General features: G+C 46.4%; 4 protein-coding genes and 2 long non-coding RNA genes across 12 annotated transcripts; 3 read left to right on the forward strand and 3 right to left on the reverse strand.

Annotated features, from left to right (window-relative positions):
• Positions 1-40,627: 40,627 nt before the first annotated feature.
• On the reverse strand, positions 40,628-46,810 carry LOC123085340 (uncharacterized). Of its 3 annotated transcripts, XR_006439687.1 has the most exons (8): positions 46,181-46,802; positions 45,298-45,439; positions 45,180-45,226; positions 44,559-44,689; positions 44,419-44,468; positions 42,095-42,786; positions 41,893-41,980; positions 40,628-41,010 (listed from the first exon to the last, which is right to left on the reverse strand). It is a non-coding gene; the product is annotated as an uncharacterized lncRNA (long non-coding RNA). The 3 variants fall into 3 exon arrangements; XR_006439685.1 differs by lacking the exon at positions 44,419-44,468 and having other exon boundaries at positions 42,095-43,676; positions 44,506-44,689; positions 46,181-46,810; XR_006439686.1 differs by lacking the exon at positions 44,419-44,468 and having other exon boundaries at positions 44,506-44,689.
• A 13,524-nt stretch (positions 46,811-60,334) lies between these two features.
• LOC123081808 (leucoanthocyanidin reductase-like) lies at positions 60,335-62,312 on the reverse strand. 2 transcript variants are annotated; one of them, XM_044504331.1, is made up of 5 exons: positions 62,058-62,312; positions 61,677-61,826; positions 61,336-61,573; positions 61,063-61,266; positions 60,335-60,988 (listed from the first exon to the last, which is right to left on the reverse strand). In XM_044504331.1, exons 1-5 carry the CDS (start codon positions 62,259-62,261, stop codon positions 60,735-60,737), a joined length of 1,050 nt encoding a protein of 349 aa, XP_044360266.1. In that variant the 5' UTR covers positions 62,262-62,312; the 3' UTR covers positions 60,335-60,734. The 2 variants fall into 2 exon arrangements, with proteins under 2 accessions (XP_044360266.1, XP_044360265.1); XM_044504330.1 differs by having other exon boundaries at positions 60,335-60,991.
• Positions 62,313-71,363: 9,051 nt separating this feature from the next.
• LOC123085341 (polyubiquitin) lies at positions 71,364-242,988 on the forward strand. 4 transcript variants are annotated; one of them, XM_044506968.1, is made up of 10 exons: positions 71,364-71,466; positions 71,546-71,672; positions 159,825-159,928; positions 160,046-160,168; positions 173,467-173,523; positions 173,640-173,763; positions 240,712-240,815; positions 240,938-241,133; positions 242,164-242,230; positions 242,721-242,988. In XM_044506968.1, exons 1-10 carry the CDS (start codon positions 71,364-71,366, stop codon positions 242,751-242,753), a joined length of 1,038 nt encoding a protein of 345 aa, XP_044362903.1. In that variant the 3' UTR covers positions 242,754-242,988. The 4 variants fall into 4 exon arrangements, 1 of the variants encoding a protein (XP_044362903.1); XR_006439689.1 differs by lacking the exons at positions 71,364-71,466; positions 71,546-71,672; positions 159,825-159,928; ... (5 more) ...; positions 242,164-242,230; positions 242,721-242,988 and adding exons at positions 174,830-181,479; positions 181,779-181,845; positions 182,212-182,482; XR_006439690.1 differs by lacking the exons at positions 71,364-71,466; positions 71,546-71,672; positions 159,825-159,928; ... (5 more) ...; positions 242,164-242,230; positions 242,721-242,988 and adding exons at positions 174,830-181,417; positions 181,779-181,845; positions 182,212-182,482.
• Positions 89,054-90,209, forward strand: LOC123084657 (blue copper protein-like). The gene is made up of 2 exons (XM_044506134.1): positions 89,054-89,423; positions 89,854-90,209. The coding sequence occupies exons 1-2, from the start codon at positions 89,054-89,056 to the stop codon at positions 90,207-90,209; spliced, it is 726 nt and encodes a 241-aa protein (XP_044362069.1).
• Positions 157,039-158,057, forward strand: LOC123085342 (uncharacterized). The gene is made up of 3 exons (XR_006439691.1): positions 157,039-157,191; positions 157,273-157,461; positions 157,791-158,057. It is a non-coding gene; the product is annotated as an uncharacterized lncRNA (long non-coding RNA).
• A 1,774-nt stretch (positions 242,989-244,762) lies between the features above and the next one.
• On the reverse strand, positions 244,763-250,895 carry LOC123085343 (protein DENND6B). The gene is made up of 3 exons (XM_044506969.1): positions 249,097-250,895; positions 248,776-248,968; positions 244,763-245,073 (listed from the first exon to the last, which is right to left on the reverse strand). The coding sequence occupies exons 1-3, from the start codon at positions 250,608-250,610 to the stop codon at positions 244,879-244,881; spliced, it is 1,902 nt and encodes a 633-aa protein (XP_044362904.1). The 5' UTR covers positions 250,611-250,895; the 3' UTR covers positions 244,763-244,878.
• Positions 250,896-269,233: the final 18,338 nt, after the last annotated feature.

Below are 269,233 nucleotides of genomic sequence, written 5' to 3' on the forward strand. Positions count from 1 at the left end.
AAACAAGCTGGAGGGATAACTTTCTCTCAGATTCTCAAAGATAGATGATCATGACACCTGTCCGTGTCAAAACCGGCGGATCTCGGGTAGGGGGTCCCAAACTGTGCATCTAAGGCGGATGGTAATAGGAGGCAGGGGACACGAAGTTTACCCAGGTTCGGGCCCTCTTGATGGAGGTAATACCCTATGTCCTGCTTGATTGTTCTTGATGATATGAGTATTACAAGAGTTGATCTACCACGAGATCGTAGAGACTAAACCCTAGAAGCTAGCCTATGGTATGATTGTATGTTGTCCTACGGACTAAACCCTCCGGTTTATATAGACACCGGAGGGGGCTAGGGTTACACAGAGTCGGTTACAAGGGAGGAGATCTACATATCCATATTACCTAGCTTGCCTTCCACGCCAAGGAAAGTCCCATCCGGACACGGGACGAAATCTTCAGTCTTGTATCTTCATAGTCCAACAGTCCGGCCAAAGGATATAGTCCGACTGTCTGGAGACCCTCCTAATCGAGGACTCCCTCAGTAGCCCCTAAACCAGGCTTCAATGACGATGAGTCCGGCGCGCAGTTTTGTCTTCGCCATTGCAAGGCAGGTTCCTCCTTCGAATATTCCATAGAAGATTTTGGACCCAAGGATAGTGTCCGGCCCTGCAAAATAATTTCCACATACCACCGTAGAGGGAATAATATTTCCACAAATCTAATCTGCTGACGCGTTTTGACAACATGACGTCACGTCATGGCCCGGTCATTATTCGAACCGTTTTTCTCAACCAGCACCTCACATATCACGAGGCGGTTTTCTTGACACGTCTTGTCGAAATAGAGATCGTGTCCCCCTTATTACAGGATTCTCATCAATATGGACGTGGGTAACCCACTCGTGCCCGTTGGTATGACTCCTCGATTTTAGGCGAGTCCAAAACGGACGCGAGGAGGATGCTTGACATTCACCCTCTTTATAAAGAGGCCAAGACCTGTCCTTTTTTTCCTCTCGCGCTCAATCGAATCCTTCCCTCACCTCGAGTTCCAACACCCTAGGCTCAGGTCAGGCGCTTTGGACCTTCAACCATGTCCGGATCCAACCTCCAAGGTCGGTGGATGCCTTCCTCTGTCACAGAGGAGGACATCAAGAAGCTGAGAGAGGCTAGATATCTGACCGCCGAAATCTCGCACAGGCTGCCCGCCCGAGGGCAGGTCATTCCCACTCCCAAACCCAACGAGAGTGTTGTGTTCATCTCTCACTTCCTCCGAGGACTAGGCCTTGCTCTGGACCCCTTTGTTAGGGGGCTCATGTTCTATTATGGGCTGGATTTCCATGATCTGGCCCCGGATTCCCTCCTTCACATCTCGTCGTTTATCGTCGTATGTGAGGCCTTCCTTCGCATTACCCCTCACTTTGGCCTGTGGCTCAAGACCTTCAATGTGAAGCCGAAGATGATCGAGGGGTGGCACGCAGAGTGCGGAGGTGACGTAATAAGCAAAAGCGCTGATGCTCCATGACCAGAGGGTTCCTTCCCCGAGGTGTCCAGTTTGTGGCAGCGGGAGTGGTTTTACATCACAGCTCCCCGGAGTGCCAAGTGGGTAGCCGCCCCTGCCTTTCGCTCGCCCCCACCACAACCGACGTCATGGATCAGCGAGGGGCTAAACTGGGGTCCAGTAAAGGACATGCCGATATTGCAGAGTCACATCCGAGATCTCATTGAGAGAGACGTCAACCTGGTCACCGTGATGCAGGTCATGCTAGTTCGCCAGGTCCCTCCTTGCAAACGTAGACCTCTTCATTTGTGGGAGTTCAACCCGGAGGGACCGCGAATCATTCAGCACTTCCTTAGCATGACGCTCGAGGAGATGTACAAGTTGTTCTTCGGACCATAAATAAAGTGTCCGGACACCACTGAGGATGCGGGTCTAAGCTGTAATCGCCCGGATACCCAAGTAACTAATCCCATGGCCGAACACACTATTTCTCTTATTTATCACAACATCATGCTGAAAAGTCGCTCTTTGACCAGGACTGGATAACAAAGGCGAAGATGATCAGGTGTCCGGCGCCCCTTCCCGAGGGCTTGGCTAATCCAGTACTAGACAGAATGCTGGAGCTGGCTGGTGCCCTCGAAGGAAGATGAAGGGGGGAATAAAGAGACCGGAAGCAAGCCTCGCTCACTACTCGTCCCAACCGGGGGAACGAGCGCCTCCGTGAAGGAGGATAACCAGAGAGAAGAATCTGACATTCCCTCTCCCCGAGGAAGGAAGAGGACTACCTCTGAAGATCCGGAAACAGAGGTTTCCAAACAGGGGAAGAAATCTTCGCTAGAGGGTCCTGCCTCGGGGGGTACCCTTGCCGCACAGTGTCCACAAGGGAATCAGCCCTCTACCGAGCTATAAGTAATCGAAAAGTACTTAGTAGTGAAAATATCCTACCTTACTTCTGAAGACAATAACCGAAGCTTATATCTTGTAGTTCGGATCGTAGCCCTTCTCGACAGAGTTCGTCTTCGGGGGATCTTCTTTCGGAGATGATGGAGAGCGAAACACCTCCCCCTGCCACCCCGCCTCATGAGGCGGGCGACCCTGAAGTGCCGTCGCGGAGGGTTTCTCCTGATCCACCAAGGCCAGGGGGTAATCCCTTGGCCACCCGGAGTCCTCAGTATTCGGCTCCTAAAGAGAGCAACAGAAAGAGTCCGGAACCGTATAGTGTGCGGTCAGACGCACTGAAGGATCTTCTGGAGCAAGCGGCAATCTCAGAAGCGCATCGTATGCTAATGGGTACGGTAATTGAAAGGATTTCATCCGCTAAAAGCGGATTGCATGAAGCTTTTATGAGTCTGCTGAAAGGCTTCGAGGTACATGGAATAGTGTATGTTTTTGATGGTACCGCACACGTTAGGTGGGCCCTATGCAGATAGCAGCCCCTGAGACTCTGGTTGTTGTCAAAAACGACGGCAAACAGAGGATCATAGTCCCAGGTAATAACCAGACCACCTTTATGTGCAGGTGGCTGAAGTTCCGGTGGCTAGCCGGACTGATGGGTTTGCCGAGCTAAAGCGGCAACTTGATGCGGCGGATGCCGACATCATGCTTGTCAGCAAGCGGCTTGACGAGGCACAGGGTAAGTGATTTCTCCGGTGATCAACGCATAGTAAGAGGAGCATGATGCCAGTATCTTTAATGTGTTATGACTGCAGATGGAGCTGCCACCGTGGAGACCCTTCGGGCAGAGCTTGCCCGAGCCAAGGAACAAGCAAGGAAGAGCGATGCGGCCGCTCTAAAGGCGGTCGAAGAGCTGAGGGTCGAACAGTCCGCGCATCACCAGAGCAAGGAAAGGATAGCCAAGATGGCCATTGAGTTGAAAGATGCCATTGACCGTTACCAGCTTCTTGAAAAAGAAAGCCGAGCGAGGGCGACGGCCCAGGAAAAGTCCATGGTAGCAGCCAAGGAAGCCCGCTCTAAAATCAGAGCGACGAAGGAGGAGTTGCATCAAGCTGCGGATATCGTGGCTGGGAAGCCCTTCTTGTTGCGGACTAAGTTCGGAGATCCGAAGTATGCTCCTCTTGATCAACTATGGAGTTCGGCGGACGCCTACATGGATTTGGCGGCAAGTGTTGCTGATGCGGCCGAGTACTTCAAGGATCAAAAAGATCGCGAAGTAGAAAAGCTGTTCTGGTCATAGTTCCATGCTCCAGTGCATCCGCTGCTGTTGAATGAGCGAATGGCCGAGTGGGCCGAGCTCCATAGGTTGTCCAGACTCGCCATGAGGTCTGTTGTGGATCATCTGTGGCCGGGAGGGCCAAAGCCGAATAGTTACTTTAGTTTAGTGCAACAATTCCTTGGTGCTGTGCCACACATCGATGCTATGAAGAGGCCGGCGTGCATAGAGGGTGCACAGATGGCCTTTGCCCATGTCAAGACATACTGGGCAGAGATGGAGGCCACCACTGTTGCAACACAGGGTTCGGCCGTGGGCCGAGTGGCTGCCGAGCACTACATTGAAGAAGTTCTTGAAGGCGCTCATTCGATAGAGGCTCAGTGCTTGAAGAATATTATGTTCTAGTGACATGTACTCCCATTGTAAAGACAATGTTTTATTGAGTTGTCAAGGCCGTGTTTATACTTTTGCCTGAAAGTATTATGATGCCTCATGTGCGGCCGTTTATGTATATATGTATATAACCTGAAAGTTTGCAGTCGCCGGCTTCCGCCCCCACGCATATAATGCGGAGGTGTTCGCAAAAAACACGTATTCACACTTGATCCAACGTCTTGGTCCATTAAGGAGGTGGTAGCGCAGCGAGCGAGGCAATCAGACTATATTGCTTTAACACTTTTACTTATCCATAGGAGTTTGACGGTGGGGCTACTATATAGCCCCTGGTACTTCTGCGCTCGTCCGAATACGGGGCGCGTACGTACATGACCGGGAAATGGCGCTTCGTTAATGCGGAGGAATCCCGAAGATTCCGCTAGTCATCGAGTGGTTGACCAGTCTCGCGCTATATCATGACAGTCATTTTTCGGCTTTCTCTACTGAGGTGCTCATCCGGATGAACCAGGGCACAATCACATTTGTTATCCCAGTGCTACCTTAGCCGATATAGCGGAACATAAGGTACCAAAACATGGGAGCTGGGCAAACCCAACATTTGACCAAAGACATGATTCGGAGCTGATGCATATAAGGCCGAACTCGCGACGCTGAACACTCCCTAAGGTATTCGGTCTTTATAACATATGTCGGGCTGAACAATGCCCTTAATAATAAACCCCGGGTGTCCAGGTACGTGCAATATCCTGACGTGGCCACCTGCCAATACGTCAGCATCCTTCTCGGTTGTATTGAGTATCCGGAGGATGTGAACAACAAGAGACAGTAAAAAAGGTTTACGCAGGGTCTTAATCTAAAAAGAAACCTTTGAGCGGGTCCCTGCTGCACGTCTGCGCCTGTGTCTCCGTTGTGCCGTGTCCTGGACGGGTGTAGCACGATTGCCATCTATAAAAGAGAAGAACTTAGGTGAAAGTTGTCGTGCCAGAAAATTGGTTATTATCAATAAACCATTAAAATTTAAGATAAGTCAAGTTGAGCCGGACTAGCCCTGATTACACGCGGGAAGCCCCTGGTACCGTCTAGGAGGGTTTGATCATCAAACCAGTCTCATGTATATGTAGTGGTGCACCGGACTCGTCTAACCGCGTCTGTGGTCTTGACGACCTGTCATTTTTTTTGGTTGGTGAGGCCGTCTAGTGCTCGGCGGCTAAAGCCGCCGCACATTCTTCCGCGCGTAGAGCACGCTCAGTATTTCCGCTAACTATGATGGTGCCACATGGACCGGGAATCTTAAGCTTGAGAGAAGCGTAATGCGGGATTGCATTAAAACGAGCGAAAGCCGCTCTTCCGAGTAGTGCCTGATAGCCACTTCGGAATGGAGCGATGTAGAAAGTTAACCTTTCGCTTCGGAAGTTGTCGGAAGAACCGAATACAACCTCTAGTAATAGAGAGCCCGTGCAGCGGGCCTCTAGGCATGGTATTACTCCCTTGAAGGTAGTAGTACGGTGGCTTATTTTTGTCGGCTCTATCCCCATTTTGCGGACTGTGTCCTGATATATCAGATTTAGACCACTACCGCCGTCCATGAGGACTCGTGTGAGATGGTATCCGTTTATTATTGGGTCTAACACCAAGGCAGCCAATCCTTCATGCCGAATGCTTGTCGCGTGATCCCCGTGATTGAAAGTGATCGGGCAGGCCAACCAGGGGTTGAACCTAGGGGTGACGGGCTCTATGGCGCGTGTGTCTCGGAGTGCATGTTTGCTTTTCCTCTTCGTCACATGGATCATGTTGACTGTTTTAACCTCTGGTGGGAATTTTTTCTGTCCTCCAGTGCTTTGCTGGCGAGGCTCGTCCTCGTCTTCGCTTGGTGTCTCCCCCCCTTGTGTTCGGCGTTTAGCTTACCGGCCTGCTTGAAGACCCAACATTCTCTGTGGGTGTGATTTGCAGGTTTATCGGGGGTGCCATGAATCTGACATAGTTTGTCAAGAATCTTGTTTAGGCCAGACGGTCCGTCTCTGCTGCCTTTGAAAGGCTTTTTCCGCTGACCTGGTCGAGAGCCCCTGAATCTGGCATTTACCGTTGTATTATCTGGGCTATCTTCTTTATTTCGACGCTTGCTTTTATTGCGTCGTGGTTTTCCATTGCCATCCCTGACTTCGGATGTGCTTGGGTCGCTGGTGCTACTGCGGGCTAACCAGCTGTCTTTGCCCACGCAAAACCGGGTCATGAGACTTGTTAGAGCTGCCATTGTTCTCGGTTTTTCTTGGCCGAGGTGTCTGGCGAGCCATTCGTCTCGGACACTATGTTTGAAAGCTGCTAAGGCTTCAGCGTCTAGACAATCGGCGATTTGGTTCTTCTTGTTGAGAAACCTGTTCCAAAGCTTTTAGGCGGACTCTCCGGACTGTTGAATTATATGACTTAAATCGTCTGCATCCGGAGGTCGGACGTAGGTCCCTTGAAAATTAGCCCGAAAAGCGTCCTCCAGCTCCTCCCAACTTCCAATTGAGTTTTCGGGGAGGCTTTTCAGCCAGTGCCGAGCTGGTCCTTTAAGCTTGAGGGGCAAGTATTTAATGGCATGGAGATCATCTCCGCGAGCCATATGGATATGGGGGATAAAGTCCTCAATCCAGACCCCAGGGTCTGTGGTCCCGTCGTACATCTCTATGTTCACTGGTTTGAATCCTTCTGGGAATTCGTGGTCCAACACCTCATCGGTGAAACATAGGGGGTGTGCAGCACCCCTGTACTTGGATGTACCATGTCGTTCGGACGGTTGTGGTATTTGGTTTTGATTTTGTGCCGGAGCACGCTTCCTAGATCCATAGATGGATCTGGTCGTACCGGATTTTTGGCGCAAGTCCTCACGTACATCGTGTGTTGACTTATGTGTGTATTTGTTATCCGGTCTATCGCGGTCACAAGGTGGTGGATCCGGCCGGTTGGCCGTTTCATTATTTGGCTGTGTGGGCTCTAGGGCCTCCTCGTCGAATTCAGGTAACAACTTGCTCTTTGGATAGCTCTTTGTGTGGTAACTTCCACCATACTTTGCTTCGTTGTCGAGCACTTTGTTCCACCTGCTGTTGAGTGTATTTTGTGCGGCCTTAAGCCTTTGCTTCTGCTTCTTCAGACTTCTCGCTGTGGCAATAAGCCTTCTGCGGAGGTTCTCTTTCTCCAAGTGCGTTTCCGGGATGATGTGTGCATCTTCGTCCGGACTGTTTTCCTCCCTAGAGGGGGTTTGATGAGGTTTATACTCGGCGTCGCCATGTTCGGCATCGGATCCGTACTATGTTCGCCGCTTGCAGCTTCATCGTGCTCTGCCGCCGGGGCAATGTGGTCGTCGTTTCCTCTAGAGTCGACTGGAGTGTTATTTTCTCTTGCGCTGTTATCGCTGTTTTTGCTATGGCGGGACTTAGAGCGGCGCCGCTGACATCGGCGCTTGGGTTGCTTCTTGGAGGGGCCATCCTCCGCTGTATCTTCGCCATTGCCTTCTTTGGGTGTATCCACCATGTATATGTCATGTGATGAAGTGGCTGTCCGGCGCCCTGTGGGCACTGGATCTTGTTCGTCTCCTGCATCTTCGTCCATGCCGTCGATGTCTTCGGAGTCGAAGTTGACCATGTCGGTTAAGTCGTCGACAATGGCTACTAAGTGGGTGGTGGGTGGCCAACGAATTTCTTTGTCGTCCGTATCCCATTCTAGCCGGACATAGTTCGACCAAGGTTCTCCTGACAAGGAGAGAGACTTTAATGAATTTAGCACATCGCCGAAAGGCGAGTGCTGAAAGATATCCACGGAGGTGAACTCCATGATCGGCGCCCAGTCGGATTCGATGGGCACGGATGCAGGCGACTCGGAGTCCGTGGCCGGAGACGAGTCCAGTGGTTTGGCGACACGGCTCTCGTAAGGGGTGAAGTCAGTATCCAGCTCCATTGCCACTGAGAGTGCAGCCTCCATGGCGGGGTCTATCCCTCCGTCCTTGGATGGCGCAATTTGCTCCAGATTGAAGGACGGAGTAGTTACAGATGCAATCTCCCGAACACTGTCCGACGATAGAGTTACGTCGTGCTCGTTGTGACTATAAGGCGTACCTGACACGGGCTCGAATCCGTCGAAGATCAAGTCTCTGCGGATGTCGGCGGTGTAGTTTAAGTTTCTGAATTTGACCTGATGGCCAGGGGCGTAGCTCTCGATCTGCTCCAGATGGCCAAGCGAATTGGCCCGCAGTGCGAAGCCGCCGAATACAAAGATCTGTCCGGGGAGGAAAACCTCACCCTGAACCGCATCGCTATCGATGATCGAAGGAGCCATCAAGCCTTATGGTGACGACACAGTGGAACTCTCAATGAAAGCACCAATGTGGGTGTCAAAACCGGCGGATCTCGGGTAGGGGGTCCCGAACTGTGCGTCTAAGGCGGATGGTAACAGGAGGCAGGTGACACGAAGTTTACCCAGGTTCGGTCCCTCTTGATGGAGGTAATACCCTACGTCCTGCTTGATTGTTCTTGATGATATGAGTATTACAAGAGTTGATCCACCACGAGATCGTAGAGGCTAAACCCTAGAAGCTAGCCTATGGTATGATTGTATGTTGTCCTACAGACTAAACCCTCTGGTTTATATAGACACCGGAGGGGGCTAGGGTTACACAGAGTCGATTACAAGGGAGGAGATCTACATATCCGTATTGCCTAGCTTGCCTTCCACGCCAAGGAAAGTCCCATCCGGACATGGGACAAAGTCTTCAGTCTTGTATCTTCATAGTCCAACAGTCCGGCCAAAGGATATAGTCTGCCTGTCCGGAGACCCCCTAATCCAGGACTCCCTCAACACCAAAAGATTGATATATCTGTATGTGCAATTATAACTGATCTTGAGCTATTCTAGAAGTACTTGTGTTGCGTTATCTTTGCTGCAAAATTATGTTGGGGCTGTGATGAACTGTTGTTGCTGCGAAAGATCATGTTGTCATGATAAATTATGATTCCTGGGATTTGGGATTCGAAGTCATGTTGTTATGATAAATTATGATGTTGTTGTGATGATATATTGATTTCGAGTCATGCAAAATTATGTTGCTGCTGGGAAAAACTACTGCTAAATTATTCCCCTGTAGCAGCTTTTCTCATTTTTATTAGGTGGCCTTTACAATTCTGTAGCAAGGATATAAGGGAGTTAGTTACATTGTAAAGATTGAATTTTTAGATGTTCTACACCATGTTATGTCAGTTTGACAAACCCTGCCTACCCAATAAAAATTTTAAACGAAGAGGATTGGGGATGGAGGGGTTTTGGGGATTCAAGGGGTTTTGAGGGGATTGGGTGGAAGGGAGGGATTCACCAAATCCCCACCTCCGAAATCCTCCCAAATCCCTTTGTGCCAAACGAGGCTCGTTTGATACAATGGGATTGGGGAGGTTTGTGGAGGGGGGGTTTCAGGGGATTGGGTGAATCCCTTCCTTTCACCCAATCCCCTCAAAACCTCTTGAATCCCCAAAACTCCTCTATCTACAATCCTCTTTGTTCAAAATGTCTGTTTGGTTGGCAGGGTTTGTCATATTGACATAACATGGTGTTGAACATTTAAAAATCCAATCTTTATAATGTACTCCCTCTGTTCCAAATTACTTGTCGCAAGTATGGATGTATCTAGATGTATTTTAGTTCTAGATACATCCATTTCTGCGACGAGTAATTTGGAACGGAGGGAGTAGCTAACATGGTGTTGACAAAGCAGTTGGCACATAAAGCAAAATATGAGAGTGTCGTTCTAATGCACCAAACTAAACTTGTACAAACCACCACATTCGCAGTAGGCAAAACCGGAACCCAATAGAGCATACAATTAATTAATTAGCCAATAATTGGTGTGTTCTCACATATGCAGAAGCTTAGAGCACACGGGTGTGTTCTTGTACAAACCGCTCTTGATTCCCCCATAGCAGCAGCATGCTCTAAATCTTGACAGGTAGCACAAAGAAGAAGGGGATGCAGCAAATTGTTACTTTGGAGAGGATGGAGAGGGTGATCTACTTGGGCACCTCGGTGAACAGCTTGCCTTGTGCACCTCGGTGAACAACAACATCTTCTGTTTCCTCCTCCACCTCTGCAACCTCCGCCATAGATTCCACTTTGTAGCCTGCTCGAACAAAGTGAGAGGTCGGAGAGAGAGAGAGAGAGAGAGAGAGAGAGAGAGAGATGGTGGCTCGTGCTAGGGTGGGTGGGGAGCACCGCCGGAGCAGGGAGTGCGTGATAGGAAGAGTGGCTAAGAGGTCCCGTACCTGGCTGGAGTGGTAGAGGTCTCGTGTGGAAGGTCGACGTAGCTCCGCACTGTTTGGACCGGCATCTACTAGAGCTGAACTGGCTCGCGTCGCCCGCCTATGGCCGCCTCTCCGCCGCCGGCCGCCGTCGTGTCCTCGGGAGTGGCCGCCGATTGGGGAGGGAAGACTAGGCTTCGCAGTTGTCAATTGGGGCGGCGGCGGCCGCGTTTCTTCAGTTCCACGAGGGTCTCCTCGTGTCGTCTAAACCACATGGTTTGGGAAGAATCGAAGGGGATTGGGTGGACTGGGCCACGGCAACCCTGTGTACCAAATGGACCAAAGAGGATTCTAGGGGATTGCGGGCCGCGCGTGGAAAATCCTCTCAGAACCCCTCCAAACCTCTCGTGCCAAACGAGGCCTTAAGAATTCGAGCACAAAGGGAGTTGGGATGAGTCAGCAATCACCACCCTTGTTTACCCATCATAGATATATTGAATTGTTGAAAATATTTAAATCCCATGCCCCCCTAGCTTTTGGCAATGCGAGGTTCTCCGAGGACAACCAATGAAGAGATTTCTTATCCAGAGAGCTACCCCACCAATTTTTTCCATGCAAGTGATAATATTTTTGCACACTTTCTTTGTCAATAAGAAGCAACTTGTACTGTATGTTGGGATCGCTTGAATTGCTGATTTCAAAAGCACTTCTCTTCCTGCACTAGCTAAGTTCCTCTCTGACTAACCTTGAATCTTACTCCTAATCTTATCATCAATATGATCAAATGTGCCACTTGTTATCCAGCCAACCGTGAATCTTACTAAAGGCACATACTTCATTATCGATCACACAAATCAGTCCGGAAAGCCTAGTTTGACCAACATTACTTCCAAATAATGCCACTCGACTCTTTCATAAGCCTTTAAAATGTCAACTTTAACCGCAACAAAGGTGGTCTTACATTTCCTATTCTTCTTCAAAGCATGGACACATTCATATGCTACTATGACGTTATCAGCAATCAAGCGTCCTGGTACGAAGGTAGATTATTCGTCTCCTACTATCTCATCCAACAAGCCTCTGAACCGGTTGGCAATGGCCTTAGCTGGAATCTTGTACATGATAGGGCACAAGGCAATAGTACGATACCGTGAAATCATTTGAGGATTACATGCCTTTGGGATTAATGTGACGACAATATCATTAAGTCCCAATAGTAACTTCCCTTCATTCAAGAATTCCAACATGACAACCTCAAGATCAGCCCCCTAGAATATCCCAGTGATGCTGGTAGAAACTAGGAGGAAAACAATCAACTCCGGAGCCTTTGACGGTTGAAAGTGCAACTATCCCTGGGTGGTTTTGGTAATTATTAACAACATATAGTTCATTGAGCTAATGCTATTTCAAGATAAATATTTCAGGAAAGCTCAATGATGGAATGGCATGGATTAGAAATGTGGACCCCTCAAAATGCTAAGGACAAAAGATTGGCTCAAGCTCTAAAGCTCAAGAATCTACATTTTACTTTTAGTGATCCAAGATCACATTGAGTCCATAGGAAAAGCCAATACTATTAAAAGGGGATGAGGTGTTGCTTAATGGGTTGCTTTCTCAAAATGCTTAGTGATATGCTCCAAAAACCCTCAACCACTTTCTCATATCCACATATGTCCCAAACCAAAAGTCAAACTCGGCCCCACCGAAACATTCCATCCGGCGCCACCGAGTTTTCTTGACATAGCCACTGCCACAAACCCTAGTCACTTCGGTCTCACGGAGATGGGATTGCAAACTCTCTGTTTCCCTTCGTAACGTTTCAGTCCAACCGAGATGAGCGATCGGTCCCACCGAGTTCGCAATGCAAACTCTCTGTTTCCCCCTTGTAACGTTTCAGTCTCACCAAGATGAGCGAATCAGTCCCACCGAGTTTGCCTGACCAACTCTCTGGCTAGCTTATTACCAAAATCGGTCCCACCGAGTTTGTGTAATCGGTCTCCCGAGATTACGTTATGCCCTAACCCTAATGAAATCGGTCGCACCGAGTTGACATGTCGGTCCCACCGAAAATCCTAACGTTCACATTTTGAACTAAATCGGTCTGACCGAGTTTCATTATTCGGTCCCGCCGAGTTTGGTGATTTGTGTGTAACGGTTAGATTTTATGTGGAGGCTATATATACCGCTCCACCCACTCTTCATTCATAGAGAGAGCCATCAGAACATGCCTACACTTCCAACATTCATTTTCTGAGAGAGAACCACCTACTCATGTGTTGAGACCAAGATATTCCATTCCAACCATATGAATCTTGATCTCTATCCTTCTCCAAGTTGCTTTCCACTCAAATCATCTTTCCACCAAATCCAAATCAGTGAGAGAGAGTTGAGTGTTGGGGAGACTATCATTTGAATCACAAGAGCAAGGAGTTCATCATCAACACACCGTCTATTACCTTTTGGAGAGTGGTGTCTCCTAGATTGGTTAGGTGTCACTTGGGAGCCTCTGTCAAGATTGTGGAGTTGAACCAAGGAGTTTGTACGGGCAAGGAGATCGCCTACTTCATGAAGATCTACCCTAGTGAGGCAAGTCCTTCATGGGCGATGGCCATGGTGGGATAGACAAGGTTGCTTCTTCGTGAACCCTTCGTGGGTAGATCCCTTCGTGTAATCGTGCAACCATTACCCTTCGTGGGTTGAAGTATCCACCAACATGGATGTACGATAGCACCACCTATCGGAACCACGCCAAAAATCTCTGTGTCTACATTGCATTTGCTCCCTCCAAACTCCTCCCTTTACCTTCATGTGCAATGTTTTACATTCCGTTGCTATACTCTTAGACTTGCATGTGTAGGTTGATTGCTTGACTAGTGCTAAGTTGCTAAAATCTGCCAAGACTTAAAATTGGGAAAAGGCTAGATTTTTATTTGGTCAAGTAGTCTAATCACCCCCCCTCTAGACATACTTTCGATCCTACAAGTGGTATCAAAGCTTTGGTCTCCATTTGCCTTGATTTCCATAGCTTTGGTGATCATAGCCTTGGTTTCACAACCTAGGAGAGTATGTCGTCTAGCGAGGGAAATTACCACCGTAGAGGTCCTTACTTTGATGGTACTAATTTTGCTAGTTGGAAGCATAAGATGAAAATGCATATTCTTGGACATAACCCCACCATTTGGGATATTGTGTGTATTGGCTTCCAAGGTGAATTCTTTGATGGGAGAGAACCAAACCGTGAAGCTACCGCGGAAGAGTTGAAGATGTTGCAATACAACACTCAAGCTTGCGATATCCTCTTCAACGGATTGTGCCCCGAAGAATTCAACAAAATCAGCCGTCTTGATAATGCAAAGGAAATTTGGGATACTTTGATAGATATGCACGAGGGTACTGACTCCGTCAAGGAATCCAAATTGGATGTGCTTCAAAGTCAACTTGACAAGTTCAAAAATGAAGGATGGTGAAGGTGTCACTGAAATGTACTCTAGGCTTGTTCTCATCACAAATGAGATTGCCGGCTTAGGAAGTGAAGAGATGACCGATAGATTCATCATCAAGAAGATCCTAATATCCTTGGATGGAAAATATGATACCGCGTGCACATTGATCCAAATGATACCCAATTACAAAGATCTCAAGCCAACAGAAGTCATTGGAAGAATTGTTGCTCATGAGATGTCACTCAAGGATAAGGAAGAGCTTCACAACAAGTCAAGTGGTGCTTACAAAGCCTCATGTGATGCTCCTACATCATCAAGTGAGAAACAAGCCTTCAATGAAGAATTGAGCCTAATAGTGAAGAACTTCAACAGGTTCTACAAGAGTAGAAGCAAGGAAAGAAGTTCCAAGTCAAGGTCCTACAATGACAAAAGATCTTCGAGTCGTGAACGTAATTGCTACAATTGTGGAAGACCCGGACACTACTCCAATGAGTGTACGGCTCCCTACAAAATAAGAGAAGATTCACCCAAAAGGAGAAGTAGAATAGAAGAATCACCACCAAGAGAGAGAGAGAGAGAGAGAGAAGGAGTAGAGATGACCGTTATGAACGAAGAACATCACTGAGAAGCAAGGATTCGGAAAGGAAGGACAAATCATCAAGGAGCTACACAAAACGAAGACATCAAGCTCATGTTGGTGAATGGGTATCCGGCTCCGACTCCGACAATCACTCCGAGAGAAGTTATCACTCCGACTCCGAATATACTCAAGATGAAGGTGTTGCCGGTCTAGCACTTGTGTCAACCAACTCCTACGACATATTTGAGTCACCAAATGAAGGAATTGGAAGATTCTTCATGGCTAAAGGCCCAAAGGTATCACACCCCGAGTATGTTGATTTCAATAGTGATGAAGATGATTTGCTAGGTGATGATGATTTACTTGTTGACAATTCTAGTGATGAAAACTATGATGAACTTGCTATTAATCATGCTAATCAAGATAAAGCGAATGATGATGATAAGAAGGAGATTGAGCGTCTAACTAACGAACTAAACACTCTTAAGTTATCTCATGAAACTACCTTGGAAAATCATCGAGAGCTTTTAAAGACTCATGAAAAGTTATGCTTTGAAAAGCTCAACCTTGAGCAAGAGCATGGGCTCTTAAAAGCAATCACTGATGACCTTCACAAGAAAAGTTCTTCTTACATTGCCAAGCGTTTACTCTTGTCTACTTACATGCCACAAGTTAAATATAGCAACGAAAGTAAGAAAGATTCTTCATCTAATAGTAACAATAATCATGCTAAATCCAATGTTGTTGCTTCTAGTAGTTCTCTTGATTCCACTAATGATTCTCTTATCCAAGTTACACTTGAGCAACAAAATAGCTTATTGAAGGGAATTAGAGAAAGGTGTTTACAAGAGCCTTGCCGGAAGTAAGCAATTTGAGGAAATTGTACGCAAGCAAGGAAAACACCGGAAGAATCAAGGAATTGGTTTTGAACGGAAGTTCAATGCCAATGGAGTTGAGTGGGAAGAAGATCAATACCCCAAGACTAAGTTTGTTCCTCAACAAGAGAAGTATGATCCTACTTCTTTCCAAGGAACACAAGCTCAAGATGATCTTCCACCACAAGAACACAAGCTAAAAGGCAAGGACAAGCTTCAAGAGGATATTGATGCATTTGAAGAAGCTCCCAAGGCCTTGGTCATGTGGGTTCCCAAGACCACATCAAGTTCTACTACATCAAGTACGAATACAACTCCAAGGATTCCCATCAAGTTGATGTGGATCCCGAAGAAGAAGAACTAGAGAGTTCTTGAGGGTGACTCCACCAACATACTTCACTCATATTTTTTGGCAAGGACATGTGCAAACAACTTCCACATCTTGTACTAGTTCTAGGAGTCACAAACCCTCTTATTGGTAAGACAAGGGACAAGGTAACCTAATGCTTTCATGGACATCATCTTATGTGAACATCACTCTATGTCTATGGATGTCCTTGTCTGTTCCTTGTGGGACTAACCCGTGTAGGTATTGAAAGTGCAACTCACTTCAATGGATTGCTCCAAATGATCTTGAGCATCTACATCTTCAACACCTACATGCAGTCATCATTGACAAAACCCAAGGTTAGTTCATCCCTCTTAGGGGGGATATCACATCTAGGGGGAGCTTTACTCTAACCAATTGAGCTAAAACAACTCTAATGGTGTGAACACAACAATGCATTATGTAAAAGTGGTAACCCCACTCGTGCTTAAACGATGAGTATGACCTATACGATCAAATGTTCTCATTTGACTCCTCAGTCATTATACTCATATATAGATGACCTAGTCATCGCCAATTGCTTGATAGATGCTAGAGTGTTTGTGCATGCTTTGTCACATATTTCATTTGCCATTTTATTGTGTGAGCATGTTGATTGCATATTTTACTCATTCGAGGACATCCACTTGTTGTTTTGATTGTTTGGCGTTTTCTCCTTTTCCAAGTGGATGGACAAGAATGCCTAAGAACCTCCTCTAGCCATCTATGCTTTTCTCGTCTCAAACTCTATTCATGCTACATCACAAAGTTTGATCAAGTCAGATTCGAACCACTCTGTGTGAGGAGCACTCGGAGTACCCATTTCGTCATAGACTTAAACTTCCAAAACCTCTTTGTGCATTTCGGTATGACCGACTCATCCAGTTCGATCACACCGAGTTCACTAAGTTGATCTAGGTTTTCAATCTCGGTGCAACCGATTTGAACTTTTCGGTCACACCGAATTGCAATAACCACTTGCGATTCTGCATCTCGGTGCCACCGAGTTGTTCCACTCGGTCACACCGACACGGTCGGGATATATAAACCCACAGGTGAGATTTTGGAAATTTCTTCAAAACCTGTCAGCCTGCGCGTGTCCTGCTCTGCCTCCTCGGGTCTCCGGATCGTCTCCTTGCCACCAGCGACCTCCCGCCGCTGGTTTCCATCACCGTCAACGGAAATCTGCTCCGCCGTTGCCGCCGTAGCGAACTCCCGCCGAACTAGGGTATGGGTTTGACTCTTTGTGCTATTTCCTTACTCCGATTCATAGCACATTGCTTTGCCATGATCTTTACCACGTATGAGAACATTCTATCCAGAGAAAACATCCTTTAGGTCAGATTTGATTCGAAAATTTAGGGTTAGGTTTCCGCCGAACTCATCTCGGACCAACCGAGTTTTAGAAATCGGTCTCACCGATTTGGCTTAGGCCATTGCACATGCATTTTCGGTCTGACCGAAAATTGCAAATCGGTGTGACCAAGATCGATTCTCTGTGAAACCCTAGTAGTCTCGGTGCCACCGAACTATGACTCGGTCTGACCGAGTTCACTAGTTTAGGTTCCAAAATTGCTTCGGTATCACCGAGTCTAACAAATCGGTAGCTTCGAAATGTTTTCTATGGAGAACTAAAACTAAGTTTTTGAGTCATCTGTTTTGCAAAAACTACGCACTTTGTGACGCTCATCCACTCTACCTCATCTATATCTATTCACAGGGTTTGCTGTCAGTGAGATTGCCAAGATGTCTGACCAGAGTGACAGTCAGAATAGATCTGAAGAACAGATTCAATTGAGTGAGGGTTCTGATCCCTCAAGCAACTATGATGAGGGCAGCAGGAGCACACCTAGAACTTGCCCAAGGCAGCCACCAGGTCAAGGAAGAAGAGAAACTCAGATTCCGAGGATGAGGATTATGTGGCTGTAGAAGAAGAAGTCAGCTCAAAGAAGAAAGTCTTGAAGAAAGAGTATGGCTCAGCTGCGACAACAAAGCCAGGCTTGAACAAGAAGGCACCAACAAAAAGGATTCCCATGTCTAAGGCCAGAGCCTCCACTCAAGAAACTATGGAGTTCACTCTTGAACCCAAAGAGGCTGGAGATGGCAAGAAGAGGAAGGAGAGGGTCAATAAGACCACTGCTAGAGTCCTTGGGAGATCATCCATGTTTAAAGATCCAGCAGAAGAGGAGGAAGAGGATGTTGCACCAGCACCAAAGTCCCAAAAGCTTATGGGAGATGCAATCAAGTCAGGAGCTGCCACATCAAAGCCCAAAACTGCTCCCAAAGCAACATCTCAAGCTCAGAAGTCTAAGCTCGAGAGAAGCACCAGAAACATTCCTGCAGAAGAAAAGAACAAGGCCCCAGTGCCTGAAGCTGAAGAAGAGGATGATGAATCCCTTGTATGGAGGAAACTGAAACCCAAGATTCCAGACCACAATGATGCTCATCCTGTGGCTGAGGACATGCATATTAGGAAATATGCATGACTAAGATTGTGGAGACAGTCTGATCCCTATGCTGTGAGGAGGAGGACTGCAGTTGATTAGAGGTTTCACACCAAGGAACAATGCAACGCCCCGATACCGATGCGCCAGGTGTCTTCCAGTTATTCGCTGTTGTTGCCTTGTCATTCGCTTGCATGTTGTATCTTGCCATGTCATCATGTGCATTGCATCATCATGTTTTCAAAACTTGCATCTGTCTGGGTTCCCCCAGTTCCGCCCGTTGTCCGTTCTGAGCCCAGACACATTTGCACGCGCCCGCGGCACCTCTGAAATAGTATTTTTTATAAGTGGTCGGAAAATGTTCTTGGAATGGGTTGAAAGTTGGCATGCAGTGTTGTTATAGTGTAGATAGGCCGCCTGCCAAGTTTCATCGCATTCGGAGTCCGTTTGACTCCCCAACGGATAACTATAGCGACAATATAGTCGGTCAAATCATCGAACGTTTTCGGTCTCCCAAAATTGTTACCGGGTTTTCCCTCTCTTTCCTCCCTAGACCGTATACACAGTCCACTACCTACCGCCAGGCCCAACCTAACCTCTCTCGTCAGCCTGCGGCCCTCCGCGCTGAGCGTCCGAAACTTCTCCGAACCCGACCTAGCCAGTCGTCACTGTTGGATTCAGATCATCCCCAAACATCCGTAAAATATCTGCGTTTCTCCTTTGGGCTCCCTAACCCATTTATTCCGGACCGCCCGATCGCGATGGGAGGATCCAAATCATTCCCCTTTTGTACATATATAGACCCCTAATCCATTTTTAGACCCAAACTCTAAATCCTAGGACATTTGTCCCCCTACCGCCGCCAACTACACCCTTCCCCCTCCTCGGATCAGCCGCCGCCACCCACTCACCAAATCCCCCTTGGGATCCATCCCTACCCAACCATCACTTGCCACCTACAGCCTCCAGATCCCCTAGCCCTCCACCCCGCTCGATCCAGCGCCTCCTTGTTGATACGTCTCCAACGTATCTATAATTTTTGATTGTTCCATGCTATTATATTATCTGTTTTGGATGTTAATGGGCTTTATTTTACACTTTTATATTATTTTTGGGACTAACCTACTAACCCAAGGCCCAGTGCAAATTGTTGTTTTTTTGGCCTATTTCAGTGTTTTGCAGAAAAGGAATATCAAACAGAATCCAAACGGAATGAAACCTTCGGGAGAGTTATTTTTGGAACAAACGTGATCCAGAGGACTTGGAGTGGACATCGTGAAACAAACAAGGAGTCCACGAGGCAGGGGGCATGCCTACCCCCATGGGCGCGCCCTCCCCCCTCGTGGGCCCCTCGTGGCTCAACCGACCTACTTCTACCTCCTATATATACTCATATACCCTGAAAACAACCAGGAGCACCACGAAACCCTATTTCCACCACCGTAACCTTCTGTACCCAAGAGATCCCATCTTGAGGCCTTTTCCGGAGCTCCTTCGGAGGGGGCATCGATCACGGAGGGCCTCTATGTCAACTCCATGGCCTCTCCAGTGATGTGTGATTTGTTTACTTCAGACCTTCGGGTCCATAGTTATTAGCTAGATGGCTGCTTCTCTCTCTTTGAATCTCAATACAAAGTTCTCCTCGATCTTCTTGGATATCTATTCGATGTAACTCTTTTTGCGGTGTGTTTGTCGAGATCCGATGAATTGTGGGTTTATGATCAAGTCTATCTATGAACAATATTTGATTCTTCTCTGAAATCTTTTATGTATGATTAGTTATCTTTGCAAGTCTCTTCAAATTATCAGTTTGGTTTGGCCTACTAGATTGATTATTCTTGCAATGGGAGAAGTGCTTAGCTTTGGGTTCAATCTTGCGGTGCTCGATCCCACTGACAGAAAGGGAAATGACACGTATTGTATTGTTGCCATCGAGGATAAAAAGATGGGGTTTATATCATATTGCTTGAGTTTATCCCTCTACATCATGTCATCTTACCTAATGTGTTACTCTGTTCTTATGAACTTAATACTCTAGATGCATGTGGGATAGCGGTCGATGTGCGGAGTAATAGTAGTAGATGGAGGCAGGAGTCAGTCTACTTGTCACTGACGTGATGCCTATATACATGATCATGCCTAGATATTCTCATAATTATTCACTTTTCTATCAATTGCTCGACAGTAATTTGTTCACCCACCGTAATACTTATGCTATCTTGAGAGAAGCCACTAGAGAAACCTATGGCCCCCGGGTCTATTCTCCATTATATTAATCTTTCGTTAACAAGCTATTTCTATTATCTTTTATTTTGCAATCTTCACTTTTAATCTTTATCATAAAAATACCAAAAATATTATCTTATCATCTCTATCAGATCTCACTCTCTTAAGTGACCGTGAAGGGATTGACAACCCCTTTATCGCGTTGGTTGCGAGGTTCTTATTTGTTTGTGTAGGTACGAGGGACTTGCGTGTGGCCTCCTACTAGATTGATACCTTGGTTCTCAAAAACTGAGGGAAATTCTTACACTACTTTGTTGCATCACCCTTTCCTCTTCAAGGGAAAACCAACGAAGTGCTCAAGAGGTAGCAAGAAGGGTTTCTGACACCGTTGCCGGGGAGTCTACACACAAGTCAAAACATACCAAGTACCCATCACAAACTCTTATCCCTCGCATTACATTATTTTCCATTTGCCTCTCGTTTTCCTCTCCCCCACTTCACCCTTGTCGTTTTATTCGCACTTCTTCTGTTCGTCTTTTCGTTTGCTTTGATGTCTTACTTGGCTAGTTTGCTCATTTGATTGGAATAATTGTTTATTTATTGCTAAACAGAGAACCTAAGATCTATGGATCCTCACCCGCTTGCTAATCTTTTTAAGAGATCCAATTATGATGAACCAATTGCTAGTGAGGTTTGTGCACTAGATTATCTTTATGAAGTTTTGCTTGAAATCTGTGAATCTGAAAATTGCGATGAAGTACTTTATGAAGTGATTCACGCTAGATCTTTGAATAAAAAGCATGATTGCAATGATGATATTATAAACTCTATTAATGTCAATTGTGCTAATAGTATGCAAAACCCTAAGCTTGGGGATGCTAGTTTTGCTATGTCCACTACTTGTTGGAATGATCATGATTGGGGTGATTCTTTTTACGATCTTGAAAATTTACTTACTCCCCATGATGAATATGAGATTGATAATAATATTTGTAATAATATTGAAAGTGGGTTTGGAAGAGTGTCGACTTTAGATCCCACATATTTGGAGAATATTCAATCTTGTGAATTTTTTGATAAAAGTGGGTTTGGAGAGGTCATGACTTTAGTTAATGTTAATCCCACTATTTTAGAAGAGTGTAAACTTTGCATGCATGTGGATCATGTTGAGAATATTGTATGTGATAGCTATATTGTTGAATTTGATCATGATCCTACATGTAATTATTATGAGAAAGGAAAATATGGTTGTAGAAATTTTCATGTTACTAAATTACCTCTCGTTATGTTGAGATTGCTATTGTTTCTTTCCGCTTCCTTTCATATGCTAGTTTTTGTTCGCCTTGATAATTTGTTTGCTTATAAAATACCTATGCATAGGAAGTATGTTAGACTTAAGTGTGTTTGTCACATGTTTCATGATGCTCTCTTTGCGCTGCAATTCTTGTCTTTCATGTGAGCATCATTAAAATTATCAAGGCCTAGCTAAAAGGCTTTAAAGAAAAGCGCTTGCTGGGAGGCAACCCAATATTTTTTACTTGCCGTTATTAAATAAATAATTCATATAGCCTCTGTTTAGATGTGGTTTTATGCTTTAAATTAGTGTTTGTGCCAAGTAGAATCTTTGGAAAGACTTGAGGAAAGTCTTTGCGATCTTGCTGTAAAAAACAGAAACTTTAGCACTCACGAGATTTGCTGCCATTTTTTACTGGTGAGTGATATTTAGTTAATTCTTTTTGCAGACGATTAATAGATAAATTCCTCAAGTCCAGAAATTTATTTTACAATTTTTGGGGTTCCATAAGTATTCTAAACCTATAGATTACTACAGACTGTTCTGTTTTTGACAGATTCTGTTTTTCGTGTGTTGTTTGCTTATTTTGATGAATCTATGGCTAGTAATAGAGTTTATGAACCATAGAAAAGTTGGAATACAGTAGGTGTAACACCCATATAAATAAAGAATGAGTTCACTACAGTACCTTGAAGTGGTGGTTTGTTTTCTTTTACTAACGGAGCTCATGAGATTTTATGTTTAAGTTTTGTGTTGTGAAGTTTTAAGTTTTGGGTAAGGATTTGATGGATTATGGAACAAAGATTGGCAAGAGCCTAAGATTGGATATGCCCATGGCACCCCAAGGTAAAATTCAAGGACAACCAAAAGCCTAAGCTTGAGGATGCCCCAGAAGGCATCCCCTCTTTCGTCTTCGTCCATCGGTAACTTTACTTGGAGCTATATTTTTATTCACCACATGATATGTGTTTTGCTTGGAGCATCTTGTATGATTTGAGTCTTTTCTTTTTAGTATAACACAATCATCCTTGCTGTACACACCTTTTGGGAGAGATACACATGAATTGGAATTTATTAGAATACTCTATGTGCTTCACTTATATCTTTTGAGCTAGATAATTTTGCTCCAGTGCTTCGCTTATATCTTTTAGAGCATGATGGTTGTTTTATTTTATTGAAATTATTGATCTCTCATGCTTCACTTATATTATTTTGAGAGTCCTTTAGAACAGCATGGTAATTTTCTTTGGTTATGAATTTAGTCCTAATATGATAGGCATCCAAGATCGGTATAATAAAAACTATCATAAAAAGTGCATTGAATACTATGAGAAGTTTGATACTTGATGATTGTTTTGAGATATGGAGATGGTGATATTAGAGTCATGCTAGTTGAGTAGTTGTGAATTTGAGAAATACTTGTTCTAAAGTTTGTGATTCCCGTAGCAAGCATGTATGGTGAACCATTATGTGATGAAGTCGGAGCATGATTTATTTATTGATTGTCTTCCTTATGAGTGGCGGTCGGGGACGAGCGATGGTCTTTTCATACCAATCTATCCCCTAGGAGCATGCGCGTAGTACTTTGTTTCGATAACTAATAAATTTTTGCAATAAGTATGTGAGTTCTTTATGACTAATGTTGAGTCCATGGATCATACACACTCTCACCCTTCCACCATTGCTAGCCTCTCTAGTACCGCGCAACTTTCGCCGGTACCATAAACCCACCATACACCTTCCTAAAAACAGCTACCATACCTACCTATTATGGCAATTCCATAGCCATTCCGAGATATATTGCCATGCTACTTTCCACCGTTCCGTTTGTTATGACACACTTCATTATTGTCATATTGCTTTGCATGATCATGTAGTTGACAGCGTATTTGTGGCAAAGCCACCATTCATAATTCTATCATACATGTCACTCATGAGTCATTGCATATCTCGGTACATCGCTGGAGGCATTCACATAGAGTCACATTTTGTTCTAAGTATCGAGTTGTAATTCTTGAGTTGTAAGTAAATAAAGTGTGATGATCATCATTATTAGAGCATTGTCCCAAGTGAGGAAAGGATGATGGAGACTATGATTCCCCCACAAGTCGGGATGAGACTCGGGACGAAAAAAAGAGGTCATAAAAAAAGGAGAAAATAAGGCCCAAATAAAAAAATGAGAGAAAAAGAGAGAAGGTACAATGTTACTATCCTTTTTCCACAGTTGTGCTTCAAAGTGGCACCATGATCTTCATGATAGAGAGTCTCATATGTTATCACTTTCATATACTAGTGGGAATTTTACGTTATAGAACTTGGCTTGTATATTCCAATGATGGGCTTCCTCAAAATGCCCTAGGTCTTCGTGAGCGAGCAAGTTGGATGCACGCCCACTTAGTTTCTTTTGAGCTTTCATACACTTATAGCTCTAGTGCATCCATTGCATGGAAATCCCTACTCACTCACATTGATATCAATTAATGGGCATCTCAATAGCCCATTGATACGCCTAGTTGATGTGAGACTATCTTCTCCCTTTTTGTCTTCTCCACAACCACCATTCTATTCCATATATAGTGCTATGTCCATGGCTCGCGCTCATGTATTGCGTGAAGATTGAAAAAGTTTGAGAACATCAAAAGTATGAAACGATTGCTTGGCTTGTTATTGGGGTTGTGCATTATTTAAATACTTTGTGTGGTGAAGATAGAGCATAGCCAGACTATATGATTTTGTAGGGATAACTTTCTTTGGCCATGTTATTTTGAGAAGACATAATTGCTTAGTTAGTATGCTTGAAGTATTATTATTTTTATGTCAATATTAAACTTTTGTCTTGAATCTTTCGGATCTGAATATTCATGCCACAATAAAGGGAATTAAGAATTATGCTAGGTAGCATTCCACATCAAAAATTCTGTTTTTATCATTTACCTACTTGAGGACGAGCAGGAATTAAGCTTGGGGATGCTTGATACGTCTCCAACGTATCTATATTTTTTGATTGTTCCATGCTATTATATTATCTATTTTGGATGTTAATGGGCTTTGTTTTACACTTTTATATTATTTTTGGGACTAACATACTAACCCAAGGCCCAGTGCAAATTGCTGTTTTTTTGCCTATTTCAGTGTTTCGCAGAAAAGGAATATCAAATGGAATGAAACCTTTGGGAGAGTTATTTTTGGAACAAACGTGATCCAGAGGACTTGGAGTGGACGTCAAGAAACAAACGAGGAGTCCATGAGGCAGGGGGCACGCCTACCCCCCTCGTGGGCCCGTCGTGGCTCAACCGACCTACTTCTTCCTCCTATATATACTTATATACCCTGAAAACAACCAGGAGCACCACGAAACCCTATTTCCACCGCAACAACCTTCTGTACCCAAGAGATCCCATCTTGGGGCCTTTTCCGGAGCTCCGCCGGAGGGGGCATCGATCACGGAGGGCCTCTACGTCAACTCCATCGCCTCTCCGGTGATGTGTGAGTAGTTTACTTCAGACCTTCGGGTCCATAGTTATTAGCTAGATGGTTTCTTCTCTCTATTTGAATCTCAATATAAAGTTCTCCTTGATCTTCTTGGAGATCTATTCGATGTAACTCTTTTTGCGGTGTGTTTGTCGAGATCCGATGAATTGTGGGTTTATGATCAAGTCTATCTATGAACAATATTTGATTCTTCTCTGAAATCTTTTATGTATGATTGGTTATCTTTGCAAGTCTCTTCGAATTATTAGTTTGGTTTGGCCTACTAGATTGAGCGTTCTTGCAATGGGAGAAGTGCTTAGCTTTGGGTTCAATCTTGCGGTGCTCAATCCCAGTGACAGAAAGGGAAACAACACGTATTGTATTGTTACCATCGAGGATAAAAAGATGGGGTTTATATCATATTGCTTGAGTTTATCCCTCTACATCATGTCATCTTACCTAATGTGTTACTCTGTTCTTATGAACTTAATACTCTAGATGCATTCTGGATAGCGGTCGATGTGTGGAGTAATAGTAGTAGATGCAGGCAGGAGTCGGTCTACTTGTCATGGACGTGATGCCTATATACATGATCATGCCTAGATATTCTCATAATTATTCACTTTTCTATCAATTGCTCGACAGTAATTTGTTCACCCACCGTAATACTTATGCTATCTTGAGAGAAGCCACTAGTGAAACCTATGGCCCCCGAGTCTATTCTCCATTATATTAATTTTCCGTTAACAAGCTATTTCTATTATCTTTTATTTTACAATCTTTAATTTTAATCTTTATCATAAAAATACCAAAAATATTATCTTACCATCTCTATCAGATCTCACTCTCCTAAGTGACCATGAAGGGATTGACAACCCCTTTATCGCGTTGGTTGTGAGGTTCTTATTTGTTTGTGTAGGTACGAGGGACTTGCGTGTGGCCTCCTACTGGATTGATACCTTGGTTCTCAAAAACTTAGGGAAATTCTTACACTACTTTGTTGCATCACCCTTTCCTCTTCAAGGGAAAACCAACGCAGTGCTCAAGAGGTAGCACCTGTCCTCTCCATCGCCTCCTCCCCGCATCCAGCCGCTGAGCCATCCGGATGCCGCCGCTGCTCCTGTCCCTGAGCCACTGGAGCACCGCCCCGCTTCTGCCTCCTTGTTCGAGCGCCGCTGGAGTTGCTCCGTCTGTCATGCCTCACGTGCATGGTGATAACCCCGGTGTGCTGCGCACGCCCGTTCCCCTCTTCTCTTCTCTCTCCCCCGACTTCTCTCTCTCATGCGGCTCTCTTTCTCTCTGTACCGCTGCAACAGGGACCGCCATGGCCATGGATGCCGTCCACCGTCCGCCACCTCCAGCTCGAATCTCTGATGCGCCCAAGCCTCGGAGGCGACCGGATCCAGCCCGGATCGACCTCCCCAAGCCCCCAACACCGGTCTCCCCTACTTCTGCGTGCGGGGACGACGATGACTAGTGCCAACTCTCCTGCTCACCCTCTGCTTCTCGCGTTGGACGACCCCAGTGCCAAGTCCCTCTTTGCCGTTGACTGGTCCTTACTCGATCTGGTCGAGTCATCGACCTGGACGCAGCCGCGCATGCCTAGCTCCCTTCGCTCGTTGACCTCGGCCTCCTCAAGCCCGGCGCTGCCAAACTGCTTCCTTTGCTTCATCCAGGACGAGCGCTCGCTCGCGTGTGTTGACCGTGTCCCACTGCATCGACCACGACCCCCAAGCAGGCCTCTTCACCCGCTCGCCCGCCAGGCCGGCCTGCCTTGGCCTCTCCATCGATCTGGGCTTGGCCCATGGTGAGCCACCCACAGTCCTGAGCCTAGTCCGCCCGACATATCGCCCAATTCTTGTTTTTTCTAGTCCTGCGAATTTGTCTAACTATCCAGGGATTTGCAGATTTGCAGAAAAGTCCCTCTAGATCCTGCATTTCATATCTCTCAAACTATGCATCATATGTAAAAGCATTAAATATGAAAAATGCTTAGAATTTCATCTAGATTCATAATATGCCTCTTTCATCCATGTTAAACTTTTTTAAATTGTTGTTTGCTTTAATTTGCTTAAATAGCATGTTAAAATGGTTTATTTCATAACTAGTTAACCATAGCTCGGATTTAAATAAACTTTATATGAAAATGGGGTAGAAAAATGCATAGACTAACATGGTAGCACTACTTTGCATGTTTAACAACTCTAAAATATGGTTTAGGGCAGAACAATACCAAACCTAAAATATGCACATGAGGATTTTCTGGAATTGTTGTTTGTTATTTCCGGCCTCATTTAAACTTGCATAGATAGGTAGTTTTAATATGCTTCACCCTTTGCCATGTTTAATAACATTTAATATTGTTGGGTACATAACTGAGAGAGAACTAAATAAGTCATGTGGTGTTTCGTCAATATGCAACTCGCTGCATATGGAGCTCCACTTAATTTGTAGTATTGTTTGGGCACTTTGCCATGCGATGCCTCATTAAACCGGACATGCATCATACTTGGTTGTGCATCATGTCATGTTTATGTGTTGGTTGTTTACTATGTTGCTTGCTTCTTTCCGGGTTGCTTCTCTCGTTAGCTTTGGTTTTTTCGGAGTTGTGAGGATTCGTTCGACTACGTTGGGTCGTCTACTTCTTGGACTCGTTCTTCTTCCTTGCGGGATTTCAGGCAAGATGACCATACCCTCGAAATCACTTCTATCTTTGCTTGCTAGTTGTTCGTTCTATCGCTATGTCGCGCTACCTACCACTTTTTATATCATGCCTCCCATATTACCATGTCAAGCCTCTAACCCACCATCCTAGCAAACCGTTGTTTGGCTAAGTTACCGCTTTTGCTTAGCCCCTCTTATAGCATTGTTAGTTGCAGGTGAAGTTGAAGTTTGTTCCATGTTGGAACATTGATATGTTGGGATATCACAATATCTCTTATTTTAATTAATGCGTCTATATACTTGGTAAAGGGTGGAAGGCTCGGCCTTATGCATGGCGTTTTGTTCCACTCTTGCCGCCTTAGTTTCCGTCATACCGGTGTTATGTTCCTTGATTTTGCGTACCTTACGCGATTGGGTGTTATGGGAACCCCTTGACAGTTTGCTTTGAATAAAACTCCTCCATCAAGGCCCAACCTTGGTTTTTAACATTTGCCACCACCACCTATTATTTTTCCCTTGGGAGTCATGCTCCCGAGGGTCATATTTATTTTAATCGCCCGGGCCAGTGCTCTTCCGAGTGTTGATCCAACCTGTCAACCGCCGGTGGCCACCAGGGGAACTCTGGGCTGGCCTACCAGAAGTTTGGACAATCCGGTGTGCTCAGAGAACGAGATATGTGCAGCTCCTATCGGGATTTGTCGGCACATTCGGGTGGCTTTGCTGGTCTTGTTTTACCATTGTCGAAATGTCTTGTAACCGGGATTCCGAGACTGATCGGATCTTTCTGGGAGAAGGAATATCCTTCGTTGACTGTGAGAGCTTGTGATGGGCTAAGTTGGGACACCCCTACAGGGTTCTAACTTTCGAAAGTTGTGGAATTTGTTAATGTTCGGTTGTAGAGAACTTGACACTTGACTTAATTAAAATGCATCAACCTCGTGTGTAGCCATGATGATCTCTTTTCCGCGGAGTCCAGGAAGTGAACACGGTCTTGTGTTATGTTTGTTCGTAAGTAGTTTCATGATCACTTCTTGATCACTTCTAGCTTCTCGACCATTGCGTTGCTTCTCTTCTCGCTCTTATTTGCGTATGTTAGCCACCATATATGCTTAGCGCTTGTTGCGGCTCCACCTCATTACCTTACCCTACCCATAAGCTTAAATAGTCTTGATCTCGCGGGTGTGAGACTGCTGAGTCCTCGTGACTCACAGATACTTAAAAATAGTTGTAGGTTCTGATGATACTAGTGCAGGTGACGCAACCGAGCTCAAGTGAGAGCTCAATGCAGATCTTGATCGTTGTTTTGTGTCTTTTCCAGTTGATCAGTAGTGGAGCCCAGTTGGGACGATCGGGGATCTAGCATTTGGGGTTGTCTTCTTTTATTTTGGTTCCGTAGTCGGACCTTGATTGTACTCTGGATGATGCATGATTTATTTATGTATTGTGTGAAGTGGCGATGGTAAGACAACTCTTTATCCCTCTCTTATTCAGTACATGGGATTGTGTGAAGATTAGCCCTCTTGCGACAAAACCACCATGTGGTTATGCCTCTAAGTCGTGCCTCGACACGTGGGAGATATAGCCGCATCGTGGGTGTTACAAGTTGGTAATCAGAGCCATCCCCGACTTAGGAGCCCCCTGCTTGATCGAATTGATGATGTTGTTGAGTCTAGAACAAAATGTTTTGAGTCTTAGGATTATATATATTGGAGAGTAGGATTCTTTTTACTCCTCAGTCCCTTCGTCGCTCTGGTGAGGCCTCCTGACGTAGAAGTTTTGACTTTACTCTCCTCAAATTTCACGATTTTTTTTAGGATCACGCGGGTATCTTGGAATTGTTCCGATAGTCTTGTGACAAGAACATTGTTCTTGGTGCCTCCTGACATTTAGGGGTTGTGGCAGTGTCCCGGGGAGTTGAGCTCAGAGGTGTTGTCGTCACAATTTTATCGTTGCAGTTCTTGAATACCTGAGTTCTCGACATCGAAAATCTCTTTTATGCAGTTGTTGGTGAGATAACCTCGACGCCACCCAGTACTGGGGCGGGAGTTCGGGAGTATTGCGATAACTCGTATAATGGATGCTTTTCGAAGGTTGAGGTACATGATTTCCGAAGGTTTCTTGGTTATGTGTTGACGGATGGATACAGCTGGATGTAGGGATTGTTAGTTTGGGTGAGATATTATGCTTCCCCTGTATCCCCAACACCTGATTGCATAACCAGAAAGTTTTGGGAGTTTATAGGTGGGAATTCAAGTAGCTCCTGGGATATCTTTCCGACAGATGCATGATATGAGATTAGGGTTCGACGCCTAGTGGTCCGCCTATCCACGGTTGGTTTTACAGTGGTCTCGTTGTGTCTTAAAGAGTCCTTGGCTATGCTGACTCGGGGACGCTTCGTATGTCTTGTGCACTGCCTTGTACATGATGGTGCTGTACGATCGATCCCATGTAGACCCCACCATGAAAACTTCGGACGAAATCTCTATCATATGTTTTTTCCGGCTTATTTTGTAAGCCAATCCTTTGTTTTGTTTTGGTTTGTGGTATTCGAGTTACTTCAATGTCAACTGTTGAATCCATACCTTTCTAAGTGGTGCTCTCATATTTTGTGGGAATACTAATCCTTCTTGATCATCGAGTTTGTCATCTCAATTTCTTCTCAACCGGTTTAATTTTCTTCAAGTGGATCCGATCATTTCAACATTCGCAAGATCACCTCTCAGTTTTCCCAACATTGTTCGTTTCATCCGTCCCCAAGTTGCCTTTGTTTTTCCCGCCCTCCCACCCTTTTTCTTCAAGGACTCAGATTTCCTACTCAAGTATCGTTTTATTGATGGGAAGTCTCTCCATTCTTTTCCGTCAATGTTCTTATTCGGTGATTCTCAGTAAGATACTAAGGAAGCTTCAAGTTCATCATTCTTCATTCTTTTCCTTCTCCGATGGATTCAATTCAAGCTTTGTCGATCATATCTTTTGCTCATTTCAAATGTTTTTCCGTACCAGTGCACGTCCTAATCATTCTTCGCTTGCTATTCCATTGTTCCGGAGTGTTGGATATATCTCAGAAGATTCTCGTTTTCCATTCTTAATCCCTTCAAGCTAATTCAAGGTTGTTATCTCATTCAAGCCATTTAAATCAACCTGTGCAATCTCCCTTTCAAGTAATCGTCCAACGGTGTATCTTTGAGTGGGCCCTAACCCACAGGTCTTTTCCCAGGATCTTACCTGACTCTTCTAATTTTCTCGGAGCTATTCTCAAATTCATTTCAAAGTTTGACGTAAGAATGAGTTATCATCAGTCAAATGTCTTTCTCCTAGATCTTTCAAATTCTTGTCATCGTTGGTTCATAATTTCTAGTCTTCATTGCTCCAGAGTGGCTCATCAATTGTCTTGGTGGTTCTCATCATCTTTCTCAACATTTGAAGACCGAAGAAGAGTTTCTCCTCCAAATCTTACCCATTCTTCCAAAGATGCAAAGTTTAAGCTTGTTGCCATCGTCTCATAATTGTTTGCGATTGTGAGAATTCTTTTCACCCATCCAGAGCAATTCAGGAGTCTTTTCAGTTTGATTCTCTGGATCCCATCATCTCTGAATTATTCATTCCAGCTTTCAACTCTCGTTCTCCAAATCTTACCGGTGCATCATTCAAGTATACTCTAGTCCGCTCATCATCTCTTCGTTCTCATGTATCTAAATTCTCTCAAGTATCTTCATTAGCTTTCTAATTCTTACGGTGGTTCGTTCAAGATTTCTCTTCCTTCCTTATCATATCAATTTATTTGTTGTTTCAATCCTACTGGTGGCTCGTTGAAGACCTTCTCAAGTTTACGCTATATCTCTCTTAATCCTTTCTACGAGAATAAGTTGTATGCAATCCGTTTTCTCGTCATCAATATAAATTGGTGAAGGATACACATAACGTAATTCTTATTATTGTTTCATCCAAGTGATCTAGTTTCTTCGTTCTAGAGTTATTCATCATGTCACATTTCTCGGTTCGAGATGCTTCATCTTTCTTTTCTGGAGTTCCAAGTTTTCTCGGTTACATCGTCGCGAAGCTCCATCTAAATCATTGCAAGGCTTCACCTTGTGTTTTCAACTTCTCTTTCTTTCTATCATCCTTTTATTACCGGAGTTCTTCATGGAGGCTCTACATGGTAGTTCGTCAAGGATTCCTTTCATTCTTCAATTGTTATTTAAGATTTCTCTCGAAGTGATGATCCACCAAGCTATACTCAAAATTTAACAGGGTGCTCAACACATGTTTTGTTTTGGGGAGTTCAGGCATTCTTCATCTTACATTCAAGTGCAATTATTTCTACCTTATCTTTTGAGGTGGTGTTATGTCATTCTTGACAATTTCCTTTCGTGTTTCATCAGTCGCAAGTTGTTAAGAATGAGATATTTTAAACCCATCATTTTCCCTTCATTCAGGAGATCCTTTGCAACCCATCAATCTCTTCTTTGGAGTTATCTTGGGTTATATTTCACCTAAAGCCTTCCCTAAGGAATGCTGCTATTGTGGTGCTTATCAATGATCCAAGTTATCTCTCTATCATCTTGGTGGAAGAAGTTTTTTTTTCATCTCGTTGGTGTTATGAATGATATTATTTGTTTCCGTAGTGGTAGAATTTCGCCTCAATTTTGAGAATTTTTCCATAAGCTCACTACAAGATTATTTGTTTCTTTGTTGGGTTTCCAGCAACTTCGTTATAACCTTCTTGGAAGGGTGCTTTCCAAACTCAATTGTGGTAGAAGTTGGCATTTTCTTCTCCATTCTGTTATTGCACTGATATATCTTCTATTCTTCCTTCCGGAGGCATTGTGATGTTGCTCTCTTCACTCATCATTTCGGATTGTGAGGACCGTGTTATATTCGTGCTTATCCATTCAACCGGATTGTCATGTCCTTCATTCAAGTTCTCCAATCTTATCAAGTTTGCCTCCCTTCTCAACCGAAGTGTTGTCTGAAATCATTCTTACCCCTTGTGCCATTCTTTTAATTGTTTTGGAGGCAGTGTGTTGTTGATTTCGTCAAGTAGCATCCAATCTTGCCAAGTTCATGTTCAATTCCTTCCATTTACAGTCGGAGTGTTGTCCAAATTATATCATTCTTATTCCTTCTCTATCTTATTTTAACCAGAGTGTTGTGTCATCTCTTTAATTTATTTTCATCTTATCAAGTTTTATTCTCTTTTCTATCGGATTGTTGTCCAAATTCTGGCATTCGTGCTCCTTGGCTATCTCATTATACTGGTGTGGTCATATTCTTTTGGTTTTTGAAGCTCTTATTTCATGTCTTTCAACCTACAAGGTTCTAGTAAGGTTCCTTGTTTCTATTTTCTAACGGAGTGTTTTCAACTTTGTTCATCTTTGTTGTATTCTTTCTTTCAATTTGTTCAACCTCGCAAGGTTCTTTGGTTTCACTCATTTGTCAAAGAAGCAACTTAGTTTTAACTCTTCCCTTTCAATTTGTTCAACCTCGCAAGGTTCTTTGGTTTCACTCATTTGTTCAACTTCCGTTTTCCCCCGGTGCCATCCTAGATCTTGGGACGAGATCCTCTTGTAGTGGTGGAGTGTTGTAACGCCCCGAGACCGATGCGCCAGGTGTCTTCCAGTTATTCGCTGTTGTTGCCTTGTCATTCACTTGCGTGTTGTATCTTGCCATGTCATCATGTGCATTACATCATCATATTTTCAAAACTTGCATCCGTCCGGGTTCCCCCAGTTCTGTCCGTTGTCCGTTCTGGGCCCGGACACATTTGCACGCGCCCGCGGCACCTCTGAAATAGTATTTTTTTTATAAGTGGCCGGAAAATGTTCTTGGAATGGGTTGAAAGTTGTCATGCGGTGTTTTTATAGTGTAGATAGGCCGCCTGCCAAGTTTCATCGCATTTGGAGTCCGTTTGACGCCCCAACGGATAACTATAGCGACAATATAGTCGGTCAAATCGTCGGACGTTTTCGGTCTCCCAAAACTGTTAGCGGGCTTTCCCTCACTTTCCTCCCAAGACCGTCTACACAGTCCACTACCTACCGCCAGGCCCAACCTAACCTCTCTCGTCAGCCCGTGGCCCTCCTCGCGTGAGCGTCCAAAACTTCTCCAAACCCGACGTAGCCAGTCGTCACCATTGGATTCAGATCATCCCCAAACATCCGTAAAATATCTGCATTTCTCCTTTGGACTCCCTAACCCATTTATTCTGGACCTCCCGATCGCGATCGGAGGATCCAAATCATTCCCCTTTTGTACATATATAGACCCTTAATCCATTTTTAGACCCAAACCCTAAATCCTAGGACATTTGTCCCCCTACTGCCTCCAACTACACCCTTCCCCCTCCTCGGATCAGCCGCCGCCACCCACTCACCAAATCTCCCTCGGGATCCATCCTTCCCCAACCATCGCTCGCCACCTACAGCCTCCAGATCCCCTCGCCCTCCACCTCGCTCGATCCAGCGCCTCCCTGTCCTCTCCATCGCCTCCTCCCCGCGTCCAGCCGCTGAGCCATCCGGATGCCGCCGCCGCTCCTGTCCCTGAGCCACTGGAGCACCGCCCCGCTTCTGCCTCCTCATTCGAGCGCCACTGGAGTTGCTCCGTTCGTCATGCCTCGCGTGCATGGTGAGAACCCTGGTGAGCTGTGCACGCCCTTTCCCCTCTTCTCTTCTCTCTCTCCCGACTTCTCTCTCACGCGGCTCTCTTTCTCTGTGTACCGTTGCAACAAGAAGCCGCCAGGGCCATGGATGTCGTCCGCCGCCTCCAGCTCGAAGCTCCGGTGGCCCAAGCCTCAGAGGCGTCCGGATCCGGCCCGAATCGACCTCCCCAAGCCCCCAACACCGGTCTCCCCTGCTTCTGCATGCGGGGATGATGATGACTAGTGCCAACTCTCCTGCTCACTCTCTGCTTCCCGCATTGGACGACCCCAGCGCCAAGTCCCTCTTCGCCGTTGACTGGTCCTCGCTCGATCTGGTCGAGTCATCGACCCGGATGCAGCCGCGCAGGCCTAGCTCCCTTCGCTCGTTGACATCGGCCTCCTCAAGCCCGGCGCCGCCAAACTGCTTCCTCTGCTTCATCCAGGACGAGCGCTCGCCCGCGTGCGTTGACCGCATCCCGCAGCATCGACCGCGACCCCCAAGCAGGCCTCTTCACCTGCTCGCCCGCAAGGCCGGCCTGCCTTGGCCTCTCCATCGATCTGGGCTTGGCCCATGGTGAGCCACCCACAGTCCTGAGCCCAGTCCGCCCGAGATGCGGCCCAATTCCTGTTTTTTTTAGTCCTGTGAATTTGTCTAATTATCCAGGGATTTGCAGATTTGCAGAAAAGTCCCTCTAGATCATGCATTTCATATCTCACAAACTATGCATCATATGTAAAAACTTTAAATATGAAAAATGCTTAGAATTTCATCTAGATTCATAATATGCCTCTTTCATCCATGTTAAACTTGTTTAAATTTTTGTTTGCTTTAATTTGCTTAAATAGCATGTTAAAATGGTTTATTTCATAACCAGTTAACGTAGCTCAGATTTAAATAAACTTTATATGTAAATGTAGAAAAATGCATATATTAACATGGTAGCACTACTTTGCATGTTTAACAACTCTAAAATATGGTTTAGGGCAGAACAGTACCAAACCTAAAATATGCACATGAGGATTTGTCGGAATTGTTGTTTGTTATTTTCGGCCTCATTTAAACTTGCCTGGATAGGTAGTTTTAATATGCTTCACCCTTTGCCATGTTTAATAACATTTAATATTGTTGGGTACATAACCGAGAGAGAACTAAATAAGTCATGTGGTGTTTCGTCAATATGCAACTCGTTGCATATGGAGCTCCACTTAATTTGTAGTATTGTTTGTGCACTTTGCCATGACATGCCTCATTAAACCGGACAGGCATCATACTTGGTTGTGCATCATGTTATGTTTATGTGTTGGTTGTTTACTATGTTGCTTGCTTCTTTCCGGGTTGCTTCTCTCATTAGCTTCGGTTTCATTCCGGAGTTGTGAGGATTGGTTCGACTATGTTGGGTCGTCTACTTCTTGGACTCGTTCTTGTTCCTTGCGGGATTTCAGGCAAGATGACCATACCCTCGAAATCACTTCTATCTTTGCTTGCTAGTTGTTCATTCTATCACTATGTCGCACTACCTACCACTTGTTATATCATGCCTCCCATATTGCCATGTCAAGCCTCTAACCCACCTTCCTAGCAAACCGTTGTTTGTCTAAGTTACCGCTTTTGCTCAGCCCCTCTTATAGCATTGTTAGTTGCAGGTGAAGTTGAAGTTTGTTCCATGTTGGAACATTGATATGTTGGGATATCACAATATCTCTTATTTTAATTAATGCATCTATGTACTTGGTAAAGGGTGGAAGGCTCGGCCTTATGCCTGGTGTTTTGTTCCACTCTTGCCACCTTTGTTTCTGTCATACCGGTGTTATGTTCCTTGATTTTGCGTTCCTTATGCGGTTGGGTGTTATGGGAACCACTCGTGAAGATCTACCCTAGTGAGGCAAGTCCTTCGTGGACGATGGCCATGGTGGGATAGACAAGGTTGCTTCTTCGTGGACCCTTCGTGGGTGGAGCCATCCGTGGACTCGAGCAACCGTTACCCTTCATGGGTTGAAGTCTCCACCAACGTGGATGTACGATAGCACCACCTATCGGAACCACGCCAAAAATCTCCGTGTCTACATTACGTTTGCTCCCTCCAAACTCCTCCCTTTACCTTCATGTGCAATGTTTTACATTCCGCTGCTATACTCTTAGACTTGCATGTGTAGGTTGATTGCTTGACTAGTGCTAAGTTGCTAAAATCTGCCAAGTCTTAAAATTGGGAAAAGGCTAGATTTTTATTTGGTCAAGTAGTCTAATCACCCCCCTCTAGACATACTTTCGATTTCGATCCTACAACGGTGCCATGTCAGACAATGCTTTCTTCACCTCCTCGATTGCAGGAACTTTTTCAAGAAGTTCATTCATATGTTCCGAGACCCAAGGAGTGACAACATCTAAATTTTTTTGCATCTCATTAAAACCTTGTGAGTGATACAACAACTTGTAGAAATTGAGAATATTTTCCCTTACATCATCTAGATCAACACAAATAGAATATCACTTCTATGGAGAGTAGTGATTCGGTTCATTCTTTTTCTTTGCACTACTTGGGCTTGAAAATAACCAATATTACGACCCCTTGCACAATCATTGCACACTCGAATACTTCCTATTGACATAAACATTCTTTCAACTAAATTGTCATGACCATTTCCTTTGCTGACGGACCACATCCAACCGAGGCAACTCCCAAGTGTTCAAGCCTTTGCTGCCACTTGTGATTTTTTTTGATAAATAAGTGAACTCTCTTGCTCCCCAAGTGCCGACATTTTTTTGGATGGACGATAAGACTTCAGTGACACCACTTAAACCCCTTTGACTGTATGAGAACGTGTTATGCAACAAAAATTTATGCTACTTGATTACACAAGAACACTATGAAGAGGTCGTAACCACTACTAAAGTGTAACAGCCCGAGACCGATGCTCCAGATGCTTTCCATGTTTTTCATGATTGCCGTGTTAATTATCTGTCTGTTGCATTCATCATCGCATCATTCACATTGCATTGGCACTCCTTTGCCGTCATTTTTCAAAACTTGCATCCTTTCGTAGTTGCCGTTTCTTCTTATTGCCTTTTATTGACGTTCCCGAGACCAACCACACTTGCACGAGCCCGTGATTTCATCTAATAATTATTTTCTAAGTGGAAATGAAAATGTTCTTGGAATGGGTTGAAATCTGACATGTGGTCTTGTTATTTTGTACGTAGACCGCCCGTCAAATTTTGTTGCATTAGGAGGTCGTTTGATGCCCCGACTGCTAAACTTGTGTAGCATCCTTGTCGGTTTAATCGTCAGACATTTTCGGTATTAAAATCTTGTGTCGGGCCGCTCGTCTTCCCTCTCATCTCAGCCATGACCTCTCTACACAACCCACTTACTCCAACCAACACCCCCTCTGCCCGTAGCCGTCCGATTGTGATCGGAGGGTCCAAATCAGCCTCAAATCCCCCAAACCTAGACCCCTACCTATTTAATCCCCGCCTCTTCCAACTTTGGAACCCTAGCCTACCCTAACCTTTCTCCTACCCACAACCGCTGCCACCCCCCTCAATTTTCGAGCCGGCCAACCCCCACCTCGCCATTTGGCATGCAGCCAACGACCGCACCGCCACTTGAGCCGTCGGATTCCACCAACCTCGCCCCGCCACATCGCCACTTGAGTAAGAACCTTTTATTTAGCCGTTTACTGTTCCACACATGCATATGAGTTTTCCACTGAATCGCATATTCCAGGATCATAGTAGTTATAGCATAGAATATAAACTCTATAATTATGAATATAGAAATACAATAATACAAATATTATTTTCTCTAGGGCATATTTCTAACACTTGATGGTAAATTTACCATCAAAGAAGGGTGGCCCGTCTTTGCGGTCATTCAACAGCTGAAAATCGTGTGCTCCTTCACCTTGAAACCCCCATGTAAGGATAATTTTAAGTCATCTTGTTTGACCTTTCTCGCACGGTCGTCATGGCTAGGCGCAACCGGCACAAAAAAAGAGCTCCCATGGATCCAAGAGTGCTTGTTTCTGTTGTCATCATAGGTTGCTTGCCTTCTTGGTTGCGATAGGCTTGTGCGCCACGGTCCCAACGGGTCATTCATGTATTTCTAGCTGAGACATTTAGCCAGCTTTTGAAACTTAACGTTGTCGTGTCGTACGTGGAAACCCAACAAATGGTTGTTCCGCTGAACAATGATTGGCCGACTCGAACAATCGTTGGATGCTTAGCATACACATCGTATTCTAACCATCACGTGCTCCGCCTACGACCTATGCGAACATGAGCCTGATGTAAGTTTGCCCCGCCATTTTTGAGTGCGGCGTGCTCGGATGCTCCGGCTGACAGCCCTGCCCGTCGTGGGGTGGTAAGAGTATTGCTAGCAGTTGTTCCAGTGAAGGAAGTCGATGGGGCCTTCACGGTAAAGCCAAGGCATGCAGTCCACCCGTTGTTGTAACCTGTCGGGGCTAGCTGGTTGGTATGGGCTGACTTTCAATACTCGTAGTCATGCCATCACAGACCCTGGCTGGACGACATCATGTAAGAATATGCAAAGCAATATGACATGGACGAATAGCATTGGTTATGGTATGGGTATGTTTTTCTAGTATGGTTATACATATGCTTCTTGGTACCGTCATGTTTGTGTTCATTTATAATTATCGAAAGAACCTGGTACCCTTTGCAGATCATTGATAGAACGTGTTGCTTAGTTGTTTTGACCGCGATTAGTTTTCTCAGGAGTAACACAACATATCACACATGTGAACGGCCTAATATTTCCCGCTTGTTCTATCTATGTAGAGGCATGCAGGCTTTTCCTTTGGTGGATGGGCAGCTGCACATTGTAACCATAGCGAAGTGAAGAGGCCACGGCCGGAGAATAGTGGCCTAGAAAAATCGTCGGCGGTTCGAAAGTTAAGTGAACTGTTTGAACCATAAAATGGAAGTTAAGTTAATTATTTGAAGAGACCAACTGCACCCAACGGCGAAATGACCAACTACAACAAAGAAGTGAAACAATTAACACAAACTGAAAATTTAGGTGAACTATCGTTAGACGTGTTGCCCATAGCATTGCTTAACTGATGGTGCGGGCCCGACACAGACGACCAATGCATGTCTAGCTAGTAAGGGCGGACCGAAAGGGCGAGTGTCTGAGCCATACCTGCTAAAAAAAGCGCGTTTCTGGAAGCTTGAACAGAGTCCAGTGCCATACTGCCATGGCACGTGCAAAAGGTTGGGTGGACGCGGGCAACACTAGCACGAAATGACTGAGTAGCAGGACGACCGGGCAACCAACCTCCAAAGCCACCTCCTAGAGTCTATTTTCTGGCTTATATTTTAATTTCCATTTGTTCATTTGTTTGTATAGTTCCCATATGTATTCTTATTATACTAATGGCCTTTGAGGGTGATTTATTGAACCAACATTTGTTACACGTGCTGCCCATAGTGTTGCTTAACTTTCTGATTGTAGTTTCATATTAGTTCACTTAACTTCTCTATTTGGCTAGGTGCAATTTCGAAGTTTGATCAAATTTTGAGCCGAAAGAATTATTGGCAGACAGTTGAAGAAAAGAATATTTCAAATACCTCACTTAACTTCTGGGTTGTAGTTGGTCTCTGGGCCAGTCGGCCTGTTACAAATGGAGCTACAAGAGAGAAAATCAACTCACATGGGGCTGCAGATTGAATGGGTGCATTCCAATATAATTATCTTAGGAGTGCCACATGAGATGAATGTTGTGGCGAAGAAGATAGAAAATGAAAAAAGATTGTTCTTTTTTAATTAAGAGATGATCTAGCAACAAATCTCTCATTACATATTTAGGAATACTTCTAGAAAGATAAGAGTGATAAACAACCCAATAATGCTAGACCTACGTAATCAACCTACGTAAACCTATGTTCTATCCTCTCTAAACCCCTGAGTTTTACGGTGTGGGTTTGGGTCTAATTTTCCTTCCAATCAGATTAGCCCAAGTCAGCCAGCACGTAAAGCTACGTAAACCAATTTATGTAGGTGTAGCAAAAAGCCCTAAGGCGTTGTTTGGATAGTGAAGATTAGCGATAGGATTATAGAAAATGAGGTTTTAGCCGATTTCTAGGAAAACCCGTTTTACATCAATTTTTACAAATAACCAGTTCATAAATAACTACGTTTGATATGGAAATTTGAAAAACTGGTCGGCCCAGTTCCTTGTTTGGATGCCCACGACTACTAGCTGCTTCTATTCCTACTAGATGACCCGGTTGCGCCAATGGCGCAAGAAGCGAATTAGAAAGAATGTAAGAAGCGAATTAGAAAGAATGTTAGTAGTGAGTAAGTAAAAGATGTAACTGGAAATATAATGCAGTGTGGATTGTATTACATCATGTATTAACCACAAATCATGAAATCAATACCAGAGAACCAACTAATGTCACCACCTCTGTACTAACAACCAACATTTAGTATCACAGGAGTGTTTACTTGCAGATCAGGAGTATCACAATTACAACTAAAGAGGCATTGTCCTCACTGCTGTCCTGAGCCCTTTACAAGGAGAGTTCCAAGCCTCGCAACTTCTTCCTTCAGCTCTACACATGACCCTTAGTTACGAAGCTCGTCCCTCAGCTATGATTATTTCAAGATGAAATCAACATGCTATTTCTCTCACATGGAACATGTTCAGAATTTAGCCAGTCTTGCTAATCTTTCAGCTACAAAGGCAGAAAGAAAAATGGCATGATGAATAACTAAAAAAAACTGGACCAATAATACTTGTAGCATTAAAAAACCGAGAAAGTGAATTGAGGACAACAGAACAATTATTTATAACAAGGGCAAGCTTGGCTGATGCAAAATGATCACTCTGAAACTATATTTTAGAACCAAATTAAAAAGGAACAAAATAATCTAATACTCCCTCCGTTCCAAAATAACTGTCTCAACTTAGTACAAAAACATCATGTATCTTTAGGACCAATTTTTAGACGATGGTACCACATAAATCAAGAATTAGACATATCAGATTGCAACGTATTCATGGTCATGTATCTTTAGGACCAATTTTTAGACGATGGTACCACATAAATCAAGAATTAGACATATCAGATTGCAACGTATTCATGGTCAGTTACCAATCATGTCACACCAAGGATTTGCACATAGAACCTGAAATAACTGCAGCTAGCTTGAAGTCTGAAATCTACCAGGTGACAGACAAAGGCAATACCACCAAACCTTATTCTTATTGGACAAGCACAAGATTTAAGAGAAGATAAAAAGGGCAACCTGGTGCATGTAGCTCCCGCTTGCGCAGGGTCCAGGGAAGGGTCCGACCACTTTAGGTCTATAGATTTAAGAGAAGATAACACATAAAAAATCCTATTTGGTTTCTGGATGCATGCACTTTCTGGATTGTGCACATCAAAGCATGGAAGAACATTCCTAGGAGAGCCATTGTAGCACAACAAAGTAAACCAAAAATAAAAAAAGAAGTGAGTTTGTATCATGTAATTTAGCAATGTATCAGCCCATATCACCATTTATTTTTCAGAGACCAAAGAAAATGACAGAAGTTTCCCTATTCTTTCCTGTACCTTTCTACCAGAATGCTCTCTATTTACAAGCGCCACACAGACTATTTCCACTTGGCGGCAGGTTGGGCACAACAATCCTTGCCGCGAGCTGCAGAAGAACCACACACGCACATACGTCAGACCAGGACACACGAACACGGGCGCCATGAGGGGGAATGGAACGAACCGGAAGGGGAGAGACAGATCGAAAGAGGGAACGTACGGAGGCATAGTCAGGCTGGGAGGCCGTGAGCGCGGCGGCGGTCTCGGCGGCGAGCTCGTCGAGCTGGCTGGTGGTGACGCCCATGTATACCCTGACGCAGACCGAGCACGGGGTCGCGGTGCTCCTGGCTGAGCCCATAGCTGAGCTTCTTGAACCACACCGTGATCTTGTCGAAGTGCACCGTCTCCGTCCGCCCGTCCCGCTTCACGACGTACATCACCGAAAACTAACAAAAACATACTCATGTGCATCATCCAAACAGGCAATGGTTTTGCATGTTTGTACATCAGAATCAATAATTGAATTATCAACAGATTGGTATATGCAACATGCTTAAATATCATGCCAGGAGAATAATTAAATGCCACATTTATGAATAACTGAACATTATGAATGCCATGCTGCATTTTGTAATGGTAATGATCCAAGATAGTTAAATAGATGGTCATTATTAGGAATGCTCCATAGGATCTAAAGACACGTGTTCATGTTTCTTAAGTGTGCTTTCTAAAATTGGATACCCATTTAGCTCTATTAGCTTGACTTGAAGCGATGGGGACACCGCAAAGTTGATCCCGTACTAATAGTCACAGACAACAACCTTGTAGAAGATCATGCCCACCCTTGGTCCTTGGAGGGACGTGTGTTGTAGTGGTAACCACATCAGTGAACTTGAAAGGATATACATGTTCCTACATTACAGAAATGAAACAATAAGCATCTTCACAATAGGACTACATCACTCGGCCAACAGGGCATTTAACGCAAATGCATTGGCCAATGCCAATGATGTCTGTTTCTTACACAGGATAGCCATGAAATTGTTAATCGTATAAAAGTACAGGAATGCAAAGAAACCATGATCGTTCTACAATTGTTGAAGCAAGCTATTATCTTTCAAGAAATCCTATAGAAAATAAGCAATGTAAAAAGGGGAAACAGCTAGGCACGCACTAAGAAACTGACGAACAATATCTGTCCAACTAAACTTCTACACATGATGAAATAAATATCCTTGCAGAGGGCCCTTTATAATTGGAACAAAGAAATAATTTTAAAAAACAGTACCCCTCTGTCATCACCATAGTCTAGCAGATTAATTAACACAATTTAGGATGAGTAGCACTATAATATTAAAACTGAACTAATTGTTCCTGCTACTTGTGCTTTCTGATGCCTTGTACATATTCATATATGATACAGTAACACTGGCAGCAATTTCTCAAGCGCAAGAACACATATATTTTCCAACTAACAAATTGTATCTAAAGTCCCCCCAAAAGCTGACTTAGAATCTAATCAAATAAGTCAAAAACTCTTTTTTAGACTAAACAAGTAGAATCCTGCCTTCTTGTGGCTACAGTTTAGTCTTGGCTAGAATTTAATCTAACAAGCAGAAACCTCATCAGAATTTAATACAGAATATGAATGACAATAAAACAATTCTAAGCAAAGAGGAGGAAGAGGGGAGCGAAGCTGACAGGGAAAGGTTGTCGGGGCGTGCTGAGGGCTTGCTTTCAGAAAAACTCTCCCACAGGCTTGCTCTACACTCGCCGTTGCTCTCGACCGCGACCGTAAATTTCTGGGAATATATGTTTCCTCTATATAATTATGCTGGATTTTTGGAGAGATGCATCACATAATATCTTTCAGTTTCAAATCCATGAGTTTGTGTAGATTTCGTTTGTAAAACTTTGTATAGCTTAGGTTCTGAACTATCTTTATGAAACCTTATGTAAGATCTGAAGTCAATCCTGTCGATTGTGTACAGATCCGATGAATAAATGGGCAAGGAAACCAAGTGGTGTCCGGGGATTGATGGCTCGGATAGCCTGGTAATGATATCAATAAGTAATTATTGTGCAAACAATAACTAATGCAGGTTCCAGGATCTCGTGTGTTGCTGCTGATTACCGAAGGCATATTAGACAAACTCTAATCGATCTAGCCAGTCCAGGCACAACAAGAATGGGCCGCTGCATTGTAAGGTATATCCAAGATTCAGAAACATATGATTTCGTTGCTTTCGACTCAGAACTGAACTAAGCTAGGCACCCGAACACCATGCTAGAATCCAGAGGGAAGCATAGCGCAAGTGCGACCCTCGCTGACCACCTAGAGGCACGGTACCAGTAATGCACCAAGATCTGTCTATTCAAGAGGTAAACAAGAACACATCCTCGTTTGATATCATGATATGCAAGTAAGTTTCAAGCACAGGGTTGATATGCAAACAAATATCACACACACAGGGAGACCGCCCAAACAAGCACATCAGCTCACATCACTTTTAGTAGACAAAAACTGAGCAAGAGAGACCCAACCTTGTTCATAATGACACGGAGGACCCAACAAACAGAGAACATAGATCAGCCTGCAAGTAGAAGAAAAAAAGAGAATGAACAACATACCAGCTCATAGACATTTCATGAAACACGTCAGGAGTATTGTAACGGAAGAACACCTCCTTCATATGATAATAATGAGCAGCAGTAGAATGGAAGGATCACTGGCAAATTGAACGAATGAGAGCAGCCCCGACGATCTAAAGCTTCAGACCACCAATATCATCATAAACCATGTTTGTCGGCATTGCTAAAAAAACAGTAGAATAAGCAAACAAAATCTCAGTTAACCACCTGGTACACAAAACAAAGGGCATTTAAATCCCCAAACCTGAAGATATGCTACAGGAGCACATGTACATTTGATAAAAACCAATGTACATGTATATGCATGATTACTAAATATGGCAACAATACATATGGCACAATAATTTACCCCCGTCACTGAAATCTGAAGTCAGTGTGCGTGTGTATGTTTATACACCCAGCTAAAAATCTACGAAACGCAAAATAAGAATCTGAATGCCCAATAAAAATTAATCTGGCTGGGCAACTCGGCTACTCCGAGCTCCCCCAGATTGAAAACTCGCTGGTCGTCCGATTCTGTCTTTTACATCGTCTGAGCCATCTAATTTTCACAATCTATTTTCACTTTGTGGTTATTTTTCCTCTTCTATGACTGGTGGGCTTATTATTGTGCTTTACCTGATTATTAGTGATTTGAATGATTAGTAATTTACCTGAGTATAAGTGTCACAAGTATATTCATTAACTGCCCCCGTACAACCTGCAAATTGATTATGGAATGAGCTTCTGACGGGAAATAGAAAACAAAAAGCACAAAAGAACAGTAGGCACCTGACATAGCTCTAGCGTGGTAAACTTTTTTGAGTGCTTACAGTCATCTTTGGTGCTGACTCGTATCTGACCATTGCCCTGCCATCGAGGTCACTGTTGCACCACGACTCACGGCAAGGCCCATTTGCCTAGTATGCTCCAACTGCCAACAGACAAGCAATGTTGCATAAACCAATTGAGGCCTTTTCACTAATTAAATCTACAAAACCATTTAGTAAAATCCACTGGAACTATCCAACTATAGGACTGAATCAATGAAACATAACAGCAGCTGCAGAAACCACTCTAGACCTTTTTCATAAACTAAAGGAAACATTTTAGGTTCTAATTAACCCTGGGGGCTGCAGCCGCTGTTATGAAAATCACTCTCTTCCTATCAATTTTCAGAAAATGGTTTAGAGTGGTTTCTGAAAATGGTCCAGAGTGGGTCCTGATTAAATTGATAGGAAGAGAAGGAATGGGGGTGTTTTAGAACGATTGCTACACATATGGCATACATCTGAAAAAGGAAAAAAGAACACCCTAAATCAAACCTGAAGAAAACAGGATAAAATAACCTGATGTATGAACTGTAAACTGATGAGATTCTTAGTAGACATGATAAAATATGTATGTACAGGTCATTAATTAATAGATTATGAATAGCAAGGATGAAATTAAATCAAATCTGGCAGAAATATGTGCAAAGAACAGCAAGACACCACCGCCGCTGTTGAAATCAAATCTGACAGAAATATGATGAAATTAATTAATCCACGCTGGCCATTCCCATCCACGAGATGAGAGAGACAGTGTGTGTGTGCTGTGTACGCAAGGATGGGAGGGGCTGGAGGAACAGATGAGAATTAAGGAAAAGGGAGGGGGGGGGGGGGAGAATCCACACCTTGGTCCTCTGACCGTTGCAACCCGTGGTCGAAGGTGAAGAGGCGGTGGCGCAGGGGTGGTTGGGGGATTTTTTTCGGGGCTCTTCGTCCAGCGGCGGTCGTCCAGGTCGAGTTCCTCCTCCGGCGGCTTCTTGGCAGTGAGCGCCCGGGGCGCCGTTGACCGGGGATCCTCCTCCGGCTACAGTCGTCCCGGTAGAGATTTGCGGAGGAGAGCCCACAGTTTCTTGTCCGCGCCGCCGCCCCGGCCTCGCTGCTCCTGGCCCGGCCTCGTTAGTGGAGAAGGAGAGAAAGGAGGGGAGGCGGCGTTGGGTAGAGGAGAGAAGGGAAGGCGCCCGAACCCTAGCCCGAATCCTAGCCGCGGGGGAGAGAGAGAGACGGACGGGAAAAGAAAAGACGGCTCAGATCGGGAATCACCGCTGCAGCCTGAAGACGAGCGATGGGAAGGCAAGGAGGGGGAAGAGGCGAGGCGGTGGAGGAGTAGCAGTCGGCGGCGGGGCTCCTAGAGCGTAGGAGGAGGAGGAGGAGGAGGTGGGAGGGAGTGGCGGCGGACGAGGGAGGGAGGAGTGAGGGGCGCGGGGCTGTTTTTCCTCTTGCTCGATTGCTGTGGCCCTAGCGCAGTAGCGCGACCGCTCGCGTGCTCGTGTGGTGCGGTGCGCCCTTGCGTTTTTTTCGGTGGTTTTTACCCCTCGCGTGGTGCGGTGCGCTCGAGCGATGGTTGTGCACTTCTTGAGGGTTTATATGTTTAATTCTTCTCGACTCGCTTCCCCCAAATCGCACACCATGGCCTCATCCATCCAAGCGTTGAGCTGCTGCTGCTCTCCGATTCCTCCTCCGCTCGCTCACACCGCTGCTCCCTCGTCTCGCCCGTGGAAGAATCCGCGCGCGGACGCCGGGTACGGCGCGCCTCCGCCGTCCTGGACATCGGTTGTTGCTGGACTCCCAGGCCGCCAGGTACACGCCGCCGCGCGCGGACGCCTACTACTATGCGCCTCCGCTCCCTGGATGTTGGTTGCTGCTCGCCTCCCCTCCCCTGGACGGCTAGGTCCCCAGGCGTACTCCGTTTCGTCGGCCGCCGACCCCGCACAAGCTGTACCTAGCGAGCGGTCCTGCTTCAGGTCAACGCACAGGCCTGCCTCCCCTCAACGTCGGACGTGCAGGCTGCACCGACATCAGCCTGTACCGGCGGCGCCGGGGGCAGCAGGCAGCTGTAGCGGATGGGGATTTCAAGCTAGCGGATGGGGATTCAGAGGAGCAGGTATGTTTGATTATTATTTTCAAGTTTTGTACTAGTAAATTAACATGAACTACATCATGCACTTGACGAGAGAAGCTACAGTTATCTCTTTTTTTGGTTTCTTAGCATGTTTTCATGGTCTACATCATGCACTTGCAGAGAGTATACTACTTCATAACTGACAGGACTTAGCAATTAGCTACATATCTACTTGGTCCATTGAAGAATCTGGTGCGCAGGTACAAAGGGAACACTTGAATGTCACATAAAAATGCACCAATTTGAAGTAGTTTATTTGTTGCTTTACTTGCTGGAAAGATTGGTAGACAATAACATTTCATCTTGTAGCTCCAGATAGAGAGAGGGAGAGGCAGAGGGTGAGAGAGAGAGAGAGAGATAGAGCATATAAGCCTATAAAAGAATGGGAAGTTCATGTCCATATAAAGAATTAAAAGTTGCAACAATAATTATGCAGATATATCTACAATTGAAGATGGAAAACAAATATTACAGTATTTAATCATCTTCTGGTTGAGCACTACGTTGTTGATGTTTAGTCCACAACTCTCGGGCGATGGCAGCACGAACTCTCTCACCAGCAACTCTATCATCTTCTCTTGCTTGCCCATGAACTTGTTGATCACCATGGTCAGTATTTTGTTCTGTTTCCCATGCTCATAAAGCTCGAATAACTCATCAGGATGATTAATCTTCCTTATGAAGTTGTGGATAATGCAACAAGCCATAATAATTTTCACTTGAGTTCTGTATGGATAAGGAATTCCTCCTTTCCTACTTAGAATTGGAAAACGAGCTTTTAGGACACCAAAAGTTCGTTCAACAACATTCCGCAACTGTGCATGTAGATGGTTGAACAAGTCCTTCTCACTAGTATATCATCGATTACTTCCACGAAAAGAAGCAATATGATAGCGATCTCCACGATACGGGGCAATAAATCTTGGAGTATTTGCGTAGCCTGAATCAACAAGGTAAAATTACCTGCACATTAATTTCATATCAAACTCATCATCTTTATATATATTGTAGATACACAAATAATTGTACTTTACCTTCAGGAACAACTAAACCCCCACTAGTCACAGCCCATCTTAGAACAACTTGATCCGATGCAGAACCCTCCCATTCAGGAGCGACATAAGAGAATGTCATGTCAAATGACACTACTGCCATTACATTTTGAGACGGATAACCATGTCTGTTTCTATAAGGTGTTTGCTTATCAAGCCTGACTTTTGCCTCAATATGTGTCCCATCAATTGCTCCTAGGCAGTTTTGTTGGGATTTTTTGTTAGTCAAAAAAAAGTTTAAATGGTGTCGACCTTCTATTTATGAAAATCATATGTAAAAGAGTATCTGCTTCTAATAGCAAACATACCTTGAAATATGGGTAGAATCTTGCGTCACCCAATATTTTTGATGGGACTTGATTGCTTGAATCTGTTATGCAAACGGCGTCTAAAACTTTGTTGAAGTGTCGGCTGATTGGTTCGCCAGAATGCTGATATCTATCTTGGATGACACGGTTTCTAACATTGTGACCAATTGTATGTAGAAACATGAGTAGTTGTTCGTCCACTGTCATTCGATTTGTATCCTTAAGTAATTTCCTCTCGCACAAAGCATCCCGCAACAAGTAGAATGTGTGCGTCTCAAGACGAAATTGTTCATAAAATCTAACTGGATGTCCCTCTAAAAACTCTATCGTTTTCTGAGCACCAGTTAATATAGAAGTGTTTCGGGGCGTTCTGAATAACCTTGTGAACAACACATCGCGAAACAAGGACACTGCAGAAATGTTATTAATAAGCACTTGTTCGGAATCAAAAAGTTCATCATCTGGCATATCCGAAATGTTCATAGATCCCCGCACGATTTGCACAGTTGACCATATCATCTCTGGATAATTGTTTTAAAATGTAATAGTGCTGAACCGGACAATGAACAATACCAAACTGAAAACAATATTTATTACTTCACACAAACTAACAAAATATAAGTGAAATTGTTTTCTGAATCTTGTAAAGTGCGACAACGACTGAAATAAAATACTATGCTCAAAGGTGTATTACAAAAATTCTAAGGATCAAGAATCCAGAGCTTCCGCGTCTCTTCATCCATCTCGATGAAAATGGCCCGTTTATCACCATCTGTAAATGCCTTTACCGCTTTTAGTTTCTATTTGGGATCTAGATTACTTATACTATTTAGTATTGCCATGCAAGATTTAACCGAGTAAGCTTTAGTTTGTTGTGCTACTGTTTTCTTTGCTTCAGCAATGCTAAGTGATGCATCTGCAAGGCGATCAATTGCTATTATGGCATCATCGGCTGTCCGTTTTTGTCCTCTTGCAGTTTCCTTGGATCCACTTCCAGCGGACTTCTTTTTTTCTGGCTCAATGGTAGTTGACTTCTTGGTGAAGACACCAGGGGAAGCATTGATTTCATCAGAATCGATGTCATGTACTTCAACTTCCGTATTGAGATCAATTTGTGAAGATTTGGTCGTACATGTACCATCTTTTCCTTTGCTAGATACAGCACCAGCTCCAGATGCTGTTGAACTAGCACATATGGCTTGAAGATCTATCCAACTAGGCCACACCTTATCTCGATATTCTTGGATAGCCTTATCCTTCTGCAAGTTGTTTAATGTTTTTGTTAATAATAGGATATGAAAACTTCATATGAATTCTACTTGAACAAACTTATCTTAATTAGTTCTTCCCAAATATCTTCTGGAGCTTTTATCATTTTGTCATCGTCATCCCAACCAAATCCCGTGAGTTTTAGAAGTCTGTCCATGGTGCTGTAGCAATTCCTGTAGTATTTATGACGATTTTTCAGTTGTTGTAATTCAAGTTTTTCTACCCTTGAATCATTGAATTGTTCTAAGATATCACGCCATGCTTTCTTTGTGTAACATGTTCCTTCTTTTCCTCCATGTAGGCTTTGATCTTTTAATATATTCAGCAGTATTTTGTCCTCTGAAGATTTCCATACATGGCGCTTAGCTTTATCTGTGTTTTCCTTCTTAATTTTTTTTCCTTCTCATCATCCATATTTTTCTACAGAGGGGATACAAGAAGCAATAATGGAAGATGAGTCATTTCGTTCAAAAGGAATAAATCTACGAAGTGGAAGAAAATGAGCATGCCACTAATCTTTTGTTCATGCTATGACTGGACACTTGAATTTTTGTCGCTTGTCTTGTTGGAAATATGTCCTAGAGGCAATAATAAATTGGTTATTATTATATTTCTTTGTTCATGACAATCATTTATTATCCATGCTAGAATTGTATTGATAGGAAACACAGATACATGTGTGGATACATAGACAACACCATGTCCCTAGTAAGCCTCTAGTTGACTAGCTCGTTGATCAATAGATGGTTACGGTTTCCTGACCATGGACATTGGATGTCGTTGATAATGGGATCACATCATTAGGAGAATGATGTGATGGACAAGACCCAATCCTAAGCCTAGCACAAGATCATGTAGTTCGTATGCTAAAGCTTTTCTAATGTCAAGTATCATTTCCTTAGACCATGAGATTGTGCAACTCCCGGATACCGTAGGAGTGCTTTGGGTGTGCCAAACGTCACAACGTAACTGGGTGGCTATAAAGGTACACTACAGGTATCTCCGAAAGTGTCTGTTGGGTTGGCACGAATCGAGACTGGGATTTGTCACTCCGTGTAAACGGAGAGGTATCTCTGGGCCCACTCGGTAGGACATCATCATAATGTGCACAATGTGATCAAGGAGTTGATCACGGGATGATGTGTTACGGAACGAGTAAAAGAGACTTGCCGGTAACAAGATTGAACCAGGTATCAGGATACCGACGATCGAATCTCGGGCAAGTATCGTACCGCTAGACAAAGGGAATTGTATACGGGATTGATTAAGTCCTTGACATCGTGGTTCATCCGATGAGATCATCGTGGAGCATGTGGGAGCCAACATGGGTATCCAGATCCCGCTGTTGGTTATTGACCGGAGAACGTATCGGTCATGTCTGCATGGTTCCCGAACCCGTAGGGTCTACACACTTAAGGTTCGATGACGCTAGGGTTATAGGAAAAGTATGTACGCTGTTACCGAATGTTGTTCGGAGTCCCGGATGAGATCCCAGACGTCACGAGGAGTTCCGGAATGGCCTGAAGGTAAAAATTGATATATATATATATATATATATATATATATATATATATATATATATATATATATAGGAAGTATGGTTTTGGCCACCGGAAGTGTTCCAGGCATCACCGGTAGTGTACCGGGACCACCGGAGGGGTCCGGGGGTCCACTAGGTGGCGCCACCAGCCCCGGATGCCTACATGGGCCAATAGTTGGAAGGGACCAGCCCCTAGGTGGGCTAGGGCGCCTCCCACCAAGGCCCAAGGCGCCTCCAATAGGGGAAGGGGGCAAACCCTAGGGCAGATGGGCCCTAAGGCCCACCCCAGGTGCGCCTCCCCCTCTTCCCCTTGTGGCCGCCACCCAGATGGGATCTGGGGGCTGCCGCCACCCCTAGGGAGGGAACCCTAGGTGGGGGCACAGCCCCTCCCCTCCCCCTATATATACTTGAGGTTTGGGCTGCCCAACACATGTGATTTGCTCTCCCTGTTGGCGCAGCCCTACCCCTCTCCCTCCTCGTCTCTCGTAGTGCTTGGCGAAGCCCTGCTGGAGTCCCGCGCTCCTCCACCACCACCACACCGTCGTGCTGCTGCTGGATGGAGTCTTCCCCAACCTCTCTTTCTCCCCTTGCTGGATCAAGGCGTAGGAGAGTCACCGGGCTGTACGTGTGTTGAACACGGAGGTGCCGTCCGTTCGGCACTAGGATCATCGGTGATTTGGATCACGACGAGTACGACTCCATCAACCCTGTTCACTTGAACGCTTCCGCTTAGCGATCTACAAGGGTATGTAGATGCACTCTCCTTCCCTCGTTGCTAGATTACTCCATAGATTGATCTTGGTGATGCGTAGAAAATTTTGAATTTCTGCTACGTTCCCCAACAGTGGCATCATGAGCTAGGTCTATGCGTAGTTACTATGCATGAGTAGAATACAAAGTAGTTGTGGGCGTCGATATTGTCAATTATCTTGCCGTTACTAGTCTTATCTTGATTCGACGGCATCGTGGGATGAAGCGGCCTGGACCAACCTTACACGTACGCTTACGTGAGACCGGTTCCACCGACTGACATGCACTAGTTGCATAAGGTGGCTGGCGGGTGTCTGTTTCTCCCACTTTAGTCGGATCGGATTCGATGAACAGGGTCCTTATAAAGGGTAAATAGAAATTGGCAATTCACGTTGTGGTTTTGGCATAGGTAAGAAACGTTCTTGCTAGAAACCTATAGCAGCCACGTAAAAACTTGCAACAACAATTAGAGGACGTCTAACTTGTTTTTGCAGCAAGTGTTTTGTGATGTGATATGGCCAAAGGATGTGATGAATGATATATATGTGATGTATGAGGTCATGTTCTTGTAATAGGAATCACGACTTGCATGTCGATGAGTATGACAACCGGCAGGAGCCATAGGAGTTGTCTTTATTTTTTGTATGACCTGCGTGTTATTGAGAAACGCCATGTAAATTACTTTACTTTATTGCTAAACATGTTAGCCATAGTAGTAGAAGTAATAGTTGGCGAGCAACTTCATGGAGACACGATGATGGAGATCATGATGATGGAGATCATGGTGTCATGCCGGTGACAAGATGATCATGGAGCCCCAAGATGGAGATCAAAGGAGCTATATGATATTGGCCATATCATGTCACTATTATTTGATTGCATGTGATGTTTATCATGTTTTTGCATCTTGTTTACTTAGAACAACGGTAGTAAATAAGATGATCCCTCATAATAATTTCAAGAAAGTGTTCCCCCTAACTATGCACCGTTGCGATCGTTCGTTGTTTCGAAGCACCATGTGATGATCGAGTGTGATAGATTCCAACGTTCACATACAACGGGTGTAAGACGGATTTACACATGCAAACACTTAGGTTGACTTGATGAGCCTAGCATGTACAGACATGGCCTCGGAACACAGAAGACCGAAAGGGCGAACATGATTCGTATAGAAGATACGATCAACATGAAGATGTTCACCGATGTTGACTAGTCCGTCTCACGTGATGATCGGACAGGGCCTAGTTGACTCGGATCATGTAATCACTTAGATGACTAGAGGGATGTCTATCTGAGTGGGAGTTCATAAGATGAACTTAATTATCCTGAACATAGTCAAAAGGTCTTCGCAAATTATGTCGTGGTTCGCGCTTTAGTTCTACTGTTTAGATATGTTCCTAGAGAAAATTTAGTTGAAAGTTGATAGTAGCAATTATGCGGACTGGGTCCGTAAAATGAGGATTGTCCTCATTGCTTCATAGAAGGCTTATGTCTTTAATGCCCCGCTCAGTGTGCTGAACCTCGAACGTCGTCTGTGGATGTTGCGAACATCTGACATACACATTTTGATAACTACATGATAGTTCAGTTAAACGGTTTAGAGTTGAGGCACCAAAGACGTTTTGAAACGTCGCGAAACATATGAGATGTTTCGAGGGCTGAAATTGGGATTTCAGGCCCGTGCCCACGTCAAGAGGTATAAGACCTCCGACGATTTTCTTAGCCTGCAAACTAAGGGAGAAAAGATCAATTGTTGAGCTTGTGCTCGGATTGTCTGAGTACAACAATCATTTCAATCGAGTGGGAGTTGATCTTCCAGATGAGAAAGTGATGTTTCTCCGAAGTCATTACCACCAAGCTGCTAGAGCTTCGTGATGAACTATGATATATCAGGGACATATATGATGATCCTTGAGATATTCGCGATGTTTGACACCACAAAAGTAGAAATCAAGAAGGAGCATCAATTGTTGATGGTTGAACCACTAGTTTCAAGAAGGGCAAGGGCAAGGGCAAGAAGGGATACTTCATGAAACGGCAATTCAGCTGCTGCTCTAGTGAAGAAACCCAAGGTTGAACCCAAACCCGAGACTAAGTGCTTCTGTAATAAGAGGAACAGCCACTGGAGCAGAATTACCCTAGATACTTGGTAGATGAGAAGGCTGGCAAGGTCGATAGAAGTATATTGGATATACATTGTGTTAATGTGTACTTTACTAGTACTCCTAGTAGCACCATGGTATTAGATACCGGTTCGGTTGCTAGGTGTTAGTAAACTCGAAATAAAAGGCTGCGAAGTAAACGGAGACTAGCTAAAGGTGAGCTGGCGATATGTGTTGGAAGTTTTTCCCAAGCTTGATGTGATCAAGCATCGCATGCTCCCTCTACCATCGAGATTGGTGTTTGCGTTGAGCATAGACATGATTGGATTATGTCTATCGCAATACGGTTATTCATTTAAGGAGAATAATGGTTACTCTGTGTATTTGAATAATACCTTCAATGGTCTTGCACCTAAAATGAATGGTTTATTGAATCTCGATCGTAGTGATACACATGTTCATGCCAAAAGATATAAGATAGTAATGATAGTACCACCTACTTATGGCACTGCCACTTAAGTCATATCGGTATAAAACGCATGAAGAAGCTCCATGTTGATGGATCTTTGGGCTCACTCGTTTTTGAAAAGTTTGAGACATGCGAACCATGTCTATTGGTGTATATGCATGAAGAAACTCCATGCAAATGGACCGTTTGGACTCACTTGATTTTGAATCACTTGAGACATGCAAATCATACCACATGGGCAAGATGACTGAAAGCCTCGGTTTTAGTAAAATGGAACTAGAAAGCAACTTGTTGGAAGTAATACATTTTGATGTGTGCAATCCAATGAGTGCTGAGGCATGTAGTGGATATCGTTATGTTCTTACTTCACAGATGATTTGAGTAGATGTTGAGTATATTTACTTGATGAATCACGAGTCTGAATTATTGAAAGGTTCAAGTAATTTCAGGGTGAAGTTGAAAGATCGTCGTAACAAGAGGATAAAATATCTATGATATGATCATAGAGATGAATATCTGAATTACGAGTTTGGCATAGAATTAAGACATTGTGGAAATTGTTTCACAACTAATACAGCCTGGAACACCATAGTGTGATGGCGTGTCCGAACATCATAACTGCACCCTATTGGATATGATGCATACCATGATGTCTCTTATCGAATTACCACGATAGTTTATGGGTTAGGCATTAGAGACAACCACATTCACTTTAAAAGGGGCACCACGTAATTCCGATGAGATGACACCGTATGAACTATGGTTTAGAGAAACCTAAGCTGTCATTTCTTAAAAGTTTGGGGCTGCGACGCTTATGTGAAAAAGTTTCAGGCTGATAAGCTCGAACCCAAAGCGGATAAATGCATCTTCATAGGACACCCAAAACAGTTGGGTATACCTCCTGTCTCAGATCCGAAAGCAATAAGGGATTGTTTCTAGAATCGGGTCCTTTCTCAAGGAAAAGTTTCTCTCGAAAGAATTGAGTGGGAGGATGGTGGAGACTTGATGAGGTTATTGAACCGTCTCTTCAACTAGTGTGTGGCGGGGCACAGGAAGTTGTTCCTGTGGCACCTACACCAATTGAAGTGAAAGCTTATGATAGTGATCATGAAACTTCAGATCAAGTCACTACCAAATCTCGTGGGATGACAAGGATGCGTACTACTTCAGAGTGGTACGTGATCCTGTCTTGGAAGTCATGTTGCTAGACAACAATGAACCTACGAGCTATGGAGAAGCGATGGTGGGCCCGGATTCTGATAAATGGCTCGAGGCCGTAAAATCCGAGAGAGGATCCATGTATGGAAACAAAGTGTAGACTTTGACAGAACAACTCGATGGTCGTGAGGCTGTTGAGTATAGATGGATTTTAAAAGGAAGACGGACAATGATGGTAAGTATCACCATTAAGAAAGGTTGACTTGTCGTTAAGATTTTTTCCGACAAGTTCAAGGAGTTGACTATGATGAGACTTTCTCACTCGTAGCGATGCTAAGAGTCTGTTGGAATTATATTAGCGATTACTGCATTATTTATGAAATCTTGCAGATAGGATGTCAAAACATTGTTTCCTCGACGATTTTCTTGAGGAAAGGCTGTATGTGATACAACCGGAAGGTTTTGTCAATCCTAAAAGATGCTAATAAGTACGCAAAGCTCCAGCAATCCTTCTAAGGACTGGAGTAAGCATCCCGGAGTTGGAATGTATGCTTTGATGATGATCAAAGATTTTGGGTGTATACAAAGTTTATGAGAAACTTGTATTTCCAAAGAAGTGAGTGGGAGCACTATAGAATTTCTGATGAGTATATGTTGTTGACATATTATGGATCAGAAATGATGTAGAATTTCTGGAAAGCATATAGGGTTACTTGGAAAGTGTTTTTCAATGGAAAGTCTGGATTAAGCTACTTGAACATTGAGCATCAAGATCTATAAGGATAGATCAAAACGCTTAATGGTACTTTCAAATGAGCACATACCTTGATATGATCTTGAAGGTGTTCAAGATGGATCAGTCAAAGAAGGAGTCCTTGCCTGAGTTGTAAGGTATGAAGTTAAGACTTAAAGCTCGACCACGGCAGAATAGAGAGAAAGGACGAAGGTCGTCCCCTATGCTTAAGACATAGGCCCTACAGTATGCTATGTTGTGTACCGCACCTGAAATGTGCCTTGCCATGAGTCAGACAAGGGGTACAAGAGTGATCCAAGAATGGATCACAAGACAGCGGTCAAAGTTATCCTTAGTAACTAGTGGACTAAGGAATTTTCTCGATTATGGAGGTGGTAAAAGAGTTCGTCGTAAAGGGTTACGCCGATGCAAACTTTGACACTAATCCAGATTATTCTGAGTAGTAAACTGGATTCGTATAGTAGAACAGTTATTTGGAATAGCTCCAAATGTAGCGTAGTAGTTGCATCTACAAGATGACATAGAAATTTGCGAAGTACATACGGATCTGAAAGATTCAGACCCGATGACTATAACATCTCTCACAAGCATAACATGATCAAACCCAGAACTCATCGAGTGTTAATCACATGGTAATGTGAACTAGATTATTGACTCTAGTAACTCTTTGGGTGTTAGTCACATGGGGATGTGACCTTGAGTGTTAGTCACATAGCGATGTGAACTGGATTATTGACTCTAGTGCAAGTGGGAGACTGTTGGAAATATGCCCTATAGGCAATAATAAATTGGTTATTATTATATTTCCTTGTTCATGACAATCGTTTATTATCCATGCTAGAATTGTATTGATAGGAAACTCAGATACATGTGTGGATACATAGACAACACCATGTCCCTAGTAAGCCTCTAGTTGACTAGCTCGTTAATCAATAGATGGTTACGGTTTCCTGACCATGGACATTGGATGTCGTTGATAACGGGATCACATCATTAGGAGAATGATGTGATGGACAAGACCCAATCCTAAGCCTAGCACAAGATCATGTAGTTCGTATGCTAAAGCTTTTCTAATGTCAAGTATCATTTCCTTAGACCATGAGATTGTGCAACTCCTGGATACTGTAGGAATACTTTGGGTGTGCCAAACGTCACAACGTAACTGGGTGGCTATAAAGGTACATTATAGGTATCTTCGAAAGTGTCTGTTGGGTTGGCACGAATCGAGACTGGGATTTGTCACTCCGTGTAAACGGAGAGGTATCTCTGGGCCCACTCAGTAGGACATCATCATAATGTGCACAATGTGATCAAGGAGTTGATCACGGGATGATGTGTTATGAAACGAGTAAAGAGACTTGCCGGTAACGAGATTGAACAAGGTATCGGGATACCGACGATCGAATCTCGGGCAAGTATCGTACCGATAGACAAAGGGAATTGTATACGGGATTGATTAAGTCCTTGACATCGTGGTTCATTCGATGAGATCATCATGGAACATGTGGGAGCCAACATGGGTATCCAGATCCCGCTGTTGGTTATTGACCGGAGAGTCATCTCGGTCATGTCTGCATGTCTCCCGAACCCGTAGGGTCTACACACTTAAGGTTCGGTGACGCTAGGGTTATAGAGATATTAGTATGCGGTGACCCGAAAGTTGTTCGGAGTCCCGGATGAGATCCCGGACGTCACGAAGAGTTCCAGAATGGTCCGGAGGTAAAGAATTATATATAGAAAGTGCTATTTCGGCCATCGGGACAAGTTTCGGGGTCACCGGTATTGTACCGAGACCACCGGAAGGGTCCCAGGGGTCCACCGGGTGGGGCCACCTGCCCCCGGGGGCCACATGGGCTGTAGGGGGTGCGCCTTGGCCTACATGGGCCAAGGGCACCAGCCCCTAGAGGCCCATGCGCCAAAGGGACAAGAGGAGGGGAGAGTCCTAAAGGGGGAAGGGACCTCCGAGGTGCCTTGGGGAGGATGGACTCCTCCCCCCTTGGCCACACCCTTCCTTGGAGGAAGGGGCAAGGCTGCACCCTCCCCCTCTCCCTTGGCCCTATATATAGTGGGGGGGGGAAGGGAGGGCAACCATACCTAAGCCCTGGCGCCTCCCTCTCCCTCCCATGACACATCTCCCTCCTCCCGCAGCGCTTGGCGAAGCCCTGTTGGAATCCCGCTACTTCCACCACCACGCCATCGTGCTGCTGGATCTCCATCAACCTCTCCTCCCTCCTTGCTGGATCAAGAAGGAGGAGACACCGCTGTTCCGTACGTGTGTTGAACGCGGAGGTGCCGTCCGTTCGGCGCTAGGATCATCGGTGATTTGGATCACGACGAGTACGACTCCATCAACCCCGTTCTCTTAAACGCGTCCGCGCGTGATCTACAAGGGTATGTAGATCCACTCCTCCCTCATTGCTAGATGACTCCATAGATTGATCTTGATGACACGTAGGAAAATTTTGAATTATTGCTACGTTCCCCAACACTCCCTCCTTGTCTCTCGTAGTGCTTGGCGAAGCCCTGCTGGAGTCCTGCGCTCCTCCACCACCACCACACCGTCGTGCTGCTGCTGGATGGAGTCTTCCCCAACCTCTCCTTCTCCCCTTGCTGGACCAAGGCGTAGGAGACGTCACCGGGCTGTACATGTGTTGAACACGGAGGTGTCGTCCGTTCGGCACTAGAATCATCGGTAATTTGGATCATGACAAGTACGACTCCATCAACCCCGTTCACTTGAACGCTTCCGCTTAGCGATCTACAAGGGTATGTAGATGCACTCTCCTTCCCTCGTTGCTAGATTACTCCATAGATTGATCTTGGTGATGCGTAGAAAATTTTGAATTTCTGCTACGTTCCCCAACATGTCTGTCTAACGGGATGTTCACATCCCTTATCAGTTATTTTCCTATGTTGCTGCCAAGATCTTTAATTTGCTATTAAATCTGGTCTCGCTTGCCCCACGTACTGCTATCAACATCAGATGACATCACAAGGTATTCTAATCTTCATCTGCTTACTGCTTAGCTCTTACTGCACACTATATATTCTGGATAAATATGATTGATACTTATGGAAAATTATCCTTACAGTGTGCTTTAAATTGCATCCTTGTCATGAAAAATTAACTACTGCACTTGATATATATAGTCATCGATAATCTAATTGTGGTTCGGTGTTAGATCATTTTAGTATTTATATAGGCATTCATAGTGCAATCTGATTCTCTTATGTGCCACATGTTCATATTTACGATACTCCCTAATCAGAGTTGCCTCTAATTTTTCCTTCAACAATACGTGTTATCATTTAGATTAACAGATTACCAGGTTGTTGGATCTACTATGTCCTAGGAATTGCCCATATGAAATTATCAGAGGTTTTATGCAAAATAGGGTTCACTACCAAATAGATTAATTCAATCAACAATACCATGAAAATATTTACAAATACAAATTCGTACTGCTGTGTAGGATGGTGAAGCCATGGAACCTGATTGAAGATGGGAAGACTGATTGAAGGTGGGAAGATGATGCACGAAAAGCCTGAAGGAGATGTGGAGCCTTATTGAAGATGACCAACTTCAGATCCAAGGTCAACGTCTCCCATCGAGTGCCTGTCACGGGGTTCACAGCCAGCCCTTTGCGATCTAGGTGTATAACATGCGGGAAACAAAGTCTGTCTTTTATAGGCAGTGAAAAGGGCGCGAGGTGAGACGCAAAAAGCAGAATTGGTGCCATCTGAGGTTGTTGAGGAATAGGCGGGGGCGTATATTTTTTACGGGTATATTTATAAGGAAAACGATAATCCAAACATGCCTCAAACTAGAAAAACAAAGCGAGACAAACGTTGCCGGGTTGCACTCTTCTCGATCTGGTCTAAGCACACGTAGGATAAACTGCCAATCTTTCCACCATCGGCGCGTTACTTTTCTTGCTCTCTTCAGCTTCTTCTTCCAGGTGGAGGCCATGAGCGTAGTCGTCGAAGCATTCGTCAATTGTCCTGAATGGAATGTCAGGGTAAAGGCTTGATACTTCAACGTCTCTCGACCCGTCGATGCCGAAGTTGGTCTGGCAGCCGTTTATAAAGATGTCGTGCGTGAGCGAAGCGACTATGCTCTCCGGGATGATGTCTTCTGCAATGCATAAGATGAATCAGATTTTCAAGCCAAAATCACGTTGAATCTCAGGCTGCATGAGTAGGTACCCGCAGCCATGGCGAGCAAGTCCTCCTTGCTAAGCGTGACGCGCGGCAGTGTGCGGCCGATCTTGCTCTCCCAGAGGCAGGCCATCTCGTTGGTGCTGAGGAGATTGCAGGCGGGGCGGAAGTGGACGACCTTGTTGACGCTCCGGGCGTCGTACGCGGCCTTGACCGTGAACTTGCCAATGTCAGTTCCAGCCACGAAGAACGCTGTGCAGTGCGGACAGAATCGCTGAGTCACGGTGAAGGAACAAAGAGAGAGGTAGGGCATGGGTATACCTCTGACGGTGCCATCGCCGTAGATCTGGAAGCGGTCGAGCGGCGGGCGCACCTCGGACGGGTGCATGTTGTCGAAGTAGGGCCAGCCGGCGATGGAGTTGCAGCAGATGTAGGTGTAGGGCACGCCGGCCGCCTCCGCCGCCCGCCGGACGCGCCGCTTCTCCTCGTAGAACCCCAGCCCGGCCCCCACCGGGCGCGCCCTGTCCACGTCGTGCCCGAACTCCGACGGCAGAAACCTCTGTTGTGCGCACCGCGCATACAAGTCCATCATGCATGCATACGGGTGTGTACGTGCACGTCACAGTGCAGTGTAACACAAACTTGCAAGTGCTGGCGCGTACCTTGACGGTGCCGGCGGCTTGGATGGCTTTGATGAGGCCGAGCTGGTCGAGGATGTTGGCGCCGCCCATCACCGAGATCACCACCTCGACGCCGTGCGCGCGGAGCGCCGTCTCCACGGACCTCCCGCCGTCTTTCCCGTCGACGCGGCCCTGGCATTTCAGAGGGCGCATACCTAACTACGTGAACATCTGTACTACATACAGTGGCGGAGACACGCCTGGAGCAGTTAGGGCTATAGCCCCAGGCCTAGAAACAATTTTTTTTATAATTTCTTCATGCAAAGCATAGAAAATCATAGAAGTTTATCACTCAATATAGCACAGCCCTAGGCGTAATCTGCATCTAACTCCGCCACTGGGTGTCTGCATGATATATAATACCTCGACGACCAAGGCGCCTTTGCGCTGGAGCGCGTCGACGGAGGCCGCGCGCGCGGGGCAGGCGTTGCCGGGGCGGACGAGGATGAAGGTCCTGCGCCCGCTGTCGAGGCAGGCCTCCGCCACGAAGCGACCGATGTAGCCGGTGGCGCCCACGATGAGTGCCGGGCCGGGACGAGGCACTTCCTCTTCCTCACAAGGCGCCATCGCTTCCGTCGCTGTGCCTAGCTTGCTAGAAGCTGATGACCAGATGGTGGCGGTTCTAGCAACCGGCTGGCAGACGCTGACCGGCAGAGTTGGATCTTATATAGAGGTTGTCTTTGTACCCTACTTGTCACCTGTCGGGCAGGTCTGGTTACAGAAGAAGAGTAGGTAAACACATGGCAGCCCAAACTCACACGTTAGGTGCTGCTGAATCCTAGTTTTGCCAGATCCAATAGCAAGGGACCAGATTCATATGTGAGTGGTAAAGGGTCAGGGACCCTCTGTAGGAATCAGATGCTTCTGTATCGTGCAAAATTTCTGCACAACTGTCTCTCCGTTCGTGTCAAACGGGTAGTATGATCTCTTCTTGTTGGCTGGGCCTGATTCTTCTACACAGACCGGCTGGTAAGGGCCGTAGGTTTCTTCCTTAGTCAAGCCCCACGACAAATGCTGATGGCGTTTGCCCCGCCGAGAGACGTGGCGGTAGTTACCATTTTTGCGCCTCGTTTTTTTAGCATAATAACTTTATCTTCTATATCTAAATAGCTAGCCCCCATTAACTATTTCTCCTAACATGCAAGCATGCCACATCATCTCACAACATGCATGAGAAAAGATCCACCCTCACTACCATAGTATCTCAACATGCAAGCATGCCACTTCATCATAACATGCACGGAAAAAAACTCATCTCAATATGCAAACATACATGAGAATTTTCATTCTATTATGGTATATATATTTGAAATATATTTAACAACTATATAGTAATCAAACATAATAAGTTATATCATTTTTAGTTTTAGCCTTTTATATTATTACTTCAAATATTCATGTTTCATACAATGAATCACATTGAAATATGTTGTAAAATGTTCCCGCAACAACGTGCGGGGTATCATCTAGTTCATCAAATGATAGTGTCGTTTACAAAAAGGGTCTTTTACATCTGTGTCCCTAACTGGAACCCACTACTCATATTTGCCCTTAATTTTGAAGTGTGCTCAAATTTATCCCTCTGCCGTTAAGTGCACTTATAGAAATGTCTTTCCGTGCCGTTTCCGTCCGGTCAAAGTGGGTTGACCGGTATCTGGCCGTTTCTTTGACAATCTTGCCCCTGTCTCCATGTGTCTCTTATGGATGGGACCCACTCCAATTTTTTTGGTAAAAGCCCTATCACGTGGGTCCTAGCTAGAAAAACTAAAATGAAAAATAGAAAAGGACTAGTCAAACTAGATATTAGGCCCACATGTCATTGGCTTATCAGTATTTTCTCAAATATTTTTTTAATTAACAATGGATTAGGCTGCCTCAATTAAAAGCCGTGGCTTGGGCCGACGGTCGCCGACGACGACCAATTCCCGCGCCGGAGGCACATAGGGAGGCCGCAAGGAGGCCGACCGAGAGGACCAGGCGATAGCCCTCGATCTACCGCGTGTGGGGATATTGTCGCCGGACCATATGGTCGCCGGAAAAAATGGCGGCGACCATTCCCATGGCGGCTCTGGGCGGCGCAAGTGGGGGAGCTTCCATGCGAGCGGGAGGGAGAGGGAAAAAGGCTGTGTGGGGGATCTTCCATCACTAGGATCACGATGGCTACGCCGCTCAGGCTAAGAGAAGGCTAGAGCGTCCGAGACTGGAGGCGGGAAGATGCGTTGTAGCGCTCAATCCTTGATGTCTCTGGTCGAATTAGTGCTGGAATTTAGTCTATTTTGGGCAGCCCAATAACTATTTCAGAAATTCCTAATAAATCCTAGAGGCCCACTTAGCCCATTTGTGCAAGGCAAGGGATACTACTAAAGTTTAGTCCCACATTGCTAATTTAGTGGGAGTTGGACCTCCTTATAAGGGAGGTTCTTTCCCCACTTGTACGAGCATGAGACCAAGAGGGATATCCACACGCGCTCCTCCTCCGCCGCCAGCCTCGCCACGCCACGCCTCGTCACGACGCGCCGCGGGTTGCGGGAATGAGCCGAGCCGATATCTAAGGTCGCTCCTCTCAGAGAGACGCACCAGAATCTCTTCCTCCTCTCGCCACAAGTTCCTGAGCACTACGTTGTTGCTACATTCTTCCCCATCCCGTCTTGCGGCGTGCACCGCAGGTCGGGATAGTAGGCCTCCGAAACCGCACCTTTTGAGTCCTGTATGGGAGAAGGGTGATAAGGTTTTTGGGGAGCGCTCAGCGCGACTACTGGCTGCTTCATCATGGACGATCCGGTCGCCGACGACTTCTTCCCCGACCTCCTCGACGACATGGCAGGCGAGGACACCGACCCCAAGTCCAGCGCTTCTGCTGCTGCTGTCCCGTACGTGTTCTTGTCTTTCCTGTTAAAGGTTCTGCCGCAATTCCTTATTCTAGTCCTTGTCCTACACATGATAGGTTCTACTTCATATATGCAACTAGTTCTACTGTCTGCTATAGATATGCTAGGCTACGGTTCATATATGCAGAAGCTATTTACCTTCTCTCTGTCAGAACGCATGACTTGTTTTATCTCTATTATATTACTCATGCTTTATCTAGTATTTTTGTTAATAAAATCATTTGGTAAATTGCTCATATTTCCAACAATCCAAAAACCTTATTATAGGCAATTTACCCCAAGTGGTTTTGCTGCTTCCATGAGACCTCCTATGTTTGAGGGTATCCACTATAAGAGGTGGCGCGTGAGAGCAGTCTTATGGTTTCAAACCATGAGTTGCTATGATGCCACTCTCGGCAAACCTGAAGGAGAGCTTGATGCTCAACAGGCACAAGCTTTTCAGAAATGGATACTCTGTTTAAGGCTGCTCTCTTGAGTGTTCTTGGTGAGAACATAGTTGATGCTTATGCGTCAATTGATAATGGAAAAGATATGTGGGATGCACTCGAGGCCAAGTTTGGGGTCTCGGATGCTGGCACTGAGCTGTACATCATGGAGCAATTCTATGATTACAGGATGACTGAAGAGCGCTCCGTGGTTGAGCAAGCACATGAGATACAGTCATTTGCTAGAGAACTTGAGCACTTCAGTTGTATGCTACCGGACAAGTTTGTTGCCGGAGGTATCATCACTAAGCTTCCTCCTTCATGGAGGAACTTTGCTACCTTGCTGAAGCATAAGAGGCAGGAGTTTTCCATCCCGGATCTCATTGGCACTCTTGATGTGGAAGAAAAGGCAAGAGCAAAGGACACACGTGCTCGAGGTATTCAGGGAGGATCTAGTGCCAATGTGGTACAGAAGCAGAACTTCCAGCCCCACAAGTTCAAGAACAAGGGCAAGTTTGATGGGAAGAACAAGGTTGTGCAACACACGAACTTCAAGAAGAAGAATGACAAGAAGAAAGGTGCTTGTCATGTGTGTGGGGATCCTGATCATTGGGCTCCTAGTTGCTCTAATCGCTATGACAAGCATCATCCTGGAAAAGGCTGCAAGACCGCTAATGTTGTCATTGGAGACACTGACATGAAGGATGCTGGGTATGGTATATTTCCCACTATTCTTTCAGTATGTCATTCTCCTGACTGGTTGATTGACATGGGTGCTAATGTGCATGTATGCGGTGATATTTCCATGTTTTCGTCTTATCAGACCGCAGAGACTTCAACCGTGCTGATGGGCAACAGTTCAAGTGCTTCTGTTCGTGGTGTTGGCACGGTCGATCTGAAGTTTACTTCGGGGAAGATCGTGCGGCTGAAGAACGTGCATTATGTCCCTCCGTCAATAAAAATCTTGTTAGCGGATCTCTTCTGTGTAGAGATGGCTACAAGCTTGTCTTTGAGTCGAATAAATTTGTAATATCCAAGTATGGAACCTTTGTTGGTAAAGGCTATGAGTCAGGAGGCTTGTTTCGTTTATCCTTATCAGACGTTTGCAATAAAGTTGTTAATCATATTTGCAACAATAGTGAATCCAATGTGTGGCATTCACGTCTTTGTCATGTTAACTTTGGTTGCATGTCGCGACTAGCGAAGTTGAACTTAATCCCTAGTTTCACCACCGTCAAGGGATCTAAGTGTCAAGTGTGTGTGCAAGCTAAGCAACCTCGTAAGTCTCACACGACTGCGGAAATAAGAAATCTTGCACCACTAGAGCTCATACATTCAGATCTATGTGAAATGAATGGTGTGTTGACAAAAGGTGGAAAGAAATATTTCATGACGTTAATTGATGACTCCACTAGATACTGCCGTGTGTATCTTCTGAAATCTAAGGATGAGGCTTTGAACTTTTTCAAGATCTATAAAGCTGAAGTGGAAAACCAACTTGATCGAAAATCAAGAGGCTTAGGTCCGACCGTGGTGGAGAGTATTTTTCCAATGAGTTTGATGCTTTTTGTGCGGAACATGGTATAATCCATGAGAGGACGCCTCCCTACTCACCTCAGTCAAATGGGGTGGCCGAAAGAAAGAACCGTACTCTAACTGATTTGGTTAACGCCATGTTAGACACATCGGGTCTCTCCAAGGCATGGTGGGGGGAGGCGATATTGACAGCATGTCATGTCCTGAACCGAGTCCCCACAAAGAACAAAGAGATAACTCCATTCGAGGAATGGGAGAAGAAAAGGTTAAAACTCTCTTATCTGCGAACATGGGGTTGTTTGGCGAAAGTCAATGTCCAATTTCAAAGAAGCGGAAGCTTGGACCAAAGACTGTGGATTGTGTTTTCCTGGGATATGCTTTTCATAGCATTGGCTATAGATTCTTGGTTGTAAAATCTGAGGTACCTGACATGCATGTCGGTACGATCATGGAGTCGAATGATGCGACTTTCTTTGAAGATATCTTTCCCATGAAGGATATGGCTACCTCATCTAATCAGGAGATGCCTAGTTCATCGAATCAGGAACCAGTTACAATTACCGAACCTACAATTTCGATGGAACACTTTGAAAGTCCTGTGGAGGAGAACAATGAAGTTCCTATTAGGAGCAAGAGACAGAGGACTGCAAAGTCCTTTGGTGATGATTTTCTTGTGTACCTCATAGATGACACTCCCAGTTCTATTTCAGAGGCCTATGCATCTGAAGATGCTGACTACTGGAAGGAAGCGGTTCGTAGCGAGATGGATTCCATCTTGGCAAATGAAACTTGGGAGATAACTGATCGTCCTTATGGGTGCAAACCTATAGGATGCAAATGGGTATTCAAGAAGAAGCTTAGGCCTGATGGTACTATTGAAAAGTACAAGGCTCGGCTCGTGGCTAAGGGTTATACCCAAAAGGAAGGTGAAGACTTCTTTGATACTTACTCACCTGTGGCTCGACTGACCACTATTCGAGTTCTACTTTCACTAGCTGCCTCGCATGGTCTTCTCGTTCATCAAATGGATGTTAAGACTGCTTTCCTAAATGGAGAGTTGGACGAGGAAATTTATATGGAACAACCAGATGGGTTTGTACTAGATGGTCAGGAAGGGAAAGTGTGCAAGTTGCTGAAGTCTTTGTACGGACTTAAGCAAGCACCCAAACAGTGGCATGAGAAGTTTGAAAGAACTTTAACAGCTGCAGGCTTTATTGTGAACGAAGCTGACAAATGTGTGTACTATCGCCATGGTGGGGGCAAGGGAGTTATCCTGTGCTTGTATGTTGATGACATACTGATTTTCGGAACCAATCTGAATGTTATTAAGGAGGTCAAGGATTTCCTATCTCGTTGTTTTGAGATGAAGGATTTAGGAGTGGCTGATGTCATTCTGAATATCAAGTTGTTGAGAGACGATGATGGTGGGATTACATTGCTTCAATCTCACTATGTGGAAAAGATCTTGAGTCGCTTTGGCTACAGTGACTGCAAGCCCTCTCCAACACCATATGATGCTAGTGTGTTGCTTCGAAAGAATCGAAGAATTGCTAGAGACCAATTGAAGTATTCTCAGATTATTGGCTCGCTTATGTACTTAGCCAGTGCTACAAGACCTGACATCTCTTTTGCTGTTAGCAAACTGAGTCGGTTTGTTTCAAAACCAGGATATGTGCATTAGAAAGCTTTAGAAAGAGTTTTGCGTTATTTGAAAGGCACTGCAAATTATGGAATTCACTACACTGGGCATCCAAAGGTGCTTGAAGGGTATAGTGACTCAAACTGGATCTCAGATGTTGATGAGATAAAGGCCACGAGCGGTTATGTATTCACTCATGGAGGTGGCGCTGTTTCTTGGAAGTCTTGCAAGCAGACCATCTTAACGAGGTCAACAATGGAAGCAGAACTCACAGCACTAGATACAGCTACGGTTGAAGCAGATTGGCTTCGCCGGCTCTTGAATGACTTATTGGTTGTTGAGAAACCTGTACCGGGTGTCCTTAAGAACTGCGACAATCAAACTATGATCACGAAAGTGAGCAGTTCAAAGGATAACATGAAGTCATCAAGACACGTTCAGAGAAGGTTAAAGTCTGTCAGGAAAATGAAAAAGTTCGGAATTATTGCGTTGGATTATATCCAAACGTCTAAAAATCTGGCAGATCCTTTTACCAAGGGTCTATCACGTAATGTGATAGATAATGCATCGAGGGAGATGGGTATGAGACCCACAATATGAGTTGTTCACAGTGGTAACCTATTCTTTGTGATCGGAGATCCCGTGAATTAGATGTGGAAGACAAGCTGTTGGTCAACTGAGAGGAGAGTATCCTTACTATTCACAATACCACTCCATGAAAATGCAATACTCTCTTAATCTGCATGGCAGGTTGATGTATATCTTAATGTGTTCTAAGTGGCTTATTTAAGTACAGATGTTATCCTGCAGAACATCTTTTGAAGAACACACCTATATGAGTCTGATTGTCAAACGTCGCAATCTATGAGAGTAGGATTCTCTCTAGTAAACTTATGAAAGGTCACGGAGTATGACGCATAAGCTCCACCCGCGAGGAAGACCCACGGTAGCCACGTATCGGTCAAGGCTTTATGTGAAGCTAGATTCGCAGAAAACTTGCAGTTCAAGGCCCAGTCCACTGTTCAAGTTGCTTACTAGTGTAGCATAGAGTTCTAGGTGGAAGTTCAACTTAACAGTCTCCACTGCAGTATCGGTATATAAAATAGTGTTTTTTGGAACCAAAGGCAAATTTCTGTGTGTCTCTGGGATCTGGTGGGGGATTGCTGGAATTTAGTCTGTTTTGGGCAGCCCAATAACTATTTCAGAAATTCCTAATAAATCCTAGAGGCCCACTTAGTCCATTTGTGCAAGGCAAGGGATACTACTAAAGTTTAGTCCCACATTACTAGTTTAGTGGGAGTTGGACCTCCTTATAAGGGAGGTTCTTTCCCCACTTGTACGAGCATGAGAAGAAGAGGGATATCCACGCGCGCTCCTCCTCCGCCGCCCGCCTCGCCACGCCTCGTCACGACGCGCCGCGCCGCGCCGCACCGCGCCGCGCCGCGGGTTGCGGGAATGAGCCGAGCCGATATCTAATTTTTTTCCACGCACTACGGGTATACGCTGCACCCTTCGGCTGCTGACTGTTCGTTTCATCTCCCGCGTTCCCTTCAGCTCCCGGCGCAGCCTCTCGCCTCCTTCTCTTGCGCCTATAAAAGGGAGGTCGCTCCTCTCAGAGAGACACACCAGAATCTCGTCCTCCTCTCGCCACAAGTTCCTGAGCACTGCGCTGCTGCTACGTTCTTCCCCATCCCGTCTTGCGGCGTGCACCGCAGGTCGGGACAGTAGGCCTCCAAAACCGCACCTTTTGAGTCCTGTACGGGAGAAGGGTGATAAGGTTTTTGGGGAGCGCTCAGCGCGACTACTGGCTGCTTCATCACGGACGATCCGGTCGCTGACGACTTCTTCCCCGACGTCCACGACCTCCTCGACGACATGGCAGGCGAGGACACCGAACCCAAGTCCAGCGCTTCTGCTGCTGCTGTCCCGTACGTGTTCTTGTCTTTCCTGTTAAAGGTTCTGCCGCAGTTCCTTATTCTAGTCCTTGTCCTACACATGATAGGTTATACTTCATATATGCAACTAGTTCTACTGTCTGCTATAGATATGCTAGGCTACGGTTCATATATGCAGAAGCTATTTACCTTCTCTCTGTCAGAATGCATGACTTGTTTTATCTCTATTATATTACTCATGATTTATCTAGTATTTCTGTTAATAAAATCATTTGATAAATTGCTCATATTTCCAACAATTAGTAGGCTGGTAGGATGCGTTCATGTCGTAAGAGCTTCCCGACGAGTTGGCGGGGCTTGGTGTTGCCCTTGGCCACGTTCTTGACAGACGACGGCGACAGGTCACTCTCTAGCCGTCTAGCATGCTTGCGGGAGAGGGCTCAAGGGCGGGAGAGAGAAAGCAGGCTAGCGGCAGAAAGAGAACGAGGGCGAGAGGGATGCGACGTCAGGGGAGGCCAGCTGTAGAGGCGACGCCCGTTCGTCACTCTCACCGGAGTTGAGAGAGAGTGGCGTCGGCCCGTCGTTCGGCAGGGAGAGAGAGAGGTGAGAGAAAGAAAAATATTTTTTGTCTAGCTAGGACCCACATGTAAGTGTGTGTGAGAGAGATGGGGTGAGAGAAAGGGTTTTTTCAAAAAAAAGGAGTGGGTCCTACCGGTAGGTGGGACATGAAGACAGGGCCAAAATTGTCAAAGAAACGGCCAGATACCGGTCAAACAGCTTTGACCGGACGGAAACGGCACGGATGGGCATTTCTATAAGCGCACCTAACGGCAGAGGGGCAAATTTGAGTATGCTTTGAAATTAGGGACAAATCTGAGTAGGTGGTTCGAATTAGAGATAGAAATGCAAATGACCCTTACAAAAAAAGCTGAAGAACAAAGTCAGGGATGTTTGCGCCTCGGTAACTTGACGGGCGCGCTTTCTTTCGTTCATGTTTCATACAATGAATCATATTGAAATATGTTGTAAAATGTTCCCGCAACAACGTGCGAGGTATCATTTAGTTCATCAAATGATAGAGTCGTTTACAAAAAAGCTGAAGAACAAAGTCAGGGATGTTTGCGCCTCGGTAACTTGATGGCGCGCTTCCTTTCGTTGGGAAAATGTAAAACTTGACGCACGAGCTACGGAGCGGAACGTGGCCGCCGGCAAAATAGCATAAGACCGCAACAGAAACAAGGACCAAGGAGGAAAGAAAGCACGTACGAAGGGGAGAGTAATCAAGGATGCAGATCTTCGTCAAGACGCCGGCGGGGAAGACCACCACCCTGGAGGTCGAGAGCAGCCACACCGTCGATGATGTCAAGTCCAAGGTCCAGGACAAGGAAGGTATACCGTGAGTCGTCCATGCCCAACGCCATGTTTTTTTTAATTAATTACCCCCGTGTCGCACCGTCGATCTTCGCAGGAATCTCGCCGGACCAGCAGCGTCTCGTCTACGCCGGGAAGCAGCTGCCGGACGGCCGCACCCTGGCCGACTACGGTGTACACAAGGAGTCCACAATCCACCTCGTGCTACGCCTCGGCGGAGGCTGGTGCTTCTACAAATACGGCCCCGACCTGCGAGCCCTCGCGGAAAAGTACAACGCCAACAAGATGATCTGCTGCAAGTGCGTATTTTTTCTCTTTCATTCAAAAGTGGATAATCCCGGTCTGCCTGCATCATACGACACACATAGTCATTTTATATTAAAAAATATATGAATTTGCTAAAGCACATCTAGATATGCCATAAGTATTGCATGTTTAAATCTTGTGCTGTAAATTTTAGGCCAAGATTCGTACGCATATTTTCTTTTCTTTTTTATTTTTTCTTTTTATGCTTGCTTGAGTCACTTTAAATGTGCAATAATTAGGACATATCTAAATGCGCCTTAGACAAAATAAGTCTCAGTCATCGGGTCACAAAAGTTATTGAAATAGACTTTCGTCCCGCTTTATTAATAAAGCCACCATCGCGTCCATACAAAAAATTCAAGTGCAGTAGAGTAAATTAAACGGCTGAGGCATCAGCACAAACAGATCCCTCGCCAACAAGAGCACTCTCTCTCAGCCGGCTCCCTCTCGCCCTCTCCACCTACCCCACCGCTCTGCCACTGCGCCCACCGCTGCTACCCGCCCACCACCGGCCTCCACTGAGATCCCGCCGCCGCGGCCCTCCAGGGTCCCCCTCCCCCACTCGCCGCCGCACTCCGCAAGCATGGCTCACTACCTGCCGCTGGCGAGGAGCCGCTTCCCTGGGGAGCTGCTCACCCACGGGGACCCAGATCTGAGGCCGGAGCGGGGCGGGGGCATTATCTCCCGCTCACCAGGCATGGACGCTTTGGAGGCGGATTACGGCAACCATGCCCTGCTGGCTACGGTCCGGGGCAGGCGGCCCACGGTCTCGCCAGAGGCACTGGTGCGGGAGCTGGAACGCTGCTGCGGCGTCGAGAGGAGCCGGATCCGGGTGGAGGTCACGCATCCGGCCGATTTCTTCATCACCTTCGCCACATCAGAGGAGTGTGACGCGGTCTTCACCCGGTCTGGCCAGATCCGCTGCGTCGGGGCCCCCATCGCCTTCCAGCGCTGGCACCGGAGCGCGCAGGCCTCCAGCGGCAAACTACAGTTCTTCTGCAAGTTAGGGATCGAGGACCTTCCTGCCAGTGCTTGGGAATGGGGGACTCTTAGTCAGCTCGTCAACAACCTTCAAGGTCAGCTGGTTGAGATCCTGCCGCCGACCGACCGCTGGCAGCTGGAGGTGACGGCGTGGATGAAGAACCCGTCCGGCATTCCCAAGATTTACGATCTGGAGGTTCCGGAGCCGGCGGGTCTGCCAAACTCGGTCGACCAAGAATGGCCGGTTGCCCCACCGCCGCCGGCGCCGCCCTCGGAGTGCATCACACTTGTGCATCACCTCACCATTCATGTCCTGGATGTGGTGGACCGCACCGTGCCATACTTGCAATTCAGGCCGGACTTCGAGCCGGAGGAGGACGAAGATCTCACTAGAAGACACGACTACTCCAGAATCTGCTACTGGGGCTTGATAGATGGAATTGGTGCGGGCAACATGATGCGGTCAGGGGGCCATCCTTTTGCGGGTCCGGGCGGGTTGGGTATTGCGGGTGATTGGGGCGGGCGTTCGGCCAACGACCTTCCTACCCAGGGCGGCGGTCTGGAGTTTGGCGCACCAAGGCCGACGGCAACCGCACTGTCCTCTGTTTCACCTTCTTCCAATGCCACGACGGCGGTTGGATCTGTGGCCCTTGTGGGGACGCCAGTGGGTAGGTCCCCGGCATCCATTGCCGTGGGCTCAGCAGCACTGCATCGGACACCAGAGTTAGCACCAAGTGGACGGGGATGTGCGCCATCACCGCGGAGGCTGTCATTTAGCCAGGAGGCTCAGGGGGAGGCTGCAGATGGATCGACCCAAGCTGACGACGTGTTGGATGGGGCAGCACAGGCGCCTGTGATAGAGGAACACAATAGAGCGCTGCTGGAGGTCGTGGGGGCGACAGGGCCACTCTCATCATTGTGCATCCCGCACAGGCAGGAGGAGGAGGAGCCATCGGGGCAGGATTTGCCTCGCACCCCGATTGTAGTCCCGCTGGGGGAGCACCGGCTAATACGGCCAAGCGAGGAGGACGCGGCTACGGAATTCGGCCCCAAAACAGTGGTGACCACGCTACTGAAGGGTGTCGGGGCCACACCCGCGCCATCAGTCTTGGGACTCAGGCCGGTGGCATCCATGCCGGCCAGGCGCAAGAAGAATCTGCCTCCCAATTTCACTCCAAGGAGGAGTGCTAGGCTCTGCCAGCAAGATGATGGCATGAAGAAAGGACCAGAGCAGCGTGCCCAGACGGTGCTACTCCAACGCATGGGCCTGATCGAGAACAAGGAGCAGATGACCCAGGAGGCTCTTGAGGCGTACCTCCGGCTTTTCGACAAGCCACTGGCACCCCAACACATTAGGGCGGTGGCCGCCCTGCTTGATCCGGAGGGACATGGGTTCAACGAGCCGGCGCAACTCCAGTTCGGGGCATTCTTACTTCCCGAGCAGGCGGAGTCCTGCGGCGTCTAGTCGCAGCGACATCAAAGAAAGAGACTCTTCTCTGGTTTGTAATGTCGTTAGGCATAGTATCTTGGAATGTAAGGGGGCTCAATAACCCCGCAAGACGCAGTGCGGTCCGTCTGTCCCTGCAACAGCTTAATGTCTCGTTGGTATGTTTACAAGAGTCTAAATTGGCCATGGTGGAGAGGGCCCTGGTCTTGTAGACTTTAGGGCCCGGGTTTGATGAGTTTGACTATCTGCCAGCGGAGAGGGGTGGCGTTGTGATGGCGTGGAAATCCAATCAATTGCAGGTTTCCAATGTGCAGAAAGGGGGAATTTGTAATCTCGGCAATGGTTAGATCTCTGGCTGATGACAAAATCTGGAAAGTTTCTTCTATGTATGGGCCACAGGAGGTCGAAGACAAAATCAGGTTTCTGGAGGAGCTGGCACATCTAGGCCAGCAGGTTCAAGTACCCTGGATTATCAATGGGGATTTCAATCTGGTGAGCAAGGAGGAGGAGAGAAGCACTCGAAGGATCAATAGGAGGACTGCAAACAAGTTTAGGCACACCTTGAATAGCCTTGGTCTGCATGATATGCCTCTGGCAGGCAGATGCTTCACTTGGTGCAATGGTCAAGAGCAGACAGTTATGGCACGTCTAGATAGGCTGCTGTTTAATAATGAATGGGAAGATCTATTCCCGATCAGCGACCTGACACCCCTAAGCTCGAACATCTCGGATCACTGCCCCCTTCTACTCTCGGTCTCCAGGAAACGTCCACGAGCACACAGATTCAGGTTCGAAAACTTCTGGTGCAAAATTCCGCGTTTTTTGGAGGTGGTTCGAGAGGCTTGGGAGGAGACAGTCAACAGTTAGAACCCGATGAAGATTTTTGCAACCAAATTGCAGTGCACAGCAAAAGCCCTAAGGAGCTGGGGGCAGAGAAATCAGAGTTCTTTTAACCTCCAATTCTAGATAGCGAGTGAGGTTATTCTGCTTTTAGATTCTGCGCAAGAAGTCAGGGCACTATCAGAGGACGAGAGGAGATTGAAAGCTTTCCTAAAGGGCAAATGCCTGGCACGAGCGTCGCTGGAAAGAACGAGGCTGCGTCAGAGGACGCACATTAGAGTCTTGAAAGAGGGTGATGCGAACACTAAGTACTTCCACATGAAGGCTAATGGTAGGAGGAGAAAACACCTGATTCCGTGTATTACCGACGGGACTCATACGGCGGCCACAGTGGAAGACAAGCCGGAGCTTGCAATGGGCTTCTTCATGGAGCTCATGGGCACACCCAAAGAGCGTCCTAGGCTGATCAACCTTGATGAGATACGACTAGGGGCGATTGACCCGGACATGGCACAAGCTTTGGAGGCTCCTTTTTCAGCCGAGGAGGTCAAGCGTGTGGTATTGGGCATGCCGTCGGACCGCGCACCCGGGCCGGATGGATTCTCCGGGCTGTTCTACCAGTCCTGTTGGGATATAATTGCCCAGGACTTCATGGAGGTGACGGAACAGCTCCACACGAGCAGTTTCAACTCGTTCGAGATCCTCAACGAGTCCATCCTGACGCTATTACCCAAGAAGGAGGGAGCGCTGCATCTCAGAGACTTCAGACCGATCAACCTTATTCACGGAGCTGCAAAGATATTTGCGAAAGTTTTAGCGCTGCGGCTGTCCCCCCTGTTGCCGAAGATTATTACCCAGGCATAGTGCGCTTTTGTGAACTCCAGAAGTATACATGAGAACTTTAAGTTTGTACGGAGTGCGGCTCGACAACTGCACCAGAGGAAAACCAAGGCTATTCTGATGAAGATCGACATCTCCAAGGCTTTGATACCCTTTCTTGGGAATTTTTGCTGGAAGTCCTTCGGAGAAGAGGTTTCGGTGAGAGATGGATCTCTTGGATCTGTGGGTTGTTACGTACTGCATCGACCTCTATCCTTCTTAATGGAGTCTTGGGCGAGCCATTCATGTTGGGCAGTGGAGTCAGGCAAGGAGAACCCATATCTCCAGCGCTATTCATCATAGCCATGGACACTCTCCATGCTTTAATGGAATGGGCGAAGCAACATCCGCTGCTCTCTGGTATTTGGTTGGGATGAACGCGTGCCAAGAACCTCCATTTTCGCGGATGATGCCATCCTTTTCTTCACCCCCTCTAGTACAGACTTACATGTGGTGGCCGGCATACTCAAACTATTTGGGGAGGCCTCGGGACTATGCATTAACTTCCAAAAGAGCTCAATCACAGGGATCCGTTGTGATGAGGAACAACTCCAGATAGTGGCCAACCACTTCCAATGCGACAACCAGCCGTTTCCCTTCAAATACTTGGGACTGCCTCTGTCGATCTATAGGCTCAAACGCCATGATATTCTCCCTCTGGTGGACAAGGTTTCCAGTAAGATGAAGGGCTGGAAACCAAAGATGCTGGCAATATCCGGAAGACTGACTCTGTGCCAATCTGTCCTCATGGCACTGCCTATTCACCATATGTCCGTCCTTCCACTTCCAGTCTGGGCAATCAAATTAATTGAACGAAGATGCAGAAGCTTTGTGTGGAAGGGAGAGCATCAGATCAGCGGGGGTCACTGCCTTCTACCCTGGGCTATGTTATGCAGGCCCAAGGAGTTTGGCGGCCTCGGGGTTCTGAACCTGAGGAGTTTTGGTCTGGCTCTCCGCTGTCGGTGGCTGTGGAAGAATTGGGACAAGGAGGAAAGACCTTGGAGTTTCTTTCCGGACAAGGCAGAAAAGGAAGTGGTTGCGATGTTCAACGCAGCATGCAAGATAAAGCTGGGTAGCGGTCATGACGCCCGATTCTGGGTTGATAACTGGCTCCCGGGCGGGAGATCCATCGCCTACACCGCGCAAGCTTTATACTCATATGTCAAGGACAAGGGCATGTCTATCAGAGAGGCTCTGCCTAACAACGCCTGGGTCCGAGACATCTAGGGTGGCATCTCATCGAGAGCCCTGGCCCAGTACCTAGAGGTGTGGGACACCGTGCAAGAAACTGTGCTTCAACAGGACAGAGGGACTCCCCGAGATGGAGACTAACAGAGAGTGCAGCTTTCTCGGTCGGTTCGGCGTACAGGATGTTTTTCTTGGCGAATGCCGGATTTGCTTGCGCTAAGCCTATATGGAAATCGAAGGCGACCCCTAGATGCAAATTCTTCATGTGGTTAGTGGTCCACAAGAGATGCCAGACAACGGACAATTTGCAGAGCAGGGGCTGGCCCAACGATCCCTGCTGCCAACTATGTCACTCGAAGCTGGAGGATTGCACACACCTTTTTGTACACTGCAGATATACGCAACTTGTGTGGACAAGGATCAAACAGTGGTCAGGCGCCAACTTCACAATACCAAGTGAGAGCTACACTTCTACTGAAGACTGGTGGATAAGCGCCAGGCAACAGATACCCAAGACGAGGAGGCGCGTGTTCGACACCATTACCACCCTGATCCATTGGCGAATCTGGAAAGAGAGGAACGCCAGAGTCTTCGACCAGCAGGCCAGCAGTGTTGACAAGGTCTTTGATGCTTTCAGGGAAGATCTGGCCACCTAGAGAGCAGCGGGGTGCATCTTAGACACTGACACTACTGGGTAATCTAGGGTGTTGCTCTCTTCCTCTTCTGTAAGGCTGTTGGCCAGTCTTAGTGTGGCTTCAGGCTTTTAGTATTCTGCTGGGCCATTGCTTGTGGCCAGTACCGATGTAACTGTGTTTTTCTGCTCCCTCTAATAAAGAACGGCCTATGGCCCTTTGAGAAAGGATAAAAAATAAGAAGAAAAGATCACCAAGTGGCCGTAGTATCAAGGCCTGTTGCGTGTTAAGTCAGCGTGCGCCTGCAGTCATAGCATCCATCATAAGGCACAGGTGACTGCGATCACGTTGTCTCGGTAGCTGGTACCAAAATGCTTACAGCAAAACATGACAAAAACAGTCAGAAGCAAAATTACATAGCTCATCCACATAATCGGGTACTAGGACGCCAGCCAAACTGGTTAAACAAAACTCATGCAACCGTTTTCAAATGGCTGGACCCGAAGGCCATAAGCCCTCGCACGTCTATAGGCTGCAGTGATGATCACATACAGATTGATGCCATAGCTAGCTCTGTAGGTAACCTACAATTTTTTTGGAATAGATGATCGGTTAAAAACATAATTATTCTAGCAATTTCAAATTGCCCAATGAAGGACACAAACTCCCACACGGAATTTACCCTTCAGTGGTGAATACCACCTAACCAGTTACCAAACTAATTTGGTATACTTGTTGGTCGTGATAAATTGAAGTAACACGAATCATCCATCAAATCAATGTAGCAAACGGATATGACATGAATAAATGATGAATTGTTTTCTCTTAATCGCAAAATGAACATTTTGTGCTACCCGGTCAATTATGTTTTGCAAAATTATCTTTTGTAAGAACTAAGTCCCTCTGTAAGAATCACATGAAAACTTTGATTTTAGAACTTTTGTTTATTAGATGTGTTATGCGAAAAATAGACCCAGAATTTATAAAATCCGCATACATAGACTTCACGAGAAAGACACCATTGTTAATCAACCTCCACCATAACGGTACAGACATCTCGGTTAAATTGATCGACACCAACGTACTAACCAAGTGGATCCACCCAGTTCATTTGTCACTGAGTAAGGCTCCGCTAAATTAACTATTCAATGGGCTAGCCCCAAGACAGCTGCCACCGTGGCCTCCTTCCTAACTATAATATTATAAAGGGTCAGATATTGAAGAGCTAATGAAGTGTCACCTAACCAATTATCTTCCCAAAAACTCGTTGATTAGCAACCACTAACCTTAATGGAACCTCTCATGAAAAACAAAGACGACCTTCGCCAAGCCCTTCCTGGTGCGTAAGCCCCAACTTATTTAGCTGTTCTTCACACAATTGCCTGCGTGTGTACATGATTACATGTGACTCACATCGATCATTACATGTGATAAAAGTAGGCATTGTCTATCCCGTCACACCATTTCCTAATTGTTGTGTTCGTGTACATGATTTAGCTCTTGACAAGTAAGTTGGTGATGTGTACCCTAAGAGGTAAGTGTAGATGTGATGCAATGCAACTATGTAGGAGCGATTATCAACCTTTTTTCTTCTTCTAGAAGGAGGTTCCATCGTGGTCTTTGCGTATCATAGGGTTGTGATTGTCCTAATTAGCGTTTTGTCACTATTCTCTTGCAGGTGCTATGCTCGGCTGCTTCTTAGAGCTACAAACTGCCGCAAGAAGAAGTGTGGCCACAGCAACCAGGTGAAACTTCATCCATTGTCCCTTTATGGAAGAAAGAAATCATGTTCTTTGCCTCATAGATCTTGTTAGAATACGGTTCATCACCGACGATATTCAGAAATAAAATTATTATTTTTTGATTAAAAATAAAATTAATTCTTTCATGATGCATGCTCTAGTCATAGTGTCGTATACAACATTTTACTCCATTTAACAGACTTCCCAACTCCCCTGCTCTTTTTTTATGTGACGACCCTGATTTTTTTTCTTCTGGTATGCACTGTAGGGGCATGTGTTCCATCCACACTAACACTCTCATGACAAAACATTTTCGTACAAATAGGAACTTCTAGGTTTTGACAGCTACTATTGGATATTTATATTTATTTAGATACAATTGATGTGAATTACTGAATAATCTATTCATTTTTCTTATCTGATGTATTGTGTGCAAACTATTATTTACAGTTGAGGCCAAAGAAGAACAAGTACAGGAGGTACTGAAGTGCCATTTGTCAATGAATCAACTTCTCACTACTCATATAGCCATATCATCTGAGATTCACCGTTCATGTCCTGTTTAATTACCTCGTTGTAACATCCTGCTGGGTGTAAACCATGATTACATAATTACTCTCTCAAATACAGATTTTTTTGAGACAATTTATGAAGCTTTATTAAGTCGTCACCAGTTGGACCGGGATGAAAGAGAGGTTCCCGGGATGGCCTAACCACACACGGCGGCCCATCCCTAAATTCAAAGCATGCTTCGCTAAATTGCGAGCCTCCATATTGGAGCTCCTATTTTTATGAACAAAATTGCAAGAATTAAAGCTAGTAGAATAAACTAAGATTTCATGCACAATCGCTCCATATTCCGCTCCACTCTTCTGCTTGATGCTATCAATAACCTCCTTACAATCAGAAGCCACATGAATATTCTGAAGTTGGAGATCTTCGGAAAGAGCCAAAGCCTCCCGTACCGCCAACGCTTCAAGGGCAGTTGGATTGGTGATAGCTCGGAATCCCAACGAAGAAGCTCCCAGGAACATGCCATTCTCGTCCCTGGCTATAGCGGCAATGGCTCCAACCCCTCGTCTCTCTGCCACGGCTGCATCAACATTAAGCTTGGACATGTTGCTAGGTGGCCGTAACCATCTCTTCGGTCTTTGTGGCTGGGTGCTATTTCTGATTGGTGTGGCATGGGGCTGAACCTGGAAATCACTGATGTATCGTTGTATAAACATGTGTGTTGACATGGGAGATTGATGTAGATCCTCATAGACTGCTTTCCTCTTTGCACTCCAAACCGCCCACAATGTAATTGCCATCCTCATCAACTGATCTGTGGTCAGCGCTTCATTCAGAGAGAACAACCACTCACGTGGGTCTACGGCTGTGTGTTGGCACATCATCTGGATCAGTTCGTCTTCCGCAAGCGCCCATACACAGCGAGCGTGTGTGCAATCAAGCATCGTGTGTCTCCACGAATCCATGGCACCACAAAGTTTACATGCCAGCGAGTCACCCATGTGTCTATGAGCTAGCACATCAGCTGTCGGGATGGAACTTCTAGCCAAATGCCATAGGAAGAATTTGATCTTAGGTGGCAAATTGACCTTCCAGAGTGTTGACCAAGCGCTGCTATCCTGCCCTGCCCGCGAGGTCCCTTCCTCCTCATCTATCCAAGATTCCCTTGCAAGCTTGGTGTTCATGATCAGCCTATAAGCCGATTTAACTGAAAAGCATCCCTTCTTCTCACCACTCCAAGCCCAAAAATCATTTATATTCCTTGTACAGAGAGGAATACTAAGAACTGCCTCCGCATCGATTGGTAAGAAAACCGACCTGACCAGTGATTCGTTCCATGTTGCAGTTGCCGTAGAGATCAATTCAGAGACCATGATCGGTGGCGTTGGGATCCTCGAAGAGATGGGTCTCATCATACCTGGTCGAGGCAACCAGTTATGGCTCCATATATGTGTGGTTTGCCCATTCCCGATTCTTCGTATTATACCAAGTCTCAGCATATCCCGTCCGTCCAAAAACCCCCTCCATATTTGAGACGGCCTCCCGCCAAGTTCAGCATCGAGCAGCGTGGTCTCCGGGAAGTATGCCGCCTTAAGTATTCTCGCACTCAGAGATTCGGGCTCGGTAAGGACACGCCAGGCTTGTCTAGCTAGTAGAGCAAGATTGAAGATCTCCATATCGCAGAAACCGAGACCACCCAAGTGTTTTGGTCTCGTCATGACATCCCAGGCGACCCAATTAGGCTTCCTCTTGCCCGCTTTGCTTCCCCACCAAAACTGACGAATAATAGATGTGATATTCTCACATAGGCCTCGTGGGATCCTGAAGCAAGCCATAGAGTAGACTGGCAATGCTTGAGCCACCGCCTTAATGAGTACCTCCTTACCCGCTGCTGACAGCAATTTTTGCATCCATCCTTTCACCTTCTCCCAAACCCTGTCTCGAAGATATCTGAAGGTACCCATCTTTGACTGTCCCACATCTGTTGGCATTCCCAAGTATCGGTCGCTCAAGAATATAGAGGATTTATCATGATTTACCCTCTGTCTTGAGGCATTACAATACATATCCATCAGGTTTGACACCTCTGCCGCCCCCTCCACACTTGACTTGAACAACAATAGGCTATCATCGGCGAAGAGAAGGTGGTTAACAGCCTAAGCTGTGGGTGCCACCTTGATCCCACTGAGTGCTAATGATCGAGAACTGGACTTTAAAAGGCACGAAAGGCCCTCTGCTACGATCAAGAAGAGGTAGGGGAGATCGGGTCTCCCTGTCGGATGCCACGAGACGACAAAAAATTCTCAAGCCTCTCACCATTAAACTGAACCGAGAATGAAACGGAGCTGATCATCCCCATAACTGTGTCCACCCATACTTGGTTGAACCCTAGCTTTATCATAATCGCTTGGAGATAAGACCATTCAAATCTGTCATAAGCTTTCATCATATCCAGTTTCAACACACAATAGCTATTTGACTTCGCCTTGCTTTGCTTCATAAAATGTAGACATTCATATGCACATATAATGTTATTAGTTATCAGTCTGCCCGGAACAAACGCATATTGCTCTTCTGATATGATGTCTGGTAGAAGCACTTTAAGCCTGTTTGCTACGACCTTTGAAGCTATTTTGTAAATAACATTACACAAGCTAATAGGGCGAAATTGGGATAGAAGAGTTGGATTGATCACCTTGGGGATGAGAACCAGTACCGTGTCATTCACACATGCTGCACTCTCCTCCCCTCTAACAATCCTCAATACTGCCTTAGTTACCTCCTTCCCACATAGGTCCCAGTGCCGCTGATAAAAATGTGCTGGAAATCCATCTGGCCCCAGTGCCTTAGCGGGGAACATCTGAAAGAGTGCAATTTTCACTTCTTCATTTGTGTATGGTGCTGTGAGCTGTTCGTTCATGGCTTCAGTAACCTTGACAGGAACATGTTGTAATACTTGATCGATCCCTGTAACTCCCTCGAAAGTGTAGAGATTTTTATAGAAGTCAGACACCATACCTTTTAGTTCTGCTTTGTCCTCAACCATCACTCCAAGAGCATTGGCCAGTGTTTTAATCATGTTTTTCTTCCTCCGCATGCTGGCTCTCATATGGAAGAAGCGTGTATTCTTGTCACCCTCCGCTAGCCACTGTATATGTGACCGTTGCCTCCACATGATTTCTTCCTGATGGTATAGTTCAACAAGTTTCTCATTTATTTTCAGCTCAGCATGCGTTGGTCCTATCCTGGTTGTCTCCCCCCTCAAACGATGCAGCTCAGCGTTGAGGTGTTTTATTTCTTTTCGGACAGATCCAAAAGTTTCCTTGTTCCATCGCCCCAGGTTGCTTGATATTGCTTCTAATTTCTCCCTGAGTCCCTCCATAGTTAGGAAAACTGCTCCTGGCTCCATTGTTGGATGATAGTTTCTTTCCACGAGTCGTGAGACTCCCACATCACCTCGTACCTGAATGGAGGTTTAGCAGAAGGCCGTCCCCGACCAGGTTCAACAGAATCAGACAGTGGTCTGAGCCAGCTGCCGTTAAGTGTCTGAGATTAGCCTCCGGGTGCTGTGCACTAAGCTTGGCCGACACCAGGGCCCGGTCCAGTCGAAGCCTTGTATAGCTTCCCCCGGTCACTTTTGTGTCAAACGTCCAGAAATTGCCTTCATAGCCCAAATCCATTAACATGCAAGCATCGACCGCGTCACGAAAACCCTGAATTTGAGCATTGCTTCATTCTCCAATACCTTCTTGTTCATTTGGACATAGGACTTCATTAAAATCGCCTATACACACCCACGGGAGCTCGCTCAAACTTGCTATTCCCTTCATGGTGTCCCATGTTTGGTGCCTCAGGTGTGTACGTGCCTCTCCATAGAAGCAAGATGCACGCCATTTATCAGTACCTGGTTCATCTATAGAGCAGTCAATATGATACACCGAGCAACCCAAAATTTCGACTTTTATTGGATTGTTCTAGAAAATGCCAAGGCCTCCGCTCCGGCCTTGGCTACTAACAGCAAAGGAATTATCAAAACCAAGAGAATTTGCTAAATTTTCTACCCGAGCTCCATCTAGCTGAGTTTCGACAATACAAAGCAGGGCAGGGACAAACTTCTTCGCTAAATCGCGAAGTTCTCGGACTATCGCGGCTTTGCCCGCATCGCGGCAGTTCCAGCTCAAGATACTCATTGTGCCTGGCGGTACTCCTCTCGGGAGCCCACCGATGTTGCTTCTGTGTCGTTGCCCAGTCTCCTGATGCTGCTCTGGAGTTGATTTCCCTTGTCATCTGCTATGTCCACCCGAGCCCGTTTCGGGTCCTGCTTTGGGGGCGGGCTCAATGGGATCTGTGGCGTGGGGAGTGCAAGAATCTCATCTCCCTTGGGTTTAGACTTATATCCCCCTTGGATGTTAGCTATCACTTCCGAGACTTGTGTGCGCTTTCTATTTCCTTCCGCATCTACCATGTGTTCATCCATACCAGAATAGTTTCCGGCCCGGTGTTTCTTTTCTTTAGATTTCCCCTTGCTTCCATTCCTAGCTTTACCGGGACCCGGTCCTGCGCCCCTAAACCAGTCTGCCTTCAAGTTCTTGAAAACCAAAGCTGACGGAGGGTGGATACCGTCTCCATGTTCCTTGTACAAGTGTCCAAGCTTCCCGCATACCGCACACCAGTTCGGCAAACGCTCGTACTTCATGCAGAAAATCATCCTTTTTTCGCCCACCTTGAGCGACACGGCATTCCTCAAGGGCTTCTCCACATCAATCTTGACCTGGACCCTGAAGAAGTTGCCTTCAAAATCATGAGAGGCTGGTTCAGCATAGATGAACTCCCCGAGTTTCGACGCCAACGATGGGATCTGAGAAACATAACCCTCTGGGAAATATGTATCTGAGCCCATATCTCCAACCTGTCTAGCTTGATTGACGACGGCTTTGAGAAACCATCATATGGTGCTATAACCACTGCATCCCCTTGAAACGCCCATGGACCATCCATCATTACTCGCTCCCAATCCCCCAAACATGCAAATTGGAGGGTGTACAAGTTGTCTTCTAGGGGACGGATGTTGACTTTTTGCTCAAGGTTCCAGGCTGCGCGCATGTTCTTATAGAACCAAAACTGGTTGTACTCCTTCTCTGTGTTAACCCTGGCCACCGCCATCCAGCGGGTTGTTTCAGGCGGAACGGATCCCTGATCCACCACCACATCATCCAGATCTTCCTCAGAGAGCCCCAATTCCTTCATCATCTCTGCCAGATCGTCTGGATCACCTGATCCAGAAGCTTCAGCCACCATCTCCTTGTACCCTTACCCGAAGATGATTCTCTGCCGGGCTGTGACCTAACCCTAACCAACCAGCCGCCGCTAGTTCGTCGCCCAACTGGTGGGAGAGGGAACCAGAAACGTCACCCCCGTCAATAGACAGAGCGTAACCAGCGAGCAGAGGTAGGGAAAAAATTTCTCTACGCGCAGCGAAGATCGCCGCCGAAAGGAAGTGAAACCCTAACGAGAGGGAAGGTGGACCGTCGTGGCTCATGATGCATGCTTTAGTCATAGTGTCGTATACAACATTTTACTCCATTTAACATACTTTCCAACTCCCCTGCTCTTTTTTTATGTGACGACCCTGATTTTTTTTCCTTCTGGTATGCACTGTAGGGGCGTGTGTTCCATCCACACTAACACTCCCATGACAAAACATTTTCGTACAAATAGGAACTTCTAGGTTTTGACAGCTACTATTGGATATTTATATTTATTTAGATACAATTGATGTGAATTACTGAATAATCTATTCATTTTTCTTATCTGATGTATTGTGTACAAACTATTATTTACAGTTGAGGCCAAAGAAGAACAAGTACAAGAGGTACTGAAGTGACATTTGTCATTGAATCAACTTCTCACTACTCATATAGCCATATCATCTGAGATTCACAGTTCATGTCCTGTTTAATTACCTCGTTGTAACATCCTGCTGGGTGTAAACCATGATTACATAATTACTCTCTCAAATACAGATGGTTGTCTTTGAGTCGCGACGAGCAACCATACTACTAAGAGCCCGTTGAAGGTGGTCTGCTCCGGTGGGGCACATAGCCGGCCCGAACGGTCCAACTGCATGGAGTCAGATCCGTGAAGCGCAGGAAGCCCGTGGTTGGAAAATGAGTAAGCGAAGTGCAAATCCCCCTCCCCCCGCTTTTCTGATTTTCAGGGGATGGGGCTCAAATCCGAAAAATTCTATACCAACAGAGGAATACGGCGATTTTACAGGAATATCATTCATTAACTAATCTTCACCCCTTGATTTTTAAGGGGCATGGGGCCCTCATCACCTTTTCTTCCAATCAATTTATCCCAGCTAAGCATCCCTGTAAAATTCAGTAAAAATCTACATGTGCGTGTAGCATTGCTCCTCCAATCCAACTACAATCTTACACGTGACATTGATTTCCAATCAACCCGTAGAAACCCCGTAAGCCTCCCATACGTGTGCCATCACTCCCCCCTTTTAAGATCTGGAAAACCCAAGTTTCAAAAAAGAGAAAAAATGCAAAAAACCTGGAGATTTACAACGAATTACCATTAAGAACATTTCTAACCTATCCCTTAAAAATAGAGGAGTAAACATTGGATTAAACCTTAGTGGAATATATTTACTCGAATAAGTTTTGGCCGGACCTAGCCGATCCCCTATATATAATGGAGTAAACTTAAATTTGGCTCATACATTTCGGCGAACACTTGCTATGCACCTCCGCAGCGAGTGGCAACCATGGTGACCACGCCGGCGGCGAGCATCAGCAGCAGCAAAGGCACACAACTGGGAGGAGCAGCAGCAGTGTGCCAGCGGCGGCAAGCAGCAGCAGCACGCAGCGGGGAGGAGCAGCGGCGAGCAACAGCAGTAGCAGCACGCTGAGTAGCAACAGCAGCAACACACACCAACGACAGCGAGCAGTAGGAGAAATAGCACACACCGACGGCGGCGAGCAACAACAACACGCAGCAGCAGCATTTAGTGGCCGTAGAACGACAGCCCCCCTCCCCCGCGTCGTCTCCTCCGAGGCGACCCGGGAGCAACCCTAGTCACCACAGCCGCGCCCCCTCCTCCCCCTCCTTCCTCTCCGTCGCCGCCTGAGGTGTGCTCCGGCACGCACGCTCGACACTGATGAAGGTGGCGGCGGGGATTCGGCGGCTGCTCGTCTCGGGCAGGGCCTCGGCGCCGCCCCGACAGGTGAAGGTGGGGTGGCCCTGGCGGCGGGCCGCCCTGCCGGTGCGAGCTCGGCGCCCCCTTGGTCTCGCGGGTGACGAGGTGGCGGCGGTCGGAGGTCGCTGGTGTGCATCCCTCCCCGCAGGTATGCCGCTGATGAAGCCCATCCCCTCCGCCCCAATCTGCTCCTTCCTTCGTCAGATCTAGGTCCTGGTGGCTTAGGCCGCTGCTCCTGGTTGCTGGCTGCGCGGATCTCATCGGGCGGGGTTGGATCCAGGGGAAACCCCTGGCCGGCGCGACGGTCACACCAAAGGCGACGCCTTGGGCGACGTTCCCCTCCTTGGAGGTTGTGGTGTGGATCTTCCCCCTCCTTCCGCCGCATGCTAGGTGAAAGCCTAGGTCCCCTGCTTAGGGCGGCGACGGCATGTCCGTGTCTTGTTCCTTCTTGGAGGCACCGTCCGAGGATTGCAGGGGCGGCGAGAGAGTTTGGTTGTGGGTGTGATGGTGGCGGGAGACAGCTTGGATTGGTCTTCATAGGATGCCGGCTGGAGGGTCCCTGACGAGTTCGCCGGTGGGTCGATGCCCACGAGCCTGGGCAAGAGGGGATCGGGTTCCCCTCTTCGGCGACAACGATATACCATTGGTGGGAGCATTGTGCTCCAGCGAATCCAGCGCTGGCCTTTGATCTACTTATCGCTGCTTCCCTTGCTTCTGCGACTGTGGCCGGCAGCTCTCGCCCTTTGGTGCGGCTGAGCCGCAGACAACGATGGTGCTTGTTTGTAGTGTGCCCTGTGCCTGCGGTCCTACTCTAGTCTCTTCTCCCTGCATCTTGGAGGCCATCCATTTGGGTTCTGGGGTGAACCGAGCTGCCGTCTACCGGTACGGCATCCTTCGAGCCAGGATGAAGGGGTAGGGGCCCTTTGCAGAGGCAGTAACAGATGATGGTCTGGTCCATGGCTGGCTCCGAGGGTGGCTGTTATCACGAAGCTTGCGCGGTGGTGCATTCCTCCCAAGACCCTAGTTTTGTTCTGTTGGTGTAGGTCGTCCAGTAGGGTGTTGGTAGCAGCGTGGTGTTGCCTTGGCTCACTCTGATGCTGCCTTGAGTTGTTTTGCTTGAGTTCCTTGTATCCGTCGCTCGGTTTCTTTTTCTTTGCATTGTAAGCGGTTGTTCTTGTAATCCTGGCCGGTTGATGGCTTTGTTAATTCAAAGTCAGGCTCTTCTTGAGCCTTCGTTTCAAAAAAAGCATTTAGTGGCCGTACCACTAGCAGTACAGGCAGGGATCATTGGTGAGGTCGCCGGCGAGGCCCAAGGTCACAAGCGAGGCCATGGGAGCTTCACGTGAGTTGCCGGCCGGCCACAAGGAGGTCTTTGGTTGAAGAATAATTATACTCGGCCATCTTCAGGCGGAGTAAATATAGAGAGAAATTTAGGGACGAAATACGTAAAAATTATACTCCTCCTCACGGATTGGGGGTCGGCTAGGTGCCGGTTAGAGTAAAACAGCCTGTTATAAGGGATTTTTTTTTTGTGAATGCTGTTATAAGGGATTGGTTAGAAATGCCATAAGACAGCTCATATCCCTGAGAAAAAGGCGTCAACCCTCACATGTAGTTTTTCATTGCGGGTCTGAGAAAGAATACATTGGTAGCATTTGCCATTAAAAAACCCCGCTTAGGACGCCAAAGGTCCAGGCAATTCAGACAAACACTAGGATCAGTTATTTAAAGTACTTGTGTATGGATCTCATCACCGGCCATGCAGGAGTACCTAGGTTCCTGCACCAGTAATCCCAGGACGGCGCCGACCCCATCTGGGTGCCGGAGAATACACCGTTGACATCCCAAAAAATAATCATGCGCTACAATGGTAATCATGTCAGTTTACAACCAGATTAGTACAAGACTTATCAGCAACTTAGCAGTCGAGTACGAACACAGGTTGCAGCAGCTTAGGCATCAGCAATTTCCTCCCACGATGCATGCCATGAGCTATCTTGTAGCAACGTCCATGGCAGTAGGATTACTCCTCGGTGCCGTCTCCCCAACAGTCAAGGCAGCTTCAGCCAATGCGACGGCGAGCCGGAACACGACGGCGTCGGCACTGCCACCGTTCGGCACGAACCACACCGTCGGCGACGGTGCCGGGTGGTTGTTTGACGGCAAGGCGAATGCCTCGGCGGCCAACTACTCGGCCTGGGCAGCCAACCGCACCTTTTACCGCACCTTCTACCTCGGCACCTTCTCCCTCCGTCCGCGAATAAGTGTACTTCTAGCTTTTGTCTTAAGTCAAAGTTTTAAAACTTTGACCAACCTTATGGAAAAAAGTAGCAGCACTTATGACACTAAATTAGTATCACTAGATCTGTTTTGAAATGTATTTTCATAATATATCAATTTGATATCATATATGTTACTATTTTTTTTATATAGTTGGTCAAAATTTTAAAACTTTGATTTAAGACAAAAGCTAGAAGTACACTTATTCGCGGACGGAGGGAGTATGTGTTCTTTCACTGCATTTCCTTTAGCTTTGATGTGCAGGGGGCAACTCCAAATCTTATTAGTCCCCGTTCGGAACAACTGAATTCGGTGCGAATGTAGCAAGAATTGCCGTCGCTTTTGGGATCATGTTGGTCACATGATCATCTCGTTTTGCATTTACAGGCTTCAGGACCCGCACGGATAACACGGTCGTGCACACGACCAACGCTACGGTATACAAGCTCTGCGGCTACGACGGTGGTGCCATCGGTGGCGGGTGGAAGGCCGAGGAGGCCTTCTTGACGGTGATGCTAGCTGCGGAGGGCCCAAACTACTTCTTCTCGGACGCCGGCGAGGGGGAGCACTGCCGGAGGGGGATGCGGTTCGACGTCACTGTGGCGCGCGGCCGCGGCCTCCCACAAACACCACCGTCGTACTACGAGCCCCTGTCCGGCGGGACGGCAGGGAGGGGGCTCGGCGAGGTGGTGCCCATGTGGGTTGCTGTGAACGTTGGCTTTGCTGTTTTGCTGATGCTGTGAATGGTCTCCATTTCCATCAGGTGTTAATCAGCATTCAGCAACGACACAGGGAAATTGCAACTTCTGTAGCAACGTCCGCAAGTTTTAAGATTTGTTCTCGTTGCTTGAAAAATTTAAAATCTTAGTCGTCTGTAAAGTTGGTGGCCGAGGTAGAGGCTCAGAGAGACAGAGACGGCATTGAGCTATGCTCACGACGTGATGCCGGTGGATGCATCAAGAAGAAGACTTCAGTATCTTCAAAAATTTATATGTATTTCTACTTTCTTATAAATGTGCGTTTGTAAGGACATGTGATACTTAATATCACTGGTGGAGAAGCCCATTCAACACCAAATTCTTTTTATACGTAAGCATGCACTTTTTCTTTACGGGAATACTTAAGCATATACTGCTTGTTGGTTTTAGACCACAACTCGATTAGCCGAAGCAAACCTAGATGGAAGCACGCAAGTAGGCAGCTTGGTTTCTGTACTGCCTACCACATGCACATCTCACTGTGTGGACGTACTCGAACTCACTCGCTTCTTCTGAACTGGCTCACTTCTGCTGAAGAACAATCGGATCGATTCTCTCGGCGGCTCGATCTTTTGATGGAACTCTCATAACTTGGCGACCAAAAAACAGAGAAAAAATTGCCGGTCCGTGCAACTTGCATTTTTGGGGTTCTTTCTTCCTTAACTTGTATATATATAAGAGTACATGACTGACTACCCGTGCCCTTTCGCAAAAAAAAGACTGACTACCCGTGCCAACGCGCCACGGACTTCACAACCAACACAACACGGCCCGGTGTTCGGTTTAACGCATATATGAGATGAGTATGAGGTGTGCCAGACAGCTAAATAATTTGATGGTGTGTTACATTGAGAAAAGGATAATCAAAAGTTGATATGTTGCTATAATTAAGGAAGACTTTCCGAAGGAGGATAGGGCACTGCCATTGCATGCGTCTTCTAGACGCCATTGAAAGCTTCGGTGCAGTGTGAATTGACTATTATGTTTTTGCATCAAATCTTTTTAGTTGACAGTTCGCCACATCTTAATTTTTTTCGTCCTCCGCCTCTGCTTAATATAGAACCTTAGAACTTTTCATAAAAAACGAGTTTTGCAGTTTTAGAGTAATGTTAGTGCAAAATTTATTTCAAAATGCTATAAACAAGGGGCGAGGGAGCTCCACAAGGTTGATATGAGTTAGTATATGACCTTAATATATGTATTACTCAACTCGTAAATTCATACAATCAATCGTAGAAAGTTCTGTAGCAACTGAAGGCCTGATCCAATCCAAGTCATGGTTCTGCCCTCTAAACGAGCAAACTTAGCTAAGCTATCACTAACCTTATTCTAACTACGATTGATATGAGTAATACAAGATCACAGAGAGACAAAAGATATCTAATCTCTTTAATGAGCGACGCATAAATAGATCTATCCACGTCCTTGGCCTGGATTAGCTTCACTGCAATAAAATAATTCATCTCAATCATGATTGGAAGATCACTTGATTGGATAGCTAACGGAAGGCCTTCCATACAAGCACACAATTCAGCTTCTATAGAGTCACGGCATGAAAATAGTTGTTTGCATGAAGAAATAATAATAGCACCCTTCTCATATCGCAAAACCATACCAGCACCAGCTGAACCATCTCATCATAGGACCCATCAGTGGAAAGTTTTACCCAACCAGATTTTGGAGCAATCCACTTGGCCTCAACACTCATTATCACATGCAGCCTACTGAAATTATTTTCATAAATGACGATAGATTTTCCCTTATTTGGATCAGCTATGACATCTGACTTAATGCCAATGAGGGAATCAAGATAGCTCACCAAAAAAACGTCTGGAAGCTTCCATAGGTGGTGGTGGCTTGTGATGAACAACCTCATTCTGAATATGCGATGCCCGCCATAATGTCATTAGAAACATTGATCGTTCAATTTCTGACAGTGGTTCTAGTGCTTGCAGAATCCATTCTTTCCTACTATTCATCACTGAGAAAATACTCGGTAGAGCCCATACTTCAGCCACTGTATCCCAGAGTATCCGTGATAATGTACAATGGCAAAGAGCATGGAAACTGTCCTTCTAACTTACTACTCCCTTTGCCTCGTAATATAGGAGTATTTTTTACACTAATTATATTATGAGACAGAGGGAGTATATTTTATTTTCAAAAACTGCTGCTAATTTTACACGCTAACAAATGATATATGACTAAGCCCTCTAATGATGTACATTAGAGCAACTCCAATGGGCCGACCCAAACGGACGGCGATTTCGTCCGCTTTTTGTCCGTTTGGATCGGCCGCCCGCCCTGCGTCCGCCCTATTTTACATTTGGGTCGGCAGGACGCCCAACGCGCCGACCCATATGTGCAGGCGTAGCCGGCTGGCCGCCCAATATTTACATTGATTTGCATTCAAACATATTGTCAAATAACATAGTTTTACTGAATAAAAATATTATAGTTTTACAAGCCGGTTACAAATAAAAATGTTTCACATAGTTTTGCAAATGAATAAAAGAAGATACATCTATTGGTTGCCAACATGAGCCCACATATGCTCAACCAAATCATTCTGCAGGTGCACGTGAGTTTTTCAATCACGCATGTCTTCATGGAATTGGGTGAACTGTTCAACTGTTGCCGCTACTCCATGCTCAGGCACAACATTCTCACCCTGAAACTGAAACCCTTGACCGTACAGATGTTCCGGGCGCTCGTCTTCTACGATCATATTGTGCATGATCACACAAGCAGTCATCACCTCCCACAGTTTCTGCGTGCTCCAGGTATTAGCAGGATACCGAACGATGCCCCATCGAGATTGCAAAACACCAAAGGCACGCTCGACATCCTTCTTGGCACTATCTTGCTCCTGGGCAAATCTTTTCCTCTTCTCTCTGACAGGGTTGGATATTGTCCTGATAATAGTGGTCCACTGAGGATAGATACCGTCACCCAGGTAGTATCCTTTGTCGTAGTTGTGTCCGTTGACTGTAAAGTTCACCGGTGGGCTGTTGCCTTTGTCAAGCCTAACAAACACAGGCGAGCGCTAAAACACGTTGATATCATTGTGTGATCCAGCCATGCCACAGAAAGAATGTCAGATCCAGAGATCTTGAGACGCCACGGCCTCTAATATGACAATGCAAGCCCTGACATGTCCCTTACACTGCACTTGCCAAGCAGAAGGACAGTTCTTCCACTCCCAGTGCATGCAGTCTATGCTGCCAACAAACGGGTTGTATCTTCAGCTGTCGGCTCTCTCAAGTACTCACAGCCAAACACAACAATAACAGCCTTGCAGAACTTATACATGGCCTCTAGGCATGTAGACTCACTCATATGGACGTCCTTGTCAATGAGATCACCGTGCACTCCGTATGCAAGCATTCGGATGCCGGCAGTGCATTTCTGATAAGAGGAGAAACTGATCTTGTCGACGACATCCTCTTTGCACTCGAAATAGTCATCATAGCCGACCACCCCCTCTTTAATACGGTTGAAAAGATGCCTACTCATACGGAAACGACGACGAAATTTTTGATGTTTGAACAACGTATTTGTTGTATCAAAGTAGTCTTCCAAAGAAGGAAATGCCCGCTCTCTCGATTGCGATTCAACGCCGGAAGGTGGCCCGGAATGGAGCCACGAAACAACGGCCGCTAGCTGTCGAGGTGATAATGGACCAACACGGCAGCCAATATCTCCTCCTCGTCGGAGTCGCAAAGGAAATTATGGAAAAAGAACTCATCAATGAAGTCCATTTTCGTGCCTTGGCAAACCGTCGAACAGCTTGCGTGCGTCGAAGAAGGAGACGGCTGGCGAGGGGAGTCGCGGCGCGCACGGACCAGCTAGCTACCCTGCCGACGTTCGACAAGTGGGCCGGCGTCCGACAAGCGTGCCGGTGAGGATCTGGCCAGGGCGGCGAGGCGGCCTCTTGGTCGTGGGCAGCTGTGCGGTTGGGGGGAGCGACGGTGGGAAACAGTTTGCTCCCCGGCGGCAAGACGGTGATGGAGGGGGCGACGAGGGAGTGAGAGGCATTGCTAGGTGGATGTGGAGGCGGCGGCAGCTGGCAGAGTCGCCGGCAAAAGAGGGCGGCGGCGTAGGCAACAAAGGAGGCGGGCGAGGGTTGCTGTTGGCTGGGGGTGGGGGAGGCCAATGAGCCACCGACCAGCGGGCCTGGGGAGAGGAGGAGGCGAGCGTGCGCACGTCCGCCGCGTGTCCGCGCCGACGCAAATCTGGCTCAAAAATGGGTCGGGAATGGGTCGCTCGCGGACTAAGAGCGGACACACGTCCGTTTGGATCGGCGCGTTGGGCTGACTTTTCTGTTCGCACTGACCCAAACGGACAGCGGCGGACCAAATGGGTCGCCCCATTGGAGTTGCTCTTAGTATTCATGTTAAGTGTATTTTTTAACATCTGGGCTGCATACCCACGTTTAAAATTACATCGACGATCTTTGTGCGGATAGGACAGCAGAGGCGGGCGCGTCCTCTAGGTCTACACCAAGTGGTTAGTTCAGGTTTTTGCAATGTGGAATTTCTCAAAAGAAAAGGTTGAAAAAGCTGAGGGGCATTTATTTCCCCTTTCCTTGGGCCGTTCCTGCTCCAGTCCACACACGGAGACAGCACGCGCCGTTCAAAGCCCTCGTCCCCACCCCTGGCTTCCCGCGGCGGCGGCGACCATGGAGTACGACCTGTCCCGGTGTCCCCTTTTCGCCCGTTTGCACAAGGTAGCGGCCGAGTTGCTCCGCAACAAGGACGCGGTGCGACAGCTATTCCACCGCGCCTACGTGCCTACCCACCACGCCCTCCCCGACTCGCTTGTCTCCACCGCCCCTTGCCTCTTCGCCCTCCTTCCCCACGACGACATCGACCGCGTCAGCCGCCTCCCCGATGCGCTTCTTCACAACATCTCCCCCGCCTCCCCGCAAAGGACGCCGTCCGCACCGCCGCGCTCTCCCGCCGCTGGCGCGGGGTCTGGCGCTCCGGCCCGCTCATCCTCGTCGACTCCGGCCTCTTTCCCGCCACCTCCGCCATGTACAGCGTCCTCACACACGCCCGAGGCCCTTCCGATGCGTTCACCTCACCAGCTGCAACATGGATGAATTCCATGCCCTGCTCATGGGCTGGCTCCAGATCCTCGCTGACAAGGGCGTCCAGGATCTCGTCCTTGTAAACCACCGGTGGCCGTTCGTTGTCGCTCTCCCCGCCACTCTGTTGGGCGTGGCCACCCTCACCCGCCTCTACCTCGGCCCCTGGATGTTCCCCGACACGGCCGGCCTCCCGAGCGCCACCTGTTTCCGTAACCTTTGTGAGCTCGTGCACTGCAACGTCATCATGGAGAGCAGGGATTTGGACTTCGTCCTCGACAGGAGCCCCGTGCTCGAGACGCTATGTGTCAAAGGGAATCTGTTGAGGCTTTGCCTCCGCCTTGTCAGCCAAAGCCTTCGGTGCGTGCAGATCATCGGCTGCTTCCTTGAAGAAATCTTCGTGGTGGACGTCCCACGCCTTGAGCGGCTCACCCAGTCCGAAGGTTTTACCCCTAATGGCAACTTCACCAAGGTGAAGATTGGTCATGCCCCCAAGCTGCAATTGTTGGGGTACTTGGAGCTGGACCAAAGGCACGTCCTAGAGGTCGGCAACTCCATTATCAAGGTGCCTCATCTTTCCATTCGTTCAATTTAAAATTCCTAAGTGATCAATGCAAATGTGTGATTTTTCTTGTCTTAATTGGGTGCGTTGTGATTGCACTTGCAGGCTGGGTCAAGGGTGAGTCCAAGCACCATGGTTCCAGGTGTGGGAATCCTGGCTTTAGAGGTGTGTTTCGGAGTCCGCAATGATGCCAAGATGGTTCCCGGTGTCCTCATATGCTTTCCGAACATGGAGACGCTCCACATCAAGGTGAATCCCCTGACACCTCGTTTGGCTTCCATTTGCATCGTAATATTGCTAATTGCTATCAATAGCTGATGAACTGCATGTGCATTTGACTGATCGAATTTTCAGTCTGGAAAAACCGATAAATCCTCATCAATCCTCTGGCAAGCTGAACCTGAAGTCCTGGCACGAGTCTGGTACCATAGAATGCATCCGGTCACGTATCAAACTGCTGGTTTTTCATGATTTCCAAGGGGGCCGCGGCGAGCTTGCCTTCCTTAAATTTTTCTTTGAGAGCGCATTGGTGATGCAGGAGGTTGAGAATGTGTTTGACGCTGCCTCTAGTTCGTTCGAAGAGGTAGAATCCAAATTGGAGAGTCTGGGGTCCATGAAACGGGCCAGTGAAACCTCCATAGCGCTGGTCGCTGCGAGTTCTGGTCATCATGGAGGAGACATTTGGAGCTTCAAAATAGGATCTGGTTTTCCTCCTGCCGACCCTTTTGTAAACTACTAAAGTCACAGCAAGTGGCCTATGTACTTCGGAATGCTTTGGAAGTTGTTAATGTTCTTCTGCTTGCAAGACTGTTTAATATTCGATTTCAGTGTTTGAAGACTTGCACTGTCTCTTGTTCCTGTTGGGGAACGTAGTAATTTCAAAAAAAAATCCTACGCACACGCAAGATCATGGTGATGCATAGCAACGAGAGGGGAGAGTGTCGTCCACGTACCCTTGTAGACCATAAGCAGAAGCGTTATGACAACGCGGTTGATGTAGTCGTACGTCTTCACGATCGACCGATCCTAGTACAGAACGTACGGCACCTCCGCGATCTGCACACGTTCAGCACGGTGACGTCCCACGAACTCAAGATCTAGTAGAGCTTCGAGGGAGAGTTCCGTCAGCACGACGGCGTGATGACGGTGTTGATGAAGCTACCGACGCAGGGCTTCGCCTAAGCACCGCTACGATATGACCGAGTTGGATTATGGTGGAGGGGGGTACCGCACACGGCTAAAAGATCAATGATCAACTTGTGTGTCCTGGGTGCCCCCTGCCCCCGTATATAAAGGAGCAAGGGGGGAGGCTAGCCGTCCCTAGGTGGGTGCGCCAAGAGGAGGAGTCCTCCTCCTAGTGGGATTAGGACTCCCCTTTCCTAGTCCCACTAGGAGGGGGAAGGAAGGAGTGGGAGAGGGGAAAGTCAAGGGGGGCGCCGCCCCCTTCCTTGTCCTATTCGGACTCAAGGGAGGAGGCATGCGGCCTGCCCTGGCCGGCCCCTCTCTCTCTCCACTAGGGCCCATTAAGACCCATTAGTCCCCGGGGAGTTCCGGTAACACCCCTCTGGCACTCAGGTTTTCTCCGAGATCACCCAAAACACTTCCGGTGTCCGAACGTAGCCATCCAATATATCAATCTTTATGTCTCGACCATTTCGAGACTCCTCATCATGTCCGGGATCACATCCGGGACTCCGAACTACCTTCGTTACATCAAAACACATAAAATCATAATACCGATCTTCACCTAACGTTAAGTGTGCGGACCCTACGGGTTCGAGAACTATGTAGGCATGACCGAGACACATCTACGGTCAATAACCAATAGCTGAGCCCGGATGCTCATATTGGTTCCTGAAGGAAATATGCCCTAGAGGCAATAATAAAGTTCTTATTTATATTTCCTTATATCATGATAAATGTTTATTATTCATGCTAGAATTGTATTAACCGGAAACTTAGTACATGTGTGAATACATAGACAAACAAAGTGTCACTAGTATGCCTCTACTTGACTAGCTCGTTGATCAAAGATGGTTATGTTTCCTAGCCATAGACATGAGTTGTCATTTGATTAATGGGATCACATCATTAGGAGAATGATGTGATTGACTTGACCCATTCCGTTAGCTTAGCACTTGATCGTTTAGTATGTTGCTATTGCTTTCTTCATGACTTATACATGTTCCTATGACTATGAGATTATGCAACTCCCGTTTACCGGAGGAACACTTTGTGTGCTACCAAATGGCACAACATAACTGGGTGATTATAAAGGTGCTCTACATGTGTCTCCGAAGGTACTTGTTGGGTTGGCGTATTTCGAGATTAGGATTTGTCACTCCGATTGTCGGAGAGGTATCTCTGGGCCCACTCGGTAATGCACATCACTATAAGCCTTGCAAGCATTGTAACTAATGAGTTAGTTACATGATGATGTATTACGGAACGAGTAAAGAGACTTGCCGGTAACGAGATTGAGCTAGGTATTGAGATACCGACGATCAAATCTTGGGCAAGTAACATACCAATGACAAAGGGAACAACGTATGCTGTTATGCGTTTAACTGATAAAGATCTTCATAGAATATGTAGGAACCAATATGAGCATCCAGGTTCCGCTATTGGTTATTGACTGGAGACATGTCTCGGTCATGTCTACATAGTTCTCGAAACCGTAGGGTCCGCACGCTTAAAGTTTCAGTGACGATTGTATTATGAGTTTTTGTGTTTTGATGTACCAAAGGTAGTTCGGAGTCCCGGATGTGATCACGGACATGACGAGGAATCTCGAAATGGTCGAGACATAAAGATCGATATATTGTATGACTATGTTCGGACACCGGAATGGTTCGGGAAGTTTCGGACATATACCGGAGTACCGAGGGGTTACCGGAACCCCCCGGGGAGTTTAGTGGGCCAAGATGGGCCTTAGTGGAGAAGAGGAGGGGCGGCTAGGGTAGGCCGCGCGCCCCCTCCCCCTCTAGTCCGAATTGGACAAGGAGGGGGGGCGGCGCCCCCCTTCCTTCCTCCTCTCTCCTTCCCTTCCTTTTCCCCTCCTAATCCAACTAGGAAAGGAGGGAGTCCTACTCCCGGTGGGAGTAGGACTCCTCCCTAGCGCGCCCTCCTCCTGGCGGGCTGCCTTCTCCCCTGGTCCTTTATATACGGGGGCAGGGGGCACCTCTAGACACAACAATTCATCTCTTGATCTCTTAGCCGTGTGCGGTGCCCCTCCACCATATACCGCCTCGATCATATCATAGCGGTGCTTAGGCGAAGCCCTGCGTCAGTAGCAGCATCATCACCATCATCACACCGTCGTGCTGATGGAAATCTCCTGTGACGCACTGCTGGATCGGAGTTCGCGGGACGCCATCGAGCTGAACGTGTGCTGAACTCGGAGGTGCCGTACGTTCGGTACTTTGATCGGTCGGATCGTGAAGACGTACGACTACATCAACCGCGTTATGCTAACGCTTCTGCTTTCGGTCTACAAGGGTACGTGGACAACACTCTCCCCTATCATTGCTATGCATCACCATGATCCTATGTGTGTGTAGGAATTTTTTTGAAATTACTACGTTAACTGATGTCTACTACACAACCTTCTTCTTGTAGACGTTGTTGGGCCTTGCTACGTCTTGAGCTTGCGTTGGTTTCCCTGAAGAGGAAGGGATGATGCAACAGAGTAGCATAAGTATTTCCCTCAGTTTTTGAGAACCAAGGTATCAATCCAGTAGGAGGCCACGCTCAAGTCCCTCGTACCTGCACAAAACGATAGCTACTCGCAACCAACGCGATTAGGGGTTGTCAATCCCTTCACGGTCACTTACGAGAGTGAGATCTGATAGATATAATATTTTTGGTATTTTTGGTATAAAGATGCAAAGTAAAAAGTAAAGGCAAAGTAAAAAAGCAAAGCAAGATTAAAGTAATGGAGATTGATATGATGAGAATAGACCCCGGGGTCATAGGTTTCACTAGTGGCTTCTCTCAAGAGCATAAGTATTCTACGGTGGGTGAACAAATTATTGTTGAGCAATTGACAGAACTGAGCATAGTTATGAGAATATCTAGGCATGATCATGTATATAGGCATCACGTCCGTGACAAGTAGACCGAAACGATTCTGCATCTACTACTATTACTCCACTCATCGACCGCTATCCAGCATGCATCTAGAGTATTAAGTTAAAAACAGAGTAACACCTTAAGCAAGTGACATGATGTAGAGAGATAAATTCATGCAATATGAAATAAACCCCATCTTGTTATCCTCGATGGCAACGATGCAATACGTGCCTTGCTGCCCCTTCTGTCACTGGGAAAGGACACCGCAAGATCGAACCCAAAGCTAAGCACTTCTCCCATGGGAAGAACTACCAATCTAGTTGGCCAAAACAAACGGATAATTCGAAGAGACTTGCAAAGATAATCAATCATACATAAAAGAATTCAGAGAAGATTCAAATATTATTCATAGATAGACTTGATCATTAACCCACAATTCATCGGTCTCAACAAACACACCGCAAAAAGAAGATTACATCGAATAGATCTCCACAAGAGAGGGGGAGAACTTTGTATTGAGATTCAAAGAGAGAGAAGAAGCCATCTAGCTACTAACTATGGACCCGAAGGTCTGAGGTAAACTACTCACACTTCATCGGAGGGGCTAGGATGATGTAGAAGCCCTCCGTGATGACGGCCCTCTTCCGACGGAGCTCCGTAACAGGCCCCAAGATGGGATCTCGTGGATACAGAAAGTGGCGGCGGTGGAATTAGGTTTTTGGCTCCTGTTCTGATCGTTTGGGGGTACGTGTGTATATATAGGAGGAAGAAGTACGCCGGAGGAGCACCGAGGGGCCCACGAGGCAGGGGGCGCGCCCTACGGGGGGGGGGGCACCCTCGTGACCGCCTCTTTTGTTCCTTGGAGTAGGGTCCAAGTCTCCTGGATCACGTTCGGTGAGAAAATCACGTTCTCGTAGGTTTTATTCCGTTTGGACTCCGTTTGATATTCCGTTTCTTCGAAACACTGAAATAGGCAAAAAACAGCAATTTTGGGCTGGGCCTCCAGTTAATAGGTTAGTCCCAAAAATAATATTAAAGTGGAAAATAAAGCCCAATATAGTCCAAAACAGCAGATAATATAACATGGAGCAACCAAAAATTATAGATACGTTGGAGACGTATCAGGCATCCCCAAGCTTAATTCCTGCTCGTCCTCGAGTAGGTAAATGATAAAAAGAGAATTTTTGATGCGGAGTGCTACTTGGCATAATTTCAATGCAAATCTTCTTAATTGTGGTATGCATATTCAGATTAGAAAGATTCAAGACAAAAGTTTATATTGACATAAAAAATAATAATACTTCAAGCATACTAACAAAGCAATTATGTCTTCTCAAAATAACATGGTCAAAGAAAGTTATCCCTACAAAATCATATAGTCTGGCTATGCTCTATCTTCACCACACAAAATATTTAAATCACGCACAACCCCGATGACAAGCCAATCAATTGTTTCATACTCTAACTTTTTCAAAACTTTTTCAATCTTCACGCAATACATGAGCGTGAGCCATGGATATAGCACTATAGGTGGAATAGAATGGTGGTTGTGGAGAAGACAAAAAGGAGAAGATAGTCTCACATCAACTAGGCGTATCAACGGGCTATGGAGATGCCCATCAATAGATATCAATGTGAGTGAGTAGGGATTGCCATGCAACGGATGCACTAGAGCTATAAGTATATGAAAGCTCAAAAAGAAACTAAGTGGGTGTGCATCCAACTTGCTTGCTCATGAAGACCTAGGGCAATTTGAGGAAGCCCATCATTGGAATATACAAGCCAAGTTCTATAATGAAAAATTCCCACTAGTATATGAAAGTGATAACATGAGAGACTCTCTACTATGAAGATCATGGTGCTACTTTGAAGCACAAGTGTGGTAAAAGGATAGTAACATTGTCCCTTCTCTCTTTTTCTCTCATTTTTTTATTTGGGCCTTTTCTCCTTTTTATGGCCTCTTTTTATTTGGGCTTCTTTGGCCTCTTTTTTTATTTATTTTATTTTTTGTCTGGAGTCTCATCCCGACTTATGGGGGAATCATAGTCTCCATCATTCTTTCCTCACTTGGGACAATGCTCTAATAATGATGATCATCACACTTTTATTTTTCTTCTAACTCAACAATTACAACTCGATACTTAGAACAAAATATGACTCTATGTGAATGCATCCGGCGATGTACCGGGATATGCAATATGACAATGATGAATGTGTCATGATGAACTAGATGGTGGAAAGTTGCATGGCAATATATCTCGGAATGGCTATGGAAATGCCATAATAGGTAGGTATGGTGGCTGTTTTGAGGAAGGTATATGGTAGGTGTATGATACCGGCGAAAAGTGCGCGGTATTAGAGAGGCTAGCAAAGGTGGAAGGGTGAGAGTGCATATGATCCATGAACTCAACATTAGTCATAAAGAACTCATATACTTATTGCAAAAATCTAGAAGTTATAAAAGCAAAGTATTACGCGCATGCTCCTAGGGGGATAGATTGGTAGGAAAAGACCATCGCTCGTCCCCGACCGCCACTCATAAGGAAGACAATCAATAAATAAATCATGCTCCGACTTCAACACATAACGGTTCACCATACGTGCATGCTACGGGAATCACAAACTTTAACACAAGTATTCTTTAAATTCACAACTACTCAACTAGCATGACTTTAATATTATCACCTCCATATCTCAAAACAATTATCATGCTTCAATCTTTTCTTAGTATTCAACACACTCAAAAGAAAGTTTCACAAATCTTGAATACCAAGCATATTATTATTAAGCAAATTACCATGCTATTAAGAGACTCTAAAAATAATTTAAGTGAAGCATGAGAGATCAATAGTTTCTTTAAAACAAATCCACCACCGTGCTCTAAAAGATCTAAGTGAAGCACATAGAGCAAAACTACTTAGCTCAAAAGATATAAGTGAAGCACATAGAGTATTCTATCAAATTTTAATTCATGTATGGATCTCTCAAAAGGTGTGTACAGCAAGGATGATTGTGGCATACTAAGACACAAATACACAAATGATACAAGATGCTCCAAGCAAAACACATATCATGTTGGTGAATAAAAATATAGCTCCAAGTAAATTACCGATGGAAGTGGACGAAAGAGGGGATGCCTTCCGGGGCATCCCCAAGCTTTGACTTTTTAGTATCCTTGGATTATCTTGGGGGTGCCATGGGCATCCCCAAGCTTAGGCTCTTTCCACTCCTTGTTCCATGATCCATCAAAAGAATTCACCAAAAACTTGAAAACTTCACAACACAAAACTCAAAATAGAAAAACTCGTGAGCTCCGTTAGCGAAAGAAAACAAAAGACCACTTCAAGGTACTGTAATGAACTCATTCTTTATTTATATTGGTGTTAAAACTACTGTATTCCAACTTCTCTATGGATTATAAACTATTTTACTAGCCATAGATTCATCAAAATAAGCAGGCAACACACGAAAAACAGAATCTGTCAAAAACAGAACAGTCTGTAGTAATCTGTAGCTAGCGCAAGATCTGAAACCCCAAAAATTCTAACATAAATTTCTGGACGTGTGGAATTTATCTATTAACCATCTGCAAAAATAATTAACTAAATAGCACTCTTCAAATAAAAATGACAGCAGTTCTCGTGAGCGCTAAAGTTTCTGTTTTTTACAGCAAGTTCAACAAGACTTTTCCCAAGTCTTCCCAACGGTTCTACTTGGCACAAACACTAGTTAAACACAAAAAACACAATCAAAACAGAGGCTAAATAATTTATTTATTACTAAGCAGGAGCAAAAAGCAAGGAATAAAAATAAAATTGGGTTGCCTCCCAACAAGAGCTATCGTTTAACGCCCCTAGCTAGGCATAAAAGTGAGGATAGATCTAGGTATTGCCATCTTTGGTAGGCAATCCATAAGTGGCTCTCATGATAGTTTCATATGGCAATTTTATTTTATTTCTAGGAAAGTGTTCCATGCCCTTTTTTAATGGAAATTGAAATCTAATATTCCCTTCCTTCATATCAATAATCGCACCAACCGTTCTAAGGAAAGGTCTACCAAGAATAATAGGGCAAGAAGGATTGCAATCTATATCAAGAACAATGAAATCTACGGGCACATAATTCTTATTTGCAACAATAATAACATCATTAATCCTTCCCATAGGTTTCTTAATAGTGGAATCCGCAAGATGCAAGTTTAGAGAGCAATCATCAAAATTACGGAAATCTAGCAAATCACACAAAGTCTTGGGAATAGTAGAGACACTAGCACCCAAATCACACAAAGCATAAAACTCATGATCTTTAATTTTAATTTTAATAGTCGGTTCCCACTCATCATAGAGTTTTCTAGGGATAGAAACTTTCAACTCAAGTTTTTCTTCATAAGATTGCATCAAGGCATCAACAATATGTTTGGTGAAGGCTTTATTTTGGCTATAAGCATGTGGAGAATTTAGCACGTATTGCAACAAGGAAATACAATCAATTAAAGAACAACTTTCATAATTAAATTCCTTGAAATCCAATATAGTGGGTTTAGCAACATCTAGATTTTTATTTCTTTCAATCCCACTTTCATCAATTTCATCATTAAGATCTAAATACTCCGAATTTTTAGAACGCCTTCTAGGTAAAGGAAGATCATATTCAGTTTCATCAAGATTCATATTGCAAAACCAAGATTTAATAGGGGACACATCAATAACTTTTATATCTTCATCTTGATTTTCATAGGAATTGGAGGAACACGCTTTAATAAAGGCATCTTTGGAAGCACGCATCCTAGCGGTTCTTTCCTTGCACTCATCAATGGAAATTCTCATGGCTTTGAGAGACCCATTGATATCATGTTTAGGAGGAATAGATCTAAGCTTTAAAGAATCAACCTCAAGAGAAATTCTATCAACGGTTTTAGCCAAATCATCAACTTTAAGCAATTTCTCCTCAACCAAAGCATTAAAATTCTTTTGTGAATTCATAAATTCTTTAACACTATTCTCAAATTTAGAGCGCATCTTATTATAATTTCCATAAGAGTTGTTGTAGGAATTCCCATAATTATTAGAAGGATTACTAGGATATGGCCTAGGATTAAAGTTTCCTCTATAAGCGTTGTTACCAAAATTATTCCTACCAACAAAATTAACATCCATAGATTCATTGTTATTCTCAATCAAAGTAGACAAAGGCATATCATTAGGATCAGAAGAAACACTCTTAGTAGCAAATAATTTCATAAGTTCATCCATCTTTCCACTCAACACATTGATTTCTTCTATCGCATGCACTTTTTTTATTAGAAGATCTTTTAGTATGCCATTGAGAATAATTAACCATAATATTATCTACGAGTTTAGTAGCATCTCCTAAAGTGATTTCCATAAAAGTGCCTCCCGCGGCCGAATCTAAAAGATTTCTAGAAGCAAAATTCAATCCGGCATAAAAAATTTGTATGATCATCCACAAATTCAAACCATGAGTAGGGCAATTACGTATCATTAATTTCATTCTCTCCCAAGCTTGTGCAACATGTTCATGATCAAGTTGTTTAAAGTTCATAATATCGTTTCTAAGAGAGATGATCTTAGCGGGAGGAAAATACTTAGAGATAAAAGCATCTCTGCACTTGTTCCATGAATCAATACTATTCTTAGGCAAAGACGAAAACCAAGCTTTAGCACGATCTCTAAGCGAAAAAGGAAATATATTCAATTTAACGACATCATTATTGACATCTTTTTTCTTTTGCATATCACATAAATCAACGAAGCTATTTAGATGAGTAGCGGCATCTTCAGTAGGGAGGCCGGCGAATTGATCTTTCATAATAAGATTCAACAAAGCAGTATTAATTTCACAAAATTCAGCATCGGTAAGAGGAGCAATCGGAGTGCTAAGGAAATCATTATTATTGGTATTGGTGAAGTCACACAATTTGGTAGTATCTTGAGCCATCGCGACAAACAAGCAATCTAACACACGAGCAAACAAAAAGCAAGTGGGAAAAAGAGGAAAATAGAGAGGGAAGATAGAGAGAGAGAGAGAGGGCGAATAAAACGGCAAGGGTGAATTGGGGGGGGGAGAGGAAAACGAGAGGCAAATGGCCAATAATGTAATGCGAGAGATAGGGATTGTGATTGGTACTTGGTATGTTGACTTTTTGCGTAGACTCCCCGGCAACGGCGCCGGAAATCCTTCTTGCTACGTCTTGAGCTTGCATTGGTTTTCCCCGAAGAGGAAGGGATGATGCAGCAGAGTAGCGTAAGTATTTTTCTCAGTTTTTGAGACCCAAGGTATCAATCCAGTATGAGGCCACGCTCAAGTCCCTGTACCTGCACAAAACGATAGCTACACGCAACCAACGCGATTAGGGGTTGTCAATCCCTTCACGGTCACTTACGAGAGTGAGATCTGATAGATATAATATTTTTGGTATTTTTGGTATAAAGATGCAAAGTAAAAAGTAATGGCAAAGTAAAAAAGCAAAGCAAGATTAAAGTAATGGAGATTGATATGATGAGAATAGACCCGGGGGCCATAGGTTTCACTAGTGGCTTCTCTCAAGAGCATAAGTATTCTACGGAGTAAAAAGCAAAGCAAGATTAAAGTAATTGAGATTGATATGATGAGAATAGACCCGGGGGCCATAGGTTTCACTAGTGGCTTCTCTCAAGAGCATAAGTATTCTACGGTGGGTGAACAAATTACTGTTGAGCAATTGACAGAATTGAGCATAGTTATGAGAATATCTAGGCATGATCATGTATATAGGCATCACGTCCGTGACAAGTAGACCGAAACGATTCTGTATCTACTACTATTACTCCACTCATCAACCGCTATCCAGCATGCATCTAGAGTATTAAGTTAAAAACAGAGTAACGCCTTAAGCAAGATGACATGATGTAGAGAGATAAATTCATGCAATATGAAATAAACCCCATCTTGTTATCCTCGATGGCAACGATGCAATACGTGCCTTGCTGCCCCTTCTGTCACTGGGAAAGGACACCGCAAGATCGAACCCAAAGCTAAGCACTTCACCCATGGCAAGAACTACCAATCTAGTTGGCCAAACCAAACGGATAATTCGAAGAGACTTGCAAAGATAACCAATCATACATAAAAAAATTCAGAGAAGATTCAAATATTATTCATAGATAGACTTGATCATAAACCCACAATTCATCGATCTCAACAAACACACCGCAAAAAGAAGATTACATCGAATAGATCTCCACAAGAGAGGGGGAGAACTTTATATGGAGATTCAAAGAGAGAGAAGAAGCCATCTAGCTACTAACTATGGACCCGAAGGTCTGAGGTAAACTACTCACACTTCATCAGAGGGGCTAGGATGATGTAGAAGCCCTCCGTGATGACGGCCCTCTTCCGGCGGAGCTCCGGAACAGGCCCCAAGATGGGATCTCGTGGATACAGAAAGTTGCGGTGGTGGAATTAGGTTTTTGGCTCCTGTTCTGATCGTTTGGGGGTACGTGTGTATATATAGGAGGAAGAAGTACGTCGGAGGAGCACCGAGGGGCCCACGAGGTAGGGGGCGCGCCCTAGGGGGGCGCCCCCCACCCTCGTGACCGCCTCTTTTGTTCCTTGGAGCAGGGTCCAAGTCTCCTGGACCACGTTCGGTGAGAAAATCACGTTCCCGAAGGTTTTATTCTGTTTGGACTCCGTTTGATATTCCGTTTCTTCGAAACACTGAAATAGGCAAAAAACAACAATTCTGGGCTGGGCCTCCGGTTAATAGGTTAGTCCCAAAATAATATAAAAGTGGAAAATAAAGCCCAATATAGTCCAAAACAGTAGATAATATAGCATGGAGCAACCAAAAATTATAGATACGTTGGAGACGTATCAGGCCTCCAAGTGCAGAGGTTTGTAGGACAGTAGCAAATTTCCCTCAAGTGGACGACCTAAGGTTTATCAATCCGTGGGAGGCGTAGGATGAAGATGGTCTCTCTCAAGCAACCCTGCAACCAAATAACAAAAAGTTTCTTGTGTCCCCAACACACCCAATACAATGGTAAATTGTATAGGTGCACTAGTTCGGCGAAGAGATGGTGATACAAATGCAATATGGATAGTAGATATAGGTTTTTGTAATCTGAAAATATAAAAACAGCAAGGTAACTAATGATAAAAGTGAGCACAAACGGTATTGCAATGCTAGGAAACAAGGCCTAGGGTTCATACTTTCACTAGTGCAAGTTCTCTCAACAATACTAGATCATATAGCTATCCGTCAACATGCAACAAAGAGTCACTCCAAAGTCACTAATAGCAGAGAACAAACGAAGAGATTATGGTAGGGTACGAAACCACCTCAAAGTTATCCTTTCTGATCGATCTATTCAAGAGTCCATAGTAAAATAACATGAAGCTATTCTTTCCATTCGATCTATCATAGAGTTCGTACTAGAATAACATGTTAAGACACAAATCAACCAAAACCCTAATGTCACCTAGATACTCCAATGTCACCTCAAGTATCCGTGGGTATGACAATACGATATGCATCACACAATCTCAGATTCATCTATTCAACCAACACAAAGTACTTCAAAGAGTGCCCCAAAGTTTCTACCGGAGAGTCAAGACGAAAACATGTGCCAAACCCTATGCATAGGTTCATGGGCGGAACCCGCAAGTTGATCACCAAAACATACATCAAGTGGATCACGTGATATCCCATTGTCACCACAGATAAGCACGACAAGACATACATCAAGTGTTCTCAAATCCTTAATGACTCAATCCGATAAGATAACTTCAAAGGGAAAACTCAATCCATTACAAGAGAGTAGAGGGGGAGAAATATCATAAGATCCAACTATAATAGCAAAGCTCGCGATACATCAAGATCGTATCACCTCAAGAACACGAGAGAGAGAGAGAGATCAAACACATAGCTACTGGTACATACCCTCGGCCCCGAGGGAGAACTACTCCCTCCTCGTCTTGGAGAGCACCGGGATGATGAAGATGGCCACCGGTGAGGGGTTCCCCCCTCCGGCAGGGTGCCGGAACGGGTCTAGATTGGTTTTCGGTGGCTACAGAGGCTTCCGGCGGCGGAACTCCTGATCTATTATGCTCCTCAAAGTTTTTAGGGTATATGGGTATATATGGAAGTAAGAAGTACGTCGGTGGACCTCCGGGCTGTCCACGAGGTAGGGGGCGCGCCCAGGGGGTGGGCGCCCCCCCACCCTCGTGGGTAGCCCGGGACTCTCCCGGTCCATCTCCGATACTCCGTGGGCTTCTTCTGGTCCAAAAATAAGTTCCGTGAAGTTTCAGGTCAATTGGAGTGTGTCATAGTAAACGGAACGGTGGAAAGTGGCATGATAATATATCTCGGAATGGCTATGAAAATGCCATGATAGGTACGTATGGTGGCTGTTTTGAGGAAGGTATATGGTGGGTGTATGATACCGGCGAAAGGTGTGCGGTATTAGAGAGGCTAGCAATGGTGGAAGGGTGAGAGTGCGTATAATCCATGGACTCAACATTAGTCATAAAGAACTCACATACTTATTGCAAAAATCTATTAGTTATCGAAACAAAGTATTACGTGCATGCTCCTAGGGGGATAGATTGGTAGGAAAATACCATCGCTCGTCCCCGACCGCCACTCATAAGGAAGACAATCAGTAAATAAAGCATGCTCCGACTTCGTCACATAACAGTTCACCATACGTGCATGCTACGGGAATCACAAACATCAACATAAGTATTTCTCAAATTCACAACTACTCAACTAGCATGACTCTAATATCACCATCTCCATATCTGAAAACAATTATCAAGTATCAAACTTCTCATAGTATTCAATGCACTTTATATGATAGTTTTTATTATATCCCTCTTGGATGCCCATCATATTAGGACTAAATTCATAACCAAAGCAAATTACGATGCTGTTTAGGACTCTCAAAATAATATAAGTGACGCATGAAAATTCATCTATTTCTATAAAATAAAACTACCACCGTGCTCTAGAAAGATATAAGTGAAGCACTAGAGCAAATGACAAACTACTCCAAAAGATATAAGTGAAGATCAATGAGTAGTCGAATAATTATGCAACTATGTGAAGACTCTCTAACATTTAAGAATTTCAGATCTTGGTATTTTATTCTAACAGCAAGCAAAACTAAATAAAATAAAATGACGCTCCAAACAAAACACATATCATGTGGTAAATAAAAATATAGCTCCAAGTAAAGTTACCGATGAACGAAGACGAAAGAGGGGATGCCTTCCGGGGCATCCCCAAGCTTAGGCTCTTGGTTGTCCTTGAATATTACCTTGGGGTGCCTTGGGCATCCCCAAGCTTAGGCTCTTTCCACTCCTTATTCCATAATCCATCGAATCTTTACCCAAAATTTTAAAACTTCACAACACAAAACTTAACAGAAAACTCGTAAGCTCCGTTAGTATAAAAAAATCACCACTTAGGTACTATTGTGAACTCATTCTAAATTCATATTGGTGTAATATCTACTGTATTCCAACTCATCTATGGTTCGTACCCTCCGATACTACTCATAGATTCATCAAATAAGCAAACAACACGTAGAAAACAGAATCTGTCAAAAACAGAATAGTCTGTAGTAATCTGGATCAAACGTATACTTCTGGAACTCATAAAATTCTCAAATAAATTGGTGGACCTGAGGAATTTGTCTATTAATCCTCTTAAAAAAGAATCAACTTAATAGCACTCTCCAGTAAAAATGGCAGCTAATCTCGTGAGCGCTAAAGTTTCTGTTTTTTACAGCAAGATCACATAAACTTTCTCCAAGTCTTCCCAAAGGTTCTACTTGGCACAAACACTAATTAAACACAAAACACACACCCATAACAGAGGTAGATGAAATATTTATTACTAAACAGGAACAAAAATCAAGGAACAAGAATAAAATTGGGTTGCCTCCCAACAAGCGCTATCGTTTAACGCCCCTACCTAGGCATGATGAATTCAATGATGCTCACATAAAAGATAAGAATTGAAACATAAAGCGAGCATCATGAAGAATATGAATAGCACATTTAAGTCTAACCCACTTCCTATGCATAGGGATTTTGTGAGCAAACAACTTATGGGAACAATAATCAACTAGCATAGGAGGGCAAAACAAGCATAACTTCAAGATTTTCAGCACATAGAGAGGAAACTTGATATTATTGCAATTCCTACAAGCATATATTCCTCCCTCATAATAAATTTCAGTAGCATCATGAACGAATTCAACAATATAACCAGCACCTAAAGCATTCTTTTCATGATCTAAAAGCATATAAATTTTATTACTCTCCACACAAGCAAAATTCTTCTCATGAATAATAGTGGGAGCCAACTCAACAAAATAACTATCACGTGAGGCATAGTCCAATTGAAAACTAAAATCATGATGACAAGTTTCAGGGATATCACTATTATTTATAGCATACAAGTCATCACAATAATCATCATAGATAGCAACTTTGTTCTCATAATCAATTGGAACCTGTTCCGAAATAGTGGATTCATCACAAAATAAAGTCATGACCTCTCCAAATCCACTTTCATCAATATAATCATCATAAATAGGAGGCATGCTTTCATCATAATAAATTTGTTCATCAAAACTTGGGGGACAAAAAATATCATCTTCATCAAACATAGCTTCCCCAAGCGTGTGGCTTTGCATATCATTAGCATCATGGATATTCAAGGAATTCATACTAACAACATTGCAATCATGCTCATCATTCAAATATTTAGTGCCAAACATTCTAATGCATTCTTCTTCTAGCACTTTTGCACAATTTTCCTTTCCATCATACTCACGAAAGATATTAAAAAGATGAAGCATATGAGGCAAACTCAATTCCATATTTTTTGTAGTTTTCTTTTATAGACTAAACTAGTGATAAAACAAGAAACAAAAAGATTCGATTGCAAGATCTAAAGATATACCTTCAAGCGCTAACCTCCCCGGCAACGGCTCTAGAAAAGAGCTTGATGTCTACTACACAACCTTCTTCTTGTAGACATTGTTGGGCCTCCAAGTGCAGAGGTTTGTAGGACAGTAGCAAATTGCCCTCAAGTGGATGACCAAAGGTTTATCAATCTGTGGGAGGCGTAGGATGAAGATGGTCTCTCTCAAGCAACCCTGCAACCAAATAACAAAAATTCTATTGTGTCCCCAACACACCCAATACAATGGTAAATTGTATAGGTGCACTAGTTCGGCGAAGAGATGGTGATACAAATGCAATATGGATAGTAGATATAGGTTTTTGTAATCTGAAAATATAAAAACAGCAAGGTAACTAATGATAAATGTGAGCACAAACGGTATTGTAATGCTAGGAAACAAGGCCTAGGGTTCATAGTTTCACTAGTGCAAGTTCTCTCAACAATAATAACATAATTGGATCATATAGCTATCCCTCAACATGCAACAAAGAGTCACTCCAAAGTCACTAATAGCGGAGAACAAACGAAGAGATTATGGTAGGGTACGAAACAACCTCAAAGTTATCCTTTCTGATCGATCTATTCAAGAGTCCGTAGTAAAATCACATGAAGCTATTCTTTTCGTTCAATCTATCATAGAGTTCATACTAGAATAACACCTTAAGACACAAATCAACCAAAGCCCTAATGTCACCTAGATACTCCAATGTCACCTCAAGTATCCGTCGGTATGATTATATGATATGCATCACACAATCTTAGATTCATCTATTCAACCAACACAAAGTACTTCAAAGAGTGCCCCAAAGTTCCTACAGGAGAGTCAAGACGAAAACGTGTGCCAACCCCTATGCATAGGTTCATGGGCGGAACCCGCAAGTTGATCACCAAAACATACATCAAGTGGATCACGTGATATCCCATTGTCACCAAAGATAAGCACGGCAAGACATACATCAAGTGTTGTCAAATCCTTAAAGACTCAATCCGATAAGATAACTTCAAAGGGAAAACTCAATCCATTACAAGAGAGCAGAGGGGGAGAAACATCATAAGATCCAACTATAATAGCAAATCTTGCGATACATCAAGATCGTATCACCTCAAGAACACGAGAGAGAGAGAGAGAGATCGATCAAACACATAGCTACTGGTACATACCCTCGGCCCCGAGGGAGAACTACTCCCTCCTCGTCATGGAGAGCACCGGAATGATGAAGATGGCCACCGGTGAGGAGTTCCCCCCTCTGGCAGGGTGCCAGAACGGGTCTAGATTGGTTTTGGTGGCTACGAAGGCTTCTGACGGCGGAACTCCCGATCTATTGTCCTCCTCGAAGTTTTTTGGGTATATGGGTATATTTGGGAGGAAGAAGTACGTCGGTGGACCTCCGGGCTGTCCACGAGGCAGGGGGCGCGCCCGGGGGGGGGGGGGCGCCCCACCCTCGTGGGCAGCCCGGGACTCTCCTGGTCCATCTCCGATACTCCGTGGGTTTCTTCTGGTCCAAAAATAAGTTCCGTGAAGTTTCAGGTCAATTGGACTCTGTTTGATTTTCCTTTTCTGCGGTACTCTAAAACAAGGAAAAAAAACAGAAACTGGCACTGGGCTTTGGGTTAATAGGTTAGTCCCAAAAATAATATAAAAGTGCATAATAAAGCCCATAAACATCCAAAACAGATAATATAATATCATGGAACAATCAAAAATTATAGATACGTTGGAGACGTATCATTAACCAAAAGTGCTATCCGAGCCAGGTTTTATGCATAGATGTTATATGCACGAGTAGAACACAAGTGAATTGTGGGCGATACAAGTCATACTGCTTACCAGCATGTCACACTTTGGTTCGGCGGTATTGTTGGATGAAGCGGCCCGGACCGACATTACGCGTACGCTTACGCGAGACTGGTTCTAACGACATGCTTTGCACATAGGTGGCTGGCGGGTGTCAGTTTCTCCAACTTTAGTTGAACCGAGTGTGGCTATGCCCGGTCCTTGTGAAGGTTAAAACAACACTAACTTGATGAACTATCGTTGTGGTTTTGATGCGTAGGTAAGAACGGTTATTGCTCAGCCCGTGGCAGCCACGTAAAACTTGCAACAAACAAAGTAGAGGACTTCTAACTTGTTTTTGCAGGGCATGTTGTGATGTGATATGGTCAAGATGTGATGGGATATAAGTTGTTGTATGAGATCATGTTTTGTTGAAGTTCTCGGCAACTGCCAGAAGACTTATGGTTGTCTCTTTATTGCATAAGATGCAAGCGCCGAATAATTGCTTTACTTTATCGCTATGCGATAGCAATAGTTGCAAGAGCAATAGTTGCAAGAGCAATAGTTGGCGAGACGACCATGGGACGACACATTGATAGAGATCAATATGATGGAGATCATGGTGTCATGCCGGTAACAATGAAGATCATGACAGTACTTTGGAGATGGAGATCAAAAGCACAAGATGATGATGGGCATATCATGTCACATATTTTGATTGCATGTGATGTTTATCTTTTATTCATCTTATTTTGCTTAGTTCGACGGTAGCTTTATAAGATGATCTCTCACTAAATTTCAAGGTAAAAGTGTTCTCCCTGAGTATGCACCATTGCAAAAGTTCTTCGTGCTGAGACACCACGTTATGATCGGGTGTGACAGGCTCTACGTTCAAATACAACGGGTGCAAAACAGTTGCACACGCGAAATACTCAGGTTAAACTTGACGAGCCTAGCATATGCAGATATGGCCTCGGAATACTAAGACTGAAATGTCGAGCGTGAATCATATAGTAGATATGATCAACATAGTGATGTTCACCATTGAATCTACTCCATCTCATGTGATGATCGGACATGGTTTAGTTAATATGGATCACGTAATCACTTAGAGGATTAGAGGGATGTCTATCTAAGTGGGAGTTCTTTAATAGTTTGATTAACTAAAGTTTAACTTATCATGAACTTAGTACCTGATAGTATATGCATATCTATGTTGTAGATCAATAGCTCACACATAGCTTCCCTGTTTTTTTGGATATGTTCCTAGAGAAAAATAAATTGAAATATGTTAGTAGCAATGATGCGGATTGGATCCGTGATATGAGGATTACCCTCATTTCTGCACAGAAGAATTATGTCCTTGATGTACCGCTAGGTGATGGACCTATTACAGGAGCATATGCAGAGGTTATGAACGTTTGGCAAAGCTTGGTATGATGACTACTTGATAGTTTAGTGCACCATGCTTTACGGCTTAGAACCGGGACTTCAAAAATGTTTCGAACGCCACGGAGCATATAAGATGTTCCAAGAGTTGAAATTAGTATTTCATACTCATGCCCGTGTCGATAGGTAGGAGACCTCTGATAGTACTTTGCCTACAAAGATAGAGGAGAATAGCTCAACCAGTGAGCATGTGCTCAGATTGTCTGGGTACTGCAATTGCTTGAATCAAGTGGGAGTTAATCTTCCAGATAAGATAATATTTGACAAAGTTCTCTAGTCACTATCACCAAGTTACTAGAACTTAGTGATGAACTATAATATGCAAGGGATAACGGAAACAATTCCCAAGCTCTTCGTGATGCAGAAATCGACGAAGGTAGAAATCAAGAAAAGCATCAAGTGTTGATGGTTGACAAGACCACTAGTTTCAAGAAAAGGGGCAAAGGCAAGAAGGGGAACTTCAAGAAGAACGGCAAGCAAGTTGCTGCTCAAGTGAAGAAGCCCAAGTATAGACCTAAGCCTGAGACTAGGTGCTTCTACTGCAAAGGGACTGGTCACTGGAAGCAGAACTGCCCCAAGTATTTGGCGGATAAGAAGGATGGCAAAGTGAACAAAGATATATTTGATATACATGTTATTGATGTGTACTTTACTAGTGTTCATAGCAACCCCTCAGTATTTGATACTAGTTCAGTTGCTAAGATTAGTAACTCGAAACGGGAGTTGCAGAATGAACAGAGACTAGTTAAGGGTGAAGTGACGATGTGTGTTGGAAGTGGTTCCAAAATTGATACGATCATCATCGCACACTCCCTATACTTTCGGGATTAATGTTGAACCTAAATAAATGTTATTTGGTGTTTGAGTTAAGCATGAATATGATTTGATCATGTTTATTGCAATACATTTATTCATTTAAAGTCAGAGAATAATTGTTGTTATGTCTGCATGAATAAAACCTTCAATGGTCATACACCCAAGGTGAATGGTTTATTGAATCTCGATCGTAGTGATACACATATTCATAATATTGAAACCAAAATATGCAAAGTTAATAATGATAGTGCAACTTATTTGTGGCACTGCCGTTTAGGTCATATTGGTGTAAAGCGCATGAAGAAAATCCATGCTGATGGGCTTTTGGAATCACTTGATGCTTGCGAACCATGCCTCATAGGCAAGATGACTAAAACTCCATTCTCTGGAACAATGGAGCAAGCAACAGACTTGTTGGAAATCATACATACTGATGTATGTGGTCCGATGAATATTGAGGCTCGCGGCGGGTATCGTTATTTTCTCACCTTCACAAATGATTTAAGCAGATATGGGTATATCTACTTAATGAAACATAAGTCTAAAACATTTGAAAAGTTCAAAGAATTTCAGAGTGAAGTGGAAAATCATCGTAACAAGAAAATAAAGTTTCTACGATCTGATCGTGGAGGACAATATTTGAGTTACGAGTTCGGTCTTCATTTGAAACAATGCAGAATAGTTTCGCAACTCAAGCCACCTAGAACACCACAGCTTAATGGTGTGTCCGAACGTTGTAATCGCACTTTACTAGATATGGTGCGATCTATGATGTCTCTTACTGATTTACCGCTATCATTTTGGGGTTATGCATTAGAGACAACTGCATTCACGTTAAATAGGGCACCGTCTAATCCGTTGAGATGACACCGTATGAACTATGGTTTGGCTAGAAACCTAAGTTGTCGTTTCTTAAAGGTTAGGGTTGTGATGCTTATGTGAAAAAGTTTCAGCCCAATAAGCACAAACCTAAATCGGAAAAGTGCGTCTTCATAGGGTACCCAAAAGAAATTGTTGGGTACACCTTCTATCACAGATCCGAAAGGCACTATATTTGTTGCTAAAGAGTGGATCTTTTTCTTGAGAAGAAGTTTCTCTCGAAAGAAGTGAGTGGGAGGAATGTTGAACTTGATAATGTAATTGTACCTTCTCCCGAATTGGAAAGTAGTTCATCACATAAATCAGTTCTAGTGATCTCTACACCAATTAATGAGGAAGCTAATGATGATGATCATGAAACTTCAGATCAAGTTACTACCGAACCTCGTAGGACAACCAGAGTATGGTCCGCACCAGAGTGGTACGGAAATCCTCTCTGGAAATCATGTTACTAGACCATGACGAACCTACGAACTATGAGGAAGCGATGCCCAGATTCCGCGAAATGGCTTGAGGCCATGAAATCTGAGATGGGGTCCATGTATGAGAAACAAAGTGTGGACTTTGATTGACTTGCCCGATGATCGGTGAGTCATTAAGAATAAATGGATCTTCAAGAGGAAGACAGACGCTGATAGTAGTGTTACTATCTACAAAGCTCGAATTGTCGCAAAATGTTTTCAACAAGTTCAAGGTGTTGACTATGATGAGATTTTCTCACTCGTATTGATGCTTAAAAGTCTGTCCGAATCATGTTAGCAGTTGCCGCATTTTATGAAATCTGGCAAATGGATGTCAAAACTGTATTCCTTAATGGATTTCTTAAAGACGAGTTGTATATGATGCAACCAGAAGGTTTTGTCAATCATAATGGTGCTAACAAAGTGTGCAAGCTCCAGCGATCCATCTATGGACTGGTGCAAGCATCTCGGTGTTGGGATATATACTTTGATAAAGTGATCAAAGCATATGGTTTTATACAGACTTGCGGTGAAGCCTGTATTTACAAGAGAGTGAGTGGGAGCACTACAACATTCCTGATAAGTATATGTAAACGACATATTGTTGATCGGAAATAATGTAGAATTTTCTAGAAAGCATAAAGGAGTGTTTGAAAGGAGTTTTTCAAAGAAAGACCTCGGTGAACCTACTTACATATTGAGCATCAAGATATATAGAGATAGATCAAGACGCTTGATATATTTTCAATGAGTACATACCTTGACAGGATTTTGAAGTAGTTCAAAATGGAACAGTCAAAGAAGGAGTTCTTGCCTGTGTTGCAAGGTGTGAAAAGACTCAAACCCGACCACGGCATAAAATAGAAAGAGAATGAAAAGTCATTCCCTATGCCTTAGTCATAGGTTCTATAAAGTATGTCATGCTATGTACCAGACCTATTGTATACCCTGCCCTGAGTTTGGAAAAGGAGTACGATAGTGATCTAGGAGTAGATCACTGGACAACGGTCAAAATTATCCTTAGAGGACTAAGGAAATATTTCTCGGTTATGGAGGTGATAAAAGAGTTCGTCGTAAAGAGTTACGTTGATACAAGCTTTTGACACCGATCTAGATGAATTTAAGTATCGATCTGGATACATATTGAAAGTGGGAGCAATTAGATAGAGTAGCTCTGTGCAAAGCATTGTAGACATAGAAAATTTGCAAAATACATACGGCTCTGAATGTGGCAGACCCGTTGACTAAACTTCTCACAAGCAAAACATGATCACTCTTTGGGTGTAAATCACATAGCGATGTGAACTAGATTATTGACTCTAGTAAACCCTTTGGGTGTTAGTCACATGGAGATGTGAACTAATCACATGACGATGTGAACTACTGATGTTAAATCACATGACGATGTGAACTAGATTATTGACTCTAGTGCAAGTGGGAGACTGAAGGAAATATGCCCTAGAGGCAATAACAAAGTTGTTATTTATATTTCCTTATATCATGATAAATGTTTATTATTCATGCTAGAATTGTATTAACCGGAAACTTAGTACATGTGTGAATACATAGACAAACAAAGTGTCACTAGTATGCCTCTACTTGACTAGCTCGTTGATCAAAGATGGTTATGTCTCCTAGCCATAGACATGAGTTGTCATTTGATTAACGGGATCACATCATTAGGAGAATTATGTGATTGACTTGACCCATTCCGTTAGCTTAGCACTTGATCGTTTAGTATGTTGTTATTGCTTTCTTCATGACTCATACATGTTCCTATGACTATGAGATTATGCAACTCCCGTTTACCAGAGGAACACTTTGTGTGATACCAAACGTCACAACGTAACTGGTTGATTATAAAGGTGCTCTACAGATGTCTCCGAAGGTACTTGTTGGGTTGGCGTATTTCGAGATTAGGATTTGTCACTCCGATTGTCGGAGAGGTATCTCTGGGCCCACTCGGTAATGCACATCACTATAAGCCTTGCTAGCATTGTAACTACTGAGTTAGTTACGGGATGATGTATTACGGAACGAGTAAAGAGACTTGGAGGTAACGAGATTGAACTAGGTATTGAGATACCGACGATCAAATCTCGGGCAAGTAACATACCGATGACAGAGGGAACAACGTATGGTGTTATGCGGTTTGACCGATAAAGATCTTCGTACAATATGTAGGAACCAATATGAGCATCCAGGTTCCGCTATTGGTTATTGACCGGAGACATGTCTCGGTCATGTCTACATAGTTCTCGAACCCATAGTGTCCGCACGCTTAAAGTTTCGGTGACGATTGTATTCTGAGTTTTTTGTTTAGATGTACCGAAGGTAGTTCAGAGTCCCGGATGTGATCACGGACATGACGAGGAGTCTCGAAATGGTCGAGACATAAAGATCGATATATTGGACGACTATGTTCGGACACCGGAATGGTTTCGGGAAGTTTCATACATATACCGGAGTACCGGGGGGGGGGGGGGGGTTACCGGAACCCCCTGGGGAGTTTAATGGGCCAAGATGGGCCTTAGTGGAGAAGAGGAGGGGCGGCTAGGGCAGGCCGCGCGCCCCCTCCCCCTCTAGTCCGAATTGGACAAGGAGGGGGGCGGCGCCCCCCTTTCCTTCCTCCTCTCTCCTTCCCTTCCTTTTCCCCTCCTACTCCAACTAGGAAAAGAGGGAATCCTACTCCCGGTGGGAGTAGGACTCCTCCCTGGCGCGCCCTCCTCCTGGACGACCGCCTCCTCCCCCTGGTCCTTTATATACGGGGTTGATAACCCACAAGTATAGGGGATCGCAATAGCTTTCGAGGGTAGAGTATTCAACCCAAATTTATTGATTCGACACAAGGGGAGCCAAAGAATATTCTCAAGTATTAGCAGCTGAGTTGTCAATTCAACCACACCTGGAAACTTAGTATCTGTAGCAAAGTGTTTAGTAGCGAAGTAATATGATAGTGATGGTAGCGGCAACAAAAGTAAAGACAGCAAAAGTAATGTTTTTTGGTATTTTGTAGTGATTGTAATAGTAGCAGCGGGAAAGTAAATAAGCGAGAACCAGTATATGGAAAACTCGTAGGTACCGGATCAGTGATGGATAATTATGCCGGATGCGGTTCATCATGTAATAGTCATAACATAGGGTGACACAGAAATAGCTCCAATTCGTCAATGTAATGTAGGCATGTATTCCGTATATAGTAATACGTGCTTATGGAAAAGAACTTGCATGACATCTTTTGTCCTACCCTCCCGTGGCAGCGGGGTCCTATTGGAAACTAAGGGATATTAAGGCCTCCTTTTAATAGAGAACTGGAACAAAGCATTAGCACATAGTGAATACATGAACTCCTCAAACTATGGTCATCACCGGGAGTGGTCCCGATTATTGTCACTTCGGGGTTGCCGGATCATAACACATAGTAGGTGACTATAGACTTGCAAGATAGGATCAAGAACTCACATATATTCATGAAAACATAATAGGTTCAGATCTGAAATCATGGCTCTCGGGCCGTAGTGACAAGCATTAAGCATAGCAAAGTCATAGCAACATCAATCTCAGAACATAGTGGATACTAGGGATCAAACCCTAACCAAACTAACTCGATTACATGATAAATCTCATCCAACCCATCACCGTCCAGCAAGCCTATGATGGAATTACTCATGCACGGCGGTGAGCATCATGAAATTGGTGATGGAGGATGGTTGATGATGACGACGGCGACGAATCCCCCTCTCCGGAGCCCCGAACGGACTCCAGATCAGCCCTCCCGAGAGGTTTTAGGGCTTGGCGGCGGCTCCGTATCGTAAAACGCGATGATTTCTTCTCTCTGATTTTTTCTCTCCGAAAGCAAATATATAGAGTTGGAGTTGGCGTCAGAGGGCATCCAGGGGGCCCACGAGGTAGGGGCGCGCCCTAGAGGGGGGCGCGCCCCCACCCTCGTGGACAGGGTGTGGGCCCCCTGGTCTTCATCTTTGGCGAGGATATTATTTTTTCTAAGATGTTCCGTGGAGTTTCAGGTCATTCCGAGAATATTTGTTTTCTGCACATAAAACAACATCATGGCAATTCTGCTGAAAACAACGTCAGTCCGGGTTAGTTCCATTCAAATCATACAAGTTAGAGTCCAAAACAAGGGCAAAAGCGTTTGGAAAAGTAGATACGACGGAGACGTATCAACTCCCCAAAGCTTAAACCCTTGCTTGTCCTCAAGCAATTCAGTTGACAAACTGAAATAAAGAAAGAAAAACTTTTACAAACTCTGTTTGCTCTTGTTGTAACTATCTCAAGCCAGCATTCAAGTTTTCAGCATAGATCATAACTAACCACATTTGTAATAATTCCCAGGTCTCATAATTACTCATATCAATAGCATAATCAACTAGCAAGTCATAATAATAAATCTTGGATGACAACACTTTCTCAAAACAATCATAATATGATATAACAAGATGGTATCTCGCTAGCCCTTTCTGAGACCGCAAAACATAAATGCAGAGCACCTTTAAAGATCAGGGACTGACTAGACATTGTAATTCATGGTAAAAGAGATCCAATCATAGTCACACCCAACATAGATTAATAGTGATGAATGCAAATGACAGCTGTGCTCTCCATCTAGTGCTTTTTAATAAGAGGATGATGACTCAACATAAAAGTAAATGGATAAGCCCTTCGTAGAGGGAAGCAAGGATTTGTAGAGGTGCCAGAGCTCGGTTTTGAAATAGAGATAAATTGTATTTTGAGCGGTATACTTTCATTGTCAACATAGCAACTAAGAGATGGCGATATCTTCCATGCTAAACACATTATAGGCGGTTCCCAAATAGAATGGTAAAGTTTATACCCCCCTCCACCAACAAGCATCAATCCATGACTTGCTCGAAATAACGAGTGTCTCCAACATACATCAGGTCCTAGGGGGAGTTTTGTTTGCAATTAATTTTGATTTAGTTTGCATAAAGCATGGGACTGGGCATCCCGGTGACCAGCCATTTTCTCGTGAGTGAGGAGCGAAGTCCACTCCTCTTGAGAATAACCCGCCTAACACGGAAGATAAGGACAACCTTGGTTGATACATGAGCTATTCGAGCATAGAAAACATAATGTTTATTTGAAGGTTTAGAGTTTGGCACGTACAAATTTACTTGGAACGACAGGTAGATACCGCATATAGGAAGGTATAGTGGACTCATCTGGAATAACTTTGGGGTTTAAGGGATTGGATGCACAAGCAGTATTCCCGCTTAGTACAGGTGAAGGCTAGCAAAAGACTGGGAAGCGACCAACTAGAGAGCGACAATAGCCATGTACATGCATTAAAATTAATAAACATTGGATGCAAGCATGAGTGGGATATAACCCACCATGAACATAAATATCGTGAAGGCTATGTTGATTTTGTTTCAACTACATGTGTGAACATGTGCCAAGTCAATTCACTTAAATCATTCAAAGGAGGATACCACCCCATCATACCACATCATAATCATCTCAATAGCATGTTGGCACACAAGGTAAACCAGTATAACTCATAGCTAATCAAGCATGGCACAAACAACTATGATCTCTAATTGTCATTGCAAACATGTTTATTCATAATAAGCTGAATCAAGAACGAGGGACTCATAATATTTACAAAAACAAAAGAGGTCGAGTTCATACCAGCTTTTCTCATCTCGGTCAGCCCATCATATATCATCATAATTGCCTTTCACTTGCATGACCGAACGATGTGAATAACAATAAGAGTGCACGTGCATTGGACTAAGCTGGAATCTGCGAGCATTCAATAAACAGGAGAAGACAAGGCAATATGGGCTCTTGGTTAAATCAACAATAATGCATATAAGAGCCACTTCAACAATTTAATTATGGTCCTCTCCTACTGACCCCCAAAGAAAAGAAAAGAAATAAAACTATTTACACGGGAAATCTCCTAGCAAGCAAAATAAGAACGGGATATATTTTTGAGTTTTCTTTTTAATTATTACTACTACAGCAGAAAAATAAACTACTACTAATTTTTTTTGGTTTTTCTTAAGGTTTAACAAACACACAAGAAGAAAGCAGGAAAAAGAAAATAAACTAGCATGGATATTACAGTGAAAGAGTATGAGCACCGACATCTAGCAATGAGTGTGTGTGAACATAAATGTAATGTCGCTGAGAAATACGTACTCCCCCAAGCTTAGGCTTTTGGCCTAAGTTGGTCTATTGCCAGGGATAGCCTGGAGGATACCCATAGGTGTAGCTGGGGTCGTACTATGACGAAGAATAGTTGGGATCATACTGATGTGCAGCGGTTATCGCCTGCTGAGCTGCAGCATGGAGTCAAGCAGCCTCCCTCTCCTCTTGTACTCTTCTGCCTCCTCTCTGGTAATAACATATCTTCTTTTTGTCTGTGAATCAAAGAAGGCAGGAGCAGGGAGAGTAATACGAAAAACACGTCGTTTATCAAAAATTAAACGATATAAGAGAGGTGATTCAGGCCTCTCGACAAACTGGTGCGAAGCCATAGAGTTATAATCTAAATATGCAGGAGGCAACTCTGTATCACCCTCACGAATTTCTATCTCAAGAAAATGAGCTAAGCGGGTTGCATAAACTCCACCAAAGAAATCTCCATTATGTCTATTATGATGCAACCTACGAGCTATAATGGCTCCCATATGATAAGATTGGTCTCCTAACACAGCACTCCTAAGAATGCTAAGATCAGGGACACACATGTGACATGCTTCATCCTTAGCATTTATGCATCTACCGATGAAGAGAGAAAAATAATGTATAGCAGGAAAGTGAATGCTCCCTATGGTAGCCTGCGTTATATCTCTAGATTCCCCCACAGTTATACTAGCAAGAAAGTTTATAAATTCAGATTTAGGGGGATCCCTAACACTACCCCATGATGGAAGTTTGCAAGCAGAAGTGAAATCCTCTAAGTCCATGGTATAAGATTTGTCATAGAGATCAAACATGACTGAAGGAGAATTACGCGAAGATGAATACTCAAACCTCCTCACAAATGAACTTGTGAGATCATGATACTGGGGGCATTTGTTAGCCTCAAAATCCTCAAGACCGGCATTGCGCAAATATGCTTTGAATTCTTCTTTAATTCCCGCATGGTCCATAAAATTTTCTGACGGCCATTCGCAAGGCCGTACTGGAGCGTCTCTTGGTGGATCCTCGTCAGCATCGTGCATAGCAATCCTGGGTCCTTGCTTCTTAGAAGAACCACCTTGGAACATCTTCCTAAGCATATTGTTTTTCTCTGAAAAATTCTGAAATTTTTAGTAACTTCAAACAAAAGTGAACCAACTTCAATAAAACTGATAGCAACTACTCCTACAAGTGCCTAGAGCCTATATCAAGCATTAGAACAACTTGGAACCATATAAATTTGACATGCAAGCTCAAGAACATGGTCACCTATGCAACACAAATTTGCAAAGAATAAAGCACTAGAACAAAAACTAATTGGACCAATGGAGGAGTCACATACCAAGGAACAATCTCCCCATGCAGTTTTGCGAGAGGTGCTTTGAGCAAGGAGATCGAAAATCACAGCAAAAGTGGCTGGAACTCGTGCTTGAGTTGGTTTTTCGGGTTTGTGTGAGACAGAGGAAGAAGATGGGTGCTGGGATACGTGGAGGAGGTCCATCGTGGGCCCACGAGGCAGGGGGCGCGCCCTAGAGGGGGGCGCGCCCACCACCCTCGTGGCCAGGTGGCAGCTCCTCCCGCGGTATTTTTTGCACAGTAAATCCTCAAATATTCCCGAAAAAATCATATTAAATTGGCATGTCATTCTGAGGACTTTTATTTTTGGGATATTTTTATATTGCACGGATAAGTGAGGAAATAGACAGAATATACTATTTTTTACTTTATTTCTACTAATTAACAGAAAATATAGAGAGGGTACAGAAGGTTGTGCTTCTAGTTTCGTCCATCTCATGCTCATAAAAAAGAATCCACTAACAAGGTTGATCAAGTCTTGTTAACAAACTCATTCCGATAATCATGAAACCTGAGAAATTTCGAATAACACTAAGTTACCTCAAAGGGGATATGCACATCCCCAATAATAAGTATATCATATTTCTTTTTGACAGTAGGAAGAGGAAATTCAAAACCTCCAATTATAATCGATGGAATTTTTCCAATGGAGTTGATACTATGAACTTGAGGTTATTTCCTCGCAAAGTGTACCATATGCTCATTACCATTAACATGAAAAGTGACATTGCCTTTGTTGCAATCAATAACAGCCCCTGCAGTATTAAGAAAAGGTCTTCCAAGAATAATAGACATACTATCATCCTCGGGAATATCAAGTATAACAAAGTCCGTTAAAATAGTAATGTTTGCAACCATAATAGGCACATCCTCACAAATACCGACAGGTATAGCAGTTGATTTATCAGCCATTTGCAAAGATATTTCGGTAGGTGTCAACTTATTCAAGTCAAGTCTACGATATAAAGAGAGAGGCATGACACTAACACCGGCTCCAAGATCACATAAAGCAGTTTTAATATAATTTCTTTTAATGGAGCAAGGTATAGTAGGTACTCCTGGGTCTCCAAGTTTCTTTGGTATTCCACCCTTAAAAGTGTAATTAGCAAGCATGGTGGAAATCTCAGCTTCCGGTATCTTTCTTTTATTAGTAATGATATCCTTCATATATTTAGCATAAGGATTTGTTTTGAGCACATCAGTTAATCGCATACGCAAAAAGATAGGCCTAATCATTTCAGCAAAGCGCTCAAAATCCTCGTCATCCTTTTTCTTGGATGGTTTTGGAGGGAAAGGCATGGGTTTCTGAACCCAAGGTTCCCTTTCTTTACCATGTTTCCTAGCAACAAAGTCTCTTTTATCATAACGTTGATTCTTTGATTGTGGGTTATCAAGATCAACAGCAGGTTCAATTTCTACATCATTATCATTACTAGGTTGAGCATCATCATGAACATCATCATTAATATTTTCATTAGGTTCATGTTCATTACCAGATTGTGTTTCAGCATCATACATAGATATATCATTTGGATTATCAGGTGGTTCAGCAATAGGTTCACTAGAAGTTTGCACAATTCTATCATTTTTCTTCTTCTTCTTTTTAGAAGAACTAGGAACATCAATATTATTTCTTTGAGAATCTTGCTCGATTCTCTTAGGGTGGCCTTCAGGATACAAAGGTTCCTGAGTCATTCTACCAGTTCTAGTAGCCACTCTAACAGCATAATCATTTTTCTTACTATTCATTTCATCAAGCACTTCTTTTTGAGCCTTAAGTACTTGTTCTACTTGAGTGGTAACCATAGAAGCATGTTTGCTGACAAGTTTAAGTTCACCTTTAATATTAGCCATATAATCACCCAAGCGTCTAATCATATAAGCATTTTCTTTTAGTTGTCTACCAAAATAAGCATTGAAGTCATCTTGCTTAAACATAAAGTTATCAAACTCATCCAAGCACTGACTAGCAATTTTAGTAGGAGGGACTTCAGCTTTATCATATCTATAGAGAGAATTTACCTTTACTACCTGTGTCGGGATATCGGGATCAGGAGGTTCTTCAATAAATAAAGAATTGAGATCATATGTTTCTTCAACAAGCGGTGAATTAAGACCATGTATTTCTTCAATAGGAGGTAAATTCTTAACGTCTTCAGCTTTAATACCTTTTTCTTTCATAGATTTCTTTGCCTCTTGCATATCTTCGGGACTGAGAAATAGAACACCTCTCTTCTTCGGAGTTGGTTTAGGAATAGGCTCAGTAATTGGAGAAGGAGTTGGCTCAGGAGCTGGCTCAGGAGGTGCCCAATTATTTTCATTTGTCAACATATTATTCAATAGGATTTCAGCTTCATCCGGTGTTCTTTCCCTGAAAAGAGAACCAGCACAACTATCCAGGTAATCTCTGGAAGCATCGGTTAGTCCATTATAAAAGATATCAAGTATTTCAAGTTTCTTAAGAGGGTGATCAGGCAAAGCATTAAGTAAGTTGAGAAGCCTCCCCCAAGCTTGTGGGAGACTCTCTTCTTTAATTTGCACGAAGTTGTATATTTCCCTCAAAGCAGCTTGTTTCTTATGAGCAGGGAAATATTTAGCAGAGAAGTAATAAATCATATCCTGGGGACTACGCACACAACCAGGATCAAGATAATTAAACCATGTCTTAGCATCACCCTTTAATGAGAACGAAAATATTTTGAGTATATAAAAGTAACGCGATCTCTCATCATTAGTAAACAGGGCGGCTATATCATTTAACTTAGTAAGATGTGCCACAACAGTTTCAGATTCATAGGCATAAAACGGATCAGATTCAACCAAAGTAATTATATCAGGATCAACAGAGAATTCATAATCCTTATCAGGAACACATATAGGTGAAGTAGCAAAAGCAGGGACGGGTTTCATTTTATCTCCAAGTGATTCTTTGTTCCATTTAACTAATAACCTCTTAAGCTCATATCTATCTTTGCAAGCTAAAATAGCGGCAGAAGATTCCATATCAAAAAGATAACCCTCAGGAATAACAGGCATATTTTCATCATCACTTTCATCATCGTATTCAGATTCAATAGTTTCTTTTTCTCTAGCCCTAGCAATTTGTTCATCAAGAAATTCACCAAGGGGCACAGTAGTATCAGGCATAGAAGCAATTTCATCATAAGTAGCATGCATAGCAGAAGTGGCATCATCAATAACATGCGACATATCAGAACGAATAGCAGAAGCAGGTGTAGGTGTCGCTAGCTTACTCATAACAGAAGGTGAATCAAGTGCAGAGCTAGATGGCAGTTCCTTACCTCCCCTCGTAGTTGAGGGATAAATTGTTGTCTTAGCATCTTTCAAGTTCTTCATAGTGTCCAGCAGATATAAATCCCAAGTGACTCAAACAATAGAGCTATGCTCCCCGGCAACGGCGCCAGAAATTGGTCTTGATAACCCACAAGTATAGAGGATCGCAACAGCTTTCGAGGGTAGAGTATTCAACCCAAATTTATTGATTCGACACAAGGGGAGCCAAAGAATATTCTCAAGTATTAGCAGCTGAGTTGTCAATTCAACCACACCTGGAAACTTAGTATCTGCAGCAAAGTGTTTAGTAGCGAAGTAATATGATAGTGATGGTAGCGGCAACAAAAGTAAAGACAACAAAAGTAATGTTTTTGGTATTTTGTAGTGATTGTAATAGTAGCAGCGGGAAAGTAAATAAGCGAGAACCAGTATATGGAAAACTCGTAGGTACCGGATCAGTGATGGATAATTATGCCGGATGCGGTTCATCATGTAACAGTCATAACATAGGGTGACACAGAAATAGCTCCAATTCGTCAATGTAATGTAGGCAAGCAAGCCTACGATGGAATCACTCACGCACGGCGGTGAGCATCATGAAATTGGTGATGGAGGATGGTTGATGATGACGATGGCAACGAATCCCCCTCTCCGGAGCCCCGAACGGACTCCAGATCAGCCCTCCCGAGAGGTTTTAGGGCTTGGCGGCGGCTCCGTATCGTAAAACGCGATGATTTCTTCTCTCTGATTTTTTTCTCTCTGAAAGCAAATATATAGAGTTGGAGTTGGCGTCGGAGGGCATCCAGGGGGCCCACGAGGTAGGGGGCGCGCCCTAGAGGGGGGGGGGGGCGCCCCCCACCCTCGTGGACAGGGTGTGGGCCCCCTGGTCTTCATCTTTGGCGAGGATGTTTTATTATTTTTTCTAAGATGTTCCGTGGAGTTTCAGGTCATTCCGAGAATATTTGTTTTCTGCACATAAAACAACATCATGGCAATTCTGCTGAAAATAGCGTCAGTACGGGTTAGTTCCATTCAAATCATACAAGTTAGAGTCCAAAACAAGGGCAAAAGTGTTTGGAAAAGTATATACGATGGAGACATATCAGGGGGCAGGGGGCACCTTTAGACACAACAATTGATCTCTTGATCTCTTAGCCATGTGCGGTGCCCCCCTCCACCATATACCACCTCGATCATATCGTAGCGGTGCTTAGGCGAAGCCCTGCATCGGTAGCAACATCATCACCGTCATCACGCCGTCGTGCTGACGGAACTCTCCCGTGAAGCTCTGCTGGATCGGCGTTCACGGGACGTGATCGAGCTGAACGTGTGCTGAACTCGGAGGTGTCGTATGTTCGGTACTTGGATCGGTCGAGTCGTGAAGACGTATGACTACATCAACCGTGTTGTGCTAACGCTTCCGCTTTCGGTCTACGAGTGTACGTAGATATACTCTCCCCTATCGTTGCTATGCATCACCATGATCCTGTGTGTGTGTAGGATTTTTTTTGAAATTACTATGTTAACCAACAGTTCCTACATATTCTACGAAGATCTTTATCGGTCAAACCGCATAACAACATACGTTGTTCCCTTTGTCATCAGTATGTTACTTGCCCGAGATTCGATTGTCCGTATCTCAATACCTAGTTCAATCTCGTTACCGGCAAGTCTCTTTACTCGTTCCGTAATGCATTATCCCACAACTAACTCATTAGTTACATTGCTTGCAAGGCTTATAGTGATGTGCATTACCGAGAGGGCCCAGAGATACCTCTCCGACAATCGGGGTGAAAAATCCTAATCTTGATCTATGCCAACTCAACAAGTACCATCAGAGACACCTTTAGAGCACCTTTATAATCACCCAGTTACGTTGTGATGTTTGGTAGCACACAAAGTTTTCCTCCAGTATTCGGGAGTTGCATAATCTCATAGTCATAGGAACATGTATAAGTCATGAAGAAAGCAATAGCAATATATTAAACGATCAAATGCTAAGCTAAAGGAATGGGTCAAGTCAATCACATCATTCTCTAATGATGTGATCCCGTTAATCAAATGACAACTCATGTCTATGGCTAGGAAACTTAACCATCTTTGATTCAACAAGCTAGTCAAGTAGAGGCATACTAGTGACACTTTGTTTGACTATGTATTCACACATGTACTAAGTTTCCGGTTAATACAATTCTAGCATGAATAATAAACATTTATCATGATATAAGGAAATATAAATAACAACTTTATTATTGCCTCTAGGGCATATTTCCTTCAGTCTCCCACTTGCACTAGAGTCAATAATCTAGATTACACAGTAATGATTCTAACACCCATGGAGTCTTGGTGCTGATCATGTTTTGCTCGTGAGAGAGGCTTAGTCAATGGGTCTGCTACATTCAGATCCGTATGTATCTTGCAAATCTCTATGTCTCCCTCCTTGACTTGATCGCGGATGGAATTGAAGCGTCTCTTGATGTGCTTGGTTCTCTTGTGAAATCTGGATTCCTTTGCCAAGGAAATTGCACCAGTATTGTCACAAAAGATTTTTGTTGGACCCGATGCACTAGGTATGACACCTAGATCAGATATGAACTCCTTCATCCAGACTCCTTCATTTTCTGCTTCCGAAGCAGCTATGTACTCCACTTCACACGTAGATCCCGCCACGATGCTTTGTTTAGAACTGCACCAACTGACAGCTCCACCATTCAATATAAACATGTATCCGGTTTGTGACTTAGAGTCATCCGGATCAGTGTCAAAGCTTGCATCGACGTAACCATTTACGATGAGCTCTTTGTCACTTCCATAAACGAGAAACATATCCTTAGTCCTTTTCAGGTATTTCAGGATGTTCTTGACTGCTGTCCAGTGATCCACTCCTGGATTACTTTGGTACCTCCCTGCTAAACTAATAGCAAGGCACACATCAGGTCTAGTACACAACATTGCATACATGATAGAGCCTATGGCTGAAGCATAGGGAACACCTTTCATTTTCTCTCTATCTTTTACAGTGGTCAGGCATTGAGTCTGACTCAACTTCACACCTTGTAACACAGGCAAGAACCCTTTCTTTGCCTGATCCATTTTGAACTTCTTCAAAACCTTATCAAGGTATGTGCTTTGTGAAAGTCCAATTAAGCGTCTTGATCTATCTCTATAGATCTTGATGCCCAATATATAAGCAGCTTCGCCGAGGTCTTTCATTGAAAAACTCTTATTCAAGTATCCTTTTATGCTATCCAGAAATTCTATATCATTTCCAATCAACAATATTTCATCCACATATAATATTAGAAATGCTACAAAGCTCCCACTCACTTTCTTGTAAATACAGACTTCTCCAAAAGTCTGTATCAAACCATATGCTTTGATCACACTATCAAAATGTTTATTCCAACGCTGAGATGCTTGCACCAGTCCATAGATGGATCGCTGGAGCTTGCACTCTTTGTTAGAACCCTTTGTATAGATAAAGCCTTCAGGTTGCATCATATACAACTCTTCTTCCAGAAATCCATTCAGGAATGCATTCTTTACATCCATTTGCCAAATTTCATAATCATAAAATGCGACAATTGCTAACATGATTCGGGCGGACTTAAGCATCGCTACGGGTGAGAAGGTCTCATCGTAGTCAACTCCTTGAACTTGTCGAAAACCTTTCGCAACAAGTCGAGCTTTGTAGACAGTAACATTACCGTCAGCGTCAGTCTTCTTCTTGAAGATCCATTTATTCTTGATGGCTTGCCGATCATCGGGCAAGTCAACCAAAGTCCACACTTTGTTCTCACACATGGATCCCATCTCAGATTTCATGGCCTCAAGCCATTTTGCGGAATCTGGGCTCATCATCGCTTCCTCATAGTTGTAGGTTCGTCATGGTCAAGTAACATGACCTCCAGAACAGGATTACCGTACCACTCTGGTGCGGATCTTACTCTGGTTGACCTATGAGGTTCGGTAGTAACTTGATTTGAAGTTATATGATCATCATCATTAGCTTCCTCACTAATTGGTGTAGGAGTCACAGGAACACATTTCTATGATGAACTACTTTCTAACATGGGAGCAGGTACAATTACCTCATCAAGTTCTACTTTCCTCCCACTCACTTCTTTCGAGAGAAACTCCTTCTCTAGAAAGGATCCGTTCTTAGCAACGAATGTCTTGCCTTAGGATCTATGATAGAAGGTGTACCCAACAGTCTCCTTTGGGTATCCTATGAAGACACATTTCTCTGATTTGGGTTCGAGCTTATCAGGTTGAAGCCTTTTCACATAAGCATCGCAGCCCCAAACTTTAAGAAACGACAACTTTGGTTTCTTGCCAAACCACAGTTCATAAGGCGTCGTCTCAACGGATTTAGATGGTGCGCTATTTAACGTGAATGCAGCCGTCTCTAAAGCATTACCCCAAAACGATAGCGGTAAATCAGTAAGAGACATCATAGATCGCACCATATTTAGTAAAGTACGATTACGATGTTCGGACACACCATTACGCTGTGGTGTTCTAGGTGGCGTGAGTTGCGAAACTATTCCGCATTGTTTCAAATGAAGACCAAACTCGTAACTCAAATATTCTCCTGCTTGATCAGATCGTAGAAATTTTATTTTCTTGTTATGATGATTTTCCACTTCACTCTGAAATTCTTTCAACTTTTCAAATGTTTCAGACTTATGTTTCATCAAGTAGATATACCCATATCTTCTCAAATCATCTATGAAGGTGAGAAAATAATGATATCTGCCACGAGCCTCTATATTCATCGGACCACATACATTAGTATGTATGATTTCCAACAAATCTGTTGCTCGCTCCATTGTTCCGGAGAACGGCGTTTTAGTCATCTTTCCCATGAGGCATGGTTCGCAAGTACCAAGTGATTCATAATCAAGTGTTTCCAAAAGTCCATCAGAATGGAGTTTCTTCATGCGCTTTACACCAATATGACCTAAACGGTAGTGCCACAAATAAGTTGCACTATCATTATCAACTCTGCATCTTTTGACTTCAATATTTTGAATATGTGTATCACTACTATCGAGATTCATCAAGAATAGACCACTCTTAAAGGGTGCATGACCATAAAACATATTATTCATATAAATAGAACAACCATTATTCTCAGATTTAAATGAATAACCGTCTCGCATCAAACAAGATCCAGATATAATGTTCATGCTTAACGTTGGCACCAAATAACAATTATTTAGGTCTAAAACTAATCCCGAAGGTAGATGTAGAGGTAGTGCGCCGACCGCGATCTCATCGACTTTGGAACCATTTCCCACGCGCATCGTCACCTCGTCCTTAGCCAATCTTCGCTTAATTCGTAGTCCCTGTTTCGAGTTGCAGATATTAGCAACAGAACCAGTATCAAATACCCAGGTACTACTGCGAGCATTAGTAAGGTACACATCAATAACATGTATATCACATATACCTTTGTTCACCATGCCATCCTTCTTATCCGCCAAATACTTGGGGCAGTTCCGCTTCTAGTGACCAGTCCCTATGCAGTAGAAGCACTCAATCTCAGGCTTAGGTCTAGACTTGGGCTTCTTCACTTCAGCAGCAACTTGCTTGTTGTTCTTCTTGAAGTTCCCCTTCTTCCCTTTACCCTTTTTCTTGAAACTGGTGGTCTTGTTGACCATCAACACTTGATGCTCCTTCTTTATTTCTACCTCCACAGCTTTTAGCATTGTGAAGAGCTCGGGAATAGTCTTATCCATCCCTTGTATATTATAGTTCATCACAAAGCTCTTGTAGCTTGGTGGCAGTGATTGAAGAATTCTGTCAATGACACTATCATCCGAAAGACTAACTCCCAATTGAATCAAGTGACTATTATACCTAGACATTTTGAGTATCTGTTCACTGACAGAACTATTCTCCTCCATCTTGCAACTGTAGAACTTATTGGAGACTTCATATCTCTCAATCCGGGCATTTGCTTGAAATATCAACTTGAACTCCTGGAACATCTCATATGCTCCATGATGTTCAAAACGTCATTGAAGTCCCGGTTCTAAGCCGTAAAGCATGGCACACTGAACTATCGAGTAGTCATCAGCTTTGCTCTGCCAGATGTTCATAACATCTGGCATTGCTCCTACATCAGGTTTGGCACCTAGCGGTGCTTCTAGGTCGTAATTCTTCTGTGCAGCAATGAGGATAATCCTCAAGTTATGGACCCAGTCCGTGTAATTGCTACCATCATCTTTCAACTTTGGTTTCTCAAGGAACGCATTAAAATTCAACGGAACAACAGCACGGGCCATCTATCTACAACAACATAGACATGCAAAATACTATCAGGTACTAAGTTCATGATAAATTAAAGCTCAATTTATCATATTACTTAAGAACTCCCACTTATAGAGACATCCCTCTAATCATCTAAGTGATCACGTGATCCATATCAACTAAACCATGTCCGATCATCACGTGAGATGGAGTAGTTTTCAATGGTGAACATCACTTTCGGTCTCAGTGTTTCGAGGCCATATCTGCATATGCTAGGCTCGTCAAGTTTAACCTGAGTATTCTGCACATGCAAAACTGGCTTGCACCTGTTGTATGTGAACATAGAGCTTATCACACCCGATCATCATGTGGTGTCTCAGCACAACGAACTGTAGCAACGGTGCATAATCAAGGAGAACACTTGTACCTTGAAATTCAGTGAGAGATCATCTTATAATGCTACTCGTACTAAGCAAAATAAGATGCATAAAGGATAAACATCACATGCAACCAAAATATATGACATGATATGACCATCATCATCATCCTGTGCCTTTGATCTCCATCTCCAAAGCACCGTCATGATCTCCATCGTCACCGGCTTGATACCTTGATCTCCATCGAAGCATCGTTGTCGTCACGCCAACAATTGCCTCCATGACTATCGCTACCGCTTAGTGATAAAGTAAAGCAATTACATGGCGATTGCATTTCATACAATAAAGTGCTACCTCATGAGCACTTGTGTTGGTTTTCCCTTGAAGAGGAAAGGGTGATGCAGCAAAGTAGCGTAAGTATTCCCCTCAGTTTTTGAGAACCAAGGTATCAATCCAGTAGGAGGCCACGCACGAGTCCCTCGCACCTACACAAACAAACAAATCCTCGCAACCAGCGCGATAAGGGGTTGTCAATCCCTACACGGTCACTTACGAGAGTGAGATCTGATAGATATGATAAGATAATATTTTTGGTATTTTTATGATAAAGATGCAAAGTAAAATAAAAGCCAATAAAAATAACTATGTATTAGAAGATTAATATGATGGAAAATAGACCCGGGGCCATAGGTTTCACTAGTGGCTTCTCTCAAGAGCATAAGTATTCACGATGGGTAAACAAATTACTATTGAGCAATTGACATAATTGAGCATAGTTATGAGAATATCTAGGTATGATCATGTATATAGGCATCACGTCCGAGACAAGTAGACTGACTCCTGCCTGCATCTACTACTATTACTCCACACATCGACCGCTATCCAGCATGCATCTAGAGTATTAAGTTCATAAGAACAGAGTAACGCTTTAAGCAAGATGACATGATGTAGAGGGATAAACTCATGCAATATGAAATAAACCCCATCTTGTTATCCTCAATGGAAATAATACAATACGTGCCTTGCTGCCCCTACTGTCACTGGGAAAGGACACCGCAAGATTGAACCCAAAGCTAAGCACTTCTCCCATTGCAAGAAAGATCAATCTAGTAGGCCAAACCAAACTGATAATTCGAAGAGACTTGTAAAGATAACCAATCATACATAAAAGAATTCAGAGAAGATTTAAATATTGTTCATAGATAAACTTGATCAAAAACCCACAATTCATCGGTCTCAACAAACACACCGCAAAAGGAGATTACATCGAATAGATCTCCACAAGAGAGGGGGAGAACTTTGTACTGATATCCAAAAAGAGAGAAGAAGCCATCTAGCTAATAACTATGGACCCGTAGGTCTGAGGTAAACTACTCACACTTCATCGGAGAGGCTAAGGTGTTGATGTAGAAGCCCTCCGTGATTGATGCTCCCTCGGCGGAGCTCCGGAAAAGGCCCCAAGATGGGATCTCGTGGATACAGAAAGTTGCGGCGGTGGAATTAGGGTTTTGGCTCCGTATCTGGTAGTTTGGGGGTACGTATGTATATATAGGAGGAAGGAGTACGTCGGTGGAGCAACAGGGGGCCCACGAGGGTGGAGGGCGCTCCTGGGGGGGTAGGCGCGCCCCCTACCTCGTGCCTTCCTTGTTGATTACTTGACGTAGGTTCCAAGTCCTCTGGATCATGTTCGTTCCGAAAATCACGTTCCCGAAGGTTTCATTCCGTTTGGACTCTGTTTGTATTCTTTTTCTGTGAAACCCTAAAATAGGCAAAAAAGCAACAATTCTGGGCTGGGCCTCCGGTTAATAGGTTAGTCCCCAAAATAATATAAAAGTGTATAATAAAGCCCAATAATGTCCAAAACAGAATATAATATAGCATGGAACAATCAAAAATTATAGATACGTTGGAGACGTATCATAAAGCGACCACGATATGGCTCCTGCCAGTTGCCGATAACTGTGTTACAAAACATGATCATCTCATACAATAAAATTTAGCATCATGTCTTGACCATATCACATCACAACATGCCCTGCAAAAACAAGTTAGACGTCCTCCTCCTAGTGGCTGCTACGGGCTGAGCAAGAACCGTTCTTACCTATGCATCAAAAAACCACAACATGGTATAGTGATTGTTTTTTGATCTTCAGAAAGAACCTTGTTCATTGAATCTGATTCAACTAAAGCTGGAGAAACAGACACCCACTAGCCACCTGTGTGCGAAGCATGTCAGTAGAACCAGTCTCGCGTAAGCGTACGCGTAATGTCGGTTTGGGCCGCTTCATCCAACAATGTCGCTGAATCAAGAATCAACTAGTGACGGCAAGCAATATGTATATACCCACGCCCACAACTCCTTTGTGTTCTACTCATGCATATGACATCTACGCATACACCTGGCTCGGATACCACTGTTGGGGAACGTAGTAATTTCAAAAAAATTCCTACGCACACGCAAGATCATGGTGATGCATAGCAATGAGAGGGGAGAGTGTCGTCCACGTACCCTTGTAGATTGTAAGCGGAACCGTTATGACAACACGGTTGATGTAGTCATACGTCTTCACGATCGACCGATCCTAGTACCGAACGTACGGCACCTCCGCGATCTGCACATGTTCAGCTCGGTGACGTCCCACGAACTCACAATCCAGTAGAGCTTTGAGGGAGAGTTCCGTCAGCACGACGGCGTGATGACGGTGTTGATGAAGCTACCGACGCAGGGCTTCGCCTAAGCACCGCTACGATATGACCGAGGTGGATTATGGTGGAGGGGGGCACCGCACACGGCTAAAAGATCAATGATCAACTTGTGTGTCCTGGGGTGCCCCCTGCCCCCATATATAAATGAGCAAGAGGGAGGCCGGCCGGCCCTAGGAGGGCGCTCCAAGAGTAGGAGTCCTCCTCCTAGTGGGAGTAGGACTCCCCTTTCCTAGTCCCACTAGGAGGGGGAAGGAAGGAGTGGGAGAGGCGAAAGGCAAGGGGGCATTGATGAAGCTATGTACCTAGGGTAGGGTCATGGACCTGTCCAGCATACCCTCCCCAAGGACATCTTTACAAAGAATCAGAAGCAGTCGAAGAGAAATCATCATCCACTCGACCGTGGAGATGCGCTCACTCGACCATCTTGAAGACACTCGACCACCAGAAGATGAGGAACCCTCCACTCTGCAATGGTTAGGACTTAAACCATAGCATTATGAGCATTTATGACATTTTACTATAGACGTTACCAGTAACGCCTTTCCTTTATGAGCATTGAACCCTGTGTAACGGAGGGGAGCTGGGGTCCTGGCGCACTCTATATAAGCCACCTTCCTCCTCTGGGACAGGAGTTCGCACTTTTGTAAACTCACACCCACACATATAATCCAGTCGACCGCCTTAGGGCACCGAGATGTAGGGCTGTTACTTCCTCCGAGAAGGGCCTGAACTCGTAAAACTCTTGCGTACAACTACTCCATAGCTAGGATCTTGCCTCCTCATACCTACCCCCCATTCTACTGTCAGTCTTAGATCCACGACAGTTGGCGCCCACCGTGAGGCAGGTGTCTTAGCGACTTATTGGAGAAGTTGCAATTTTTCCGATCCCCATCATCATGGTTCCATGCGGAGGTTTGGCTGAGGGTCGCGAGATCCGTCTCGGCGCGCTTGTGTTTGTCGCCGACGACTCCGCTTGGCTTCGGGAGGCACCACTCGACGTCGACGCGCTCCCCGCCCGCGGGGCGACGCACTTTCACGCATGCGTCCGTGGCGTCCTCCTGTGGCAACCGTCGACCCAGTACCAGTCGACTCCAACGACTTTCCCCCTTCCTGCGACCCGCCTGAGCAAGCGCACCGGCCGGTCGAGGATTGAACTGTGGGTGAAGCATGCGGTGGCCTGCCAGTCGGCCACCCCTCAAGTCGCGGCGCTCGAGCCCGACGAGTCTCTCTACGGCCTATTCGATCTGTCGACTGGCTCCGTAGAGACTGCATCCGAGTGCGGCAGAAATGACTCGGCAGCGGAAGTCCTGATGGTCAATGGACCACGCGGTCCTCCTGGCTTCAATTGTGAAGACGGAGGTGACGGGAACGGCGATCCGTCGTGCGTTCACGAGGAGTACTGCCCCGAGCCTCTCTCCTTGCAGCAGAGAGAAGAACTTCGTCGACGAAACATGGATGCCCTGCATACTTCTATAGTTGGAGAAACGCCCGAGGCCCAGGCCTTGGAACAGGCTCGCTTGGCCAATCTGGCTGAGCGCACTCGGCTGGAGAACCTACAGCGTGCACTCGACGATCGCGCTCGTCAACGTGCTCCTAAGTCCAGCCGACGCCAACTTTTTCCACCTCCAGCTCAGGTATACCGGACACCGATCCAAAACCTAGCAGCTGCTGCCCGGATAGCAGAGTCGATTCAACCTTCCCAGTCAGAAGCTGGCTGAGGTCTGGCGCAGATCAGGACCTTGCTCCGGGCAGCAGGAGAGCAGAATACAGTCGAGTCTCAGTCGCGGGATAGGATCCATAGCAGATCTGTGGTCGCAGATACGGTCCAGTCGGCCCATAGCCCGAGATCGCCCCCGAGGCGTGAGGGACGTGGAGAGCGGCGTGATCAGTACAGAAACCAGGAGCAGTATGATCATCGAGCCGATCGCGATGGTCGCCTCGAGTGCCCACGCCTCCTCCAAGGAGTGGGTCATACGTGCCGCGGCCACATGAAGACAGACGCCCTAACAACGTCGGAAGAGGTATTCCAGTCGACCCCAGGGAGCCAGGCTTTGATGCGAGATCTATTCTCGTACAAGGCTTGGTCGACAGAAACAGAGCTCACCGAGATGGCCATGACAGAGGCCCGCAAACCAGCAATAGGGTGCATGTCTCTGGCCCAGAGTGCTTCAGCAGAGCTATCAGAGCTGCAGTGATTCCCCCCAACTTCAGGTTGGCGACTGGAGTCAGTAAGTTCACCGGAGAGTCCAAGCCTGACACCTGGCTCGAAGACTACCGAGTGGCTGTCCAGATTGGTGGCGGCAATGATGAGGTGGCCATGAAACACCTTCCTCTGATGTTGGAGGGCTCGGCTAGGGCGTGGCTGAATCAGTTGGCACCTGGCAGCATCTATACTTGGGAAGATCTCGCCCGAGTGTTTGTCAGAATGTTTGAGGGTACTTGCAAGCGGCCAGCAGGTTTGACAGAATTACAGTGTTGCGTCCAGAAACCGAATGAAACTTTGAGAGATTATATCCAGAGGTGGATCACCCTGCACCACACGGTGGAAGATGTGTCTGATCATCAGGCAATTTGTGCTTTCAAGGAAGGCGTTAGGTACCGGGAGTTGAACCTGAAATTCGGTCGGACAGGAAACATGACTCTGACTCGGATGATGGAAATCGCCACCAAGTATGCCAATGGTGAAGAGGAGGAGCGACTGCGGAGCGGCAAGCACAAAGCAGTCGCCCACGAAGCCGGAGGAGGAAACTCCAGTCGGAAACAAAAACGCAAGGCCGAACCAGCTGCTCCGGGTGAGGCCTTGGCTGTGGTTCAAGGAAAGTTCAAGGGGAAGCCCAAAGGGCCGTGGAACCCCAAGAAAGTAAAAGATCAGGATGGAAATGACGTGTTGGATCTGCCATGCCATATCCACACTAAAAAAGACGAAGAAGGTAATTTCATTTACCCGAAGCATACCACTCGACAGTGTCGGCTCCTGATCCAGCAGTTCTAAGAGAAACAACCCAAGGAAAAGGAGAAGGAGGCAGACAAGGCTAAGAGTGAAGGGGAAGATGATGATGGTTATCCTCACGTGAATTCCACTCTGATGATTTTTGCTGATGTTGAAAACAAGAGTCGATTAAAAGTCATCAACAGAGAAGTGAACATGGTCGCTCCGGCGACACCCAGTTACTTGAAATGGTTGCAGACTGCCATTACATTCGACCAGTCTGATCATCCAGTGCACATCGCCACCCCTGGGAGGCAAGCGCTGGTGGTCGACCCGATGGTCGAAGGCACTCGACTGACAAAGGTCCTGATGGACGGTGGCAGTGGCCTGATCATTCAGTATGCAGAAACGTTGAAAGGAATGGGCATTCCGATGTGCAGACTCAGTGAAAGCCATATGAGTTTCCATGGGGTCATCCCAGGCAAGAAGGCTACGTCCCTCGGTTAGATTGCACTCGACGTGGTTTTCGGTGATGCCAAAAATTACCGCAAAGAAAAGTTGACGTTTGAAGTCGTGGATTTTCAGAGTGCATATCATGCAATTCTGGGCAGGCCGGCTTATGCACGATTCATGGCTCGACCTTGTTACGTGTACCTCAAACTGAAGATGCCTGGTCCCAGAGGAGTGATCACTATCTCTGGTAATCGGAAAAAGGCGTAAGAGTGTTTCCAGAAGGGCTCAAAGATCGCCGATGCCCAGATGGCCGTGGCAGAATTGCAAGAATACCAGAAAAATGCAGACCCGAGTGCCTTGTTGCGAGCCAAGAAGCCAGCCACGGATTCAGCATTCCAGTCGTCTGGCGAGATGAAGTCTGTTCACATCCACCCGACGGACCCCAATGCAGCTCCGACCCACATTTCGACCACACTCGACTCCAAATAGGAAGAAGCGCTCATCCAGTTCCTCCGTGAGAACTGGGACATCTTTGCATGGAAGCCTTCTGACATGCCAGGTGTTCCCAGGGGACTGGCTGAGCATCGTTTGCGAGTCGACCCGAAAGTGAAACCAGTCAAAGAGCATCTTTGATGGTCTGCCGTCCAGAAAAGAAAAGCAATCGGCGAAGAGGTGGCTCGGCTTTTGGCAGCTGAGTTTATCCGAGAGATTTACCACTCCGAGTGGTTAGCCAATGTTGTCATGGTCCCAAAGAAAGATGACTCACTCCGCATGTGCATCGATTTCAAGCATATCAATCGGGCCTGCCCGAAAGATCACTTCCCTCTCCCTCGCATCGATCAGATAGTCGACTCGACTGCTGGGTGCGAGCGTTTGTCCTTTTTGGATGCCTACTCCGGGTACCACCAGATCCGTCTGTACGGACCCGACGAAATAAAGACAGCTTTTATCACCCCGTTCGGGTGCTTCTGTTATGTCACAATGCCATTCGGCTTGAAGAACGCCGGAGCCACATTTATGCGAATGATTCAGAAGTGCCTGCTCACTCAGATCAGTCGGAATGTGGAAGCATACATGGATGACATTGTGGTCAAGTCACGTAAAGGTTCCGACCTGCTGACCGACCTCGCTGAAACCTTTGCCAACCTCAGAAGGTATGATATCAAGCTCAATCCATCAAAGTGCACGTTTGGAGTTCCAGGCGGAAAGTTGCTCGGTTTTCTTGTTTCCGAACGAGGAATCGATGCTAACCCAGAGAAAGTAGGCGCTATACTCCGAATGAAACGCCCTGTGCGTGTGCATGATGTCCAGAAGCTTACTGGTTGCTTGGCCGCCCTAAGTCGATTCATTTCTCGCCTCGGTGAAAAGGCGCTGCCTCTTTACCGACTGATGAAGAAATCAGATAAGTTCGAGTGGACTCCAGAAGCTGATACAACATTTGCAGAGCTAAAAGCCCTGCTTTCCACCCAGCCGGTGCTTGCTGCTCCAATCAGCAAAGAGCCTCTTTTGCTTTATATAGCAGCCACTGGACAAGTCGTCAGTACAGTACTTACGGTCGAGCGGGAAGAAGAAGGAAAAGCGTACAAAGTTCAACGCCCAGTTTATTATATTTCTGAAGTCCTGACCCCGTCAAAGCAGAGATATCCTCACTATCAGAAGCTTGTCTATGGAATTTACATGACCACGAAGAAGGTTGCACACTACTTCTCAGATCACTCTGTTACAGTCGTCAGCGACGCTCCATTGTCAGAGATTCTGCACAACAGGGATGCAACTGGTCGAGTGGCAAAATGGGCGATTGAACTCCTTCCCTTGGATATCAAGTTTGAGGCAAAGAAAGCTATCAAGTCCCAAGCAATAGCAGATTTCCTCGCCGAGTGGATCGAACAGCAACTGCCGACTCAAGTTCACTCTGAGCACTGGACCATGTTCTTTGACGGATCCAAGATGTTGAACGGTTCTGGTGCTGGAGTAGTTCTGGTATCCCCCCGAGGAGACAAGCTCAGATATGTCCTCCAGATTCACTTTGATTCCTCCAACAATGAAGCAGAGTATGAAGCACTCCTGTATGGGTTGCGCATGGCCATCTCACTCGGCGTCCGTCGCCTCATGGTCTATGGCGACTCAGATTTGGTAGTTAATCAAGTGATGAAGGAGTGGGACGTCAGAAGCCCAGCCATGACTGGTTACTGCAACGCGGTGAGAAAGCTTGAGAAGAAGTTCGAGGGGTTAGAACTCCACCACATCCCCCGATTGAAAAATCAAGCAGCCGATGAATTGGCAAAGATAGGTTCCAAGAGAGAAGCCATTCCCAGCAATGTGTTCTTGGAGCATATTCACACGCCGACAGTTCAGGAAGACCCTTTCACTGAAGAGCCCCCACAACCCAAGAGCGCCACGGATCCGACTGAAGTCGAGGTCCCAGCTGTGGTCGACCTAATCATGGAGGTTCTGGCCATTACTCCCGACTGGACGGTGCCCTACATTGCGTACATCCTCAGGAAAGAGCTCCCAGAGGATGAAGAAGAAGCTCGACAGATCGTCCGCCGATCTAAAGCTTTTACTGTGATAAGAGGGCAGCTGTTCAGAGAAAGTGTGACTGGAGTCGGTCAGAAGTGCATAACACCAGAAGAAGGTCGAATGATCCTCAATGACATCCACTCGGGGACCTGTGGCCACCATGCGTCCTCTCGGGCCATCGTGGCTAAAGCATACCGAGCTGGATTCTATTGGCCACGAGCAAATGAGATGGCGAAAGATATAGTCGACAGATGTGAAGGCTGTCAATTTTACTCCGATATGTCTCACAAGCCAGCGTCAGCCCTGAAGACCATTCCCCTCGTCTGGCCCTTCGCTGTTTGGGGACTGGATATGGTTGGACCGCTGAGGACCGGCAAAAGCGGCTTCACTCACGTGCTCGTTGCAGTCGACAAGTTTACCAAATGGATCGAAGCCAAACCTATCAAGAACCTTGACGCTAGCACCGCTGTCAGTTTTATCAGAGAATTGACATTCAGATATGGAGTCCCACACAGCATCATCACGGACAACGGATCGAACTTCGATTCCGATGAGTTCAGAATTTTCTGCGCCTCTCAGGGCACTCGAGTCGACTATGCTTCTGTTGCTCACCCGCAGTCGAACGGACAAGCAGAAAGAGCCAATGGCCTAATTCTCAAAGGACTGAAGCCCCGACTGATGCGTGATCTCAAACACGCAGCAGGTGCTTGGGTTGATGAACTTCCGTCAGTTCTGTGGGGTTTAAGGACAACTCCTAATCGGTCGACTGGAAGAACTCCTTTCTTCTTAGTCTATGGAGCCGAAGCTGTTCTGCCAAGTGACTTGCTCCACAACGCACCCCGAGTTGAACTCTTCTCCGAAGCAGAAGCAGAGCAGGCCCGGCAAGATTCAGTCGATCTCTTAGAGGAGGAAAGAGAGATGGCCTTGATCCGCTCGACCATTTATCAGCAAGATTTGCGTCGATTCCACGCCAGGAATGTGAGGGGTCGGGCCTTTCAAGAAGGAGACTTGGTTCTTCGAGTGGATCAGCAGAAACCACACAAGCTCGCTCCAACTTGGGAAGGCCCCTTCATCGTCACCAAAGTTCTCCACAATGGAGCATACCATCTTTACAGTATCGAGCATCGGAAAGACGAGCCACAGGCTTGGAAGGCGGAGCTGCTCCGCCCCTTTTATACTTAAACACTCGTTTGAATAAAATGTAATAAGCAACACCTTTTGTAATTCGTTTATCAAAGACAAGAGCTTACGGTTCTCTCATTCGATTGTGTTGTTCTTATTTACTCCTGAAATCCCCCAGTGGGTGGGCTTAGTCACGAATCCGTTCCGCCTAAGTTCGAAAAAATCCTACCGAGTGGAGAGCAATCCTCCCACTCGGGGGCTTAGCTGCAGTCGAGCACTCGCCTAAGTTCTCTCACTAAGAGGCTTAACGACAGTCCAACACTCGCCTAAGTTTGAAAAAATCCTACTGAGTGGAGAGAAATCCTCCCACTCGGGGGCTTAGCTGTAGTCCAGCATTCGCCTAAGTTCTCTCACTAAGAGGCTTAACGACAGTCCAACACTCGCCTAAGTTTGAAAAAATCCTACCGAGTGGAGAGCAATCCTCCCACTCGAGGGCTTAGCTGCAGTCGAGCACTCGCCTAAGTTCTCTCACTAAGAAGCTTAACGGCAGTCCAGCACTCGCCTAAGTTCTCTCACTAAGAAGCTTAACGGCAGTCCAGCACTCGCCTAAGTTTGAAAAAATCCTACCGAGTGGAGAGCAGTCCTCCCACTCGGGGGCTTAGCTGCAGTCGAGCACTCGCCTAAGTTCTCTCACTAAGAAGCTTAACAGCAGTCGAGCACTCGCCTAAGTTTGAAAAATCCTATTGAGTGGAGAGTTGTCCTCCCACTCGGGGGCTTAGCTGCAGTCGAGCACTCGCCTAAGTTCTCTCACTAAGAGACTTAATGGCAGTCCAGCACTCGCCTAAGTTTGAAAAAACCCTACCGAGTGGAGAGCAGTCCTCCCACTCGGGGGCTTAGCTGCAGTCGAGCACTCGCCTAAGTTCTCTCACTAAGAGACTTAACGGCAGTCCAGCACTCCCCTAAGTTTGAAAAAACCCTACCGAGTGGAGAGCAGTCCTCCCACTCAGAGGCTTAGCTGCAGTCGAGCACTCGCCTAAGTTCTCTCACTAAGAGGCTTAACGGCAGTCCAGCACTCGCCTAAGTTTGGAAAAATCCTACCGAGTGGAGAGCAATCCTCCCACTCGGGGGCTTCGCTGCAGTCCAGTACTCGCCTAAGTTTGAGACCCATTCATATCCGCAAGGACGACGAGGTGCAGGTCGACTGCAACCTTCTCCTTCGGAGCTGCGGCACAAATACAACGTCCGCTCCATCCCTATCTGCAAGGACGACGAGGTGCAGGTTGACTGCAACCTTCTCCTTCGGAGCTGCGGCACAAATACAACGTCCACTCCATCCTTATCCGCAAGGACGATGAGGTGCAGGTCGACTGCCACCTTCTCCTTTGGAGCTGCGGCACAAATACAACGTCTGCTCCATCCCTATCCGCAAGGACGAAGAGGTGCAGCAAGCAAAGTCCATCCGAAGGCAAACACAAGCACATTCGGAGATAAACCAAATTCAGATAAATACTAAAAGGTTCCAAGCAGCGAATCAAAGGTACTCGGGCACCAAGCCCGAAGGAGTTTAACGGTTACAGAAACCACTCGGCATTCCGAGGCAAATTTAAAGCGTACCCAAGTTTCATAAGATTGTTCACTCGGCCGGAGGAGGGCTGGCAGGCTCCACGAATGAGTCCAAATCGATCCCATCAGCGATCCGAGTGGCGGGAGCAATGAAAGTCTCCATGAAGGACTGGAATTCGTGCTTTTTGGTGTTAGCGACTTTGATCGCAGCCAGCTTGTCTTCACGAGCCTCCTTGCAAGGGACTTGCACCAAGGACAGCGCCACATCAGCACCACACCGGGCGGAGGATTTCTTCCATTCTTGCACTCGGTCAGGGATCTCGTTCAGTCGAGTCATCAGAGATTCCAGATCATTCTGAAGCGTCGCCCCGGCCAAAGCGTCGAGTCGATTCGAGAGACAACCTCCTTCAGGCGTGCGAGGTAGCTTGTGGCGCTGGCGATACAGGACTCCAGTCGGAGCACGTTCATCGCAGTTTCGTCGCAGACCGGGGAAGCGATAGGGTCCAGACCCGTCTCGACCCTTCCAGTTTCTTCGTCAAAGTCTTGACAGAGTTCTGCAGCCAAAAGTCAGTTCAATCAACCGAGCAAAATCCGATGGCAAGCATCAACACAGTCGGATTAAAAGAAATACCTCCCAGCACGAGATAAAGCTTCTTGGCGAGGGTCCTCAGATAAGCTTCTGTGTCATTCCTCTTGCGGATCGCAGACTCCAACTTTTCGTTCAGGACGACCTTATCCTTCTTCAGGCTGGTCACTTCGCGGTTAGCTTCATTAAGACAAGATGTCAGTCTAGTCACCTCTCCTTCAAGCGTTCGACTGAAGCAAGCTTCTTGTCTGCGAGAACGGTTTTGTCTTGGGCTGCTTTTTGCGCGGCGGCGAGGTCCGAGTCCTTCTTGTCCAGAGCCAACTTCATTTTCTCTGCAAAAGAAATAATCGAATCAAAAAAGAGATCAAAGAGATATATTGAAGTTCAGTCGGCAATCAGTTACCTTCCATACCAGTGGCCTTGTCTTGAGCTTTTTTCAGATTTTTGCTGAGCCAATTCCAAGTCTAAGTTGAGTTGCCTCTGCTTCTCTTCGAGTTCGTCAAACTTGGAGATAAGAGTACAAGACTTCTGCAGGAGGCAAGAGACGGATCAATCGATAGGTTCGAAGGCAATTCATTTCCGAGTGAATAAAACCTAAAGAAGTGGACAACAAGCTGTTCAGACCCCAGTCGACTGCCAGCAATCGACCGTGGTCTCGGGGACTACACCCAGTGGGTGCACTTGGTGTGCCCCCACCGGTTCTGATCCCACTCGACCGGCCCGCCGGAGTCGAGTGCAAGGAGTAAAAAAGAGAGAGAAAGAACAATTGCGCCGTCAAGAAAGAAGAACTCAGACCACAGTCGACTGTCAGTAGTCGACCGCGGTCTCGGGGACTACACCCAGTGGGTGCACTTGGCGTGCCCCCACCGGTTCTGATCCCACTCGCCCAGACCGAGTGGAAGAGCGAAACTACCAAAATCGACAGCAACACCCAGTGGGTGCTCTAATTCAACGTGAACAACAGGAGATTGTGCAGAAGAAGATTTTTTGAGAACAAAAACAGTCGGAAAGTCTACTCACCTGAACGTTGGCCCGAAGGGCGGCACTAGCGTCGTAGGCAGCCTGACTGCTCTCGTGCACTATCTTCACCCGCTCCATCATCATATCAGCCTGTCGGATGGCTTCCACGGCCGCTTCCGACTAGTTGTCTGGGACGGGGTAGCTGGTGAAAAAATGTGCAGACGACCCAGGTGCGGCTGCTTGAGGCTCCGTGGTGTGGAGTTGGATGGTTGAAGGAACCACAGGCGTGGTCGACCGCGTGGGATGCCCACTCGGCAAGGGTGTAGCGAATGTCACAGTGGCCCTGCCCGCGTCTTCAGCTTGACAGACGGGAGGCATTGCAATTGGTTCTTGCCGAGCCACCCTGCCAGTTGTTACCTTCTTGCTCTTCCTAGGCTTAGGAGCCACATCTTCGTCATCGTCCGGAAGGTCAATGATGTTGGGTGGAGCTGCAAGACAGAACATTCGACCCCAAGTGAACCACTCGACCCTAAAAGGATCAAGAATCGAAATCGCAAGAGTTCATACCTGGGTTAGAGGTTACCGCATCCTCCATTTCCTCGTCCCGGTACTGGTATGAAGAGGTCCCTGACGTAGCAGCACTGCAAAGGCCCGCATTCAATCGGTTACACCCAGTGAATCGAATCCACATAAAGGACAAGTCAGATGGTTACCCGGAGATAGTAGGAACGGTCACTTTGATCCGAGGCAAAGCTTTGGGCGGTTTGGAAGAGATGGCTTTCGGCACTTTCGGCGCTGGAAGCGGCGCGACCTTGGATTGCTTTGGAGGCTTCTCAGTCGGCGTCGGGGAAGACGTCCTGGGGCGCTTCGAGGATTGCCCGATCGGCGCAGCCACCAAGTCCGGAGCGCGTGCCGGGTCATGAGTGTGCTTGGACCTCCTCTCCCTGCGAGGAGGCGAGTCGACTTCTTCCTCATCGGTCGATTCATCGCTCTCCTCGTCCTCCTCGGCTTCCGAATGCTCCTCGCCGCTCTCGCCCCCGCTCCCTTCTTCTTCAGCGCCTGGGTCCTGCACTCCGTTGGGCATCGAGTACATTTCAATGAGGGCCTGAAAGGATAACAATCAAAAGACATTCAGTCGACCACAAACGGGACATCACGTGGTGAATCGGAAAGATACTTGATAAAACAGAAATATACCTGCTCCGGCTGGTGCGAGTTGTCGAATGGAATCACCCTCCTGGATCCCCGAGGGTTGTCTTTGTTGCCAGTGATTCCCCTCAACCAGTTCTCCAAGATATCCTCGCTAACCTCCTCCGGGTGGATCCGAGTGGTATCCTCGAGCCCAGAGTACATCCACATCGGATGATCGCGCGCCTGAAGAGGTTGGATGCGTCGACCGAGAAAGACCTCCAGCAGATCCATCCCGGTCACTCCGTCGCGGACAAGCTGGACGACCCGTTCAACCAGCTCCTTGACCTGCGCCTTCTCTTCTGGAACTACCTTCAGGGGAGCAGGCTTCTCCACTCGAGCCAAGGAAAAAGGAGGAAGTCCAGTCGACTGGCCAGGGGTTGGCTGATCCTTGCAGTAAAACCAAGTCGACTGCCAGCCCCGGACCGAGTCAGGAAGGATCATCGCTGGGAAAGTACTCTTGCTCCTCATCTGGATCCCCAGACCACCGCACATCTGGATCACCCGCGTCCTCTCGTCACTCGACTTGGCCTTTTTGACCGACTGGGAACGGCAAGTGAAGATGTGTTTGAAAAGCCCCCAGTGCGGTCGACAGCCCAAGAAGTTTTCGCACATGGACACGAAAGCGGCCAGATAGACTATGGTGTTCGGAGTGAAATGGTGGAGCTGAGCCCCAAAGAAGTTCAAAAAAGCCCGGAAGAAAGGGTGGGGAGGCAGTGAGAATCCACGATATATGTGGGTTGCGAGGAGGACACACTCACCCTCTCTAGGCTGCGGCTCGGTTTCGTCCCCCGGGAGCCGAGCCGACTTGTGAGGGATCAATCCCCCCTCCACCAGGTCGTCGAGGTCGTCCTGCGTGATTGCCGAGCGGATCCAGTCGCCCTGGATCCAGCCCGCCGGCAGGCCGGACCTCGACGAGGATCCGCCCCGGCTGGTCCGCTTGCCCTTCGCCTTCGTGGTCGCCTTCTTCGCGTGTTCCAGCGCCGTCGTCTTATCCTTCCCCATGGTGGAGGATCAAGCTTGAGCAGAGGTCCGGCGACGAGGCGGAAGCGAGAGGGCGGAGGGATCGGGAGAAAGAGAAGAGAGAATGGGAGCGTGCGGAGCAGAGGCCTAGCCCGAGACCTTTTATAAGGCCTTCCACCGAGTGGCTGACTGGTGGACCCAAGCGATCTAAACAAATCCCGCAACAGTCGCGCGCGCAGTACGTGGCGAAAAAGGTGGCGCGGGGATCAAGGAGACTTGCCTAATCCGTCCTGATAACCTCGGTTCCTCCCGTCTGGCGCACTTCCCAAAATTCGAATCCCGCGAGATCCGCGGAGAGCAGAACAACCTGTCAGACTGAAGACAAACACCCTCTACATCATCATTCGGAATTCTACCATGAAAGTCCACTCGACAACAACCAAGAATGGACCAAGGCGATTGAGAAAGGAGTCGACGTCATCTCCTCAACTCATTGTTTCAGGACAAGGCATATTCATAGCGCAAAGAGTGGGTCGGAAGTGTTCTCAACCCCTTCCTCACTCAAACCCTGATCCATTCGGGGGCTAATGATGAAGCTATGTACCTAGGGTAGGGTCATGGACCTGTCCAGCATACCCTCCCCAAGGACATCTTTACAAAGAATCAGAAGCAGTCGAAGAGAAATCATCATCCACTCGACCGTGGAGATGCGCTCACTCGACCATCTTGAAGACACTCGACCACCAGAAGATGAGGAACCCTCCACTCTGCAACAGTTAGGACTTAAACCATAGCATTATGAGCATTTATGACATTTTATTGTAGACGTTACCAGTAACACCTTTCCTTTATGAGCATTGAACCCTGTGTAACGGAGGCGAGCTGGGGTCCTGGCGCACTCTATATAAGCCACCTCCCTCCTCTGGGACAGGGGTTCGCACTTTTGTAAACTCACACCCACACATATAATCCAGTCGACCGCCTCAGGGCACCGAGACGTAGGGATGTTACTTCCTCCGAGAAGGGCCTGAACTCGTAAAACTCGTGTGTACAACTACTCCATAGCTAGGATCTTGCCTCCTCATACCTACCCCCATTCTACTGTCAGTCTTAGATCCATGACAGGCGCCGCCCCCTTCCTTGTCCTATTCGGACTCAAGGGGAGGGGGCGCGCGGCCTGCCCTGGCCAGCCCCGCTCTCTCTCTCTCTCTCCACTAGGGCCCATTAAGGCCCATTAGTCCCCCGGGGGTTCCGGTAACCCCTCTGGCACTCCGGTTTTCTCCGAGATCACCCGAAACCCTTCCGGTGTCCGAAAGTAGCCATCCAATATATCAATCTTAATGTCTCGACCATTTCGAGACTCCTCGTCATGTCCGTGATCACATCCGGGACTCCGAACTACCTTCGGTACATCAAATCACATAAAATCATAATATCGATCGTCACCTAACGTTAAGCGTGCGAACCCTACGGGTTCGAGAACTATGTAGACATGACCGAGACACGTCTCCGGTCAGTAACCAATAGCGGAACCTGGATGCTCATATTGGTTCCTACATATTTGTAACACCCTGGATGTAACATGCCATATTTGTAACTCCGACTCTTGCCATTTTCGGCTTTAAGTTACGAGATTCCCTTCGTGGTTGGGTTTTTGTCTTCGTTTTGCATTTTTTTTGTCATGCATTTCATATCATGTCATCATGTGCATCGCATTTGCATACATGTTCGTCTCATGCATCCGAGCATTTTCCCCGTTGTCCGTTTTGCAATCCGACACTCCCACATGCACCGGCGCCCCCCTCTTGTTTCTTTTCATGAGCGGGTGTTAAACGTTCTCGGAATGGACCGAGATTTGCCAAGTGGCCTTGTTACACCACCGGTAGACCGCCTGTCAAATTTCGTTCCATTTGGAGTCGGTCTGATGCTCCAACGGTTAACCGGGTAACCGCAAAGGCCTCTTGTGTGTTGCATCCCAACACCCCTCCAAAACAGCCCAATAACCCATCTAAACCACTTCCATGTCCTCTGTCGCCGGATCACGATCGTGTGGGCGAAAACTACACCTCATTTGGACACTCCTACCTACTCCTACCTATAAATAGGTGCTCCCTTCGAATTTTTCGTGCAATCCAACCCTAGATCTAGGCCTCTCCGCCGCCAGACACGTCCGGCCCGCACCGAACGAGTCATGGCCGCCGCCCGCAGCCACTGGCGTGCCGCCACGTGGCGCGCTGCCGCCTCCCAGCGCGTCGGCCCGTGGGGCCCCAGCTAGGCCCTCCCGGCCCGGAGCGCCGCCCGACCTTCCTTGCCGCCCGAGCGCACCTTCCCGCCGCCGCCGGCCGCCGCTGCCCATCTCGCCGTGCCGCCCCGCCGCCAGCGCCTCCCACCACCACCGGGTCGACGCCGCGCCGCCCGGCCGGGCCTCGCCGTGCGCGCTCGACTCCGGCGGACCTCCGGCCAGACTCGGCCACGGGCCGGCCGGATCCGCCGCCCCAGCGCTCCGGCCGCCGTCCTCTCCCTCCCCGGCGAGTTCTCCGGCGAGATCCAGTCACGCCTCGGAATCCATGCGAACCCTAGATCTGAGCAGGTTAACCCCGTTCATAGCATCATATCTCCATGACCGTGGCTTCTAATCTGGCATATGATATATCAAAATGTTCATTGTGAGATGCTCTTCATTTCATTCCATTGTGGCATGCTTGTTTTAGTTCATCTTGATGCCAAAATCATTGATGCAAGAGTGCTATAAAATGTTTACTGCTGGCACTTATCAGTTCATGATGATTTGTCATTTTTGTTGCATTTGATGTGTGCATCATATGGACATGAGCTCTACATGTGTTTTGAGCTATGTCATGTTTACAGGGGTTCTTGCCATGTAATTTTTTGATCTATGTGGTGACTAGCACAAGCATGCAAAGTAGCCTCCGCAATGTTGCTGATTTCAGGGACTTAAGTTTTTGCTAAGTCCTTGTCCTGCTGTTATTTTGATGCCATTTTAACTTGATGCTACAGTGATATCCATGCTTGTTTTGAGTATCTTCAGTAAGGGTGTTTTGGACATATGGTTATTCTCTATCCATCCATGTCCTTGTTTGCAATTATGGAGTGCACTAGCATGTCTTGTTCTTGCTCTACTTTTGCTATAAAATGTTCCTGGCAGATTGTTTACATGTTAATCAATTTTGCCATGGTTGTTGCTAGTGATCCATGCATGTTATAAACTTCTCTTGCCATGGTTAGCTTCATGAACATGTCATCTTGCTGTGTATACTTTTTTGTCATTCAAGGCTTTATGATGAGTGATTTGAGCTCGCAAAGTTGCCTTCATGATGTTGTTTATGCCATGCTATGTTTTCTGCTAAGTCTAAAACTGTTAATAAAACTTGCTATGTTTACATGGGTGTCATCATATCTTCTGTGCCTTTTGGCTCATGTCCAGTAAGGGACTTTTGTTCTATGCTTTTAGTAGATTCATGCCATGCCTTGTATTGCTATGATATGTTCCTGTAGCATGTTGTTTGCTTGCTCTAAACATGGCTTCCTGATGTTATTTCTGGTATGTTAGTATTTTCACCAAGTCTGTGAAGCTGATATCTTTTGCACTTTTGCCATGCTTGTTTGAATCTACTCTTGTGTGATTTAGATGTAGCTCAGTGTTCATGTTTTGTCAAGCATCTTGAGTACATCACTGCTATATGCCTTGTTGATATGTTGGGGTGCGGTAGCTTAGTTTCTTGTTGCATTCTAGATAGCATCGTGCTGTTAATCGCAGAATTGTGCCATTCTTGTTTTGCTCGCCATTTGCAAACCGTGCATCCGTTTCCGGTGATCTTTATATCGATTTCTACCGAAATCATCTCATCTTTCTAGTGGCATACTTATTTTGCCAAGTTGATGCCTTGTTCATCCTTTTCCTTCCGGAGCACGCATATGCATTGCATATCACATCTTGCATATCATGCCATATATTGCATCATATTGCTTGTGCATCGCATAGTGATTGATTGTTAGTCCTTTGCTTGTGTTCTTGCCTTAGGTAGAACCAGGAGACGAGTACGTGACCGAGGAACCTATTGATAATGCTTACGAGGATCAAGCTTTCGACAACTCTGAGAACTTTGCAGGCAAGATGACCATACCCTCGAAATCACTTCTATCTTTGCTTGCTAGTTGTTCGTTCTACCGCTATGTCACGCTGCCTACCACTTGTTATATCATGCCTCCCATATTGCCATGTCAAGCCTCTAACCCACCTTCCTATCAAATCCTTGTTTGGCTATGTTACCGCTTTTGCTCAACCCCTCTTATAGCGTTGCTAGTTGCAGGTGAAGATGAAGTTTGTTCCTTGTTGGAACATGGATATTGTTGGGATATCATTATTATCTCTTATTTACTTTATTGCATCTATATACTTGGTAAAGGGTGGAAGGCTCGGCCTTATGCCTGGTGTTTTGTTCCACTCTTGCCGCCCTAGTTTCCGTCATACCGGTGTTATGTTCCTTAATTTTGCGTTCCTTACGCGGTTGGGTGTTATGGAAACCCCTTGACAGTTCGCCTTGAATAAAACTCCTCCAGCAAGGCCCAACCTTGGTTTTACCATTTGCCACCTAAGTCTTTTCCCTTGGATTCCGCGGACTCAAGGGTCATCTTTATTTTAACCCCCGGGCCAGTGCTCCTCCGAGTGTTGGTCCAAACTGGACGTTGTCCGGCGCCCCCTGGGCAACCAGGGTCTATGCCAACCCGGCGTCTTGCCCATCCGGTGTGCCCTGAGAACGAGATACGTGCGACTCCTATCGGGATTTGTCAGCACATCGGGTGGCTTTGCTGGTCTTGTTTTACCATTGTCAAAATGTCTTGTAACCGGGATTCCGAGTCTGATCGGGTCTTCCTGGGAGAAGGAATATCCTTCGTTGACTGTGAGAGCTTGTGATGGGCTAAGTTGGGACACCCCTGCAGGGTTTTGAACTTTCGAAAGTCGTGCCCGCGGTTATGGGCAGATGGAAATTTGTTAATATCCGGTTGTAGAAAACTTGACACTTAACTTAATTAAAATGAATCAACCGCGTGTGTTGCCGTGATGGTCTCTTTTCGGCGGAGTCCGGGAAGAGAACGCGGTCTTGTGTTATGCCTGAGTGTAAGTAGTTTCAGGATCACTTCTTGATCTTTTCTATCTTCTCGACCGTGCGTTGCTTCTCTTCTCGCTCTCTTTTGCGTATGTTAGCCACCATACATGCTAGTGCTTGCTGCAACTCCACCTTGCTACCCTTTCCTACCCATAAGCTTAAATAGTCTTGATCGCGAGGGTGTGAGATTGCTGAGTCCTCGTGACTCACGGATACCTCCAAACAGTTGCAGGTGCCGAGGATACCAGTGCAGGCAATGCTACCGAACTCAAGTGGGAATTCGATGAAGACTTGGGTCGCTATTATGTTTCCTTTCCTGATGATCAGTAGTGGAGGCCAGTTGGGACGATCGGGGATCTAGCATTTGGGGTGGTCTTTTTTTATTTTGGTTTCGTAGTCGGACCTTTGTTTGTACCTTGGATGATGTATGAACTATTTATGTATTGTGTGAAGTGGCGATTGTAAGCCGACTCTTTATCCCTTTCTTATTCAGTATATGGGATGTGTAAAGATTACCCCTCTTGCGACATGCCTACCATGCGGCTATGCCTCTAAGTCGTGCCCCGACACGTGGGAGATATAGCCGCATTGTGGGTGTTACAATATTCTACGAAGATCTTTATCGGTCAAACTGCATAACAACATACGTCGTTCCCTTTGTCATCGGTATGCTACTTGCCCGAGATTCGATCATCGGTATCTCAATACCTAGTTCAATCTCGTTACCGGCAAGTCTCTTTACTCGTTCTGTAATGTATCATCCCGCAACTAACTCATTAGTTACATTGCTTGCAAGACTTATAGTGATGTGCATTACCGAGAGGGCCCAGAGATACCTCTCCGACAATCGAAGTGACAAATACTAATCTTGATCTATGCCAACTCAACAAGTACCATCGGAGACACCTGTAGAGCACATTTATAATCATCCAGTTATGTTATGACGTTTGGTAGCACACAAAGTGTTTCTCCGGTATTCGGGAGTTGCATAATCACATATCATAGGAACATGTATAAGTCATGAAGAAAACAATAGCAATATACTAAACGATCAAATGCTAAGCTAATGGAATGGGTCAAGTCAATCACATCATTCTCTAATGATGTGATCCCGTTAATCAAATGACAACTCATGTCTATGGCTAGGAAACTTAACCATCTTTGATTCAACAAGCTAGTCAAGTAGAGACATACTAGTGACACTTTGTTTGTCTATGTATTCACACATGTACTAAGTTTCCGGTTAATACAATTCTAGCATAAATAATAAACATTTGTCATGATATAAGGAAGTATAAATAACAACTTTATTATTGCCTTTAGGGCATATTTCCTTCAGTTTCTGCTAATCCTATATATTTAAGAAGTTCACCTCCACTATTTGATTTATCTCAACATGCAGACTGTCAACATCATCACACATGCCACGTCAGCATTTCTGTTACAAAATAAGCCAATCTCCCGATCAACAAAGAATCGCAGATATTTTTAATTCAGATTACTTCTTTTTATTCAACTGACCCTAAAAGTACCGCGTGGTCTTCTCCCCTTCCCCGGTCTCTTCCCCTTCTCGGCCCTTTTAATCCCTTTCCTTCCAATCTCTCTCTCCGGTAGTATGAGCGGCCGGGTGAGCGCAGCAGACGGATGGAGAAGGCTGCGAGGCCTCGATGGGGATAGATTGGAGCTCCTCTTGCAGTGACGCTTGCTCCTCCTCTCTCTCCATTACAACGCTTCTAATCCTCAATCCATGACTCCTGTAGGTAAATCTCGTTCATATGCTCTCACGTCAAGGCCAGTGGAGGATAGACTGCGGCACATGTTTACGTTTCTTCTGTATAGGCAAAGGCAGGGGTTCTTCTGGGCTTCTTGCGACTACAGCACCGTCATGTCTCGGTACCATCGCCTCCATGCACTCTCCCCGCTCCTCTTTGTAGTATATTTATGGTGATGTAACTTCCGATTTTCATAGAATAATTTTGGTATTTTCTGGTACCAGTAATACTCATTCTTTTTTGACGTGCTAAAATGTTATGCAAATACTAGATTTGGCTAATTCTGATTTGTGCATCTATTCATTGTTCCATTGATTTTTTTTAAATTGATGTGCCCTCCTATGGCACTCTTTAAATATATTTTTCTACTGATCTTGATGTATACACAGAAAAAAAGGGCACTGATGTCACGTGAACCCCTTGCAAGCAAAAATAAGTTGCTGAAATTTTGCCATGATTTGTCTTTCGTCATGCTTCCCATGGACAGATTATAAAACGCCATGTGCCGCAGTCTATGATTCATAAGATAAGAAATAAAAGAGGTATGGGGGTTAGGATTCTTTTGCCAACTGTTTTTCTCTCTATCGGTATTTTGATTTTCTTCATTTGTATTTCTCGTGTAGTACTCTCGCCATTCAACGATCGCGCACCACGTGATGTGTCTAACAGTAGCAACAGCCAGCTGAAGCCTCGGCTTTGTCAGGAGAAGGGAGGCAAGGTTTCACGACATCTACAATGCAGTCAGCTACAGAAGAAAAGATACTGGTGTAACAACAGTATTTACGTACACCGGAGATCCCAGATCAATTAAGGTCTGCAAACATGCTATTGAGTTTGCGCAGAACATACAATTTTATTAACCATGTTGTCAGACCATTCAGGAAGACAATTCTATAATCCACATGATGTAACTTCTGCTCTTTCATTCTCTTTTTAGGTTCACATTCGCACATATCTTATTATCATGCATTGCTGAAGATGTCCGATGAATTTACTTTGTAAAATTGCAGAAGTTTGCTTTCATGAATGATGATGTATAGAAATGGTTATACATATATAGTAAGAAATTTATTTTTTAGATCAAAATATCTACACATACCATGTAATATTTTAATTATGTTCTCTCTTTCTCATTCTACAGGCTCAAGTGTCAAACTACAAATTCTCCTGCTGTGGAATTGTTCGGTAGTGGCCCTTCACTCAGCATTTGAATTGGTCAATAGCTACCTCCCGAGTTATTTACTAGGTGGAGACCAGATTCGTTGCTTATTATGAGCGACTAGATAGATGAACATTCCGTAAGTTTGGCACCACCTCAATTTATGCCACTTTCGTAAAGCTACTGAACAGATCAGTGGATTACTTTGTTAATCTTTCAGCATAGGTCCAATACATAATAATTGTCACAAGTGGGAGCTCTCGAATGAAACATGTAAGATAAAATTAAATACTACATAAATGTTTAGAAGGTGAAACCGTACGATTCTATCAAGACTAATACCATTTGTTTACTACCTATTGTTGCATGGATCAAAGTAAATGTACATGTCAGTTGTGATGGAGATTTTGCACAATCAAGACTTGGGTTATAGCTAGGTGGTGATGTTATAGTTGAAGCTTGAATATTCGTTCTGCGGGTCTCCGGTGTACCTAAATACTGTTGTTCGTCTATTCTCTAGACTTTCAATGATATAATCTAGGAAGGATCGATCTTGCCTAAGTGCCTATGTAGCACTACAGCCATATCATTCTGATATATGGCTATCAACAGATAATCATTTATTCATTATTGTGCTGGTACTTTTAGGTGAGTTGTTTTGCGGAGTAACATATTTATTTAGACAGTAGTTCCCGTAGCAACGCGCGGGGAACCATCTAGTTAGCATAATTAGTATGTACCCTCTGTCCTGATTTATTCGTTCTTATCGTAATCTGTGCCAAATTTTGACCATAAATTTAACTAACAAAATGTTCATGCATATCACAAAAAATTACATCATTGAAAATTATGTTTAAATACAAATCCAACGATATAATTTTTGTTAACATGCACTAACATTTTGTCAGTTAAATCTTTGATTAAAATTTAGCACAAATTACAAAAGGGACCAATAAGTAGCGGTACCGTTGTTGATGCACACGACTACCATTCTATTGTAATCATTGGTTTTTGGTTGACAGTTACAGACAATTGTATTTGTGTTTTGCTAGTTGTGATTGTTTCCTATGGAAAATAAGGTTAGGGCATCTCCGCCGCCGACCCTCAAACTGGACACCGTATCCGTCCACAGACAGGAGGCCGGTCCGCTCCGCGGTCACGGATGCGAAAGCCATATATCCGAAGCTATCTGCATATATATATTAGACAGGATTTGAACTAATTGAATGATTTTCATCAAACACGACGGAATTGATTAAAAGTTCGGATAGAAAATAGCACAGATCATTCATAAATAGTATGCAAATTTGTCTAGTACAACAATAGTTCAAATTCAACAAGACTAACCACGATTCAACAAGTTTTTCATGGATGGATTATGTTATCCCATACATAATGTTCCTTGAGCTTCATCAAACAATGTAATGCGTGAATGGTCTGCTCACTGACCTGTAGTACATCACGGTAGCACGTGCAGACTATACAACCTGTAAAGCAATAATGAGTGAATCAATCAATCAACAAGTAGAGCAAGAAGAATCGGAACTTATGATCTCCATGGTTGCTGCACGCAAAGGTTATATTGCCTCCAACCGATCAACCGTGCCATAATACTTCGTGACGGATCTCTGGATGGTATATGATGACCCACAAGTATAAGGGATCAAGTTAGAGTATTTCCAATAACAACCCAATATAGGGCACGCAAAAAGTAGTTTTGCGTCATCAGAATGGGGCATATCCTTATTTTAAGGCTGTCGTTGGAGATGCTCTTACTACCATATTATCTGAACGCCCGATTTTGCTTCGGTAACTTTTGTTTTTTTTGAGAAAATTTGCTTCGGTAACTTGACGGGCGCGTTTCCTCTTGGACGAAACAAACTCAGAGTACTAGACGGAGGAGGAACGTCCCGTGCGTGACCGCCGCCCGCCGGCTATATTAGGCCGTACTCACCCCACCGAACGCGTCCAGAACCAAGAACAGAAGAAAACCCGGACAGTGAATCGGGCGCTGAGGATGCAGATCTTCGTGAAGACGCCGGCGGGGAAGACCATCACCCTGAAGGTCGAGAGCATCGACACCGTCGACAGTGTCAAGGCCAAGGTCCACGGCGAGGAAGGTACTACTACATAAGCCAACCACACCACTACGTCGCATCGGCGCCGCCATGAACGGCGTCTCTTTGTTGAGTTTGAGACTTGAGAGGTTTACTCTCTGTCCTGTCGTGTGGCCGCAGGCGTCTCGCCGGAGCAGCAGCGCCTCATCTTCGCGGGGAAGCAGCTGGAGGACGGCTGCAACCTGGCCGATTACGATATCCAGAAGGACTCCACCCTCCACCTCCTGCTTCACCTCCGCGGGGGCAACATGTGGTTCGAGCCCAGCCTGAGAACCCTCGCAGAAAAGTACAACTCAGACAGGAAGATCTGCTGCAAGTACGTACTACTCCTACATTTGTTGCATCGGGCGATTTAGCTGTTGTTCAGAAATATATGCCGGGTGTCTGTCAGATGTTGGGGTGTCCGACTGTGCCAAACTAATCGGATGATCGATGTTCACTTACCACGTCTTATCGTTTTCACTTTAGGAATTGCTTTGTGCAGGAGTAACTTTTTTCACCATTGATTCTGTTGGAGGTGCTATGCTCGGCTATCTCTCAGAGCTACAAACTGTCGCAAGAAGAAGTGCCACAGCAACCAGGTGAAACTTAATTGTCCATGCCATGTTCTTCGCCTTAATTGTGAAGTTCATTGATCTGATTGCCCAACCTATCATTTACAGCTGAGGCTAAAGAAGGATAGCTGGTACAGGAGATGGAGGCGCTAAAGTGTCCTGCGTCAGTGAATTAACTTCTCAGTGCTCGCTCATATACTCATGCCAGCGTCATCAGAGATGGACCTTCTAATTAGTTCGTTGTAAAGGTCCTCATGGATGTAGAACCTTGATTAACATCAGGTAGTGTAGTGTGTTGATGGCATGGTTTTCTTCCGACTGTTTAATGTGTTGATTACAGTCCTGAGTACATCTCCAGTCCCCACCGATGGTAGCATGACTTGGGGATCCTGCGACCCGATTTTTGTTTGACATGGCTTTTGATTTTTCCTGTTACTCAGTGCCGCTGATTGCAATATCTTTTGTGGCTTCGTGACATAACAACACTTTGTGATTGATCAAAACCTGGAACCTAAGCTCTTATGTAAGTCGGATCTTGATTGCACTGTTAAACACTTGGTGCTAATATGCTGACATGCTTAAGAAATTGATACTAACTAGCACGTATGCCCGTGCGTTGCAACGGAAGATAAAATAGTACGCATTTAAAGTCAATGAGAATTATATGTGCAAACATAACCCTATGTGCACAAGAAAAAAAGAAACGATTAGCTCCTCGGTTTCGCAGCGTGTGGAGGAATCAATCCGCTATTTTCTCATTCATTAATTGATGGCGTTTAAGAGTTTTGTTATGTCATCGTACGTCGGGGAAGACCCATGAGTTATTCAATCTACTTTTCTTTTCAATCCTTCCAATCGAGGGGACTTTAAGGTATGAACAATATTTTAAATCTGGAATAGTTTTTTAAAAATAATGTACACTTTTTAATACGCGAACAAAATATGAAAGGAGACATCTTTTTCAATTCACAAATATTTTCTCAAAACACCATTTTTTTATAAAAACATTAACATTATTTGACTTTGTGAACATTTTTAAAAGGGAACATATTTTCAAAATTCCTAAGATTTTTAGAAAATGTGTATCTTTCATACAAAACATTATTTTTAATTATTAAAATTTCAGTAAAACAGAATATTTTTCGAATTTGGAGCAATTTTTAAATGCTATTTTCTTTTTAGACATCTCAAACTATTTTTAAAAACAATAATTGTTTTTGACAAAATGGGAACCATTTTGCAAGTTCCGAATATTTTTCTAAAATAGCAAAAAAATTGGAATTCTTAACATTTTCAAAAAAACAATTCTTAAGTCTGAACTTGTTTTGAGAATTTTTAATTTACGAAATAAATTCTAAAAGAAAAATAAACTTGGAAGGGAAAAAGGAGATAGGAAAGGAGAATAAAAATAGAAGTAAAACACAGAAATAAAGAAAATTCGGCCAACCCATTATTGGTTGTCCTGTGCGAAAATCCAACTAAAAATGAAAATTATTTAAATTTGTGAACATTTTTATTGTAAAATTTTCACTAAAACAAGTATATTTTTCGAATGTGTAGCCTTTTTTAAATGCTACTTGATTTTTAGACATCTCAAACAATTTAACAATATTTTTTGAAAAAATGGGAACCCCTTTGCAAGTTCAGAATATTTTTCGAAATAGCAATAATATTTTGGAATTTTGAACATTTTCCAAAAAATTAATTCTGAACATTTTTGAGGATTTTAAATTTAAGAAATAAATTCTAAAAGAAAGTAAACTTGGAAGAAAAAAAGAGATACAAAAATAAGAATAAAAATAGAAGTAAAATACAGATAAAAAGAAAAATTGGCCAGCCCAATATTGGTTGCCCTGTGGGATCTCAACTATTTCCCGCCCTGCGCGGAAAATAGAATTTTCCCAAGTGCGTGGGCAGAAAAATAAGTAGGCTCAGTTTGCTGGGCCATAGCAATGCGGCCCATGTACGAAAATACTTTTTCTAGCAGACAAACATATATAAATTTAGTACCACATCGGATAGGAAAAAAATATTATTTTCAGCGGTGAACGGATGAAAAATTTGGCGAAACGCACCTTGCTTTATTAGTAGGTATAGATATATATATAGATTGGAATGAAGAAATTATGTGCTGCAAAAATCTTGATTACAAGTGAAAATAGTATGAATGACCCTGCTCGGGCGACTCGGGGATCCAAACCCTAACCCCGTCGCTTCCCTCGTTGCCGCCTAAGTTAGCCGCTGGGCAAGCACAAGGTGCTACTAAGAAGGTGGTGGTTGGGCTTTTGCTGCTCCGCCACGGCCACGGGGGCATCGGGCTCTGGGCGGCGGCCCCGGTCGCAGAGGTGCCACCGGATTTGCAGCGCTAGGTGGCACAGGTGTGGGGCCGGTGTCCTCGGACGTTTGGATGGCAGGTGCTCCGGAGGATGCGAGCAGTGGCGCGGTGGAAATTTTGGCTCCCGTCAGCGCCAGATCTGGCCGCCTTCGCCTGCTCTGTTGTTCGATGGGCTTCACCTCCAGGTAGATCTGGCTTGCTCCGTCTTGGGGCGTCGGTCCCCATGCCGATGGCGTGTTGGTGACGGGGAAATGAAGATCGGGAGAAATCCCAGGTCGTCCTCGCCGGTCTTGACAGCCATCAGGGTCTGCTCCTTCCGCACCCTACCCATAGCCTCCCAGGTGAAAACCCCAACTTTGTTGGGCGACGGCTACGCTCTTGCGTTGTATCTTTCGTGAAGGCGACACCTTGGGAACTTCGGTTCATTGGTCCCCTTTGTAATTTGTGTCAATGTTTGACTAAAGATTTAACTAACAAAATATTAATGCATGTCAACAAAAGTTATATCGACGGATTCATATTTGAACATAGTTTTCGAAGACTTTTGTGACATACATAAACATTTTATTAGTTAAATATATGGTCAAATTTTGGCACAAAATACAATAAGGACCAATAAACCAGGACGGAGGTAGTAGGTGAGATGTGAGATTCGCAGTGATGTGGTTGGCGTGCGAAGACATTAGTACCGTGTCTCCCGCGAACACATGGACTTCTTGTTTGGTGGTATCATGAGCTTTGGTTGCTCTCTGTGCGACTATTGTGTGTCCGCGGTTCTCGTGGATATTCCGGGGCGGGAGGGTTCCCCTCCTCCGGCGTCCCATCTCAGCGTGTCGTGAGAGTCGATGTTGCATCTTTCGACCTCCACAATGCTTATGGAGTTCTCATTACAACCCAGGGCACTATGCTATTGCTCTTGTTCACCCAATCATGCAGCTTTTGCTCTTACGGGACCCCGTGCGTGGACATCGGTGGTGTTTGGCTCTAGGTGAGTAGTCTGTGGCAAGTCGGGTGTGCTTGGTTCCTTTCCCGGTGCTGCCTTTAGGTGACTTTCATCCATATTCTAAGGTGAATTTCTTCATCTGACTACGAGCGAGGTGAGGAGGCAGGGGCCTTTTACGACAATAGAGTTGGATGGGTGTGTCGTGTCGGGGTTGCCGGTGTTTTTGTGACGACGTGCCCTTCTTCGTTGTTGGATTTGATGCTCCTGAGTTGGAATTCTCCCCTCCCTGGTGGGGAAGAGATCAGGTGACATGCATGTTTGCATGTCCCCGTGTGCCTTGCGGCTGGAATTCAGATTTAAACATTGCGAAAAAATCTGAAAAAAAATCATGCATCTTCACAACACATATTAAGATAACCTCTAAAAAATCCAGATCAAAATTTGAAACATACATCGAGAAACTAAAAGGAGAAATCTGTCATGAATAGTTCGCGAATGGTTCTATGTAGACTATTCACATATGAGTTTCTCTTTTCCGTTTCTCGATGTATTTTTTGAATTTTGATCTGAATTTTTTTGGTTATCTTAATATGTGTTGTCAAGATGCATGATTTTTTTCAGATTTTTTCGCAATGTTTAAATTTGAATTCCAGCAGCAATGCACACGGTGACATGCAAATGTGCATGTCACCTGATCTCTGTCCCCCTGGTGGTTTGTTCGCACTAGAGAACCTCTCATCATCTTCGGGGTATGTGTTTTCCTGCTTATCCTTTTAGCTTGTTGAGTGAGGCTTGTAAGCTGCTTCCTAGAGTCTTTGCATCTTGTCGTGGTTTCTTCTGTGCCAATTGTGGTTGTTTTCTTAAAATGTAATTCTACTGGTTGATAATGTTGTTAATTCAAAGTCGGGCTCTTTTTGAGCCTCCATTCTAAAAAACTAGTCTGATGTCTAATTTGAAGCAACAATGAAGTATGAGACTGCTGAAGAATGCAGGTGCTTGGATTCATTCAGATTGTTCCTTCCCTTCGTCTTTTGCTTTCTCAGTGCAACTCTAGTAGATACGCTATAACCTCGTCGGCCCACATAATTCATGTCGATAGCGTTTTTTGTAGCTCGAACAGGTCTGTTATATCTAGGTTGACCCGTAAAAATATACAAGCGGCCCACAAAACCGTTGTTGCTCGCTATATCTACATGACCGCCAGCTTTTTAGGGTTCCCCCTCTCGCATTTCCTCCGCCGCAATCCACCTCCTCCCTTCCTATCTCAGGTGAGCAATTCTGCCAGATGTAGTTTCTTTTCCTGGTGACCAATGGCGGGCCGCACGCATGCGGGGTTGCCGTGGCCATGGGTGGTCACCGCCTCGCAAGATCTCGTGCAACAAGATGGAGGCCAGCGCCACCCCCCCCAACCCCTGTCAAGGCGGTCCAAGCAAGTGTGGGAGCACGATCGCCTCTCCCGTAGTGGCAGTCGGTCCCATTGGCCCAACTTCCACCGCCTCCATGAAGAGCTCTACCCACACACCGTGGCATGCTGCGCGGTGGATCTGGAACTCCTGCCGCAGAGCGCGCCTTCAAGGCCGGAGAAGAAGGGGTCGCCATCAAGCTCGCCACGACACAGGTGGAGCGTAGGTCGACGGAGGAGTTCTTCCTCGGTGTCAGCCACTGAGCCACCACCTCCCTATCTATTAGATCTAAGTTTATCTATGTTTTATGTATGTATGAACTCCAGTGTGGTGTGATGAACTTTATAGAGAAAACTATGTATGATCTATGTTTTTAAATTTGCAATCTCTATTCCTAATGGAGCAGTTGGTAGTCTCGCTTCCAGGTTTTTTTTCGTCCCACCACTTTCGTTCGGTTTTTTTTCGTAGGTTAACCGTGGTAGATTTTTTTCGTCGCCTCCCCCATTTCATCAGTTTATTTTCACTTCACCCTCTCACACAACGAAAAAAACTGAACGGATCAGAACTTTCCATACTGACGCAAATTATTTAGTAATGTCTTTATGTAAAAGAATCAATCACAATCAATCTCTAAAGATCAAATCTAAATTAATTAATCTTCATAACGTTTGTTTCCTTCCGAATCATGTCCATAACTTTCCTTCCTTGTTTGGGCAGAAACTGTTTGGTAGCAGAGATTAGGAAGCTTCCTATGAGTGTATTAATAGGAAGTATTCTTTTTCTTGATGATTTGTTTCCATGCATGATGATAGTAAATTAGGCCAACATTCACCACTATTTATCAACGTCATCAATCGTATCCATTCCTACCAGTTTTAAGGGAATCTGCTCGCTATGTCTTTTTTAAGAGGATCCGCTCGCTAAGTCATCGTCGCACGTTATTTTCACAAGCAATTCCCCTAAAAAAAGGCGTGGGTATTGGTAGTTGAACGCCCGCTAGGTTTTCCGTCTGTCCCATCCTCGCGTTGTGCCGCCGCCACCCGCCGAATTTCCAGCCGCCCGAGCCCGTTAACTTCGCCAGCCATCGGGTCGACTGCCCCCGCCCCAAACCCCCATCCCCGAGCACTAGCTATCGCCGCGTTGCCGCCCCAAGCTCCACGCCACCGGGAACGAATCAAGCGCCGTCCCGACACTGCCGTCGCCGGCCCAGCACCTCCAGCCTTGCATGGACAGCTTCAATGTGCAGTCTCCCTTGCTGCCTCACCTTCTGCCAGCGCATGCAGCGGCGGGGTTGGACGCGTGCGTGCTTGCTAGCTTGCTCTCTGTCTTCTGAGGGGGTGAATGCAAAGCAGTCTATTAAGCCAGGCACTATTACTGAGCTAAATTGACAAAAAATATTGGTAGCCATAGTTGTAGTTTAAGTAGTAGCGAGTTGTCTGGTATGTATAAAGAGTCCATTGCTAAATTAACAAAAAAGGTCGCCAGTGTCATTTGATATGTATGAGAATATTAAATGTATTATTAACATGGTTAATATTGAACTCTTAACCCTAATGTGATCCCGTTGCAACGCACAGGCGTTCTTCTAGTTTTTTTATGTTTGTCAGTTCTTAGCATCTTGGGCAACCTTTGCAGAAAGGGGCTCTTTAAGAACTGTTGCGACAGCGATCCGGTAAGCTGGCGATGGTGGTGTAGGAAGTGTATGGGCGTCGACATAGCTGGAACCAATAAACTGTCGTCCTCCTTTTTGTGCCCTCCTGTGTTAGCCTATTTGGGATTCTATGTCCAATTTCTTTTTTCTCTGTATGAGAGTTGGCTGTAGTTCGTCAATTACTGGTCGACGATGCTGATGCTCATGTTACAAGGATATGATGTAAGGAGTAGTTGTTTATGCTTTTGTGTTCTGTTTGGGTGGCTTATACCTGGCTCGTACGCTGGTGTGTGTGCATGTGTATACTGGAATGATTTCAGCAACGATATTGGGCATGTAAGCTACTTTTCTTGGAAAAAAAGTGCAACTACATGGCAAACATGACAGATGTGAAGACTTTACTGAAGAGAAAGTTGTGCAAATTCTTATTTTGGGGGAATTTTCACTCAAATGCGTGTAAGCTTGAGAACAAAATTGAATATCCGAAGAAAGATATCGATATTTATTACACAAAGGATGACCCGACACAGGTCAATTTGAGCACACTACATAGTAAAATAAACTATTTTTTGATGTTCCATGCAATGCACGGGCATCTTACTAGTATGCGATAGTAGATCTATTCTACCAAGGCGCATCACTTCCCACGTTTTAGGGGGAATCTTAAAACGATTTTGCAGGAGGGGAATCTGGTAGAGTTGCTCTCAGCCCACCTTGAGCCGTAAGATTGTTTCATCCCTAGAACCTTCTCCGCTTCACTGATGCATGGGCTGGGCCAGCAGATTTATGGGCCCAAGGCAACCATCGCCCCCGTCTACTAGTGATTATCATCCCGTAAAACGCGGTAATTAGTAGCACTAGTAAAGGTCTCGCTTCTAGAAAAAAGGCATGTTTAGCTGACAAACATCCGCTTGGGAGAGGTGGCATTTCGAACCATATTGTTGGCAATTTTTTAGGGTCCGTTTAGAACATATCTAGATGTGACTATGTCACATCTAACCTGATGTTCATTATGTTTGTGGTTTATTTTTTTGTCCTAACTTTTTTTCCTTGTTGCGCGTTATTTATGGAATCTTATAGCAGTTTCTTTAAAAGAATACATTTAAAAAATGGATTGACTAAGTCACATCTAGATGATATATAGTTATCTCACATCTAAGTTCCTGACCACAGGATCAAACTTGCTATAAGATTTGTGCTGATAAATAACCTGTCGTTCTTGTCCTTGTCGATGTGTCTCCCGAGTCTGGTCTTTTTTTGTTGGCTTGTCCGCTCAGGGATGTGTACACCCTCGTGTCTAGGCCTGGGGCCTTTTTATTGTGGACTTTCGTTTGTTCGGCGGCCGGCTGCGTTTTGCATTTCCTTTTCAAGTCTGTGCTACAACTCAGTCCAAGTTTTTTCTTCTTATTTTTGCACATTTCCATGCCACACCCTGTATTTGCTTTTTTGTTTGTTTATGTTTCTTTTTTTATTTTTTCTATTTAATTATTTGTTTTAAATTACGAACTATTTTAATTGCATGATTTAAAAAAAATATTTTATCATTTGTTTTTCTTTTTTATTTCCCTCTATTTCTTATTTATTTGTTTAAATTCATGAACCTTTTCCACTCTCCCATCTTTTAACTTTAAATGTTCTGCAAATGTTTATTGCGGTCTCGCACGTTCGTGTCGCGTCGTCTATCTGATGTCTACTTGTCGACCTGTTTGCGTGTGCATCTTTTGTTGGGCCATCCGGTTTCGGATTGGTTTTGCTGACTGTCATCTAGCAGATAGTTCAAAATGTCAGCTAACTCGTATACTGTTAGATACACGCTCGTTATTTTGTAAAAAGTGTCACGCTTATTTCTCGTTGCGTCATGTTTTCTGTTCGTCCCTTATGAAGAATTGACATATGAATTTTTAGTGGGCCGTTTTTATTGTGTATTGGGTTTATTTTGCGGTCTATTTTTTGTGAAGGGCCACGTGTCTTTTTATTCCATGTTTTATATTTTGTTTTCGGTTCAGCTGTTTAGTTAGAGAAGAGTAAACTAGATTTTTTTTCTTTTCGGATTTGCTAAATCATAGTGATGTCTCATCTAATAAGTATATAACCATCTAATTTGTTTGCTTTAACGTCCGCGCAAACTCATTCATGCACGCCCATGTCAGCTCGTTCTTTTTTGTCCCGCGTTCTTTTGTCCCGTTTGTTTTGTGTCGGTGAGTTCTCGCGTTTCTTTTCACACGGGCTCATATATGTCATCGTTCGAGGGGGGAGGGGTTGTTTTTTTTGTTCATTTTCTCTGTGCACTATAAACTCGCAATTTCATGTCAATGTATTCTTGTGATGCCTTGTTTTTTTGCCCACTTGTTGGTTGTTCTTGTCGCATGTTTGTGTTTTTTTGTCAAATTTTGTCAGTGCGCTCTTATGGCTCATTTTATCTGGCTCGCGTTGTTGAAGTGGAAGAGACATGCTATGTCACTTGTCGCTGCCTATTTTCTATTTTCTTTTAAGTTTGATGTCAAGAGAGAAGCTCCGACTTGCCCTTGACGCAAAGCTGGGCCCGACCTATTTTTGTCTTAGTTGCAAGTGTACCGTCGACTCGCAACTAGGTGGGGAGTGTGTTTGTAGGGGGCGGTTGCAAGTCAACTATCGACTCGCAACTGGAGGGGGGCGGTATATGTCTTTTGTAGGGGGGCAGTTGCATGTCAACCATCGACCCGCAACTAGGGGGTTGTGTGTTATTGTAGGGGCCTTAGTTGCAAGTCTACCATTGACTCGCAACTAGGGGGGAGTGTGTTTGTCGGGGCTCCCGCTATCAACTCGCAAACTAGAGAGATGTGTGTGTGTGTGTGTGTGTGTGTGTGTGTGTGTGTGTGTGTGTGTGTGTGTGTGTGTGTGTGTGTTTGTATGGGCCCAGTTACAAGTCAACCATCAACTCACAACTAGGGGTGGCGTCTGTTTTTTGTAGGGGCCCCAATTGCAAGTCAACTATCGAGTCGCAACTATGGGGTGGTGTGTGTGCTTTTTGAGGGGGGGGGGCAATTGCATTTAAGCTATTGACTCGCAACTAAGGGAGGCGTACGTTGGTAGGGGCCCAGTTGCAAGTCAACCATTGACTCGCAACTGGGACGCGTCATACTTTTTCGTAGTTGCCCTAGTTGCAAGTCAAGCATCGACTCGCAACTAGGACGTGGACGTGTGTTTGTAGGGGCCCAGTTGCATGTCAACCATCGACTCATAACTGGGGGTGGACGTATGTTTGTAGGGGGGAAGTTGCAAGTCAACCATCGACTCGCAACTAGGACACATCAGACTTTTTTGTACTGGACCCAGTTGCATGTCAACCATTGACTTGCAACTAGGAGGACGCATGTTTGTAGGGGCCTAGTTGCAAGTCAACCATCGACTCGCAACTGGGATGAGTCGTACATTTTTCTAGTTGCCCCAGTTGCAAGTCAACCATCGACTCTCAATCGGGGGGGCGTATGTTTGTAGGGGTGCAGGGGGGGCAGTTGTAAGTCAATCATCGACTTGCAACTAGGGGGCGTATGTTTATAGGATCCTAGTTGCAAGTCAACCATCGACTCGTAACTAGGGAGACGTATGTTTGTAGGGTCCCAATTGCAAGTTAACCATGACTCGCAATTGGGACGCATCATACTTTTTTTACTGGACCCAGTTGCATGTCAACCATTAACTTGCAACTAGAGGGTGTATGTAGGGGCCCAGTTGCAAGTCAACCATCAACTGGCAACTAGGACGTGTCGTACATTTCTGTAGTTGCCCCAGTTGCAAGTCAACCATCGACTCTCAATGGGGGGACGTATGTTTGTTGGGGGGCCAGTTGCAACTCAACCATTGACTCACAGCTAGGGGGACATATGTTTGTAGGGGCTCAGTTGCAAGTCTACCATCGACTCGTAACTAGGGAGGTGTATATTTGTAGGGGCCTAGTTGCAAGTCAACCATCGACTCGCAATTGGGACGCATCATACTTTTTTTTGTACCAACCGGACCTAGTTGCATGTCAACCGTAAACTAGGGGGCGTATGTTTGTAGGGGCCTAGTTGCAAGTCAACTTTCAACTCGAAACTGGGGCACGTCGTACTTTTTTGTAGTTGCCCCAATTGCAACTCAACCATCGACTCTCAACGGGGGGACGTACGTTTGTTGGGGGCCCGGTTGCAACTCAACCATCGACTCGCAACTAGGGGGCGTATGTTTGTAGGGGTTCAGTTGCAAGTCAACCATCAACTCCCAACTAGGGGGCGTATGTTTGTAGGGGCCCGAGTTACATGTTAACAATTGACTCGCAACTAGGGGGCGCATGTTTGTAGGGGCCTAGTTGGAAGTCAACCATCGAGTCACAACCACACGGGGGGGGGGGGGGGTATCTTTGTAGGGGGTCGGTTGCAAGTCAACCATCAACTCGCAACTGGGACGCGTCGTACTTTTTTGTAGTTGCCCTAGTTGTAAGTCAACATCGACTCGCAACTAAGAGGCGTCTTTTTTAGTAGTGGCCCCAGTTGCATGTCGACCATCGGCTCGCAAACTAGGGTGTGGGCATATGTTTTATGGGAGTCAAGGGTTGACTTGCAACCCGAAACATAAAACTAGGACTTTTTTTAGTTTGTGGGTGTCACACTTTTGCTAGTAAACACCAACTCGCAGGGATCCTTTTACAAATTGGTTTTTAACAATTGTCATATATTTTTTATTTTTTTGTCAACTATTTTTAATCATAATTATTGTATAATCGTTTTTAAACTAAACTAGGCATGTTGTTTATTTCATCCCAATTGCAAGTCCACCCTTGACTCGCAACTGGGCTTGTAGTATTGTAGTTGTCTCAGTTGCAAGTTCACCCTCGACTCGTAACTAGGCCCACAGTTTTGTTGTTGTCCTTGTTGCAATTCCACCCTCCGACACACAACTCACCGTTTGTTTTCCTAGTTGCAAGTGCATCCTCGACTCGCAACTGGAATGGTAGTTTTGTGTAGTTGTTCCAGTTGCAACTCCACCCTCGACTCGCAACTTGGGCAAAGGTTTTGTAGTTGCCCCAGCTGCAAATCAAGACTTGACTGTAAATCGGGCTTTTCCATAGGTTGTAGTTGTACCCGGGGGCCCCGACCCAGTTGCATGTCAACTATCGACATGCAACTGGTCTTTTTCGTAGGTTGTAGCTGCCTCAGTTACAAGTCAGCTCTTGACATGCAACCAACGCTTCTTTTATAGTTGTAATTACCCAGTTGCAACTACAATCCTCGACAGACAACTAAGGCTCTCTCTGTGGTTGTAGCTACCCCAAGACCCAGGTGAAAGTCAAGCATCAACTCGCACCATGGACGGGGGGAGGGGGAGGGAGGAGGCGTCGAAAAATAGGTGTGTGTGAGGATGTTTTTTTGTTTGAGTTTACGTTTTAGCATGGGATGTTCTTTTTGCAGTTTTTGCACTTTTCATATAATCGGACATTTTTTAAACATGTGAGTATTTTTTTAACTTGTGAACATTTTTTCTTATTCATGAATAATTTTTTTAGTTCATAAATATTTAGGATCTAGGGGACATTTTTTTGAATAGATGAACATTGTTTTCAAATTCACGACCATTTTTTGAATCCATAAAAAAATTGAACTCACGATTTTTTCGGAATCACAAATATTTTGGAACTTGTGAACATTTTTAAAAAAATGAGTTTTTAAATCAGGAACATTTTTTCTATTCTCCAGTTCACAAACATTTTTTCAAATTAGTGGATAATATTTAAATTCATCAAATTTTAGTAAAATATTTACTTGAAAAATGTTAGCTTTTTACCCCAAAAGCACTTACACGTTTCGAAAAAAGTATATTTAGTACCTGCGTAAATGCTATTTGCAGGATACCTATTTTTTCTTGAGGTTAGTGTGGTACCTTGTTTTTCAATAGACACGGCACAAGTGCTCTAGGTAGATATGGACCTGCCTAACTAGAGCTGCCCAAACTCGCAAGAGAAAAACACCTAAAAAACTTGAAAGAAAGAAAAACTAAAGCGGCTCAAGTGGAAGACGTGAGCTACGTAGCGTGTGATATACTACATAGTAGTGTTGGGCTCGACTAATGATGGTGGCAGAATAAGATTTTATTAGGCTGGATGTTAACGATGTGAGACAACAAACAAAAGGTACCAGAAAAGACAAACAAAGACAATACAAATAGTTGGTAATGTCATCTTAGATGTGACATAGTTATGTCACATCTATATGAGTTCTAGACACACTCTTTAAAAAAATGGCATCATTTGATGTAGCCGAACAACTAAAATTGTCAGCTCGACATGCCACCCCTTTGAGCGAATGTTCCCACCTAACCTTATACCAGTAAAAAACAGGCGGAACAAATTTCCGATTGGCGTGCCACCATTAGAGCGCCGGACTGCAACTCCGGGAGGTAGGGTTTCGGTGCATACGACACGTGGTGGGCGTGCCCAAGGATATATAACGACCCGCCCTCCCGCAGCGCCGCCTTCGTTCTTCGCACCACCATCTCCTCCTCCAGTCGTCGCAAGCGCTATCCGGACAGGGGCGGGATCTCGGGAAGGAGAGAGAGGAAGCAGGGAGAGAGGCGAGGGAGCGGAGGACCAACGAGATGCAGATCTTCGTGAAGACGCTGACGGGGAAGACCATCACCCTAGAGGTCGAGAGCAGCGACACCATCGACAACGTCAAGGCCAAGATCCAGGACAAGGAAGGTATGGGCTTCTTACTCCGTCGCCCTCCATTTCCTCGAGCATCGAGGTTGAATCCTCCGATTTTGGATTTTGGCTTTGGTTGATCTGCTTTGTGGTGTGTTGTGAATCGATGGCAGGCATCCCTCCGGACCAGCAGCGCCTCATCTTCGCTGGGAAGCAGCTGGATGATGGCCGCACCTTGGCCGACTACAACATCCAGAAGGAGTCCACGCTGCACCTCGTGCTTCGCCTCCGCGGGGGCACCCGGATCGAGCCCAGCCTCAAGGAACTCGCTCAGAAGTACAACCAGAAGAAACTGATCTGCCTCAAGTAACGAATTCAGCCCTGCACCGTTCTCAAATTAGTTGGCTTTCGTTCAACCTTGCATATGAGTCGATGTTTTGAGCGTGCGAACTGTCTAAAATTCGATAAAAGTTGCTACTTTGTAGATGGGTGTGGTTGTAGTTATCCAAGAGGGTGTTTGTGCATGCATGTAATATTGTTTGGGCCTTATGACATATTCATCTTCTAGTTTGAATTAATGAAGGGGCTAAGCAGTAGAATCAATAGGCAAGGAGTTGTATTGACATATTCATTGGGATGCAATACTTAGTTATGTTCCATCTTTTTCCTTTTATCCCCTTGCATCCTGGCATTGAGAATCTGATCATGATTTGTGATGATTGATAAGAAAAGTCCCATATTTACTAGTACCATGTTCTTTTTTAGCCGATTGCTCATTCCTTGGTGTTCCATCAGGTTTGTTTTGTTCATCTTCTCAGAACAATTGCCTGGCTTTTCTGGCTGTTGGCTGCGGAGATATCCTTTAATTAGGCCTATCGTTTGTGAACCGCCCTATGAGGAAAAAAATTACTGTCTGAAGTGCTGCTTTCAAGAACATTACTGCGGTGTTTGGAATGGCAAGATGATGGGGCCTTTTAGAATTTGTGGAGAGGCAAGACATATTAAGGAGAGAGAGATGGGGACACGTACGGACGCGCCCTCTCCGCTTCCGCCCGCTCCCACCATCGCCCTGTCTTGCCGGCGGCGGGCTACTCGAGCCCCCGCTGGACACCCTCGTCGCGGGCTGCCCCTAGCCCTCTCGGGCTGGACTTCAATGACAGCCCCCTGTCCTCCCCCTCCCCTTCCCCACCTACCGCTGCGGCTTGCTTCATGGCGGCAGCCATCTCTGCACCGGCCTACCGTGCCGCTGCCTCTGCCGGTGTCAGCCCCTTCCCCGCCTCCGCTCGTTGTGCCTCTTCTTCAGGCGCAACTGATGTTGGGCTTCCGCGCGTGGGCATCTACACAGACCCCTCCCCGGGTCTCGATGCTGGCGTCCACAGCATGCTGCTTCCTCCTCCGGGCGGCATTCATGAGGCCCCTCCATCCTCGGGCAGTGGATCCTCCCCATTCGTGCCGCCTGCTCCCGCTGCGCCACAGATCAGCCATGGTGCTTGGACGGTGCACAGGAGTAAAAGCTCCTGGAAAAGGCTGCGCCGAGCTCAGCGTCTGGATGAGCAGCGCCGCGTTCATGGCGGCATTTACTCTCCTGGCTTTGGCTCTCCGCGCCACTCCGGCCCAGTCTCCTCGACGCCCTTCCTCGCCCTTCTTAAGGAGAGGGTTGCTGGCTGTTGCTTCAAGTGCCTTTCCCCCCCTCCGCCGTGTTCGCAGCTGCACCGCCACCGCTCCCACTTGCCTGCTTTGCGGCGTTTCTGGCCACAGGGCACAACAATGCTCTTCGGCCCCCAAGCAGTCCGCCCCCAGCCGCGTTGAGTTCCTGCCTGAACACCCCCTCTCCTCCCGTCAACTGGCTTCCACGCGCTTGACCTTCCCCCCAGGCCACCCCTCCTTGCTCCGTCAGCCTGCCTCCACCCGCCTATCCCCTCCCGATCTGGCACCTCCAGGCCCCCGCCGTCTCCCTCATGCCGTTTTGTCCACTTTCCTGTCGCTCCTTGGACCGGTGCCTTGCTTCCCTGTGCGTGCACATCCCTCTCGCCCGGTGCCTGTGCCGGCCATGGATTCGGCGAGAATCCCTGGCGATGCCGAGAACCGCCCCGAGTTCGTCTCTCGTGTGGCTCCCTTCTCCTCGGTGATGCACTCCGCCGAGCACTTCTACGAGAGACATGGCGCCATCCTCGTCACCCACGGCAACCGGCCGCGCCTGCGCGTTGGCCAGGTCTGTGATGCGACCGCGCGCCGTTTCGATCTTGCTCCGAGTGCGTTCTCCGTCGCCATGCTGGCTCACGTCGATGACTTCTTCGTCCTCTTCAATGACGCAGTCGTTCGCAACATCGCCACCACCATGCCGGACACTCTGCGGGTGGGAGCCGCCTCGCTGGGTTTCCGTCCCTGGACGCGCTTCATTGGTGCGTCCCTGGCGCATCTGCCTTTCCGTGCCCGTGTCTGCCTGGAGGGCGTGCCGGAGCATGGACGCCAGCTCGAGACGGTGGCTGTCCTCTTCAAGAACAACTGCCTGATGGACTGCATCGATGACATCCACCCCACCGACCAAGATGCTGCTTACTTCTGCGTCTGGATTTGGACGGCTGACCCTGAGGGCATCGCTCACCGGGGCTCGTTGGGCCTTGAGGAGCAGCCACGCGCTGCCTCGACGCTGCTTGACTTCCCCGAACTCGGCATCTCCGAGCCGCCGCCGTCCCATGATGGCCCAGCGAACGTCCTGTCCTACCCGGTTCTCCTCCACCTTGACAAGGTGTGGGACTACACACCACACTCCCCATCTCCGGCGCCAGCAGCCACTCGGCTCAGAGTGGCATCCCTTCCAGCGGCTCTGATGGCGATGACTTGCTGCCCCACAAGCGCTCCTTCGGGTGGCGCTACGCCTACGAGGACAACCCAAGGCATCCTTCGCGTTGCCCTGCTCACTTGCGTCTTGGCCCGCGGCGCCGTGACCCCTCCCCGGACGGTGGTAGCGGCGGCTCGACTGGCGGCCGGCCCGGTGTGCGCCGGACTCTGTACGATGCCGGCTCCTCTGGCGCGTCCGGCGGGGTGGGCGGCCAGGCCGGCGGCCACTTCGTTGGCAACATCGGGTGGCGGCGCCGACAGACCTCCGCGCCTGTTGGTGATGGCGACATCATCGTTGACGGACTGCTAACGCCGTCGCCCACGGTCAGCTCCTCCCCGCCTGGCTTGGAGAGCACGGCTGCTGCGCGGGAGGCCAGCGTTTTGTCGCTTCTGCCAGCCCCCGCCGCGCTCCCTGCTCCACCCACGCACCCTCCTACACTCTTGCAGTCCGACAGCTCCGCTTTTGCTGCCCATGATACACTGCTTCCACCACATTCTGGGCAATCTGCACCACATTGCTCTGCCAGCCCTGCTGCTATGCGTGCTGCTGGCTCTACCCCTGATGCTGCCCCCGATGCGAACCCCACTTTGGCTGCCCCCTTGTCCACGCCGCTGTAACCTCCAGACAGTGTGCCTGTCGTTTCCAGCCGCTGTGTGCAGCCACTTGGCCAGGATGCTGACCGGTCTTCGGTCAGCGCTCTCCTGCACCACCAGCATGATGTGGCCCTCGCGAATCCGGCACCTGGCCACCCCGACCCAACGGGCACGGCCCAGGAGATGGTAATCACTTCTGTCAACTGTGCTGTTGGGCTGCCTCTTCCCTCCCAGCCCACTGGGCCCCATGTCGCCTCCACTGATGCTACCACCGCTCTAGCTGTTGCCGTGCAGGGCCTCTCTGTTGACCCCGTGCTCTCCCCTACTTTGCCATTCCTTTCTGCAATCAGCACTGCTATCCAGCCACCGCTCATCCCTTCCCCTCCTCCCACGCGCCAGCCGCCGGCACTGCAGGCGGCCACCCCGGTGAGGCGCACCATCCATAGGCTTGCCGAGCAGCCTGCCGCCAGCCTGTCCACCATCGAGCGGGCATGCAGCGTGCTCCGCAAGAAGTGGGGGATCGCGGCTGACCTCGACGACAAGGCCACGAAGGAAGACATGATGCAAAGCTTCCTCGACATGTTCACGGATCCCCTCGGTGCCGAGGAGATCGAGGCAGTGAAGGCCCTCTTCTCCTCCGTCCAGCTGACCAAAGGAAGGCCAAGCTCCAAGGGGCGCCCCACGGCCATTCGCCGGCTGCGGGACCGTCGTGGTGCTGCCTAGGGTGGCCTCTGATGTGCGCCATCGACGACAACTCCATGCTCGCCTCACCTCCATGCTCGCAGAACCACCAGCAGGTGTCTACAGTTGTATCTGCTTCCTTCTGTGTACTAGATTTCCCTTGCTTTTCGTCAGTTACATCATTCTACCTGCTAGTCTCCTTTTCGTCAGTTATAGCACTCTACCTGCTAATCTCCCCTCGTTGTTCGACAGCCTCTCCCTTGTACTCCATCTTAATCCAGTCCCCCCCTGTGTGTCATGGTGTATCAATGAGTGAGCACAACTGTACCATCCTCAATTGGAACGTCCGAGGCCTCAACAACCCCGCTCGTCGCCAAGTTGTCTGTAATCTTGTTGCTCAAACTCGCTCCTCTGTTGTGTGCCTACAAGAGACTAAGCTCGCTCACATCGACCGCTCGATTGTGCTCGAACTCCTTGGGAATGGCTTTGCTGACTCATTCTGCTTCCTCCCGGCTGATGGCACCAGAGGAGAGATCCTCTTGGCTTTCTCCTCCGACCTTTTTGTCATCACGAGCTCTAATGCCACAACTCATACAATCTCTTCTTCCATCTCCATGCGTGCTTCGGCTGCCTCCTGGAGCATCTCCGTGGTTTATGGCCCCCAAACAGACAATGACAAGTTCAACTTCATCTCCGAGCTACGCTCTCTGAAAGCAACCATGCTGTCCTCTTGGGTTCTCCTGGGAGACTTCAATCTTCTATGTCGTGCTGATGACAAAAGCAATGGTGCCATAAACAGGCGTCTCATTAACAGTTTCCGATCAGCTCTGAACTTCCTTGAGCTCGACGAGCTGCGACTTCATGGTCGCCGCTACACTTGGGCTAGCTCCTGCCCGCAGCAGACTAAAACCAAGATCGGCCATTTCTTCTGCTCTATTGATTGGAATCTCCTTTTTCCCCAATGCCACATGCGTGCCACCTCCTCCTCTATATCTGACCATTGTGTTATGCTCCTCACTGGTCAAGTTAACCACAGGAAGTTCTCCGGGTTCCGTTTTGAGAACTACTGGCTTAAAATTCGAGGATTCGGGGCCGCTGTTTCTGAATCGTGGCAGGCGCCGGTCACTCACGGCGACTCCATGTGCAGATTGCGCTGCAAGTTATCCCGCCTCGCCAAATCCCTTCGGCTTTGGAGCCGCCGGCGCGTGGGCAACATCACCCTACTGTCCACGATTGCTGATCTGGTCATTCTGGGCCTCGACTCTGCTCAGGACGGCCGCGATCTGTCCATCGTGGAGATGGGTCTCCGGCTGCACCTCAGGCACAAGATCCTCGGTCTGGCTGCCATCCAGCGGGTGCGTATCCGCCAATGCTCTCGCATCCTCTACCTGCGTGCCAATGAGGCCGATTCCAAGCTCTTCCACATCAAGGCTAACGAACGAAGAAGACGGAATTTCATCCCAGTTCTGGACAATGGTGAGGCCCAGCTCACCCTGCAGGCTGACAAGCAAAAGGTGCTTTTTGACCACTTCAGAAGCATGATCGACACCCCAACCCCCAGGGAGTGTTTGATCAATTGGGAATTCCTCGATATGCCAAGGCACGATCTTTCTGCTTTGGAGATGGACTTCACCGAGGAGGAAATCAAGGCAGCCGTTTTTGATTTGCCATCTGGGAAAGCTCCAGGACCGGATGGATTTACCGCTGATTTCTAAAAGTATTGCTGGAGCATTATCAAGGGCGATTTGATCAGTGCCCTCAATCAACTTTTCTCTCTCAGAGGCAATCGCTGGAACCTGCTCAACTCTGCCTTCATTACCCTTCTGCCTAAATCTCCTGACGCAAGCAAGATTAAGGACTTTAGGCCCATCAGCCTCATGCATTCTATTGGCAAGATCGTCTGCAAACTCTTGGCAAACCGTTTGGCCCCTCTATTGCACCGGATTGTGCCACACTTGCAAAGTGCATTCATCAAGAACCGCAGCATCCAAGACAATTTCCTGTATGTCAAAAACACGGTTAGACTGTTGCACCAATCCAAGGATCCGGCCCTTCTGTTGAAGCTAGACATCGTCGGTGCGTTTGACTCAGTTTCCTGGAGATATATGTTCGAGCTCATGACAGCCATTGGTTTTGGCCCAAGATGGTGTGACATCATGGCTATTATGTGGACCTCTGCATCTTCTTGGATCATGGTCAATGGGCAGCTTGGTTCTCCCTTCTTCCATCAAAAAGGGTTGCGGTAGGGCGACCCTGTCTCCCCAATGTTGTTTACTATCGCAATTGCCCCCTTCACTGGCTGCTGGAGAAGGCTTGTTCGACTGGTGCACTGTCCGCGTTGCGGCTGCCTCCTTCCAGATTGCGTGTCAGCCTTTATGCCGATGATGCATCTCTTTTCGTTGCTCCTACGCCTCATGATGTCGCCACCACCAAGGAGATCCTTAGGGTTTTTGGCTCTGCTTCTGGGCTGAAGGCCAATGTGCAAAAAAGTGCCTTCCTCCCCATTGCCTGTGATGATATCGATTTGGCCTCCTTGCTTCAGCATTTCCCGGTACCCCTCGGTCAGTTCCCGTGCAATTACCTTGGACTGCCTCTACACCATAACAAGATTACTAGAGCTGACATTCAACCGACCATTGACAAAATGGCCTCCAGATTGCAAATTTGGAGAGGCTAGCTGCTCTACGGAGATGCGCGCCTGAAGCTTGTTAACTCTATCCTCTCTGCCATTCTAGTTCACCTTCTCTCTGTTTTCAAACTTGATGGGTGGGCTCTCAAACAAATGGATAAGCTTCGGAGGAACTTTTTGTGGCGCTCCAAACCTGATTCTGACAAGGGCATGGCTCTCGTCAACTGGAGCATTGTTTGTCGCCCCAAGCGGCTGGGGGGCCTTGGGGTGCTCGATATCCAACGCTTCAGCAGAGCTCTTCGTCTCAGGTGGAAATGGCTTTCCTGGACTGACAAGGAGCGCCCCTGGGCCGGCACCGAGATTCCATGCGACAAGGATGACATTGCACTATTCTATGCCTCCACCACGGTGGCCATCGGAAATGGACTGACTGCCAACTTTTGGAATGACAAGTGGCTCAACGGACATGTGCCACGGCTCCTTGCTCCAGATATCTTCAGGTTGTGCTCCCACAAGAATATCTCTGTCTATGATGCCATCTCTAATAATAAGTGGCTGCTAGGCTTACATCGGATCTCTGACATCTCGCAGCTTCGCCAGTTTGCTCTACTTTGGAACCAAATTCGGCAGGTAACGCTTGACCCTCTCACTGCTGACTCCATTTCCTGGGTATGGAACAGCTCCAAGTCCTACTCAGCTTCTTCTGCATACCAGTGCCAATTCCTTGGATCGTTCTGCCCAAGACGGTTTGATAGGCTGTGGACTGCGAAGGTGGAAGCCAAGTGCAAATTCTTCATGTGGCTGTGGCTGCAGGGTCGGATCCTTACGGCCAACAACCTTGCCATCAGGGTAATTCCTCATGATGATATCTGCTGCTTCTGCGACCAGGCCGATGAGACGCCCACCCATCTAATCCTAACATGCCCTTTCGCCAAGGGCGTCTGGACCATGGTAGGAAACAGCCTTGGCCAGCCTGCTCTTGCAACAAACGCTCAGACCGCGACTTCCATCGAGCACTGGTGGGACGACTTGACCTCGGGCCTGTGAAGGAGGGCCAAGAGAGTGGCCATTTATACGGTTTGGAACATCTGGAAGGAATGGAACAGGCGGGTATTCGAGCATCATCCGCTCCAGGAAGCTGCTATCCTCCACCTCATCAAGCAAGACCTTTCTCTTCCTTCGCTCTCGGCTAGCTGGCTTTCTAATGTACAGAATGCACCTGAACCTGAGCCTGATTGATTGATTGATTCTTGTACTCCTAGCTATGGGTACTACGTTCTTCGTACACCCAATATGTGTCATGTAACTGAATATCTGTATGTTTGTTTGTTTTTTTCTCCTCCTTAATATATTAAGGCAGTTCTTCTGCCGGTTCCTCAAAAAAAAGAACATTACTGCCCGCAGTGCTGATTTTTTTGTATTTACCTCCTTCCATTACTGCTATTTGGTAGCCAAAGTGCTTAATCAAGCATGCACTCTCTCTATTACCTTTGCTTAGGTGATAAGTCATTCACAGGAATTTGGTGTTTATGATGTAGCTAACATTTCTCACTATGCTGTATTGTAGGTGCTATTCGCGCCTTCCGCTCAGGGCTACGAATTGCCGCAAGAAGAAATGTGGCCATAGCAACTAGGTGAGCCTTGTTTTCTCTTATCATCAAAGAAACTGCAAGTGTTACAGTCATTTAGGTTAGCAAGGTCCATATTCTTCTCCTTAGTGATGTTAACCCAATATGATTTATGATGCTTGTCTCATAGTTAGTTTCACTGCGTCTGATGACACTAGCATATTTGACCATATCGGGCTTCTCGATCAGACAATTGATCTTATGTTATGCCTGGATGCTTTAAATTGCCCCCCTGCAACATGTGCCCCGCTAAACTATCTTCTCATGTATAGATATTTCTGACATTTGGAGTAGATAAAATAAGTTCTGTTTCTTTATGTAATCCATTGTCCATATTCGTCTAATGTATTTTCTCTAACCAATTATCGTCAGCTGCGGCTGAAGTCGAAAAGGCGTTGGTTTTGTTGAAGAGCCACACATCAGTTGAATCGGCTATCTACTTGTCTCACCTTATCAAGACTGACAGAAAATTTAAATGTCTTGGTGTAATGTTCCTGCTGGATTTGGAGCATTGTCTCTTTTGAACAGTTGGTTATGTTTCGCTGCATGCTTAGGACATGTGATGATTGTAATATGGCAGCTTAACTCTTTTTGGCTGGATTGAGAACTTACCTAATTTCTATACATGCTACTCTGTTTTCAATCTTGCATCGACTGCTGATGTTGGACCTTTGTGTTGCCTGATATGCTAGATCCTTGATTGGATTACTAGAATGATTGAATCCTTCCCATCTGTTTCCGGCTTTTTCATGAAATAGGTCATGGTTTTGACAGTCATTTAATGACAATTTTATCTCCCTGTTCCAAACGAGATTCTGCTGAGTATATCGAGCTGTAATTTGTAAATGGGTGCGACAGTGCATCACATACATGGGGTTTCTAGTGGTTATCAGCCCCGGATGCTTTGGCTTAGCAAAGGAACAAATCTAGAATTAGAGAGCTTTATCGCATTGTAATGTTCCCTGCTGGCTTGAACACATTGTTTTGGTAGCATACTGAAGAATTAGAGAGCTTTATCGCATTGTAATGTTCCCTGCTGACTTGAACACATTGTTTGGTGGCATACTGAAGAAATGCAAATTAATATGGTAAGTTAAATTTCGTGGCTGGACCGTCCAGTAGTATGCTGCTCTCCTTTTTCATCGGAACACTTGAGAAATGTTAGATGTGTATAGTTCCTTTCGGTACATCCCCATTATATAAGGGCCTTTTCTACACTTTACCACACATGTATTGTTGGAAATATGCCCTAGAGGCAATAATAAATTGATTATTATTATATTTCCTTGTTCATGATAATCGTTTATTATCCATGCTAGAATTGTATTGATAGGAAACTCAGATACATGTGTGGATACATAGACAACACCATGTCCCTAGTAAGCCTCTAGTTGACTAGCTCGTTAATCAATAGATGGTTACGGTTTCCTGACCATGGACATTGGATGTCGTTGATAACGGGATCACATCATTAGGAGAATGATGTGATGGACAAGACCCAATCCTAAGCCTAGCACAAGATCATGTAGTTCGTATGCTAAAGCTTTTCTAATGTCAAGTATCATTTCCTTAGACCATGAGATTGTGCAACTCCCGGATACCGTAGGAGTGCTTTGGGTGTGCCAAACGTCACAACGTAACTGGGTGGCTATAAAGGTACACTACGGGTATCTCTGAAAGTGTCTGTTGGGTTGGCACGAATCGAGATTGGGATTTTGTCACTCCGTGTAAACGGAGAGGTATCTCTGGGCCCACTCGGTAGGACATCATCATAATGTGCACAATGTGACCAAGGGGTTGATCACGGGATGATGTGTTACGGAACGAGTAAAGAGACTTGCCGGTAACGAGATTGAACAAGGTATCGGTATACCGACGATCGAATCTCGGGCAAGTACCATACCGCTAGACAAAGGGAATTGTATACGGGATCGATTGAGTCCTTGACATCGTGGTTCATCCGATGAGATCATCGTGGAACATGTGGGAGCCAACATGGGTATCCAGATCCCGCTGTTGGTTATTGACCGGAGAACATCTCGGTCATGTCTGCATGTCTCCCGAACCCGTAGGGTCTACACACTTAAGGTTCGATGACGCTAGGGTTATAAAGGAAGCTTGTATGTGGTTACCGAATGTTGTTCGGAGTCCCGGATGAGATCCCGGACGTCACGAGGAGTTCCGGAATGGTCCGGAGGTAAAGATTTATATATAGGAAGTCCTGTTTCGGCCATCGGGACAAGTTTCGGGGTCATCGGTATTGTACCGGGACCACCGGAAGGGTCCCGGGGGCCCACCGGGTGGGGCCACCTGCCCCGGGGGGCCACATGGGCTGTAGGGGGTGCGCCTTGGCCTACATGGGCCAAGGGCACCAGCCCCAAGAGGCCCATGCGCCTAAGGAACCCTAGAAGGGAAGAGTCCTCAAGGGGGAAGGCACCTCCGAGGTGCCTTGGGGAGGATGGACTCCTCCCCCCTCTTAGCCGCACCCCTTCTTGGAGGAAGGGGCAAGGCTGCGCCTCCCCCCTCTCCCCTGCCCCTATATATAGTGGAGGGGAGGGAGGGCATCCATACCTGAGCCCTTGGCGCCTCCCTCCCTCCCGTGACACCTCCTCCTCTCCCGTAGGTGCTTGGCGAAGCCCTGCAGGATTGCCACGCTCCTCCATCACCACCACGCCGTTGTGCTGCTGCTGGATGGAGTCTTCCTCAACCTCTCCCTCTCTCCTTGCTGGATCAAGGCGTGGGAGACATCGTCGAGCTGTACGTGTGTTGAACGCGGAGGTGCCGTCCGTTCGGCACTAGGATCATCGGTGATCTGAATCACGACGAGTACGACTCCATCAACCCCGTTCACTTGAACGCTTCCGCTTAGCGATCTACAAGGGTATGTAGATGCACTCTCCTTCCCCTCGTTGCTGGTCTCTCCATAGATAGATCTTGGTGACACGTAGGAAAATTTTGAATTTCTGCTACGTTCCCCAACAGTGGCATCATGAGCTAGGTCTATTGCGTAGATTCTTTGCACGAGTAGAACACAAAGTAGTTGTGGGCGTCGATATTGTTCAATATGCTTGCCGTTACTAGTCTTATCTTGATTCGGCGGCATCGTGGGATGAAGCGGCCCGGACCAACCTTACACGTACGCTTACGTGAGACCGGTTCCACCGACAAACATGCACTAGTTGCATAAGGTGGCTGGCGGGTGTCTGTCTCTCCCACTTTAGTCGGATCGGATTCGATGAAAAGGGTCCTTATGAAGGGTAAATAGCAATTGGCATATCACGTTGTGGTTCATGCGTAGGTAAGAAACGTTCTTGCTAGAAACCCATAGCAGCCACGTAAAACATGCAAACAACAATTAGAGGACGTCTAACTTGTTTTTGCAGGGTATGCTATGTGATGTGATATGGCCAAAGGATGTGATGAATGATATATGTGATGTATGAGATTGATCATGTTCTTGTAATAGGAATCACGACTTGCATGTCGATGAGTATGACAACCGGCAGGAGCCATAGGAGTTGTCTTTATTTATTTGTGACCTGCGTGTCAACTTAAACGTCATGTAATTACTTTACTTTATTGCTAACCGTTAGCCATAGTAGTAGAAGTAATAGTTGGCGAGGCAACTTCATGAAGACACGATGATGGAGATCATGATGATGGAGATCATGGTGTCATGCCGGTGACGATGATGATCATGGAGCCCCGAAGATGGAGATCAAAAGGAGCAAAGTGATGATGGCCATATCATGTCACTATTTGATTGCATGTGATGTTTATCATGTTTATACATCTTATTTGCTTAGAACGACGGTAGTAAATAAGATGATCCCTTACAACAATTTCAAGAAGTGTTCTCCCCTAACTGTGCACCGTTGCGACAGTTCGTGTTTCGAAGCACCACGTGATGATCGGGTGTTAGATTCTAACGTTCACATACAACGGGTGTAAGACAGATTTACACACGCGAAACACTTAGGGTTAACTTGACGAGCCTAGCATGTACAGACATGGCCTCGGAACACGGAGACCGAAAGGTCGAACATGAGTCGTATAGAAGATACGATCAACATGAAGATGTTCACCGATGATGACTAGTCCGTCTCACGTGATGATCGGACACGGCCTAGTTTGACTCGGATCATGTAATCACTTAGATGACTAGAGGGATGTCTATCTGAGTGGGAGTTCATAAGATGAACTTAATTATCCTGAACATAGTCAAAAGGTTTTTGCAAATTATGTCGTAGCTCACGCTATAGTTCTACTGTTTAGATATGTTCCTAGAGAAAAATTAGTTGAAAGTTGATAGTAGCAATTATGCGGACTAGGTCCGTAAACTGAGGATTGTCCTCATTGCTTCATAGAAGGCTTATGTCCTTAATGCACCGCTCAGTGTGCTGAACCTCGAACGTTGTCTGTGGTTGTTGCGAACATCTGACATACACGTTTTGATAACTACGTGATAGTTCAGTTAAACGGTTTAGAGTTGAGGCACCAAAGACGTTTTTGAAACATCGCGAAACATATGAGATGTTTTGAGGGCTGAAATTGGGATTTCAGGCTCGTGCCCATGTCAAGAGGTATAAGACCTCCGATGACTTTCTTAACCTGCAAACTAAGGAGAAAAGCTCAATTGTTGAGCTTGTGCTCAGATTGTCTGAGTACAACAATCATTTGAATCGAGTGGGAGTTGATCTTCCAGATAAGACAGTGATGGTTCTCCAAAGTCATTGCCACCAAGCTGTTAGAGCTTCGTGATGAACTATAACATATCAGGGATAGATATGATGATCCTTGAGGTATTCGCGATGTTTGACACCGCGAAAGTAGAAATCAAGAAGGAGCATCAATTGTTGATGGTTGGTGAAACCACTAGTTTCAAGAAGGGCAAGGGCAAGAAGGGATACTTCATGAAACGGCAAATCAGCTGCTGCTCTAGTGAAGAAACCCAAGGTAAAACCCAAACCCGAGACTAAGTGCTTCTGTAATAAGGGGAACAACCACTAGAGCAGAATTACCCTAGATACTTGGTAGATAAGAAGGCTGGCAAGGTCGATAGAAGTATATTGGATATACATTGTGTTAATGTGTACTTTGCTAGTACTCCTAGTAGCACCAGGGTATTAGATACCGGTTCGGTTGCTAAGTGTTAGTAACTCGAAACAAAAGGCTACGGAATAAACGGAGACTAGCTAAAGGTGAGCTGACGATATGTGTTGGAAGTTTTTCCAAGCTTGATATGATCAAGCATCGCACGCTCCCTCTACCAAAGAGATTGGTGTTAAACCTAAATAATTGTTATTTGGTGTTTGCGTTGAGCATAGACATGATTGGATTACGTCTATCGCAATACGGTTATTCATTTAAGGAGAATAATGGTTACTCTGTTTATTTGAATAATACCTTCAATGGTCTTACACCTAAAATGAATGGTTTATTAAATCTCGATCGTAGTGATACACATGTTCATGCCAAAAGATAGTAATGATAGTACCACCTACTTGTGGCACTGCCACGTAAGTCATATCGGTATAAAACGCATGAAGAAGCTCCATATTGATGGATCTTTGGGCTCACTCATTTTTGAAAAGTTTGAGACATGCGAACCATGTCTATTGGTGTATATGCATGAGGAAACTCCATGCAAATGGACCGTTTTGACTCACTTGATTTTGAATCACTTGGGACATGCAAATCATACCACATGGGCAAGATGACTGAAAAGCCTCGTTTTCAGTAAGATGGAACAAGATAGCAACTTGTTGGAAGTAATACATTTTGATGTGTGCAGTCCAATGAGTGCTGAGGCATGTAGTGGATATTGTTATGTTCTTACTTCACAGATGATTTGAGTAGATGTTGAGTATATTTACTTGATGAATCACGAGTCTGAATTATTGAAAGGTTCAAGTAATTTCAGGGTGAAGTTGAAAGATCGTCGTGACAAGAGGATAAAATATCTATGATATGATCATAGAGATGAATATCTGAATTACGAGTTTGGCACAGAATTAAGACATTGTGGAAATAGTTTCACAACTAATACAGCCTGGAACACCATAGTGTGATGGTGTGTCCGAACATCATAACTGCACCCTATTGGATATGATGCATACCATGATGTCTCTTATCGAAGTACCACTATAGTTTATGGTTAGGCATTAGAGACAACCACATTCACTTTAAATAGGGCACCACGTAATTCCGTTGAGATGACACCGTATGAATTATGGTTTAGAGAAACCTAAGCTGTCATTTCTTAGAAGTTTGGGGCTGCGATGCTTATGTGGAAAGGTTTCAGGCTGATAAGCTCGAACCCAAAGCGGATAAATGCATCTTCATAGGACACCCAAAACAGTTGGGTATACCTCCTGTCTCAGATTCGAAAGCAATAAGGGATTGTTTCTAGAATCGGGTCCTTTCTCGAGGAAAAGTTTCTCTCGAAAGAATTGAGTGGGAGGATGGTGGAGACTTGATGAGGTTATTGAACCGTCACTTCAACAAGTGTGTAGCAGGGCACAGGAAGTTGTTCCTGTGGCACCTACACCAATTGAAGTGGAAGCTTATGATAGTGATCATGAAGTTTCGGATCAAGTCACTACCGAACCTCGTAGGGTGACAAGGATACGTACTACTTCAGAGTGGTACAGTAATCCTGTCTTGAAGGTCATGTTGCTAGACAACAATGAACCTACGAGCTATGGAGAAGCGATGGTGGGCCCAAATTCCGACAAATGGTTAGAAGCCATAAAATCCGAGATAGGATCCATGTATGAAAACAAAGTGTAGACTTTGGCAGAACAACTCGATGGTCGTAAGGCTGTTGAGTGCAGATGGATTTTGAAAGGAAGACAGACAATGATGGTAAGTGTCACCATTGAGAAAGCTCGACTTGTCGTTAAGATGTTTTTCGACAAGTTCAAGGAGTTGACTACGATGAGACTTTCTCACTCGTAGCGATGCTAAGAGTCTGTTGGAATTATATTAGCAATTACTGCATTATTTATGAAATCTTGCAGATAGGATGTCAAAACATTGTTTCCTCGACGATTTTTGAGGAAAGGTTGTATGTGATACAACCGGAAGGTTTTGTCTATCCTGAAATATGCTAATAAGTATGCAAAGCTCCAGCAATCCTTCTGAGGACTGGAGTGAGCATCTCGGAGTTGGAATGTATGCTTTGATGATGATCAAAGATTTTGGGTGTATACAAAGTTTATGAGAAACTTGTATTTCCAAAGAAGTGAGTGGGAGCACTATAGAATTTCTGATGAGTATATGTTGTTGACATATTAATGATCGGAAATGACGTAGAATTTCTGGAAAGCATATAGGGTTATTTGGAAAGTGTTTTTCAATGGAAAAGCCTGGATTAAGCTACTTGAACATTGAGCATCAAGATCTATAAGGATAGATCAAAACGCTTAATAGTACTTTCAAATGAGCACATGCCTTGACGTGATCTTGAAGGTGTTCAAGATGGATCAGTCAAAGAAGGAGTTCTTGCCTGAGTTGTAAGGTATGAAGTTAAGACTTAAAGCTCGACCATGGCAGAATAGAGAGAAAGGAACGAAGGTCGTCCCCTATGCTTAAGACATAGGCTCTACAGTATGCTATGCTGTGTACCGCACCTGAAGTGTGCTTTACCATGAGTCAGTCAAGGGGTACAAGAGTGATCCAAGAATGGATCACAGGACAGCGGTCAAAGTTATCCTTAGTAACTAGTGGACTAAGGAATTTTCTCAATTATGGAGGTGGTAAAAGAGTTCGTCGTAAAGGGTTACGTCGATGCAAGCTTAACACCTATCCGGATAGCTCTGAGTAGAGATACCGGATACGTATAATGGAGCAACAATTTAGAATAGCTCCAAGTAGAACAGTTATTTGGAATAGCTCCAAATAGAACGTGGTAGCTGCATCTAGGAGATGACATAGAGATTTGTAAAGCACACACGGATCTGAAAGGTTCAGACCCGTTGACTATAACCTCTCTCACAAGCATAACATGATCAAACCCAGAACTCATCGAGTGTTAATCACATGGTAAATGTGAACTAGATTATTGACTCTAGTAAACTCTTTGGGTGTTAGTCACATGGGGATGTGACCTTGAGTGTTAATCACATATCGATGTGAACTAGATTATTGACTCTAGTGCAAGTGGGAGACTGTTGGAAATATGCCCTAGAGGCAATAATAAATTGATTATTATTATATTTCCTTGTTCATGATAATCGTTTATTATCCATGCTAGAATTGTATTGATAGGAAACTCAGATACATGTGTGGATACATAGACAACACCATGTCCCTAGTAAGCCTCTAGTTGACTAGCTCGTTAATCAATAGATGGTTACGGTTTCCTGACCATGGACATTGGATGTCGTTGATAACGGGATCACATCATTAGGAGAATGATGTGATGGACAAGACCCAATCCTAAGCCTAGCACAAGATCATGTAGTTCGTATGCTAAAGCTTTTCTAATGTCAAGTATCATTTCCTTAGACCATGAGATTGTGCAACTCCCGGATACCGTAGGAGTGCTTTGGGTGTGCCAAACGTCACAACGTAACTGGGTGGCTATAAAGGTACACTACGGGTATCTCTGAAAGTGTCTGTTGGGTTGGCACGAATCGAGATTGGGATTTTGTCACTCCGTGTAAACGGAGAGGTATCTCTGGGCCCACTCGGTAGGACATCATCATAATGTGCACAATGTGACCAAGGGGTTGATCACGGGATGATGTGTTACGGAACGAGTAAAGAGACTTGCCGGTAACGAGATTGAACAAGGTATCGGTATACCGACGATCGAATCTCGGGCAAGTACCATACCGCTAGACAAAGGGAATTGTATACGGGATCGATTGAGTCCTTGACATCGTGGTTCATCCGATGAGATCATCGTGGAACATGTGGGAGCCAACATGGGTATCCAGATCCCGCTGTTGGTTATTGACCGGAGAACATCTCGGTCATGTCTGCATGTCTCCCGAACCCGTAGGGTCTACACACTTAAGGTTCGATGACGCTAGGGTTATAAAGGAAGCTTGTATGTGGTTACCGAATGTTGTTCGGAGTCCCGGATGAGATCCCGGACGTCACGAGGAGTTCCGGAATGGTCCGGAGGTAAAGATTTATATATAGGAAGTCCTGTTTCGGCCATCGGGACAAGTTTCGGGGTCATCGGTATTGTACCGGGACCACCGGAAGGGTCCCGGGGGCCCACCGGGTGGGGCCACCTGCCCCGGGGGGCCACATGGGCTGTAGGGGGTGCGCCTTGGCCTACATGGGCCAAGGGCACCAGCCCCAAGAGGCCCATGCGCCAAGGAACCTAGGAAAGGGAAGAGTCCTCAAGGGGGAAGGCACCTCCGAGGTGCCTTGGGGAGGATGGACTCCTCCCCCCCTCTTAGCCGCACCCCTTCCTTGGAGGAAGGGGCAAGGCTGCGCCTCCCCCCTCTCCCCTGCCCCTATATATAGTGGAGGGGAGGGAGGGCATCCATACCTGAGCCCTTGGCGCCTCCCTCCCTCCCGTGACACCTCCTCCTCTCCCGTAGGTGCTTGGCGAAGCCCTGCAGGATTGCCACGCTCCTCCATCACCACCACGCCGTTGTGCTGCTGCTGGATGGAGTCTTCCTCAACCTCTCCCTCTCTCCTTGCTGGATCAAGGCGTGGGAGACATCGTCGAGCTGTACGTGTGTTGAACGCGGAGGTGCTGTCCGTTCGGCACTAGGATCATCGGTGATCTGAATCACGACGAGTACGACTCCATCAACCCCGTTCACTTGAACGCTTCCGCTTAGCGATCTACAAGGGTATGTAGATGCACTCTCCTTCCCCTCGTTGCTGGTCTCTCCATAGATAGATCTTGGTGACACGTAGGAAAATTTTGAATTTCTGCTACGTTCCCCAACATGTATATGTTCTGGTCTTTGGCCCTTAGTAAAGCTAGTTGCTGATTATCCAACATGGTATCAGATGCTAGGCTGGCCCCTTCCTCCCGCACGCTGCAACTCCATGCCCCTCGTTCCTAGCCTGCTCGCCTCCATCTCGTCCGGCAGCCGCCCCGTCCGGCGGTCGTCCCATCCGGCCGCCGCCCTGCTCGGCCGCTGCTCCGTCCAGCGCCGTCTCGCCCGGCCTCCCCGTCTGGCGTTGCAGCCCCTGCCTCGTCCGCCGCCCCGTCTAGCAGCTGCGGGCGTTGTCCCGCTTGGCTCCGCCTTTGGCTAGCGCTGTCGAGGCTGGCTAGCGGCTTGGGCTACTGCTGCTCCGTCCAGCTGTTGCCTCTCCTCTGTGACCGGCCGCCGCCCCTCCTCTTCTGCTCCGGCCGGCTGCGGGCGTTGCTGTCCTCGGGCGATGCCGGTCCTCCTTCGTCCGCTCTCCTCGGGCTCTACTGGTCCCCGATCCAGATTGGGCCTAGTTCGCCCGCTCGATCCCCCGCTCGGTCTCTGGCCTCGTGAGCAGTTCTGCCCGATCCAGATCGGGCCTCCTGTAGCAGTTGACTCCAAAAAAGCTCCACATGTCTTCTTCGGGCTATGTCGTTGTCCCTTGGTGCTCGGTGATCTTCGATGGCACCAACTACGCTGAGTTTGCGGGCTTCATGCGTATCCATATGCGCGGTGCTCTTCTGTGGGGTGTTCTCTCTGGTGAGGTCCCCTGTCCACCATCCTGTTGCGCCCGTGGCCCCAATACCCCCGGTGCCACCGGTCCTTGCTGCTGATGCTTCTCAAGCTGACCGGGATGCGGCCAAGGCTCTCGATGATGATGCAGTTGATGCTTATGACCAGCAGGTATCAGCTTATTCAGATGCTCTCTCTGTATATCGTGATGCTCTATCTGCCTACACTCAGTGGTGCAATGATGATGCTCGTGCTGCTGCTATTCTCACTGCGAGTGTCCTCCCTCAGTTTGCTTCGAAGTTCATGGGACTTGGCACAGTTGCCGCCATGTGGTCTTATCTCTGTCAGCGCTATCAGCCCTCTGATGATGCTCTTTACCTATCTGTGGTGCGTCAGGAGCACGCACTCCAGCTGAAAGAACATGCGGTGCCCCCATGTTTGGTTTTGGTAATTGATGACAATCTCTATGGACTAATGGTTGCCTTGAGTTATATTTGAAGGTTTTGTCCATAGGCTTTTCTTGGAGTACATGTGTTGGTTTCAAGGAGAGTTTGTGTCGACCAAGGTGTTATTCAAGGAATTATCCAAAGATTGGTCATGTGAGAGTTGAGCTTATTGCAAGCATGTCTTGAAGAAGACGATTGTGTGATCATTCATGTCTACCTTCAAGACATCATTCAAATGAAGAGAATTGGAAAGGTTCAAGGATGATCAAGACTAAGTCAAGAGTGAATCAAGTTGATCAACTCACAAAGCGCAGAAGATGTACCGAGAGGGATCAAGTGATCCCATGGTATGGTAAGAATTGTCAATTACGCTTTGTGTACTAACCCATGGTCTTCGTGAGAGTTCTTTGTGGGGTTAGGTTGCGGTGTGCAAGTTCAAGTGGAGCATCACGAAGAGATCAAATGCTTGAAGCTTGCCGTCCTTTCTGGTGATAATGGACTTGTGAAGATGTGCGGAAGAGTGGCTCACCCATAGTGGAGTATGGGGGAGCAATCAACTAGTCTTCATCGAGTCAACACAATCAAGAAAGGTGGTCCAACTTGAGGGAGTCAAGATTGTCATCATCTAGCTCAAGTGGACCATGTGCAAGGCAAAGGTTTGCCCTTGATAGGTTTTCTATTTTACCGGTCTCATGATGGTAGTTGGGAGACCGGGTTATAGGATCGATTGTCGTACTATCAAGGGGGGCTCTCGATGATTAGCTTGATCGTATCGTTCGTAGAGAGCTCAAACCATTGCATCCTTGCATCATCTTTCTTGGTTCTTGTTTGGTTCTCTTTGTGAGTCTTAGAGCTTATGGTCATCTTGATGACAAGCTCGAGTTCATCGAAAACGGAGTTCACATGCATCTTCTATGATGTTTTCGATGTTGGAGGTTTTGCCGGTTCTTCTCGGTTGGAGGTTTCTCTCATCTATTTGTTGGCATACCTCCCCTGCCTCTTCTTACTATATCCAACAAGCTTGAGTTCGCTGTTTTGATGCTACTCGTCGTCTTGTTTCCAACAAGCTTGAGTTTGCTCAATTCGGAGCTCATATGCAGAAGTTATGGCAGTTCTGGTTTTCTTGAGAGTGGTTTTTGTCTGGTCCCAGCGGTAGTACGCGTGCCCCAGCGGTAGTACCGCTTGGAGCTCTCAGTCGTTGTACCGCTGCTTCCGGGCGGTGGTACCGCCAACTTGCTCAGCAAAGACTTGGGCGGTTGTTCCGGCCAGGCACCGCCCAAGTACCGGTCAGGCCTCTGTTTTGATGCGGTACTCGGGCGGTGGTGGCCCGGTTGGTCCGGTCGTACCGGTACCACCGGTGTCCGGAGCGGTTCGACCGCTCAGGACTTAGCCGCCCGAGCGCTCAAGGCCATGCGGTTGCACCGGCCCGGTACCGCTCGACTACCGCACTCAGGGGTGACTCCCTTCTGTTCCTATGCGGTGGTTGAGCGGTGGCTGGGCGGTTGGTCCGGTTGTTCTTCTCAACCGGTGCTACCGCCTGGTCGCCCGGTTGTACCGCCTGGTAGGGTTCTGCACGTATACTGTGAGTCCCGGTTGTACCGGGACCAGGAGCGGTAGTACCGCTCGTGTGCGGGCTGAGCACATAACGGTTGGATTTTCTCCCTCCTATAAAAGGGGGTCTTCTTCCCCATTGAACCTAACCCTTTAAGCTCGTGTTCTTCCCCCTTTGTTGACCTTCTTTGAGCTTGCTAACTCTCATTCCCTCCATGGATTCTTGCTAGTTTTTGAGGGAAAAGAGAGAGGAGATCTAGATCCACATTTCCACCAATCACTTTCTCCTCTATGTGAGGGGAACCCCTTGGATCTAGATCTTGGAGTTCTTGGTGTTCTCCTTCTTGTTCTTCCTCTCATTTTCCTCCCTAGCATTAGTTGCTCCGGTGGGATTTGAGAGAGAAGGACTTGGGCACTCCGTGTGCCCTTGCCATTGCATTTGGTGCATCGGTTTGAGTTCTCCACGGTGATACGTGGAAGTGAAGTTTGAGAAGCTTATTACTCTTGGGTGTTTGGGCACCCTAGAGCTTGTTCCTCTTGGGTGCCTTGGCGCCCTAGACGGTTGGTGTTGTTCGGAGCTCAATCATTGTGGTGTAAAGCTCCGGGCAAGCGTCGGGGTCTCCAATTAGGTTGTGGAGATTGCCCCGAGCAATTTGACGGGTACCGGTGACCGCCCCAAGGGTTGCCAAAGTGTACGGGTTCGGTGACCGCCCCCAAGGGTTGCCATTTGTACGGGTTCGGTGACCGCCCTCAAGGGTCCCTTAGTGGAATCACGGCATCTTGCATTGTGCGAGGGCGTGAGGAGATTACGGTGGCCCTAGTGGCTTCTTGGGGAGCATTGTGCCTCCACACTGCTCCAAACAGAGATTAGCATCCGCAAGGGTGTGAACTTCGGGATACATCATCATCTCCGCGTGCCTCGGTTATCTCTTACCCGAGCTCTTTACTTATGCACTTTACTTTGTGATAGCCATATTGTTTCTTGTCATATATCTTGCTATCACATAGTTGCTTATCTTGCTTAGCATAAGTTGTTGGTGCACATAGGTGAGCCTAGTTGTTTTAGGTTTTGTGCTTGACAAATTAACTGCTAGGTTTATTCCGCATTTGTTCAAGCCTAAATCGTAATTGTTTTAAAACGCCTTTTCACCCCCCTCTAGGCGACATCCACGATCTTTCACCAGCAAGGTGATTCCTCCGTTGATGACTTCTATTCACAGTGCTCTGCCATCTGGCGCCAGCTTGACTCTCTTCGGACAGTTGTTTGTGGGACTTGCCGTTGCTGTCAGACTACGCGGTCCGATTTGGAGTTTCAGAGGGTCCATGAGTTCTTATCTCGCCTCCGCTCTGAGTTTGAGCCTCCACGTGCTCACTTGTTTGCTCGTGGTCGTGTTCCTATCTCAGAGCTGCTTGATGAGCTTCGTGCCGAGGAGACCTGCCTTCGCTCTGCTGGTTTGCTTGCGGTTCCGTCGGTATTGGCTTCCCGGCTCCTGTGTCGCCTGCTCGTCTCACCGCTCCACCGCTCCTACCTACTCCTTCAGGGGGTGGGTCGCCCTCCTCATGCTGAGAAGGGCATGTCGCACCATGACACCTTCTGTGGTTACTACTGTTGGGGAACGTAGTAATTTCAAAAAATTCCTACGCCCACGCAAGATCATGGTGATGCATAGCAACGAGAGGGGAGAGTGTGTCCACGTACCCTCGTAGACCGAAAGCGAAAGCGTTAGCACAACGCAGTTGATATAGTCGTACGTCTTCACAATCCGACCGATCAAGTACCGAACGTACGGCACCTCCGAGTTCAGCACACGTTCAACTCGATGACGTCCCTCGACCTCCGATCCAGCCGAGCTTTGAGGGAGAGTTCCGTCAGCACGATGGTGTAGTGATGATGTTGATGTTCTACTGTCGCAGGGCTTCACCTAAGCACCGCTACAATATTATCGAGGTGAACTATGGTGGAGAGGGGCACCGCACATGGCTAAAAGATATCAGAGATCAATTGTTGTGTCATGGGGTGCCCCTCTCCTCCGTATATAAAATAGGGGAGGAGAGGGCCGACCAAGGGGAGGAGGCACGCCCAAGGGGGGGGGTCCTACTCCCACCGGGAGTGCGACTCCTCCTTTTTCTATTTGGAGAGGGAGAGGGAAGGAAGAGGAAGGAGGGAAGAAGGAAAGGGGGGCCGTCCCCCCTCCCAATTCGGATTGCGCTTGGGGGGGGGGGGGCTCCCTTGCTCCTTTCCCCTCCTTTCCACTAAAGCCCATTAAGGCCCATATACCTCTCGGGGGGTTCCGATGACCTCCCGGTGCTTCGGTATTATTCCGGTATCCAAATATAGTCGTCCAATATATCAATCTTTACGTCTCGAACATTTCGAGACTCCTCGTCATGTCCATGATCACATCCGGGACTCCGAACTACCTTCGGTACATCAAAACACATAAACTCATAATACAACCATCATCGAACTTTAAGCGTGCGGACCCTACGGGTTCGAGAACTATGTAGACATGACCGAGACACGTCTCCAGTCAATAACCAATAGCGGAACATGGATGCTCATATTGGCTCCTACATATTCTTTGAAGATCTTTATCGGTTAAACCGCATAACAACATATGTTTGTTCCCTTTGTCATCGGTATGTTACTTGCCCGAGATTCGATCGTCGGTATCTCAATACCTAGTTCAATCTCATTACCGGCAAGTCTCTTTACTCGTTCCGTAACACATCATACCGCAACTAACTCATTAGTTGCAATTCTTGCAAGGCTTAAGTGATGTGTATTACCGAGTGGGCCCTGAGATACCTCTCTGAGAATCGGAGTGACAAATCCTAATCTGGAAATACGCCAACCCAACAAGTACCTTCGGAGACACCTGTAGAGCACCTTTATAATCACCCAGTTACGTTGTGACGTTTGCTAGCACACAAAGCGTTCCTCCGGTAAACAGGAGTTGCATAATCTCATAGTCATAGAAACATGTATAAGTCATGAAGAAAGCAATGACAACAAACTAAATGATCAAGTGCTAAGCTAACAGAATGGGTCAAGTCAATCACATCATTCTCCTAATGATGTGATCCCGTTAATCAAATGACAGCTCTTTGTCTATGGCTAGGAAACATAACCATCTTTGATCAACGAGCTAGTCAAGTAGAGGCATACTAGTGACACTCTGTTTGTCTATGTATTCACACACGCATTATGTTTCCGATTAATACAATTCTAGCATGAATAATAAACATTTATCATGATATAAGGAAATAAATAATAACTTTATTATTGCCTCTAGGGCATATTTCCTTTAGTCTCCCACTTGCACTAGAGTCAATAATCTAGATTACACAGTAATGATTCTAACACCCTTGGAGCCTTGGTGCTGATCATGTTTTGCTCGTGGAAGAGGCTTAGTCAATGGGTATGCAACATTCAGATCCGTATGTATCTTGCAAATCTCTATTTCTCCCACTTGGACTTGATCCTGGATGGAGTTGAAGCATCTCTTGATGTGCTTGGTTCTTTTGTGAAATCTGGATTCCTTTGCCAAAGCAATTGCACCAGTATTGTCACAACAGATTTTCATTGCACCTGATGCACTAGGTATGACACCTAGATCGAATATGAACTCCTTCATCCAGACTCCTTCATTTGCTGCTTCCGAAGCAGCTATGTACTCCGCTTCACACGTAGATCCCGCTACGACGCTTTGTTTAGAACTGCACCAACTGACAGCTCCACCATTTAATAAAAACACGTATCCGGTTTGCGATTTAGAATCGTCCGGATCAGTGTCATAGCTTGCATCCACGTAACCATTTACGACGAGCTCTTTGTCACCTCCATAAACGAGAAACATATCCTTCGTCCTTTTCAGGTATTTCAGGATGTTCTTGACCGTTGTCTAGTGATCAACTCCTGGATTACTTTGGTACCTCCCTGCTAAACTAATAGCAAGGCACACATCAGGTGTGGTACACAGCATAGCATATATGATAGAGCCTATGGCTGAAGCATAGGGAACATCTTTCATTTTCTCTCTATCTTCTGGAGTGGTCGAGCATTGAGTCTTACTCAACTTCACACCTTGTAACACAGGCAAGAACCCTTTCTTTGCTTGATCCATTTTGAACTTCTTTAAAACTTTGTCAAGGTATGTGCTTTGTGAAAGTCCAATTAAGCGTCTCGATCTATCTTTATAGATCTTGATGCCCAATATATAAGCAGCTTCACCGAGGTCTTTCATTGAAAAACTCTTATTCAAATATCCTTTTATGCTATCCAGAAATTCTATATCATTTCCAATCAACAATGTGTCATCCACATATAATATCAGAAATGCTACAGAGCTCCCATTCACTTTCTTGTAAATACAGGCTTCTCCAAAAGTCTGTATAAAACCATATGCTTTGATCACACTATCAAAACGTTTATTCCAACTCCGAGAGGCTTGCACCAGTCCATAAATGGATCGCTGGAGCTTGCACACTTTGTTAGCTCCCTTTGGATCGAAAAAACCTTCCGGTTGCATCATATACAAATCTTCTTCCAGAAATCCATTCAGGAATGCAGTTTTGACATCCATTTGCCAAATTTCATAATCATAAAATGCGGCAATTGTTAACATGATTTGGTCAGACTTAAGCATCGCTACGGGTGAGAAGGTCTCATCGTAGTCAATCCCTTGAACTTGTCGAAAACCTTTTGCAACAAGTCGAGCTTTATAGACAGTAATATTACCATCAGCGTCAGTCTTCTTCTTGAAGATCCATTTATTCTCGATGGCTTGCCGATCATCGGGCAAGTCAACCAAAGTCCACATTTTGTTCTCATACATGGATCCCATCTCAGATTTCATGGCTTCAAGCCATTTTGCGGAATCTGTGATGAACTACTTTCCAATAAGGGAGTAGGTACTGTTACCTCATCAAGTTCTACTTTCCTCATACTCACTTCTTTCGAGAGAAACTCCTTCTCTAGAAAGGATCCATTCTTAGCAACGAATGTCTTGCCCTCGGATCTGTGATAGAAGGTGTACCCAACTGTTTCTTTTGGGTATCCTATGAAGACACATTTCTCCGATTTGGGTTCGAGCTTATCAGGTTGAAGCTTTTTCACATAAGCATCGCAGCCCCAAACTTTAAGAAACGACAACTTTGGTTTCTTGCCAAACCATAGTTCAAAAGGTGTCGTCTCAACGGATTTTGATGGTCCCCTATTTAACGTGAATGCGGCCGTCTCTAAAGCATATCCCCAAAATGATAGCGGTAAATCAGTAAGAGACATCATAAATCGCACCATATCTAGTAAAGTACGATTACGACGTTCGGACACACCATTACGCTGTGGTGTTTCGGGTGGCATGAGTTGCAAAACTATTACGCATTGTTTCAAATGTAGACCAAACTCGTAACTCAAATATTCTCCTCCACGATCAAATCGTAGAAACTTTATTTTCTTGTTACGATGATTTTCAACTTCACTCTGAAATTCTTTGAACTTTTCAAATGTTTCAGACTTATGTTTCATTAAGTAGATATACCCATATCTTCTTAAATCATCTGTGAAGGTGAGAAAATAACGATACCCACCGCGAGCCTCAATATTCATTGGACCACATACATCAGTATGTATGATCTCCAATAAATCATTTGCTCGCTCCATAGTTCCGAAGAACGGCGTTTTAGTCATCTTGCCCATGAGGCATGGTTCGCAAGTACCAAGTGATTCATAATCAAGTGATTCCAAAAGTCCATCAGTATGGAGTTTCTTCATGCGCTTTATACCAATATGACCCAAATGGCAGCGCCACAAATAAGTTGCACTATCATTATCAACTCTGCATCTTTTGGCTTCAACATTATGAATATGTGTATCACTACTATCGAGATCCATCAAAAATAGACCACTCTTCAAAGGTGCATGACCATAAAAGATATTACTCATATAAATAGAACAACCATTATTCTCAGATTTAAATGAATAACCGTCTCGCATTAAACAAGATCCAGATATAATGTTCATGCTCAACGCTGGCACCAAATAACAATTATTTAGGTCTAAAACTAATCCTGAAGGTAGATGTAGAGGTAGCGTGCCGACGGCGATCACATCAACTTTGGAACCATTTCCCACGCGCATCGTCACCTCGTCCTTAGCCAGTGTTCGCTTAATCCCTAGTCCATGTTTCGAGTTCAAATATTAGCAACAGAACCAGTATCAAATACACAGGTGCTACTGCGAGCTCTGGTAAGGTACACATCAATAACATGTATATCACATATACCTTTGTTCACCTTGCCATCCTTCTTATCCACCAAATACTTGGGGCAGTTCCGCTTCCAGTGACCAGTCTGTTTGCAGTAGAAGCACTCAGTCTCAGGCTTAGGTCCAGACTTGGGTTTCTTCTCCTGAGCAGCAACTTGTTTGCTATTCTTCTTGAAGTTCCCCTTCTTCTTCCCTTTGCCCTTTTTCTTGAAACGCGGTCTTATTGACCATCAACACTTGATGCTCCTTTTTGATTTCTACCTACGTAGCCTTTAGCATTGCGAAGAGCTCGGGAATTGTCTTATTCATCCCTTGCATATTATAGTTCATCACGAAGCTCTTGTAGCTTGGTGGCAGTGATTGAAGAACTCTGTCAATGACACTATCAACAGGAAGATTAACTCCCAGTTGAGTCAAGTGATTATGATACCCAGACATTTTGAGTATATGCTCACTGATAGAACTATTCTTCTCCATCTTGCAGCTATAGAACTTATTGGAGACTTCATATCTCTCAATCCGGGCATTTGCTTGAAATATTAACTTCAACTCCTGAAATATCTCATATGCTCCATGACGTTCAAAACATCGTTGAAGTATCGGTTCTAAGCCGTAAAGCATGGCACACTGAACTATCAAGTAGTCATCAGCTTTGCTCTGCCAGGTGTTCATAACATCTGGTGTTGCTCCTGCAGCAGGTTTGGCACTCAGCAGTGCTTCCAGGACGTAATTCTTCTGTGCAGCAATGAGGATAATCCTCAAGTTACGGACCCAGTCCATGTAATTGCTACCATCATCTTTCAACTTTGCTTTCTCAAGGAACGAATTAAAATTCAACAGAACAATAGCACGAGCCATCTATCTACGACAAACATAGACATGCAAAATACTATCAGGTACTAAGTTCATGATAAATTTAAGTTCAATTAATCATATTACTTAAGAACTCCCACTTAGATAGACATCTCTCTAATCATCTAAGTGATCACGTGATCCAAATCAACTAAACCATAACCGATCATCACATGAAATGGAGTAGTTTTCAATGGCGAACATCATTATGTTGATCATATCTACTATATGATTCACGCTCGAACTTTCGGTCTCAGTGTTCCGAGGCCATATCTGCATATGCTAGGCTCGTCAAGTTTAACCTGAGTATTCTGCGTGTGCAAAACTGGCTTGCACCCATTGTAGATGGACGTAGAGCTTATCACACCCGATCATCACGTGGTGTCTGGGCAGGGCGAACTTTGGCAATGGTGCATACTCAGGGAGAACACTTTTATCTTGAAATTTAGTGAGAGATCATCTTATAGTGCTACCATCAATCAAAGCAAAATAAGATGCATAAAAGATAAACTTCACATGCAATCAATATAAGTGATATGATATGGCCATCATCATCTTGTGCTTGTGATCTCCATCTCCGAAGCACCGTCATGATTACCATTGTCACCGGTGCGACACTTTGATCTCCATCGTAGCATCGTTGCCGTCTCGCCAACTTATGCTTCTACGACTATCGCTACCGCTTAGTGATAAAGTAAAGCATTACAGGGCGATTGCATTGCATACAATAAAGCGGCAACCATATGGCTCCTGCCAGTTGTCAATAACTCGGTTACAAAACATGATCATCTCATATAATAAAATATAGCATCATGCCTTGACCATATCACATCACAACATGCCCTGCAAAAACAAGTTAGACATCCTCTACTTTGTTGTTACTAGTTTTACGTGGCTGCTACGGGCTAAGCAAGAACCGTTCTTACCTATGCATCAAAAACCACAACGATAGTTCGTCAAGCTAGTGTTGTTTTAACCTTCTCAAGGACCAGGTGTAGCCACACTCGGTTCAACTAAAGTTGGAGAAACTGACACCCGCCATCCACCTGTGTGCAAAGCACGTCGGTAGAACCAATCTCGCGTAAGCGTGCGCGTAATGTCGGTCTGGGCCACTTCATCCAACAATGCCGCCGAACCAAAGTATGTCATGCTGGTAAGCAGTATGACTTGTATCGCCCACAACTCACTTGTGTTCTACTCGTGCATATAACATCAGCGCATAAAACCTAGCTCTGATGCCACTGTTGGGGAACGTAGTAATTTCAAAAAAATTCCTACGCACACGCAAGAGCATGGTGATGCATAGCAACGAGAGGGGAGAGTGTGTCCACGTATCCTCGTAGACCGAAAGCGGAAGCGTTAGCACAATGTAGTTGATATGGTCGCACGTCTTCATGATCCGACCGATCAAGTACCGAACGCACGGCACCTCCGAGTTCAGCACACGTTCAACTTGATGATGTCCCTCAAACTCCGATCCAGCCGAGCTTTGAGGGAGAGTTCCGTCAGCACGACGGCGTGGTGATGATGTTGATGTTCTACTATCACAGGGCTTCGCCTAAGCACCGCTACAATATTGTCGAGGTTGACTATGGTGGAGAGGGGCACCGCACATGGCTAAAAGATCTAAGAGATCAATTGTTGTGTCTATGGGGTGCCCCTCTCCTCTGTATATAAAGGAGGGGAGGAGAGGGCCAGCCAAGGGGAGGAGGCGCGCCCAAGGGGGGAGTCCTACTCCCACCGGGAGTAGGACTCCTCCTTTTCCCATTTGGAGAGGGAGAGGGAAGGAAGAGGAAGGAGGGAGGAAGGAAAGGGGGGCCCGGCCCCCCTCCCAATTCGGATTGGGCTTGGGGGGCGCCCCCTCCCTTGCTCCTTTCCCCTCCTTTCCACTAAAGCCCATTAAGGTCCATATACCTCCCCGGGGGTTCCGATGACCTCCCGGTGCTCCGGTATTATTCCAATCTCACCGGAAACCATTCCGATATGCAAATATAGTCGTCCAATATATCGATCTTTACGTCTCAAACATTTCGAGACTCCTCGTCATGTCCATGATCACATCCGGGACTCCAAACTACCTTCGGTACATCAAAACACATAAACTCATAATATAACCGTCATTGAACTTTAAGCATGCGGACCCTACAGGTTCGAGAACTATGTAGACATGACCGAGACACGTCTCCAGTCAATAACCAATAGCGGAACCTGGATGCTCATATTGGCTCCTACATATTCTTCGAAGATCTTTATCGGTCAAACCGCATAACAACATATGTTTGTTCCCTTTGTCATCGGTATGTTACTTGCCCGAGAGTCGATCGTCGATATCTCAATACCTAGTTCAATCTCGTTACCGGCAAGTCTCTTTACTCGTTCTGTAACACATCATCCCGCAACTAACTCATTAGTTGCAATGCTTGCAAGGCTTAAGTGATGTGTATTACCGAGTGGGCCCTGAGATACCTCTCCGACAATCGGAGTGACAAATCCTAATCTCGAAATACGCCAACCCAACATGTATCTTCGGAGACACCTGTATAGCACCTTTATAATCACCCAGTTACGTCGTGACATTTGGTAGCACACAAAGTGTTCCTCCGGTAAACGGGAGTTGCATAATCTCATAGTCATAGGAACATGTATAAGTCATGAGGAAAGCAATAGCAACAAACTAAACGATCAAGTGCTAAGCTAACGGAATGGGTCAAGTCAATCATATCATTCTCCAAATGATGTGATCCCGTTAATCAAATGACAACTCTTTGTCTATGGCTAGGAAACATAACCATCTTTGATCAACGAGCTAGTCAAGTAGAGGCATACTGGTGACACTCTGTTTGTCTATGTATTCACACATGTATTATGTTTCCGGTTAATACAATTCTAGCATGAATAATAAACATTTATCATGATATAAGGAAATAAATAATAACTTTATTATTGCCTCTAGGGCATATTTCCTTCAACTGCTCCTGGACTGGTCACCCCGAGTCTGACTGTCGCCAGAAGAAGCGAGATCAGAGGCGCTCCTCTTCGAGTGGGACTCATGCGTCCTTCTCGTCTTCCTCGACTCCGTCACTCACTGGCGAGGACATTGTACGCCTCAAGCGTCTGCTTGCTTCCTCTGGCGCCTCGTCGAATGGTTCCGCTGTTGTTGCGACGACATCCACTTCTCCACCACCATCGACATCTACATAGTAAGGTACATCTACATGGGTTCTGGATTCTGGAGCCTCCTTTCATATGTCTTCTGATTCTTCCGCGCCGTCTTCTCTCCAACTTCTTGATTCGCCTGTTAATGTTCTTACCGCCGATGGCACACCTCTTCCTATTGCTATTCGTGGTATTCTTTCCACTCCATCTTTTTCTGTTCCTAGTGTTTCACATGTTCCTCGCCTTACCATGAATCTTTTTTCCGCTTTCCCAATTTACTGATCCTGGTTGTTGTGTCATCCTTGATACCGACTCTTGCTCCATTCAGGATCGTCGCACCAAGGCTTTGGTTGGTGCTGGCCCCCGGGGCCGTGAGTCATAGGGCCTTTGGGAGGTTGACTAGCTTTGTGTTCCTTCCGCCGTCACCACTTCTGCCAGCTCTCATGCTCTTGCTGCCTCTTCGTCTGCGTCCTTCCAAGAGTGGCATCATCGCCTTGGTCACATCTGTGGCTCTCGCTTGTCTTCTTTAGTTCGTCAGGGCCTCTTAGGGTCTGTATCTGGAGATGTCTCCTTACATTGTAATGGTTGCAGACTTGGCAAACAGACTCAGTTACCTTATCCTACCAGTGAGTCCTCAACGTCCTTTTGACTTAGTTCATTCTGATGTCTGGGGTCCTACTCCCTTTGATTTTAAAGGTGGTCATTGCTAACTCTTGAGCATGTGTTGGTTTTCCCTTGAAGAGAAAAGGATGATGTAGCAAAGTAGCATAAGTATTTCCCTCAGTTTTTGAGAACCAAGGTATCAATCCAGTAGGAGACTACACGCAAGTCCCTCGTACCTGCACAAACAAATAAGAACCTTGCAACCAACGCGATAAAGGGGTTGTCAATCCCTTCACGGTCACTTGCAAAAGTGAGATCTGATAAAGATAATAAGATAAATATTTTTGGTATTTTTTATTGTATAGATTGGAAAATAAAGACTGCAAAATAAAAGGTGGCAGAAATAACAAGTAGATAGGAAAATAATATGATGGAAGATAGACCCGGGGGCCATAGGTTTCACCAGTGGCTTCTCTCAAGATAGCAAATTCTACGGTGGGTGAACAAATTACCGTCGAGCAATTGATAGAAAAGCGCATAGTTATGAGAATATCTAGGCATGATCATATATATAGGCATCACTTCCGCGACAAGTAGACCGAAATGATTCTGTATCTACTACTATTACTCCACACATCGACCGCTATCCAGCATGCATCTAGAGTATTAAGTTCATAAGAATAGAGTAACGCATTAGGCAAGATGACATGATGTAGAGGGATAAACTCAAGCAATATGATATAAACCCCATCTTTCAATCCTCAATGGCAACAATACAATACGTGCCTTGCTGCCCCTACTGTCACTGGGAAAGGACACCGCAAGATTGAACCCAAAGCTAAGCACTTCTCCCATTGCAAGAAAGATCAATCTAGTGGGCCAAACCAAACGGATAACTCGAAGAGACTTGCAAAGATATTAAATCATGCATAAAAGAATTCAAAGAAGAATCAAATATTGTTCATAGATAATCTTGATCATAAACCCACAATTCATCGGATCTCGACAAACACACCGCAAAAAGAATTACATCGAATAGATCTCCAAGAAAATCGAGGTGAACTTTGTATTGAGATCCAAAGAGAGAGAAGAAGCCATCTAGCTAATAACTATGGACCCTAAGGTCTATGGTAAACTACTCACACATCATCGGAGAGGCTATGGTGTTGATGTAGAAGCCCTTCGTGATCGATTCCCCCTCCGACGGAGCGCCGGAAAAGGCCCCAAGAGGGATGTCACAGGTACAGAAGGTTGCGGCAGTGGAAATAGGGTTTCGTGGTGCTCTCGGATGTTTTCGAGGTATATGAGTATATATAGGTGACAGAAGTAGGTCGGTGGAGCCACGAGGGGCCCATGAGGGTGGGGGCGTGCCTACCCCCTGGGCGCGCCCTCCTACCTCGTGGCCGCCTCGTTGCTTCCTTGACGTCCACTCCAAGTCTCCTGGATTGCGTTTGTTCGAAAAATAACTCTCCCGAAGGTTTCATTTAGTTTGGATTCCGTTTGCTATTCCTTTTCTGCGAAACACTGAAATAGGCAAAAAAAACAATTTGCATTGGGCCTTTGGTTAGTAGGTTAGTCCCAAAAATAATATAAAAGTGCATAACAAAGCCCATTAAACATCCAAAATAGATAATATAATAGCATGAAATAATCAAAAATTATAGATACATTGGAGACATATCAAACATCCCCAAGCTTAATTCCTGCTCGTCCTCGAGTAGGTAAATGATAAAAACAGAATTTTTGATGTGGAATTCTACCTAGCATAATTCTCAATGTAATTTTCTTTATTGTGGCATGAATGTTCAGATCCGAAAGATTCAAGACAAAAGTTTGGTATTGACATAAAAAATAATACTTCAAGCATACTAACAAAGCAATCATGTCTTCTCAAAATAACTTGGCCAAAGAAAGTTATCCCTACAAAATCATATAGTCTGGCTATGCTCTATCTTCATCACACAAAATATTTAAATCATGCACAACCCTGATGACAAGCCAAGCAATTGTTTCATACTTTTGATGTTCACAAACTTTTTCAATCTTCACGCAATACATGAGCGTGAGCCATGGACATAGCACTATGTGTGGAATAGAATGGTAGTTGTGGAGAATAAAAAAGGAGAAGATAGTCTCACATCAACTAGGCATACCAACGGGCTATGGAGATTCCCATCAATAGATATCAATGTGAGTGAGTAGGGATTGCCATGCAACGGATGCACTAGAGCTATAAGTGTATGAAAGCTCAACAAAAGAAACTAAGTCAGTGTGCATCCAACTCGCTTGCTCACGAAGACCCTAGGCATTTTGAGGAAGCCATCATTGGAATATACAAGCCAAGTTCTATAATGTAAAATTCCCACTAGCATATGAAAGTGACAACATAGGAGACTCTCTATCATGAAGATCATAGTGCTGCTTTGAAGCACAAGTGTGGTAAAAGGATAGTAACATTGTCCCTTCTCTCTTTTTCTCTCATTTCTCTTTTTTTCCTTTTTCTCTTTTTTTTATTTGGGCCTTTTTATCTTTTTTTATGGCCTCTTTTTTTTCTTTTCTCTTTTCTTCGTCCGGAGTCTCATCCCAACTTGTGGGGGAATCATAGTCTCCATCATCCTTTCCTCACTTGGGACAATGCTCTAATAATGATGATCATCACACTTTTATTTACTTACAACTCAAAAATTACAACTCGATACTAGAACAAAATATGACTCTATGTGAATGCCTCCGGCGGTGTACCGGGATGTGCAATGAATCAAGAGTGACATGTATGAAAGAATTATAAAGGTGGCTTTGCCACAAATACGATGTCAACTACATGATCATGCAAAGCAATACGGCAATGATATAACGTGTCATAAGAAACGGAACAGTGGTAAGTTGCATGGCAATATATCTCGGAATGGCTATGGAAATGCCATAATAGGTAGGTATGGTGGCTGTTTTGAGGAAGGTATATGGTGGGTGTATGATACCGGCGAAAAGGTGCGCGGTGTTTGAGAGGCTAGCAATGGTGGAAGGGTGGGAGTGCGTATAAACCATGCACTCAACATTAGTCATAAAGAACTCACATACTTATTGCAAAAATTTGTTAGTTATCAAAATGAAGTACTACGCACATGCTCCTAGGGGGATAGATTGGTAGGAAAATACCATCGCTCGTCCCTGACCGCCACTCATAAGGAAGACAATCAATAAATAAATCATGCTCCGACTTCATCACATAATGGTTCACCATACGTGCATGCTACGGGAATCACAAACTTTAGAACAAGTATTTCTCAAATTCACAACTACTCAACTAGCATGACTCTAATATCACCATATTCATATCTCAAAACAATCATAAAGAATCAAACTTCTCATAGCATTCGATGCACTTTATATGATAGTTTTTATTATACCCAACTTGGATGTTCATCACACTAGGACTAATTTTATAGCCAAAGCAAATAACCATGCTGTTCTATAAGACTCTCAAAATAATATAAGTGAAGCATGAGATATAAATAATTTGTATAAAATAAAACCACCACCGTGCTCTTAAAAAGATATAAGTGAAGCACTAGAGCAAAATTATCTAGCTCAAAAGATATAAGTGAAGCACATAGAGTATTCTAATAAATTCCGATTCATGTGTGTCTCTCCAAAAGGTGTGTACAGAAAGGATGATTGTGGTAAACTAATAAGCAAAGACTCAAATCATACAAGATGCTCCAAGCAAAACACATATCATGTGGTGAATAAAAATATAGCCTCAAGTAAAGTTTCCGATGGACGAAGACGAAAGAGGGGATGCCTTCTGGGGCATCCCCAAGCTTAGGCCTTTGGTTGTCCTTGAATTTTACCTTGGGGTGTCATGGGAATCCCCAAGCTTAGGCTCTTGCCACTCCTTATTCCAAAATCCATCAAATCTTTACCCAAAACTTGAAAACTTCACAACACAAAACTCAACAGAAAATCTCATGAGCTCCATTAGTATAAGAAAACAAACCACCACTTCAAGGTACTGTAGTGAACTCATTATTTATTTATATTGGTGTTAAACCTACTGTATTCCAACTTCTCTATGGTTCATACCCCCCGATACTAGCCATAGATTCATGAAAGTAAGCAAACAACACACGAAGAACAAAATCTGTCAAAAACAGAACAGTCTGTAGTAATCTGTAGGTTTCGAATACTTCTGTAACACCAAAAATTCTTAAATAAATTTTTTGACGTGAAAAAATTGTCTATTAATCATCTGAAAAAAGAATCAACCTAATCGCACTCTCCAGTAAAAAAAATGGCAGCTAATCTCGTGGGCGCTAAAGTTTCTGTTTTTTATAGCAAGATTGCAAAGACTTCCCCCAAGTCTTCCCAAAGGTTCTACTTGGAACAAACACTAATTGAAAATATAAAACCACATCTAAACAGAAGCTAGATGAATTATTTATTACTAATCATGAACAAAAAGCAAGAAACAAAAAATAAAATTGGGTTGCCTCCCAACAAGCGCTACCGTTTAACGCCCCTAGCTAGGCATTGACAATTTCGATGATGCCCACATGAAAGACAAGAATTGAAGCACAAAAAGAGCATCATATAGCATGCTAAAAACACATCTAAGTCTAACATACTTCCTATGCATAGGCATCTTATAGGCAAACAAATTATCATAGCAAGCAAAAACTAGCATATGCAAGGAAGAGGAAAAAAACAATAGCAAACTCAACATAACGAGAGGTAATTTAGTAACATGAAAATTTCTACAACCATATTTTACTCTCTCATAATAATTACATGTGGGATCATAAGAAAATTCAACAAAATAGCTATCACATAAAATATTTTCAACACGATCCACATGCATGCGAAGTTGACACTCTTCCAAAATAGTGGGATTAACATTAACTAAAGTCATGACCTCTCCAAACCCACTTTTATCGAAAATTGCAAAAGATTGAACATTCTCCAAATACGTGGGATCTAAAGTTGATACTCTTCCAAAACCACTTTAAATATTGCAAACATTATTATCAATCTTATATTCATCATGGAGGCTTAAATAAATTTTCAAGATCATAAGAAGAATCACCCCAATCATGATCATTGCAACAAATAGTAGTCATAGCAAAACTAGCATCCCCAAGCTTGAGGTTTTGCATATCATTAACACAATTGAAATTAAGAGAATTTAGAATAACATCATTGCAATCATGCTTTTCATCGAAGGAACTATCAAGTATGGGTGCAATAGCAACGATCTCATGTTTAACATAAGGAACTATAGCAAATTCATCTTCATAAATATTGGCATCATGGCCACAATGATAGCAAGCATCATGTTCATAAAGGGATATTTCAATCAAATCATCGGAATCATAATTATCTATAGATTCATGCATATCATTATTTTCTTCCCAAGCAACAGTCATTCTTTCAATAAATCCTTTGACATAGACATTATGAGCATAGTTTTCATAGCAATATTTAAGTATGTCAAAAATTTTAGATTCGTAGAGAGTAATATCATACTTTTCAATCAAAGAAGCAACCAACTTCATAAGCACCCTTAAACGCAACAAATTCTTCAATTTGTTCGATATCGTAGTAACTATAAACACCCTTTGCATAAGAAGATAAGATTTCATTATCATTAAACTCACATAGGTAGGGGAGGTGTTTTTTAGGGTTCTTAGAGCAACAAGTAAAATCATAAATTTCACAAAGATTCCAAGCATAACACAACAATCTGTTTATTTGATCCCATAAGAGTCTCCCTTTTTCAGACAAACGTTGACTCACAAAATGAGCATGCTCATCTAAAGATTTCCCATCAACTAGGCTAGTTGGGGTTTCAGCACGAGCGCATAAGGATCGAAGATGATCCAAGTAGAACACTTTAAGTGGATCCATATCAATAGATTTTTAGCAAGCAAAGATGCAAGCAAATAGAAGGTACATGGAAACACAAACAAGATACATACGGGAAGAAGGCGAAGAAAAGGCAAAGGTGAAGTGGCGGAGAGGCAAATGGCAAATAATGTAATGAGAGGGATAAGAGTTTGTGATGGGTACTTGGTGTGTCTTGACTTGGCGTAGATCTCCCCGGCAACGACACTAGAAATGGCTAGTTGCTGGGAGATCAAATCTTGACTTGACTTGGTGTAAGCCTCCCCGGCAACGGCGCCAGAAATCCTTCTTGCTACCTCTTGAGCATGCATTGGTTTTCCCTTGAATAGGAAAGGGTGATGCAGCAAAGTAGTGTAAGTATTTCCCTCAGTTTTTTAGAACCAAGGTATCAATCCAGTAGGAGACTACACGCAAGTCCCTCGTACCTACACAAACAAATAAGAACCTTGCAAACAACGCGATAAAGGGGTTGTCAATCCCTTCACAACCACTTGCAAAAGTGAGATCTGATAAATATAATAAGCTAAATATTGTTTGTATTTTTTGTTGTATAGATTGGAAAATAAAGATTGCAAAATAAAAGGTGGTAGAAATAATAAGTAGATAGGAAAATAATATGATCGAAGATAGACCCGGGGGCCATAGGTTTCACTAGTGGCTTCTCTCAAGATAGCAAATTCTATGATGGGTGAACAAATTATTGTCGAGCAATTGATAGAAAAGCGCATAGTTATGAGAATATCTAGGCATGATCATGTATATAGGCATCACGTCCGCGACAAGTAGACCGAAACGATTCTGCATCTACTACTATTACTCCACACATCGACCGCTATCCAGCATGCATCTAGAGTATTAAGTTCATAAGAACAGAGTAATGCATTAGGCAAGATGACATGATGTAGAGGGATAAACTCAAGCAATATGATATAAACCCCATCTTTTTATCCTCGATGGCAACGGTACAATAAGTGCCTTGCTGCCCCTACTATCACTGGGAAAGGACACCGCAAGATTGAACCCAAAGCTAAGCACTTCTCCCATTGCAAGAAAGATCAATCTAGTAGGCCAAACCAAACTGATAATTCGAAGAGACTTGCAAAGATATTAAATCATGCATAAAAGAATTCAAATAAGAATCAAATATTTTTCATAGATAATCTTGATCATAAACCCACAATTCATCGGATCTCGACAAACACGCCGCAAAAAGAATTACATCAAATAGATCTCCAAGAGAATCGAGAACTTTGTATTGAGATCCAAGGAGAGAGAAGAAGCCATCTACCTAATAACTATGGACCCGAAGGTCTATGGTAAACTACTCACACATCATCGGAGAGGCTATGGTGTTGATGTAGAAGCCCTCCGTGATCGATTCCCCCTCCGGCGGAGTGCTGAAAAAGGCCCCAAGATGGGATATCACGGGTACAGAAGGTTGCGGCGGTGGAAATAGGGTTTCGTGGTGCTCTCGGATGTTTTAGGGGTATATGAGTATATATAGGCAAAAGAAGTAGGTCGGTGGAGCCACGAGGGGCCCACAAGGGTGGGGGCGCGCCTACCCCCCTGGGCGCGCCCTCCTACCTTGTGGCCGCCTTGTTGCTTCCTTGACATCCACTCCAAGTCTCCTGGATTGCGTTTGTTCCAAAAAATAATTCTCCCGAAGGTTTCATTCCGTTTGGATTCCGTTTGGTATTCCTTTTCTGCGAAACACTGAAATAGGCAAAAAAATAGCAATTTGCATTGGGCCTTTGGTTAGTAGGTTAGTCCCAAAAATAATATAAAAGTGCATAACAAAGCCCATTAAACATCCAAAACAGATAATATAATAGCATGAAACAATCAAAAATTATAGATACATTGGAGACGTATCAGTCATCGCTACTATGTTTTGTTTATTGATGATTTCTCCTGCTACACTTGGCTCTACTTCATGAAATCTCATAGAGAGGTTCTCTCTATATACAAACGATTTGCTGCCATGGTTCACACCCAGTTTTCCACGCCCATTTGTAACTTTCGTGCTGACTCTGCTAGAGAGTATATCTCTCAGCTGTTGTGTGGTTTTCTCGGGGAACAGGGTACTCTTGCCCAGTTCTCATGTCCTGATGCTCATGGTCAGAATGGCATTGCTGAACGTAAGCATCGACATTTGCTTGAGACGGCTCGTGTGCTGATGATTGTTGCTTCCCTTCCACCCCATTTTTGTGCTAAGGCTGTTTCCGCATCCACCTAGCTCATCAACATTCAGTCGTCGACTGCTCTCCAGGGTGGTATTCCTATGGAGTGTCTCACTTGTCGCTCTCCTGGCTACTCAGCTCTCCGTATGTTTGGATGTGTGTGCTATGTTCTTCTTGCCCCCCGAGAACGCACCAAACTAACTGCTCAGTCGGCTGAGTGTGTTTTCCTTGGCTATAGTGATGAGCACAAGGGCTATCGATGTTGGGATCCTATGGGTCGTCGCTTGCGCATCTCGCGTGATGTGACTTTTGACGAGTCTATTTCTTACTACCCATGTCCTTCTTCCTCGAGTTCCTCTGTGGATGATATTTCTTTCCTTCTTCTTCCCGATACACCCTGCTATGTGCCTCATGTGTCACCTCTTCCTCCGGCACCTCTCATTCCTTCTCATTCACCACCTACTCCAACTTCTCTATCCTCTCCTCCACATCTCCACCATCATCTCCAGTCTGTCGCCCTCTCTCACTGTTCCATCTCTACCATACTCGTTGCCCTCGTACTGAGGATGTCTCCCCTGACGCGCCTTCCACCTCTGGTGCACCTCCCTTCACGCTTCCCCCGGTTCACAACCTCCGTGCTCGGCCTCGCCCCCCGCCTGATCGCTACTCCCCTAATCGGTACGGTCTCTCTGTTATTGCTGAGCCCACTTCCTATGGGACTGCCATGACTCAGCCTGAATGGCAGCTTGCGATGGCCGAAGAGCTTGCTGCCCTTGAGCGCTCTGACACATGGGATCTGGTCTCCCTCCCTTCCGGTGTTCGTCCCATCACCTACAAGTGGGTCTACAAGATTAATACTCGCTCCGATGGTTCTCTTGAATGCTACAAAGCTCATATTGTGGCCTGTGGTTTTCAGTAGGAGCAGGGGCGTGATTATGATGAGACATTCACTCCTGTGTCCCACATGACCACTGTCCGCACTCTCCTTGTTGTGGCTTCTGTTTGTCATTGGTCTATCTCTCAACTTGATGTATAGAACGCCTTTCTCAATGGCGAGTCGCGTGAGGAGGTTTATATGTAGCCACCAACGGGGTACTATGCTCCTCACGGTATGGCCTATAGACTTCGGCGCTCCCTCTACGGTCTTAAACAGGCCCCTCGCGCCTGGTTTGAGCGCTTCGCCTCTGTGGTGACTGCCACTGGTTTCTTGCCCAGTGATTATGATCCCGCGTTGTTTGTTCACATGTCTCCTCGTGGTCGGACTCTTCTCCTATTTTATGTTGATGACATGATCATCACTGGTGACGACTCTCACTACATTGCCTTTGTTAAGGCTCGCCTTCACGACCAGTTCCTCATGACTGATCTTGGTCCTCTTCGCTATTTTCTTGGGATTGAGATCTCCTCGACCTCTGATGGCTTCTACATCTCTTAAGAAAAAATATATGGCTCCTGCCAGTTGCCAATAAGTCCGTTACAAAACATGATCATCTCATACAATAAAATATAGCATCATGCCTTGACCATATCACATCACAACATGCCCTGCAAAAACAAGTTAGACGTCCTCTACTTTGTTGTTGCAAGTTTTATGTGGCTACTACGGGCTGAGCAAGAACCGTTCTTACCCACACATCAAAACCACAACGATATTTCGTCAAGTTAGTGTTGTTTTAACCTTCAACAAGGACCGGGCATAGTCACACTCGGTTCAACTAAAGTTGGAGAAACTGACACCCGCCAGCCACCTGTGTGCAAAGCACGTCGGTAGAACCAGTCTCGCGTAAGCGTACATGTAATGTTGGTCTGGGCCGCTTCATCCAACAATACCGCCGAAGCAAAGTATGACATGCTGGTAAGCAGTATGACTTGTATCGCCCACAACTCACTTGTGTCCTACTCGTGCATATAACATCTACGCATAAACCTGGCTCTGATACCACTGTTGGGGAACACAGTAATTTCAAAAAAAAAAATCCTACGCACACGCAAGATCATGGTGATGCATAGCAACGAGAGGGGAGAGTATATCTACGTACACTCGTAGACCGAAAGCGGAAGCGTTTATCAACGCGGTTGATGTAGTCGTACACCTTCACGATCCGTCCCGATCAAGTACCTAACATACGACACCTCCGCGTTCAGCACACGTTTAGCTCAATGACGTCCTCACCTTCTTGATCTAGCAAGAGGGGCGAAGTATTATATGAGTTCCGACAGCACGACGGCGCGGTGACGGTGTTGGTGAAGAACAATCTCCGCAGGGCTTCGCCTAAGCACTACGAAAACTATTACGGGGGATAAACTAGAGGGGACGGGGTTGCCGGCACACGGCTTGGTGTTTCTTGATGTGTCTTGGGTGCTAGCCCTACCCCTCTATTTATATGTTGAGCCTTGGGGTCGAAACTTGGAGTAAAAGCCTCCACAAAGTCGGTTACACCCGAAAGGCAAGAGCCCTTCTCGGACTCCAGGGCCAGACGCCAGGGACCCTGGCGTCTGGCCCCTGGACTCCGCAAAACTTTTTTTGCGCTTTCCAAAAACCTTGTGGGCTTTCCCCTTTGGCCCAAATAAAGTGTTCTCGTACCCAAACATTTCGGGAAACATCCGGAACCCCTTCCGGTGAATTTCGGAACCCTTCCGGAGACCAAACACTACTATCCCATATATCAAACTTTATCTCCGGACCATTTCGGAGTTCCTCATCATGTCCGTGATCTTATCCAGAACTCCGAACAACATTCGGTTACCAACATACATAACTCATAAATACTATATCATCAATGAACATTAAGCATGTGGACTGTAGGGTTCGAGAACTATGTAGACATGACCGAGACACTTCTCTGGTCAATAACCAATAGCAGAACCTGGATGCCCATATTGGCTCCTACATATTCTACGAAAATCTTTATCTGTCGAACCGCATAACAACATACGTTGTTCCCTTTGTCATCAGTATGTTACTTGCCCGAGATTCCATCGTCGGTATCTCAATACCTAGTTCAATCTCATTACTGGCAAGTCTCTTTACTCGTTCTGTAATGCATCATCCTGAAACTAACTCATTAGTTACATTGCTTGCAAGGCTTATAGTGATGTGCATTATCGAGAGGGCCCAGAGATACCTCTCCGACAATCGGAGTGAAAAATCCTAATCTTGATCTATGCCAACTCAACAAGCACCATCGGAGACACCTGTAGAGCACCTTTATAATCACCCAGTTACGTTGTGACGTTTGGTAGCACACAAAGTGTTCCTCTGGTACTCGGGAGTTGCATAATCTCATAGTCATAGGAACATGTATAAGTCATGAAGAAAGCAATAGCAACAAACTAAACGATCATCGTGCTAAGCTAATGGATGGGTCAAGTCAATCACATCATTCTCTAATGATGTGATCCCGTTAATCAAATGACAACTCATGTCTATGGTTAGGAAATATAACCATCATTGATTCAACGAGCTAGTCAAGTAGAGGCATACTAGTGACATTATGTTTGTCTATGTATTCACACATGTACTAAGTTTCCGATTAATACAATTATAGCATGAATAATAAACATTTATCATGATATAAGGAAATATAAATAACATCATTATTGCCTCTAGGGCATATTTCCTTCATCTGGTTCAAAATTAAGGGTTTTCACCAAGTGGTTCAGCAGGCTTGGAACAAGGAGGTATTCTCCACTGATGCCATCTGAGTGCTTCACACAAAACTTTCCAGAACCGCGTCAACCTTGAGGAAATGGAACAAAGATCTGAGAAAAAAAGAGAAGGATTCAAGAGGACATTGCAAATGAAGTGATCTTCTAGTTGGACCTTGCCCAAGAAAATGGGGAGCTATCCGAGGATGAAAGGGGGTTAAGGAAAGACCTCAAGGCTAAATTGTTGGGGTTTGCACCACTCGATCGAATCAGATGGAGACAAAGATCCCGAGCAACCAAGATAAAAATGGGAGATGCTAACACAAAATGGTTCCACCTCAGAGCTAATGGGAGGAGGAGGAAAAATCATATTCCCTCACTAACAGTTGGCGCAGAGACGCTAACCGAACACGGGGCCAAAGCAAAGGCTCTACTTGATCACTTTAGTAAGCTCATTGGGCATAGACAGGAGCGCACATGGGGCCTGGATCTGTAGTTCCTCAATCTACCTTCCTTCAACTTGCAACATCTAGATGGTCCTGCTACCTTAGACGAGATCAAGGAGGCTGTGTAGTCTTTGCATGGTGAAAAAGCACCTGGACCTGATGGTTATATTGGTGATTTCGTCAAATGTTGTTGGGAGTTGGTGAATCTTGATCTTCTCAATGTTATTGCTCAATTCCTTGATTTGAATGCTGCTATAGCCCACCTCCTCAACTCTGCTAATCTGACTCTGATCCCTAAGAAGGGGGAGGCCTCGGACCCAAGGGATTTCTGACCAATTAGTCTGATGCACAGTTTTGCCAAAATTGTATGTAAGCTCTTGGCTAACAGGTTGGGGCCAGAATTGATGAACATCATCTCTCCAAGCCAAAGCGCTTTCATCAAGAAGCGCTGCATTCACGACAACTTCCTCTTTGTTCGCAACTCCCTCAAAGATGCTCACACCAAGAAATCGCCACTTATTTTCCTCAAGCTTGACATTGCAAAGGCCTTTGATTCTATCCACTGGGAATTGCTGCTAGAGGTTTTGAGAGGTTTTGGTTTTAGTCAAAGGTGGAGAGACATCATCTCTGGTATGTTGGCTACATCTTCTTCCAGAGTGTTGCTTAATGGGTTGCCTGGAAGACCCTTTTGGCACGGGCGGGGGCTACGGCAGGGAGACCCCCTCTCCCCAATGCTCGTCATTCTTGCGCTTGATCCCCTGTAGAGAATCCTTAGTTCTTCCACTGAACTAGGTATCCTCCCCCCTAGCTAACTCTGATGCTCGTATGAGAGCTAGTTTCTATGCAGATGATGTTGCACTCTTTATCAATCAAGTCGGAGATGAAATTGTGGTCGTACAAGCAATCCTCTCCAGATTTGGTGAAATCTCTGGTCTGCATGCCAACTTCCAGAAATGTGTGGCCTACCCAGTAAGTTGTGATCATATCAACCTTGAGCAAATTCTTGATCCTTTTGGTGGCGCTACTGGATCCCTACCTTGCAGACACCTGGGCCTCCCTCTCAGCTTGAAAAAGCCAAGGAGGGTTGACGAACAGTTGCTTGTGGACAAAATTGCTTCGAGATTATCACACTGGAATGGTAGGAAAATGAGAATCTTAGCAGGTTGGTGCTTACAAACTCTGTGTTAACCTCCATGGCCACTTATTTCCTCACGAGACTAACCTTGAGCATGTGGGATATCAAGAAAATTGACAAGATCAGAAGAATTTTTCTGTGGATGGCTGAAGAACAGGCTAGTGGTGGCAAATGCATGGTGAACTGGAAGAAAACTTGCTCCCCAAAAGAATACGGAGGCATCGGTATAAAAAACTTGGAGTTCTTTGGTAGGGCATTGAGACTGCGTTGGTTATGGTTGCGATGGGATGACCTTGATAGACCTTGGAAAGGTTCCCCTATTCCCTGCGATGACACCGATCTGGCACTTTTCAAGGCTTGCACCCATATTACTCTTGGTGATGGAGGCAAGACACAATTTTGGCGTGATCACTAGCTTGACGGCATGGCCCCTGCTACTCTTGTGCCATCTCTGTTCAAAAGGACAAGGAAGAAATCTTTGACGGTTAAGGATGCCATTGCGGGAGACTATTGGCTTCAGAAATTGCCACCGATCAATAATGAAGAGGACTTGCTCCAGTTTCTGTTTATTTGGGACAAAATTCAGAGAATCACCCTCACAGAACTACCCGATAAAATCACTTGGATTCATTCAAACTGTGGGAAGTACTCAGCAAAATCTGCATACCACATTCAGTTCACTGGGAGAATTAGGATGCCTGATTTGGACAGAGTGTGGAAGACCAAAATTGAGGGAAGGTTGCGATTCTTCATCTAGCTTTTGCTACAGAACAGAAATTGGACTGCTGATAGGCTCCTGAGGCAGGGTTGGCCACATGAACCGGTTTGTAAGCTTTGTGACCAAGAACATGAGTCCGCTGCCCATCTGCTGCTTCACTACCCCTTCGCCAAGGAGGTGTGGTTTGGACTAGCAAACGCTCATCCACATGCGGCTCTAATTGGTCAGAGCGCTACCTCTGTAAGTGGCTGGTGGCAAAGGCTGCATCACATCTCTCAAAAGCCCCCCGGGAATGAGTGTTCGGCGATCACTTGCTATGTTGCTTGGCACATTTGGAAGGAACGTAACAGGAGAATATTCGAAGACAAGCAGATGAATGCAGTGGACATCCTGAAATTAGCATGTGATGATTTTAGCCTCCTTCAGGGGGCACGAGAGTAGTTGTCTTGTGCTCTGTAGCCTGAGTTCATGCCTAGCCTTGGGTTTGGCTGGTCTCATGCTGCCCCTTTTTCCTTCTCTATAAGCTGCTTGCAGCTGGTGTATAGTTTTTCCCCCTACTTAATGAAAATGCAGAGCTCCTGCTGACTTCGGTCAGAAAAACACTATGTAGCTAACAAGTCTATTCTACCGGTTGCTAGGAATACAGTAAATAAAGGATTTATGTAACATGAACAATAATGTAAAAAATGCAATTGAAGGTAACTAACAAGTCGAAGTGATGCACGAGTAATATAGGCCTATGGGTGCATGGAAACTAACAAGTGAGGTAACAGGGTGAAGTCTAAGGCTAGGCATGTCATGCTGCCACAAGACACATACCTCTCACACCACTACCACTCAACTTGGACTTCCGCCGGTATAAGGTGATAACTAAGGGTTTCCCATCAGATGCGACATAAAGATAACGAGTATTCATTGCTCCTCGGTTATATGATAAAGGATAGAGGTGGCTTATTTCACACCATTCAATCACATGACGTTTACTTAGTAGAAATCATATATGTGTTACCTAGTAAACTTTCGCGACCTACACCGGTACATAGAAACGATCTATGCATAATAACTCACAAGCAGTCAAACACAAGTTAATAACCATCTACCTAGGGATGAAAGATTATTCAAACATGAGAGACAAATACATAGAGCTGGGGGATATCATAACTAACGTGAGAGACACGTTGGGGAAGGAGTACATGGTGGAGGCGTCGTTGTTGATGCATTGATGGAGATGGCGTCAACTTAGAGGTCCAAGCCAGCGTAGATGGCGGTGTGGCTTCCTCCACCTTCATTGTCTTCTTCCCTCTTCACGGATTGGATCTTGATGTGTTCTTGGTGGCTGCTATGGAGGTGTGTGATGTAGGGAAACCCCTAGGGTGGACCGATCTTCACGAATTGGAGGTGGGTCTAAGGAAGAACACAAAGGGAAACGAGAGAATCACATGGGAAATGAATGCAAATTAACACACAAGATACAATACAAGATACACATAGATAGATCATTAGTTCGACCATCCAAAGAAAAAGATGAAATAAGGTAAGCTTCTTCCCCAAGTCCTAAGTCAAGGAGGACTTGAATTCCATGGAGGAATCTTCCCCACAAGTGGACGCCTTGGTACTCCTATGTAGTCATTCCCTCAAGAGGATGCCTAATCTCCACTAGAGGAGCCATCTCCATGGAGGAGTAATCCCACAAGGGGAGATACATGAGCTAAGCTCTAAGGTTTGAGTTCTATCTTAGCTTACCCTAGAATGGAGGAGGGGAAGATGATATATATATAGTCACGAAGGGGTGAGTAAGGGGGAAAGGGGAAATATACACGGGCCTTGCCCCAACTCTGCTTGCAGAAGCACTACCGGATAGTATGGTCGGGAAGACCAGACAGTCTATTCCCCCTTACCGAATAGTCTGGTGGCAACATAAGGTTTGGGGCTTCATGCAGATGCTGACTGGCCTGTCCGGTAGTGCAAAATCTACATTCCCTCTATTGCTTTGTCTTCTTCTGTCACCTCCTCCAAGCTTCCCTGTTGGATGGTGGTCGCGCTCTAATTCATGATCACCTCCATGGTACATGTGATGCTTCGCTCAAACCTATGTGTGCACGAGGGGGAGGGTCAAGTAGTATACCATCCATGAGAGTGCCAAGTGAACATGCATAAAGGAGAAGATTCACCTTTATATGTACTCCCTCCGTCTGAAATTACTTGTCGCAGAAATGGATAAAAGTGGATGTATCTGGAACTAAAATACGTCTAGATACATCCATTTCTTTGACAAGTATTTCGGGACGGAGGGAGTATGAAGTATATGTTGCACATGTCTCTTGATGATGGAGCACTTGACATGTTGATGTCCATGGGATGCTCAAAATCATCTCTCCCACTCCCCTAGGGAAGATTCGGCCTTGGATTGAGATCTCACCGCCATAGGAAAGAAATGGTGTTATCATGTGGTATTGGACGCTCACCATGCACTTGGTACCTATGACGGTGCCGTTCACCGGGGATAGCTAGCCAAAAAGGAAGCACGACAACAGGCCTACCAAGGGCCCACACAACCTCAAGGAACCCAGCTATAGGGGAGGCCCGGGCAGAGCTCTTCAGCTCTATGATCATCTTGGACAAGCCAAGAACGGCAGCGGCCCAAGATCGTTTAGATCCTCATGTAAACCCTAACCCCTGATATCTACTACACAACTTTATTCTTGAAGACTTTGTTGGGCCTCCAAGCGCGGAGTTTTGTAGAACAAAACCAAATTTCACTCAAGTGAGTGACCTAAGGTTTATCAATCTACGAGTGTAGGATGAAGGTGGTTCTCTCTCAAATAACCCTGCAATCAAATACAAGTAGTCTCTTGTGTCCCCAACACACCTAATACAATTGTCAGTTGTATAGGTGCACTAGTTCGGCAAAGAAATTATGATAGATGTGTAATATGGATGGTAGAAATGGCTTTTTATAATCTGAACAGATAAAAACAACAAGGTAAGTCACAAAAGTGAGTAAAATGGTGTCCCAATGCTTGGAAACAATGCCTAGGGCTCATACTTTCATTAGTGCCAACTCTCAACATTATTAACATAATTAAACATCATGATAATCCCTCAAAGTGCAGCAAAGAATCACTCCAAAGTTTATATTCTATTGGGGAAAGTAGGATGAAATCCCGTAGGTAGCAAACCACCTCAAATTTGCGGCTGAAATTATAAGGATATCCTTGGTAGGACCAAAACTTTACAACAGACGCCGAGTAGACACCACGAGCAACCCGCGAGTCAAAAGTTGAGCACGCTAGACGCGGCAGGTATAAAATGCTCAAGCCCTCCATACCCGACCCAAACAGCCGGTTGTCCGGCGCCCTTCATATCCAACCCATACGTGGTGCCGATAACATGTACGTGGCAGCCACATTGAACTATCAGGTGGGGCCTACATAAAAACCCATCAGTCAATCGACTTCCTCCTTGGATTTGGTGAGAACACAATTCATGCCATCGCTCGGGGTTGCGGCCCGAGGCATCAAATCTGGCTATTTAAGTCGGTCGGCAAAAGAGACCATAGCCAGTGCCATTTCCATCCTTTCCCTTGCGTCCGCGCCGACACCACTCACCATTTTATCCTCCCCCGACGACAAATAACCTACTACAGGATGCTCACGCCCAAGCGTCGGTCAGAGAACACTGCCGAGATGCGTGTCGCAAAGGAATAATGCCACACCCAGATATGCGTGAGGACGCGCGTCGCGCCACTCACATTGTGACTGGGGAGGGGGAGGTGGCAGAGGAAGAGGTGTCGGAGGAGGAGGAGTTGGGCATGGAGGAGGAAGACGCGAGAAAGGACGGGGTGAAGGAAGACGTGGCGCCGAGCATGGAGTTTGAGCCCGACACATTTGGTATGGAAGAGGCGATGGGCGAATACAGTGAAGCCGCGGAGGTGGCGACGCAGTTCGAGGCGGAGAAAGCAACTGTCCTTGACTCTATCCAATCTGAGCAGGAGATGCTGGCAAATCGCACAATTAGACAAAATATAGTTCAAATATGTCAGATTTCGGGTTCTGGCAGACCCTTGAGGTTCGAACACTGGGGTGCGCGCGGAGATTTTGCCTTCTACCTACCTGCGCCCCACCGCCACGCTAAGATCTAAGCTATGGAAAGAATAGCACAAGAGACACAGGGTTTATACTGGTTCGGGCCACCGTTGTGGTGTAATACCCTACTCCAGAGTGTGGTGTGGTGGATTGCCTCTTGGGCTGATGATGATGAGCAATACAAGGAAGAACAACCTCGCGAGGGTCTGTTCTTGGCTGAGGGGATGAACTGCTAGGAGGAGTTCAGTCACCCCTTTCTCTCTCTCTCTCTCTCTTCTCAATTCTCTCTCTGATTTCGATCCCTGCTTGTTTCTGGGTTGGCCAATTCTCCATCTCCTCTACCCTGGGGGTGGCTAGTCCTATTTATAGGCAAAGGCCCTGGGCCTCTTCCCAAATATTGAGCGGAAAGGGCGCCAACAATTGGCCATTTTGAAGGGGAACATCTGGTACACTTATCCTGACTAAAGTTGGTCCTCGCCTGCCAAAGGCTCTGGTGGTGACGCTGGCTTGGGCTCCACAATGACTTCCTCCATGCCGTTGGACTGGTCTTGGTCTCATTGCACCGAAACGGGTGCCTCTGCTTGATGCTCTCACCTGCGCTTGCTCCCTTTGCACCAAAGAGGAAAGGAGGACACTGCGCGGCTGGCGCCCGCCTGGCACCTTTGGTCGTCATGGCTTGCGTCACGGGCACCTCGTGAGGTACCCCGCCTTGATCTCTCTGCCTCCTCGCGAGCCAGCCTAATGAGGCCGTGCCTGAGGAAGCTACGTGTCGTCCGCCCCGCGAGGCTTGGCCCCTCGCGAGGGTCTTGGGTCTGTGTTGATGAAGATGGGCCGTGTTGGACCCCCTTTGAGCCATGCCGCAGGCCGCAGGCAGGCAAGTCTGGGGACCCCCGTTCCTAGAATGCCGACAGTAGCCCCCGGGCCGAAGGCGCGCCCGGACTTGGCCGTGCAGGGAGGCGAAAGGGCAATAGTGAAGCGCCACGGGCCCTAACAGCCTGCGGCCTTGGGCGCCGCGTGGCGATTGATTGGACGTGGGCGTCTCCACTTCCCCACGGCGCCTCGGCAACTGCACAGATTGGAAAAGTCCCTGCATGCAAGGCGGGTCATGATTACCTATGATCGTGGAGGTCGGCGGTTGGCCTTCGCCGGCCATAAGTACGGAACGACGCGCGCCCTTCCAGTCCATCCCTTCTTGCTTCTCCTTCTTCCCGGTCCTTGCTCCGTCTTGCTGCAATGGCTCTGATCCGCCGGTTCTCAACGGCAGAGAAGGGAAAGGCTCCCCGAGAGGAACCAGACCCGCTCCTGCCGAAGAAACGGCTCACCCTCCGCGGCCGGGACGAGGGGGCCCATCAGGTGGTGTCGAGGCCCTGGTGCGAGCGGCCACCGCCGGGGTTCCCGCTTCCCTTGTACGCCCACATCGAGGGCTCTGAAGGAGTCGATGCCGATCGCCACGGGCGGCGCCGCCGTCGGCGCCGACGGGTCACGAAGGTGTGGGTCATCCCCCCTAGGGTCCACACTGAGGGCTCCTCCCGAGAGTTCGTGCTCCATGCCGCCATGCCTCCTCGGTCCTGGATTCGCCTTCCTCCCTTCTTCGCCTCCATCATTCTGCATGGAAAGCTCCTGGAGCTTTGGCTGCAGCACGCCGGCTGCATCGCCCTCGCGACCGAGGCAGAGGTCGCGGTCGTTGCCCCGGGCGAGGTCTTCATGACTCGAGGCTGGAGCGAAATCGCCCGGGTTTGCGGGACAAGAGGCGCCTTCGCGATCCACTTGGAGTACGACGGTGCTTCGGTGATGTTCTTCAAGGTCTTCGATGCGAACGGGTGCCGGCTGGAGTGCTGTCCCGGGAGAGGTGGTCGGGGCCCTGCTACGGCGAGGACTGGGCCCGCCGATCGCTCCCTTGGCGGCTGCTCAAGCGACGGAGGCGTCGGAGGTTCCAGCGACTCCGGCGAGCTCTTCGCGACTCCGGAGACGAGCGACGACAGCTACGAGCCCCTGAGTCGGCGCTGCTCCTGGAGCAGGGCGGGCTCGTCAGGCCGTCGCCGACTCTGATCTGGATGGGGTTGGCGCCGGTGCTTGACGGCCCACTATTGATGATGGCGACTTTTGCAGGGGCGCGTGTAGTTATCGTCCTTTTAGGATCTGTTCCCTGCGAGGAATCAAAGACGCGTCCCGTGGGGGCTTGTAAGGTGCCTGTGATCCTGTTTTGTTAATATAACCCTTGTCATAGAACTGTGCGAGTTGCTCATTCTATCTTAGCTCAGTTCTCCCTTTCGAACCTCATGAGGGCTTGGTGCTCTGTGTCGACAGGTCCCAGTCCCAAGGCGGCTTCAGCCGTCACTGGTATGCCAGGTCGCGATGCCGTGGTCAAGGCCAGGAGGTGAGCGACCCGGGGTCCGGTAAGATCCCCTGAGTCGCGATGCTCAGGAGGTCCCCTTTGGCGCTCAAGCAGCCATCGTTCGGTGAGAAAGGAGAGCGGTGTCGCTAACATGGGATTGCATTAGGTGTGGGGATGGTGCCACGGTAGCTGGTGCTTCCGGGTGGTGACTTATCTCAAGAATCAGGGACCGCTCTCTGGTGTGTCGCCGGGTCCGTGCATCGGCAGGCGTGAGGTTGCTCGGCGAGGTCCTCGCGTGTCCCTCCCCTCTCGCCTTTGCTCCCCTTTCTGCTCTGCGTCCTCGGGTCCCGGTCCTCGAGCGAGTCTCAGCCATCGCTGGTATGCCAGGTCGCGATGCCGTGGACAAGGCCAGAGGGTGAGGGCTGGAGAGCCAGTAGGAGCCCTGAGTCGCGATGCTCAGGCACCCCCCTTTAACGTGCAAGCGGTTCACGCGGATGAGAGTGAAGGAGACACCGCAAGGGCCTATCCTGACGCAGCTCCTTTAGGAGATCCTATAAACCCGTCATAGAAAGAACGAGGGGTTGCCATGACAATTGACAGTCAGCCGTTGGTTGCTTCCGAGGGGCGATGAGGCACTGAAGGCTTGACGAGGTGGCGCCATGCGAGGCTGCCGCGGCCAGAGCTCAGCCATTCAGGTTTGTTAGCGTTGCAGGGACGGACCCATGCGCAAGCGTCGTGCCGTTTGGGAGCAGCTCCGTCAGTTGGCGTCAGTTGAGCGGGCAACTAGGTCAAACACATTAGCCGTGAAGGAGTGGATTCATTCAAATAGATGCTGGGAAGGCGGACATCACTGGGTCAGGCCCGAGCGACTTCGGGATGATGCAGCCCATGGGGCTCCCCCAACAAAGTAAGCTAACAACATGAAATAAAAGGGATACATGCCACAGGGACGGACCCACGCGGCCTGGGAATAATGCAGCCCTGGGGGGCGCTCCCAGCTGGAAATGAAACTTGAAAGATGTCACCTGATGATGTTGAGGACGAAGGAGTGTTGGTGTAGCAGACTCGGTGGGCTGCGGAAGCCGATCCTCACGAGCCCCCAGGCCCAGGGGCCTCGGGAGGCTCCGGAGGCGCTGGTGGCTCCTCGCGGACCATCTCCATCTCCGCCAGGGATGCGGAACGCCTGGCCTCTTGAGCCTCCATGATGCCCCTCATGAGGCGCTGGTACGTGGCAGCCACGTTCGGCAAGCCGTAAGGCATGCGAACGTAGCTGTGGGGTGGACCTTCGCAGCGCCCCACTCGCGAGGGCCAAAGGTGCTCTAGAGAGGTGACTCGATTGAGCCCTGGTATGTCGATGCAGACGCGCAGCCCACCATCCTCGCCTGGATGGGGAGCCACAGCTGGTAGGCGGCGGCCGCCTTTCATGACTCTTGACTCCTGTAGCTCCTGAATGGCCTTGCTGACGAACTCCTGAGGGTCCGGCTCTCCTTGCCTTACTCCTTCTTGAGGGAAACGCGCTTCGAAACACGCCTCCATGTGGCGCCCAAGCGCCTCTCTCGTGACCTTAGCCAGGTCGGTGGCCCTCCAGGGGAGAGCCCTCGAGCCCTGCCTGAGGAGGGTGCTGAAGGAAATATGCCCTAGAGGCAATAATAAAGTTATTATTTATTTCCTTATATCATGATAAAAGTTTATTATTCATGCTAGAATTGTATTAACCGGAAACATAATACATGTGTGAATACATAGACAAACAGAGTGTCACTAGTATGCCTCTACTTGACTAGCTCGTTAATCAAAGATGGTTGTGTTTCCTAACCATGGACAAAGAGTTGTCATTTGATTAACGGGATCACATCATTAGTTGAATGATCTGATTGACATGACCCATTCCATTAGCTTAGCACCCGATCGTTTAGTATGTTGCTATTGCTTTCTTCATGACTTATACATGTTCCTATGACTATGAGATTGTGCAACTCCCGTTTGCCAGAGGAACACTTTGTGTGCTACCAAACGTCACAACGTAACTGGGTGATTATAAAGGAGCTCTACAGGTGTCTCCAAAGGTACATGTTGGGTTGGCGTATTTCGAGATTAGGATTTGTCACTCCGATTGTCGGAGAGGTATCTCTGGGCCCTCTCGGTAATGCACATCACTTAAGCCTTGCAAGCATTGCAACTAATGAGTTAGTTGCGGGAAGATGTATTACGGAACGAGTAAAGAGACTTGCCGGTAACGAGATTGAACTAGGTATTGAGATACCGACGATCGAATCTCGGGCAAGTAACATACCGATGACAAAGGGAACAACGTATGTTGTTATGCGGTCTGACCGATAAAGATCTTCGTAGAATATGTAGGAGCCAATATGAGCATCCAGGTTCCGCTATTGGTTATTGACCGGAGACGTGTCTCGGTCATGTCTACATTGTTCTCGAACCCGTAGGGTCCGCACGCTTAAGGTTTCGATGACAGTTATATTATGAGTTTATGATTTTTGATGTACCGAAGTTAGTTCGGAGTCCCGGATGTGATCACGGACATGACGAGGAGTCTCGAAATGGTCGAGACATAAAGATTGATATATTGGACGGCTATATTCGGACACCGGAAGTGTTTCGGGGAAGTTTCGGATAAAACCGGAGCACCGGGGGGTTACCGGAACCCCCCGGGGGGTTAATGGGCCTCATGGGCCTAAAGTGGAGAAGAGGAGGGGCTGCCAGGGCAGGCCATGCGCCCCCTCTCCCCCTAGTCAGAATTGGACAAGGAGGGAGGGGCGGCGCCCCCCTCTCCTCTCTCCCTTCCTTCCCCCTCTCCTACTTGGACAAGGAAAGGGAGGGGAGTCCTACTCCCGGTAGGAGTAGGACTCCTCCTGCGCGCCTCCTACTAGGGCCGGCCGCACCCCCCCCCTTGGATCCTTTATATACGGAGGCAAGAGGCACCCCATAGAGACAAGTTGATCCACGTGATCATATTCTTAGCCGTGTACGGTGCCCCCTTCCACCATAGTCCTCGATAATATTGTAGCGATGCTTAGGCGAAGCCCTGCGACAGTAGAACATCAAGATCGTCACCACGCCATCGTGCTGACGGAACTCTTCCCCGACACTTTGCTGGATCGGAGTCCGGGGATCGTCATCGAGCTGAACGTGTGCTAGAACTCGGAGGTGCCGTAGTTTTGGTGCTTGATCGGTCGGGCCGTGGAGACGTACGACTACATCAACCAAGTTAACGCTTCCGTTGTCGATCTACAAGGGTACGTAGATCACACTCTTCCCCTCTCGTTGCTATGCATCACCATGATCTTGCGTGTGCGTAGGAATTTTTTTTAAATTACTACGAAACCCTACAGTGGCATCCGAGCCTAGGTTTTATATGTTGATGTTATATGCACGAGTAGAAAACAAGTGAGTTGTGGGTGATATAAGTCATACTGCTTACCAGCATGTCATACTTTGGTTTGGCGGTATTGTTGGACGAAGTGGCCCGGACCGACATTACACGTACGCTTACGCGAGACCGGTTCTCCCGACGTGCTTTGCACATAGGTGGCTTGCGGGTGACAGTTTCTCCAACTTTAGTTGAACCAAGTGTGGCTACGCCCGGTCCTTGCGAAGGTTAAAACAGCACCAACTTGACAAACTATCGTTGTGGTTTTGATGCGTAGGTAAGATTGGTTCTTGCTTAAGCCTGTAGCAGCCACGTAAAACTTGCAACAACAAAGTAGAGGACGTCTAACTTGTTTTTGCAGGGCATGTTGTGATGTGATATGGTCAAGACATGATGCTAAATTTTATTGTATGAGATGATCATGTTTTGTAACCGAGTTATCGGCAACTGGCAGGAGCCATATGGTTGTCGCTTTATTGTATGCAATGCAATCGCGCTGTAATGCTTTACTTTATCACTAAGCGGCAGCGATAGTCGTGGAAGCATAAGATTGGCGAGATGACAACGATGCTACGATGGAGATCAAGGTGTCGCGCCAGTGACGATGGTGATCACGACGGTGCTTCGGAGATGGAGATCACAAGCACAAGATGATGATGGCCATATCATATCACTTATATTGATTGCATGTGATGTTTATCTTTTATGCATCTTATCCTGCTTTGATTGACGGTAGCATTATAAGATGATCTCTCACTAATTATCAAGAAGTGTTCTCCCTGAGTATGCACCGTTGCGAAAGTTCTTCGTGCTGAGACACCACGTGATGATCGGGTGTGATAGGCTCTACGTTCAAATACAACGGGTGCAAAACAGTTGCACACGCGGAATACTCAGGTTATACTTGACGAGCCAAGCATATACAGATATGGCCTCGGAACATGGAGACCGAAAGGTCGAGCGTGAATCATATAGTAGATATGATCAACATAGCGATGTTCACCAATGAAACTACTCCATCTCACGTGATGATCGGACATGGTTTAGTTGATTTGGATCACGTAATCACTTAGAGGATTAGAGGGATGTCTATCTAAGTGGGAGTTCTCAAGTAATATGATTAAATTGAACTTAAATTTATCATGAACTTAGTCCTGGTAGTATTTTGCAAATTATGTTATAGATCAATAGCTCGCGTTGTTGCTTCCCTGTGTTTATTTTGATATGTTCCTAGAGAAAATTGTGTTGAAAGATGTTAGTAGCAATGATGCGGATTGGATCCGTGATCTGAGGTTTATCCTCATTGCTGCACAGAAGAATTATGTCCTTGATGCACCGCTAGGTGACAGACCTATTGCAGGAGCAGATGCAGACGTTATGAATGTTTGGCTAGCTCAATATGATGACTACTTGATAGTTTAGTGCACCATACTTAAATGGCTTAGAATCGGGACTTCAAAGACGTTTTGAACGTCATGGACCATATGAGATGTTCCAGGAGTTGAAGTTAATATTTCAAGCAAAACCCCGAGTTGAGAGATATGAAGTCTCCAACAAGTTTTATAGCTAAAAGATGGAGGAGAATGGCTCAACTAGTGAGCATGTGCTCAGATTGTCTGGGTACTACAATCGCTTGAATCAAGTGGGAGTTAATCTTCCAGATAAGATAGTGATTGACAGAATTCTCTAGTCACCATCACCAAGTTAGTAGAACTTCATGATGAACTATGATATGCAAGGGATAACGGAAATGATTCCCAAGCTCTTCGTAATGCGGAAATTGACGAAGGTAGAAATCGAGAAAAACATCAAGTGTTGATGGTAGACAAGACCACTAGTTTCAAGAAAAGGGCAGAGGGAAGAAGGGGAACTTCAAGAAGAATAGCAAGCAAGTTTCTGCTCAAGTGAAGAAGCCCAAGTCTGGTCCTAAGCCTCAGACTAAGTGTTTCTACTGCAAAGGGACTGGTCACTGGAAGCGGAACTACCCCAAGTGATTGGCAGATAAGAAGGATGGCAAAGTGAACATAAGTATATTTGATATACATGTTATTGATGTGTACTTTACTAGTGTTTATAGCAATCCCTCAGTAATAGATACTAGTTCAGTTGCTAAGATTAGTATCTCGAAACGGGAGTTGCAGAATAAACAGAGACTAGTAAGGGTGAAGTGACGATGTGTGTTGGAAGTGGTTCCAAGATTGATATGATCATCATCGCACACTCCCTAAACTTTTAGGATTAGTGTTGAACCTAAATAAGTGTTATTTGGTGTTTGCGTTGAGCATGAATATGATTTGATCATGTTTATTGTAATACGGTTATTCATTTAAGTAAGAGAATAAATTGTTGTTCTGTTTACATGAATAAAACCTTATATGGTTACACACCCAATGAAAATAGTTCGTTGGATCTTGATCGTAGTAATACACATAATCATAATATTGAAACCAAAAGATGCAAAGTTAATAATGATAGTGCAACTTATTTGTGGCACTGCTGTTTAGGTCATATTGGTGTAAAGCGCATGAAGAAACTCCATGCTGATGGGATTTTGGAATCACTTGATTATGAATCACTTGATGCTTGTGAACCATGCCTCATGGGCAAGATGACTAAGACTCCGTTCTCCGGAGTGAGCAACTGACTTATTGGAAATAATACATACTGATGTATGCGGTCCGATGAGTGTTAAGGCTCACGACAAGTATCGTTATTTTCTGATCTTCACAGATGATTTGAGCAGATATGAGTATATCTACTTGATGAAACATAAGTCTGAAACATTTGAAAAGTTCAAAGAATTTCAGAGTGAAGTGGAAAATCATCGTAACAAGAAAATAAAGTTTCTACGATCTGATCGTGGAGAAGAGTATTTGAGTTATGAGTTTGGTCTTCAATTAAAACAATGTGAAATAGTTTCACTACTCACGCCACCTGGAACACCACAGCATAATGGTGTGTCCGAACGTCATAACCGTACTTTATTAGATATGGTGCGACCTATGATGTCTCTTACCGATCTACCACTATCGTTTTGGGGTTATGCATTAAAGACAGCTGCATTCACGTTTAAAAGGGCACCATCTAAGTCCGTTGAGACGACACAATCTGAACTGTGGTTTGGCAAGAAACCAAAGTTGTCATTTCTTAAAGTTTGGGATTGTGATGCTTATATGAAAAGGTTTCATCCTGATAAGCTCAAACCCAAATCGGAGAAATATGTCTTCATAGGATACTCAAAGGAGACTATTGGGTACACCTTCTATCACAGATCCAAAGGCAAGACATTCGTTGCTAAGAATGGATCCTTTCTAGAGAAGGAGGTTCTCTCGAAAGAAGTGAGTGGGAGGAAAGTAGAAAACTTGATAAGGTAATTGTACCATCTCCCTTATTGGAAAATAGTTCATCACAGAAATCTGCTCTTGTGACTACTACACCAATTAGTGAGGAAGCTAATGATGATGATCATGTAACTTCAGATCAAGTTACTACCGAATCTCGTAGGTAAACCAGAGTGAGATCCGCACCAGAGTGGTACGGTAATCCTGTTCTGGAAGTCATGTTACTAGACCATGACGAACTTGCGAACTATGAAGAAGCGATGGTGAGCCCAGATTCCGCAAAATGGCTTGAGGCCATGAAATCTGAGACGGGATCCATGTATGAGCACAAAGTATGGACTTTGGTTGACTTGCCCAATGATCGGCAAGCCATAGAAAATAAATGGATCTTCAAGAGGAAGACGGACGCTGATAGTAGTGTTACTATCTACAAAGCTAGAATTGTCACAAAAGATTTTCGACAAAGTTCAAGGTGTTGACTACGATGAGATTTTCTCACTCGTATCGATGCTTAAAAGTCTGTCCAAATCATGTTAGCAATTGCCGCATTTTATGAAATCTGGCAAATGGATAACAAAACTGCAATCCATAATGGATTTCTTAAAGAAAGAGTTGTATATGATGCAACCAGAAGGTTTTTTCAATCCTAAAGGTGCTAACAAAATAAGCAAGCTCCAGCGATCCATCTATGGACTGGTGCAAGCATCTTGGAGTTGGAATAAACACTTTGATAGTATGATCAAAGCATATAGATTTATACAGACTTGCGGTGAAGCCTGTATTTACAAGAAAGTGAGTGGGAGCACTACAACATTTCTGATAAGTATATGTGAATGACATATTGTTGATCGGAAATAATGTAGAATTATTCTGCAAAGCATAAAGGAGTGTTTGAAAGGAGTTTTTCAAAGAAAGACATCGGTGAAGCTGCTTACATATTGAGCATCAAGATCTATAGAGATATATCAAGACGCTTGATAAGTTTTTTTCAATGAGTACATACCTTGACAAGATTTTTAAGTAGTTCAAAATAGAACAGTCAAAGAAAGAGTTCTTGTCTGTGTTACAAGGTGTGAAATTGAGTAAAGACTCAAAACCCGACCACGACAGAAGATAGAAAGAGAATGAAAGTCATTCCCTATGCCTCAGCCATAGGTTCTATAAAGTATGCCATGCTATGTACCAGATCTATTATATACCCTACACTGATTTTGGCAAGGTAGTACAATAGTGATCTAGGAGTAGATCACTGGACAACGGTCAAAATTATCCTTAGTGGAATAAGGATATGTTTCTCGATTATGGAGGTGACAAAAGGTTCGTCGTAAAGAGTTACATCAATGAAAGTTTTGACACTGATCTAGATAACTTTAAGTCTCAATCTGGATACATATTGAAAGTGGGAGCAATTAGCTAGAGTAGCTCCGTGCAGAGCATTGTTGACATAGATATTTGCAAAATACATACGGATCTGAATATGGCAGACCCGTTGACTAAAATTCTCTCACAAGCAAAACATGATCACACCTTAGTACTCTTTGGGTGTTAATCACATAGCGATGTGAACTAGATTACTAAATCTAGTAAACCCTTTGGGTATTGGTCACATGGCGATGTGAACTATGGGTGTTAATCACATGATGATGTGAACTATCGATGTTAATCACATGGTGATGTGATCTAGATTATTGACTAGTGCAAGTGGGAGACTGAAGGAAATATGCCCTAGAGGCAATAATAAAGTTATTATTTATTTACTTATATCATGATAAAAGTTTATTATTCATGCTAGAATTGTATTAACCGGAAACATAATACATGTGTGAATACATAGACAAACAGAGTGTCACTAGTATGCCTCTACTTGACTAGCTCGTTAACCAAAGATGGTTATGTTTCCTAACCATGGACAAAGAGTTGTCATTTGATTAACGGGATCACATCATTAGTTGAATGATCTGATTGACATGACCCATTCCATTAGCTTAGCACCCGATCGTTTAGTATGTTGATATTGCTTTCTTCATGACTTATACATGTACCTATGACTATGAGGTTATGCAACTCCCGTTTGCCGGAGGAACACTTTTTGTGATACCAAACGTCACAACGTAACTGGGTGATTATAAAGGAGCTCTACAGGTGTCTCCAAAGGTACATGTTGGGTTGGCGTATTTCGAGATTAGGATTTGTGACTCCGATTGTCGGAGAGGTATCTCTGGGCCCTCTCGGTAATGCACATCACTTAAGCCTTGCAAGAATTGCAACTAATGAGTTAGTTGCGGGAAGATGTATTACGGAATGAGTAAAGAGACTTGCCGGTAACGAGATTGAACTAGGTATTGAGATACCGACGATCGAATCTCGGGCAAGTAACATACCGATGACAAAGGGAACAACGTATGTTGTTATGCGGTCTGACCGATAAAGATCTTCGTAGAATATGTAGGAGCCAATATGAGCATCCAGGTTCCGCTATTGGTTATTGACTGGAGACGTGTCTCGGTCATGTCTACATTGTTCTCGAACCCGTAGGGTCCGCACGCTTAAGGTTTCGATGACAGTTATATTATGAGTTTATGAGTTTTGATGTACCGAAGTTAGTTCGGAGTCCCGGATGTGATCATGGACATGACGAGGAGTCTCGAAATGGTCGAGACATAAAGATTGATATATTGGACGGCTATATTCGGACATCGGAAGTGTTCCGGGGAAGTTTCGGATAAAACCGGAGCACTGGGGGGTTACCGGAACCCCCCGGGGGGTTAATGGGCCTCATGGGCCTAAAGTGGAGAAGAGGAGGGGCTGCCAGGGCAGGCCACGCGCCCCCCTCTCCTCTCTCCTTTCCTTCCCCCTCTCCTACTTGGACAAGGAAAGGGAGGGGAGTCCTACTCCCGGTAGGAGTAGGACTCCTCCTGCGCGCCTCCTACTAGGGCCGGCCGCACCCCCCCTTGGATCCTTTATATACGGAGGCAAGAGGCACCCCATAGAGACAAGTTGATCCACGTGATCATATTCTTACCGTGTACGATGCCCCCTTCCACCATAGTCCTCGATAATATTGTAGCGGTGCTTAGGCGAAGCCCTGCGACAGTAGAACATCAAGATCGTCACCACGCCGTTGTGCTGACGGAACTCTTCCCCGACACTTTGCTGGATTGGAGTCCGGGGATCGTCATCGAGCTGAATGTGTGCTAGAACTCGGAGGTGCCGTAGTTTCGGTGCTTGATCGGTCGGGCCGTGGAGACGTACGACTACATCAACCAAGTTAACGCTTCCATTGTCGATTTACAAGGGTACGTAGATCACACTCTTCCCCTCTCGTTGCTATGCATCACCGTGATCTTGCGTGTGCGTAGGAATTTTTTTGAAATTACTACGAAACCCTACAGGCGCCGGGCGCGCTTTCCTATGCGATGGAAGGAGGTTCCCCCTGGGCAGGCGCTGGCCCTGAGGGGCCTGCCTCCTGAGGGGCCGGGCCGGACAATGTCTTCTTCTTCTTGGGGCGGTCTCGGGAAGCCTCCTGCTTCCGCAATCCGGGTCTTCCAGTGATGTGGCCTGAAAGGCTCGTTCCAGAGAACACACCGCGTCCTTCTCTTCACAGGGCACCGTGATGACTCCGCCACTTCCTGGCATCTTGAGGACGTTGTAGCCATGGTGAGTTACGGCCATGAACTTGGCCAGCGCTGGGTACCCAAGGATGGCGTTGTACGGCAGGCGAATGTGGGCGACGTCAAAGTCGATGAGCTCGGTGCGGTAGTTGTCGCGTGCCCCGAAGGTGACAGGGAGGCGGACCTGCCCAATCGGGACCGTGGAGCCATCGGTGACTCCGGAGAAAGGCTTGGTTGGCTGAAGCTGGTTGTAGGGCACTTGGAGATTGTTGAATGTTTCCACAGACAGGACGTTGAGCCCTGCCCCGCCATCGATGAGGGTTCTGGTGACCACCACGTTGCTGATGATTGGGGAACAAAGCATCGGGAGGACTCCGACTGTAGCCGCACACTTGAGCTGATCTGCTGAGCTGAACGTGATGGCGCACGCCGACCACCTGAGAGGGCGCGTGGCTTCGAGCTTGGGGAGGACTGCATTCACTTCGCGGGCGAACTGCTTGAAGATGCGTTGAGAGGCTGGGGCTTGAGCCCCGCCCAGGATGCAGGCGATCGCGCGCGGCTCCTAGAAGCCCCCAGCCCCCTCGTCCTGATGGCGGTCCTCGTTTCTCCTTGGCTGCGGCGGCAGCGGAGGGAGGCCTGCGTTGCCTGGCAGGCGATCCTCGCGAGGCTGATCCCTCCAGTCTCCCTCGCGAGGCGGGTCTTGCCAGCGATCCTCGCGAGGTCGATCACGCCACCCTTGGCGCGGGCAGCGGTCTTCCCAGCGTCCTGCGTTCCTTCCTCCTCCTCGACCGTAGCCCCGGTCACCGCGGTCGGGGCGACGGCCCATCCTTCCTTCTCGCACGGCTCGGAGCTCTTGACATTCGTTGGTGTTGTGGGTGTGGAGGTCGTGGTACACACAGTACCGACTGCCCTTGGAAGGTTCGGGCTGATCTCTGCCCCGCTTGGTGTCTGGTTCTGCCGCGAGCACGGTAGCCCCCTTGCGCTTCACATCCTTGGCCTTGGGCTTCTTCTCTTTTGGGTCTGCGGCAGGCATCTCGAGGAGGGAGAGACGCCCTTCCTCAGCCCTGGCGCACTTGGTTGCCAAGTTGAACAACTCCAAGGAAGTGCACAGGTCTTCATGCATCGCCAGCTCCTCCTTCATCTTGACATCGCGCACGCCGTCGGAGAAAGCTGAGATGATGGCCTCCTCGGTCACCTTGGCAATCTTGAGGCGTGCGTTGTTGAAGCGTTGGATGTACTTCTGCAGGGTCTCTCCGGGTTGTTGCTTGATGCGGCGCATGTCGCTCACGGCGGGTGGCCGGTCGCGAGTACCTTGGAAGTTGGCGATGAAGCGGGTGCGCATCTCGTCCCAGGAGGAGATCGTGCCTGGAGCCAGGTTCAGGAGCCAGGTGCGGGCCCCGTCCTTGAGCGCCATGGGAAACCAGTTCGCCATGACCTTCTCGTCTCCGTTGGCAGCTTCGATGCCCAGCTCATAGAGCTGGAGGAACTCCGCAGGGTCGGCCGTGCCGTCGTAACGAGGAGGCAGGTCTGGCTTGAACTTGCCAGGCCACGCGACGCTGCGTAGCTCGGTGGTGAAGACACGACAGCCAGCTGTGGCCACGGGAGGCCTTGGGTGACGGAGAGCTTGGTCTTGCATGTCCCCACGCGCTGCAGCTGGGAGCAGCGCGGGGTCTTGACGTGCGGGAGCAGGAGCATGGTCGCGACGTGCTGGAGCAGGGAGCGCCCGGGCAGCTTCTTGCGGGTGAGGGACTTCTTGGCAGCTTTGCTCTTGCCGCGCTGGCACCTAACGGAGCGGGTTCTGCCCAGGGGCCACGCGCCTTGGAGCCATGGCGCCTTCTTGAGGAGGAGGCGGCCGGGGCGCCGCCGGAGCTTCGTCGCCCGCGCGGGGCGGGGTGCGGTGCAGCGGAACGGACGGCGCAGGAGAGCCCCCTGCGGCGCGGACGAGCTCGTCGACGCGGTCGAGCCATTCTTCGTAGACGTCGTCGACGGGACGGTAGCGCAGGAGCTCGTTTGCCGCAATGAGCGCAGCTCGAGCCTCCATGGGTGCGCGGAGCGCGCGGGACGAAGAATCAGCTGGGGTGAGCGAGGGAGTAGCGGTGCGGCCGTCTTGCCGCACGGACGGATGCTGAGACGACGCTTGCTGCTCGTCCCCCGCCGGGCCGGTGGCGGCGTTGATGGCAGGTGACGGGGAACGGCGAGGACGCTCGCCGACAGGAGCCGTCTGGGCGACGCGGGAAGCGAGAGCGGCCCGGCGCTCGGCGCGGGCCCGACGAGCGTCAGACATGGACGCGATGGTCGGAGGAGAATGGGGTGGTGGAAGACGAATTCCGGCGCACCCCTACCTGCGCGCCAAATGTCGGACTTCGGGTTCCGGCAGACCCTTGAGGTTCGAACACTGGGGTGCGCGCGGAGATTTCGCCTTCTACCTACCTGCGCCCCACCGCCACGCTAAGATCTAAGCTATGGAAAGAACAGCACAAGAGACACAGGGTTTATACTGGTTCGGGCCACCGTTGTGGTGTAATACCCTACTCCAGTGTGTGGTTTGGTGGATTGCCTCTTGGGCTGATGATGATGAGCAATACAAGGAAGAACAGCCTCGCGAGGGTCTGTTCTTGGCTGAGGGGATGAACTGCTAGGAGGAGTTCAGTCACCCCTCTCTCTCTCTCTTCTCGATTCTCTCTCTGATTTCGATCCCTGCTTGTTTCTGGGTTGGCCGATTCTCCATCTCCTCTACCCTGGGGGTGGCTAGTCCTATTTATAGGCAAAGGCCCTGGGCCTCTTCTCAAATATTGAGCGGGAAGGGCGCCAACAATTGGCCATTTTGAAGGGGAACATCTGGTACACTTATCCTGACTAAAGTTGGTTCTCGCCTGCCAAAGGCTCTGGTGGTGACGCTGGCTTGGGCTCCACAATGACTTCCTCCCTGCCGTTGGACTGGTCTTGGTCTCGTTGCACCGAAACAGATGCCTTTACTTGATGCTCTCGCCTGCGCTTGCTCCCTTTGCACCAAAGAGGAAAGGAGAACACTGCGCGGCTGGCGCCCGCCTGGCGCCTTTGGTCGTCATGGCTTGCGTCACGGGCACCTCGTGAGGTACCCCGCCTTGATCTCTCCGTCTCCTTGCGAGCCAGCCTGATGAGGCCGTGCCTGAGGAAGTTCCGTGTCGTCCGCCCCGCGAGGCTTGGCCCCTCGCGAGGGTCTTGGGTCTGTGTTGATGAAGATGGGCCGTGCTGGGCCCCCTTTGAGCTACGCCGCAGGCCGCAGACAGGCAAGTCTGAGGATCTCCGTTCCCAGAACGTCGACAAAATACTTTGCGGATGCCTGCCTTCGGCCACCACGTCCAATACGCTGAAGTTGACGTCGGTGGCGACGAATCCGGTAGCAGAGTCCATCGCCATCTCTTCTGCCTCCTCCGAGCTTAAGTCCGCAGAGCTCGAAGGCTCACCCCCTGCGATGTGTGCCCGACGATGCTCATGGTATGTCTACTCCTCAGCGACGAGCGTCTCACCCCCAAACCTTTCCTCCCGCTGCATCTCTCTGTTTTGGAGCCCTGGAAAGACGACATAAATGACAAATGAATCCGGTTGAGATGGCTCAGGGAGGCGTCGTGGGAGCTCAGGATGCGCCTGGGCTCCAGGGCAGCGATTAATTTGAGCTCAGCAGCACCAGTGACACAAATCAATGTCGGTGGACGCCTTAATAAGTGGCGATGGTGGCGAAAATAGGTTGGGGGAGGTGTGGGCTAGGGTTTAAAGGTGCGACACCGAAGTTTATAGCTGGCAGTGGTCGGATTGGACGCCGACCTTTCGACCATTACTGCGTGAGACGAGCGGCTGCTCAGTTGTCGTGAGACTTGCTCTAGTTGGAGAAAAAGTGAGGAAGTGAGGCTATGTTTCGGGAAAAATAAGTCAAATTGTTAGGAAAAATACAATGTGGAGGATCTGCTAGAAGAAGCCTAATCCCTCAAAACGAAAATTGCCCTCAAATTGGGATGTGCTACAAATGCCCTGAAAACCATAGAGAAGTGATATCTGATTTGATGAAGCTCTAGAAGCCTCTAGAGCGTTCTGCTTTCCATTCCACGCATCAAGCACCGTTGATCTACCAGCAGCTCCACGCTACCCATTCGATTGGTTTGTCTCTAGAAGCCTCTCCGCTCCCCCTCAACCTTGGTCAAAGAGACGTGACGTACTGCCAGTTGGCCGCAGAACAGCTGTATGGGCTGGGCCATCCATATGGGCCGAGGCAGACGTCGCCATTAGTGACGGCGAGCAATTACCGTCTCGGTAAACGGGACAATTAGCACTAGTAAAGGTCTCACACGCAGCTCGAAATTTGCGATTGGCGCGCCACCATTAGAGCGCCGGACTGCAACTCCGGCAGGTAGGGTTTCGCTAACGCAGCGGGTGGGCGCGGCCGCCGGCTATATAAGGACGACCCCCACTCTCCTCTCCCCACCGCCGCCGCCTCCAGAGTTCAGAGTGCAGACCACCCGCCACCGTCTCCCTCCCGCCTTCAGTCCGGAGAGCTCGCGAAGGAGGAAGCAAGAACAGGCGAAGCGGCGGGAGCGGAGGACCGACGAGATGCAGATCTTCGTGAAGACGCTGACGGGGAAGACCATCACCCTCGAGGTCGAGAGCAGCGACACCATCGACGCCGTCAAGGCCAAGATCCAGGACAAGGAAGGTACGTGCCGTTCTCCCCGCCCCGTCGCCCTCCATTTCCTCGAGCATCGAGGCTGAATCCACCGTTTCTTGGATTTTGGCTTTGGCTGATCCGCTCTGGGGTGTGTTTTGGATCGATCGCAGGCATCCCTCCGGACCAGCAGCGCCTCATCTTCGCGGGGAAGCAGCTGGACGACGGCCGCACCCTCGCCGACTACAACATCCAGAAGGAGTCCACGATCCACCTCGTGCTTCGCCTCCGCGGGGGCGGCTGCATGATCGAGCCCAACCTCAAGGCCCTCGCTCAGAAGTACAACCAGGGCAAGCTCATCTGCCGCAAGTAATGCATAAACCCCTGCACTGTTTCTCAAACAAATTAGCTACCTTTTGTTGGCATACCTGGATGTGCGACAGTCTCTCGTTCGATAAAAGTTGCTGCTTTGTGTGATAGTCGTACAAGGCTATGATTTGCATGTATGCTGGATGTCCGACAGTCTCCCGTTCGATAAAAATTGCTGCTTTGTGTGGTGTAGTCACTAGTCATAGAAGGGTATGATTTGCATGTACTCCCTCCGTTCCTAAATACTTGTCTTTCTAGGCATTTCAACAAGTGACTACATACGGAGCAAAATAAATGAATCTATACTCTAAAATATGTCTACATACATCCGTATGTAGTAGTCATTTGAAATGTTTAGAAAGACAAATATTTAGGAACGGAGGGAGTACTACGTAATTTGTTTGGGCCTTGTGCTGTATGTAGTATATCTGAATTGTTTGTGGGTCAGTAGCCAAGGAATGTTTTGATAGAATCACTGGAATGCAATACTTATTTATGTGACTATTATGATGTGCAATTTTGTTTTCAGTCCCTTCAATCCAGATGCTGAAATGTGATAATTGATACAAAAAAGAAGCATCTTTAGTGTCATCTGCCATGTTTCTTGGTTCATCAGTTCCCACTGGTGGCATGTGATTTCTGCATTGTTAATTGTCCATGTACTCCTACGTGTTCCATTAGCTTGTTGTTTCTTCATCTTCTCAAGCTGGTTGAGTGGTTTGATGGTTGATTTCCTTGCGCTTGCAGAAATTATAGTTGATTAGGCCAGTCACAACTCACAATACGTGAAAAAGCCCATGCTTACAGTATAAACTGCTGATTTGGATCACTGTTTCCTGCAATAAGTGTGCTGATTCTTTGTGAACGATGTGTCATGTAGTAACTGTTTACTGTTACTTCTATCTGGTACCTGAAGTGCTTAGTTGATCATGCATGATCTGTTTCATACCTTTGCTTACAGGATAAGTAGTTCACAGGAAATATTTGTGCTTCTGCTGTAGCTAACCTTTTTCACCATTTTGTTTTGTAGGTGCTATTCACGCCTGCCTCCCAAGGCCAAGAGTTGCCGCAAGAAGAAGTGTGGCCACAGCAACCAGGTGTGACTAATTTCTCTTATGATCGAATAAGCAAATTGTTTTACTCCATATCTAGGGTAGCATCATCCATGTGTTCTCCTTAGTGATGATAACCCAACATGATTATGTTCTTGAAGAAAGATGGCCAAATATAACCATGATGAGCTAGCATTAGATCTTCATTGGTTTCTCAAATATACTACTACCTCTCTTCCTAAAAATCAGACGTTGGGGCAGTTTAATTTAAACTGCCCCAACATCTTATATTTAGGAATGGAGGTAGTACATATTGGTTTTATGTTATCCCTGATTTAGATCGTCGTGTGTGTCGTGTCGTACTGCTGTGTGCTATACATCTTCCCATGTTCACTTGGGAGATATTTCTAGTACTACTGATAGAAATAGGTTAGGCTTTGTTCCTACATTGTTCTTATTCCATGCCACCTTTTTTTAGCTGTTTTCCATACCACCTTTGATCTAATGCGTTGCTTCTCCAACCAATTCTTTTCAGCTGCGGTCAAAGAAGAAGTGTAGGTACTGCTGAAGTGCCATGAATGATCAGTTGAATCGGCTGACTGCCTGTTTAAGCTTGCCAGAAGTGTCAGAGTTTTAAGTATCTTAATGTAATGTTCCTGCTGGATGTTGAGCGCTGTCTCTTTTGAAAACTTGGTCTAGGGTTCCGGTGCATGCTCGAGACATGATTGTAATATGACAACTTAGCGCTTTTGGTTGGATGGACCATTTATCTAATTTATCTATGTGCTGTTCTTGTTGTTTTCGATCTTGAATCACCTGCTGATCTTGGTCATTCGTGCCCTTTGTGCTGCTTGTTATGTCAGACAATTGATCGGGCAATGATATCTTTCTTGCGAAGTAGGAATGTTGGATGTATACACTTCTAGTCTGATTAGTTACTCATTGGCTATTTTTTTCTCTGCTTGTGCCAAATGAATTTCTGCAGTGTTGTGTTGCAGCGTTGATTGGTTTGTGTCTGCGTGCAATGTTTGGTTTGTAGTGGTTATCAGTCAAGTTCGTGCTACCTTAAAAACAGTGTAGTTGTACATCTTTGAGCCATATAAGAATGCAAACTACTCCCTTGGTTTTAGTTCAAATTTGAAATACAGCAAGACAAGTATTTCGGAACGGAGAGAGTAATATGGTAGATTTACTCTTGTGGCCGAACTAATCAAGGGGCCTTTGATGTATGTTGAGGATTTATAGCATCATCCATGTATGGCGGCTGGAGACTGCTGGACTGTTCTGGCAGGAATTAACAGCAGTTGCGCCATTTGCTGCTGTTCGTTATATCTTTGTTGTGATATGTTTGGTGTATGGTTTGTGCTGCATGGATGTGCCGTACCTTTAATCAAATCACAATGTTTTTCTTTAGGAAGTGATAGTGATTTGGTTGTGATTCTTTGATCTATAAACTTAATGAATAAACCATGTTAGATTCTGGGTTCTGCATCTCCAACCCTACAACAGCCTCACTGGTGCATGTTAGTTTCTTTTTACTTCTCATGTGTCACGAGTCTTCTGAAAAGACTTCTTGGGCGAATGTAGAAACAGGCGCAAATACACCAGGCCATGCAACTTTCATGTAAAAAGGGTCGGAGAAACTAACCGTCCAAACTGACAGCTTACCACTTACCTGGTACTGATAGTAAAACGCTAATGAACACAACTGTAACATGAGTAGCATCGTCAACAACGAATAAAAGGTAAAACCTACATTCAGATACAGGCTTCGTAGAAAATCTTCATCGGTCTTTTTTAGTTGGCTCTGAACTTCTAATACTCCAACAAACTTGTACAATATGCAAAAAAAAAAGGATCGGTAACACCAGCTCTCAAAATTTATCTATTTCCATTGAAGAAAGCATGCTGCCAATAAGGTCTGGCATTGGCAACGTGTGGTCGGTGAATAAACATGCCCTTAATCCTGATGGACCTGCAGCTTAGCATCATTGCTTTCTACTACTCCCTCCGTTCCAAAATAGATGACCCAACTTTATACTAACTTTAGTATAAAGTTGGGCCATCTATTTTGGAACGGAGGGAGTAGCTGAGAATACCATGTCAGCATTCATACATCAACATGAATGAGCCGGAAAAAAAGTTCGCTAAAGGATGAATGGGAAATCTTTTTTGCCACTCAGCAATTGATCCCACAGCTGAGGATGTATGGATTCATCACTATATTGAAAGAACAAAATAGCAAGCTACCAGTAATTTGATGGGCATCCAGCTATAAGACCAACCATTAACATCACTCCTTAAGATCCTCAATCTGAATAACCATTCCTGTTTATTTTTAATGGAGGATGCTGAGGGCTGTTACATAATGTAAAATATGATTTCTTAAGCTGTATAGTTTCTGCAGATGAAAAAGGAACCAAGACAATAAATCATTTAGTTATGTTACTATTTCTTCAAGGAAACTTGTTTTAGTGGAATCATACAGAGTGAGACACAAAGGTAAATATGAACATTTTGAGTCAAATCCGGCAACCATGTATAAATAAAAAAGGCATGTAAATTTTAGACTTTGTGGATAAAAGTGAGTCAGACCCAGCAGGCCAGCACCCATGTATAAAAAAATCGTGTGAATTTTTTTACTCTTGTGTATAAAAGAATCGCAATATTAATATTACAAAGAAAAAGAACTGCTACAAACTTGTCTGGGAGACAACGTCCCCAAGTCCTGAGACCTTTTCTTGGCTGGCTTGAAGAAGCACGGCTCGTTTAGGGTTGGAAACCAGCAGCTGCTGCATGTCCTTTGGGAGGACACTGAATGCTGCTTGGAGATCTGCCTTCAGTTTCTGGCATGCTGCTATTGATTCAGCAGTACCTGTCCGAGAATTCTGGACGGCAGAAATTGGAAAATAAACATCAGGATATTTTCAACAAATTATTGAGGGCAGAATAGGTATGTTGACAAGCTATGTCCAAGATATTTCCTTTGGATCTCTATATGCTGAAACATTTTAACATGCAACTATTAAAATATATCACTAAACAATGGCAAGGCCCCTCTTGTTGTAATGAAGTATATCATGGGGGCTGTTACAGTAAATCGAAATTCTTGAGGTTAGGCTGTCAAAACTAATAATATAAGGTGGAAATCTTCAACCGTTCATGTCCATGCATTCCTCCAGTCTATCAAATACAGGAGAGAATGGTAGACTGGTATCAAACAGCCCTAATTACCAAAGGATATTATTGAAGTGTCACATCATTATTCAGCAAAAAGTTATACGCTTGTAAGGCCAACTCCAACGCTAGACCCCATTCTGTCCGGCCATGTCCGCTTTGGCCCAAACAGACAGAAGCGCCGGCCCAATGCACGACCCCATCCGCAAAATTTGTCCGTTGGCGTCCGGCTCGACCCATTTCCGGCGCAAACTTGTGCCCGGTTTGCGTCCAGACGAACGGTGAACGGGCGTCCACGCGCCCGCTCCTCGTCCGCCTCGGGCCCACCCGTCGACCGCCCACCTACGTCCCACCGCCCACATTTACGGCGCACGAGTGGGCGGGCCTACTTGCCAGCCACCCATCCACCCGGTCGTCTTTTTTAATGTGGAAGCCATGGACCGGCCAGTCCACAGACTTCCACTTCCAGAGCCGCGTGCCTCCTTGAGCCCCGACACGAGCAAACCCTAGCCCCCCGGCCGCCGCTCTTCCACCTCGCCGGCCGCAATGGTCTGGAAGTGGATCCCCGGCAGGGGGAAGCACGACAACGAGGCCGGGTCCTCCTCCGGCCGCCACAACCGCAGCCACTCCACCCCTCCTCCACCTCCTCCAGCATTCGCCATCTCCCCATCGGCGGCCCTGCCTCGGCAGCGGCCATACGTGAAGGCCGAGATCTGCCAGAGGTATTGGGAGACGGGCACGCCGTTGCCATGGAGCGACGTGCACCTCCCAAACAACTGGCACCTCTCGGCCTACCGCGTGCCCGTGCCTCCGATCCCATTGAGCGACCGCGCTCGCCGCGAGGAGATCTATCGCCGTCGCCCCCGCCTACCAGCCGACCTCGTCAACTACCGCAGGTACGCCGTCGATTCGCCACTCTGGGACACGTGGTTTTGGGATGAGCACGACCTGCGGCAGCAATCCTACTTTGTCGGTCGTGCTCAGAGCCCGCCACAGGCGTGCTCTCAGCCCGCCCCAGACACACGGGCGTGCGCGGGTTCGCAGCCTGACGCTCACGCCTTCCCCCTCGCTGCCCCCCCCCCCCCTCCGATGACTGCCAAGGAGGAGGCGAAGCTCATGAGGCGGGTGATGGAGGACTCCATCCGCACCCACGAGGCCCAATGGGAGGACCTCGGAGAGATGATGGCCCTCTCCGCGGCCGGCGATGTCGGCACCCCGGAGCTCGACGCCGTGGTCAAGGAGGAGGCCATGGAGGACATGCAGAAGGAGGTGCCGAAGGAGCCCGCGACATGAAACCCGGCCTTGGTCGGCCAGTCCTGCTCGTAGACGAAGACAGTGCCGTGCACGACGGAGTACATGTCCATGCCGCCTGTGTGGGTGGGCGCGGACACGTGGTCACCGTCGCCGCCACGGCTAGAGGTTGTGCGGGCGCCTCCGCAGGCGCCTCCCGCCTGGCAGGGGCCACCAGCCCACCTATGGACGCCACCGCCCTACATCGACCTCACGTGCGACAAGGACGACCACGACGGCAACTAAACGACGACGGCCGTGGCGGCGACGGCCCTTATCTAGTTTTTTTAGTGTCCTTTTAATTTTAAGTTTAGTTAAAATGTGTTGGACTGGACTTTGTGGACGTTTATGTATTATATTAATGTTTTTAAATTATTTGCAATGTCTATTTGGGTTAGATTTGGGTCAAATTTGCAAGTCCAAAAGCGGACAATATTTGGGATGCGGCGGCCAGTTGGGCGCACCGACGGCCAGACGACCGCTAGCGGACGTGCGTGTCTGTTTTGCCGACCAAAATGGACAAAATCCGGACAAAACGGACGTCCGTTGGGGGTTGCCATTTGGAGTTGGCCTAATGCTTTATTGTTTATTACATCAAAACCCAGTGCCGTTACTACCGATTACCGAAGGCGGTTATTCGCAGGTGAAGACAGAACGAAATCCCAGTGCAGTCATGTTATGCTAAACTTCATGACTTTAACATTTAACTCTATTCCATTGCCACTCGGTTTGATTTCTTGCAAGAAAAAATCAACAAAACCAGTCAGACAAAACATGTGGTTCGTTCAACTAAAACCGTATTCATATACCAGAATAGTTCATACTCAAAATGATCATTTCCTAGTTAATCTGTAGTTCAGCATAGACTGATTAATGTTTTCTGGTGCAACATTCCTGTAAGCTAATTAAATGGCAAACTCATAATAGAGTACAGATTGGTGTGCTATAAAGTAGGAACCTCATTGGATTTTATTGCAGGAAATTGCATGTATTGCATGAAGTATTAAGGGTGTATATTCAAGAAAAAAAAAGTATTAAGGGTGCATCTGATTAAATGCAAGAAAACCAGTCGTGTTCCTTTTAGTATATGTGGCAAGTCTCAGTGATCTGAATCATTTTTTAGGAGAGCTGCTGAGTATTACGACATTTAGCCCTATGCTACAGAAAAGTAAACTATGGAATCACTCAAATAATCATTATAACATATCATTACCGAACTTCCAAAGTTTAGTTCCTAAAGTTCAATGTATCATAAGAGGAAAGGATAATTCAGTCAAACCAAGGAAGTAGACATAAGTACAAGGCATAACATACATGTTAGGTTGCATCCTATCTACCAATAGGATATATGACCGCGAGTGTAATTCTTATTTTGATATGGATTTTGGTAGGATAAGGGTCCGGGGGACAAAGATCGAGGATGGGCACTCACCCTAATTTATCACTGCAGGGCCTAATCCCTACCGCGGCAGTGAGGTTCTGAGGCTATTAAGACTTACACTATTGATTCTTTGCTTTGATCGATCAAAAGATACATCAACTTGCTTGTATAGCACAGCCTTGACCAGTACTAGACTCCATGAGACCATGACTAAACAAACTGAAATTAGCTTAATTGGAGACCCATGCATTGACTAACCAACTCAAAATCTTCCTTAACTAAACAAACTCAAACTCTCTTTTCAATCTCTGTCGTGGTGACCTGGCAGGCTGCTAGTGTCCTCTACGGATAGACCTCTTCTTGCATAGAACTACTTAGAGATCTTATCATAACTTCCTAAAGTGTCATCTCCAAAATGGCTATCCTATTTCCCTTAACTTCCTTTATGTGCCCGTTGAACTGAGGCATTCATCCTGCTTTTCGTGCTGGCCTAAAGCTTATAGCAGGTGTAGGCAGTCCTTGTCAAAAGAAAAAAGCTTATGATTTAGATCGATCAGTCTTAGTTATGCACATATACTGAATTATCAATAATGTGAGTTGTTCATGAGCTTATCTTCTTAGTTTGTCCTAACAGAAAACGACTACTATTAAGGATTTCTTACTTAAATCTCCATAACTATTAACGATCTATTTATTTTTATAAGTGACAGTTAACTTAAGAAAGCATCAGAACAAATATTACCTCCATCTCTTTGAGAAGATACCGCTCAATAACATTAAAAGAATCAATCCTCTCCAACTCAGACATCTTTGACATTAACTTCTCAATATCAACATTCATGCGAGCTTGCCTCCATAACCTTATCTGATCTTGCTCTGCAGCAGAACGTCTTTGTCGGAACCAAGGCATGAAGTTAGGGCCTTCCAAGAATTTTCTGATAAAAATCATTGGTGAAGCAAAAATGGAAATGTTAGCTTGTGAATCCCTGTTTTGCGAAGTAATTCAAACTAAAAATTCATAAAATGTTTTGCCAAATAAATGTGGTTCTGGCTTACGGCTTACCTATATAAATCCAACCAATTGGACTTCATCCTTTTCGACAAAAATTTCCCTGGACCTCTAGAAGCCAAACCATTGACAAACTCATCTGCGTGAAATGGTGGAAGTAATGGTGGATCAACAAATGGAGAACTCCCTTCCAGTGGTGTTGTAGTTCTCAGATATGGCCCAAAAGGCGCAAGGAAGTTGGTCGTTAACTCCAAGAAATGCCGCCTCAATATCTCATTGTTGACGACTGACATGGACTCCTCAATTCTCGGAGACACACCGGCATCAATGAGTCTATTTAGAACAGAGGTGTCGGGCTTTGTAGTTGGCACATATGTGCTCCATAGCGCCTCTTTATGCTCTGTCATGAGGGAAAGAGGGCCTTCTCTTCTCAACTTGATTGAATTCAATAGACCAGTGGGCGAAAACTTATTGATTGCAAGTTTTTCAAGTTTGAACCTCACAGGTGTCCCATTGGATCCATTTGCTGATGTTGGTGATTGCCCACCTGCTGGGAGCACCCTAGTAGAATCTGGATTCGGGCTTCCCACGGACACCACATTTGGAACACTCTTAAGGCTCCTCAGGAAAAACAAGTTCGTCACCCCGAGCACCATCGGTGGGAACACCTCACCTTCTGCAAGTGCATTAAGGCGAGCGAAGTCCGGGTCATGAATAGTAAAGTACGGCCTGAAGTCCACACTATACAAGATTGGAGCAACAAGGCTAACAAGCCCAGCCACAGCCTCGGAGCACTGAGGTGGTGATGGCGCCACAACCAGTATGGGTTCACCAACAACCATGAGTTCCCAGAGAGTCCACAGGTGGAGGAGCAAGCCACGAAATGCAGCAAACAGATCAGCATCGTGGAAGAGCCCATACGGCACCGAGGGGTTCGCCGGCAACAGCGCAGGCGGCGGCCCAGGGTCGTCGGCCGCGGGCGGAAGGTGCACCCGCAGCGCGGCGCTGCCAATGGGGAGCTCCATGGGGCACCCTGGTGACGGTGCCGGCCAGGCGGCAACGTGCGACGCCACCATTGTCAGCGCGTTGTGGCCTATGTCGAAGCAGAGGGGGCCAAGGATCTGCAGCAGCAGGCGGAAGAGGGAAGAGTAGGGCGCGTGTGAGAGTATGACAACGGACTTCTGCTCGCCGCCGCGGGGGAGGCGCTCGTCCTGTCGCTGGCGGTTGAAGACGAAGCCGTAGAGGAAGCCGCGGCGGGAGCCCGCGGCGGAAGGGGATGGGTCCGGGAGACGGAAGGAGAAGAGCGAGTCGTGGACGGAGGAGCGGTGGCGCGGGAGGTGGTGGGACATGGAGTCCGGGAAGGAGGAGAAGGCGACGAGGCGGTCGAGGCCGCCGTGGGCGAGCGCGTCCGGCGGGAAGCAGGCCTCCACCAGCTGCCCGCGCTCCAGGTCGAAGCGGATGATGCAGAAGGCCCGCGCCCACCGCGCCAGCGCCGCGGGGTCGGGCGCCGCCGCCGCGCCCGCCTCGGCCGCGTCGCCCCGCAGCGAGACGGACGGGATCCGGTTCATCCCCGCGGCCGTCGGGGGCGCGATGATTCGGGAGACGTCAGTGGGGAATTGCAACCGCGCGGCCGAATCGGGAGGTTGTTGGACTTGGGAAGCGACGCCGCGGCGGGCGGCGGGCGGCGGCGCAGACAGCCGCCGACGAGCGGGGCGGGGTTGGGGGAAAGGTCGCGGGCGGATCGGACGGGGCCTGATCTCCGTCTGGGATCTGCCTGGCGGGCGGGGCTGTGGGTGAGTTCGGGTTGGCGTTCCTTTGCGGCGCAGACGTGCACTTCTGTTTTGTGTTTGTTGCTTGCCAGTTCGCCGCCGTTTACGGGTAGTAATCGGTTGCACGGTTCCACTCGGTTCATCGGTTGGTACCTTGCCGGACTCGATTTAGTTTTCCTTTGGTTTTCCTTGCAGTCCGTTTCTTTTTTTCTTTGACATGGACTCCAATGCAGTTCATCAAAGGAACGACATCAAATATGTAGAGCAACTTTTGTTCGTTTTTTGTTTGTTTGAATCGGCACACAAAAAAGTGGAACTTGAGTTCGATCACGCCATCGCGGCCCCGTGGTCAGGCCAGCACACAAGCCGACATACAAAAAAGGAAGTCACTCGCGGCCACGAGATCACTCGTCGGTGAACTTGAGCATGTTGGCCTGCAACTTCTAGAACCACGGCCTCTTCCTTGGCGACACGGTATTGAGATCCACCTTCATGATCTCCACCCCGGTCATCATGCTCGCTGAGGGAGTCCTGGATTAGGGGGTGTCCGGATGGCCGGACTATACCTTCAGCCGGATTCCTGGACTATAAAGATACAAGATTGAAGACTTCGTCCCGTGTCCGGAAGGGACTTTTCTTGGCATGGAAGGCAAGCTTGGCGATACGGATATGTAAATCTCCTACCATTGTAACCGACTTTGTGTAACCCTAACCCTCTCCGGTGTCTATATAAACCGGAGGGTTTTAGTCCGTAGGACAACATATAGAACAACAATCATACCATAGGCTAGCTTTTAGGGTTTAGCCTCTCCGATCTCGTGGTAGATCTACTCTTGTACTACCCATATCATCAATATTAATCAAGCAGGACGTAGGGTTTTACCTCCATCAAGAGGGCTCGAACCTGGGTAAAACTTCGTGTCCCTTGCCTTCTGTTACCATCCGGCCTAGACGCACAGTTCGGGACCCCCTACCCGAGATCCGCCGGTTTTGGCACCAACATTGGTGCTTTTATTGAGAGTTCCTTTGTGTCGTCGCCATCAGGAAGGATGTCTCGCCCCGTTTTTAAAGACGGCACCATTGCTAAGGGAGCTTTGGCTGTCGGCCAAACCCTCCGGCTAGGTGGTTTTCTTATGACCGCCTGTTCGACTTCTGCGCCGACGATGACCTCTCGAGCCATCGAAAACAATCTTCATGTCAGCTCGGAACTCGCCGAGCAGTTAGATCCAATAGAGCTCTCCTCCATAAACGAGCTCTTGGATCGCATCCCGCCCTGGGAGTCGCTACGGATTACGACCAGATTGGGCCTAAACCCGATTTGAAAGAGATTAACTCTCCCCAAGTCACCCATCACGTTGTCGTGGTAGAGGGACAGTGCGGCGACCCTTCATCTATCTTAAGGACTAGCTACGTCCGGATTCCCGATCCCTCCAAGCCGGATACCCGCGGAGGGGAGGATATCACTCAAGACCTGAACTTAGAGTCAGGCGACGGGCTGGATTCATTGGACAACATCCAGGAATCCAAATTTTCGAGTTCAGAAATTCCTCGGCCTCTGAGCCTCAGATTGGGTGAGGCTTCGGATTTAATTCCACCCACCCACCCGAACATAAGCGATCTATCCCAAATCAGGCAAGAGTCCGAAGAAATAGTACATCATTACTGGGTCAGATTCCTCCTGGTTAGGAACAGGATAAGAGACTGCCGCGAGGAAGACGCAATCTCAATCTTCTGCAATAATTGCACGGACAAGGGAATCCTCAACGCCATAAGTCGCCGTGATATTACACACTTCGCTGACTTGGCGTCCATTTTACGAAAGTACTGTGCAATGGAAAGCGCGTGGAAAACCGAAATAAAATTTTGGGACGATCCGGCCCTGAATACAAACCCAGTCCGAAATAAAAGGGTGCATCATCACCAGACACCCGGGTCAAACACCAAAAAGCAAAAACCCTCTACAGGGCATGGAACCGTACTAGAAGGATGGCTTAATGGACCCTGTAAAATTCACAGTACAAAGGACGCCACACCAACTCATAGCCTTAGAGCATGTTGGATACTCCGGCAGGTGGCCAAAATTGGCGAAGATCTCCTAATTCCGGAGGCCACAGAAAGCCACCCCAGAGACACCAATACGGTATTAACAGTCTTCGAGACTTTCGCATCAAATAATATGCGAAAAAGGACACTCCGCAGCCTTGCCGAAGTCTACTAAGTAGCAACAATAAACCCATGGAGTTACACGGCTATTACCTTTAACGCCAGTGATGAATCTAAATTCCGAACAGCCCGAGCACCAGCCGCATTGGTCCTCAATCCAATAGTGGACGGCTTTCGTCTTACCAAGGTACTCATGGACGGCGGCAGCGGATTGAACCTCATTTATGAGGAAACCCTTCAAAAAATGGAAATAGACTAGAACCGCATTGAGCGAAGCAGCACAACCTTTAAAGGAATAATCCCCAGTCGGAAAGCACGCTGTACAGGAAAAATCACACTAGATGTGGTGTTCGGCACGCAGATAATTACAGGTCCGAAGAGGTCACGTTCCATGTGGCTCCGTTCAGCAGCGGTTATCACGCTCTGCTAGGACGGGAAGCGTTTACAATCTTCTAAGCAATACCCCATTACGGGTACATGAAGCTCAAGATGCCCGGGCCTAACGGGATCATCACTCTCGCTAGTGATCCATACATAGCACTCCGCGCCGAAAACAAGACAGCCGCACTGGCCCTCGAGGCACTATCCGAAGCCCTAGCGGCCGAGGAACTGACTGCGCTGCGCTCCACGGTGAATAGGGACGATATGGTACTCGGCAAAAGATCCAAGTCCACCTCCTTTAAACCGGCGGACGAAATAGTCAAATTCCAGGTCCATCTAACGGACCCCAATAAAACAGCTTCCATCGGGGCACAGTTAAACCCTGATGTAGACGCCGCACTGCGAGAGTTCCTACGAGAGAACTGGGACATTTTCGCCTGGCACCCTTCAGACATGCCAGGAATCCCACGCAGGCTGGCCGAGCACAGCTTAAATATCCTAAAAGGATTCAAACCTCTCAAACAAGCTCTTCAGCGTTTTTCCGAAACTAAGAGACATGCCATGGGAGAGGAGCTAGCAAAGCTATTGGAGGCCGGATTCATCAGAGATATAAAACATCCGGACTGGCTAGCAAACCTGGTGATGGTACCAAAGGACAAATCCTGGCGTCTGTGCGTTGATTTTAAAGACCTTAACAAGGCTTGCCCAAAGGATCCCTTCCCCCTCCCCTGCATCGATCAAATTATCGACGCTACCGCAGGACACGATTCGTTGTGTTTCCTCGACGCATATTCCGGCTACCATCAAATCAAGATGGCAGAATCAGACCAAGCCGCAACAGCATTTATCACACCATACGACCCATTCTGCTTCAACATAATGCCCTTCGGGCTCAAAAACGCCGGCGCAACATATCAGCGCATGATTCAGACATGTCTGGCAAACCATATCGGCAAAACAGTGGAGGCATATGTAGATGATGTGGTCGTCAAAACAAGACATGTCGAATCTCTAGTAGACGACTTGAGGCTCACATTTGATAACCTCCGAACATACGACATCAAGCTCAACCCGGAAAAATGCATTTTCGGCGTTCCAGCCGGAAAGCTCTTGGGCTTCATTGTATCCGGTAGAGGAATTGAAGCAAATCCAGCCAAGATCTGAGCTCTGTCACAATTGGATATCTCAAAGGACCACAAACAAATACAAAAGTTAACCGGATGCGTGGCGGCTCTAAGCCGCTTTATCCCCCGCTTGGGAGAAAAGGCCCTACCCCTTTACCGCCTCCTTCGGCGCACCGAACACTTCGAATGGACGGATGCAGCCACGGCCGGACTCGACGAAATAAAAGTCATATTGGCAACAAACCCAGTCCTGGCCGCGCCAAACATTGGCGAACCAATGCTATTGTACATTGCAGCAACACATCAGGTTGTAAGCGCAGTGCTCGTCGTCGAACGAGAAACGGACGGACACAAATTCCCCCTTCAAAAGCCGGTCTATTATGTGTCCACTGTCCTCACTCCGTGCAAATCACGGTACCTGCATTATCAAAAGATTGCGTACGCGGTATTCATGGCATCCCGGAAGCTACGACACTACTTTCAAGAGTGTTCAATAACAATAGCCTCGGAAGTACCACTTAACGATATTATAAACAACCGTGACACAACGGGCCGGATTGCAAAATGGGCCATTGAGCTCCTCCCGTTCGACATAATTTATAAGCCATGGCGAGCCATCAAGTCGCAAGTTTTGGCCGACTTCGTCGCAGAATGGACGGGGGTCGAACTCCCTAAAGAGTACGACACATATTCAAATTGGATCATGCATTTCGACGGCTCCAAGATGTTGACCGGACTAGGGGTTGGCATCGTTTTGACGTCCCCCACAGGAGACACAGTTCAATACGTACTCCAGATTATGTACACAGACTCCAACAATGCAGCCGAATATGAGGCCCTTTTACATGGTCTCCGGATAGCAGTATCCATGGGCATTCAACGCCTAGAGGTGCGTGGGGACTCGAACCTCGCAATATCCCAAATAAATGGAGACTTCGATGCCAAGGATCCAAAAATGGCAGCTTACCGCAACGCCGTCCTAAAAATGTCAGCTCGGTTCGAAGGGCTTGAATTTCACCATATAGCCTGGGAAAATAATCAGGCGGCAGATGTCCTGGCACGCATCGGCGCAAAACGCGATGTAGTCCCCCCAACATCTTCTTGGAAAGGCTGTTCAAGCCATCCGTAGTATGGGAAGGGGAGCCGAACAATAACAGCCCGGACCCAACCGCACTGCCCGACACCGAACATTCTGACACAATCTGAGGCTCTGCCAATGAAATAACACCTTCAGCCCATGTAATAATGGCCATCATCGCCCCGTGGACAGAACCATTCCTCGCCTACCTTACTAGGCAGGAACTCCCCGAGGATCAAGATGAGGCATGCTGCATAGTGCGGCGATTCAAAGCCTACAAAGTCCACGAGGGAGAGCTTTATAAGAAAAGCACTACCGGAGTCCTTCAAAGGTGCATCTCCGAAGAGGAAGGGCAGAACCTCCTGGCTGAAATTCATGCCGGACTCAGCGGTCATCACGCTGCAGCTCGGTCCCTTGTAAGCAAGGCCTTCCGTACATGCTTTTATTGGCCGACGGCCTGGGCAGACGCCCAGGACTTAGTCCAACGATGCGTCGGTTGCCAGCTCTTTACAAACCAAAGCCATATGCCACCCACCGCCCTCCAAACCATCCCCATCACTTGGCCCTTCGCGGTCTGGGGGCTTGACATGGTTGGACCCCTTAAAGGCGGAACCCACAAGCAAAAATACTTACTGGTCATGGTGGATAAGTTCACCAAATGGATAGAAGCCAAGCCTGTTAAGATGGCCGAATCCGGACCGGTGATAGACTTTATATCCGGGGTTGTACACCGTTACGGCGTCCCCCACAGCATCATCACTGATAATGGCACGAACTTTACGGCCGATGAGGTGAAACTCTGGTGCAAAAACATGGGCATCAAGCTCGATTATGCTTTCGTCTATCACCCACAAACTAACGGCCAGGTCGAACATGCAAATGGTCTTATCATGAGCGGCATCAAACCCAGATTAGTGCGGTCCCTCAAGGAATCTAATAGCACTGGGTAGAGGAGCTCGACTCCGTACTCTGGGGGCTGCAGACCATGCCGAATCGCACCACCGGATACACACCATTCTTTATGGTGTACGGCGCAGAGGCAGTTTTGCCTTGCGACATAATTCATGACTCACCTCGAGTGCGCATGTACGAAGAAAGAGAAGCCGAGCTCGATCGACAGGACAGTTTGGACGCATTGGAGGAGGAGCGTGACGTGGCAAAAGTCCGTTCCGCATTCTATCAACAGTAGGCTCGAAGATACCAAAGCAGAGAAGTACGGGCCAAAAATTACAACATTGGCGAATTAGTTCTACGCCTGCCGGACAAGAAAAAGGACAAACTCAAGCCCAAGTGGGAAGGTCCCTTCATAATTGACCAAGTCCTGACTGGTGGAGCGTACCGCCTGCGAGATGCATCGGATAACCGACTCGAGCCAAACCCATGGAACGCAGCCCGTCTCCGAAGATTCTATGCCTAGCGCTGGACTCTGTGTTCGTCTCCTTCCTCTGTCCATTTTTTATATAATGTCTGTCTTACATTTCTCTCCTTCTCCCCTTCATTTCTCTTATAGCCTTTAAAGGCTCATCAAATGACGTGCTATTCGCACTCATTAAACCTGGGGGCTTCTTTTAACAGAAGCTTATTTATATGGGCTTCATGCCCAACACATGTGTTACACTTCCGCATGTACCTTTTATTTCACCATTATATGCATCAATATGACTTAAGTTTTGGCCAAGCTGGATTGCCTGGCTCCTGTGCTTACCCCTACGTTCCCGATTATTCGGCTAGGCGGTAAAGGGAGCACCTCTGCGATTGTTACTGCTGGATCAGCCGGATGTGTACCTCAGACTGGGTGAAGCCGAAAGCTAGCGTTCTTAAGGGAATATTCGGTTGGTGACCTAAAAGATGATCTTTTCACTTATTTATTTATGCGCCCCCAGATGCTTTTTCCGCATCTTTTTCGCAGAATGGGCATGCACTTTAGGGCATGCCTCCCAGGGAAAGGAACCCCTAACGGAACTATTCTCCCTGGAAGATGTTTCTTACTAACCATGTAATATAACATAACTAGTCGGGCACTTGTCTGTTCACGCACTAATGACCCCTACGCCTGGTCTCCATGCATTCCCCGGTTCTTATATAACCGCATGGGAATTCGGACACACTCCTGACCGTCAGGTCCCGAGGCTGAAGCGAAAAGGTCGGCCATGACAAATGATCTACAATCCAGCTAGAAGGCATTATAAATGTCAATTAAATTACATAGTCATTCTGACTGATTGTATTCCTCTTCAATACCATCTAACAGGCTGTCTAATTTACAGTCCTGCTGGGAATACTTTGCGGCCAATTCTACTTGGCCGTATACTAAGCTTATAGGGATCTCCTTCCCATCGGGCCCCACCGGACCGACCTCGGCCATGTGGTTGGGGTCAGCCTTTGTGTACCGCGTCTTCACCATGGCCCAGGCCTCCCTAGTGCCTTGACGGCAGGCCGATATCTTCCACAATCGGAAGCGCCGTCGTGCTCCCCTTAGTTTCTCCGCAAGCTCTCCAAGACCTTCGGGCATGGAGATGGATGGCCACAAGGCCTGGGAGACACCTTGCATCGCCTGCTGAACTCGCTCGAGCAGTTGTGAGAGCTCGGGAAGAAGGTCACCCATAGAACCGGACATCTCCTCTGCAGGACGACCTGTTAGCACACCTACAGACATTACTCTGTTAGTCGACTTCCCCTCCGAACTTTTTTTCAAAGGTTCATTCAAGCACTTACTAAATATGCCGCGCAGAAGCCGCTGATTCTCCTTAACGGAGTCTGACAGCTGGGCACGAACATCTTTCAGGTCGACACCCAGCTTGGTGTTGGCATCTTGGAGATCGTTCTTCTCTCGCCTCACCTTTGTCAGCACCTTCTCACCAGCCTTCAGCTGGCGTAGGAGGTGTTGCCTTTCCGGATTCAATCCGGCGCCATCTGCAATTTCATTTGTCAGATTCACATCCATGCCATGCTTCGCAAAATACTTATCTTTCGAAGTGTATATTACCAGAGGGGGTCTCCTTGGGCTCCCCTGCCGCGGCTAGTGTGGCCTCAAGTTGGGCTTTGCACTCTTCCAGCTCCTGGGACAGTAGGGAATTCTTTTCTGTAAGAACCTGCATAACAAATGATCCTTAAATCAGTTATTCTAACTGTTTTAAGTCTCGGGGGCTGCTGGAATATATATATAATTACCAAAATTTTCTTACCCGTATGTCTTTTACATATTGCTCCGTGGCTTTGGCTATACCATTTTGAGCGGCACGGAGGTACGCATCTCCCGAATTGAAGGCATCTAATGCCTCTTGGGAGAAACAAGCGTCGCGAAGAATTGTCCGGTGGCGCCTGTGGTTCATGGCACTCTCCACCTCAGAGTTGGTGGCAGACAACATGTCCACATCCCCCGTCGGAGGAGCGTCCGGTGCGCACCTTGTGTTCGCCTCCGCCTCCGGACCAGGCTTTGGAGCCTGGCTAGTGGAGGCGCGATTGGCAGCCTCTTCGAATATAGTTCGGCGAGGTCTCTTTGTCCTGAAGAGAGCACGAGTGTTAATATGCCTTGAAGGTATAACACCTGGGATAAGGGGGCGCGCCATACCTTTGCGCTAACGCCTCGGTCCGGACTGCACCTCTTTTCTGCCCACGGGGCCCTGCGGCCCCTCGTTGGCTTGTCGCCGCAGGTTCGGCCTCCCGTCTCAAAAACCTCCCCTGCAAAGCTCGGTTGTAATCAGGAAACTGAAAACACGAGAGGGCGGACCCCTATTCGGGGTACTGGGACTTCGATCTCAGTTACCTGGGAGGCCGGGATTAGCCCTGGGTAATCGGCCATAATGGCCACCAAGGCGTTGTCCTTGCTCAATTGATGGAACACTCCATCAATCAGCTCCATAGATAAGTCTGGATCCTCTTGAGAGGCCGGGTTGAGGGACCGTCCTGGGTCCTCGGGTTGTGGAGGAGGGCTGTTTATTTCTTTAACAGCCTGGCGCAGTTCCTGCGTTGAAGTCGTTAGACTGAATATTTAACAATGGGAATATAAAACGGATGTGCAAATAAATGCGACCACTTACCCAGCTTGGGGGATTGTTGTCTGGACCCCGATTCCAAGTCACATCGATCTAGCCGGTAACACCTCATATCACTTTGCGGCCTCACGCACGGTATCCCACGGGTGTCGCCTTACCATGGCCCGGGACTGTTTGCGCCTTTTGGCTCACGTATATGATAGTGTCGCTAGCATCCATATGACAGAGAACCCGGGCCGACATGGCTAGTCGTGAACCCAAAGCGGCACAGACCTATGGAGACAGGCATACATGAATACATCGAGCATGTCGGTCATCAGCGAGTGATTCCGGGCTGTACCACTGGGCTAACAGGACTCCGGGGGACCCGGGCTGTAGCAGGCTAGGCAGGACTCCAGAAGTCACCGCGTGACATTTCCCCGAAGGGACAGACATAGGAACGAAGTGAAACACATGCCGGCCAGTCAAGTGTCCTGAACAGTAGTGCTGGGCTAGCAGGACTCCGGTGAACCGGGCTGTAGCGGACTACTATGGCTCGAGGAACACTAGACTACATTTCCCCATAAGAAAGGCTGCCAAGGATAAACAACTAGATTGTCGGATCCCACTCATACCAAGCATTTCAATCATACACACAATATGCCTGATATGAGTACATACAACATGGCATCACAACAAAACTCTACAACTCAAGTACTTTATTTAAAAGGCTCCAGGGAGCCATACATAACATGTTCATACAGATAGGGGTCACATGACCCGACACTCAAGTCATACAATCATACAAGCACATGCGGAAGCAACCGGTCTGAGTACAGACACTAGAAAGAAAGAAGGCTTCTCGAAGCCTGTCTATCTACATAGGGCCCTCCATGGCCAGGATCACCACCTGGGTGGCTAGTCACTCGTCGATGTCAAGGTCTACATAAAACCCATCGGAGGGGGCAGTGTTGTCGTCTGAAAACAATAAATAAGCAAACATGAGTACAAGGTACTCAGCAAGTCTTACATCAGAACCTAATATACATGCTCATTCTCAAGAAGGTGGTGGGGTTATTGCAGCAAGCCACCTTTGACTCTTGGCTAAGCTATCCTATGGAACTTCACCAGTAAAATAGTTTTCGCACACGAGTCCACTACTCACCAACACAATACTCCACCGTGGATCCTCCCTCATCATCCTACGAGAGGGCCATCCTCGGTACTCACACTTATCTTGAGTCTTTTAGTAGTATCCATTAACTTGTCTATGAACTGTATAGGCAACCAAGTAGTCCTTTACCGCGGACGCGACTATTTGAATAGTTTTATACCCTGCAGGGGTGTACTTCGTCATACACGCTTTCACCACTTACCGCCGTTTACACGACATGTACTCGGCAACCTTCAAGCGGAAGCCCAGCGAGGGTGTCGGCCACGGCCTACCTAAACACTTAAGTCTCTAGTCCAGGTTTATCGCCTATCCAGGTTCCATCCGCAGGGAGTCCGGCCGAGGTTTCCACATACGGCCCCGAACGATGTGAACAGGGTTCCCGAGACACCAAACGGGTGACTCGGTACACCGTGCCATGGTGTATCTACCGCAACATAGCCCACCCCTAGGGTCAGCGCTACGCACGGCCACCAACACATAACCTACAAACACCAAAAACTATTTGCAACTCCTGGACAGAGTACTAGGGTGATTAAGAAGCCGAGAGGGTCAATTAAGGATCCCAATGCATGGTAGTAGCTGAATCTTAAATCACACATACAGATCTCAGTTCTTAGGGACGATCTCAATGAAACAACCCACCATGTACTCCTACATGGCCTCTCATCGATACCTTTACCAAAACATGTTCAACACATCCCTCATATTACCGACATAAGCATTTCACTCTAGCCCATCACCCAGATGAACCAGACCTGACACAACTCTAAGCATAGCAGGCATAGCAAGGTAGGAATCACATACATGGCTCAATCAACTCCTACACATGCTAGTGGGTTTCATCTAGTTACTGTGGCAATGACAGGTCATGCAGAGGATAAGGGTTCAACTACCGTAGCACACAGCAGTTTGAATCGCGTTGTCTTAATGCAGTAAACAAGAGCAGAAGCGAGAACATGGGTTTGTATCGGAATGATCAATGGGTTGCTTGCCTGATGGAGTGGTAGTGGGATACTGCCCTTCAGTTGGATACTCGTGAATATTCTCGGAGGCAGAACCTACCACAAAGAACACATCGAAACACAATCAACACATGACGATATGCAACAATATGATGCATGCTATGACATGGCAATATGAATGTGTCTTGGCCTAATGCAAGCTATAACAAAAAGGAATGTGCTTATTTGAATCAAAGATTCAATTATTAGCTTATTAAACATGGCTTTAATAGCGCATTTCCTTATTCTGCTTAAACAGCAGGGTAAACTTGTTTTGTCATTCATGAAACCATTACAGATGGATAGATTGAATTTTTCTGATCATTTTTCATATATAAATCTTTGCATTTGGAGCTATGGTTGATTTTCTATGATTTTTAGAAGTTTTGACTATTTTCTGGAATTTCCTGAATAAAAAATAAATCCAGAAAATGCATTACTGCGTCAGCATTGCATCATGCCGACCTCGGCAGGTCAAAGGCGCCAGCCCAGGTCAAACCTGACTGGTGGGCCCCTTCTGTCAGCCTCTTAGCTAATTAACAGGATTAGATTAACACTAATTAGCTGTCAGTGGGGCCTGGGCCCACATGTCAGTGACTGATTTAATTAAAATTAGTTAAAACTAATCCTAGATTAGTTAGCAGACCGGCCCCACCTGTCATAGACTCAGGGGGGGTCTACCTGGGCCCACCCAGGAGTCAAACTGGGTCAAACTCACCGGCGACTCGACGCCGGCGAGGCCCGAGACAGTGGTGCGGCTCGGAAAACGCCCACAGGGCACGGGCGAGGCTGTTCTTGGACTCGTTGGAGAGCTCTTGCAGTCGCGCATCTAGTGGTGGTGGAGGCCGGGCCTATGGTGGCCGGAGATGACGACGGCGAGCTCCAAGGCGGCGACCGGAGTTCGGCCATGTGCGGGGTGTGGGCTGCGGTGTGCAAATGCGAAAACTAAGGCGCTAGCGAGGCACTACACGATGCGGCAAGCATGTTGCGTAGCACGGGAGAACCAAATGGTCGCCGGAGCGACGCCGGCGATAAGATCAAGCGGAGACGAGCTTCGGCCATGGTGGAACTATGGCCTAGAGGGTGCAAATGCGTGGGAAAGAAGAGGGGAAAGGTGGCGGAGCTCACAGGGAGGTCGATGAGCAGCTCAGTGGGCTCGGGGGCGACCGGAGCGAGGCGAATCGATGAACGGCGTCCAACGGGTATCGAGGTTGAAGACGACCCGATGGCGGCGATGCAGGGCCTCCGCTGAAGCGTGGCTCGGTGGGGAGGGCGAGGGCGTCGCGGCGGAGCTTCTGGACATGTCAGAGAGGCGAGGGGGTGACGGAGGGCGCGACTACGGCGGTGAGACGGCGACAGGTGCGTCGGCCATGGTGTGGGAGAGGGTGAGGGAGACGAGGGGAGAGTGAGCGAGGATGAGAGGGGGACGTGGGGGTCGCGTGGCATCCCTGGACGTCTCCGGGACGTCGGCAGAAGCAGGAGGTGGCCGGCGTGTGGCCGCGAGCGCCGGCCACGCGCTCCGCGTCCTCCTGGCGGGAGGTGGACGACGACTGGCAAGCCAGTCGGCTGGGCCGAGTCAGGTGGCTGGGCTAGCACAGGTAAGGCCCAGGTGGGCTCCCTCTCTCTCTTTTTTTTGATTTGTTTCTGTTTTTTTCTATTTAACTGCAACTGTTGGGCTTTAATTAAAATACTAAAATGTTTCCAAAAATCCTGAAAATAATTGTGGGCTCTGTTTAGAATATTTCCAACAGCAAACATTTATTTCCAGAATTATTTGAGCATTCAAATTATTTTATAGCATTTAAATGCCCAAATTCAAATACTTATGATTTAATTCAATGACCTTCTGTTGACCTAGAAAATTGCGCACCAATTTTGCCAGAGGTTCTAACCCAAGACAAAGAGGGTGAACTTTTTAGAAGGACATTTCAGGTTCATTGAAAATAATTTTAGTAAACCCTAGTTGTTTCCAGGGGGTGTTGGGGGTTTCTGCCTTCCCCATTTCAAATTTAAGAGAAATTTAAACATGATGCACACTCTAATGCTTGAACTAGCTAGGGTGTGACAATTGTACATAGAAAATCCACCCTGTGGGTTGACGCGGAGAAATTCCTCCTCTTCTCCCTTGTACAAAGTGGACAAGGTCTTTGTTAGAGCCGCAGCCGAATCCGGTCCCTTACGGCCATAGCGGGTGGCGTCGTCCTCCCCGTTGAAGTCCCACATGGGGTGGCCTCTATACTGTAGCGGTTGCACCCCTCGCATGATGCATGCGGCCATGACCCCAATCATGGTCAGTCCGGAATGAGCTAACAATCTTATCCGGCCCATCAGGTAAAGGACGTACTTGTCACTTTCCCTCTGGGGGCTTCGTGGACGCCAACTTAGGTGCTTCTTTAGTGGAGCACTGTTGAACTCAGGGAGGCCGATCCGGACAGGATCCGGTAGCGGGACGTCCTCTATGTAAAACCATTCTGAAGGCCAGTCCTCGGATGCCTTCTTTGTGGTTCCGGATAGATATCCGGTCCCGGCGATGCGCCACACTTTGGCTCCGCCCACTTGATATATTGACCCCTTCTGAGAACGGGGCACAAGGCAGAATAGCTCTTTCCACAGCCTGAAATGAGCCTCAACACCCAAAAATAGCTCGTAGAGGGCTACGAAGCCCGTGATATGCAATACGGAGGCAGGCGTAAGATTGTGTAGCTGGAGGCCATAGAACTCCAGGAGCCCCCGGAGAAACGGATGGATTGGAAATCCGAGCCCTCTTATTAAATAAGGGACAAGGCATACCCGCTCTCCTTTGGAGGGATTAGGGGCACTCTCCGCTTGCTCTCCGCCATTATAGATGGCAAGACCGGCTCGAACCGGGACCATATAGGCCGGGGGGAGAAATCCCTTGGTCTGGAGCGTCACTAGCTCGCTATGCGGGATGGAGCATCTCTCCCAATATCCAGGCTGAGGGCTGGAAGGGCGAAAGGAGGAGTTGCGACGGCTGGCCATGGTGGAATGGACCTTTGTCAGATGCGCTCTGATGAACACTCGCGATGGGGAGAAGGTGTGGTTTGGATCTAAATCCTCGTCCCCTTAAATGGGCGGCTCATTTACGCGGCTAGGGGTGTGGATGTAAAAACACTCAGACTTTTCATATTTGTTTGACACGTGGGAGACGACCATTATTGGGCGTAGAAGCCAAGGAGCGCAACATTCACAAGAAACCAGACTTTATTCAACAGGTACACGGAATTTGGAGGAGAACCCGCCTTGCAATGCCGAAGACAATCTGCGCGCCGGACTCATCGTCATTGAAGCCTGGTTCGGGGGCTACTGAGGGAGTCCTGGATTAGAGGGTGTCCGGATGGCCGGACTATACCTTCAGCCGGACTCCTGGACTATGAAGATACAAGATTGAAGACTTCGTCCTGTGTCCTGAAGGGACTTTCCTTGGCGTGGAAGGCAAGCTTGGCGATACGGATATGTAGATCTCCTACCATTGTAACCGACTTTGTGTAACCCTAACCCTCTCCGGTGTCTATATAAACCGGAGGATTTTAGTCCGTAGGACAACATACAGAACAACAATCATACCATAGGCTAGCTTCTAGGGTTTAGCCTCTCCAATCTCGTGGTAGATCTACTCTTGTACTACCCATATCATCAATATTAATCAAGCAGGACGTAGGGTTTTACCTCCATCAAGAGGGCCGGAACCTGGGTAAAACTTCGTGTCCCTTGCCTCCTGTTACCATCCGGCCTAGACGCACAGTTCGGGACCCCCTACCCGAGATCCACCGGTTTTGACACCGACACTCGCGATAGCCACTTCTTTCGTCTTGGTCTTGGCGTTGGCGGCCTCGATCTCTAGCATCTTGGCTTGCTTCTTCGTCTCCATCTCAAGCATCTTGGCTTGCTTCTCCGCGTCCATCTCAAGCCTCCTCCTTTGGATCTCCATGAAGGCGTTCATTTGCTCTTTTTGAAATCCCGGTGCTGCTGCTCCCTTGAGTCCTTCTTGTTCATCATGCCCTCCACGCTTACGACCAGTGCGTTCGATGCCGCATCCCACTTGTCCTCCTTCTTGGAGTTGGTCTCCCCCCACGGCCGTGCCGGCTCGCCATCCCCAACCTCCTCCATGACTTGCTTCCCCCCACATGATTTGAGGGCGGCATATTGCGCATTGAACTTCTCCTCGTCCTTGGTGACCCTAAAACAATGGGAGAGGTTGAAGCACTTGCCATTGTGTTGGACCTTGAATGCCTCCAAAGCTTGAAATGCCTACAAATGTTTCCATGCAAGCATATTGACAAATTGTATGCAAATGAACATGCAAGCATGAACTTGATGACACAAAAGAGGGCGGCTTGCTAGCATACCATGTTTTACATGCCGATGCCACTCAAGGGGAGGGCCTTGACACTCTCAAAAGTGGCATAAAACTTGTTGCACTCTTGTTGGATCACCCTCCATCGCTTTGAAATGGACACCCACCCACGCGTGCTCACAATTTGGTAAGGTGGAAACTTCTTGCGCTCATGAAACTCCCGGTGGACACGAATCCATAAAGTTGAATGCTTTTGTTCGGCGTTGGTCTTGGGGTCTTGTCCAATGTCTCACCAACACTCGCAAAGAAGCTTGTCCTCGGCCGCCGTGTATGCCTTCGTCCGCTTGCTCTTGCGCTTCGGCTTCGGCCTGGCGGCTTGGTTGGCGAGCTTGTCCTCGAACAAAGGCTCCACTTTGATGTCGCACTCGCCCTCTTCCTCTTGCCCGTAGTCGTCCGGAAACTCGTGGTCATGTGGGAAGCCGTCCAAGTCCATGTCGACCTGATCACGCATGAAGGCCGCCTGATCGGGACCATAGCCAGCGGCCGGCGTGAACGCCCTGCGGTCATCCTAGCTTTGTGTCTCGTCGGGATCGTAGCTAGCGGCCGGCGCACCACCCTCGAATATGAGGTTCTGCATGTAGTCCTTGTCGCTGGCGGCCGACATTCTGTCAAACAGGTTGCAGGCATCCGGTAGCACGCCGGTCCGCATCTGCCGCGCGCGTTTCCTTGCGCCTCCAGATGACGAGCCACCAGCCACCGGTGTGGCGTTGAGGTCGATGGGCGCGGACACGGGCGTGGAAGGCACCACCATGCTCACGTCGGGCGAGCACTCCCCAGAGAGGACGGAGGCCTGCGGGTACACGTGGAAGCCGGGCATCGGGGTGCAAGCCGACGCGCGGGGCGAGTCGGGCAGCACCATCCGAGGAAACGCGGATGAGCCGGTGCTGGCCGCGGCAGCCACGGCGGCGTTGACGAGGCCGTGCTGATTAGGGTTTAACCCTAGCATATAGAGCGCCTCCCTCGTTGCTGCCCCGACGCGGGCGTTGGTGACCTCCTGATACATCTTCAACGTATCTATAATTTTTGATTGTTCCATGCTATTATATTATCTATTTTGGATGTTTAATGGGCTTTAATATGCACTTTTATATTATTTTTGGGACTAACCTATTAACCGGAGGCCCAGTGCCAGTTTCTACTTTTTCCCTATTTTAGTGTTTCGCAGAAAAGGAATATCAAACGGAATCCAAACGGAACGAAACCTTCGTGAGGATCTTTCTTGGAGAAAACGCAAACCAGGAGACTTGAAGTGGACGTTTGGAACTCCATGAAGCTTCCATGAGGCAGGGGGCGCACCCCCCACCCTCGTGGGCCCCATGGAGCTCCACCGATGTACTTCTTTCGCCTATATATACTATTATACCTTAAAAACATCAGGGGGAGCCACGAAACCACTTTTCCACTTCCGCAACCTTCTGTACTCGTGAGATCCCATCTAGGGCCTTTTCCAGCGATATATCGGAGGCGGATTCGATCACGGAGGGCTTCTACATTAACACCATAGCCTCCCCGATGATGTGTGAGTAGTTTACCATAGACTTCGGGTCCATAGTTATTAGCTAGATGGCTTCTTCTCTCTCTTTGATCTTCAATACAAAGTTCTCCTCGGTGTTCTTGGAGATCTATTCGATGTAATACTTTTTGCGGTGTGTTTGCCGAGATCCGATGAATTGTGGATTTATGATCAAGTTTATCTATGAACAATATTTGGTTCTTCTCTGAATTCTTATATGCATGATTTGATATCTTTGCAAGTCTCTTCGAATTATCGGTTTAGTTTGGCCTACTAGATTGATCTTTCTTGCAATGGGAGAAGTGCTTAGCTTTGGGTTCAATCTTGCGATGTCCTTTCGCAGTGACAGTAGGGGCAGCAAGGCACGTATTGTATTGTTGCCATCGAGGATAAAAAGACGGGGTTTATATCATATTGCTTGAGTTTATCCCTCTACATCATGTCATCTTGCCTAAAGCATTACTCTGTTCTTATGAACTTAATACTCTAGATGCATGCTGGATAGCGGTCGATGTGTGGAGTAATAGTAGTAGATGCAGAATCGTTTCGGTCTACTTAACACAGACGTGATGCCTATATTTCATAATCATTGCCTAGATATTATCATAACTATGCACTCTTCTATCAATTGCTCGGCAGTAATTTGTTCACCCACCGTAATACATGCTATCATGAGAGAAGCCACTAGTGAAACATATGGCCCCCGGGTCTCTTACTTATCATATTGCATCTCTTTTATTATTGCATTTCGTTTACTATTTTTCAATCTTTACTTTCCCATCTATATAACAAAAATACCAAAAATATTTATATTACTATCTCTATCATATCTCACTTTCGTAAGTGACCGTGAAGGGATTGACAACCCCTTTATCGCATTGGTTGCGAGGTTCTTGATTGTTTGTGCAGGTACTAGGTGATTTGCATGTTATCTCCTACTGGATTGATACCCTGGTTCTCAAAAACTGAGGGAAATACTTACGCTACTTTGTTGCACCATCCTTTCCTCTTCAAGGGAAAACCAACGCATGCTCAAGAGGTAGCACCTCCTGTTGCGCGGCGGTGGCAGCTGCGACGGCTTCATCCCTCACGTCCGCGGCAGCCTCTGGCCCTTCCTCTTGGCCGACTCCCTTGCCCGTTGTTTGGGCATCAGCGCCTTCTTTGGCTTGGGCGTGGCGGCGGTCTTGCGCGGGGCACAAGGCTTGGCTTTACCGGAGGGGGTGGTCATCATGCCAGACGAGGCAAGGGAGGCGAGGCCGGCGGCAGCGTCGAGGTCGAGGTCATTGTCCATGGAGGGTATGGGGCGGGAGCGCGCGCAGGCGGGAGGGTTTCGGGTAAAATGAGGGGAAATGGTTGTGGCTGCCACCGACCGGCGGGCCCGGGGGGAGGAGTAGGCGCGCGCATACGTCTCGTGTCCGCGCCGATGCAAATCCGGCTAAAAAATGGACCGGGAATGGATAGTCAAGCGGACGCCAGCGGACGAAATGGGTTACCCTGTTGGAGTTGCTCTTAGGATACGTTCGGACGTGTTTGCGGACAGTGGTAGAAGGTGGCAACCAAACCCAACACATAAAATGATGCTGATAAAGATTGTCTTCTACTGGCTCAACAGACGGGACACCATAAAATTGTATTACAA

The sequence above is a fragment of the Triticum aestivum genome, chromosome 4A (genome assembly GCF_018294505.1).
Source record: "Triticum aestivum cultivar Chinese Spring chromosome 4A, IWGSC CS RefSeq v2.1, whole genome shotgun sequence".
Taxonomy (NCBI): Eukaryota; Viridiplantae; Streptophyta; class Magnoliopsida; order Poales; family Poaceae; genus Triticum; species Triticum aestivum.

Excerpts from the sequence above, each read along its gene's own strand:
- LOC123085343 (XM_044506969.1), bottom strand. The coding sequence starts at position 250,610 with ATGAACCGGATCCCGTCCGTCTCGCTGCGGGGCGACGCGGCCGAGGCG. Across the intron at positions 248,969-249,096 it reads AATTGGTTGGATTTATATAG|AAAATTCTTGGAAGGCCCTA; the intron begins GTAAGCCGTAAG and ends GATTTTTATCAG. Across the intron at positions 245,074-248,775 it reads ATCTTCTCAAAGAGATGGAG|AATTCTCGGACAGGTACTGC; the intron begins GTAATATTTGTT and ends TCTGCCGTCCAG.
- LOC123081808 (XM_044504330.1), bottom strand. The coding sequence starts at position 62,261 with ATGGCGCCTTGTGAGGAAGAGGAAGTGCCTCGTCCCGGCCCGGCACTC. Across the intron at positions 61,827-62,057 it reads AAGGCGCCTTGGTCGTCGAG|GGCCGCGTCGACGGGAAAGA; the intron begins GTATTATATATC and ends CTGAAATGCCAG. Across the intron at positions 61,574-61,676 it reads AAGCCGCCGGCACCGTCAAG|AGGTTTCTGCCGTCGGAGTT; the intron begins GTACGCGCCAGC and ends TGCGCACAACAG.
- LOC123085341 (XM_044506968.1), top strand. The coding sequence starts at position 71,364 with ATGCAGATCTTCGTCAAGACGCCGGCGGGGAAGACCACCACCCTGGAG. Across the intron at positions 71,673-159,824 it reads CTACGCCTCGGCGGAGGCTG|GATGCAGATCTTCGTGAAGA; the intron begins GTGCTTCTACAA and ends TCGGGCGCTGAG. Across the intron at positions 241,134-242,163 it reads GGCAAGCTCATCTGCCGCAA|GTGCTATTCACGCCTGCCTC; the intron begins GTAATGCATAAA and ends TTTGTTTTGTAG.
- LOC123084657 (XM_044506134.1), top strand. The coding sequence starts at position 89,054 with ATGGTAATCATGTCAGTTTACAACCAGATTAGTACAAGACTTATCAGC. Across the intron at positions 89,424-89,853 it reads TTACCGCACCTTCTACCTCG|GCTTCAGGACCCGCACGGAT; the intron begins GCACCTTCTCCC and ends TTGCATTTACAG.